The sequence below is a fragment of the Somniosus microcephalus genome, chromosome 18, assembly GCF_052327205.1.
Source record: "Somniosus microcephalus isolate GS21.2 chromosome 18, FLI_Smic_1.0, whole genome shotgun sequence".
NCBI classification, from domain to species: Eukaryota; Metazoa; Chordata; class Chondrichthyes; order Squaliformes; family Somniosidae; genus Somniosus; species Somniosus microcephalus.
This window is the reverse complement of record NC_141004.1, coordinates 60,687,487-60,975,844: the sequence shown is the minus strand read 5'-3', so window position 1 is coordinate 60,975,844 and position 288,358 is coordinate 60,687,487. Positions and strand designations below refer to the sequence as shown.

General features: G+C 48.1%; 1 pseudogene; it reads left to right on the top strand.

Annotated features, from left to right (window-relative positions):
• The first annotated feature begins 122,214 nt into the window (after positions 1-122,214).
• Positions 122,215-245,233, top strand: LOC147105320 (uncharacterized; annotated as a pseudogene).
• Positions 245,234-288,358: the final 43,125 nt, after the last annotated feature.

Below are 288,358 nucleotides of genomic sequence, written 5' to 3'. Positions count from 1 at the left end.
ACCCCTCCAAGTCCTTCAACCCGACGGCCCGCCTCCTCTAACTTGGCGTGGTTTGGAGCCGTCGGGAATCCCACATTTCAACATCAAAAATAGGGATTAGGCTAAAAACTTCCTGTTAACTACCTGTTAACAGGCAGTTAATTGTCACTAATCCTTTCCCGCCTTGGGTAGGCGGGTCCCAGTGCGGGGCGGGTACCCGCCTCCTTTGAAACTGGCATGGAGGAAGGTTTGGGGGCGGGAAGGTGTCGAGACCCCTGATTTCGGGATTTTAACCCCCCCCCCCCCCGCATGCCTCCAATCCCGACTCCACGGCACAATGAAAATCCTGCCCAAAAGCTCTGAAATAGTTGGACCACTTCGATGTGTCCTTGATGGGTTAGCTGGGAAGGATTTAAATTGCCTCCTCATCTGTATTGCTCTTGTAATCAAACAACTTCCCATGTAGCTGGAAGCCCTGAGAGGAACAAACTTATTTAGATATGGAACTTGTAATGAGGGACCGAGATGAGAAAATTAATGTTGAAGTAGTTTTGTACTTAATGGGCACTCAGGGAAAGCTGTAATTCTGAACAGTTTGCTAGAATTGTAAATGAATGGATCCTTTCAGAGGTAATTTCATATGCACTGTAACCCCAAGGAAAGAGCAAGATGTTGGAGCACTACAGATGTTTTAATCTGCAAGCAGCAGACAGGAAAGCAAGTGGAGAAGCAAGCTGCTGAACTGACATTTTAGCTGGCCTCTGCCTTTTTGAGGAATTGCATAGCTCTTTGATCAAAGATAGGGTCATGGGTGCAATAAGAGACTGCCATTTGAGGAGCATTGCTTCGGCAAACAGTGAAGGACGAGGAAAGAAAATCGAATTCACGGCGTTTGCTGCGAGATGCAATTCTAGGCCAGAAAAACCAAAGTACCGTCTGCTTGTTTCAGTGGTTCAGTGGATGTTAAAGATCCCATGACACTATTCAATGAAAAGAAAACTTGCATTTATATAGCGCCTTTCACAACCGAAGGACGTCCCAAATTACTTCACAGCCATTGAATTGTTGTCAGTAATGACCAGCGAATCTATTTTTAGTGATGTTGGTTGAGAGATAAATATTGGCCAGGACTGCGGGGAGACCTCCCCCCCCCCACTCTTCTTCGAATAGTGTCAGTGGATCTTTTATGTCCCAAACATTAAACGTGCACATACTCATGCAGGGGCTCAAATCTGACATCCCCTCCCAGCACATAAAGCCCATCAACATGTCTTACAATGGTCAGAATTTTAAATAGTATTGGACACTCCAGCATTGTTCTGCTTATCATTTCTCTTTCTGCTTATCACTGGCCACCCTGCCAGTCTATATTAGCTCATTCTTTTGCCTGCAACCAGCTGAGGAGACTGCACAGATAATAAGTCTTATCGGTTCACAATGCCCATACGTTTTGATTTTTAAAAAAAGTTTTAAACAAGTTGCTTTTCTCATCTTGTCAGGGAAATGGATGGATGGCAGTGCCCAGTGGAGCATTTCATTTCCTGTTTTGCTATTTTTAGAGTATCATCAACATGTTCACATTAATCACCTGTCAGTGCTGTTTTAACAGACCTTAACCTGTTATAAACGACTGTGTTAAATGGCGCAAACAGGAATTTAAAGTGAACATGTTCATCGATCACTAAAAATAGAGCGTCTCCCCCAGTAGTTTGAACGTTAGGGGGGAGAAATTCGGTGTCGCCCTGTTTGGGGCGCAATTATTGGCCGGGCTCAAAGTTTAGTGCCTGGCGCTAATTATCGCCTCTGACTGCAAACTTGGCTTTTACCGCCCCTGAAGGTGATTGGAGCGCTAAATCAGGCGCTACACACCTCAGTTAAGGCACTAACACCGAGGAGCGAGGCGCTACCTCAGAGCACTGGCGAAGCTCAGGTGATGTCAGTCAGCAATGGAACACAGACACAATGGCACCGGCCAGTTCTTAAAGGGGAGGGTCGATCTTGCTCTCCATCCACACCCTGCTCATTGCAGCCTTGAATCTCGGCCTGGAGAGACCTGTACATCAATTCTGCTGGAAAGAACAATGGAGAGGCCCAGGGAAAGAGCTCAGAGTGCAGCCCCCATAGTCTCTTCTAAATCGATGCAAGGAAGGTCAAATCAAAATGAACCTGCAAAGTGCTGCTCAGTACCCAAAACTCCTTCACACAGCATTGAATCTCTCCAGAAGTCTCTCTCTCTCTCTCAGAATGCGTGGTGCAAACATGTCGCCGACAAAAAAAGGCAGGAAGCGGTCACCTTTAAATACCGTTCCCCCAGTCCCTTCCGGACTGCAAAACGCTCCCCTCAACCTGTCGTTGCTAGCGGCAGGTGGTAATGTAGGGGGTGGCGGGTGGTGCGTGCGCCCAGTCAGTTATGCCCCTGACTGTCTGTGAGCGGTTCGAATCGCTCCCACGCCCCTGGGTTCTAGACACCGGACTTAGGTACAGGCAGCGATACAGAAAATCGAGTAGACAAGTGGTTTGGTGTAAGAAAACCAAGATTTTATTAAACAGAAAATAAAACACAGTCTTAGGAGAAGTTCACTGGTAAACAATTACAGGCATAAACAAAATAATTATACTTATGCAGGGAATGGGGAACACACGGCACATCGAGGGAAAACAATTACATTAACAATCCCCTTATCCTTATCCCACCCCCTATACCTAACTAGATTAAGCTATGAGGGGTCAGAATTCATGCTCACCAATCCAAAGCAAGCCTGTCGTTTTAGCAATCGCGAGTTTTGAGGTCTGGTCTTCTGTCCTTTTAGGTACCCCGTCGCCACGTGGTCTCAGGGTGCGGTGCTGGAACAGCTGCTGCAACACACCCTTCTTCTCCTCAGCTACCGTCGTCGTCTCGTGGCAATGGGTTTTCGTCTTCTTCTCCCACGGGTGGTCGTCGGCATTAACGTTGTGTTTATAGGACAGTTGGCAGTCTTTACTGCTTAGATTTTACTATCCACGCTTCGAACGGCAGTATATTCATTGTGGCGTAGACACCTGCATTTATTCGCAGTGTTCAACAAGATGTTTCAACCAAGCGCCAGCTTATAACCAGGCGCTTGGCCTTCATCAATACGTCTTTCGCTGCTCTGCTCTGCTCTTATCGAGTTGTTACCTTCTTCTTCGTCCCTCTTCGTCTCGTCTCGTAGGGCTACTATGCAAGTCCTGGGCTGCCTGCTCAGTTTTGTCTCGCCCCTTTTGCGGCCTGGGTGTCCTGGATGACTATGGACTCGGGCCTCGCTCCCCCGCCTGTAATTGGTATGGATGTCCTTGATATACCTATCAATTCGTCCAATAAAAGGCGACGAGTTAAGAACGTAACTAAAGGTTGTTATTGACTAAATAACAGAGCCCACCCTCGTGGGTGATCGGGTCCAACAAGGAGGAATACCAGCCAGTCGACTACCTTTATACCTGGGCAGGTAGGTGGAGCCATGGGCGGAGTCGGAGGTGGTCAGCCCAGGTATAACAGCGCGACAAGAGGCGACCTCGTATCGTGATACAACGGTGATAACAATACAACAGTGATAACTATAGTGTAACGATAAAGTGGTTTACCACATTCACCCCTTGTTTAGATTTGAGTCCGGCGGGGTGAAGTGTACTACCAGTTCTGGTATGTCAGTCTGTCCGGAGGCCTCGTAAGCCTCTCCGATCGTCGCAGCGGCGGTGCTGCATTATCCGGTGTTAGTGCTGGTGTCTGCGTGGTCGGCGAAGGCTCGTGGGGTTCCGGCATGCCGTCTACCTGGGCTGGAATTGGGGGGGTGGTGGGGGGGGGTAAAGGTGGTGTCTCCGGAGTGCCCGAGGGTGCGAGGTCTCGTAAGGAGACAGTGTCCTCCCGCCCGTCTGGGTAAGCCACGTAGGCGTACTGGGGGTTGGCGTGCAGGAGGTTCACCCTTTCGACCAGGGGGTCTGTTTTATGGGCCCTCACGTGCTTTCGCAGCAAGACGGGCCCCGGAGAGGTCAGCCAGGTTGGTAGAGTGGTTCCCGTAGTCGACTTCCTGGGGAAAACAAACATTCGTTCATGGGGGGTGGCGTTAACGGCAGTGCAAAGTAGTGACCGGATGGAGTGCAGCGCTGTCGGGAGGACTTCCTGCCAGCGGGAGGTTGGGAGGCCCTTAGACTTTAAGGCTAAGAGGACGGCCTTCCATACCGTCGCGTTCTCTCTTTCCACCTGGCCGTTCCCTTGGGGGTTGTAGCTGGTGGTCCTACTTGCTGCAATACCTCTCGCTAGTAGGAACTGACGGAGTTCCTCGCTCATGAAAGAGGAGCCCCGGTCACTATGTATATAGTTTGGGAACCCGAACAAGGCGAAGAGGTCGTTCAGGCATTTAATGACCGTGGTACTGGTCATGTCTGGGCAGGGGAAGGCAAAGGGGAAACGGGAGTACTCATCAACAATGTTGAGGAAGTACACATTACGGTCAGAGGACGGGAGGGGCCCCTTAAAGTCGATGCTCAGGCGCTCGAAGGGGCGGGTGGCCTTGATCAGGCTTGCTCTGTCCGGCCTAAAGAAGTGCGGTTTGCACTCGGCGCAGGTCTGGCAGTTCCTGGTTATGGTCCTGACCTCCTCGATGGAGTAGGGCAGGTTGCGGGCCTTAATGAAGTGGTAAAGTCTGGTGACCCCGGGGTGGCAGAGGTCGTTGTGGAGGGTCTGAAGTCTATCGCTTTGCGCGCTGGCGCATGTAATTCGTGACAGAGCATCGGGGGGTTCGTTCAGCTTACCTGGCCGGTACAAGATATCATAATCGTAGGTGGAGAGCTCGATTCTCCACCTCAAGATCTTGTCATTCTTGATTTTGCCCCTCAGCTTGTTATTAAACATAAAAGCGACCGAACGTTGGTCGGTAAGGAGGGTAAATCGTTTGCCTGCCAGGTAGTGCCTCCAGCGTCGTACCGCCTCCACAATCGCCTGGGCCTCCTTCTCGACCGACGAGTGTCGGATCTCAGGGCCCTGTAGGGTCCTTGAGAAGAAGGCCACCGGTCTCCCCTCCTGGTTAAGGGTGGCGGCTAGGGCGAAGTCGGATGCATCGCTCTCGACTTGGAAGGGGATGGACTCATCCACTGCGTGCATAGTGGCCTTGGCAATGTCTCCCTTAATGAGGGAGAAGGCTGCGCACGCTTCCTCCGTAAGGGGGAAGGATGTGGACTTCATGAGGGGTCTGGCTTTGTCCGCATAATTGGGCACCCATTGGGCATAGTAGGCGAAGAGCCCCAGGGTTCTCTTAAGTGCCTTAGGGCAGTGGGGGAGGGGTAGCTCCATGAGGGGGCGCATTCTTTCGGGGTCGGGGCCGATGAGTCCGTTCTCTACTACACAGCCAAGGATGGCAAGGCGCGAGGTGTTAAACACACATTTCTCCTTATTGTAGGTGAGGTTCAGCCGTTGGGCTGTACGGAGGAATTTCTCCAGATTCACGTCGTGGTCCTGCCGGTCGCGGCCGCAGATGGTGACGTTATCTAGGTAGGGGAATGTGGCCTGCAGTCCGTTCTGGTCAACCATCCGGTCCATCTCCCTTTGGAAGACCGAGACCCCGTTGGTGACACCGAAGGGGACCCTAAGGAAGTGGTATAGGCGCCCATTCGCCTCGAAGGCGGTGTACTGGCGGTCCTCGGGGTGGATAGGGAGTTGGTGGTAGGCCGACTTAAGGTCGGTGGTCGAGAATATGCGGTATTGTGCAATCTGATTGACCATGTCAGATATGCGGGGAAGGGGGTATGCGTCCAGCTGGGTGTATCTGTTTATGGTCTGGCTGTAGTCGATGACCAGGCGATTTTTATCGCCGGTCTTAACGACCACGACCTGGGCACGCCAGGGGCTGTTGCTCCCCTCGATGATGCCCTCCTTCAGGAGACGCTGCACCTCAGAGCAAATGAAAGCTCTGTCCCCAGCGCTGTACCGCCTGCTCTTGGTAGCGACGGGTTTGCAGTCGGGGGTGAGGTTAGCGAACAGGGAAGGTGGCGGCACCTTGAGGGTGGATAGGCTGCAGGTGTTACGCGGTGGGCGGTTTAACCTTCGCTGGTTGTCGACTGTGAGTGGGGGGAGGGGTCCACCGTATGCTAGGGTTACACTTTGGAGGTGGGATTGGAAGTCCAGCCCTAGTAGGACGGCAGCGCAGAGCTGGGGGAGGACGAGGAGTTTAAAGTTTTTATACTCTGTACCCTTAACCGACAAGGTCACAGCACAGTAGCCGCTAATGTCCGTGGCGTGGGACCTCGATGCCATCGAGATTCGGTTGCGCGTTGGCAGGACAGGGAGGGAGTAGTGGCTCACCGTGTCTGGGTGGATGAAGCTCTCCGTGCTTCCGCTGTCGAACAGGCAGGTCGTGGCGTGGCCGTTTACTTTGATGTCCATCATCGACTTGGACAGGTGATGTGGGCGGGCTTGATCCAGAGTGACGGAGGCTAGCGTGTAGGTAAGCGAGTCGTTGTCGTCTGCGGGCGAGGCGGTCGTCGGGTCCGGGGGCCCGGTGGCAGTCGGGCGTGGTGGGTAAAATGGCATCTCCCACGAGGTAGGACAAAATGGCGGAGAAGATGGCTGCCCCCATAACTCACATGAGGCACTATTGGGGTCGGTTGCCTTGATCAAAGATGGCCACCCCCATGACTCACGTGTGGGGATACTGGCCTCAGTTGCCGTGAAAGAAGATGGCCGCCCCCACAGTTCGCATGAGGCACTGCTGGCCTCTGAAGATCCGCTCCTGCAGGCCTTAGAGAAATGGCCTTTCTTCCTGCAGGTTGTGCAGGTAGAGTTCCTGGCTGGGCAGCGCGACCTCGGGTGCTTCTCCTGGCCGCAAAAGAAGCAGCCGGCGGCCCGATCGCGGGTGCCCGATGTCGGAGCCGGTACCGGGGGTGGCGGGCCCGGTCGGGTCCAGGACGCCGACGCTGAGGTAGGTCCCGGGGGCGGCGCTGCGAAGGGTATTGCGGTAGGGGTCGGGCCCGAGTCCCAGGGTCGCGAGCAGTACCTGGAAAACGCCTCCTGGTCCTGATGGGCCACCTCCAGGGAGAGAGCGAGGGCTTCAGCTTTGTCCAGGTCGAGGTCTTTAGCTTCAAGCAGTCTTTGCCGTGAGTAGTCGGACCGTAGGCCTTTCACAAAGGCATCGCGGATATTATCTTCCGTATTTTCAACAGCCGTCACCGCTTTAAAGTCACAGTTCCTGCCGAGTGCTCTTAGCGCCCGTAAAAATTCAGCTACAGACTCTCCTGGCTGTTGCGGGCGGGATCTTAGGAGGTGCCTGGTGTACATGTAATTTACCGGGCTGCGGTACTGCTGTTTCAGTAGGTTGATAGCGGCCTCGTACGTAGTCGTGTCCTGTATGAGTGCGTATACTCTCGGGCTCGCTTGGGCGTTCAGAAGTCTTAGTTTGGATCTCTGCGGGGCGCCGGATTCTTCCAGGTAGGATTCGAAGCAGTCCAGCCAGTGTTTGAAGTTGAGGGCTGCGTTTGCTGCCTGTGGGTTTAGATCCAGGTACGGTGGTTTGAGGGCTTGCAGCCAAGCCGGCTGGTGTGGCTGTGCTTCTGGGAGGGCTTCTGGCTGGCCAGTAGTAGACATCTTTAAAATTTAGTCAATAAAATTGATATACCTATCAATTCGTCCAATAAAAGGCGACGAGTTAAGAACGTAACTAAAGGTTGTTATTGACTAAATAACAGAGCCCACCCTCGTGGGTGATCGGGTCCAACAAGGAGGAATACCAGCCAGTCGACTACCTTTATACCTGGGCAGGTAGGTGGAGCCATGGGCGGAGTCGGAGGTGGTCAGCCCAGGTATAACAGCGCGACAAGAGGCGACCTCGTATCGTGATACAACGGTGATAACAATACAACAGTGATAACTATAGTGTAACGATAAAGTGGTTTACCACAGTCCTTGACTGCTAAACCCAATATGGGGAGCGAGAAGAGAACCCGCCATGAGGCCAGGGCACGAGCACGAGCGGCAGCAACCCGAGAGGTCCGAGTCAAGAGCCAGAGAGCAAGAGCCATGAGAGTGATTGCTACAGAGGGCCTACAATTATACCCGTTGCTTCAACTCCTATCTGCACGCCAAATCAGGTCAGTCCATTGTTTCACTTTTGGCGGGCTGTTTAACATAATTATACCAAACTAAGTTAACTGGTTTTTAGATGGCCGTTTATCGCACCTAATGGCCTGATGTCCGGACTGTATTGTCATTAATGCATTTTAATCGGCCTGTCCAGCCTTGATGGCTCTCTTGAGCTGTTTCCGATTATTTATGCAGACAAAATAATGGCCTCATGTATAGACCTGACTGGGGTTGATCTGTCTATGATCTGACGTAATGCATATTCAGTGTAACTGTCCGGGCTTCAAAACACAAAGCCCCTTTTCACAGAAACTGCATTTTAAGTTTCGATTTCCCAAAGCTGCTTGTGCTGCCACAGAGTCCAAGCTTTTAAAATCTTACAGGCTTTTGGTCATGAGGTGCGGACGGCATCTTTTGGGTACCCTTTTTTAAAATGTCCATGCAGGGTCCCTTTTATTAATAACCTTGGGGGAATGTGGGAATTTTGCGAATCTTACAGTAAGGCAGGGGGCGCCACTCAATATCTGGTCCGCGGCGCTACCAGGATGTTGCACGCTCGACTGACGTCACGATCTGCAGGAGATTGTGGCAGTAATGTTTAGCGCCACCGCAAAATATCTGGTCAATTTCACGAGTGGCGCAAACATCGCCGCGCCCGGGCGCTAGTTGCTTTGCGCCCATTAGCGCCCTCTTAGTGCGCTAACGGGAGGCACAAAGCAAGCGAATTTTTCCCCCTAAATGTTTAGGGAGTTGGGTGAGGAGAGTCTCTGCTTTCTAAATGTGTCCCTCCCACCCTCCTGACTGGTTTAAGTCTTTCCCCACTGCCCTATTTACCCTTTTCACAAGGATACGGCTGCCTTTCCGGTTTAGGTGAAGGCCATCCCATCTGTATAGGCATCCCTTGCCCCATAGCTGGTCCCAGTGCCCCAGGAATCTCAAATCTTCCCTTCTACACAATCCTTCCAGCCACGCCTTGTCAGTCCTAATCTTTCTCTCCCTGTCTGGTCTAGCGTGTGGCACTGGGAGTAATCCAGAATTTATTATCCTGGAGGTTCTGCTCCTTAATCTAGAATTTAGGTCCTTAAAATCCTTTTGCAGCACCTCAAGTCTACTCCTATCCATTTCATTGGTTCCCACATGAACCACGACACCTGGCTGCCTGCCCTTCCATTCCAGAACCTTTTGTATTCTGTAATGCCCCGAATCTTAGCACCTGGGAAGCACCATACCTTTCGGTATAAAAACAGAAAATGCTGGAAATACTCAGCAGGTCAGGCAGCATCTGTAGAGAGAGAAACAGAGTTAACGTTTCAGGTCATTGACCTTTCCCCAGTTCTGACGAAGGGTCATCAACCTGAAACGTTAACTCTGTTTCTCTCTCCACAGATGCTGTCTGACCTGCTGAGTATTTCCAGCATTTTCTGTTTTTATTTCAGATTTCCAGCATTCACAGTATTTTGCTTTTGTAAAACCTTTCGGTATTCTGGATCAAGTCTACAAAAGAAACTATCTACACCCCTGATTATAGAATCCCCCAAAATCACCACTCACCTATTCTTACTACCTATCCTGTTTCCTCCCCCAGGGTAACTACTTGCTTCCCAAGCTAGATAGATGAGCAGGAGCTTTAATCTAGGAATGGAAAAACATCTCAGAACTAGAAGTCACATAAAAAGTTCGGAATAAATCCAGTATTGTCCAAGCTCATCAAGTCCATGAAAATTCATCACCCAAAAAGAATTATCCAGGATGAGGCCATTGGGATCCACAGAATCACAGAAATCAAGGATATAATTTATTAAATTAATTAGACCTGCCAGTGTTTTGGCTGACATGTTTCTTCCAGGACTGGTTAGGTTGAACTACAATATCCTTGCATATGCAGTAGGTGCTTCTGTAACCACACTAACTGCAAAGTCTTCCGTGAACATGATAGCTCACTCACCAAGAATTGTAACCAGCGCCTTGAAGGGCAAGTTCATGTCTATCATTGTTCTGATTGGTGATGGTCCAAATCCTAAAATGGTTCTAGAACAGAGATGGAAAGTAGCATTTGTGCCTGTTTATTCCATCCCACCAATTGGCAAGAGGCTCAATGTCAACTCATCAGGAAATGTTTCAGTGCATGGGAGTACCTTCACCACATGGATTGCAGCGGTTCAAGGAGGCGGCTCACCTCCACCTTCTCAAGGGCAATTAGGGATGGGCAATAAATGCCGGCCTTGCCAGCGACACCCACATCCCACGAACAAATAAAACAAATGTTGGGAGCCCATCACCTTCTCTTGCGGCAGCACAAGTCAATGATACACGCTGAAACAGAAAAGTAGGCTTTGGCCACCAACCTTCATCAGGTGGGTTCTGCAGAACATGTGTTATTTATAATAAGAAATATATAGCCGGGCAGTCAGCATCTGAAAGAGAAAGATGGGTTAATATTTTAAGCAGGAACCTCTTTATGGAGAAACTTCTTTATAGCACTGACCAAAATAAAGATGTGAAAGGGTAACAACAGGTACTCAAGAGCTTAACTGTGCTTGTATGACTTGGGTTTAATCACCTGTAAATAGGGTTTAAAATGCTGGAAAGAGTCATCAAGTGCTCTACACTATACCACGATCATCTCAGTCAGGTACAGGAAACTTTCGATTTACCGGCACCTAAATAACCAGAAATCTCGGTTAACTGGCAAAATTCAGGAGTAGGTTTTACTTTAAATTGTATTTGCCTGCTTCCATCTGTGCTGTGCAAGGGTGTGGCTGCAGCTGTTGCTAAGCTACAAAGACGCTTGAAACTTGTGGGCATTGTTCTACAATTGTTGCTAAGCAACAGGGTTTGTTGCTTTATATGGAGCTGTCAGCTCTCCCTATCTTTTACTATAGCGTTCGGTTATCCGGAATTTTTGATGAACCGGCACCACGTCGGTCCCGTCCGTGCCGGATAAAAAAAAGTTTCCTGTACTTGAAAAGGCATCTGGAAGATGAGGAAGGAGTGAGACACGGCTCCAAAATGTAGGGAAAAACCGGGGAATGTGAATGGTCGAATCCAGCAGGAAAAATTGCGGAGGCAGCTGAGATCAGAAGTTGTTAAAGTCAATGTTCAGACCTGAGTTATTTATAGACCCTTAGCCCAAGCACTGATCTGTTTTACAATGTGGACTCATATCCATCGGGAAAATTTTATTGACTTATGCCAAGCATGACTTCTCTCAAATTGCTGTTCCTCTGACCCGTTGGAGCTCTCAGGAACCTTAAGTTTTATCCGTAGGCCTTCCTTTCTGACAGTAGACATGTTCTCCGTTTCAGCTCTTTGTGTTTATAATTGTGTTTATTGACAGGGCCAGCAATTGAATGGCATTTTCACTAAGTGAGCTTTGACAATACCTGCTAGTATTTGACCATTTGGTTTCAGCTTGCAGCAACAGAGCCAGGTCACCATTACCTTGACAACCTCAGACTCGGGCCTTGGTTGCCCAGTGACGGGACTGTGCAATTAGAGGGAGTCACAGACTCTGCCACTGGTGTTAGACTGAGACTGACAGTAACTCGGTTTATTTGTGGCATTCAGTAACAACTAATGAGTTTTGCAAGCAGATCTGAGCGGTTTCTGCTTTAAATCAATAAATCCCACCTGCTAAACTGAGAGCCCTTTATTCCAGCCCCTGTCCACCCCTTACAGCAAACCTGACTGAAAAATAAGTGGCTCCAACTTGCAAGGGCTTCAGTAACTTGCAGTTAATTAAACTTAAAAACAGAACTGAGGGGCCATTTTCCTTGTTATCTTGGTAACCTAGAGTTAACTTGGATAATAGGTAACCCCCATGTTTAGGGTTGCCAATCCCCCAGGATTGTCCTGGAACCTCCAGCAATTAGAGGTTAATCTTCCCCTGGACATTGCTCTAAAATACAACTAACCGGAGTTGGTAACTCTAGCAACGTCCAGAGCATCAGTCTAATCTCAAGTGTCGGAGGGCTGCCTTTCCCTTAGTTTTTTAAAAATATATTCAATCTCAAGATGTTGGCATCGCTGGCAAGGCTGGCATTTATTGCCCATCCCTAGTTGCCGTGAGAAGGTGGCTGTGGGCCAACTGAGTGCCTTCTGAGGTCACTTCAGAGGGCAGTTAAGGGTCAATGTTGTTGGTGTGGGTCTGGAGTTACATATAAAACAGGCCAGGTAAGGACGTCAGGTTTCCTTCCCTAAAGGACATCAGTGAATCAGTTGGGTTTTTCCGACAATCCGACAGCTTCATGGTCACGTTTACTGATATCGGATCTTTATTTCCAGATTTTTAAAACTGCATTCAAATTCTCAAACTTCCATGATGGGATTATGAATTCACATTCTCTGGATTATTAGTCCACGCCTCTGAATTACTAATCCAGTAACATTATCACTGCACTACTGAACCCTTTTCCTCCTTTAGTTGTGATGCTTTAGTGGTGTTTTAAGCATTTTCAAAGGGCAAAATGAACACCACTTATCTGAATTAAGGAGACATATAATAAGGCCCGTAATGTGCCCAATGGATGCTGGGATTCCCCTGCCTCCATTGTATTCCATTGCTTTGTCCCGCTGCACAGCCAGAAAAAGAAAGGCAAAATGTGACTGTGGCACCCACAGATGGCACAGCCAGGTAAAGAGAAAGACAGAGAGGAAAAGAAAAGGACATAAAAGAGGGAAAAGGCAGAAAGAGAATTTCCTTTGAAAAGACTGGTATGTAGGAATGGCTAGATTCCTAACTAAAGGACTGAGGTTGAGTCAGTCTATCAAACAAACAATGTTTAATACTAATCAACAGAGTTTAAAACGAAAACACAGGATAACTACATTACAGGTCTGTACTCTTTGCTGGCTCCACGAGGACTGACTAGGGCGGCTCCCCAGTCTGACGTCATGACGTCATCACTTTTTCCCGCCGCTGGAGGATCACGTGATCAACGTAATGACATCATCGCGTTTGGTCTCATTCTTAAAGGGACCGCGCTATGTACATGCAATGATATGAACAAAGATACAGATTCATTCTGTAGCTAATAATTTGTTAAAGATAATTATGTACATTAGATCAGAGTCCCCCTGGTGGCTCCGCCACATGCGCCCCCCCAGAATTGTCTTTAACAGTAAAAGTCAATCGTCTAGGAGGTCTGACAAGCCGGTCAGAGCGACTCCTGTATTCTTGGAGTGGACGTTGTTGAACAGCGGGCGGGCTGGCGGATGGAAGCCTTCAGTCTGGCGTGGATGCAGCGGGAGGTCGACCACGTCGTGGTGGCTGTGCAGTCTCTACTGGCCGGTCGATGTCCAGGTGTGCCGGTTTGAGACGGTCATTGGATATGTTGTCGGGTTTACCACCAATGTCTACAGAGAAACTCTTGTCGCCTGTCTCCAGTACGCGAAAAGGGCCTTGAGAGGATCCCTATGGGCATCATGACGAATGAATACAAATTCAGCATTCTTTAGCTCCGCTGGTACGTGTGAAGATGGAAGGCCGTGATGCGAAGTTGGGATAGGCGCAAACGCCCTGGCTGTTTCCCGGTGGCTGCTGAGTTGTTCGGCTGCGGACCACGGCTCAGTTGGAAGCGGCAGGAAATCTCCCGGTATGCGGAGTGGCTGGCTGTACACGAGCTCCATGGCGGACGATTGCAGGTCCTCTTTGGGTGCCGTGTGGAGACCCAACATGACCCACAGAAGCTTATCCACCCATCCGGCGCCTTGGAGGCTGGCCCTCAGCGATGCCTTTAACGATCTGTGGAAACGTTCGCACAAACCGTTTGCTTGCGGGTGATAGGCCGTGGTGCGGTGAAGCTTGGTGCCGAGACCCTGGGCCACAGCGTTCCAGAGCTCAGAAGAGAACTGTGGACCGCGGTCTGAAGAAATGTCCGCCGGAACGCCGAAACGTGCGACCCACGAGGAGAGGAATGCTCTGGCGACATCAGCGGACGTAGTAGACGCCAGAGGAACTGCCTCTGACCATCTAGTAGTACGATCGAACATGGTAAGGATGTGGGTGAACCCCTGCGACGGTGGAAGCGGCCCGACGAGGTCCACGTTGACATGGTCGAATCGACGTTCTGGTACTGCGAACGTGGCCAATGGGGCCTTAACGTGACGTTGTACCTTAGACGTTTGACAGACGACGCAGGTGTTAGCCCAGTCGCAGATATCCTTACCTGTTCCTCTCCAGACGAACTTAGCCGACATTAATTTTTGAGATGCCTTCACGCCAGGATGCGAAAGCCCATGTATGGCGTCGAAAACTTTGCGGCGCCAGGCGACTGGAACGATCGGGCGGGGATCTCCCATGGAGACATCGCAGAGTAACAAGGTGCCTGCAGCGTGGAATTGCACATCGGTCAGTTGGAGGCTAGAGGTGTCGGTGCGATATGCCTGTGTTTCAGGGTCGGATGCCTGATCGGTAGCCATGAGGGCATAATTGATGCCCAGCTGGACTGCCCGTACGGTCGCGCGAGAAAGGCAATCAGTTACCAATTTGTCCTTGCCAGCTACGTGTTGGATGTCTGTCGTGAATTCTGAAATGAAAGTTAGTTGTCGCTGCTGATGAGCCGACCACGGTTCGGCGGTCTTGGCCATGGCGAAGGTCAGTGGTTTGTGATCTACAAACGCAGTGAAAGAACGTCCTTCTAACAAAAAACGGAAATGGCGGATAGCCAGGAACAGCGCCAGCAACTCCCGGTCGAAAGTGCTGTATTTGCGTTCGGTGCGCCGGAGTTGGTGGCTGAAAAATGCCAGTGGTTGCCACGTCCCGTTGACCCACTGTTCCTGCACAGTGCCTATGGCATAGTCGGAAGCGTCGGTGGTAAGGGCGATGGTGGCACCTGGCAGAGGGTGCGCCAACATAGTTGCATTGGCTAGAGCGGTTTTTGTGTTGTCGAAAGCGTTGTCCATTTCGACCGTCCAGGCTATTGTATCCTTTCTGACCTTGCCTTTGAGGGCCTTGTAGAGGGACTGCATGAGTCGTGCTGCCTTGGGCACAAAGCGGTGGTAGAAATTCACCATGCCCAGGAATTCTTGAAGAGCCTTGGTGGACAGCGGCCTTGGGAATGCCGTAATTGCTTCGACCTTTGACTGCAGCGGAATTGCGCCCCCCGAAGTAGTGTGTTGGCCCAAGAAGTCAATCTGTTGTAGGCCGAACTGACACTTGGCCAGGTTGATTATGAGGCCATGTTGGCTGAGGTGCCGAAAGAGGGTGCGGATATGGCAGACGTGTTCCTCTTTGGTAGAGCTGGCTATCAGCATGTCGTCAAGGTAGACAAATAAAAAGGGAAGATCCCGCAGGACCTAGTCCATTAGTCGTTGAAAAGCCTGTGCGGTGTTCTTGAGCCCAAATGGCATCCGTAGAAACTCGAACAGTCCAAAGGGAGTGATGACAGCCGTTTTCTGGACGTCCTGCGGGTGTACGGGAACTTGGTGGTAGCCACGGACGAGGTCGACCTTGGAGAAGATTGAGTTTCCCGCCAAATGGGCGGAGAAATCCTGTATATGCGGGATCGAGTACCGATCGGGAGTAGTGGCGTCATTAAGGCGTCGGTAGTCCCCGCATGGCCGCCATCCACCGCCGGGCTTCGGGACGATGTGGAGATGTGGAGAGGCAAGGACCGGGGACTATTCAACCGGCGAATAATCCCCAGCTGTTCCATCATGGCAAACTCTGCCTTCGCAGCCGTGAGCTTGCCGGGTTCCAGGCGCCGAGCTCGCGCGTAAACCGGAGAGCCAGTTGTAGTAATGTGGTGTTCGACACCATGCTTAGTGGCCGAGGAGGAGAAAGTGGGCTTGGTCAGCTCCGGGAATTCACCTAATAGGCGAGTGAACTCGTCCGGCGAGGACAACGCGCAGAAGACAGTGTGCGTCGTTGCGGAACCGCGGAAGCAAGGGATGGTGGCCGCGTTGACCAATCGACGATTTCTTACATCCACCAAGAAGCTGTTGGCGCATAAGAAATCCGCGCCGAGGATGGCTTGCGAAACCTTGTCCGTAATAAATTCCCACTGAAACCGTTGCCCGCCGAAGCACACCTGGACCCGCCGTTTGCCAAAGGAACGAATGGCCCCGCCATTAGCTGCCACGAGGGAGAGGCCGTGCATCCCAGACTGAATATCGAGTGCTGAGGCAGGAAGGATGCTACATTGCGCCCCGGTGTCGCATAAAAAGCGCCGGCCTAAGAGGGAATCTGTAATGTAGAGGAGCTTCCCGGAATTTCCAATCGCCATCGCGGCCGCAGAACGTCCCTCAGACGCGGTCCTCCTTTTCTGGAGTTGCTGCTGGTGTTGATGTCGGGTTTTTTTTAGGCGCGAAACTGCAGGGAGGGCGGCAGCCTCTGGCTTTCGCGCCGAAACGGGCATGGTAAAAACACAAGCCGGGGGATGGAGGCGTCGGGGCGGCGTTCGCGGGGGAGGGGTGCCTCGTGGTGGCGCAGGATTGCTGCATGACCGCATAAATCGTATCTGCTTCTGCAGCAAGTGCTGCGCAATCTGTGGCTTCCGATCTGGCGAGGGCAGCCTGAACCTGCTCGGGTAGTTGACTCAGGAATAACTCCCGAAAGAGGAAACATTGTGGTTCTGAGCCAAGGAGCGTGAGCATCTGGCTCATTAACTCAGATGGCTTGGAATCGCCAAGCCTGGGCAAAGCGAGTAGCCAGCGGGCATGCTCCGCCTTCGTGAGCCCGAAGACCTGTATTAACCGCGCTTTAAGAGTATTATACTTGCTGTCAACCGGGGGGTTTTCGAGCAGGCTGATGATCCGTGAGGCCGTGGAGCTGTCGAGTGCGGAGACCACGTAAAGGTAACGGGTCTGATCCACAACAATGTTTCGGAGATCGAATTGTGCTTCTGCTTGGACGAACCAGGAGACCGCCTGTTGTTCCCAAAACTGTGGGCGCTTCAAAGCCACGGAGTTCGCTTCCATGTTTCGTCGCGCTTCGCTTCTTCCACGAAAATTGTTCACGAAAATTTGGGGTCACCACTGTAGGAATGGCTAGATTCCTAACTAAAGGACTGAGGTCGAGTCAGTCTATCAAACAAACGATGTTTAATACTAATCAACAGAGTTTAAAACGAAAACACAAAAGAACTACATTACAGGTCTGTACTCTTTGCTGGCTCCACGAGGACTGACTAGGGCGGCTCCCCAGCCTGACGTCATGACGTCATCACGTTTTCCCGCCGCTGGAGGATCACGTGATCAATGTGATGACGTCATCGCGTTTGGTCTCATTCTTAAAGGGACCGCGCTATGTACATGCAATGATAAGATACAGCTTCATTCTGTAGCTAATAATTTGTTAAAGATAATTATGTACATTAGATCAGAGTCCCCCTGGTGGCTCCGCCACAGGTATATTTTCTGCTTCCGCGCTCCTGGCATGAAGGCTTGCCTGTTGTATGTGATATTGTGAAATGAGCACTGAGCAGGAGAAGCTTCTCTCCAGGAGAGCAAAAGTGGAAACTTTTCCCTGATGATACAGAAGAGTGGTAAAAAAAAAAAATGCACTGAACAGTGAGATATAAGCTCTGTTATCATAGAGATATAAGTGGCAGTCATGTTTTTATTGGAATATTGCTTCATCGAGAAGCTATGGAAAGCAGGGATTGGTGTATGGTACTTAAACAGGCCAGGCTCAGTGTATTGTATTGAAACAGGCCGGGCTCAGTGTATTGTATTGAAACAGGCCGGGCTCAGTGTATTGTATTGAAACAGGCCGGGCTCAGTGTATTGTATTGAAACAGGCCGGGCTCAGTGTATTGTATTGAAACAGGTCGGGCTCAGTGTATTGTATTGAAACAGGCCGGGCTCAGTGTATTGTATTGAAACAAGCCGGGCTCAGTGTATTGTATTGAAACAGGCCAGGCTCAGTGTATTGTATTGAAACAGGCCGGGCTCAATGTATTGTATTGAAACAGGCCGGGCTCAGTGTATTGTATTGAAACAGGGCGGGTGTGGCGACACGCCACCACTGGACATAATCCGCTCACGGTGGCACGGACAGTTTAAGCAGACGCCCCGAGCCGGGGACCCTTTCCTCCAGCAACTTGTTTCCCGCAGGGACAGGCTGCCGGGAGCACTTCCTGTCTGGGGAGTATTTAAGTGGATGCACGGGCTTTTCCAGTCTCTCTTTGCCATGAGGTACACGGACAGTTTAAGCAGACGCCCCGAGCCGGGGGCCCTTTCCTCCAGCAACTTGTTTCTCGCAGGCACAGGCTGCCGGGAGCACTTCCTGTCTGGGGAGTATTTAAGTGGATGCGCGGGCTTTTCCAGTCTCTCTTTGCCATGAGGTAGAATAAAAGCAGTTGTGTTTTACTAGCTCTGGTCTCGACTCCCACGTTTGCCGCGGTATCTCAACACTGGTGACCCCGACGCTCAGGACAAATCCTAAGCTAGCATGGCAGATACAAACGCAGCCACGGTTAAACTACCGGACTTTTGGGAGAACCTGGCCAAAGCCTGGTTTGTTCAAGCTGAGTCCAGATTCCGGCTGAAACACATTACAGTCGACGCCACAAAGTACGACTACCTCGTCTCCTCTCTCACCTATGCCACAGTCCCCAAGGTTTGGGCAGCGCTGCAGGATCCACCACCGGAAGGCAAGTACGAACATCTGAAGGCTGCGCTCCTTAAAAAATTTAAAACGTCCTCTTACCAGCGCAACTGCCAACTCCTGGACCTCTCCGGCCTTGGTGACGCTTCACCCTCGGATCTGCTTTCCCACATGCTGTCCCTCTCGGACGACAAAAACACCGGCGCCCTCTTTCGCACGCTTTTCATTCGGCAGCTCCCCGCCAGCATCCGCCCGCTCATTGTGGAGTCTGGCTCCACGGACCTTAATGACATAGCCGAAAAGGCCGACCGGCTGCTCTCTGCACAGTCCGCTCGCGACGTCGCGCCCGACCTCACGGCAACGACCACGCGGTCTTCCCGGCCCACTAGGCCCGACCGCCCTACCACTCCGGGTCACTGCTACTACCATACCCGTTTTGGCACTAGGGCCCAACGCTGCACGCCACCGTGTACTTTCAAACCCCCCCCGCACCGGCCCCCGCGATGGCCGCGGGGCAAAAGGGGCCCCTACTGTACGTCACCGACGACAGAACCAACCGCCGATTTCTGTGCGACACAGGGGCCCAGCACAGCATCACCCCCGCCTCCGCCCTCGAAATCCAACGCGGCACACGGGGTATCACACTGGCTGCAGCCAATGGCTCTGACATCCGCACATATGGCACCCGCATGGTCACGCTCGACCTCGCGGGCCGCCGCTACCGCTGGGAGTTCCTCACAGCCAAGGTCCTCTGCCCACTCATCGGCGCCGACTTCCTACGCACCCACGGCCTCCTTGTCGACATTCCGAGGCACCGCCTCGTCGACATCAACACTATGGCCCCCATCCCCGGCGCATTCACCCCGGCCCGTTCGGCCGGCCTGACGACCTACTGCCTCGCCAGAGCCACGGATGACTACTCGGCACTCCTAGCCGAGTTTCCCGCCCTCACTAACCGACCTTTTCGGCCAAAGCCGCCAAACACGGTGTGGAGCACTATATCCCCACCACCGGCCCCCCAGTTTCTGCCCACGCCCGCAGACTCAACCCGGCCAAGCTGGAAATCGCGCGGGCCGAGTTCACCACCATGGAACAACTCGGCATCATCCGCCGCTCCAGCAGCCCTTGGGCCTCACCCCTCCACATCGCCCCCAAGCCCGGCGGAGGCTGGCGTCCTTGCGGGGACTACCGCCACCTCAACGACGCCGCCACCCCCGACCGATACCCGGTGCCACACATCCAGGACTTCTCGGCCCGACTGGCCGGACGAACCGTCTTTACCAAGGTCGACCTGGTGCGCGGTTACCACCAAGTCCCCGTACACCCCGCGGACATCCCCAAAACGGCCGTCATCACCCCATTCGGCCTGTTCGAGTTCCTGAGGATGCCCTTCGGCCTCAAGAATGCAGCCCAGGCTTTCCAGCGCCTTATGGACTCAGTCCTCCGGGACCTGAACTTCCTATTCGTCTATCTAGACGACATTCTCGTGGCCAGCTCCTCCAAACAGGAACACCTCGAACACCTTCGCATCCTGTTCGGGCACCTAGCCCAACACGGGCTCATCCTCAGCCCGGCGAAGTGCCAATTCGGCCTAACCGAGATCGATTTTCTCGGTCACCACATCACCCCTGCTGGGGCCGTCCCCCTGCCCAACAAGGTGCAGGCCGTCCAGCAATTCCCCCACCCAACAACCATCAAGGGCCTCCAGGAGTTCCTCGGGATGGTGAACTTCTACAACAGGTTCATCCCCAGAGCTGCAGCCCTCATGAAGCCCCTATACGACTCCCTCCGAGGTAAATCCGGCAAGATGGACGTAGCCTGGACCACTGACATGTCAGCCGCCTTCGACGCCACCAAAAACGCGCTCGCCAACGCCACTCTGCTCGCGCACCCGAGGGCCGATGCCCGGGTCGCGCTCACCACCGACACCTCCGACCACGCGGTCGGCGCCGTGTTCGAGCAGTGGGTCAATGGCGCGTGGCAGCCACTTGCCTTCTACAGCCGCCAACTGCGCCCCCCGGAGGTCAAATACTCCACTTTCGACCGCGAGCTTCTCGCGCTCCACCTGTCGGTCCGCCATTTCAGGTTCCTCCTGGAAGGCCGCCCCTTCACCGCGTACGTGGACCACAAGCTGCTCACATACGCGATGGCCAAGCACACCGAACCCTGGTCCGCTAGGCAGCAACGCCAGCTCGCGGCCGTGTCCGAGTTTACTACGGACATCCAGCACGTCTCCGTTGAGACAACGTTGTCGCCAACTGCCTTTCCCGTCCCGCCATCTGCGTGAATCACCTCGCGGTCGACTACGCGCAACTAGCAGCGGCCCAGCTCACGGACCCAGACCTCCTCTTGGCGGCTACCAGCCTGCCAGGGCTACGCCTAGCCAAGGTCGCGCACGGGCCCGAAGCCACGGCAGTCACTTGCGACGTCTCACTCGGCCAACCCAGGCCGGTTGTCCCTGCAACCTGGCGCCGCCGCATCTTCGATGCGCTCCACGGGCTCTCCCACCCGGGTTCCCGCGCATCCGTCAAACTCCTCTCCCAGCGCTTCGTCTGGCGCGGCCTCAGCAGAGATGTTCAGACTTGGGCCACCTCCTGCCTCGCCTGTCAACGGGCTAAGGTACAGCTGCACACAAAAGCACCCCTGGGAGACTTCGAGGTACCCAACCGCCGCTTCGACCATGTACATGTCGACATCGTCGGTCCTCTGCTGCCATCGCAAGGCCAAACTTATCTCCTCACGATGGTCGACCGCTACACACGCTGGCCTGAGGCAGTGCCGCTGACCTCCACCACCACAGCCGACATCGCCAGGGCGTTCGTTAACACCTGGGTTGCGAGGTTCGGCGTACCGGCCGACATAACCTCCGACAGAGGCGCCCAGTTCACCTCCGAACTCTGGACGGCCACAGCACGCAACCTCGGGGTGACGCTCCATCGAACCACGGCGTACAACCCGCAGGCCAACGGGCTTTGTGAACGCTTCCACAGGTCACTCAAGGCCTCACTCTGCGCCAGCCTGCAGGACAGTACCTGGACTGACCGCCTACCGTGGGTGCTACTAGGCCTACGCACCGCGGTCAAGGAAGACCTCCAGTCCTCGGCAGCGGAGTTAGTCTATGTACAACCGCTGCGCGCCCCAGGCGAATTCCTTCCGGAGGCTACCACGCCTTGGTCGGCCGAACAGCAGCGGCTCAACTCTTTCTCTTACGCTCAGCAGTTCGCCCCACTTCCGGTCAACCGACACGGCGAACTCGCACCTCACGTCCCGCCAAATTTACAGCAGGCGCGCTTCGTCTTCGTGCGACACGACGCGCACCGCGGGCCCCTGCGACCCCCGTACGGTGGACCGTACGAGGTACTACAAACTGGGGACAAGGTCTTCAAGCTGCGACTCGGCGACAGGGTCAACACAGTCTCCATCGACCGGCTCAAACCAGCTCACACAGAACCAGGGGAACAGGTCCCCGTGGCCCGGCCTCCAACTAGAGGCCGTCCCGCCAGCAAGCCAGCACAGCCGGCGGCGAACCACCCGACCCCACCAACTAGACCGGCAACCACTCAGAGCCGCTGCGGTAGAACCATCAGACCACCGTCACGACTCGTCCACTCCTCCTAAGCGGATTCTGGGGGGAGCTCTGAGGCGACACGCCACCACTGGACATAATCCGCTCATGGCGGCACGGACAGTTTAAGCAGATGCCCCCAGCCGGGGGCCCTTTCCTCCAGCAACTTGTTTCCCGCAGGGACAGGCTGCCGGGAGCACTTCCTGTCTGGGGAGTATTTAAGTGGATGCGCGGGCTTTTCCAGTCTCTCTTTGCCATGAGGTAGAATAAAAGCAGTTGTGTTTTACTAGCTCTGGTCTCGACTCCCACGTTTGCCGCGGTATCTCAACACGGGCTCACTATATTGTATTGAAACAGGCTGGGCTCAGTGTATTGTATTGAAACAGGCCGGGCTCAGTGTATTGTATTGAAACAGGCCGGGCTCAGTGAATTGTATTGAAACAGGCCAGGCTCAGTGTATTGTATTGAAACAGGCTGGGCTCAGTGTATTGTATTGAAACAGGCCGGGCTCAGTGTATTGTACTGAAACAGGCCTGGCTCAGTGTATTGTACTGAAACAGGCCTGGCTCAGTGTATTGTACTGAAACAGGCCGGGCTCAGTGTATTGTATTGAAACAGGCCGGGCTCAGTGTATTGTATTGAAACAGGCTGGGCTCAGTGTATTGTATTGAAACAAGCCGGGCTCAGTGTATTGTATTGAAACAGGCCTGGCTCAGTGTATTGTATTGAAACAAGCCGGGCTCAGTGTATTGTATTGAAACAGGCCTGGCTCAGTGTATTGTATTGAACAAGCCGGGCTCAGTGTATTGTATTGAAACAGGCCGGGCTCAGTGTATTGTATTGAAACAGTCCCTGCTCAGTGTATTGTATTGAAACAGGCCGGGCTCAGTGTATTGTATTGAAACAAGCCGGGCTCAGTGTATTGTACTGAAACAGGCCGGGCTCAGTGTATTGTACTGAAACAGGCCGGGCTCAGTGTATTGTACTGAAACAGGCCGGGCTCAGTGTATTGTATTGAAACAGGCCGGGCTCAGTGTATTGTATTGAAACAGGCCGGGCTCAGTGTATTGTATTGAAACAGGCCGGGCTCTCTGTATTGTACTGAAACAGGCCGGGCTCAGTGTATTGTACTGAGTGTACTGAGTACAGGGTAGTGTCAGCTGTGGTTTAGTTGGTAGCACCCTCGCCTCTGAGTCAGAAGGTATTTTATATTCATTTATGGGATGTGGGCATCGCTGGCAAGGCCAGCATTTATTGCCCATCCCTAATTGCCCTTGAAGGTGGCGGTGAGCTGCCTTCTTGAACCACTGCAGTCCGTGAGGTGAGGGGTACACCCACACTGCTCTTAGGGAGGGAGGTCCAGGATTTTGACTGAACGACAATGAAGGAACAGCGATATATTTCCAAGTCAGGAAGGTGTGTAACTTGTAAGGGAACCTGAAGTGGTGGTGTTCCCATGTGCCTGCTACCCTTGTTCTTCTAGGTGGTAGAGATCGCGGGTTTGGGAGATGCTGCCGAAGAAGCCTTGGCGAGTTGCTGCAGTGCATCTTGTAGATGGTGCGCACTGCAGCCACGATGCGCCGGTGTTGGATGGGGTGACAATCAAGCAGGCTGCTTTGTCCTGGATGGTGTCGAGCTTCTTGAGTGTTGGAGCTGCACTCATCCAGGCAAGTGGAGAGTATTCCATCACACTCCTGACTTGTGCCTTGTAGATGGTGGAAAGGCTTTGGGGAGTCAGGAGGTGAGACACTCGCCGCAGAATACCCAAAACTAAAAATTGAGTAGCGCCCCAATTGGGGAGCTAACTTCGCTAAAAGTAGCGCCCTGGAAAAATTAGCGTCCCCGCACTGGAAATTGAGTGGTTGCACCCCAAGAGGGAAGTGGGGCCCTACTGGAAGCGCCCCGCATCCCTCTTGGGCGCTGTGAGTCAATATTGCGGCGTTATGTGCCGCAGCGCCACACGCTGCGGCAAGTCGTGCCGCGGTATTGCAGGCCTTCCCTTGGATGTCTGTCTATAGCATGCTGCTTCTGCAGTTTAGCATGCATGAAGTCCTGTGTTGCAGCTTCCACAGTTTGGCACCTCATTTTTAGGTATGCCTGGTACTGCTCCTGGCATGCTCTCCTGCACTCCTCCTTGAACCAGGGTTGGTCTCCTGGCTTGATGGTAATGGTTGAGTGAGGGATATGCCAAGTTTTGGGTTCAAGTCCCACTCCAGAGACTTGTGCACAAAAATCTAGGCTGACACTCCAGTGCTGTACTGAGGGAGTGCTGCACTGTCGGAGGTGCCATCTTTCGGATGAGACGAAAGGCCCCATCTGCCCTCTCAGGTGAACGTAAAAGATCCCATGGCACTATTTGAAGAAGAGCAGGGGAGTTATCCCCTGTGTCCTAGCCAATATTTATCCCTCAATCAACATCACTAAAACATTATCCGGTCATTATCACATTGCATTTTGTGGGAGTTTGCTGTGTACAAATTGGTTGCCGCGTTTCCTACATTACAACAGTGACTACACGTCAAAAAGTACCTCATTGGCTGTAAAGTGCTTTGGGATGTCCGGTGGTCATGAAAGGTCCTGTATAAAGGCATGTCTTTCTTTTCAAACAGGCTGGGCTCGATATATGGTATATACAGGCTGGGCTCAGTGTATGGTATATACAGGCTGGGCTCAGTATATGATATATACAGGCTGGGCTCAGTGTATGGTATATATAGGCTGGGCTCAGTGTATGGTATATACAGGCTGGGCTCAGTATATGGTATATACAGGCTGGGCTCAGTATATGGTATATACAGGCTGGGCTCAGTATATGGTATATACAGGCTGAGCTCAGTATATGGTATATACAAGCTGAGCTATATATATATATATATATATATATATATATATATATATTTATATATATATATTTTATATATATAGGATAGTTCTGTCTGTCTGTCTGTCCGGGCATCACTCAAAAGTTATAGAGCGTACCTACACATATGTTATATCAAAAGAAAGCTTATGATTAGGGGAGTCTACTAGGCATCTTTACTTTTTGGTCAGACAAAAATTGTTCGGACTGTAGACAAAAAACTTTCAAAAAACAGAAAAAATCCGCTCATTAGCGGTTGACCAATCCTACCGCTCATTAGCGTTGAGTGACCTGATGGTTGACCAATCGGTGCGTCATGGGGGGCGTTTCATGGCATTTGTGGGCGGGGCCTAATCCTTCAAACTGCCGTTACTGAGGTGAGTGGCGGCCATTACAGACCGGCCGGGCCTGAAGCTTAAAAAATTTCTCGCTCTCTCTCTCTCTCTCCTTCCACCCCCCCTTCTCTCTCTCTCTCTCTCTCTCTCTCCTCTTCCCTCTCTTCTTCCCTCTCTCTCTCTCTCTCTCTCTCTCCTTCCCTCTCTCTCTCTCTCTCTCTCTCTCTCCTTCCCCCGCTCTATCTTGCCGTGAGTGCGGGACCGGGAAAACCGGGGCTTTCACACGAGCCGTCCCCGACCGATATCGGACATGGGAGTCCGGAGCGAAAGACGTTCCACTGCCGCCCGGCCAACCGGGTCCAAAGGCCCGCTGCGTTAACCATGAGGAACGCCGGGCTCGCTTCGGAGCGATCGGCACCCGGACTCCCGGTGTTGGATATGCTCCGTTCTGGTACCGTGGTGAGTCGGAGGGAGAGGAGAGGTAGAGAGAGGGAGAGGGGAGGGAGTGAGAGAGCGGGGAGGGAGGGGGAGAGAGAGAGGGGCAGGGAGAGAGAGGGGTAGGGAGAGAGAGGGGCGGGGAGAGAGAGAGAGGGGAGAGACAGGGGCAGGGAGGGAGAGGGGGCGGGGGAGAGGGGGCGGGAGAGAGAGGGTGAGGGAACTTCCCGCCGACCTCACAAAATGGCGGCCGCCCTTCTTCACCCGCAGTCTCTCTCTCTCCCGCAAGTCTCTCTCTCTCGCTCCCCCCCAGTCTCTCTCTTCTCCCCCACAGTCTCTCTCTCTTCCCCCAGTCTCTCTCTCTGCCCCCCAGTCTCTCTCTCTCTCTCTCTCTCCACCCCAGTCGCTCTCTCCCCCCCCCCGTCTCTCTCTTCTCCCCCCAGTCTCTCTCTTGATCCCCGGGCCTCTCTCCCCCCACCCCCCCAGTCTCTCTCTCTCTCTTTCCCTCTCTCTCTCCCTCTCTCCTTCCCACACAGACAAATATATATAAAAGGATCGTGGTGTCTGTCTGTCTGTCTGTCTGTCCGGGGCATCACTCAAAAGTTATAGAGCGTAACTACACATATGTTATATCAAAAGAAAGCTTATGATTAGGGGAGTCTCATAGGCATATTTACTTCTTGGTCAGACAAAATTTGTTCGGACAGTATACAAAAAACTTTCAGAAAATGGACAAAATCCGCTCATTAGTGGTTGTCCAATCCTACCGCTCATTAGCGTTGAGTGACGTGATGGTTGACCAATTGGGGGGCGTTTCATGGTGTTTGTGGGCAGGGCCTAATCATTCAAACTGCCGAGCGGGAGCTGAGCTGAGGTGAGTGGCGGCCATTAAAGACCGGCCGGGCCTGAAGCTAAAAAAATGGTAATGGAGGTGAGGAAATTGTTGATTCATTCGTATTGATTCAGGAATTTCTCTCTCTCTCTCTCTCTCTCTCTCTCTCCTTCCCCCCCCCCTCTCTCTCTCTCTCTCTCTCTCCTTCCCCCCCCTCTCTCGCTCTCTCTCCCGAAGCGAGAGCTCAGCTGAGGTGAGTCGCGGCCTGAGAGCCCGGCCGGGCCTGAAGCGCTAGGCCTTCCCCCCCCTCTCTCTCTCTCCTTCCCCCCTCTCTCTCTCTCTCCTCTTCCCTCTCCTCTCTCTCTCCTCCTCTTCCCTCTCTCTCTCTCTCTCTCTCCTTCCCCCCCTCTCTCTCTGGCCATTAGTGCGGGACCGGGAAAACCGGGGCTTTTCAACGAGCCGTCCCCGACCTAAATTGGACACGGGAGTCCGGAGCAAAAGGCCTTCCACTGCCACCCGGCCAACCGGGTCCAAAGGCCCGCCTGGTTAAACATGAGGAACCCCGGGCTCGCTTCTGAGCGATGGGCACCCGGCCTCCCGGTGTCGGGTATACTCCGTTCTGGTACCGAGGTGAGTCAGAGAGAGAGGGAGGGAGAGAGAGAGGGAGGGAGAGAGAGAGGGAGGGAGAGAGAGTGGGGAGGGAGGGGAGAGAGAGCGGGGAGGGAGGGGAGAGAGAGAGAGCGGGGAAGGAGCGGGAGAGAGAGAGAGAGAGTGGGGAGAGAGAGAGCGGCAGGGAGAGAGAGAGGGTGAGGGAGGGAGAGAGAGGGGCAGGGCGAGAGAGGGGGAGAGAGAGAGAGAGAGGGTGAGGGAGGGAGAGAGAGGGGCAGGGAGAGAGAGGAGCAGGGAGAGAGAGCGGCAGGAGAGAGAGGGGGAGGGAGAGAGAGAGAGAGGGGGAAAGAGTGAAGGGGTGGAAGAGGGAGGGAGAGCTCGCCTTCTTCTTCGGCCGCCGCAATTCAACTTCCCGCCGACCTCACAAAATGGTGGCTGCCCTTCTTCACCCGCCGGGCTCTGAGTCCAGCCCCTTCCCTGGGGTGTCTTCCTCTCTTCTCAATCTCCTTCCCTCACTTTCTCCCTCTCTCTCTCTCTCTCTCTCTCTCTCTCTCTCTCTCCTTCCCTCTCTCTCTCCTTCCCTCTCTCTCTCTCGCCTTCCCCTCTCTCTCTCTCCTCGCTCCTCTCATCTCTCTCTCTCCTTCCCTCTCTCTCTCTCTCTCCTTCCGTCTCTGTCCTCCTTCCCTCTCTCTCCTTCCCCCTCTCTCTCTCTCTCTCTCTCTCTCATTCCCTCTCTGTCTCTCTCTCCTTCCCTCTCATCTCTGTCTCCTTCCCTCTCTCTGTCTCCTTCCCTCTCTCTCTCCTTCCCTCTCTCTCTCTCTCTCTTCCCTCTCTCTCTCTCTCTCTCTCTCTCTCCTTCCCTCTCTCTCTCTCTCCTTCCCTCTCTCTCTCTCTTTCCCTCTCTCTCTCTCTCCTTCCCACACAGACAGATAGAAAGACAAACTAATTTATATATATAATAATATAAAAATTATTTCTACTTTTCATAACAACAATGCCCTCAAAAAAACCCTCGGCACCCGCCGGGCACTCCAGCTAGTATGGTATATACAGGCTGGGCTCTGTATATGGCATATACAGGCTGGCTCAGTATATGGTATATACAGGCTGGGCTCAGTGTATGGTATATACAGGCTGGGCTCAGTGTATGGTATATACAGGCTGGGCTCAGTATATGGTATATACAGCTGGGCTCAGTATATGTGTAATACCCACTGGAAATGTTATGTACGCTAAGTATGGTTATCATCTTTAGCTTAGACACTGTATTATCATTGTTATAAATCCCTGGGTTAAAGTTTGCCATGTGAAGGTACGGCAAAGAACTTTTAAGGACACAATGTGACTAAGAGCAGACTTTCCATAATTCTGCACCAGTATCAACTGTTGCAGACAGTGAGGCTGCGCTGTCTCCAGGCAGAAACCCCAGGAGGAACGGGTGGAGTCGGGTTTTTCGAGCAGGAAAAAGCTGCAGAGGAGCGACTGGAAGAGGAGAGGGCAGGAGCTCTGAAAAGAGGGCTCTGGAGGCAAATGGCTGCTGCATCCCGTCCCGGGCTTCCAAACTCGGCCGCCGCCCTTCGTATTAGTAGCCCTGCATCCAGAACTCAAAGTGGGATTCAGTGATCGTGAAGAGAATTCAACGAAGGGGTTTGGAGTCGTAAGTCTTGCAGACATTATACATACCATGAGCTCCAACTAAGCGCGCCAACGAAAGAGTGCACTCGAATTTGGACACAGGGACAGTCCTTTGAATCCATGTAAATGGAGAATGTATGTTTATTATGTCTAGAGTCATTCTAATGTATGCAAATGTCTAATTTAGTTCATTGACCTGTAATCTTCTTATACTGTCTGATGTTAAAACTATAAAGTAAGATAGTTAGAATTAAGCCATTGTAGTAAGTGATCTCCTTACTGGACTATAGAATACTGTCTACAACAGAGACCACATCTCACATATATCTAAAGAACCGTGAAGGGGTTACATTTTGGGGGCTCGTCCGGGATTGTGGTCTATTTATGTCAGTAAACTAACAGTATTGAATGCTCATTGCTAAGAGAGTGGTTTGTGGTTTCTACTGGGCTGTTTGAGCATAAAAGATGGATGTTATTGAGATTGAAGCTTGGTGCAAAACGGAAGCAGATAGCTACTACCCATGCCATTGTGCTGATGGTGTTGCTAACGATGACCCTAATGATGTCTTGCTAAGGGCTCTGAATTGTGTCAAAGCTTTGGAAGGTTAGGATAGTTGAGCGCTTGCTTGGATACAGCTACCAAGAAGCAGTTTGTGTTGATCCAGACATCAGAGAACCTGAGAGGTCATGGTTTACCTGAGGCAGTTGGGCTTTCTGAAGAGGCTGGTCCCTGGCCAGTTCAGTTTGTCCCTATTACTATTAAGGAAGAAGAAGGGTTTCAGACCAAGTTGTTGTCATTCTTGAGACAAGAAGGAAAGACTGTTGCTGATGTCAAAGGTCTGATAGGTCCTTCGGTCCTGGATATGAACACTCAGTTGGTCAGTGCCATTAGTTCTCTGGTGGATAATGCACCAATCTGCCCTTCGAGGCTCAGGGATACCGTAAGCTCCGTATGTTCTCAGGAGTGAGACCAACTCCCAGTGGGGAAGAGGAGTACGACGCCTGGGCTGAGCAGACCCTGTCTCTGCTAGAGGAATGCAGTGCAGTGACAATGTGAAGAGGCAGAGAATAGTAGAAAGCCTTAAGGGTCCTGCTGCTGACATTGTAAGATTCTTAAAGGTGCAGAACACCTCTGCTACTTCCTCTGACTACATGCAGGCTCTAGAAACTGCCTTTGGAACTACGGAAACCATTTCAGATTTGATGGTCAGATTCAGAAGCACATTCCAGTGTGAGGGAGAGAAGCTGTCCAGTTATCTGCTGAGAATAGACAAACTGTTGCATTGTATGTTACGGAAAAAGAGGATTGTGTTGCCTGAAATGAATCGGTTCCGCATTGAACAGGTTGTGCGAGGTGCATTGCTCGAAGACGTGACTGCTCTTCGCATACGCATGACCCATAAGTTGCGAGATCCACCTACCTTCACTGAGCTGCTAGGGAAGTCAGAGAGGAGGAGGATATGCTTCAGGCCCGGAATGTAGCAAAGAGTGCTGTGATGCCCAAGCTTGTGACTCCTGTTACAATTCCTACTCCTAAGGGTGATGTCAACCCTGAGATGGAACAGCTGAAGAAGGAAATAAATGTCATGAGAGCCGAGATGGCATATTTTCGGTCTAAGCCCAACACAGAAAGGGATGACACAACGGGTGCAAAAGGTGAACACCCTGCGAAGTCTAACAGCAAAATGAATGATTCCTCTAAAGGATATCCCCATGAAGGAGATAGACCTGGAGTCTTTTGTTATAACTGTGAAAGGATGGACAATTTCAAGCGAGAATGTAGAGGTGAGGAAAATCTAAAAAAAGTAAATGACCGTCTCATAAAACTTACCAAGAAGTCGGGAAACTACAAAAGGGGCACAGTAACGGAACGGCCTGCTGTCCCTGTAGTTAAGACACGTTCCGCTAAGTGCAATAATAGACGAGGGGAGAAGAAAGTCATCGCAACAAAGGTTCTTGGAACAGTAAAGTGGTTCAACGTACGAAATGGCTATGGATTCATCAACAGGAATGATACAAGTAAGATGTATTTGTACATCAGATTGCCATAAAGAAGAATAACCCACGGAAATATCTACGCAGTGTTGGTGACGGTGAAACTGTGGAGTTTGACGTAGTGGAAGGTGAGAAGGGTGCAGAGGCGGCAAATGTCACTGGTCCAGGTGGAGTACCAGTTCAAGGAAGCCGATATGCCGCGGACGAAATCCATTGCCGTCGCTACAACCCTCGCCGCCAAGGGCCACCACGTAATTACCAACAGAACATTGACGCAGATGCTCTGTCTCGTTGCCCACACTACCAGAAACCAGAGTGGAAAGATGTTGCTCAGCAGATGTGAAAGTAATGTGTCAGATGTCCGTGGTATCTGGACCAAAGAATTCATTTCATGCCGAGAGATTGACCACTTGGGAGCGTCAATGCATGCTGTTCCCCAGGCATTTTGCAACCTTTCCAGTTTGGATGTACAAAACTTACCCATGTTGTGTTCATCTGAATTCCAAAGTACAACAGGAGGATCCCTGTATTCATGAGGTGTTTTCAGTCTCTCCGTCTGGGTGATATTACACAGATCGACAAATCAAAACATCCTGACTGTCGTCTGCTCCTAAGAGAATGGGACCGCTTGGAAATTAATGAGGGAGTGTTGTGTAGAATCACTCACCCACCACTAAACCATGTCATTCACAGTTGGTCCTGCCTGAAAAGTACAGGGAAATAGTGATGAAGTCTTTGCATGATGACGCAGGTCATCTGGGAGTAGATAAGGACCTATGGGATGGTCAAGGACAGATTCTATTGGCCGCGTATGATAATACAGTGTCTAAGTTAAAGATTGATAACCATACTTAGCGTACATAACATTTCCAGTGGGTATTACACTCCCCCCCCCCCTACCAAATATAGGCATGTCCCCATGACTAATGAACTTTACACATAAGTGGTTGCATGCTTCCCAACCATGTATAAAGGGAGGTAACATATCGAACCGTAGGGGCTATCATTATACTTGGCACTCTTAGTCACTTTATGTGAAACAGAGGAGCAACTCTTTTAGGTAAAGTCTTTCTCTGGACACAACGTGCACAGGACTGCAGAGAGCGACTGGAAGAGGAGAGGGCAGGAGCTCTGAAAAGAGGGCTCAGGAGGCAAATGGCTCTCTCTCTCACTCCCCCGTCTCTCTCTCTCTCACTCCCCCCAGTCTCTCTCTCTCTCACTCCCCCCAGTCTCTCTCGCTCTCTCTCTTCCCCCCAGTCTCTCGCTCTCTTCTCCCCAGTCTCTCTCTCTCTCTCCCCCAGTCTCTCTCTCTCTCTTCCCCCCAGTCTCTCTCTCTCTCGCTCCCCCAGTCTCTCTCTCTCTCTCTCCCCCCAGTCTCTCTCTCTCTCCCACGCAGTCTCTCTCTCTCTCCACCCCAGTCTCTCTCTCTCTCTCTCTCACTCCCCCGTCTCTCTCTCTCTCACTCCCCCCAGTCTCTCTCTCTCTCACTCCCCCCAGTCTCTCTCTCTCTCTCTCTTCCCCCCAGTCTCTCTCTCTCTTCTCCCCAGTCTCTCTCTCTCTCTCCCCCAGTCTCTCTCTCTCTCTTCCCCCCAGTCTCTCTCTCTCTCGCTCCCCCCAGTCTCTCTCTCTCTCTCTCTCTCCCCCAGTCTCTCTCTCTCTCCCCCGCAGTCTCTCTCTCTCTCCCCCAGTCTCTCTCTCTCTCTCTCTCTCTCTCCCCCCAGTCTCTCTCTCTCCCCCCAGTCTCTCTCTCTCCCCCCTCAGTCTCTCGCTCTCTCCCCCCCCAGTCGCTCTCTCCCCCCCCCAGTCGCTCTCTCCCCCCCAGTCTCTCTCTTTTCCCCCCAGTCTCTCTCTCGATCCCTGGGCCTCTCTCTCCCCCCCCCCCAGTCTCTCTCTCTCTCTTTCCCTCTCTCTCTCTCCTTCCCACACAGACAGACAGACAGACAAACTCATTTATATATATATAAAAATTATTTCTACTTTTTCATAACAACATGCCCTCAAAAAACCCTCGGCACCGCCGGGCACTCCAGCTATATGGTATATACAGGCTGGGCTCAGTATATGGTATATACAGGCAGGGCTCAGTATATGGTATATACAGGCTGGGCTCAGTATATGGTATATACAGGCTGGGCTCAGTATATGGTATTTACAGGCCGGGCTCAGTATATGGTATATACAGGCTGGGCTCAGTATATGGTATATACAGGCTGGGCTCAGTATATGGTATATACAGGCTGGGCTCAGTATATGGTATTTACAGGCCGGGCTCAGTATATGGTATATACAGGCTGGGCTCAGTGTATGGTACAAAGAGGCTGGGCTCAGTGTATGGTATATACAGGCTGGGCTCAGTATATGGTATATACAGGCTGGGCTCAGTATATGGTATATACAGGCTGGGCTCAGTATATGGTATATACAGGCTGGGTTCAGTGTATGGTATATACAGGCTGGGCTCAGTATATGGTATATACAGGCTGGGCTCAGTATATGGTATATACAGGCTGGGCTCAGTATATGGTATATACAGGCTGGGCTCAGTATATGGTATATACAGGCTGGGTTCAGTGTATGGTACAAACAGGCTGTGCGCAGTGTATGGGACTTGATTCCAGATGCACAGAGCCTCTCGCTGATAGTCTGATTTTTAAAGGCTGATATAGCTTTAAATGTGGCTTAATTCTCTTCAACCATCGCAAGTTGAATGGTGGTAAATCAGGCTGCCAGAGGTGGTTTTAACTTTAAAGCATAACTTTTTTGACAGATTTGAAACCAGCTGCTTCTATACTACATTCAGTGCCCATCTGTCCCTCTGTGAGTCCACCTCTTCAAGGTGCCCTCTGATAACTAATTGGCCAAGATAGCAGTTCCTGTAGTTACCAGAAAAAGTGACACAGTCGCTCTAAACATAACTGACAATACTTTGTGACCCAGAGCACCCACATCAGTTTCAATACGACAACAAACAGATTAAAACACAGGCTGACTTCTAATTATATTCCTGTTTTTGGCATGAGATAATGCAGCACATATCAGACTAACTGGAAACGAATGCAGCTGGAGAGTCTAGAACTTGGAGGCATAGACTCAGGATAAGGGATCGGCCATCTAGGACTGAGATGAGGAGAAATTTCTTCACCCAGAGAGTTGTGAATCTTTGGAATTCTCTTCCCCAGAGGGCTGTAGATGCTCAGTCGTCGAGTATATTCAAGACAGAGATCGATAGTTTTTTCGCCTCTAGGGGAATCAAGGGATATTGGGATCGGGCGGGAATGTGGAGCTGAGGTATGAAGGAATAAGCAATAAGCCATATTCAGAAAAATACACCATTCTATGTAAGAATTCTGATTAAAACATGACATATTAGGTTTGAAAATCTAAAAACCTAAAAATGAAAAAGCTGTAAACAGCATACAGGATATTGAGATAAGATAAGTTTTTGACACTGAATCAATAGCCTTATTGAAGCAGAAGGTTAAAGGCTTCTGGAAGTCTGCAGCTTGGAAAGAACACAATGGTATATACCCTGTTAAGGTGTCTTAAACCAACACTTCAGAAAGAAACACAAAAAGATAAAGAAACATATGCCTTTGTAAAAGTAACATCAAATGAAACACGGAGACACGAACCAGTGTTACAAACAGTTGAGGTAACTAAGAAGACAATGGTGCCTCCGGTTGAGGTGTTTTTAATTTACACATTGTAAAAAGATACAAACAGAAGACTTTGGTAAGAATGGCATCAAGTTGGGGAGGCACCAGCCATCACATTGTTTTTGTGTTAAGCTTGAGACACCTACACAGGAGACATAATTTTTAATGCTACAGCTGATCTAACTATAAGAATAGCAGAAGTCAACAGAAAATTGACTAGAGATAATTAGCTTACATCAGCAGAAAACTTCAAAGGAAATACCACTGAGAAAGGGTATAAAAATTGGACTTTCAAATGGGAAGACAGATTCACTTGAAGGGGCAAAGTGATTCTCGGCTTCAGAGGCAAGCCCTGTAAGCCTACAACTCTTTGAGTCTCGGGGATCAAAAAGGTACTTGTATTTGATTTTGGTGGATATCCTGGAATAAGACTAAGAAACGTAAAAATGTAACAAAGTTAAGATTTGAAAATAAGGATCTCTGATAATAAGATTGTAAAAGCTTTTTGTATTTGGAACTGTTAATGTCTTGATTTAAACACCTACTGTAATTACGTTGGTTCTTTAATAAATCTATATATTTTTTAGAATTGTCTCACATCGTACTTCTGCATCAAACTCGCGGACTCAATCTCTGTACATTCTTTGTGAGGAGTTACAGAATTCTGGGGTAGTTTTCCGGACCCTCATAATATCCGGAAGGTTACAGTCTAGCACTGTTGCCTCACAGCACCAGGGACCCGGGTTCGAATCCGGCCTCGGGCGACTGTCTGTGTGGAGTTTGCACATTCTCCCCGTGTTTGCGTGGGTTTTCTCCGGGTGCTCCGGTTTCCTCCCACAGTCCAAAGATGTGCGGGTTAGGTTGATTGGCTATGATAAATTGACCCTTAGTGTTAGGGGGATTAAATACATGGGGTTACGGGGATAGGGTGGGATATGTGTTGGTGTAGGGGTTACGGGGATCGGGTGGGATATGTGTCGGTGCAGGCTCGATGGGCCGAAATGGCCTCTATCTGCACTGTGGGGTTTCTGTGATTTCTGTGACGGTAACATCTTCAGGCTGTTCCTTTCCTTTAGGGAGAGATAGTCTGGGCCTTTAGACCCAATTAAGCATCTTCAGGATTCGGCTACCTCTAACCTTAGTTGAAAGTGAACATCTGGGGAATATGCCTGATCCAGGGTAGCCCTACAGGGGCTAGGACTAGTAATAATCCCTTCAGACGTCGAAGATCAGCCATGCTCTTATTGAATGGCGGAGCAGTCTCGATGGGGCGTATGGCCTACTCCTGCTCCTATTTCTTTTGATTTCTTCTATTGTTCCCTCTCTGCCAGCTCCTATAGTCCACCTCTCCCACAACCAGCAGCCAGATGAAGACAAAACCACTGAATTATTTTTACCTATCAGTGGCCACGAAAACATATTTATTCCTGGGTCATACCTATTAAAAGCACCACACAAGGGGCAGAGCAATTTTCACCGTGTCTGGACACACCCACCATTTTGACATCACGTCATGGCATCATCACATTTATACCTCATGTAAATATCTGCCAGTCATCATGTCACTGGATGATGTTTTCATGGCATAATTATGGCTGTGGCAGCGCTCTTGTCTCTGAGTCAGAAGGCCATGGGTTCAAGTCGCAATCCAGAGACTTCAGCATATAATCTAGACTGACACTCCAGTGCAGTACTGAGGGAGTGCTGCACTGTCAGAGGTGCCGTCTTCCAGATCAGACGTTAAACTGCCCTCTCAGTTGGACGTGAAAGATCCAATGGCACTATTCGAAGAAGAGCAGGGGGAGTTCTCCTGGTGTCCTGGTCAATATTTATACCTCTACCAGCATCACTAAAACAGATTATCTGGTCATTTATTTCATTGCTCTTTGTGGGACCTTGCTGTGGAAGAATTGGTTGCTGTGTTTCCCCACAGTGACTGCATTTCAAAAGTAATTCATCAGGTGCAAAGCGCTTTGTGACATCCCGAGGTTGTGAAAGGCGTTATATAAACTGCAAGTTCTTTCTTCCTTTCTTTATGTTGCACATGCACCGTGGCTAATTTGCCACATGCATTTCCCTTGGAACGTACCTTGCCACAGTTCACAGGTAAATCAGTGGCATAAATTAAAAGCAAATTCTGGAGAGTGGCATTCTTAGACTTTCATCCCGGCTTCTAGGGGTGGTCTCCCAAGATTTAGCACGTAAGAGAAAAGGGCCTAGAAATTCAGTGGCCTGCGCCACCAGTTTGCGCCCAAAGAGGGCTTTTGCGCCTCTGGCCACAACCACCGCGATATTTAGCGGGGCGCTAATGGCGGCGTTAGCCTGTAGCGCTGCGCCGCCACCGATGACGTCATCGGTGTGCGCAGCGCCCCGCTGGCCATATTTGGTCGCTGCTGCCTCCTCCGCGCCGGCCGCAAACAGCGACCGGTACACAGGGGCCTACCTGTGGCGGTAGTGGGGCGAGTTAAGGTGGAGGTGCGGCCGGCCGCTTTTTCGGCGGCCGCCTGCCCGCACCTCCGTCCCCGGCCTCCTACACCCCACCACCCCCCCGCGGCATTGCCGGCTGTTTCCTGAGAGCCCGGCACTTCTCCTTTGTGCCGGGCTCATTTGCCGGCACTCGCGAGCGGGGATCGCGCTGTTGCAGGCACCTCCCCCTTAAGACTGAGAGGAAGGCCTGCAGTACCGTAGGCTGCCATGCCGCAGCGGGTGGCGCTGCGGCACTTTGCGCGCCGATATTCAGTTTCAGCGCCCCAAGCGCGGCGCCGAAACCCTTGTTTAGCGGCCGGCTTCCACTTGGGGCGCTGAAACTGAATATCCCGCTGGCGCAAGTGGCTCCGCGCGCAGCGGTAATTCCGGCGCCCAGGCGAGCTGGGTGCCCCAAACTGAATTTTTAGCCCAAGGTATCCCATGTGAAAATCCACCCAGATATCAAAGCCATGGAAAAGGATGCAACATGGACTGGCTAAGAGAACATAGTTATGAAGAGAAACTTGGAATGCCAGGACTGTCTTTACTGGAGTAGAGAAGATTAAAGGCGGGTATCTGCTGGGGAGAGACTAGATAAACTGGAATTATTCTCCTTAGAGCAGAGAAGGTTAAGCAGAGATTTACTAGAGGTGTTCAGAAATTATGAAGGGCTTTGATAGAGTAAATAAGGAGAAACGTTTTCCATTGGCAGGAGAGTCGGTAACCAGAGGACAAACATTTAAGATAATTGGCAAAAGAACCAGAGGGGAGATGAGGAGACATTTTTTAACGGAGTGAGTTGTTATGATCTGGAATGCGCTGCCTGAAAGGGTGGTGGAAGCAGATTCAATGGTAACTTTCAAAAGGGAATTGGATAAATACTTAAAAAGGAAAAATGTGCAGGGCTATGGGGAAAGAGTGGGGGAGTCAGATTATTTGGATAGCTCCTTCAAAGAGCCAGCACAACCATGATGGGCTGAATGGCCTCCTTCTGTGCTGTCTGATTCTATGATTCTATAAGCAGTCAAAATTATGAAAAGTGATGGCAAATAGCAAAAGTTTATTTCCATTGGTCGGTGAATCAGTAACAAGGGAGCATAAATTCAGGATTAATACTAGCAGCATAAAAGGGGGAGGTTAGAAGGAATTTCTTTCATACAAAGGGTTATTAGGATAAGGAATGCGAGTGCTACTGAAGCTAAGGCAGTCACAACATTTAAGAAGGATTCTGAAAACACTCGTAGAAGAAAACTATCATGACACGGAAAGAGCTGGGGAATGGGATGAGAGTAGATGGCTCCAGTGGGGGAGCCAGCATCGGCACAGGAACGGTGGGCCAAATAGGCTCTTCCTGTGCTTCTAAACTGAAAATGGTTTAACTGATGAAACAAAAAAATAACCTCTCACGATCGGTGCTGCAAACATTTAAGAATTGAATAGAGACCCTGTTTTACCTCCCCTTTGTTTGCTTTGCGGCACATGTGTCATGCCATTGAGATCGCAGCAAAGTGGATCGTAGCCAAGTGGGTTTACAGATCACTTGCGTGAAGCAAGAACAGGCCGAAAACGGCACAGGCAGTACCGAGAAATCTGGGAAAATGCAGAAAGGGGGGAAAAACTCAGCAGCCTGGAAAGATTTGGGGAATCTAATGGAGTTGATTTCAATGGTTTACCCTGACTCATCTTAAGTAACTGCTGTGCTCCCAGAGTAACCTGTACTTTATTTCTTAAGCTATACCTCACAGATTCTGAATCTATAATGACATTACTTTGTTATAGTTTGAGCTTTCTACAGACAAGGGAGAACTGGCCTTTGGTCCCCTCACTAACGCACGAGTGTTCCTGATTGATGGAACCAAGCTTCTGTCTCCTGTTGTCTTGGTGATAATTAATTTACAGACTAGCCGCTGACACAGCCTCATAAAACATTTATAGTGTTAGGAAATGTGTCCTTTTTATCAGGATACTACAGTACAGCTTCAGGTGAATGCAGCTCACTTTAGTCTGGTTATCTTGCAGCGAGCAGCTAACCCACTGCATTTCTAATTATCCATTCAAGCACCTGATCAAAGCTGGCCCTGTTGGAGGGTGAGGCTGCTAATGTAAGTTAATGTAATGCCTTACATCCATAACGAGTAACATTTGCAAATAGCAGGTCATTATTTCTGGTGCAGAGGGTGCATATTTAAGTCTCAACTCTCAAGTGGAGCGAAGGACATGCCACTATATATAAATAAATTTGATTGAGGATCATCTTCGTCAGGCTAAAATCATTTAGGACCCACATTTTGGGGTCGATTTTGAGTGGCCTCGCCTGATGTAAACAGGGCAGTAACAGCCTCAAAATGGGGTCGGTGGCCTTACGGCCTCATTAATACAGGCAAAGCGGTCGGCACCATTTTAAAAGGGGCCTACCACCAGATGTCCAAAGCACCCGCCTGTTTCAGGTAATAGGCCCCTTTTAGTATGGAAATCGGGGTCCTATGATGTAAATAGGACCCCGATTATCATTTTAGGTAGGAACTGGTCGGAGCCTGCACAGCGCAGATGCTGGATTAGTTCCATGGGCGACGGAAGAGGAGAGGCCCAGCAAATATAAATGTTGGATTATTTTTGTGGGCCCCAAGGGAGCAGGACTGCTCCTCCGGAGCCCACAAGAATGATCTGAGTTGCTGCCGCCCCGGGACCCTCACCCTCTGCACTCCGCACCCCCTCCTGCTTCCCCTACCCACCCCCGACTTACCTTCCTGGGGGCAGCTCCAGCCCATTCTCCTGTGCCGAATCTGGCAAGTTGTGTCAGGAGGCCTGCTTGGTGCCCTGCAGCTTGCCAGGTGAGTGGAAACGAGGCCGGAACCTGAAAATCACGGGGGGGGCCTCTTCGCCTCGGGAATGGGCAGCCACCCAGCGAGCTCCACCGGCCGACTGGCCAAAAGTTAAAATCTTGTCTCAGTTCATACATGAATAATGGGCACTTGGGTGAGGTACTGGTTAACTGACCCCGTCCAGGAACTAGAGAATAGAGGAGAACATTGGGGTGGGGGGAGGGGAGAAAGCCTTCAGTTTAAAAACCATGAACACTGAAGTACTTTTATGAAGAGTAAATAGAAGCCAGAAGTGGTGTTAGGCAATTTTAGAAATTGTTGATTGGGTTCAAACAGTAGAGGTCTGTAGTGCTGCAGTGTGGTGAATGGAGTGAGTGTTTCCCGGCCTGTGATGTGCTACAGTGCCAGATGGAGAAACTCTCAATCACACCTCAACAGGCATTGTTCAGCCCATCAGAGAATTATCAAATGCTTTGGAGGGGATTTTAACCCCCCAAAACGGGTGGGTTTTTGTCAGGAGGGAAGTAAAAATGTTAAAAATTTCAAACAGGAACCGAACCCGCTCATTTCCGGTTTGAACGGTGGCGGGACAAGAGACAGGTGACCAATCCGCTCTCAGGAGGCGGGTCAGTCATTGAAAACTATAAAGGAGGCTGCTTGCCTATATTTTAACAAAGTTTGTATATTTTACTGCTGTCGGCCTGGTTTCTCTGCCCTGGGAAACCCGGCAGGTAAAAGGATACGATAAGGGCTGAATCCATAAGGTAAGTGCCCTTACATCACTGCTTGTGAGCCAGGAGGAGCAGGAGTGTTTCCCCCAGGCCCAACAAGCTAACCCTGAAAACTCCAGCCCCCCCACACCCCACCTCCACAATCTCCACCCGACACCACTGCCCCCCCCCTCCTCCCCCACCGCAGCCCCCACCCACCCCCCCCCCCGATCTCCCCCACAACTCCCCGGGATCACCGACCCCTCCGCGACCTCACGGCCCCCCCGCAGTGATCTAGTGATCTGTCAGGTTCCCCGACTCCCCCGCAATCACCCACAAACCCCCCCAAACCCCGCAACCATGCTGTACCCACCCCCGCAATCTATCCTCCTCACCACCACTAAATGTACCTGCCCCTCGGCTGCGGCCTGTTCCAGAGCCTTCCTCGCCCGACAGCTCGGTAGCCTGTCAATCTGTCTGTAAATCTACTTGTCAATCAGCCTGGCTTCTGGGCAGGGAACCTGGGAATAAAATCGAACACGCCCTGGCATTAAAACTCCATGGCGATCCATATGGATGATAGTGACCTGGATAATGGTGGGGTAGTGAGTTAGGATAACTCCTCCCCCATGCGCAGAAACCCCGCCCCAGTAAATATCGCGGCCTTTATCTTTGTCACTTAGGAAAGTGTCTAATAGAATCGCCTGGGTTTAATTGTGTAGAATTTGATTTTATATAAAATGTGTGAATTTTTTTGGAAACGTAGGAACAAGAGTAGACCATTGAGCCCCTCGAGCCTGCGCCATCATTCAATTAGATCATGTCGGATCTGTACATCAACCCCATTAACCCACCTTTTCTCGATAAAAAATACAGTAATGGCTGATAGTGAACTGGGAAATGGATGGATAGTGAGCTGGGAAATGGGTGGGTAGTGAGCTGGGAAATGGGTGGGTAGTGAGCTGGGAAATGGGTGGGTAGTGAGCCGGGAAATGGGTGGGTAGTGAACTGGGAAATGGGCGGATAGTGAGCCGGGAAATGGGAAAATAGTGAGCGAGGAGATGGACTCTAGGGTGGGCTGGTTAATGGATGGACTCTAGGGTGGGCTGGTTAATGGATGGACTCTAGGGTGGGCTGGTTAATGGATGGACTCTAGGGTGGGCTGGTTAATGGATGGACTCTAGGGTGGGCTGGGTAATAGATGGACTCTAGGCTGGGCTGGTTAATGGATGGACTCTAGGGTGGGCTGGGTAATGGATGGACTCTAGGCTGGGCTGGGTAATGGATGGACTCTAGGGTGGGCTGGGTAATAGATGGACTCTAGGCTGGGCTGGGTAATGGATGGACTCTAGGCTGGGCTGGGTAATGGATGGACTCTAGGGTGGGCTGGGTAATAGATGGACTCTGGGCTGGGCTGGGTAATGGATGGACTCCATGGTGTGCCGGGTAATAGATGGACTCTAGGCTGGGCTGGGTAATGGATGGACTCTAGGGTGGGCTGGGTAATGGATGGACTCTAGGTTGGGCTGGGTAATGGATGGACTCTAGGCTGGGCTGGGTAATGGATGGTCTCTAGGCTGGGCTGGGTAATGGATGGACTCCATGGTGTGCCGGGTAATAGATGGACTCTAGGCTGGGCTGGGTAATGGATGGTCTCTAGGGTGGGCTGGGTAATGGATGGACTCTAGGGTGGGCCAGGTAATAGATGGACTCTAGGCTGGGCTGGGTAATGGATGGACTCTAGGCTGGGCTGGGTAATGGATGGTCTCTAGGCTGGGCTGGGTAATGGATGGTCTCTAGGGTGGGCCAGGTAATAGATGGACTCTAGGCTGGACTGGGTAATGGATGGTCTCTAGGGTGGGCCAGGTAATAGATGGACTCTAGGCTGGGCTGGGTAATGGATGGTCTCTAGGCTGGGCCAGGTAATAGATGGACTCTAGGCTGGACTGGGTAATGGATGGACTCTAGGGTGGGCCAGGTAATAGATGGACTCTAGGCTGGACTGGGTAATGGATGGACTCTAGGGTGGGCCAAGTAATGGATGGACTCTCAGCTGGGCTGGGTAATCGGTGATAGTGGGCAACACAATGGCTGGTATTTAGGTGGATGTGTAGAGCTGTCCAGCTTTTTACAGAATCAATGGAGAATTTGTTTTTGGGCTCAGTTGTTTACCTGATTGAAATACTGCCTGATCGCTGACACTTGTGATGAATTGCATAGCAACAGGTTGGTACTATGCTGCTCTTCAGACCTGCACTTTCAAGAATTGCAGCAAGGCCTGATTTATGTGAGCTATTGTTTTAGTTACAATCTGAGATATCACTAACAGGGACTGAGAAAATGCCAACACTGCTGCTATAATAACTCAAGTCTTGGACTGGAACAATTACCAATTGCACCAGCTCCATAAAATCCTTTGGATTAAAATGTTTTAAAAACTTATGAATATACTTTGTTCCGGTAATGAAAAAACAGATGTGAGTCAATTGCTGAGCGGCAACAGTAATATGGGGTATTTCTAGGATCCAGTACTCCCAGTGAGGAGCCTGCGATCTCCCCAAACTGTGCTTCTTAAAGGCACAGCTCTCCGCTGGACCACTGCATCGCGGAATCACCCTTAGAGACTTTCTTTCTGCTAGCACCTCATTTTTGTGAAAAGGAATGTAAGGAGACTATGGCAGGGAAAAGCAGCTCGTTAACGACTTTGAGTGCCTTGTTCGAGTTTTAAGTTAAGAAGTGTGTGTGATAAGAAGGGCAAAGGTCTGTGGCATGAGCCATTAATGTTGAAAAATGATTAGTGGTGAATTGGTGGGGGGAATTTAGCACATGCCTATTATTCAACCAGCTTTGGCATACAGAGAGCATGCTTAGCACTGACAGTTCACCCTGAATATTAAAATGAGGCTCGACCATGAAAATGGAATGGACCCATGGTGCTGTCATCGGTTGGGCCTAGTAGACCAGCGCTTGCCTGATATTTGCAGCAATATAAAATCCCCCCCTCTACCACAATTTTTATCACTGGATGGCATTTATTTTAATGTAAGGAGTCTTACGAGTAAGGCAGATGAATTGAAGGTGTTGTTGAACACATGGGAGTATGATATTGTTACTATCACAGAGACATGGTTGAGGGAGGGGCAGGACTGGCAGCTCAATATTCCGGGGTATAGCATCTTCAGGCAAGACAGAGGGGGGTGTAAAAGAAGAGGGGGTTCCACAATATTAATCAAGGAGTCAATTACTGCAGTAAGGAGAGATGATATCTTAGCAGGTTCCTCTAATGAGGCCATGTGGGTAGAACTTAAAAACAAAAAGGGGGCAAGCACTTTGCTGGGAGTGTACTATAGGCCCCCAAACAGTCAGGGGGAGATAGAAGAACAGATATGTAGGCAAATCTCAGAGAAGTGTAGAAATAATAGGGTAATAATAGTAGTGGATTTCAACTTCCCCAATATTAACTGGGATAGTCAGAGTGTGAAAGGCTTAGAGGGTGCAGAATTCTTAAAGTGCATCCAGGAGAGCTTTTTGAACCAGCATGTAGAAAGTCCTACAAGAGAGGGGGTGGTACTGGACCTAATTCTAGGGAATGTAGACAGGCAAGCGGTAGAAGTATCAGTAGGAGAGCATTTTGGTGACAGTGACCATAATTCGGTGAGAATTAAGGTAGTCATGGGAAAGGACAAAGATGGACTGGAAATAAAGGTTCTAAATTTGGGGAAGGCCGATTTTAATATGATAAGTCAGGATCTGGCCAAAGTTGACTGGGATCAGCTACTTGTAGGAAAATCCACATCAGAGCAATGGGAGTCATTCAGAATGGAAATAGAGAGAGTACAGCGCCAACATGTTCCCGTAAAGGTCAAGGGTGGGACCAACAAGTCCAGGGAACCCTGATGTCAAGGGATATACAAGAATGGATTGGGAAAAAAGGGAGGCTTTTGACAGATACAAAGGACTAAAAACAGTGGAAGCCCTAGAGGAGTATAGAAAGTACAGGGGGGTACTTAAAAAAGAAATTAGGAGAGCGAAGAGGGGGCATGAAAAAACACTGGCGGGCAAAATAAAGGAAAATCCCAAGGTGTTTTATAAGTATATTAAGGGCAAGAAGATAACCAGGGAAAGAGTAGGGCCCATTAGGGACCAAAGTGGCAATCTGTGTGTAGAGCCGGACGATGTAGGTGAGGTTTTAAATGAATATTTTGCATCTGTGTTCACTATGGAGAAGGACGATGTAGGCATAGAAATCAGGTAGGGGGATTGTGATATACTTGAACAAATTAGCATTGAGAGGGAGGGGGTACTAGTGGTTTTTAGCGGGCTTAAAAGTGGATAAATCCCCAGGCCCAGACGAGATGTATCCCAGGCTCTGTGTGAGGCAAGGGAAGAGATTGCAGGGGCTCTGACACAAATTTTCAGAACCTCTCTGGCCACAGGGGAGGTGCCAGAGGACTGGAGGACAGCTAACGTAGTACTATTATTCAAGAAGGGTAGTAGGGATAAACCAGGGAATTATAGGCCAGTGAGCCTAACATCAGTGGTAGGGAAATTATTGGAAATAATTCTGAGGGTCAGAATTAGTCTCCACTTGGAGAAGCAAGGATTAGTCAAGGATAGTCAGCATGGCTTTGCCAGAGGGAGATCATGTCCAACCAATTGAATTGAATTTTTCAAGGGGGTGACTAGGTGTGTGGATGAGGGTAGTGCAGTTGATGTAGTCTACATGGACTTCAGTAAGGCTTTTGACAAAGTCCCGCATAGGAGACTGGTCAAGAAGGTAAGAGCCCATGGGATCCAGGGCAATTTGGCACATTGGATCCAAAATTGGCTTAGTGGCAGGAGGCAAAGGGTGATGGTCAAAGGTTGTTTTTGTGACTGGAAGCCTGTATCCAGTGGTGTGCCGCAGGGATTGGTGCTGGGTCCCCTGCTGTTTGTAGTGTACATTAATGATTTAGATATGAATGTAGGAGGTATGATCAGTAAGTTCGCAGATGACACAAAAATTGGTGGAGTGGTAAATAGTGAGGAGGGAAGCCTCAGGCTACAGGACAATATAGATGGGTTGGTTAGATGGGCAGAACAGTGGCAAATGGAATTTAACCTTGAAAAGTGTGAGGTGATGCATTTTGGGAGGACTAACAAGGCAAGGGAATACACAATTCACAAGAATACACAAGAATTCTTAAAGTGCATCCAGGAGAGCTTTTTGAGCCAGCATGTAGAAAGTCCTACAAGAGAGGGGGCGGTACTGGACCTAATTCTAGGGAATGTGGCTGGCGAAGTGGAAAAAGTGCTAGTAGGTGAGCGCTTTGGTGACAGTGACCATAATATGGTAAGATTTAAGGTGGTCATGGAAAAGGACATGGATGGGCCGGAAATAAAGGTTCTAAATTGGGGGAAGGCCGATTTTAATAGGATAAGGCAGGATCTGGCCAAAATGGACTGGGATCAGCTACTAGTAGGAAAATCCACATCGGAGCAATGGGAGGCTTTCAGAAGGGAGATTGAGATCATACAATGGCAACATGTTCCCTTAAAGGTCAAGGGTGGTTCCAAAAACCACAGGGAACCTTGGATGTCAGGGGATATACGAGAATGGATTAGGAAAAAAGGAGGGCTTTTGGCAGATACAAAAGGCTAAAGATGGAGGAAGCCCTAGAGGAGTACAAAAAGTGCAGGGGGATACTTAAAAAAGAAATTAGGAGATCAAGGAGGGGCCATGAAATAACACTGGCGAGCAAAATAAAGGAAAATCCTAAGATGTTTTATAAGTATATTAAGGGTAAGAGGATAACTAGGGAAAAAATAGGGCCCATTAGGGACAAAAGTGGCAATCTGTGTGTGGAGCCGGAAGATGTAGGAGGGGTTCTAAATGAATTTTTTGCATCTGTTTTCACTATGGAGAAGGACGATGTAGACATAGAAATAGGGTGGGGGGACTGTGATATGCTCGAACATATTAACATCGAGAGGGAGGAGGTATTGGCGGTTTTAGCTGGCCTAAAAATGGATAAATCCCCAGGCCCGGATGAAATGTATCCCAGGCTGCTGTGTGAGGCAAAGGAAGAGATTGCGGGGGCTCTAACACATATATTCAGGACCTCTCTGGCCACAGGGGATGTGCCAGAGGACTGGAGAACCGCTAATGTAGTACCATTATTCAAGAAGGGAAGTAGGGAAAAACCGGGGAACTACAGGCCAGTGAGCCTAACATCAGTGGTAGGAAAATTATTGGAAAAAATTCTGAGGGACAAAATTTGTCTCCACTTGGAGAGGCAAGGATTAATCAGGGATAGTCAACATGGCTTTGTCAAGGGAAGATCATGTCTGACTAATTTGATTGAATTTTTTGAGGGGGTGACTAGGTGTGTGGATGAGGGTAACGCAGTGGATGTGGTATGCATGGATTTCAGTAAGGCCTTCGATAAAGTCCCGCACAGGAGACTGGTCAAGAAGGTAAGAGCCCATGGAATCCAGGGTGCCTTGGCACATTGGATACAAAACTGGCTTAGTGGCAGAAGGCAGAGGGTGATGGTCGAAGGTTGTTTTTGTGACTGGAAGCCTGTGGCCAGTGGGGTACCACAGGGATCGGTGCTGGGTCCCTTGCTGTTTGTGGTCTACATTAATGACTTGGATATGAATGTAAAAGGTATGATCAGTAAGTTCGCGGATGATACAAAAATTGGTAGGGTGGTAAATAGCGAGGAGGGTAGCCTCAGTCTGCAGGACGATATAGATGGGTTGGTCAGATGGGCGGAACAGTGGCAAATGGAATTTAACCCGGAAAAGTGCGAGGTGATGCACTTTGGGGGGACTAACAAGGCAAGGGAATACACAATGAATGGTAAGACCCTAGGCAAGACGGAGGGTCAGAGGGATCTGGGTGTGCAAGTACACAGATCCCTGAAGGCGGCGGAACAGGTGGATAAGGTGGTAAAAAAGGCATATGGGATACTTGCCTTCATTAGCCGAGGCATTGAATATAAGAGCAAGGAGGCTATGATGGAGCTGTATAAAACACTGGTTAGGCCACAGCTGGAATACTGTGTGCAGTTCTGGTCACCACACTACAGGAAGGATGTGATCGCATTGGAGAGGGTGCAGAGGAGGTTCACCAGGATGTTACCAGGGCTGGAGCGCTTCAGCTATGAAGAGAGACTGGGCAGATTGGGTTTGTTTTCCTTGGAGCAGAGGAGGCTGAGGGGGGACATGATTGAGCTGTACAAAATTATGAGGGGCATAGATAGGATGGATGCTGAGGAGCTTTTTCCCTTAGTAGAGGGGTCAATAACTAGGGGGCATAGATTCAAGGTAAAGGGCGGGAGGTTTAGAGGGGATTTGAGAAAGAACTTTTTCACCCAGAGGGTGGTTGGAGTCTGGAACTCACTGCCTGAAAGGGTTGTGGAGGCAGGAACCCTCACAACATTTAAGAAGCATTTGGATGAGCACTTGAAATGCCACAGCATACAAGGCTACGGACCAAATGCTGGAATATGGGATTAGATTAGACAGGGCTTGATGGCCAGCGCGGACACGATGGGCCGAAGGGCCTCTATCCGTGCTGTATAACTCTATGACTCTATGACTATGACTCTATGACAATGAATGGTAGGACCCTAGGAAGGACAGAGGATCAGAGGGACCTTGGTGTACATGTACATAGATCCCTGAAGGCAGCAGGACAGGTAGATAATGTAGTTAAAAAGGCCTACTCCTGCTCCTATTTCTTATTTTCTTATGTTCTTATATAGGATACTTTCCTTCATTAGCCGAGGCATAGAATATAAGAGCAGGGAGGTTATGATGGAGCTGTACAAAATGCTATTTAGGCCACAGCTGCAATACTGTGTGCAGGTCTGGTCACCAAAATATAGGAAAGATGTGATTGCATTGAAGAGGGTGCAGAGGAGATTTACCAGGATGTTACCTGGGCTGGAGCGTTTCAGCTATGAAGAGAGACTGGACAAGCTGGGGTTGTTTTCCTTCGAGCAGAGAAGGCTGAAGGGGACCTGATTGAGGTGTACAAAATTATGAGGGGCATAGATAGGGTAGATAGAAAGGAACTTCTCCCCTTAGTAGAGTGGTCAATAACCAGGGGGCATAGTTTCAAGGTAAGGGGCAGGAGGTTTAGAGGGGATTTGAGGAAAAACTTTTTCACCCAGAGGATGGTTGGAATCTGGAACTCATTGCCTGAAAGGGTGGTAGAGGCAGGAACCCTCACAACATTCAAGAAGCATTTAGATGAGCATTTGAAACGCCATAGCATACAAGGCTACGGACCAAGTGCTGGAAAGTGGGATTAGAATAGACAGGGCTTGGTGGCCGGCGCAGACACGATGGGCCGAAGGGCCTCTTTCTGTGCTGTATAACTCTATGACTCTTTGACTGTATCACCGTTTGTCTGAAAAAGTTGCTTCTGCTACCTAATCGGACCTGAATCTACTTTTCGCTACTTTATGCTTATCACACCTGGTAAAGCTTTAGATTGAGCTTGGTGGTAAGCTCCCAGCAGCTGCAGCACTGTTTGCTCAGTACTACGTCTGGCGAGGCCGGAGAGCTTTCCTTTTTACAATGGATTTGATAGTTCTGGCGAATTGTTTCCTATAGATTAAAGGAATTTCCAATGAATCCTCCTTGTGTGAAGTTATGATCACGGGGGACGAAGATGAATCAATAGACTTTCATCGATTTTACTCACAGAGGAAGAAGAGGAGAGGAGGCCAGTTGCCACTAAACGATTTGAAATTCCTGATTTATTTTCATTAATCATGGCTCCGTTCTGTTGTTTAGATGTCAGTATGTGTGAAGCTGCCTGAGGTTTTCATGACTGTTGGCGCAAAGCTCTAGCGGCCTCGATCTCCCTGTTCAAAACTGTTTCTCACTGGGCCGTATTTTGCGACCCCCTACGGGGGCGTACGAGGTGTGCACATGCCCGTAGTGGTCACGCAAGTTCCGGGTTTAGGCATGCAAAGTGCACTTGCGATCTGTCAAGAATCCTCTTGATAGGTCCTCCGCATTCCCGGGAGAAGGGCCTCCGCGGGTGGAGAGTTGCGATGTTTGCGTAACTTCCGCCCGCTGAATGCCTGTCAAATTCTTATGCCTGGTAAAAACAGGCATATGGCCAGCTTTTAGCAGCATAAGAGATTTAAAAAATAGAAAAATAAAATTTGATCACTCATTTATAAATTAAAAATATTATTCAATAAGGTAAGTTTATTTTTAGCCCTGTAAAAACATGTACATTTTTTTTCCAAAAAATTGAATTTTTATTTAAAATATGTAATTAAATGGCAATTTAAATACGTAATTTTTTTTATCATTTATTTCATGTGTTGGTGTATTTATTAAGTGATCCCCATTCATACTTATGGGGTTTCCGTACGTATGCAACTCCGATAAGTATGAATGGGGATTCCCTTCTTTTCTTGGTTGGGCCGGCCCACCTGATCCCAGAGGTGACGACGAACCTCCTGCGCCCCTGGGATACGGGGATCTCTGCCCGCGCGGACCCGGCGAGGCCTAGGATCGCAAGTCTCCGTATCTCTCGGGCCACCAGGTACGTTCATAGAATTTTTGCAGGTCGGAGGCATCCGCCCACCCGCGGGAATCCTCCAATCGCAAACGTTGGCCCATTGTTCCTGAGCAGCTCACTTTCTCATGGATGAAAATTCAACAGCATTCGAGCTCTCATCAAATCCTTATCAGTCTCTGGTAACCGCTTCCCCTTGCAGTCTTTCTGAAGTCACAAACTCCTTTTCCAGTGCGGAATATCGGAGGTGAAATCGCTTTTGGATGGCAGCGCTAAATGGGCGATAGTGAGTTGGCCGCCTGTTTCACACTCTACCTGATGGTTTTTTCCGTTGACTTCACATGAAAAGAATATCAGCCGGAGTGTAAATCAGGCGCCCTAGACCCATTTCACCCCCATTGTTTATTTTATCTTCAGTTTACAAGATTGATATTCTGATTCTTTTGGACTACTTTTGATGTTATTTTATGAGGAGGCATTATTGAGGCTGGTTTCTTCAATTCTTGTTTTCAGGGCGATTCAAACACGGATTGTCTTGGATTAGTGACGGGTTAAATCTTGTACAGTATCTTTCATCCACCGTTGTGATGATTTGTTATGAGCTGCAGAATGAGGCAGAAGGTGGTCTTGTTATCAGGTGGCATTATCTTGAGCTAAGGTCGCATTTTTAGGTGTTTACCCCGCTTGTAATTTTTCCGGCCTTTACCTCTGTTTTACAAGCTTTACTTATCATACAGTAAGCGCGTAGGCCAATCTTTATCTTAAACTGTGGTATGTGGTGTCTTGGCAACTAGTCTCTTATCAGGGTAGGAGCCTTTTTCTCGACCTGGGTGTTTATCAATCTGTGTCCTTGCATTTCCAAATTGTCTGTTGTTCATACATAGAGACAAGATTAAGATTTTCCCTTTACTCCACTATTGCTATAACACTAAAAACCTAAGCGAAAGGATGCTGGGATAGATTGGCCATTTAAACCACTTTAAAACATTCTAACAGTTAGCAAGTATATCAAAGATCATAGAGCACCCAGTCTCATAGACCACCCAGCCAGACAGAGCGTAGAGCACCCAGTCTCATAGAGCACCCAGCCAGACAGAGCGTAGAGCACCCAGTCTCAGAGCACCCAGCCAGACAGGGCATAGAGCACCCAGCCTGACAGAGCACCCAGTCTCATAGAGCACCCAGTCTGACAGAGCGTAGAGCACCCAGTCTGACAGAGCGTAGAGCACCCAGTCTGACAGAGCGTAGAGCACCCAGTCTGACAGAGCGTAGAGCACCCAGCACCCAGTCTCATAGAGCACCCAGCCTGACAGAGTGTAGAGCACTCTATTCACACAGCAGACTAGCTGCTACAATTCTCCTTGTGACAACTTCTCAATCTCAGGTGAGCTCCACAACAGAACCGGGGAGAGAAGAAAAAGTTGACTGGCAGTACTACCATATGTATCCAATTGGCAACAACAGCAACAACTTGTATTTATATAGCACCTCTAATGTAGTGAAACATCCCAAGGCGCTGCACAGCAGTGTAATTATAAAACCAAATTCAACACCGAGGCACATAAGGAGATATTAGGGCAGATGATCAAAAGCTTGGCCAAAGAGGTAGGTTTTAAGGAGTATCTTAAAGAAGGAAAGAGAGGTAAAGAGGCGGAGATGTTTAAGGAGGGAATTCCAGAGCTTAGGGTGAAGGCACGGCCACCAATAGTGGAGTGATTATAATCGGGGATGCTCAAGAGGGCAGAGTTAGAGGAGCACAGATATCTCAGAGGGTTGGGGGGCTGAAGGAGATTACAGAGATAGGGAGGGGAGAGGCCATGGAGGAATTCAAAAACAAGGATAAGAATTTTAAAATTGAGGCGTTGCTTAACCGCGAGCCAATGTAGATCAGCGAGCACAGGGGCGATGGGTGAACGGGACTTGGTGCAAGTTGTGACACAGGCAGCATAGTTTTCGATGACCTCAAGTTTACGGAGGCGTGCATTGGAATAGTCAAGTCTAGAGGTAAAAAGGCATGGATGAGAGTTTTAGCAGCAGATGAGCTGAGGCAGGGGTGGAGACGAGCAATGTTACAAAGGTGGAAATAGGCAGTCTTAGTGATGGCACGGATATGTGGTTGGAAGCTCATCTCGGGGTCAAATATGACACCAAGGTTGCAAACAGTCTGATTCAGGCTCGGACAGTTGCCGGGGAGAGGGATGGAGCTGATGGCGGGAACGGAGTTTGTGGCAGGAACCGAAGACAATGGCTTCCAAAAGGAAATTTCTGCTCATCCAGTACTGGATGACGGACAAACACTGTGACAATTTAGAGACAGTGGAGGAGTCAAGAGAGGTGATGGTAAGGTAGAGCTGGGTGTCGCCAGCATACATGTGGAAACTGACGCTGTGTTTTCGGATGATGTTGCCGAGGGGTAGCATGTAGATGAGAAATAGGATCAAGAGATGCTTTGAAATGGGTTGGTGGCTGCCCTTTTAGTCAGGGTAGAAGACCAAATGAGGTGGAATTAAACTATATTGATCAGCTAAGTTACTCGCCTAACAGGAATTCACAGAACAAAACTTATTTTGTTTGGTGTCTGCTATCTTTACTGATGGACTGGTCATTATGTCTGGTTCCAAACAAGCAAACATCGCAAATCAGGTAACAGGAGGAAGGATTATTCCCATTAGTGAATCCTTATTCTTCCAAACAGCTTTGATATCTGAATATCGACAGGAAATCAGGATGATTCTTGAACAATTACTGGATTATAAACATTATAAACTTTTGGACAAAAGTACTGTATTTGTGTTCCGATGAGCTGGTAATAAATTCAGTGCCATGCCTACAGGTTCTCGGCAGGAAGTCGCAGGAGTATTAATTAATGTCACTACATCCTTTCTCTCAGTGAGGCCCCAGAGGTTCTACATCTTTCACAAATGATGCTTTTATAAATATAAGTGCAAAGGGATCACAGCTCATTAGCGTAAATCCCTGACCCAAACAGTATGCTTTTTAAATTCGGACGGCCTTATTAAATCACAGTGTTCAAAGCTTCCAAATCCTGAATGAATAGATTATATTTTATCAACATATCTGTGTCGCTTCCCTCACTCTCTTTCAACTGTTCCATTGGGGAATGCCCTATTCAATTTTCTGTATCGTGATCAGAATTTTCCTCCATATTACACCTTCACACCCGTATTTATCCCGTCCTTCAGATGAGAGAGCTGCGCCTGCCTTTTCTACCGGTTCAGGTGAACACTAAAGATTCCACCGGCGCTATTTGAAGAGGGACAGGGAGTTCTCCCCGTGTCTGGTCCAACATCCCTCTTCAACCAAGACCACCACAATATAGTCGCCTCTTACTGCTTGTGCGATCTTGAGGTGCGCAAAATAGCTGCCGTGCTTATCTCCATAACAACAGTCAATGCACTTGAAAATAATTCACTATACACAAAGTGCTTTTGTATATTTCAAAGAGAAGTGATAAAGCGCTATATAGATGAAAATCAATCTTTCAAGTCTGTGGTAAATTTTGTTTGATAAATCTCCGGTGAAGCGCCTTTATCTATGGTAACGGTGCTTTATAAATGCAAGTTGTCGATTTTTACTTTTGCTTGGTTTTCCAATATAATTCTCAAAAAGTATGGAAGTAATTAAAATGTTTCCTTCTCTTTTTTTTGAAGCATTCGCAGCATGCCGACACTGGGAAACTATTAAACCAAGGTTAAGGCAGAAGATTTATTAGATTACTGCTTGTATCTCTCTGATTGCTTTTCTCTCCTTGGCCTTTCTGCTTCTTTTATGCTTTTATTTTAATTTGCCTCCTGTTGTTTCACTTACCATTTTCATTTCTGGTCTTTCTTTCCATTTCTCTCCTCAATACACGTCACAAGTTGCAACATTCATGCTGTTTTATGTTAAAAGTACAGCAAACTTTTTTTTTTAATCATTCACGGTACGTGGGTGTCGCTGGCAAGGCCAGCATTTATTGCCTATCCCTAGTTGCCCTTGAGAACAACAGTAATTGGGACAAGCAACTTTCTTGAACCGCTGCAGTCCGTGTGGTGAAGGTACTCCCACAGTGCTGTTAGGGAGGGAGTTCCAAGATTTTGACCCAGTGACGATGAAGGATCGGCGATATATTTCCAAGTCAGGATGGTGTGTGACTTGCAGGGGAACTTGGAGGTGGTGGTGTTCCCATGCGCCTGCTGTCCTTGTCCTTGTCCTTCTAGGTGGTAGAGGTCGCGGGTTTGGGAGGTGCTGTCGAAGAAGCCTTGGCGATCAAGCGGGCTGCTTTGTCCTGGATGGTGTCGAGCCTCTTGAGTGTTGTTGGAGCTGTACTCATCCAGGCAAGTGGAGAGTATTCCATCACACTCCTGACTTGTGCCTTGTAGATGGTGGAAAGGCTTTTGGGAGTCAGGAGGTGAGACACTCGCTGCAGAGTACCCAGCCTTTGACCTGCTCTTGTAGCCACAGTATTTATGTGGCTGGTCCATTAAGTTTCTGGTCAATGGTGATTCCCAGGATGTTGATGGTGGGGGATTCGACGATGGTAATGCTGTTGAATGTCAAGGAGAGGTGGTTAGACTCTCTCTGACCACCAGCCAAGGGTTAATTGGACTGAGTGCTTTGTATCTGGGGTTTAGCCTACAACGTCAACTTTATAGGGTGCCTTTGATATCGAAAAATATACAAGCACACTTTATAGAAGGTGAAGCAAAGGATAAAATAGGTGAAAGGGAGCGACAGCAAGCCAAGAATTAGGAGAGGATTCCGCTCTATGAATGTGTGAACAGATGCTTTCAGATTTCAGTTCTGAATGGCCTAGCTCGAATTTAAAGATTGTGCCACCATCAGAGGAAATAGCTTCTCCGTATCTACCCTATCGAATCGTTTTATTATTTTAAGCATCTCAATTAAATCACCCCTCTACCATCTAAACGCAAGGGAATACAAGCTACGTTTATGCAATCTGTCCTCAGCATTTAACCCTAGGTATCCTGTTGGTTAATCTGCACTGCACCCCTTTCCAAAGCCATTGGGCCGGATTTTCCGACCGGAGGCTGCCTGCGTGCGGATGTCTCCCATCGGGAAAAATCTATGCACTTACCTGCTGGTTGCTTGTCTTGAGCTCCTATGTCTATAACTGTTTATCTGTGTTATGTTTTGCTTGTATTAAGTTCTGTGGTTTTTCCCTTTGTTCTTGGTCTTGACAAGGTGCTGACAAGTTGCTCTGTCTTGACTAGGTGCTCAGTTTTGGACAAGCTGGTTGCCCTGTGGTAGCTTGTCTTGAGCTCAGTTTGGACAAGCCGGTTGCCTCATGGTAGCTTGTCTTGAGTTCCTATCTTGACAAGCCGGTTGCCCTGGGGTAGCTTGTCTTGAGCTCAGCCTTGACAAGCCGGTTGCCTCACGGTAGCTTGTCTTGAGTTCCTATCTTGACTAGCCGTTTGCCTATGTGGTAGCTTGTCTTGAGCTTCTATGTTTGTATTGTTTACCTGTGTGATTCTAGTAAAGTACTGTTATTTAAGACAGCATATCTGCTTCTCACCTCGTCTGTCTACACTTGGGTCCAGAACCAGCCTCGCCCGGACAGCACGGCCCCGTGTCTACACGGCCCCGTGTCTACACGGCCCCGTGACAGCCACCCTGACAGCAATGTTCTCGCGCACTGGTGCCGCTGGTTGGCGGGCCTCTGCAGGATGCTCGTTTCCGTCCTCCTCCTCCTCCTCAGCATCATCCTCATCCGAGGCGGCTCTGTGAGGAGCATCTTGGTCCTGCGGAATCGGCAAGCCACGATGCTGTGCCATGTTGTGAAGCACACAGCATACCACGATGATTTTGGAGACCCTGGCTGATGAGTACTGTAGGGCTCCACCTGATCTATCAAGGCATCTGAAGCACATCTGCTCAATCCGATGGTTTGCTCGATAATGCATCTGGTGGTAATGTGGCTGGAGTAGTCGCGCTCCTCAGCTTCGCTGGCTGGTCTCCTCAACAGCGTCATTAGCCAAGAGCGCAGGGGATATCCCTTGTCTCCAAGTAGCCACCCTTGAAGTTCGCTTGGCGGACTGAATAGCGGAGGCACAGTAGACTGGCACAGTATGAAGGAGTCATGGCAGCTGCCAGGGTACCTGGCACAAACATGCAAAATCACCTTCTTGTGGTCACACACCAGCTGAACGTTAAGGGAGTGGAAACTCTTGCGGTTGACAAAAACTCCTGGATTGTGGTGGGGTGCCCTAAGGGCCACATGTGTGCAGTCAATGACGCCCTGCACTCTTGGAAAGTCTGCCAGCTGAGCTAATCCAAGCGCTCGTGCCCTCGCACTTGCGCGATCAATGGTGAAATGCATGTGATTGTGCGTGAGGGCAAAGAGGGCATCGGTTACCTGCGTGATGCAAGTGTGTGCGGCCGCCTGGCTGGCTGATGTCTGCTGCTGATCCCTGGAAGGAGCCTGAGTAATATAAAAGTTGAGTGCGGTGGTGACTTTAATGGCCACTGGTAAGTAGTGTGGACCTGGTGCTCTGGGCTCCAGGTCTTGCTGCAGCATTGCGCAGATGTCAGTCACAACCTCTCGCGAAAGTCGGAACCGCCTCTGGCACTGCTGCTCAGTCATGTTGAGGTAGCTGACCCTGTGTCTGTAGACCCTGTTTGGGGGGTATCTCCTGCGCCAACGGCCTTCCATGCGCTGGCCCCTTCTGGCCTGTGCTGCCCCAGGTCGCTGAGCCGCAGCCTGCCGCTTCTGCTGGTGCTGCTGTTGTTGCTGTTGATGCTGTTGCTGGAGTTGCTCCAGCCTCCTCTGCTGTTGGAGATCCTCTAATGCCAGGAAGGGAAGGAACAAAAGCCCTCCCATGCTTCTGGCAGATGCCTCCGTTGAGGATGCGCTGAGTTAGGGTGGTGAGAGGGGCTTCCCAGGAGCTCACACTGGAGAAGTGTGTGAGGCTCCAACCTTCCACAGCTGTGCCTAAGGCTTCAACAAGTTGCCCCAAGCCTTCAGCAACAAGGTCCTGCAAATGCTGTCTGATTAAATCTCTTCAGTCCTGATTGACCTGCAGCTGAAAGCAAGCAAGCCAAATCTGTTCACGCCAGGTTTCATCAGCGGTGTTCCCACCAGGCGTGTTTACGTGGGGAAAGGCAGAAAATTGCAAGGGCCCTTGAAAATAGGATGAAACATGCCAATAATTGATCATTAGGCTCCCGCCGACCATTCCCGCCTGCGGCGGGAGGGACTGATTCGGGTCGCGCTGAAACACGGGGGCGAAAGTCGGGCGGGGCGGGGAATCGGGCGGGGAGGGTCGCGACCCCCTAATTCTGCGATTTTCGGCCCACACCCTCCTGAAAACCCGCCCGACGGCTGGGAGAAAATCGGGGCCATAGAGTTATACAGCACAGAAAGAGGCCCTTCGGCCCATCATGTATGCGCCGGCCATCAAGCCGTCTATTCTAATCCCAATTTCCAGCACTTGGTCATAGCCTCGTATGCTATGGCGTTTCAAGTGCTCATCTAAATGCTTCTTGAATGTTGTGAGGGTTCCTGCCTCCCTCTGCCACCCTTTCAGGCAGTGAGTTCCAGATTCCAACCAGCCTCTGGGTGAAAAAGTTTTTCCTCAAATCCCCTCTAAACCTCCTGCCCCTTACCTTGAAACTATGTCCCCTGGTTATTGACCCCTCTACTAAGGGGAAAAGTTCCTTTCTATCTACCCTATCTATGCCCCTCATAATTTTGTACACCTCAATCAGGCCCCCCGTCAGCCTTCTCTGCTCTAAGGAAAACAACCCCAGCCTGTCCAGTCTCTCTTCATAGCTGAAGCGCTCTGGCCCAGGTAACATCCTGGTGAATCTCCTCTGCACCCTCTCCAATGCAATCAAAAAAAAATCAAATCAAATCAAAATCAAATCAACTTTTATTGTCATTGTTAGTGCACAAGTGCAGTACAACGAAATGTAGGCTTGCGGCTCCCGAGAGTGTACATTTAGATTACGACATTTAAACATTCAACATACATTTGGCTTGTAATACATTAACATAAACATAACCATAATAAAGTGCATTGGCAGATGTGCAGGCTTTAGAGTTTATTTGTGGAGTTCAGTAGGATGACAGCCCTGGGAAAGAAGCTGTTCCTAAATCTGGTCGTACGGGTGTGAATGCATCTGTAGCGTCTCCCAGATGGCAGGAGGGCGAACAGACTGTGGCTGGGGTGGGTAGGGTCTTTGATGATGGACCGTGACCTCCGTAAACAGCGCTTCTGGTATATGTGCTCTATGGTCGGTAGCCGGGTGCCGGTAATGCGTTGGGCAGTTTTGACTACCCGCTGCAGGGCTTTCCGGTCATAGTAGCTACAGCTGCCATACCATACTGTGATACAGTTTGTCAGGATGCTCTCTATTGTGCAGCGGTAAAAGTTAGAGAGGATCAGGGGTGACAGGTTACATCCCTTCAGCCTCCTTAGGAAATATAGGCGCTGCTGGGCCTTCTTCACCAGAGAGGAGGTATTGAGGGACCAGGAGAGGTCTTCCGTGATGTGGACTCCGAGGAACTTAAAGCTGTCCACCCTTTCCACCACAGCCCCATTGATGTGGATGGGGGTGTGACTTCCGCCTTTAGACTTCCTGAAGTCCACAATGATTTCTTTGGTTTTCTTGATGTTAAGGGCCAGGTTGTTATCGGCGCACCACTTCACGAGATGCTGGACCTCCTCCCTGTAGGCTGACTCATCGTTGTTGGTGATCTGGCCTACTACCATGGTATCATCCGCAAACTTGATGATGGTGTTGGAACCATGAACAGCCACACAGTCGTGGGTGAAGAGGGAGTAGAGGAGGGAGCTCAGCACACATCCTTGTGGGGCCCCCATGTTCAGGGTCGGGGGGGGAGGTGTGGTTACCTAATTTGACAGACTGGGGTCTGTTTGTTAGGAAGTCCAGGGTCCAGTTGCAGAGGGAAGTGTTCAGGCCAAGAGTTTGGAGTTTGGTGGCCAGCTTGTTGGGGACGATAGTGTTGAATGCTGAGCTGTAGTCTATGAACAGCATTCTGATGTAGGTCTCCTTACCATCTAAGTGATTCAGTGCCGAGTGTAGAGCAGTTGTGATTGCATCCTCCGTTGATCTGTTTGCACGATAGGCAAACTGGTGTTGGTCAAGAGAGGCGGGAACACTGGCTTTGATGTGAGCCAGGACCAGTCTCTCGAAACACTTCATTATGATGGGTGTGAGTGCGACAGGTCGATAGTCGTTCAGGCACGTTCAATCACATCCTTCCTAAATTTTGGCGACCAGAACTGCACACAGTATTCCAGCTGTGGCCTAACTAGTGTTTTGTACAGCTCCATCATAACCTCCCTGCTCTTATATTCTATGCCTCGGCTAATGAAGGCAAGTATCCCATATGCCTTTTTAACCACCTTTTCTACCTGTCCTGCTGCCTTCAGGGATCTATGTACATGCACACCAAGGTCCCTCTGATCCTCTGTCCTTCCTAGGGTCCTACCATTCATTGTGTATTCCCTTGCCTTGTTAGTCCTCCCAAAATGCATCACCTCACACTTTTCAGGGTTAAATTCCATTTGCCACTGTTCTGCCCATCTAACCAACCCATCTGTATCGCTCTGTAGCCTGAGGCTTCCCTCCTCGCTATATACCACTCCACCAATTTTTGTGCCATCTGCAAACTTACTGATCATACCTCCTGTATTCATATCTAAATCATTAATGTACATTACAAACAGCAAAGGACCCAGCACCGATCCCTGTGGTACACCACTGGACACAGGCTTCGAGTCACAAAAACAACCTTCGACCATCACCCTCTGCCTCCTGCCACTAAGCCAATTTTGGATCCAATGTGCCAAATTGCCCTGGATCCCATGGGCTTTTACCTTCTTGACCAGTCTCCAATGTGGGACTTTGTCAAAAGCCTTACTGAAGTCCACGTAGGCTGCATCAGCTGCACTACCCTCATCCACACACCTAGTCACCCCCTCGAAAAATTCAATCAAATTGGTTAGACATGATCTCCCCCTGATAAAGCCATGCTGACTATTCTTGATTAATCCTTGCCTCTCCAAGTGGAGACTAATTCTGTCCCTCAGAAATTTTTTCCAATAATTTCCCTACCACTGATAGATTAGGCTCACTGGCCTGTAATTCCCTGGTTTATCCCTACTACCTTTCTTGAATAATTGTACTACATTAGCTGTCCTCCAGTCCTCTGGCACCTCCCCTGTGGCCAGAGAGGTTCTGAAAATTTGTGTCAGAACCCCTGCAATCTCCTCCCTTGCCTCACACAGCAGCCTGGGATACATCTCATCTGGGCCTGGGGATTTATCCACTTTTAAGCCCGCTAAAACCGTTAGTACCTCCTCCCCCTCAATACTAATTTGTTCAAGTATATCACAATCCCCCTGCCTGATTTCTATGCCTACATTGTCCTTCTCCATAGTGAACACAGATGCAAAATATTCATTTAAAACCTCACCTACATCTTCCGGCTCTACACACAGATTGCCACTTTGGTCCCTAATGGGCCCTACTCTATCCCTGGTTATCCTCTTGCCCTTAATATACTTATAAAACACCTTGGGATTTTCCTTTATTTTGCCCACCAGTGTTTTTTCATGCCCCCTCTTCCCTCTCCTAATTTATTTTTTAAGTACCCCCCTGTACTTTCTATACTCCTCTAGGGCTTCCACTGTTTTTAGTCCTTTGTCTCTGCCAAAAGCCTCCCTTTTTTTCCTAATCCATTCTTGTATATCCCTTGACATCCAGGATTCCCTGGGCTTGTTGGTCCCAACTTGACCTTTACGGGAACATGTTGGCGTTGTACTCTCTCTATTTCCTTTCTGAAAGACTCCCACTGCTCTGATGTGGATTTTCCTACAAGTATCTGATTCCAGTCCACTTTGGCCAGATCCTGCCTTATCATATTAAAATCAGCCTTCCCCCAATTTAGAACCTTTATTTCCGGTTCAGCTTTGTCCTTTTCCATGACTACCTTAAATCTCACTGAATTATGGTCACTATCACCAAAATGCTCTCCTACTGACACTTCTACCACTTACCCGGCTACATTCCCTAGAATTAGGTCCAGTACCCCTCTCTTGTAGGACTTTCTACATGCTGGCTCAAAAAGCTCTCCTGGATGCACTTTAAGAATTCTGCACCCTCTAAGCCTTTCACACTCTGACTATCCCAGTTAATATTGGGGAAGTTGAAATCCCCTACTATTATTACTCTATTATTTCTACACTTCTCTGAGATCTGTTCCTCTATTTCCTCCTGACTGTTTGTCCCTTAACTGCTCCATAGATCCTAGTCTCTCACCATGAAGAAAATATTCCCATTTGTCTTTCTTGGGTCCAAAGCGGATGACCTCACACCTCCACACTGAACTCCATCTGGCACAATTTTGCCCACTTAGTCTGTTTATGTCCCTTTGTCACTACCTGCTCCCATCTACACAATTTACCATGCCTACTAAGTTAGTGCCATCTGCATAACTCGCTATTCCTTCATCCAAGATACTCTGGATATTTAACTCTCTATTCCTTCATCAATGTCATTGATATATATGGTGAAAAGCTGAGGCTCCAGGACAAATCCCTGGGCAATACCACTTGTCACATCCAACCAATCAGAGTACATTCCCTTTATCGCTCCGCTCTGTCTCCTATATCACAACTAATTGCCAACCCATGTCACAAGGCTATCTCCCATTCTGTGTGCTTTTATTTTTTGCTGATAATCTCTTGTGCGGAATCAAGTACCTTCTGGAAGTTCATATAGACAACGTCCATAGACATTCCCTTGTCCACCATGTTAGTGGCCTCCGCCCCTCAAGAATGTCAACTAGATTAGTCAGACATGACCTGCTTTTCACAAATCTCTGCTGACTCTCTTTGATCAGCTCTTACTTGTCCAAATGCTCAGTTACTCTGTCCCTGATTATAGGTTCCACTAACTACTCCATGATTAACTGACAACCCTTACTTCAAAGGAATTAAGGATTGAAAAAGGAGGAGCTTTCAGCGTTTAGCAGTTCTATCTGACTTTTGGTGTTTGCCAAGACATGAGAACTTCATTAGTGTTTGTCTCCCCATGAGGGAGTGTTATATTTCAAAGTGTCAGCCTTCGCTCAGTGGCAGCACTCTTACCTGAGTTAGAAGGTTGTGGGTTCAAGCCCCACTCCAGAGCATGTAATCTAGACTGGCACTTCAGTGCAGTACTGAGGGGGTGCTGCACTGTCAGAGGTGCTGTCTGTCAGATGAGACATTAAACCGTGGCCCCTTCTGTCCTCTCAGGTGGACGTAAAAGATTCCACGACACAATTCAAAGAAGAGCAGGGTTCTCCACTGTGTCCCCGGCAACATCACTAAAACATTATCTGGTCATTATCTCATTGCTGTTTGTGGGATCTTGCTGTGTGTCAATTGGCTGCCTTGTTTCCTATGTTACAATAGTGACTACACTTCAAAAGTATTTCATTGGATGTAAAAAGCTTTGGGGCGTCCTGAGGTTGTGAAAGGTGCTATATGAATGCAAGTCCTTTCCTTCAAGAGACTGTCAAGCTTACATAGAATTACATATTACTTAGAATGTACAGCGTAGAAACAGGCCATTCGGCCCAACTGGTTCATGCCAGTGTTTATGCTCCACATGAGCCTCCTCCCACCCTCAACATAACCTATTCTTTTCTCCCTCATGTATTTATCTAGCTTCCCCGTAAATGCATTTAAGCTTTATGTATATCATGTAAGAAGACCTGAAGGAGTCTACTGGTAGAAGTGTTTGCTGGACTGTTTAGCTTAGAAATTCCCATGACGTTCCGATCGGATTTGGAATGGAACTTCCACCACCTCATGGATGTGTCCCCTAACTCCATCCCAAGTCCCCGGGTCAGGGGCATTAGCATAATTTGGGTGGGCAGTCACTCCATTTTTAGTGCACCTGGGACACCCACCTTACTGCATTGTAAGTGGGCCAGCTGTGAAGAAAAGTTTTGAAAGTCTGATTTTGAATTTCCTACTTTCTCTATGGCAATCGATGCCTCTGCCACTGATTGCCACAGGGCAACCAGCCTTCGAGATGACACTTCCTCCAGGATCAGGCCCTGGCATGCTCGTGTGCCAGCTTCGTACAAACGTACAAAGCACAAGGAACAAAGGAGGCAAAACTGATGAGGATTCTGCTCGATGACATCATCCTGCCAGTCCCTGGAAAATTGCAGTAATCAAATGATTGCGATTAGGGTTAATTGTTAGGCATATCGTGTGTTATGATGCACAGCTAAAAGATTTCAGATCATAAGGAACAAATCTGCTAATAGAAACTGAAGTCAAACTAAATGAGTGAGAAAATAGTGTTGGTAAAAGCCTGAACTGTAACAGTGAAATTACGTTCGTGGTCTGTGACTTCTGCTTCTGTTGTTTCCTCTTCCCAATCCCTTTGTTCCTTCTCTTTCTCTCTGCTTTCCTCCTCCTCACTTCCTGTGTAATTCATCCACCCTTTCTTTTCTTCTCTCTGCCTGTTGTTGTTCCCCTTCTTTCTCTCTTCCTCTCACTTTTTAATTCATCCACCTCTCTCTTTATCTATCACGCCTCTCCTGTCTGCTATTGCTCTGCTGTGTATTGTTCCCCTCCTCTTTCCATCTGCCATTTTTCCCTTGTCTCTTCCTTCTGCTTCTTCCTCCACCATTTTAATGTAGGAAGCACGACAGACAATTTTCACACAGCAATGTAATAACAACAACATAATCTGTATTTTAGTGTTTTGGTTGAGGGGTAACTATTGGCCAGGACACCGGGGAGACCTCCCCTGCTCTTCTTCAGAATAGTGCCATGGGATCTTTTACGCCCACCTGAGAAAGCAGACGGAGCCTCGGTTTAACGTCTCATCCGAAAGATGGCACCTCCAACAGTGCAGCACTCAATTCAATTCAATTCAGTTCAAATCGCTTTATTGGCATGACAAGTTACATCTTATGTTGCCAAAGCATCAGAAAACATTCATGTTTGTTCACAAAAATACAGATCTATCCATACAGTGTATAAACAGATATATCCCTGAGTGTATAAATATATACTTTCATATAATTTATATATACTCTTTTCTTATATTTACTGGTTGTCCCTCTGTTTATGGCAAGCTGTAACATAGTGTGCCGCTAGTGTTATGCAATTTCTCTCTTCCCCTAGTAGGTATGGGAGTTTTTGGTCGTCATTCAAATTTCTGAATTCCGGGCATATTTTTGTGAATTTTGGGTAGAAATTCTCCCTTATGCCCTGATATTTTCTACAAGCTGTGAGGAAGTGCATCTCTGTCTCCACCACTCCCTGACTGCAGTGAGAGCATATCCTGTCCTCTCTTGGTAGCCGGGTCTGTCTGTGTCTACCTTTTTCGATCGCCAGGTTATGTTCACTAAGTCTGTACATTGTCAAAGTTTTTCTCAGTTTGCTATCCTTTACCATGGTCAGGTAATCAGCCATGTTGTATTGTCTGTTTAGGGCCAAGTAGCAATTGAGTTTGCTTTGGGTTTTTGTTGTTTCTGCCCAATATGACAGATATTTTTCCTTTTGCTTAGCGACGATTGTGTTGGGTCGAATTCTTTGTGTTACGCTGTCACTGTCCTGGGGCTGGTTATTGTTAGTAGTGTTAGTATTTACTTCACTGAGTCCTAGGACTAGTTGACTGAGGGTATTCTTCTTTATGGTCCTCTCTTGGCATTTCAGGGCTTTGTAGTGATAGCATTGGGGGTTGCTCATTTCTAGGTGTTTCCAAAATTTGGTGGCTCTTTTTTGGATAGTGATTATTAATGGATATTGGCCTAGTTCTGCCCTGCATGCATTGTTTACGGTTTTCCTTTGAGTCCGGAGTATACTTTTACAGAATTCTGCATGTAGGATCTCAATTGGGTGTTTGTCCCACTTTGCAAATTCTTGTTGTGTTAGCGGTCCCCACACCTCACTGCCATAGAGTGCAATTGGTTCAATTACTGATTTGAAAATTTTGAGTCAAATGCTAATTGGGATTTCTATTTGGATTGATTTTTTAATGGCATAGAAAGCCCTTCTTGCTTTCTCTTTCAGTTCATTCACAGCCAGTTTGAAATTTCCCGTAGAACTGATTTTTAAGCCCAAGTATGTGTAGTTAGTGGTTTGTTCAATTTTGGTTGTTCCTAGTGTGAAATTTATTTTGGGTCCCTGATGTCTGGATCTTTGCTGGAACACAAGGACTTTGGTTTTTTGGGGATTTAGGCCTAGAAATTCATTAAGGCGCTGCCAGCTTTGCGGCCAGTTACCACCTAAAGAGGGCTTCTGCGCCAAAAAGGAGTTTGCGCTGATATTCAGCACAGCGGTATTGGTGGCGGTAGCCGTTAGCGCTGCGCCGGCACCGATGACATCATCGGTGTGCGCAGTGCCCCGGTTCCGCCCCGAAACCGGCCCGATCCCCATATTTAGTTGCGGCCGCCTCCTCCGCAGCGGCCGCAAACAGCGACCAGAAAACGGGGCCGTACTGTAGCCTTAGTGGGGCGCTTTAAGGTGGAGGTGCGGCCGGCCGCTTTTTCGGCGGCCGCCTGCCCGCACCTCCTTCCCCGGCCTCCTCCACCCCACCCCCCCGCGGCATTGCCGGCTGCTTTCCGCGAACCTGGCACTTCTCCGTGGTGCTAGGCTCATTTGCCGGCACTATCCAGCGGCGATCTCCCCGTTGCAGGCAGCTCCCCCTTAAGAGAAGGAGGAGGCCTGCAGTACCGCAGCCTGCCGCTCCGCAGCGGCTGGCGCAGCGGCGCCAAGAGCGCTGAAATTCAGTTTCAGCGCCCCAAGCGGAGGCGGGCACACCCTGGAATAGCGCCCGGTTCCGAATTGGGGCGCAGAAACTGAATATCTGACGATCGCTAATGGCTCCCCGCCCAGCGCTAACTTTTGGGCACTAGCCAGCTGGCGGGGCCATAGTGAATTTCTAGGCCACATTGTCATGGCCCAAGTCTGGCAGTATGACTCCAGCAGATCCAGGTTCTGCTGTAGACCCTCTGCACTGGAGTATCAGCCAAAAACTTTGTGCTGAAGTCTCTGGAGTGGGACTTGAACCCACAACCTTCTGATTCAGATCGAGAGTGCTACCAACTGAGCCACAGCTGTCACCGGACGTGCGAGACCTGTGTGTCAGGAGCCGGTGAGCCTTCAGCAACATAAAAGCAACTTTAAAAGCTTGTCATCAGTAAAACAGGTTGGTGCTGAGTGTAAAGAGATGGTTGTTTAGGATAGTCAATCTTCTTGATAGTGCTGTCTTCAGCAACGATACAAGAGGAGTGCTTCGACAGACAAGGTGCCGTAAAGAATATGTTGTGAGTCTTTGTTAATGAGAGAGCCATGAATAATGTATGTTCTACCACTGCTTGTGGTAAATCAGCAGGTGTTCTAGTCAGCAACTGCTATACAGCCCAGCTCATGACAAATAGGTTTAGATACCTTGGCTGTGGGCTGAATCAGACATGTTGGGGCATTGACTCTGAATCTGGCAGCCTTGTGAGATCCTAATGTAATGCTTATTAACATGGCCTCTGTGTTAAGGAGTAGTTTTTTAAATATAATGTGAAGCACTTTTACTGCTAATGTAAAAAAGAACATCTCCGAGCGCTTACCATGGGGCAGGAGACGAACACCAAACAGGAATTGAGGAATTTTGGAAGCATGGGGGGTAAAAATGGGTGGGTTTGGGTCAGATTGGAAGTTAAAATGTTAAAAATCTGAAACAGGAACCAAACCCGCCTCAAACACACCCATTTCTGATTTTAACGGAGGTGGGATGAGGGGCAGGCGACCAATCCGCTCCCAGGAGGTGGGTCAGTCATTGAAACCTTTTAAGGAGGCTGTGTGCCTCCATTTTAACAGGGTTTCTATTTTTAACCACAGTCGGCCGGGTTTCCCGGCCTCGGGAAACCCGGCAGGTAAAAGGAGGTGAGAAGGGCTGCATCCATCAGGTAAGTGTTTTTACAGCACTATTTGTGGGCCAGGAGGAGCAAGAGTGTTCACCTACCCCACTGTGTACACCGATCACCCTCCACAATCACGAACAGCACCACCCCCCTGCCATCACTGACACCACCTGCGATCAACGACTCTCCCCCGACCCCCCATCTCTCCCTTCGATCTCTCTCCAACCTCCCCATCACTCCCTCCGATCTTTCTCCGACCCCCCCATCTCTCCCTCCAATCTCTTCCTGACTCCCCATCTCTGCCCCGATCTCTTTCTGATACCCCATCTCTCTCCGATCTCTCACTGAACCCACATCTCTGCCCCCAGTCTCCCTCCGACCCCCTATGATCATCCCCTTAACCCTCCAAACCACGCTGTACCCTCCCCCCAACCCCGCGATATCTACCCTGAGCCGCACAAAACTTACCTGCTCCTGGGCTGTGGCCTCTTCTGCAGCGTTCCCTGCCCGATAGGGAGCCGCGCTTGTCAATCAGTGTCGTTAAACGCCTTGGGAGATCTTCCTATGTTAAACGCACTATGTAAATGCAAGTTGTTGTTGCTTGTTAATAAAACATCAATTGGCATTAAAACGCACAAAACTGGCTCCTCCAATGTGTTTGTGAATTAAACAGCAACTGAAGCACATTCCCAGACCCACATTTCTCACGTGGCTTTACTGCAGGTGGGCTTCTTTACATTGTGCAATGCAGGGATGAAGGAAGAAATGTGCAATGCAGGGATGAAGGAAGAAATGCACAAGACCGGCTCCTCCAATTCTGCAGTCAGCGGCCGCCAATAGGGAAGACAATTTGAAAAGTGGCAAAGAAAATAAACAAACGGCTCCGTTAGAGAAGAAATTAGAGCAAAATTTTACATCCAGAAATTCTGAAGTTTACTACAATTATCAGAACGGAGCAGCCTCAAGTTAAATTTATTGCAGGTCGGATACACTACTGGTCGGATATACTGCAGGTCGGATATACTGCAGGTCGGATATACTGCAGGTCGGATATACTGCAGGTCGGATATACTGCAGGTCGGATATACTGCAGGTCGGATATACTGCAGGTCGGATATACTGCAGGTCAGATACACTACAGGTCGGATATACTGCAGGTCGGATATACTGCAGGTCGGATACACTGCAGGTCAGATATACTGCAGGTCAGATATACTGCAGGTCGGATATACTGCAGGTCAGATATACTGCAGGTCGGGTATACTGCAGGTCAGATATACTGCAGGTCAGATATACTGCAGGTCAGATATACTGCAGGTCGGATACACTACAGGTCGGATATACTGCAGGTCAGATATACTGCAGGTCAGATATACTGCAGGTCGGATATACTGCAGGTCAGATATACTGCAGGTCAGATATACTGCAGGTCGGATATACTGCAGGTCGGATATACTGCAAGTCAGATATACTGCAGGTCAGATATACTGCAGGTCGGATATACTACAGGTCAGATATACTGCAGGTCGGATATACTGCAGGTCGGATATACTACAGGTCGGATATACTGTGGGTCGGATATACTGCGGGTCAGGCAGACTGCGGGTCAGGCAGACTGAAGGGATAGTTACTAGTCCTAGCCCTTTTTGGGCTATCCCAGATCAGGCGAATTCCCCAGACGTTCACCTTCAACTAAAGTTAGAGACAGACGAATTCCATAAGATTCTTAATTGGATCTAAAGGTTCAGGCTATCTCTCTCTAAAGGAAAGGAATGACTTGAAGATGTTACCGTCTTCCAGATAGCACTTTTAATAAGTTTAACTAGACTGTAACCTTACGGATATTATGAGGGTCCAGAAACCCCCCCAGAATTCTGCAACTCCTCACAAAAGAGTGTACAGGAATTGAGTTCGCGAGTTTGATACAGAAATACTATTTGAGACAATTCTGAAAATATATAGATTTATTTAAGAGCCGACATAAAGTTAACAGCTGATGAGTCAATCACAACTTTAACAGTTCAAAATACAAATAGCTTACATTTCTTATTCTCAGAGATCCTTATTCTCAAATCTTTACTTTGTACATTAACATTTCTTATTATTTCTAATCCAGAATATCCACCAAAATCAAATAAGAGTACCTCTTGATCCCCGAGACTCAAAGAATTAAAAACTTACAGAGCCTGCCTCTGAAGTTGAGAATCGCTTGCCCTTTCCAGCGGCTTCTGACTTTCCATCTGAAAAGCTCTATTTTTATACCTTTTTTTAGTGGTTTATTCTTTGAAGTTTTCTGCTGATGTAAGCTAATTATCTCTAGTCATTCTTTGTTGAATTCTTTTCTATTCTTACTGTCATTTCAGCTGCCAACTCTCAGAATCCTGTCTGCTGTATAGATGTTCAAAACGTATCATAAAAAACGGTTATAACTTATGTATCTATTTGATGCCATTTTTATCGAAGGTCTTCCATTCAATTCTAAAATCACCTAGCTGTTTGGAAGCAGACTTCGGAACTCCTATATGTTCCAAGTTCAACACAAACACAATGTGATTGCTTGGTGTCATCTATTGAAGTCATATTTTCAAAGTGTTCTGTAGGTACTTTTTACAATATGTAAATTGAAAACACTTCAACCGAGTATTTAGTTGTTTTCTGGCTATCTTAGTTGGTTATGTTACAGACTTAGTTTCCTGTCTTTCATTTGATGTTACTTTTATCAAAGGCACGTGGTTTTTTAATGTTCTGTTTCTGTTCGAAGGGGAAGTTTGTAACACTTTACTTGGGCATTGGTATTGTGTTTCTCCCAAACTGCAGACTTTCTGGAAACTCCAATGATTTGCTTCAATAGGGCCATTGTTTTATTGTCAATAACCCATTTCCATTTCAAAAGCTTGTATGGTGTTTACAGCTTGTGTTAACAACTGATCTTATCTCAAAAGCCTGTGTTCTGTTTGCAGTCTGTGTCATTGAGGCTTTTAGATTTTTAAACCCAGTTTTCATGTTTTAATAAAGTGAAAATTCTGTTCATAGGATGGTGTATCTCTTGGAATATGACTATATCCTTTACAACACTGCACTTTAGATATCCTGCAGGTGAGATGCACTGCCGGTGAGATGCACTGCAGGTTAAATATACTGAAGGTTCGATACATTATGGGCCAGAAGTTCGGGTCCCTGCGAAAGTGCCGGTTTCGTGCATGCGTGGGAAACCGGAACTTCCATTCCCTTAAAGTAAGGGGTTCACAGGTCGAACGCGTGCATCGGAGAGGCAGCGCATATGCCTGGACCTTCCGGTTTTTTGCCAGGTTTTTCCGGGAGGGTAAGTCTCCAGCAGCTACGCCTATAAAAAGCAAGGCCTGCTTTTAACAAGGTAAGTAGTGAATTAAGTAAAAAAATTAAAACATTTCCACAAGTTTATTATTTTTAAATACTTTAAAGAAAGGTAAGTATTTTAGCCCCGTTAAAAACTGCAATTAATTTTTTCAAAAATTTAAATTATTGTTTAAAATACCTGTAGTTATTTTATGTAATTTATAGTTATTTTAAAAATGTGATTTTTTTTAGAATTTATTTGTAGTTTTAGTTATGTTTTGGGGCTGAATTGTATTCATAGATTTGACAGGTCTTCCTGTCAAATCTATGAATACAGATTCCCTGCTACCATTGGCTCTCCATGGCCCACGTGATCCCAGGGGATGCTTCGAACTAACCGCGCTCCTGGGACACGCAAGCACTGCGCGCCGGCAGTTGGAGCAGACCCAGGATCAGAATCCCATGCGGGCCCACAGCACAATGGCTGGCACGCTAGGTAAGTGCAGGTCGGAGGCTTGCACCCGCAGGAAGCCTCCAACCCGAATTTCTGGGCCTATATGTTAGATGTACTGCAGGTTAGATATACTGCAGGTTAGATACACTGCAGGTGAGATACACTGCAGCTTAGATACGCTGCAGCTTAGATACGCTATCCAGCAATTCAGCACAAATCCAATCGCAGAAGAATGTCCTTTACTTCACTGGTGAATCAGTTCCATTTCCTTCTCCGACCATTCTTGTGACCTATGTGTGAGATTGCTCACTCTCTCGTGAGATTGCTCATGAGGACAATTTTGTAATGCGGACTCGCACCTGATAGGAATTGGACCAAGACAATTCCAACACTCTCCTGGCCGGCCTCCAACCTTGCACCCTCTGTAAACTTGAGCTCATTCAAAACTCTGCTGCCCGTATCCTAACTCACACCAAGTCTCGTTCACCCATCACCCCTGTGCTCACTGACCTACATTGACTCCCAGTTAAGCAACGCCTCAATTTTAACTTTCTCATCCTTGTTTTCAAATCCCTCCATTGACTTGCCCCTCCCTATCTCAGTAACCTCCTCCAGCCCGACAGCCCTCTGAGATCTCTTCAATTCTGACCACTTGAGCAACCCCGATTTTAACCACTCCACCATTGGTGGCCATGCCTTCAGCTGCCTGGGCCCTAAGGAATTGCTTCCCTAAACCTCTCCTCCTCTCTACCTCTCTCTCTTCCTTTAAGATGCTCCTTAAGACCTACCTCTTTAACCAAGCTTTTATCACCTGTCCCAATATCTCATGTAGCTCGGTGTCGATTTTGTTTGAAGCACCTTGGGGCGTTTAACTACGCTCAAGGCGCTATATAAATGCAAGCTATTGTTCTTTTTCAGATTGTGCACACTCGTTTCATGTCAGGTTCTTTCAGCCAGAAAGAGGATGCTTTTGTCTTCTCAGTCTGCACTGATTGATGTCCAGCTCCTGGATGTGAAAGGACAGCAGGTGACAGCATACCAAACCATTGTACCACCCAGTCCATCTGCCCCAGAACTAAAGGTTGATTTTTAAATGACTTAATCACTGATGACTAATCTGTTTGTTTGAAATAAATCGCTCAATGTACCATTTTCAGATACCCGTAAAGCCTGAACTCACTATCCCCGTGGAAATATTTTGTGTGAACGAGAGCAAAATGACATGAAGTCTGCGTCATTTGTGCAATTTGCATAATTCCCAGAGAGCTGGTGGAATAAGTAATTAACTGAAGAGAGTCACAGCTTGCTGACTCGACAAATTATAAAAGGGAGTCTCGGCCCCTGAGCTGATTTTAAACCTTCTGTCCCATTTACATTAAGTACCACTTGAAGTGGAAGCATTTCCAATATATCATATATTTCATATATCCTGATTGCTCTTATGTAGAGGTATTATAGGATATTGTCATACATCCTTTACCTCTAATACAAGTAGCAAACATTGAAAAATGTCCGGTTAACACTCTTTATTAAATCTAGTCAATGAGATAATAAAACATAACCCCTTACACGCACTGTATATGAGATTTTGGTACCAATTGTACTCACATATCTCAGGAGATGTCATCTTTGCTGCTTACGCTAGTCTCAGAAAGAATCGATTGAAGAGTGCTGCTCAAAAAATGCCTCTCCTTGAAGGTAACTAAAGTTCCCTAACTGAGTGAAGCTTGATATCTCTCTTTTTTAAACTGTTTTTAGGAAATAAGCATTCTTATCATTAACTAGCACATTGTCTAATTTTTACTGAGCTTTAACTTTATTGGGCAGTTTACGACCCTGAGCTCATTGAACAGATTGCTGAACACTCAGCCATTGAGGGATGATATCCTGTTCCATCCTTCTAAAGTTTCATCCTTCAACATTATTATATGAGCAACTTTTGCTTCCTATCTAACAACAGAAAATGCTGGAAAAACTCAGCAGGCCAGGCAACATCCGTGGAGAGAAATTAGAGTCGACGTTTCGGGTCGAAACCCTTTTTCAAAACTGGAAAGGAAATGAAATAGATCGAAGGCAGGGCTGCGATAGAACAAAAGAAGTAAAGAGACATTAAGAGGTATTCAAAACCAGACGAGATGGTTGTAGTGTCCGTGTGTAGATAAAGACACTGAAGACAGGAATTGGTTCATATGTATTTACTAAGCAATTCTGGGGGGGGGGTTCTAAAGGATATACACAATACACAGGCTTATATAGCCCAAGTGGCAATTACCGGCATTACGCACACCTGGGGCTCTTAAAGGCACATACACCACAATTCCTCCCCTTCTAGCTAACTAGTACATCATATTTTAAGTAATTATTAATTACATGTTATATGCAAAATAATATACATTGCTGTATTAATTAATTATAAGTTAGTCTCTCAGGAGGCTTCCTGACTCGGTCCGGATAACGCCTCGGGGGTGTAGTAGGTTCTTCTGGCAAGGCTGATTCGGCTTGAAGGCCAGTGTCGGGTTCATCGGGTTCCAGTATCACCGGATCGGAGGTAGATATGGGTATCTTTACCTCATCGTTAGATGTATAGCGTGGTGGTGTGGGTTGTCCCTTTCCGGATGACTTGATGATTTGGTCAGCATGGCGCCTTATTATGCTTTCTCTGATGTCCACGGTATACATCAGTGGTCCTAGTCGTGTGCAGATAGTTCCAGGCTGCCATTTCTCGGTACGGTAGTCCCGGGCCAAAACCGGTTGGCCTATCTGGAAGGCCCTAGTTGGCCTTTCATTCATGCCCTGAAACTGCCGGTTCTCCACGTCCCTTCGGATGTTGGGCTTGACCAAATCCAGCCGGCGTCTTAGGTTTCTATTGTAGAACATCATGGCGGGAGTTTGGTTTGTAACCATATGTGTTGCATTCCTATATGCAAATAAGAAGTTATCCACCTTGTGCTGAAGTTTTATGTCTTCATTACCCATGGCCTTTATGGCCTTCTTAAAGGTCTGGACAAACCTTTCAGCCAATCCATTGGTGGCAGGATGGTATGGGGCGGACGTGTAGTGCTTTACCCCATTGTTCTTTAAGAACTTTCTGAATTCTTCGGACACAAATTGCGGTCCATTATCAGAACATATCTGTTCCGGCAGCCCATTCCTGGCAAATATGGTCCTTAATACTGTGATGGTTTTTTCCGTGGTGGTGGAGGACATCTTTATTACCTCCGGCCACTTGGAGTGTGCATCAACTGCGATTAAGAACATTGAGTCCATAAATGGACCAGCAAAGTCGATGTGCACCCTTTGCCAGGGAGATGAGGGCCACTCCCATGGATGTAGAGGGGCCTGTGGCGGAGCATTTTGGACCTTCTGGCATCCTAGGCAGCTCTTGGTCATGTCTTCGATGTCTCCATCGATACCTGGCCACCATACAAACGCCCTAGCTAGGTTCGTCATTTTCACTCCACCCAGATGCCCCTCGTGAAGCTCCTTTAGCACTTTATCCTGGAGTTTGGGTGGAATCACCACTCTGGATCCACACATCAAGGTTCCTCGGCACACTGACAGCTGTTCTCTTCTTTGCGAGAATGCTGGCAACAGTGGTTCGCCATGTGCTGGCCATCCCTTCATTGTTAAATCGTAGGCCCGTGAGAGAGTAGGGTCATTTCTTGTCTCCCTTTCAATGGCAGAATTTGTCACCAGTAGACATTCCACTATGGTAGAGTGGAATATCTCTACTGGGTCTACTGTAGGTGCTTCTTCTATCGTTGGCAACGGCAGGCGCGATAAACCGTCAGCATTCCCATGCTGTTTTGACCCTTTGTATTCAATGTTGTATTGGTGTGCCCCTAGAAAAAGGGACCACCTCTGTAGTCTTTGTGCCGTCATAATGGGGACACCTTTCTTAGGGTTGAATATGGAGATGAGGGGTTGATGGTCAGTCAGCAAGGTAAATTTTTGTCCGTGTAGGTAATGGTTGAATTTCTTCACTCCCCATACCAGGCTGAGTGCTTCCCTGTCTATCTGGGAATAGTTACGCTCAGCTGAGTTCAATGAGCATGACGCAAAAGCTATCGGCCGTTCCGAGCCATCAGGGAATCTATGGGACAATACCGCTCCTATGCCGTAAGGGGATGCATCGCACGCCAGTCTGATTGGTAGTGATGGGTTGTAATGAGCCAAAACTTTCTCGGATGTGATTAAGTCTTTACATTTATGGAAGGCACGTTTACAGTCTTCGTTCCATTTCCAAATCACTCCTGTGTGTAGAAGATCATTAAGAGGGTGTAGAATAGTTGATAAGTTCGGTAAAAATTTATGATAGTAATTTATTAATCCCAGGAATGACCTCAATTGTGAAACATTTTCAGGTGCTGGGGCTTTTATAACTGCTTCAATTTTTTCAGGTGACCTATGCAACCCTTCCTTATTAATTATGTGGCCACAATATGATGGGCCAGAAATTCCAGGCCAGAAGCGTGAGTGCGCTCGGGGTACTCACGCTTCTGGCCGTTGGAAATGCCGGCGTTCAGCAGGAACAGCGCATGCGGGGAACGCCGGCATTTCCAGACCTCGAGCGCGTGCGACTGCACAGGCAGCGCTTGCGCAGTGAACTTCGTGGATTTCATTCATGAAATCCATGAGGGTAAGTCCTCAGAACTTACACTGAAAAAAAGCAAGTGTAAAGTGGTTCATTGGCTGCGGAGGAAGATATATTTTATCGTGGAGCTTTTGAAATGCAATATTTTTGTTTGGGAAAGGGAGGGAAGTTATTTTAAGAAATTTTAAGTAAGTTTTAAAGTTAAATTTTTTTTTTTTTAAAAGGGTTTTCAGAACGGTAGGTAGAAGGAGCAATTGTGGCTGTGTGAATGGAATGTGAGAATGAGTTATGTATGTATGTCCACATATATTCCTTTACGTATATGTATGTATGTTTTATATTCCTTTACTATGAATGTATGTTTTTAATTATGATTTTCCAATAAGTTACTTTCTCTGAAAGTCATAATTAAATAATACATTCATACACATAAGTAAAGGAATATATACATAACACGCAAAGGAATATATACAGACATACATACTTTCAGAAGCTCCACGATAAGAAATATCTTCCTCCGCAGCCTCTGTAGCAACTGTACCCATGCTTTTTTCATGTGTAAGTTGTAATGACTGGACCTCACTGAAAGCATTAATGAAAGCGGCGAATTATACTGCGCACGCGTTGCATGTGCAGTCGCACGCGTTCTGCCTCTGAACCCCTTCGTTCAGAGGACAGGAAATGCCGGTTTTCCCCACATGCACTGTGCATGCTGAAAACCGGCATTTCATCCGGCCAGATGCGTAAGTACCCCGACCGTACTAGCGCATTTGGAAGGGAATTATTGGGCCAACATTTTACATGTCAATAAAATAAAAAATTTAACACTTGCACCACTTGCCCCCTCGCACCTGCGACTGAGGGTCCAAGGAGGTGCATTGCGCAAGAGGTCATCATCGGACGTATCCTCACACTGTTCCCTTTGGGGAACTGTATGAAGTGGTGGAAGGATTTATGGCCGTGATTAACGCTCATTCCGTGACCGTAACCATCTTTGAACCAGCCATTAGGGTGGTTAGTCCTATGGCGGGAGGGTTTTACGGGCTCCCACAACCCATCTGACGGGGGGGGGGTGGCCACCAACACCCACGGACGCAAGTATCCCGCTGGATGTCCACCCAGAATTTAAAGTTGGAGCTCCGAGTCCACTTGCCGGGACTGTCTGGAGTGGGGTTCAAAACCCTACTCCTTCTGGCCCAGCGGCGGGGATGCTTATTGCTACGCAAAAGGCCCACTCCGCACAAAAGGTGACACCCATACGTTTCCTGCGCCTTTTCCCTCCCCGTGACTGGAGCCCTATGCTGCCATTTCACGTTGCTAATCGGATTGGGCCTTTGTCATAGCGGTAGGATCCCTGCCGCTGGGCCAGATCAGGGTAGGGTTTCGAACCCCGCTCCAGACAGTCCCGGCAAGTGGAGTCAGAGCTCCGGCTCTAAATTCTGGGTTGACATCCAGTGGGATATTTGCGTCCGTGGGTGTGGGTGGCCCCCCTCCTTGTATAGCTTGTGGGAGCCCGTAAAACCCTCCCGCCATAGGACTAACCGCCCTAATGGCTGGTTCAAAGATGGTTACGGTCACGGAATGAGCGTTAATCACGGCCATAAATCCTTCCACCACTTCATACAGTTCCCCAAAGGGAACAGTGTGAAGACACGTATGACGACGACATTGCTAAATAAATAAATGGAATTAAAAAAATTCTTTTAGGGCTTTTAAAAGTCTTTAAATTGCTTTAATTCTCTTTAAAACTACTTCAGATTACTCAAAATAATGTAAACATTTAAATTTTTTTATAAAAGTTACCAAAATCTTGAAAAAACTTCCAAAAACCTATTTAAACTGCTGCTTTGCATGTAAAAAAGCAAAGCAGCTTGACAGAAACATTGGGGGCGTGTCCAGTGAAACTGAGACCTCAAGGGGCGTGTCTCACTTACACTGCACGCTCCTGGGTCCGCGCTGGCTGCACTCCTGGGCGGCGTGACGTCATACGCTGCCCGGGATTCTTGTTTCAGTTTCTGGAAGTGCAGGCGTCCCTGGAGCTGATCGGCAGGAGCGCGGGGTAAGTGCAAATACGGGGCTTGCACGCGCTGCAAGCCCCGTTCTGGAATTTCTGGCCCGATATCTGATTTTGGAAAAATTCGCACTTGGGGCGATTTGCTCGTAGGCCCCGTTCTTTCAGCCTAGTGAGCACCTGCTCCAAATTGGCAAGGTGCTCGTTGTCATTTTCTCCTGTTATAAGGATGTCGTCTAGGTAGCACTGAGTCCCCGGAATCCCTTGCAGGACTTGCTCCATAGCTCTTTGCCAGATAGCTGGAGCTGATGCTACTCCAAAAACCAGTCGATTGTACTGGTACAGGCCTCTGTGTGTGTTTATTGTGAGATACTTTTTAGAGGTCTCCTCAACCTCCATCTGTAGATATGCCTGTGCCAAGTCAATTTTTGTGAAACGTTTTCCTCCGGATAGTGAGGCGAAAATATCTTCTATCCTCGGAAGAGGATACTGTACCGTGTGAAGGACCGGGTTTACAGTCACCTTAAAGTCCCCACAGATGCGAATTTTTCTCTGTTCCTCAGAGTTATTTTTCAATGCTTTTTTCATGACTGGAACGGTGGGTGTTGCCCATTCGCTCCAATCTATTTTGGATAATACGCCTGCCTTTTCCAAATTCTCCAGCTCTGCCTCGACTGCCGGACGTATTGCGTATGGCACCGGTCTTGCCTTAAAAATTTTTGGAATTGCTGCATCTTCCACTTTTACTGAGGCGGTGATGCCTTTCAAGGTTCCTAGTTTCTCTTGAAACACTTCTTTGGCATTGGCCAAGATGTCTTTTAATCGTTCAGGTATGATGTCATCATTGTTTTTTTCCTTACTGGTCACCGTCAGTGCCTGAATGGAGTGCCAGTCTAAATGTATCTTCCTTATCCATTCACGTCCCAACAACGGTGGACCACCATCTTGTAGAATGTATAAATACAACTTTTGTATTTCTTTGCCGTTGTATACCACAGGCACCTTTATTTTTCCTTTGGGGTATACTTTCTGCCCCGTATATGTTTTTAAGATAATGGATGTGTCTTTTAGAGGTATATGCGAAAATAGCCTCTCGTAATCTCGTCGATTTATTACGGTTAGAGCTGATCCTGTATCTAGCTCCATTTTAACTGGGGACCCTGCTATTATGAGGGTAACCCAAATGGCCTGGTAATCTTCATTGGCAATTACATTATGTAATTTGAGAGAGCTTAGTCTCTTGTTCCCGGAGTCGCTATCGCTCTTCTGGTCTTTGGAGCTACTGTCCATCATCATTTGTACCTTTCTGTGCTTTTCCTTATTGATTCTTTTCCCGTTAGTGGATTTTTTATTTTCAGATCGGCATACACGTGGAATGTGTCCCATCTTTCCGCATCGCCTGCATGCTTTTTCTTTGAACCAGCAATCCCTCTGGTCATGGTTGGGTCTGCCGCAGCGATAACATCTCTCGAAACCCCGTGTCATTTCATGGGTGCCGAAGTTCTGTGGCCTTTGCTGTATCTTTGCCGCTCCTATTGCACTGAAAGCCTTGCCCAGTGTTAAATCTTTTCCAGAAGATATCTTTTTCTGTGTTTCTACACTTAGGGGATCGCAGATGAATTTGTCTTGCAGAGAATCTGCCAGTCCTGCCTCGAATTGGCAGTGTAGGGTATCAACAATCTCCTCAAAATTCTTGTCCATCGGTTCGGCTGGAGTGATTAAGTTGCGTAACAGCTTGTATGTTTCTGCGCCCATTAGATCCAGAAGCACTGAAGCTTTTTTTTCATCTTCTATTCCATTTGCGGTGCAAAACACCTCCACTCTTTCTACATATGTGGTCCAATCCTCTATCTTGTTATCAAAAACATCAATATTGCCAAAGTTAGGCTCTGTTTCGTTATCAAAAGCATCAATATTGCCAGACTTAGGCATTTCAAAAAAAGATATGGCGCTTCACGCGCTTTTTTTTTTCTCTGTAGCAACGATATGGCGCTTCCCGCGCTTTCCCGCCGCTGCTACCGATAACAAGGCTGTTTTACTGTGGTTTCCGTTTATTCACTGTTGGAGACTCGTTCCCGACGGAGGTCTAAACGCTGGCCTGCTTGCCTCCGATTTCGCTGCCTGTCTCAGCTGTAGAGCCCGCCGCTGGAGCCCCAGCCTGACGCCCAGGAAGGATTAGCGCAGTACCTGCCACCAGCTTGGCCAGCTGGTGAAACCACAGTTTCTATTACTTCCTTGAGTCTTCTGGACGCTGGAGGAATCGATGTCCTTGAGGTGCTGCCGAATTGCAGGTAAGTCCGTTTCCACTTCGTCGCCACTGTAGTGTCCGTGTGTAGATAAAGACACTGAAGACAGGAGTTGGTTCATAGGTATTTACTAAGCAAGTCTGGGGGGGGGGGGTTCTAAAGGATATACACAATACACAGGCTTATATAGCCCAAGTGGCAATTACCGACATTACGCACACCTGGGGCTCTTAAAGGCACATACACCACAATGGTAATAGGACAGTGGAGACAAAAGACAGCTCAGATTAGGTGTGAAGTGTACTGGCAGGATAAGAGACAGCTGCCATGTGGGAGAGAGAAAAAAAAGGAAAGGCGGGGGGTGGGGGAACCCAAAACAAAGGGGTGGAAAAAAATATATAAGTAAAAATTTAATAGGGGCCGAGGTTATAATCTGAAATTGTTGAACTCGATATTGCTTCCTATCATTGCTCTTGAACTATGGCTTCAGTGACACTATGGAGTGACAATGTGATCAAAAGATAAGATTCTGCCAGCATACAGTTTAAACCAACTCTGCCTATTCATGTGGTTTAACCATAATTGCTACATTAGCTGTTCTGTCTTTGTTCCATATTAAAACAATGTAAAAACATATCTATAGTCTTACACCAGGAACCTTTCATACTCTCTTATAATGCTGGATGTTTTTAACTGTTTCTCAAGTGAGTGTGCTCAGAAACACTCTTCCACCTGTGGTTGCCCTGGACACTCATGATTTTCAGAATCTCTCACGTCGGGTAAGCTCCACACAACACTAGCTTTCAATGTCTTTTGACTCAGAAACTGAAAGTAGCTTCAAACCAACACTTTAGTGGCATACTTCAGTTCAGTCTAAGCTCACTCTGCTGGTCTCTCTAACACAATCAGTTAATTCAACCACTTTTAAAAGAGCCAAACAAAATCACACCCAGCCACCAGTACTTTCACACTAAGTTTGTCAGTCAAACCAACACAGTCAGTATTTCGAAGGAAGGAAGGAAGGAAGGGAGGGAGGAAGGGAGGGAGGAGGAAGGAAGGAAGTTAATTCCCAGTTAGTCTTGAATTAGGGATGCTTTTTGCTGTCGGCTTATGCTCACTAAAGCTAAGCTGGATTGAGACGACTCAAATTATTTTGATGTAGCAGACAACCAGCAGAGAGAGGAGACGTTTAATCTTCTCAGTCTGAACTTGATTTGAATCTAGGTGTGAATATTCTCATTTTCTCTCCCATATATCAACCCCAAGATAATAAGTTGAGGAACATATCTTTGGAGTCGGAGACAGTAGTAGACTGCAGGGACCATGCAAATTAAAGGTGCAAATCATCATTGCCTCATGCTACCATCTGGTACCAGACAGATGGGAACAATTTAAGGAATGTCAATAGTATATTTTTTAATATGGCTTTAGATGGACAGAGAAAATGTGCTTCAAAAATTGGCTTCAGCCAGCAGTATTCCCTAAGTGACAGTTGCGTGTCTGTATCATGAAGATCACAGATGCGTTGTCTCGGTTAAAGCTCAATAAATTTGAACTCGGGAAAATCAAATTATTGGTCCTTTGAAGGACAGTGGATATTTTATGTATAATTGCCTGTTCATGTTAAGTTCTGGTTTCAATTGCTGTCAAAGGTCAAAGGCAAACAGATTGTCAGATGGCAAAAGGATCTACAATTCACAGTTTATCAGTTTAAGTGTTTGACCGTTGGGAAGAAATCAGCTGATCATCAAATGGGCCTGCTTTAACATTAAAGTAAAGGCAACCGTATAATTGAGGAACAATTCTGTGTTCCCCCAGTTCCCTGCTTTCCAGTGCTTCAACCATGTGAACGAGACCGTGGGAGTCATCTCCCATATAACATTGATCAGAGGCTCAGTTAGAAGCAAGGAACTACAAGGGTCTGACAGCGCCTTGATTTTAAAATCACCATCCTTGTTTTCAAATGACTCCATGTCCTCGCCTCTCCCTATCTCTTTAACCTTCTCCAGCCCTGCAACCCTCCGAGATCTCTGCGCTCCTCCAATTATGACCTCTTGCACATCCTCCATTTTCATCGCTCCACCATTGGCGGCCATGTCTTCAGCTACCAAGTCCCAAAGGTCTGGAATTCTCTCCCTAAACCTCTCTACCTCTCTCTCCTCCTCTAAGTCACTCATTAGAACCTACCTCTTTGACCAAGCTTTTGGTCACCTGTCCTTTTGGCCCAGATATTCTGATCGCAGGCCACCCGCGGGCGGAGGGCTGCGATCTGGAAAAATCTGCACCCTAACCTGAGGGCTCCTGGGAGGCACACAGTTTCATTGCTGGGCCTCTCCAAACTGCCAGTGTGCAGGGCCCACATGTCCCAGAGGCGCAGGTAGTTCGCAGCGTCCCTGGGATCACGTGGGCCATGGGGAGCCAATCAAAGAAGGGAATCTCCCTTCATACATTTGACAGGAAGAACTGTCAAAAATATATGAATGGAGATCACCCCCAAAACATAGTAAAACTTCAAATAATTTTTTTTTTTATCACATTTTTAAAATGACTTGAAATTATATAAATTAACTATTTTAAACAAAAATTTTAATTTTTGAAAAATATAATTAATGTTTTTAACGGGGCTAAAAATAAACTTACCTTTCTTTAAAGTATTTTTAAATGATAAATAGAAACATAGAAACATAGAATATAGGAGCAGGAGTAGGCCATTCGGCCCCTCGAGCCTGTTCCGCCATTTAATGAGATCATGGCTGATCATCCAAATTCAGTATAACAACAGAAAATGCCGGAAAAACTCAGCAGGTCAGGCAACATCCGTGGACAGAAATTTGAGTTGACGTTTCGGGTCGAACCCTTCTTCAAAACTGGAAAGAAAAGATAGATCGGAGGCAGGGCTGCGATCGGACAAAAGAATAAAAGAAACAAAAGAAGTAAAAAAGAGAAAATAAAGGGTATTAGAAGCTAGACGAGATGGTAATAGGCTGAGATTTGGTGTAAAGTGTACTGGCAGGGCAAGAGATAGCTGCCAGGTGTGAGAGAGAAACAAAAGGAAAGGGGGTGGGGGGAAAGGAGTGGAAAAATTACAAGAAAAAATGAAATAGGGGCCAAGGTTATGATCTGAAATTGTTGAACTCGATATTGAGTCCGGAAGGCTACAGAGTGCCTAATCGGAACATTGAACAACTTCTCCTTTAACTCCACTCATTTCCTCCAAATCAAAGGTGTTGCCATGGGTACCCGCATGGGTCCTTGCTATGCCTGCCTTTTCGTGGGCTATGGGGAACAATCTTTGTTCCAGTCCTACTCGGGTCCCCTCCCTCACCTCTTTTTCCGATACATTGATGACTGTATCGGTGCCGTTTCCTGCTCTCGTCCCGAACTTGACAATTTCATTCACTTTGCCTCCAATTTCCACCCTTCCCTCACCTTCACATGGTCCATCTCTGACTCTTCCCTTCCCTTCCTCGACTTCTCCGTCTCCATCTCTGGGGATAGGTTATCGACCAATATTCACTACAAGCCCACTGACTCCCACAGCTACCTGGACTACACTTCCTCCCACCCTGCTTCCTGTAAGGACTCTATTCCATTCTCCCAGTTTCTCCATCTCTGCCGTATCTGCTCCGACGATGCCACCTTCCACACCAGTGCTTCAGACATGTCTTCCTTTTCCCGCAACCGAGGATTCCCCTCTACCGTGATTGACACTGCCCTCGACCGTGTCAGTTCTATCTCCCGCACTTCTGCCCTCACCCCTGCCCCTCCCTCCCAGAACCACGATAGGGTTCCCCTTGTCCTCACCTTTCACCCCACCAGCCTCCACATTCAACGGATCATCCTCCGGCATTTCCGCTACCTCCAAAGTGATCCCACCACCAAACGTATCTTCCCCTCCCCTCCCCTTTCAGCATTCCGCAGGGACCGCTCCCTCCGAGACACCCTAGTCCACTCCTCTATCACCCCAAACAGCCCTTCCCCTTCGCCTGGCACCTTCCCGTGCAAGCGGAGGAGATGTAACACCTGCCCCTATACCTCACCCCTTCCCACTGTCCAGGGCCCCAAACACCCCTTCCAGGTGAAACAGCGATTTACTTGTACTTCTCGCAATCTAGTATACTGTATTTGTTGCTCACGATGCGGTCTCCTCTACATTGGGGAGACCAAACGCAGATTGGGTGACCGCTTTGCAGACCACCTCCGTTCAGTCTGTAAGGGTGACGCGAGCTTCCGGTCGCCTGTCATTTTAATTCACCGCTCCATTCCCACTCGGACCTCACCGTCCTTGGCCTCTTGTATTGTTCCATGGAAGCTCAACGTAAACTCAAGGAACAGCACCTCATCTTCCGATTAGGCACTCTGCAGCCTTCCGGACTCAATATCGAGTTCAACAATTTCAGATCATAACCTCGGCCCCTATTTCATTTTTTCTTGTAATTTTTCCACTCCTTTCCCCCCCCCGCTCTTTCCTTTTGTTTCTCTCTCACACCTGGCAGCTATCTCTTGCCCTGCCAGTACACTTTACACCTAATCTCAGCCTATTACCATCTCGTCTAGCTTCTAATACCCTTTATTGTCTCTTTTTTACTTCTTTTGTTTCTTTTATTCTTTTGTCCGATCGCAGCCCTGCCTCTGATCTATCTTTTCTTTCCAGCTTTGAAGAAGGGTTCGACCCGAAACGTCAACTCAAATTTCTGTCCACGGATATTGCCTGACCTGCTGAGTTTATCCAGCATTTTCTGTTGTTATTTCGGATTTCCAACATCCGCAGTATTTTGCTATCATCCAAATTCAGTACCCTGTCCCTGCTTTCTCCCCATATCCCTTGATCCCCTTAGACTTACGAAATATATCTAACTCCTTCTTGAATATATTTAATAAGTTGGCCTCAACTGCCTTCTGTGGTAGAGAATTCCACAGGTTCACCCTCTCTGGGTGAAGAAATTCCTCCTCATCTCTGTCCTAAATGGCTTACCCCTTATCCTTAGACTGTGACCCCTGGTTCTGGACTCACCCGCCATCGGGTACATCCTTCCTGCATCTAGTCTGTCTAGTCCTGGTAGAATTTTATAAGTTTCAATGAGATCCCTGTAGTGTATGTACCTTTAAGAGAGAACTACTTTTACAGCTCCTGTATACTGTAGTACCGGCAGTGACCACACCTGTATATAAGCCTTGAGCAGGCATCTGTACTGTTAGTCTTTAGACTACCCTCCTCCAGTAAACACCTGTTGATTGTTAATCTACAGCCTCCGTCTAGTTATTGAAGAACACCATACCTTAAGATTTACGGATTCAACAGTGGCGACGAGGTCGATTCGAATCTACCTGCAACTCTGCATTTCCTTCCAAGGATTCGCTCTGGGAGGACGGTGGAAGAAAGTCGAGGCCAGAAGCACGGGCGTTGACCACGAGCAACCGCCCAGTCACCCGGCAGAGAGAGTGAACATCGCAGGGGAGGCTGTTGCGAGCTGGGCTTGGTTCTCCAGCCACGACGATCCAGCAACAGACTGGCAACAGGTACAGCGCAGACACTTCCCGGACAGCGTCGACGGGGTAAGAGAGAGGGCAGAGCGCACAGGGTGCAGCCGGGGGTTGAAGACCGAGCGGCGTCGAGGGAAAACAAAAAGAGAGAGAGGGTAAAGCACAGCCGGGGTTCAGGACCGAGCGGCAGCAACGAGAGAGGCGCACAGGAGAACGCGCAGCGCGCAGCCAGGGCTCAAGGGCTGAGCAGCGTCCGCGGGAAAGAAAGGGAGTGTGGGAGACGCCATTTGAGCCGCGGAGAAGAAGGGAGAGCGCGCCATTTGAGCCGCGGAGAAGAAGGGAGAGCGCGGGAGACGCCATTTTTGAAGCTGCAGCGGAGAAGAAGGGCGAGCGCGGGAAGAAAGGAAATCGTGGGCGATGGCATTTTGAGCCAGCGGAGAAGAAGGGAGAGCGCGGGGGACGCCATTTTAGAAAGTCTAACCACACCCAGGGATGCCGAAGAGTGGCAGTGTCACTGCGTTCGACAATGAAGTCGAAGATTGGGCAACATATGTGGAACGCATTGAGGTGTACTGCAAGGCGAATGAAGTGCCAGGTGCCAGGAAAGCACTGGTTTTGTTGAATTCCATGGGTGCAAAAACGTACGGCTTACTGCGAAACCTAATAACCCCAGAGAAGCCAGTGGATAAGGATTTCGAAAGCATAGTGGAAATCCTACAAGACCACTTAAACCCCACACCACTGCTGATAGCAGAAAGATTTAATTTCCACAAAAGGAACCAGCAGAAAGACAAAAGTAATGCTGAGTATTTAACGGAACTGCGCAAGCTATCGAAACACTGCCAGTTTGGAATGGGACGAGCAGATACGTTAAGGGACAAGTTTGTGTGTGGGCTTCAAAGTGAAGGAACCCAGAAACGGCTTCTATCAGAAAAGGATCTTACGCTGGACAAGGCTTTCAGCATGGCAGTATCACACGAAGCAGCCGCACGGGGCGCTGCAGAGATAAAACAGAGACCGCAAGAATATGGCACCAATGAAATGTCATATGGAGCAGGGAAGTGTTATCGCTGCGGCAGAACAACACACGACCAGAAGGATTGTTGGTTCAAAGACCAAGTGTGCAGACAGTGTGGAAAAGCAGGACACATAGCAAGAGTCTGCAGGTCAGGGAAGAAAACCAGCAGCAAGAAATCTCCACAGAAGTACAAAAAGGTACATAAGGTGATGGACAGTAGTTCAGACGAACAGAAAAGTGATACAGACTCCGGAAGCAAGGAGCTGGGTTGTCTGAAACTACATAATGTAATCAAAATGGAGGATCACCAGACTATCTGGGTCACGCTCAAGATAGACGGAGTCCAAGTGAAAATGGAATTGGACACAGGATCAGCCCTAACAGTCATAAACCGAAGGGACTACAAACGGCTATTCTCACATATACCCTTGAAAGCTACAGAGATTGTCTTGAAGACGTACACGGGGCAAAAAGTCTACCCCAAAGGAAAAATAAGGGTGAACGTGATATACAAAGGCCAGGAAATACCAAAAATGGACCTATCTGTATTGCCAGATGGAGGACCACCACTACTAGGACGTGAATGGATCCGGAAGATACAATTAGATTGGCATTCCATACAGGCACTGAAGGTTGAGGCCAAAAAGGATGATGACGTCACACCTGGCCGACTGTCAAAAATGCTAACTGACGCACAAGAAGTGTTCCAGGAGGGACTCGGAACACTAAAAGGCATAACAGCGATGATTAAAATAGAGGAAAATGCAAGCCCAAAGTTTTTTAAGGCCAGACCGGTGCCTTATGCGATCCAACCAGCCGTCGAAGCAGAGCTGGAAGGTTTGAAACGTTCAGGAGTACTGTCCAAAGTGGACTGGAGCGAGTGGGCTACACCCATCGTTCCTGTAATGAAGAGGTCATTGAGTAATACGCCTGGGGAACCAAAGAAGGTCCGCATCTGTGGGGATTTTAAGGTGACAATGAACCCAGTCCTTCACACGGTACAATATCCGCTTCCACGGATTGAAGATATTTTCGCCTCGCTATCTGGAGGTAAATGCTTCACTGAGATTGATCTGGCCCAGGCGTACATAGATACATAGATACATAGAAGATAGGAGCAGGAGTAGGCCATTTGGCCCCTCAAGCCTGCTCCGCCATTCAATGAGATCATGGCTGATCATCCAACTTCAGTACCCTGTCCCTGACTTCTCCCCATATCCCTTGATCCCTTTAGCCTTAAGAAATATATCCAACTCTTTCTTGAATATACTTAATGAACTGGCCTCCACCGCCCTCTGTGGCAGAGAATTCCACAGGTTCACCACTCTCTGGGTGAAGAAATTCCTCCTCATTTCTGTCCTAAATGGCTTACCCCTTATCCTTAGACTATGACGCCTGGTTCAGGACTCCCCGGCCATCAGAAACATCCTTCCTGCATCTAGTCTGTCCAGGCCTGACAGAATTTTATAGGTTTCGATGGGATCCCCTCTCAATCTTCTAAACTCCAGTGAGTATAAGCGCAATCGACACAATCTCTCCTCATACGTCATTCCTGCCATCCCAGGTATCAGCCTGGTGAATCTTCGCTGCACTCCTTCCATGGCAAGAACGTCCTTCCTCAGGTAAGGCGACCACAACTGCACACAATACTCAAGGTGCGGTCTCACCAAGGCCCTGTACAACTGCAGCAAGAAATCCTTGTTCTTGTACTCGAACCCTCTTGCTACGAAGGCCAACATACTATTTGCCTTCTTAACCGCCTGCTGCACCTGCATGCTTACCTTCAGCAACTGGTGCACAAGAACACCCAGGTCTCTTTGCACTTCCCCTTCTCCCAATCTATTGCCATTCAAATAATAATCTGCCTTCCTGTTTTTGCCACCAAAGTGGATAACCTCACATTTATCCACATTATAGTGCATTTGCCATGTTTCTGCCCAATCACCCAACCTGTCCAAATCGTACTGGAGTTTCACGACATCCTCCTCACAGCATACCCTCCCACCCAGCTTTGTGTCGTCTGCAAATTTGGAGATATTACATCCAATTCCCTCGTCCAGATCATTAATATATATTGTGAACAGCTGGGGTCCTAGGACCGATTCTTGCAGTACCCCACTAGTCACTGCCTGCCACTCAGAAAATGACCCGTTTATTCCAAATCTTTGCTTTCTGTCCGCCAACCAGTTCTCTATCCAAGTCAATACCTTGCCCCCAATCCCATGTGCCTTAATTTTGCATGCTAATTTCTTATGCGGGACCTTATCGAAAGCCTTCTGAAAGTCCAAATATACCACATCCACTGGTTCTCCTTTATCTATTTTACCAGTTACATCCTCAAAAAATTCCAGTAGATTAGTCAAGCATGATTTACCTTTTGTAAATCCATGTTGACTTTGTCCGATCCAGTCACTGCTTTCCAAGTGCTCTGCTATTACATCTTTATAATGGACTCTAGCATTTTCCCCACTACCAATGTCAAGCTTACCGGTCTATAATTCCCCGCCTTTTCTCTACCAACTTTTTTGAATAGTGGGGTAACATTAGCTACCCGCCAATCCATGGGTACCGTTCCAGAGTCTATCGAGTTCTGGAAGATGACCAGCAATGCATCTACTATTTCTAGGGCCACTTCCTTAAGTACCCTGGGATGTAGATTATCAAGCCCTGGGGATTTATCGGCCTTCAGTCCCATCAATTTTCCTAACACCATTTCCCTACAAATACTGATTTCTTTCAGTTCCACCATTTCATCAGACCCTATGTTCCCCGGCATCTCTGGGAGGTTATTTGTGTCCTCCTTTGTGAAGACAGAACCAAAATATGTATTTAGTTGGTCTGCCATTTCTTTGTTCCCCATTATAAATTCCCCCGATTCTGACTGCCAGGGACCTACGCTTAACTTCACCAATCTTTTTCTCTTCACATATCTATAAAAGCTTTTACAGTCAGTTTTTATGCCCCCTGCGAGCTTACTCTCATATTCTATTTTCCCTTTCTTAATTAATCCCTTTGTCCTCCTTTGTTGAATACTAAACTGCTCCCAATCCTCAGGATTATTGCTTTTTCTGGCCAATGTATATGCCCTCTCCTTGGACCTTATGCTATCCCTAATTTCCCTTGTTAGCCACGGTTTGGTCACCTTTTTTGTTTTATTTTTATGCCAAACTGGGATGAACAAATTCTGTAGTTTGCAATGTTTGCCATTGCCTATCCACCGTCAACCCTTTGAGTGCCATTCCCCAATCAATCCTACCCAATTCGCTCCTCAGACCATCATAGTTTCCTTTATTTAAATTGAGGACCCTCGTCTCCGAGTCAACTACTTCATTCTCCATCTTAATGAAGAATTCAATCATATTATGATCGCTCCGACCCAAGGGGCCTCGTACAACAAGATTGCTAATTAATCCTTCCTCGTTACATAATACCCAGTCTAAGATGGCCTGATCTCTGGTTGGTTCCTCGACATATTGGTCCAGGAAACCATCCCGTAAACACTCCAGGAATTCCTCCTCCACAGTATTGTTACTAATTTGGTTGGCCCAATCTATATGTAGATTAAAGTCACCCATGATGACTGCTGTGCCCTTATTGCACGCTTCTTTAATTTCCCTTTTAATGCCATCCCCAACCTCCGCCTTACTGTTTGGAGGTCTATAAACCACCCCCACTAACGTTTTTTCCCCTTAGTATTTCTCAATTCTACCCATACAGATTCCACCTCATCAGAGCTAATATCCTTCATTACAATTGTGTTAATCCCTTCTTTAACCAGTAATGCTACCCCACCTCCCTTTCCTTTTTGCCTATCTTTCCTGAATATCGAATACCCCTGGATGTTGAGTTCCCAGTCCTGGCCTTCCTTGAGCCACGTTTCCGTAATCCCAACCAAATCGTATTTGTTTACTTCTATTTGCGCAGCCAATTCATCCACCTTATTACAAATGCTCCTCGCATTAAGATACAAAGCCTTCAGGCTTGTTTTTTTAACGCTCTTAGACCTATTAGAATTATTATTTACTGTGACCATGTTTGATTTAAACCGTTGATTTCTCTGACTGCCACTTTTGTTTTTCTCCTTTCTAACTTCTGCTTTTATCCTTGTTTCCCTTTCCTCTGTCTCCCTGCTCAGGTTCCCACCCCCCTGCCATTTTAGTTTAAACCCTCCCCCACAGCACTAGCAAACACTCCCCCTAGGACATCGGTTCCAGCCCTGCCCAGGTGCAAACCGTCCGGTTTGAACTGGTCCCACCTCCCCCAGAACCGGTTCCAATGTCCCAGGAACTTGAATCCCTCCCCCTGGCACCATTCCTCTAGCCACGTATTCATCTGAAGTATCCTTCTATTTCTACTCTGACTAGCACGTGGCACTGGTAGCAATCCTGATATTATTACCTTTGAGGTCCTGTTTTTTAATTTATCTCCTAACTCCCTATATTCCGCTTTTAGGACCTCATCCCGCTTTTTACCTATATCGTTGGTGCCTATATGCACCATGACAACTGGCTGTTCACCCTCTCCTTGCAAGATGTTCTGCAGCCGCTCGGAGACATCCTTGACCCTTGCACCAGGGAGGCAACACACCATCCTGGAGTCTCGTTTGCGGCCGCAGAAACGCCTATCTATGCCCCTTACAATTGAATCCCCTATTACTATAGCTCTACCCCTCTTTTTCCTCCCATTCTGTGCAGCAGAGCCACCCCTGGTGCCAGGAAGTTGGCTGCTGCTGCCTTCCTCTGATAAGCCATCCCCCCCAACAGTACTCAAAGTGGTGTATCTGTTGGAGAGGGGGATGGCCACAGGGGACCCCTGCACTACCTGCCTGCGCCTAGTACTCTGCCTGTTGGTCACCCGTTCCCTTTCTTCCTGTCCAACCTCTACCTGCGGTGTGTCCAACTCCGTAAATGTGCTATTCACGACGTCCTGAGCATCGTGAATGCTCCAGTATGCATCCAATCGCAGCTCCAGCGCTGCAATGCGGTCTGTCAGTAGCTGCAGCTGGATGCACTTCCTGCACATGTAGTTGTCAGGGACACAGGAAGTGTCCCTGAGTTCCCACATATCGCAGGAGGAGCAGATCACGGGGCCCGGCTGTCCTGCCATGACTTACCCTTTAATTAATTGAATTTAAATTAAATCAATCAATCCCACTAATTACACTACAGTTAACTGGTTTACCAACAGTCCCTGCTACACTAGAGAGACCTTAGAAACTATAAACCAGAGTTAAAGTTTAAGAAAAGACAGAAATACTCACCAACCAATCACTTACCTGCTTCCTGGTGACGTCACACTTTGAATACTTTTTACCTCTCTCCCCTGCTGTTGAATTGGTCGGGCCTCGCCTCGCTCCTCCTTTTAAAGTTGCCGCACTGCTTGTACCTCACGCAGGTCCGCTCTGGTCGGGCGTCGCTGCTCACTCCACTCCCAGGTCAGCCGCTGTGGTCGGGCCTCGCCTCGCTCCTCCTTTTAAAGTTGCCGCACTGCTTGTACCTCACGCAGGTCCGCTCTGGTCGGGCGTCGCTGCTCACTCCACTCCCAGGTCAGCCGCTGTGGTCGGGCCTCACCTCGCTCCTCCTTTTAAAGTTGCCGCACTGCTTGTACCTCACGCAGGTCCGCTCTGGTCGGGCGTCGCTGCTCACTCCACTCCCAGGTCAGCCGCTGTGGTCGGGCCTCGCCTCGCTCCTCCTTTTAAAGTTGCCGCACTGCTTGTACCTCACGCAAGTCCGCTCTGGTCGGGTGTCGCTGCTCACTCCACTCCCAGGTCAGCCGCTGCAAATGGAGGTAGAAGAAGCCTCGAAACAATACCTCACGATCAACACTCATAAAGGTCTCTACCAATACAACCGGCTGGTGTTCGGGGTAGCATCGGCTCCGGCTATTTGGCAAAGGGCAATGGATCAAGTCCTGCAAGGGATTTCAGGGACCCAGTGTTATTTGGACGACATCCTGGTGACGGGCGAAAATGACAGTGATCACCTCGCCAACCTGGAGAAGGTGCTCACTAGATTAAAGGAATATGGGCTACGAGCTAATCGCCACAAGTGCGAGTTTTTCCAGAAGCAGATCTCGTATTGTGGCCACATTATTGATGAAGAGGGGTTACATAAGTCCCCTGAAAAGATTGAGGCAGTAGTCAAGGCTCCAGCACCGGAAAATGTGTCACAACTGAGGTCGTTCCTCGGGCTGGTGAACTACTACCATAAGTTCTTACCAAATTTGTCTACAGTATTACACCCACTGAACACCCTACTGCAAACGGGGGTACCATGGAAGTGGAATGCCGAATGTAAATGAGCTTTCCAGAAGTGCAAAGAATTGATCACATCAAAAGAGGTGTTGGCCCATTTCAACCCAGCACTACCAATTCGGTTGGCGTGTGATGCATCACCCTATGGTATTGGAGCGGTGCTGTCACACAAATTCCCAGACGGGTTGGAGAGGCCAGTAGCCTTTGCGTCTCGGTCACTAACCTCAGCCGAACGCAACTATGCCCAGATTGACAGGGAGGCCCTCAGCCTAGTATGGGGAGTAAAAAAATTCAACCACTATCTGCATGGGCAGAAGTTCACCTTGCTGACTGACCACCAACCACTTGTCTCCATCTTTAATCCAAAGAAGGGCGTTCCGGGGATGACTGCACAACGGCTACAAAGATGGTCCCTTTTTCTAGGGGCGCACCAATATGAAATAGAGTATAAGGGCATGAAACAGCATGGAAACGCTGATGGGCTATCAGGCCTGCCACTGCCTACTGTAGAGGAAGCACCAGCAGTGGACCCCATCGAAATATTTTATTCGTCGATAATTGAACGCTTGCCAGTAACTAATGCGGGTATAGAGAAGGAGACCCGAAATGATCCGACACTGTCTCGGGTATATGATTTGACGGTGAAGGGATGGCCAACACATGGCAACTCACTGTTGCCAGCATTCTCATCCAGAAGAGAACAGCTGTCAGTATGCCAGGGGACAGTGATGTGTGAATCCCGAGTGGTAATTCCACCCAAGTTAAGGGAGAGAGTGCTCAATGAGCTTCACGAAGGCCATCTGGGAGGGGTGAAAATGAAAAGCCTTGCTAGGGCTTATGTGTGGTGGCTGGGGATCGATCAACAAATCGAGGACCTAACAGGATACCAGAAGGTCCAAAATGCACCACCACATGGCCCTCTACACCCATGGGAGAGGCCCTCCTCTCCATGGCAACGGGTGCATATTGATTTTGCTGTTCCATTCATGGACTCAATGGCCTAGAAATTCACTATGGCCCCGCCAGCTGGCTAGCGCCCAAAAGTTAGCGCTGGGCGCGGAGCCAGTTGCGACCGTCAGATATTCAGTTTTTGCGCCCCAAGTCGGAACCGGGCGCTATTCCAGGGTGTGCCCGCCCCCGCTTGGGGCGCTGAAACTGAATTTCAGCACTCTAGGTGCCGCTGCGCCACCCGATGTGGTGCGGCAGGCTGCGGTACTGCAGGCTTCCTCCTTCTCTTAAGGTGGAGGTGCCTGCAACGGGGAGATCGCCGCTGGATTGTGCCGGCAAATGAGCCCGGCACCACGGAGAAGTGCCGGGCTCGCGAAAAGCAGCCGGCAATGCCGCGGGGGGGGGGTGGCGGGGGAGGCCGGGGAAGGAGGTGCGGGCAGGCGGCCGCCAAAAAAGCGGCCGGCCGCACCTCCACCTTTATGCACCCCACTAAGGCTGCAGGAAGGCCCTGGTCTCCGGATGTTAGTAGCGGCCGCCACGGAGGAGGCGGCGGCAACTGAATATGGGCGTCGGGCCGGCATCGGGGCGGAAACGGGGCACTGCGCACACCGATGACGTCATTGGTGCCGGCGCAGCGCTACCGGCTACCGCCGCCATTACCGCCGAGCTCAATATCAGCGCAACCTCCTCTATTGGCGCAGAGGCCCTCTTTGGGCCTTAACTGGGCGCAAAGCTGGCAGCGCCTTACTGAATTTCTAGGCCAATGTTCTTAATAGCAGTGGATGCGCACTCGAAATGGCCTGAGGTGATCAAAATGTCCTCCACCACTACAGAGAAAATGATTGCAGTCTTCCGGACCATATTTGCCAGGAACGGCTTGCCAGAGCAGATTTGCTCTGATAACGGACCACAGTTTGTGTCCGAAGAGTTTCGGAAATTTATGAGAAGGAATGGGGTAAGGCATTACACATCCGCCCCTTATCATCCAGCCACAAATGGATTGGCTGAGAGGTTCGTACAAACCTTTAAAAAGGCAATAAGGGCCATGTGCGATGATGACATTCCACTACAGCATAAGGTGGACAATTTCCTGTTAGCCTACAGAAATGCGACACATGCAGTTACCAACCAGACCCCAGCCATGATGTTCTTTAACCGAAGGTTGAGATCTCGTCTGGATTTGCTCAGATCAAATGTGCGAAGAAATGTTGAGGATAAGCAATTCCAGCACATCAATTAGAAGCCGACAAGGAGCTTCAATGTAGGACAACCAGTCTTGGCCCGCGACTACTGAACAGAGAAATGGCAACCCGGAACGATATGCACATGGCAGGGGCCACTAATGTACACAGTGGATGTCGGGGAGAACATTGTGAGACGCCACGTCGACCAGATCCTAGCGTCACAGGAACGAGTCAACCCCATGTCTCGCGTACCTGGGGATGAACCCGACATCTACACCAGAAACAGTAGCAGCGGAAACTGATGAACTAACCGATGAAAGGGGGCCAGAATTGCCTCCGCACCAAGAACAAGACACTCAGGAAAGGCGCTATCCAGAAAAGATCAGGAAGCCGCCCCAAAGACTGAATCTATAAATGGACTATTTCAGTTAAATGTGCATGTTAAAGTGTTAACTGTTACTGGAATGTTATGGGTACTGTTAATCTAAAATGGGAGGAATTGTAGTGTATGTACCTTTAAGAGAGAACTACTTTTTACAGCTCCTGTATACTGTAGTACCGGCAGTGACCACACCTGTATATAAGCCTTGAGCAGGCATCTGTACTGTTAGTCTTTAGACTACCCTCCTCCAGTAAACACCTGTTGATTGTTAATCTACAGCCTCCGTCTAGTTATTGAAGAACACCATACCTTAAGATTTACGGATTCAACAATCCCCTATCATTCTTCTAAATTCTAGCGACTATAAGCCTAATCGACTCAATCTCTCTTCATACGTCATTCCTGCCATCCCAGGTATCAGTCTGGTGAATCTTCGCTGCACTCCCTCCATGGCAAGAACATCCTTCCTCAGATAAGGCGAGCAAAACTGCACACAATACTCAAGGTGTGGTCTCACCAAGGCCCTGTACAACTGCAGCAAGACATCCTTGCTCCTGTACTCTAATCCTCTCGCTATGAAGGCCAACATACCATTTGCCTTCTTAACCGCCTGCTGCACCTGCATGCTTACCTTCAGCGACTGGTGCAGAAGGACATCCAGGTCTTGTTGCACTTTCCCTTTTCCCAATCTATTGCCATTCAGATAATAATCTGTCTTCCTGTTTTTGCCACCAAAGTGGATAACCTCGCACTTATCCACATTATACTGCATCTGCCATGCATCTGCCCAATCACCCAACCTGTCCAAATCATACTGGAGTTTCTCGGCATCCTCCTCACAGCACACACGCCCACCCAGCTTTGTGTTGTCTGCAAACTTGGAGATATGACATCTAGTTCCCTCGTCTAGGTCATTAATATATATTGTGAATAGCTGGGGTCCTAGCACCGATCCCTGCAGTACCCCACTAGTCACTGCCTGCCACTCGGAAAAAGACCCGTTTATTCCAACTCTTTGCTTCCTGTCTGCCAACCAGTTCTCTATCCAAGTCAGTACCTTACCCCCAATCCCATGTGCTTTAACTTTGCACGCCAATCTTTTATGCGGGACCTTATCGAAAGCCTTCTGAAAGTCCAAATACACCACATCCACTGGTTCTCCCTTATCTATTCTACCAGTTACATCCTCAAAAAATTCCAGCAGATTAGTCAAGCATGATTTACCTTTTGTAAATCCATGTTGACTTTGTCCGATCCTGTCACTGTTTTCCAAGTGCTCTGCTATTACATCTTTTTTCATGGAACGTAGCATTTTCCCCACTACCGATGTCAGGCTTACCGGTCTATAATTCCCTGTTTTCTCTCTATCACCTTTTTTAAATAGTGGGGTAACATTAGCTACCCTCCAATCCATGGGAACTATTCCAGAGTCTATAGAATTTTGGAAGATGACCAGCAATGCATCTACTATTTCTAGGGCCACTTCCTTAAGTACCCTAGGATGTAGATTATCAGGCCCTGGGGATTTATCGGCTTTTAATCCCATCAATTTCCCTAACACCATTTGCCTACAAATACTGATTTCATTCAATTCCTCCCTCTCGTTAGACCCTATGTTCCCCGAAATCTCTGGAAGGTTATTTGTGCCCTCCTTTGTGAAGACAGAACCAAAGTATGTATTTAATTGGTCAGCCATTTCTTTGTTCCCCATTATAAATTCCCCTGATTCTGACTGCAAGGGACCTATGCTTGCCTTCACCAATCTTTTTCTCTTTACATATCTATAGAAGCTTTTACCGTCAGTTTTTATGTTCCCTGAAAGCTCACTCTCATATTCTATTTTCCCCCTCTTAATTAATCCCTTCGTCCTCCTTTGCTGAATCCTAAACTGCTCCCAATCATCAGTTTTGCTGCTTTTTATGGCCAATTTATATGTCCTTTCCTTGGATCTTATGCTATCCCTGATTTCCCTTGTTAGCCACGGTTGAGTCACCTTTTTTGTTTTATTTTTATGCCAAACAGGGATGAACAAATTCTGTAGTTCATCCACGCGATCTTTAAATGTTTGCCATTGCCTGTCCACCATCAACCCTTTAAGTAACGTTCCCCATCCATCCTAACCCTAATCAGTGGAAAAAGTTTTTTTTTAAAGTTTTCTCAACTCTTATCCTGGTAAAAGCAGGCCTTACCAGGTGTAAGAATTGTAAGGGTTTTCTGCGGGCGGAGGGTCTCCAAAAAACGGAACTATCCGCCCGCAGAGGCCCTTCTCCAGGGCAGCTGGAGGATCTGTCAAGAGCTTTATTGACAAATCGGAAATTGCCGGTTTCCAGCGCATGCGCAGTGCATGCCTGAAACTGGCATTTCCAATGTCCCTACGGTTCCCACCCGTAAGGATCGGAATATCCGGCTCAATATCTCCTTATGTGGCTCGGTGTCAAATTTTGTTTGCTAACACTCCTGTGAAGCAGCTTGGGGCATTTTACTATGTTAAAGGTGCTATATAAATGCAAGTTGCTGTTGTTTATTCTGAACTATCACATTTGTTTGAAAAGAGCTTATAAATTAAAGAAAGAACTTGCATTTATATAGCGCTTTTCAAGGCTTCAGGATATCTCAAAGCACTGTACAGTCGAAGTGTATTCACTGTTGTAATGTAGGAAACATTTGGTGAAGTCTAGTAGTTTTTTCGTAACTCACTGTGTCATAATGCTTCTGTACATTACCTTACTTTTGCAGTGAGATTTGTCTCTTACCCAAAAAACAAGATAAATTCCTTTACTGAAATTATTTTTTCACTGTGGACCAATGCAATGTCAGTCTCTTGTAGCTGTCTCTGAGGGAGATTAGTGCGGCATCAAGTAGACTCTGCTTTGATGGTTATTGAATGCTGTTTTTTTTAAGAATAGCAATATTGGAATGAAGGACTTGTAAGATAGCTATTTGATACTTTTACATCTATTCTCGATGTTTTGATGGTTATAATTGTTCTGATTTGCTTGATAACACTGGCAGTGCACTGGGTAATTGAGCAGTGTGTGGAACAGGGGTACAGAGCCGTGGACAGTCTAATTCTTCATATCAATCATCACATCAGGACAGTAACATGATCTTTCCCAGCAGAAGCCTTGAGCTGAAGCCTTAATCTAAAATTTGAATAATTTTCCCTCACTATCTGCAAATAGACACACATGTTTACAGTATAGATGTCTCTGTATGTATGTGAGATATATATATAGGGCACACATAAGTACATGTACCCAGACAATCATCATATATATATGTCTGTACCTGTCCATATTTATTCCCTTGCATTTATACACATGTCTCTCTTTTCTCGTTTAGTTGTACAGACTCATTTTTCTCCATTATATGGTGATATTTGGAATTCAATGGCTGAGTACTGGCTGTACTGTGAGATTAAACCTATTTAGGATTGATCTCCTAACCAGAAGAATTCAATTGTGGTATACATGATTGAAAAGTCCCTACGGTGCTTCAATTAATCCAGGCTACAAATGTACTATGGTTGTTGTTCTTGTAAAGCTTTGTGCACGAACCTGGATTCGGTATTATCAAAGAGTCTCTTCTACTCCGCTGTTCTTTGTGTCATTGGTAAACACTGCAGAAAAGAAGGTGTTTTGGTAATAGCACAAGATTTACCAAGCCTATTTATCTTATCTGATTTGATCTATTGCTTATACAGGAAACTTTCGTTTAACCGGAGGTTAAATGTCCGGAAAGCTCTATCTACCGGCAAAATTCAGGAGCCGTTTCCTATAAGTTTTTTCACTTCTCGTTGCTTTTTTTTTCCAGTCAGGCTCTGCAAGGTCTAGCTGAAGCTGTTGCTTAGCTACAGAGACGCTTTTAAGCTGCGGCCGACTGTTTTGAAGCTGTTGCTAAGCAACAAGGTTTGTTGATTCACATGGAGCTCAAAAGCTCCGTATGTTTTAACATTAGCACTGGTTTCTACGGCAGTTTTGATGGTATGGCACCAGCTCGGTCCCGTCAGTGCCGGATACCAGAAAGTTTCCTGTAGATCAATGTCTACCAGTACTTTGTTGACAATTCATCCAAACTCTTAACCACTTCACTAATTTCACATCATGGGGGTGATTTTCTCAATGGGGGCGTGTTGGAGGCAGGACTGCTACTTGTCGGGTTTCAGTCCCGCCTCCAACGACTTCGGGCCAACCCACGCTATTTTCCCTTGATTGACCTTGTTAAGCCCGCCCAGCCTGTTAACAGGCAGGTAAGTGGCTGTAATCCCCTTCCCGCCTTCAGGAGATGGGAACCGGCGCGGGTCGGCTACCCACCTCTTGGGAAGATGGCATGGAGGCGGGTTGGGGGCGGGATGGGTACCCGCCCCCAGATTCTGCCATTTTCCCGGCAGTCCCGCCTCCAAACCCACCTCCCCAGGGCTGGCAAGGTCGCGCCCCATGAAACACAGGAGAAATATTTCTACTTTACAGATCAGACTTTCTGGTTTATATTTTAAAATGTCTGAAAACACCAATTAAAAATGAGACTGTCCTGTTCAAATTTGGACTGGTGGTATCCTTGATGTCTTGTTTATACCCTTGATGAATGGAATCAACTATGCAAAACATTCGTTGTATCATACTAAAATACGACAAATCACAATACAGTCATTCCGTGATAAAGTTAAGGGACATATCGGGGAAAATCAGATGGTCACAGAACCTTCAAATATAAATGGGAGAATGTGACACAAAGTGAACTGATAAATGAGTCTAAGTTGGCCAATTTTATATTGCACTGGATATTACTTCAATACTGACAATCAGATTGGCATTTTAAAAGCTCCTGCGTGTTATAAGAAGCATTTGTCAAAATGTAGCAAACCATTTACGTTTAATCAGAGCCACATTTCATGCTGCAAATGAATCAAAATCACTTTAACCTTTTGTGGATGATGGGCCTGATTTTGCTTTTTGAAAAAACAAAATCCTTTCCATCAATTCAAAAATAAAAATTCAAAACACTCTGCACTAAACTACTGCTTAACATTATAGAATGTAATGGCGTGAAGTGCAGGCGAAAAAACGTCTTTGATTTTCCTTCTTCTAAAATGGTCGCATTAGGTCCTGTAAGTGGAGCTAAGCGAGAGGCTGAGCTGGATGGGTTGGATGGAATTTTCTTGTTTTTACGTTCTTGTAGAACCATAGGCATTAACAGCTCAGAAGGAGGCCATTTGGCCCATCGTGTCTGTGTCAGCTAAGCAACATCAACAACAACAACTTGCATTTATATAGCGCATCTAATGTAGTAAAATGGTCCAAGTGCTCCACAGGAGCGTCACTAAGCAAAAATTGACACTAAGCCAAAGAAGGATCAGGTAACCAAATTGTGGGATGAAGATAGTGGGGGATGCACAAGAAGAAGGCAGAGTCATTTCATTAAGTGGAGGAGCGCAAATATCTTGGAGAGTTGTAGGGCTTGAGGAGGGGTGAGGCCATGTAGGGATTTGAACACAAGGAAAATAATTTTAAAATCGAGGTGTTGCTGGACCAGGTGCCAATGTAGGTCAGCGAGCACAGGGGTGATGGGTGAACGGGACTGGATGTGAGTTAGGATACAGGCAGCCGAGTTTTGGATGATCTTAAGTAAGTGGGAAGCTAGATAAATACATGAGGAGAAAAGAAGAGAAGGTTATGCTGATAGGGTAGATGAAGTATGGTGGGATGAGACTCATGTAGAGCATAAACACTGGCATAGACCAGTTGGGCCGAATGGCTGTTTTGATGCTGTAAGTTCTACGTAATTCTATGTAAGTTTATGGAGGGTGGTGTAAGTATTATCACGTGGTTTTGTATGAGCATGCTCAGTTCAGGCTGGCCTAATAAACTAGCTTATGGATGAGCAACTCATCCTGTCTCTGCCCTTCATTTGTTCTACCCAAGTATATATTACATTTTGATTTAGAGGATGAGATCCCAAAGTCATTTTTAGGGATCATGGAAGGACACGGTGTTCAACCTTCGAGTGGACAAGTTTAAGGTGAATTTGTGACACCTAAACTGAATTTTTGCGATGTTTTACCGTTAATGCTCATACAGAATTGTCCGTGCTTCATCTTCGCATGTGTGTATACACAGCAACAGTGGCGTTGATTCTCAAGTGTACACAGCTAGCATGCTGAGTCACTGTTCAACGGGATCAGGACAATCATGGCCGCGCCTACGGGATTCATCAGAAACCTCAGCATGTATGACTGAGCTCGCGAACCATTCAGTTCTTACATTGAGCGGATGGAGATGTTTGTGAGGGCCAGCAACATTATTGAGACTGATGGTGCAGATGAGATTGTTCAAGCTCAAAATAAAGCAATTCTTGAACAGAAAAAAACTATTTTTCTAACGGGGATGGGGCCACATGTCTACGGAACATTGACAAACCTACTCGCACCAGAGAAAGCGAAGGATGCGACATTTAACTACATTGGAGGAAATATTCGTCCCCTTAGCACCGCCCGTTAATGTGGCATTGAGAGCTGTAACAATAGCTCCTGTCAAATCCAGTGCTACTCGTCGAATCGGCACCCCATAGCACTGCCGGTAACAGTGATCGCTGGGGACTTCAATGCCAGGGAGATCGTGATGTCAGTGAGTGTGCAACGCTCACTGAACGCTCGATCTGCCAAATTTCTTCTCGCCACTTACCTCACTGCCTGGAGTTAACAATGACAGGGAGAGCTGGTGTGTCTTATGTTAATTAATAAATAGACATTCTTATTATGAACACAGCTAGCTTTTGCTAGTTACTTTATTGAGCACATGTGGATTAGGTACTGTATCTGTAGAGGCTTCCATCTAGACTGCTGCCTTCTGGGTAGCCTAGTGCTTCATGGGTAATGTAGTCTTAATACACATACAGCTGGGTAGTGTAGTCTTATACATACAGCTATATACAGATCTACGGCTCCACCTAGTGTCCACTATAGAATGACATGTTATTGATCATTACATCCCCCTTTCTTTGAGGTTTAACAAAATCAAAATCAATCAACTTTCAAGAAAACAATAAAGATAATATCAGTAACACTTTTGTTAGTGCTCTATAAACATAAACATTTTCAAAACAGTCAACACATTTTCAAAGCTTTACATTGTACTCAAAGATTAAGTCTATCAGGCTTTTTTACTTCACGTGTGGATCTTCTCAACACGGGTAAGTCTGATGTGTCTTCATGAGATTGTTCTGGCAGTGAATGACAAGATGCAGTTGCGGCATTGTCATCAATCTGCTCTTGAATAGTCTCGTGTTTTTAGGAGGGAACGGCGGTTCCTCCTGAGAATCTGTCCTTCCTCAGTTCTAACAGTGTATGACCTTGGTCCTACTTCCTCAAGAACTGTAGCTTTCCTGTTCCATGCATCTGGATCCTCAATCCTGACAACATCATCCCTTGTCAATGGTTTTAGAGTTTTGGATGACTTGTCATAGTATGATTTCTGTTTCAGCTTTAACAGTTGAAGTCTCTGTCTCAGTTCCTCACTTTGCTGTTCTTTTGCACAGCAGGGTAGCGTGGTGTGCAACTTGCGACCCATTAGTAGTTCAGCAGGTGAAGAACCACAGTCTATAGGTGAGGCTCAGTAGCTCAGCAGGGCGAGATAAGGATCAGACTTGCTTTCTGTCGCTTTCTTCAGTAGCTGCTTGAGAACTTGAACACCTTTCTCTGCCTTACCATTTGACTGAGCATACAAAGGACTGGATGTGATGTGCTGAAAGTCATAATGTGCTGCAAACTGTTGCCACTCCTTACAGTTGAAGCACGGACCATTGTCGCTAATGGCAATCCTGGGAATTCCATGTCTGGTGAAGATGGATTTCACATGCATTATGACACTGCTTGCTGTGGTGCTTGAGAGCAGCGCCATCTCAGGATAGTTAGAATAGTAGTCAATCACTATTAGATAGTCTTTACCATTTAAATGAAAAAGGTCCATACCAACCTTTTGCCATGGTGCTGTTGGTATGTCAGCTACTATCATTGGTTCCTTTGCTTGTTTGTTTTGGTGTTTCTGACATGTCTCACATTTGCCTATCATGTTCTCAATGTCCTTATTTATGCCAGGCCAATAAACAGTGTCTCTTGCCCTCCTTTTGCATTTTTCAATTCCGAGGTGTCCCTCATCAATCCTTTTGAGCATGTCTTGATGTAAAGCCTGTGGAATGACTATTCTGTTCTGTTTTAGTAATAGTCCACTTGCGACACTCAATTCTGACCTTATGTGAAAATATTTTGGACAGGAACCTTTTGGCCAACCATGATGAATGTTCTCTATTACTGTTTGTAATACTGTATCTTTTACTGTTTCTTCTGCTATTTGCTTTGATTTTGCGTCTGACACGGGCAGCGCAGCAGTGACCATACTCACATGAACATCCACGTCTTCTTCAGTAGAGCTCACATGACTCATTGTGGGTGCTCGGGATAGTGCATCTGCTAACACTATGTATTTGCCTGGTGTGTAGATCAGTTCAAAGTCATATCTTTGCAGCTTCATCATGAGTCGTTGAATCCTTGGAGACATCTCATTCAGGTTCTTTTTTATGATGGCAACCAGTGGGCTGTGGTCTGTCTCAACTGTGAAGGTGGGAAGTCCATATATATAGCCATGAAACTTTTCTAGTCCAACTACCAAGCCTAGACATTCCTTTTCAATCTGGGCGTATCGACACTCAGTATCAGTCATAGACCTGGAGGCATAGGCAACAGGCTTCCAATCTTCACCCTCTGCTTGTAGCAAGACCGTACCTAGGCCATCTTTTGATTCATCCGTTGACACTTTGATTCTTTTTGTTGGGTCAAAGAAGGTGAGTACAGGTGTGGTTGTCAGCACTGTTTTGAGGTTTATCCACTCTTGTTCATGTCTTTCTGTCCATGCGAACTCATTTGTTTTATGTAGCAAGTCTCGCAGACAGGCTGTCTTGGCTGACAAGTTAGGAATGAACTTTCCAATGAAGTTTATCATCCCCATGATGCGTAGCACTCCTTTTTTGTCAGTGGGTCAGGGCATTTTGAGTATGGCGTTTACTTTTTCCATATCTGGCTCTATTCCTTTACCAGATAGATTATCTCCTAGGAAAGTTACTTCCTGGATGCCAAACTGACACTTGGCTTTGTTGAGCTTCAGTCCATTCCAGCGTATGCTCTGTAGCACTTTAGTCAGTCTCTCATTGTGTTCTTTCAGTGTGGAGCCCCAGATGATGATGTCATCAACATAGACCCGAACGCCTTCCAGACCTTCAATTATGTGTTCCATCGCTCTATGAAAGATTTCAGATGCAGATATTATCCTGAAAGGCATTCTGAGGAAACAATACCTGCCAAATGGTGTGTTGAAGGTACAGTATTTGGTGCTCTCTTCATCCAGTTTTAGTTGCCAAAATCCTTGTGAGGCATCGAGCTTTGTAAAGTATCTGGCACCTGACATTTCACTGGTGATTTCTTCTCGCTTGGGAATCTGGTAGTGTTCACGTTTTATGTTTGCATTTAATTCCTTTGGATCCATGCATATTCTTAGATCATTGTTCTTTTTCTTTACACATACCATGGAGTTAACCCAGTCTGTTGGCTCTTCGACTTTCCTGATGACTCCTAGTGTGGTCATTCTGTCCAGTTCATTCTTGAGCCATTCACGCAGGGGTGCTGGAACTCTTCGTGGAGCATGTACCACTGGCTGAGCATTCTCCTTTAGCTGGATCTTGTAAGTGAATGGTAGAACTCCAAATCCTTTAAACACATCCTGGAAATCATTCACTACAGAATCCACCGAGTCATCTGGTCTGCTTATGGCACAGCTTATACGGTATACTCTCTTGACCAGTTCTAATTCCTCACAAGCTTTGTCACCCAGTAGTGAATCAAGTCTTTCAGTCACAACAGAAAACATGAGATGATGCACTTTGTCTTTGACTGTCACTTTGAGTCTGCATACACCTAAGCTATCTATTTTCTGTCCATTCTAGTCCTTCAGTAGTACTGACTTTTTCTGTATTTTGGGCTTTTCTTTCATATTGTTAATGTCACTCATACTGATTAAGTTTGCTTTTGCCCCAGTGTCTAGTTTCAAGGTAACTAATGCTCCATTTACCTGCAGTGGGATCATCCATTTGTCCACTTTTACTGCATTAACTTTATGTTCAGCATTGTCCATTTCTGAGGGCTGCACATTTTCTGTATCCTTTTTGATATCGTCACATGACACCATTCGTACAAAAATTGTCTCACTTAAATCAGTGTCCTCAATTACATTAACTCGTTGCCCTTTCTTAGTTTTTACTTTTGAAAAGCATTGTTTGGCAAAGTGATTCTTTCCATTACACTTTGTGCACATTTTTCCAAACGCTGGGCATTGTCTTAACTGGTGTTTGTAACCACAGCGTTTACAATTAAAAATTTCATCCTCCGATTGCTTTTCATTTCTGTTCTGCCCACGTTTCTTCCCCTTGTAGGACACAGCACCGACAGTAGCATTATCACTCATTACAATCGCATCATTATTGATTTCACTGAAAGTCTTCGCGTGCTTTTGAGCTAGCTCGCTGGCTTGGCATATTTTCACCGCATTTACCAAATTTAGTTCGGTTTCTCTCAACAGATGTTCCCTGACTTTTTTATCATGAATACCAAACACAATCTGGTCACGAATCATAGATGCTTTGAGCTCAGAGAAATTACATGTCTGTGCTTTCAGTTTCAGATCAGTTATAAAGCTATCAAAAGTCTCATTTTGCTGCTGTGTCTGAGAACAGAAGATGTATCTTTCATAGGTCTCATTCTTTTTGGGAGAGCAATGTGCATCAAATTTTTTTAGCACATCTTCTAATTTTTCTCTGTTCTCCTCTGGATTAAATACAAATGTATTAGATACCTCTATCGCCTGTGGGCCTGCAACCGTAAGCAGCAACGCTATCTTCCTTGCGTCTGGCTTCGTACCGAATCCGATGGCTGCAATGTAGAGTTTGAATTGTTGTTTAAGAGTCTGCCAATTGTAGTCGAGATTTCCTGTGAGTTTCAAATGCTCTGGTGGCTTCAAATTCTCCATGTCGCTTTTCATAATTTTTAGCAGATCTTCACCATCCTGGTACCATCTTATGTTCATTAATAAATAGACATTCTTATTATGAACACAGCTAGCTTTTGCTAGTTACTTTATTGAGCACATGTGGACTAGGTACTGTATCTGTAGAGGCTTCCATCTTGACTGCTGCCTTCTGGGTAGCCTAGTGCCTCATGGGTAATGTAGTCTTAATACACATACAGCTGGGTAGTGTAGTCTTATACATACAGCTATATACAGCTCTACGGCTCCACCTAGTGTCCACTATAGAATAACATGTTATTGATAATTACAGTGTACAGCACCAGGAAGCCAGCTCCAGAGATGTTATTTAAAGGGATCACTCGCGCCTGACAGGTTAGTGAAGTTTCAGTGCCTGTGTGTTAGTTCCTGATACTGCAACAGTTTTACTTAGTGATTTGAAGGTTCTTTGGTATCAGGAGTGTTGTGGCAAGTAAAAAAGTGCAAAATTAATTCTTGAAAGATTCAACCTACAACACTTGCTAAAAGTCATGGGGGCTGTACTGGCAGTCCACCTCGCCCTCAAGGATCTACAATGGAGGGAACGGAGGCAATGAGGAAGACAGGAACATGTACACAGAGGGAGAAGAAAGATGATGAGGAGGAAGAAGACGAGGAAGAGGAGGGAGGGAGGAGGCAGTTGGACAATTGGGCTTCTGGACGGGTGGTCCGTGACCGGCTCATCGGACTCTGATTTGAATGCAAGGTGAAATGAGAGAGACCACAAAATATTCCAAACTCTATTAATAATGTTATACATAAATATATCACATGCATTCTAATAACTAATGACCCTTGTGCCTGCCATAGTTGAATAGCTGTCATTTTGTGCAAGGTGTGAGATGTGGATGTGAGTGTTGCTAGGTAGCGATTGTTGGTGGGTGAGTGCTGGGGGTGTGGTGCATTGAGCAGTGTGTGAAGCTTGTGGTACAGATGGTGGTATGTAGCATTTGTTGAAGCCTTCACTCACCCTGCCCACCCGTGTGAGCTTGTTAAAGTTATTCCTGCACTGGGTGTGGGTCCTGGGGACCACAGTGCTCTCTGTGATGTGGTGTGCTACCTTCCTCCACATAGTACAGCAGACTTGTGGCGAGGGTCTCCTGCCAGTTGATGGGTGCAGGACTGGCCACCTTCTCTCCAATGCTAAAATCAATGCTTCCAAAGCTTCATCGGAAAACCTGTGGGCTCTCTCCCTGGGGTGGCGATCTGTCATCAGGATTTGTAAATAAGTGCTCCTTCTCCTTGTCCTTCTTCTTATGGTTGTTGAGGCAGCGGCACAGCCAACAATGCTGAGAATGAGGTGCTGCAGCATCAAAGGACTTCCCCTTTAAGCAGTGAAAAAAGCCTGTGGCAATCATTACTTGCAATTAGACTGCCCCCGTTATTGGTCCATCATTTCAGTGTAACGCCAATGAGCTTGGGTTTTTAGACTAGAATCATGACTGCAATCATTTTAATGAGGAGTCAGGACGAATTTTGCGTGCAGTCTAGACGATTGTCGCCTGGCACTATTTCACCATTTTTAGTCTAAACACCGCCCATATCCTGGCTATAACGAATTTCCAGCCCATTGTCTTGCAACTCGAGGATCATTTTGACCCAAAGCTGTTAGAAATAGCAGAGCACTATAACTTTGGTACCTGTAAGATTTGCAAAATTTGTGCATCTCCCCGAAGGTTATTTAATAAAAGGGACCCTGCACGGACATTTTTTAATTAAAAGGGGTACCCAAGATGGCGTCCGTGCCTCGTGGCAGAAAGCCTATGGGTTTCCAAAATGGATTCTGCAGCGCAGACAGCTTGGGCGAAATCGAAACTAAGGCTGCAGGTTTTCTGTGAAAAGAACTTTGTGTTTTGGGACCCAGACAGAACTGTGAATTATGTATTTGACCGAGTTGGAGACAGATCTAAATTCAATGAGGCCTACAATTTAAGCCATCAAAGAGTCTGCATACATAATCAGAAACAGATTAAGCACATCCATCAAGGCTGGACAAGCCCATCAAGGACATTCAGGACAATACAAGTCAATTATCGGGCCGGTAGACGCAATTACCGGCCATCTAAAAACCGTCAGTATAGATTGCTACCATTATTTTAACTAGCCTGCCAAAATTAAAACAAAGAACTAACCTGATTTGGTGCGCAGATAAGGGTTTTCGACGAAGGTATAATTGAAGGCCCCCAGGTAGCAATCGGTGAACTCCTGCTCTGCTCTCCTGCTGCTCCGCTGCGGTGCTGCCACTCCCCGGCTCTTCGGCCCCTCGCCCTCATGGCTGCTGCTCTTCCCCCATCCCGCGCTTACCCCCTGGCCTTTGCCCGTGCCCTCTCCCACTCTATCTGGACTAGCCCCGGCACCGGGTCGGGCGAACACAGGCAATTCAGGCCAGGCGAAGCGGGACGTGACGAGGGGAGGAGGGAAGACCACCCGAGGGAAGGCCAACTGAGGGTAGGCTTCGAATCATCAGGCCTTCAGCCTCAGCTGACCTGCGACTATCTCATGCAAACCCAAGCTGTCGACGAAGGACCATCCCTGCAAGGTAAAGTACCCAAGCAGAGACTTTAACTTTGGGGTACTCGAACATGGACAACGCCCTTGCAGCGCCCGGAGCCCACATGGTGACAACATTCTCCAGAGAGCACCAAGAGCGAACCCCGAACCCAACCGCTGTTTTGAGTCTAACAAACCCTTTTGATTGGTGAGCATGAATTCTGACCCCTCACAGCTTAACCTAGTTAGGTATAGGGGGTGGGATAAGGATAAGGGGATTGTTAAGATAGGTGTTTTCCCTCGATGTGCCGTGTGTTCCCCATTTCCCTGTATAAGTATAAGTATAGTATTATTATGACTCTCTTGTAATTTTTGCCTGTAAGAAGTGTACACCAGTAATTTTTCCATAAGATTGTATCAAGTTTTCCTCTTCAATAAAATCTTGGTTTTGTTTGCATCCAACCACCTGTCTACTTGTGTTTTCTCTGTATCGCTGCCTGTATCTAAGTCCGGTGTCCAGAACCCAGGGGGCGAGCGATTCGAACCGCTCAAAGAAGGTAGTCAGAGGCGAAGCTGACTGACCTGAACACGCCTGTGCAAAACCCCCTACAGAAATGGCGACCACAGCAGGACACCGGCAACAAGGTTGCGATACGGTAGACAGTGGTTCGGATGAGTGAACCGTGATGGAGGAAAGGATTTCTGATTATGTTTTTAGCAAGGTGAATATCACTAAGAAGTGGATCATCACTCTGTTAAAGGCTGGGCGTCCGGTGGATGCAGCAGCCAAGTGGACAGAGGGAAAGGAACACAAGAAGTCTTTAGAGAAAGCAGTTTGGCTGATATGCTTTAAAAAGCAGATCCAGCTTCTCGACGGGCTCGTTGCTGCACAGGTAATCGAGTTAAGAGAGTCAGCCCTGGAGATCCAGGATAAGGCTCTCACGGGGGAAAAGTTGTTAGTAGCTCTGCAGGCTTTGAACCAAGAGAGAGTACATCTAGTAAGAGAACACAACGCCCAGTTGGAATACCTATGGTGTCAAGTCACCGAGGCCAAGGGAAATGAATCAAGGTTGCGGGAGAAAAACGCTCGCATGGCAAGGCAGGTTAGGGAACAGGAAGAGAAAGTGCAGGAGGTAAAAGCCGCTTACAAGCTAGCTAATGAACAGGGGTTTGAGGAGGCAGACCGCGGCCCCTGCAAAGAGAGGATAGAATTTCTATTCCCTGCAAAGAGAGGATAGAAAATCTGAGCAGGGCCCTCCGGAAGGCAAAAGGCATGGTATGCCTCATAAGCCCAAAGGCAGGTCAGGCAGATTTTATGGGGAACGAGGGGAGAACTGTTCCAATGTCACCGATAGTGCCTAGGGACGTCCTGGTTGAGAGAGAGGAGACCTCACGACCACCACCTGTAGTGTATGTACCTTTAAGAGAGAACTACATTAACAGCTCCTGTATACTGTAGTACCGGCAGTGACCACACCTGTATATAAGCCTTGAGCAGGCATCTGTACTGTTAGTCTTAACCTCCTCCAGTAAACACCTGTTGATTGTTAATCTACAGCCTCCGTCTAGTTATTGAAGAACACCATACCTTAAGATTTACGGATTCAACACCACCCATAGCGCCAAGTTTCAGCGAGGTTTGGCAGCAAGGGGGGGTGGAGCCCAGAGTGGAGCCAGAGGTGGAGGCGGAGGTAGAGCAACACCCGCCCGAAAAGTCGGAACCGGAGCCGATGTGCTCAGCACGGCATCGGAGGTTCAGCCCACACGCCAACGGCAACATTGAGGGACCCCTCCAAAACCAGTTCGTATTACCCTTTAACACCCAACAGCTTAGGGTTATGGTCAACCTTGTCCCGAATCTTTCCGCCAAGGGAGACCCCTCGATCCACTTCAGGGAAATAGAGCAGGTCGCCAGCGTCAACGACTGCGATGACGCTGAAAAGGCCAAGATGCTGCTATTCTCCCTGGAGAGTAATCTCCTCCAATCCCTCTCTGAAAAGTGTAAGAGGGGACAGAGCGGGTACGAGGAGCTTAGAGACGCGGTTCTGGAGGCCATGGGGATGGATGAGGGAAGTCCTTTCTCCCGCGTGGAGAAGACAGTACAGCTCTCAGGGGAGACCCCGCAGGCTTTTGCGGACCGGTTGTGGCCTGTGTACCTGAAAGCCTGCCTGGGGACGCGGGACCGGGGATTCCTGAACGGGGATTCCCTGACGCATTGGCTCCGTTGTCTAGTGGCGAACAGCTTGCCACAGATCCGGGCCAAGGCAGAAGCCTGGTTCGACCCCAAAGATCACCAGACCACAGAGATCACGGTAATTAGGCAGCTCACTCTGGCCTATAAAAACGGTAGGGGAGCCGATGCACACCCACCCAAGGGTAAGCTGCATGAGGTAAAACCCGGACCGGGCAGGAAAGAGTGGCACCAGGAAGGGAGTAACCCCCCCAGCACAAAGACCAATTGTTACGGGTGTGGGAAGGATGGTCACTGGCGGAAGGAGTGTAAGAACCCTTGGAAGGATAACAAGGGAAAGCATCCCACAGCCCCAGCCCAAAAGGCGGGTGTAGGGACCCCTTCCGCAGAGGTTGACTCGCTTTTGGACGCCATGAGGTCCTTGCTGACTGGCCAGGGGAGAGTAGCAGCTGCCACCGGTGCTCTCACCCCGTCAGCCCCATCCAACCCACAACCGTGACTAGAGCCGGCGCAGCCTGTGTATCTGTGTTCGCTCCGATATGATGAGTGGAGGAGACCCATGATTGAGATGGAGGTGGAGAAGGTAGCGGGGACCTATCTGTTGGACGCGGGGGCATCACGCACCGTGATCTACTCAGCTAACCCCACAACCTCACCTCTCTCTAGCAGGGTCCCATACAGTCTATCGGGGTTCACGGGTAAGGAACAGGCTGGCTCGGTCTCCATCTCGCTCGCCATTCAGATAGGACCGCTCCGCTCCAAGTGGACGTGTGTCCTGATGAATTGGGAAGTGGAGGGTGGAAGAGGGGTCCTGGGGGCCGACTTTATCGTAGGTCGCGGGATCCTGGTGGATTTGAGGAATCACTGCCTCTGGGGAGCAGGAAAGGTAAAGAATGGTGAGATCGTAGTTATCCCGGGTAAGGAAGGGAAGGGGGCCCTCTGCACCATGAAGCCCAAAGAGGATTATAACCTCGGGCTCATGGTCAGCAACACCCCACCAGAGTTCCAGGCATTTGTGCAGGCCCACCTGGCCGCATTTGCCACTCACAAACATGACTGTGGGAGGGTCACAGGGTTTGAGGTCAGAGTAGACGGGGACCCCATGGTCCAACCACAGAAACAGTATGACTTCCCCAGCGAAGCAGAGCCGGACATGGAAGCAGCCATGTCCTCGTTAGTACAGCAGGGAGTTCTGAGGCCGATAGCCACCCATGTAAACTCTCTGTTGTGGCCGGTTAGAAAACCGGACAATTCCTGGAGGGCCACGGTGGACTATCGGGTGCTCAATAGTAACATCCCAGCCTGTGCACTTACAGTGGCAGCAGTTGCCAACCTGATAGGGAGTATCCCAGCATCCGCGACCACTTTCACGGTGCTGGATATTTCCAATGGGTTTTGGTCCATCCCTGTAAGGAGGGAGGATCAGTACAAGTTTGCCTTTACGTTTAAAGGGCAACAGTACATGTGGAACTGCTTGCCTCAGGGCTTCCATAATAGCCACAGCATCTTCCATCAGTGCATGGCAGACAGTTTGAAGGACTTTAGTCAGCCCGGACAGTTGGTACAATATGTGGATGACCTGCTCCTGTTCACTGATTCGAAAGAGGAGCATGGCCCACTATTGGCCGAACTACTGGAGCTGTTAGAACAGAAGGCGCAGATCGGCCAGCAGGAGGTGAAATTCCTTGGTCTGACCGTGTGCGCTGGAGAAAGGGCCATAGATAGGGATGGGGAAGGAGAATCCCGAGACCCCTATCGGACAGGTCCGGAAGCCGCAGTCCGGGACAAGGGAGGCACACAGGGGTAGTTTTGGCTCCGGACCTAAAGCGGGTCCGGACCCAAGATCCCGTCTGTAAGACCGTCCCGGTGAGAAAAGAGAAGACAGCCCCTAGAAGGTCCGCTCGGGGCAGCGGGCCCTCAACACAGGTTCTAAAACAGGCCGCTGGTTACATCAATCAGTGCAAACTGTTTCAGCCTGAAAGGGGAAAACAGTCAGTTGGGGTAAGGTCTGAGGAGAAAGATCCTCAGCCCGCAGCATGAGCGAGTTCACAGACTGCACAGGCAGGCGCTGTGGCTTGCTTGAAGGGAGGGGCCATCCCGCCCACCGATTGGGACACTCCCCCGCTCTTCTGGGATCCAGACGAGGGGGAGGGACCTGAGGGCGAAAACTCCGCCCCTAACCCAGGTGTAGAGAGGGAGGGACCTGAGGTCGAAAACCCCGCCCTGGACCCAGCCATGGGACCTGGGGGCGGAGATGCTCAGCTCACAGCAGCAGGCTGCGAAAAGTTACCTGGTCCCAGCCCAGGTTCGGGAGGGGTCAAGCCTGGGGGAGCAGTGGTTTGGGTAAAAGGCCCAGCGGACAAGAAAGACCCACACGCCAAAGCCCCCAGAAGGTCCCCACGGATGCCCCAGCTGAGAAAGCCATGGTCACCAGCCCTCCAGTTACCTAGGGCCGCCCCTCGAGCCAGGGAGAGGTCCAAGGACAGAGGTCCTCAGCCAGCAGCCTCGGGCTGCGAGGGACCAACCGTGAAGGACGGTGCGGTCACACCAGGGGTAGCGGCAAGCCACAGTCCAACCAGGAATTAGCCTGGCCACCCGGAGACAGGCAGCAGATGTATATAGTTTTGGTTTAAGTTTTAAGTAAGGTGTAATTGTTTAGCTTAAGTTTGGGTGTTTGCAATTTAAGTTAAATAAGGTGATGGGTAGTTTTAAGCTAAGTAGTCTGTTAAGAGTATATCTTTGGGTCGAGGTCGCGGGACCCAACCATGCCTCACCAAGCCAGAGAATCTCTTGGGGACCTGGCTGCATGTTTTTTTTTTACATCTTTTTGCAGAAAGATGTTCGGGATGGAATGGATCGTGGTCCTATTCGCCCTGATCGGGATGAGTAAGGAGAGGAGGGGCGACGTCCAAGACTCCCATATCTATGGGTGTTCGGGAGACAAGGCACCCCTGGCGATCGATGGGAGCGGTGAACGGGATGCGGAGGAGACCGCCGTCTACTTCCACGAGGGAAGGTGGCCAGGATGGTTGGGGTCCAATTCGTCTCAGTACTCCAGCCAGACCGGATTCACGTACGGGGAAGCCTCCCTCCTGTGCCCCCGGGTGCGAGTCGTTTCCACGAGGGTCAGCGTCACCGTTGGAAAGCGAATATGTTTAACATGCAAAGGATACATTCCACTGGACAGATGGTGGTGGCTCAGAAAGTTGAGCAAGGACATGAGGAACCCCGAAGTCGAATGGGAGCGTTTGGGTAACAACACCCATCGGACAATTATCGGGACTCATGGAGGACTGAGTGTATGTTGGGACAAGTGGTGGGAACCAGACCAAGGGATTTATATCTGTATGTGGGGGTCAGAGAAGGTCTGCCCCGCAGGCATATCCAATATTTTCCACCGGCAGTGGCAAGACGCCGGGGATGGAATAAGGTGGGATACCAGCCTGAAGGCGTGCGCAGTCCCATTCTCCCCGATCCCAGTCAATGCCACTGAACTGGTAACTGTAATGTATGTAATGTAATACATACCTTAAGGGAGAGAACTACTTTTTACAGCTCCTGCATACTGTAGTGCTGGCAGTGACCACACCTGTATATAAACCCTGAGTAGTGATCTGTACAGTTAGTTCTAGAGTAACCCTCATTCAGTAAACACCTGTTGAATCATTCCCTGCAGTCTGTTGTCTGATTATTGAAGGACACAACATTAAGATACACGGACCTAACATTGGCGACGAGGCAGATTCAAAGCTACCTGCAACTCTGCATTACCTCCCAGGGATTCGCTCCTGGAGAACAGTGCAAGAAGGTCGTGTCCAGAAGCACGGGCGTCGACCACGGGCAACCGCCCAGTCATCCAGCGGAGATTTGAGCATCGCAGGGGAGGCTGTCGAGTGCCAGGCTTGGCTTTCCAGTCACGGTGGTCCAGCGAAACGGGTTGGCAACAGGTACTGCGCAGACCCTTCCCGGTCAGCGGCGGGCTAGAGCCCGACCGAGCGACACAGAAAAAGGCCGAGCAGCATCGACGGGGGAGAGAGAGAGGCAGAGCGCACAGGGCGCAGCCGGTGTTCAGGACCGAGCGGCGTCAATGGGGGAGAGAGACGAGAGAGAGTAGAGCGTAGTCGGTGTTCAAGGGCTGAGCAGCATCAACGGGGGAGAGAGGCACGCAGGAAAACGTGAGGCGCTGCCATTGCAACAAGGACCGCAGAGAGCGGCATTGGCAGCAGCGCAGGAGCAGCGCACGAAACCCACAGGGCGTCGCCATTTGCCACGAGGACCGCCGAGAGCAGTGTTGGCAGCAGCGCGGGAGACGCCATTTTAAGCCACAGCGGGGAAGAAAGGAAAGCGCGGGAGATGCCATTTTAAGCCAGTCTAACCACACCCAAAAATGCCGAAGAGTGGCAGTATCACAGCATTCGACAATGAAGTTGAAGATTGGACGACATATGTCGAACGCATAGAAGTATACTGCAAGGCGAATGAAGTGCCAGATGACAAGAAAGCGCTGGTATTGTTGAATGCAATGGGTGCAAAAACGCATGGCTTACTACAAAACCTAGTAACCCCGGAGAAGCCAGTAGAAAAGGATTTTGAAAACATAGTGTCAATCCTACAGGACCACTTAAACCCCACACCGCTGCTGATAGCAGAAAGATTTAAGTTTCACAAAAGGAACCAGCATAAAGATGAAAGTAATACTGAGTATTTAACGGAACTGCGCAAGCTATCGAAACACTGCCAATTTGGAACGGGACTAGCAGATACTTTAAGGGGCAAGTTTGTGTGTGGGCTTCAAAGTGAAGGAACCCAGAAACGGCTTCTATCAGAAAAGGATCTTACCCTGGACAAGGCTTTCAGCATTGCAGTATCACACGAAGCAGCAGCACGGGGTGCTGCAGAGATACAACGGAGACCGCAAGAATATGGCACAAATGAAATGTCATACGGAACAGTGAAGTGCTATCGCTGCGGCAGAACAGCACACGACCATAATGATTGCTGGTTCAAGGACAAAGTGTGCAGACAGTGTGGAAAAGTAGGACACATAGCAAGAGTCTGCAGGTCGGGAAAGAAAATCAGCAGCAAGAAATCTCCACAGGAGAAGTACAAGAAGGTACATAAGGTGACGGAGAGTAGTTCAGATGAACAGAAGAGTGATACAGACTCCGGAAGCAAGGAGCTGGGTTGCCTGAAACTACATAACGTAATCAAAATGAAGGATCACCAAACTGTCTGGGTCACTCTCAAGATAGACGGAGTCCAAGTGAAAATGGAATTGGACACAGGATCAGCCCTAACAGTCATAAACTGAAGGGACTACAAGCAGCTATTCTCACATATACCCTTGAGAGATACAAAGATTGTCTTGAAGACGTACATGGGGCAAAAAGTCTACCCCAAAGGAAAAATAAGGGTGAACGTTATATATAACGGCAAGGAAACACCAAAAATGGACCTATATGTATTGCCAGATGGAGGACCACCACTACTAGGACGTGAATGGATCCGGAAGATACAGCTAGATTGGCATTCCATACAGGCACTGACTGTGGCTGACAAAAAGGATGACGACGTCACACCTGGGCGACTGTCAAAAATGCTAACTGACGTGAAAGAAGTGTTCCAGCAAGGACTCGGAACACTAAAAGGCATGACAGCGATGATTAAAATTGAAGAAAACGCAAGCCCAAAATTTTTTGAGGCCAGACCGGTACCTTATGCGATCCACCCAGCCGTCGAGGCAGAGCTGGAGAGTCTGGAACGTTCAGGTGTACTGTCCAAGGTAGACTGGAGTGAGTGGGCTACACCCATCGTCCCTGTGATGAAAAGGTCGTTGAGCAGCACGCCTGGGGAACCAAGGAAGGTTCGCATCTGTGGGGACTTTAAGGTAACAGTGAACCCGGTCCTTCACACCATACAATATCCACTTCCGCGGATTGAAGATATTTTCGCCTCGCTATCTGGAGGGAAACGCTTCACTAAGATTGATCTGGCCCACGTGTATCTGCAAATGGAGGTAGAAGAAGCATCAAAAAAATACCTCACAATCAACACCCATAAAGGTCTCTACCAATTCAACCGGCTGGTATTCGGGGTAGCATCAGCTCCGGCTATTTGTCAGGGAGCAATGGAACAAGTCCTGCAAGGGATCCCAGGGACCCAGTGTTATTTGGACGACATCCTGGTCACGGGCGAAAATGACAGTGATCTCCTTGCCAACCTGGAGCAGGTGCTCACTAGATTGCAGGAATATGGGCTCCGAGCTAACCGCCCCAAATGTGAGTTTTTTAGAAAATAGATCTCGTATTGTGGCCACGTTATCGATAAAGCGGGGTTACATAAGTCCCCAGAGAAGATTGAGGCAGTAGTCAAGGCTCCAGCACCGGAAAATGCGTCACAACTGAGGTCGTTCCTCAGGCTGGTAAACTACTACCATAAGTTCTTGCCAAATTTGTCGACAATACTACACCCACTGAACACCCGACTGCAAAATGGGGTGCCATGGAAGTGGAGTGACGAATGTAGATGAGCTTTCCAGAAGAGCAAAACACTAATCACATCGAAAGAGGTATTGGCCCATTACAACCCAGCATTACCAATTCGGTTGGCATGTGATGCGTCACCCTACGGCATTGGAGCGGTGCTGTCGCTCAAATTCTCGGATGGCTCAGAGAGGCCAATAGCCTTTGCGTCACGATCACTAACCTCAGCTGAGCGTAACTACACCCAGATTGACAGGGAGGCCCTCAGCCTGGTGTGGGGAGTGAAAAAGTTCAATCACTATCTGCACGGGCAGAAGTTCACCTTGCTGACTGACCACCAACCACTTGCCTCCATCTTTAATCCAAAGAAGGGCGTTCCGGTGATGACTGCGCAACGGCTACAAAGGTGGTCCCTTTTTCTAGGGGCACACCAATATGAAATCGAGTATAGGGCACAAAACAGCATGGAAACGCTGATGGGCTATCACGCCTGCCACTGCCTACTGCGGAGGAAGCACCAGCAGTGGATCCTGTCGAAATATTTCATTCGACTATAATTAAATGCTTGCCAGTAACTAACGCTGGTATAGAGAAGGAGACCCGAAATGACCCGACACTGTCTCGGGTATATGATTTGACGGTGAAGGGATGGCCAGCACATGGCGGCTCACTGTTGCCAGCATTCTCATCCAGAAGAGAACAGCTGTCAGTATGCCAGGGGACCTTGATGTGTGAATCCCAAGTGGTAATTCCACCCAAGTTAAGGGAGAGAGTGCTCAATGAGCTTCACGAAGGTCATCTGGGAGGGGTGAAAATGAAAAGCCTTGCTAGGGCTTATGTGTGGTGGCCGGGGATCGATCAGCAAATCGAGGACCTGACAAAGAGCTGCTCAGGATGCCAGAAGGTCCAAAATGCACCACCACATGCCCCTCTACACCCATGGGAGTGGCCCTCATCTCCATGGCAATGGGTGCATATAGATTTTGCTGGTCCATTCATGGACTCAATGTTTTTAATAGCCGTGGATGCGCACTCGAAATGGCCTGAGGTGATCAAAATGTCCTCCACCACCACGGAGAAAACTATTGCAGTCCTACGGACCATTTTTGCCAGGAACGGCTTGCCAGAGCAGATTTGCTCTGATAACGGACCACAGTTTGTGTCCGAAGAGTTTCGAAGATTTATGAAAAGGAATGGGGTAAGGCATTACACATCTGCCGCGTATCATCCAGCCACAAATGGATTGGCTGAGAGGTTCGTACAAACCTTTAAAAAAGCAGTAAAGGCCATGTGCGATGACGACATTCCACTGCAGCATAAGGTGGACAATTTCCTGTTAGCCTACAGAAATGCGACACATGCAGTCACCAACCAGGCCCCAGCCATGATGTTCTTTAACCGAAGGTTGAGATCTCGTCTGGATTTGCTCAGACCAAATGTACTAAGAGATGTTGAGAGTAAGCAATTCCAGCAGATTAATGAGAAGCCGACAAGGAGCTTCAATGTAGGGCAACCAGTCTTGGCCCGCGACTACCGAACAGAGAAATGGCAACCAGGAACGATATACACACGGCAGGGGCCACTAATGTACACAGTGGATGTTGGGGAGAACATTGTGAGACGCCATGCTGACCAGATCCTAGAGTCACAGGAACGAGTCAACCCCATGTCTCGGCCATACGTACCTGGTGAGGAACCCGACGTACAGATCGCATCTACCTCAGAAACAATAGCATTGGAAGCTGATGAATCAACTGACGACAGGGTGCTAGAATCGCCTCCGCATCAAGAGCGAGACACTCGGGAAAGGCGTTATCCAGAAAGAATCAGGAAGCCTCCCCAGAGACTGAACATATGAATGGACTATTTTCATATAACATTGTATATTAAAAATGTTAATTGTTAAATGAGTATTATGGTACTGTTAATCTAAAAGGGGAGGAATTGTAATGTATGTAATGTATATATACCTTAAGGGAGAGAACTACTTTTTACAGCTCCTGTATACTGTAGTACCGGCAGTGACCACACCTGTATATAAACCCTGAGTAGTGATCTGTACGGTTAGTTCTAGAGTAACCCTCATTCAGTAAACACCTGTTGAATCGTTCCCTGCAGTCTGTTGTCTGATTATTGAAGGACACAACATTAAGATACACGGACCTAACAGTAACCCGCCCCCATAAGCCCCCACCCACGGCACAGGTGGCGAGGTTATCCAGGGAAGATTGCCCCACCACCACCAAGGTACCAGGGAATGGATTGGTACTAGTCCCCACCGATCAGATGCTGTACCAGGGGGTACACTACGCGGTAGCCTCCGTGATTTTAAATCTCACGGAGGTACATTTACCGGAGTGGTGCTCCAAAGAAACAGAGCAGTTATACCAGGCCCTATTAAAGGACATGTTCAAGAAATTTTACGAGTTCGATTTTGCCCACGTGGACAAGACCGAACTCTACACCACACGCCGAGAATTTTTGGGTAACCCAGGGAGACAAAGAAGGGGTGTATGGAATGATGTTTTTACTGCGTTTAACACTGGGTCCTCTGTCATCAACAGCTTGGATGACATAGAGCTGCAGACCCAGATAAACAGTTTAAAAACACAGTTAAAAGGGATATTACAGGATGAGAACAAGGTAGTGGGCTCGGAGTTGCATGAGGACCAGGCCATGATGGTCCATTTAAAAGAGATCATAGCCGAGTTGGAAAAGCACGCAAAGATAGTAAATGCTCTCATAAGGGAGGACAGAAATGCTTCTGACCAAGCTGCGCAGAATGAGGTGTGCATGTTATATGGGGCGCGGTTACTGGGAGAGGGCCGCAGTAACCTGGAAGATTTAAAACAAGGTTTGGTCCCCTCCTGGATTAGCAACAAGCACCTCGCAGCCCTCCACCCTTTTGAGAACGCATTGAGCCCGTGCCAACTCCGGCTAGCCTCCGAAGCCTATCCAGTCCCCGTGGATTGTGGGCGGTCCAACCACACAATCATGGGAGTAGTAGTTAGGATGCCGGTCATGGGTAGGACAGCCCGACCTGCACCGGTATACAGGGTTGAGAACATTGGAGTCATTCAAGGGGGTGCACACATTCGGTTCACAGCGGTCCCGCCTTACGTCATTAAGTGGGAGCACGCTATGACAGGTACTGACCTTTCAGGGTGCCGGAGCCGGGGAGCACACATAATCCTGTACCCCCAGCACTTGAATGCCTTCTCAAGACCGCAGTGTGGGTTCAGAGCTGCTGACGCGAAGCCTATAAATTGCACCATGGAGGCAATGGCACAAGGCCATGTTCCCCTGCAGGTAGCATATATAGGGGGTGGGACATATTGTGTCACCACCGGCGCATCCCACTACCAGCACGGTCAGCACAGCTGGTGCCCGGTTAGTGACAGCAGTTTCTGTTTTAAACCCAAGGCAGAAGTTCAAGTGGCCCAGGAGCGAATTGTCCCCATCCCTGAACCCTCCACTGTTCACCTCACTGCGAAGGAGAATTTTACAAACTTGCAGAAGTACGTAGCGCACTTTGGCTGCGAAATTCCCCCTCTCCCTGAACATTTGACCAAAATTCTAAAAGCCGTTATAGTTTCACAGAAACATTTCTACACTCTCGAGCAGAAAACAATAGAGATAGGGATTAAGATAGTGGATATTGTGACTCCACCCTGGTGGAATCTTTTCAATAATATAGAGGTCCCTTCGTGGATCAGACTGGCTTCTCACATTCTCGTGGTTTGCCAGTTAGGAATAGTGCTGTATTCAGTTTGCATTCAGTGTAAGGGAAAAGGTCGGTGGTCAGAATTCCAAAACCAGAGCTTTTGGAAAGAACATTATGTAAAGGTGGAGGAAGATACGCCGGTTTAAGTTTTTCCCTGTTTTCGATTAAAGAATTGTTGTTTCTTTGTGTTCGTTATTTTCAATTAAAGGTTTTTCTTTTGTTTTCTTTTGTGTCGCAGTTTAATAAAGATATGTGTGACAAGTGGTGCAGGGGTGTAGGACCCCTCCATGCTTGGATGTGTGTGTAAAGCCTGTAATTTTACTCTTTGTATGCTGATGTGCACTACATTTTCGCGGAATGGGAAGTGCATGTGTCGTGGGTATATTAGATAGATAATTACAGGGGAAGGTTGACTATGGAGGGTCAGAAAAATTTTGCTCACCTTAAAAGGTATGATACTTCAAGCAAGTTTTAGTATCACAGGGGGGAGTGTAAGATTTTCAAAATTTGTGCATCTCCCCGAAGGTTATTTAATAAAAGGGACCCTGCACGGACATTTTTGAATTAAAAGGGGAACCCAAGATGGCGTCCGTGCCTCGTGGCAGAAAGCCTACGGGTTTCCAAAATAGATTCTGCAGCACAGACAGCTTGGGAGAAATCGAAACTAAGGCTGAAGGCTTTCTGTGAAAAGAACTTTGTGTTTTGGGACCCAGACAGAACTGTGAATTATGTATTAGACCGAGTTGGAGACAGATCTAAATTCAATGAGGCCTACAGTTAAAGCCATCAAACAGTCTGCATACATAATCGGAAACAGATTAAGCACATCCATCGAGGCTGGACAAGCCTATCAAGGACTTTCAGGACAATACAAGTCAATTATCGGGCCGGTAGATGCAATTACCGGCCATCTAAAAACCGTCAGTATAGATTGCTACCATTATTTTAACTAGCCTGCCAAAATTAAAACAAAGAACTAACCTGATTTGGCGCGCAGATAAGGGTTTTCAACAAAGGTATAATTGAAGGCCCCCAGGTAACAATCGGTGAACTCCTACTGTGCTCTCCTGCTGCTGTGCTGTGCTGGTGCTGCCGCTCCCCGGTCCTTCGGCCCCTCGCCCTCATGGCTGCCGCTCTTCCCCCGTCCTGCGCTTTCCCCCTGGCCTTTGCCCGTGCCCTCTCCCACTCTATCTGGACTAACCCCGGCACCGGGTCGGGCGAACACGGGCAATTCAGGCCAGGCGAAGCGGGACGCGACGAGGGGAGGAGAGAAAACCACCCGAGGGAAGGCCAACTGAGGGTAGGCTTCGAATCATCGGGCCTTCAGCCTCAGCTGACCTGCGACTATCTTCATGCAAACCCAAGCTGTCGACAAAGGACCATCCCTGCAAGGTAAAGTACCCAAGCAGAGACTTTAACTTTGGGGTACTCGAACCTGGACAATGCCCCTGCAGCACCCGGAGCCCACGTGATGACGGCAGGCTCCAGAGAGCACCAAGAGCGAACCCCGAACCCAAATGCTGTTTTGAGTCTAACAAACCCCTTTCATTGGTGAGCATGAATTCTGACCCCTCATAGCTTAACCTAGTTAGGTATAGGGGGGTGGGATAAGGATAAGGGGATTGTTAAGGTAGTTGTTTTCCCTCGATGTGCCGTGTGTTCCCCATTCCCTGTATAAGTATAGCATTATTATGACTCTCTTGTAATTTTTGCCTGTAGAAGTGAACACCAGTAATTTTTCCATAAGATTGTATCAAGTTTTCCTCTTCAATAAAATCTTGGTTTTGTTTGCATCCAACCACCTGTCTACTCGAGTCTTCTCTGTATCGCTGCCTGTATCTAAGTCCGGTGTCCAGAACCCAGGGGGTGAGCGATACGAACTGCTCAAAGAAGGTAATCAGAGGCAAAGCTGACTGACCCAAACACACCTGTGCAAAACCCCGTACAGTACCAGAAACCAAAAACAAAGTTTTACATCGGTCGGTACAAGGTATGAACTTATTGAACTGCCCGAAATAATCAGCGCCTTTGCAATTGATGCTTATGGTAATGGCAAACAGCCAGCACCATTTGCCCGATATAAGTGGCTGCCTTGGTAAGCGCAAATGGTGTCAATGGTGGGGACTGTACTGCGGGAGCAACTGGGTACAATGTACAAGTATGTTGTTCAAATGTCGCAAGTGCAACTTTCATTTTCTGGCCATTCACCTTTTCAGGAAAAGGCTTGTCCACGTCAGCAATACAGAAACAAATTTCAAAACTTCTTTCACAGTGGAATCCTTCCGTTGTTAACAGGCTTCCTAACAACTCCACAAAGAGCAGATATAGCTGCAGCAACCTGCCGCAATTATTCTGTTTCACGTGTTGTGTATTGTGTTTATTGGTGTGAGACTGCACCAGTGGGAAGCCCTGCTGCCACTTCCTGTTATTTCCATTCGATGAGAGATAGTTCATCCAATTCCTATCGTGCTGCTGCCACTTGTTTAACAAATGTGATCTGAGTTGCATATTTGCCCTTCAGTTGCCTTTGGGAAGGGGAACATTTATACCGAGGGATGTGTTTCTTAGGGACTTTTTATCCTGTGGTACAATTCTCATCTTTACCTGAGTACATTTAAACGATTAGCGTCAGTTATTCCCCACATCAGGAAATGTTTGACTGGGATTCACTCATAAAGAACAAATATGGATTTTAATAAAATGCTCAAGTTTGTCACTTAATTCTCAGGGGCTGTCAAAGAAGCGCGTCCTATGATGACAAGCTCTGTGGCTCTATTTTTCAGTGAACTGGGTATGAATATTTTCGGAAACAGTGAAAAGCTTAATTTTGACTAGTTATTGATAAGAATTAAAGCGTGGAGGAAGAAAAGGTCATGTGAGAATTGACGTGTGATCCGTGTCCCCCGTTATAAAGAGAAACATTCCGAAAAGGTCCGTTCCCCATTCTCATGGTTCGTGCCATTTTTAATGCTTTAGTCATTGACCACAGTCACTTAGTGAATGGAAGCAAATATTTAAGTAATTATCAGTTGACAATTACCAATGGAGCTTAGTCATATTGAGGTAGATTTTGACTGTGCGATAGTATAAGGGTGCTATTGGCGGCGAATTTGCTAACCTCGGTGGGTCCGTAGCGGGCGATGTCAGTAATGGCTCCCGACCCCGCTGCTGTCTCCATCCCGGCCTCTGTGAAATGAATTTACTTTGATTGGGCTTGCTAATTCCGCCCAACGTGCTTCCCGGTCAATTAGAGGAAGCGGGTCTGGTGACGTCATTTGATGACGCATCATCAGCCAGTTTCCTTAAAGGGACTATGGCCAACTTTATTTTGACATTTGTGCTTAGTATTCTACAGCATTGAGGGACTGCAAACACAGACAATCACTGCACAGAGGTGCAGGGCTGCACCCAGGCTCTCCCATGCCTCCCTCTATATGCTTATGGAGGGAGTCACAGCACGCAGGGTGGTTTTCTTCCCTTCCCATGGGCGAAAGAGACCTCCCCAGGAGATCAACACAGCCTGGTTGGACATTGCAGAGGAGGGCACAAGCAGGGATGTGGTCAGGAGGACCTGCGTGCAGAGCCGCAAATGTTTCAATGATCTCAGTAGATCATGAAACGTGAGTACAAAGCCACACTCAACCTCATCCTGCTGTGCCTCTCATCACATCCCCATCACTCTTCCTTCCCTACTCTACCCCTGCATATCCTTACTCACACCAACATACCTTGGCCCTCCACCCATCCCTCTTTCCCTATCTACATTATCACATCCCCATCTCGTTAGTCACCCCTCACACTCACCCTCATCCTAGTGCAATCATACCAACTAACAACACACAATGGTAGACACTTGGGTGTGTTATCCAATGTTTATGTAAAGTTTCTGCTAATGTGGTGTCAAACATTGAAAACTTTATTTTCAACACTTTGCTTTCTTGGACAGATTTGCGTGCACCTTTGGAAGTGGCTTGGTGAGTTGTAGTGAATGGTGAGACATAACATTGCCTCCCTCAATAGTGGTGAGTGTGAAAGGAACGGCTTGGACATTGTAGGGATGCTTTATGGTGTTGGTGTGGGGTGGTGCCAGGGTGTACAGCATCAAGTGAAGTTAATCTGGTCATGGTGAGGCCATCCCTGGCCTCCCGGGCGACAATGTGGTTGGGTGCTGATGCCCTCTGTCCTGTGCAGCATCAGTTGATTGTGGAGAAGGTTGGTGTTGTTGTTGGTGCTGCTGGTGTGCCGGTGTTGGGGCTGATCGTGGTCGGATTCTGAGGGCCAAGGTGAGAGAGTATAAAGGGCACCCATGCTGATGGAATAGATGGCAGGTGAAATTGAGATGACAGAAGCGATCTGTCAATGGTGAGAGAGGTTGCTCCAATGAGGTGACACTGGATGGAGAGTTTGCTCCAAACACTTGCAACCTGCATAAAGCTCAATCTGTCTTCCAAATGCAGTAAGCAACAGCTTCTGAGCTTGGCAAGTGAAGAGCTGTGAGGTGGAAGCTTCTCTAGCACATTTCACGCTGTCAAGCAATCAGCTGATTCAATGGCCATTGATCTCCCACCTCAGTTTAACAGACGTGATCTCCGAGCAGCGAGGACCCCGTGGGCGAGCACGTAAAATCACAAGGTGAGCTCAAATGTGTTCTTAATGATCTCAAAACAAAGTCATAATGACCTGAATTGGATCCCTTGCTGCTGCGTGTCAGGTCTGCTCAGCGCTGACAGACCCGACATCAGGGAAAGGCACGTGGTGGTGGGTTCACAGCGGAGTCCCGACCAGCTGGGGGAAAAAAAACAATTTCCCACCCGACCCGCCACCGATCGCGCCCAGTGACCCACCCGGAAAATCTCGGCCATTGAGTCCGCAGCCCGTTTTACATCTTTCCCGATTTTTATTTCCATTGACTTCAGCGTTTTACACAATCGCACAAAATCAAAATCTATCCCATTCTCTTTAGCAAGGATCTTTCAAAGCCGTTCTTTTTTTGCTTGAACTAACAGATGGGTCCAGATTTTTGTCTGGCAATGCAATCAACTCTCGTAAAGCATGAAACATTCCTCTGTTGTCAAGTTCCTGTCCTTCTGACTTATTACATTTTACAATTTGGTTTTCAGGGCTCCTTATAGGACGCTTAGCTATAAAGTCTGAATTATTTAAGGTTGCTTGGGAGAAATTAAAGTCAGCAGACTTTATCTTTTTCCTCATTGCATCAACAATTGTCTGAAAACCAATCTTCTCCCCATGATGAGTTGTTTCATCTGAATTAATTTGTTGAAGTTTCAAAGAATCCAATTTACAGTTTGAAGAGTTGTTTCAATCAATACTTAGTTGGAGTTTAAACCACTGGATTAATCTTGGCAAAGTCTCGGAACTATATTTACCAGATTTGTAATTAAGCTTGTAATTGGATTGCATAACCATTAGAGATAGCTTTGGAGTGGTTTGAAATTTATGAAGAATATAGAGATAAGTAGTGGACAATAGAACACTGAAGTGTGTTGAATATGCATAAAGTGACAGGGCCACCAGATGGAATACAACCATGTATACTTACGGCAATGAGAGCGGGAATGAGGGACTGCTGCGGAATTTATTTTCCAGTTTATTAAATACAGGGGTAGTGCTAGATGACTGGAAAGTAAATGCTGTTGTTGCAAAGATTTAAAAAAATACGATCTTGGGAATTATCAGCTTGTTAGCTTGACATTTACAATAGAAAAAAACATTGGAGTTAAGAAGTTGTTCAAGAGGCTTTATTTATGGGCAATAATCCCAAGCCAATAAGGGCTTGTGACACATAGATCATTCCTTTATATTTGTTGGAATTCATAGAGGATTTTGCAGAATTGGTGGTTAAAGTTAATAAACTGAATATTATGTATCTTGATTTTTAAAGGACATTTCATAAGATGGTTCACAAAAGAATTGCACTAAAATGGAAGCTCTTGAGATGAAGGAGGATGTTGTAAATTGAACAGGAAATTGGCTAATAATGAGTGGTGTGAAGTGATGAATGATGTCGTTTTCATGGGGTAGAAGGAGCAGGAGAGCTTGTCCCAGCCCACAAACCCAGCCTGGGCTGCTGCTGCTGAGGCTGGAACCCACTTTCCTCCAGCCCAGAGGCCAGCAGCTAGACACCCCATATTGCAACGACCTGGAGCTGATGGGCTGCCCTGGGTAATCGGGCCCCAGCCACAGCCCGCCGACCCTCAGAATCGACCAGGTGGGCCGCCCTAGGTAATCGGACTCCAGCCGCAGCCCGCCGACCCTCAAAATCAACCAGATGGGCCGCCCTGGGTAATTGGACTCCAGCCGCAGCCCGCCGATCCTCAGAATTGACCAGGTGGGCTGCCCTGGGTAATCGGACTTCAGCCGCAGCCCGCCGACCCTCAGAATTGACCAGGTGGGCTGCCCTGGGTAATCGGACTTCAGCCGCAGCCCGCCGACCCTCAGAATTGACCAGGTGGGCCGCCCTGAGTAATCGGACTTCAGCCACAGCCCGCCGACCTTCAGAATCGACCAGGTGGGCCGCCCTGGGTAATCGGACTCCAGCCGTAGCCCGCCGATCCTCCGAATCGACCAGGCCTCCTGGCAGGGCGGCCGGGCCTTCCGATAGGTTGATCAGGTTGCCGGCCGGATATACGTCAAAGTCCGCCGGGCAGCCAACCGGATATCACTCTGGGGGAAGATAAACCACGATTAGTTTGACATCTGTCATGGGTAAAGCAGTAAAAAGCATCCCGGAGGAGAGCATAATGAAGCACCCTAAGAAATAAGGAGTCAACATGGATTTCTGAGAATGAACATAAGAACATAAGAACATAAGAAATAGGAGCAGGAGTAGGCCAATCGGTCCCTCGAGCCTGCTCCGCCATTCAATAAGATCATGGCTGATCTGATCCTAACCGCCAATCCATTATCACAGAACCATCTCCTGAATCTAACAGAATTAGACACACGAAATAGGAGCAGGATCAGGCTAAACGGCCCCTGGGCCCGCTCCGCTACCCACAGGGCCATGACCGATCCGAACCTAGACTCATGTCCAAATTCCTGCCCGCTCCCCGTAACCCTTAATTCCCTTTACTTCGAGGAAACTGTCTATTTCTGTTTTAAATTTATGTAATGATGTAGCTTCTACAGCTTTTTGGGGCAGCATATTCCATGGACCTACCACCCTCTGAGTGAAGTAGTTCCTCCTCATCTCAGTTTTGAAAGAGCAGCCCCTTATTCTAAGACTATGCCCCCTAGTTCTAGTTTCACCCATCATCGGGAACATCCTCCCCGCATCCACCCGATCCAACCCCTTCACAATCTTATATGTTTCAATAAGATCGCCTCTCATTCTTCTGAACTCCAATGAGTAGAGTCCCAATCTACTCAACCTCTCCTCATATGTCCATCCCCTCATCCCCGGGATTAACCGAGTGAACCTTCTTTGTACTGACTCGAGAGCAAGTATGTCCTTTCTTAAGTATGGACACCAAAACTGTACGCAGTATTCCAGGTGCGGTCTCACCAATAACTTGTACAACTGAGGTCCTGTCTGAGAAATCTACTGGAATACTTTGAAGAGGTGAACAGAAAGATTTGCATTTATCTAGTGCCTTACCATGTATCTCAGAAATAGATGCAATGAAATGACTTGAAATGCAGTGACTACTGTTACATCGGCAAATGTAGTGGTCACGTAGGGATATCTCGTAAATAGCAATGAGATGTGTTATCTCCTTGTTTTTGGTGGCAGTGGTTGTACATTTGACGCTGAACTGGACTGAAAGAAATGTGAAATACTTCATGTATACCAGGGCCTGTAGTTTGTGCTCGATTGTGCTGTTTTTTTCGGCAAAATTCCCCCAATATCGGCGTAACTGGCGCGAAAGATGGTGGAATTTTAAGCGCAAATTGCATTCGGCGCAACTCGAGATTCCACGATCTTTTGCGTTAGTTTTAAAACATTCGCGCTAGAAGCAGGCCCCGCCCACAAAACTGGCCACGCCCCCTGGGGTGAATTAATCACCATGGGGCGTTTCCGCTAATTGCGCTCGTGTGCAGGCCTTCAACGAAGGCCCTAAAATTAAGCTGCATCTTTTGGGTGCAAGGCCACAAATAGGTACGTTTTAAAAGCTTTTGAATGAATTTTTTTTTAAATTTACTAAGGAACTGACTACTGTACCCCAATCTAACTAGAAAATAGCTTTGTATAATTTTTAAAAGTCATTATTAGTATTTTAAGATCAGTTTACTCACAGGTGGTAACACTGTGATTTAAAAGGCTTATTTTTTGTGATAAACCCATTTTCAGCCATATTAATCAAACTTTACCAAGTTACCACTCTTAAATGAATCAAGGAATATTTTTAAAACCAAATTTTTTTAATTACTTTTTAAAATGCTGCCTGATTGCTCTGGTTTATCGCAGTATTGGGCGTGCAGCAGTATGCAAATGGATTTGAGTGGAAACCCGGGGCAAAAAACAACTTTCCAAAATGGCTGAAACTTTGGTCACAATTTGGAACAGAATTACCGATTGCGGCCAAAGCGGAAACTCTACGCGTATATATTTAATGTAGAATACTCAATAAAAACCATGGGCCAGATATTCAGATCGGAGGCTTCCTGCGTGCAGATGTCTCCGATCGGGCAAAATCTATGCACTTACCTGCTGGCTCCGTAGGTCCCGAGACTTCCGATCCTGGGCCTCTCCTGGTCCGCGCCCGCAGAGGCCCAGGTATCCCAGGGACACCGACGGCTCGCAAGCATCCCTGAGCTCACGTGGGCCATGGGGAACCAATGGAAGAAGGGAATCACCCTTCACACTTTTGACAGGTCTCTACGCACAGATCTGTCAAAAGTATGAATGGGGATCACTTAAAAAACAGTTAAACATTAAATACATTTTAAACAAACATCACGTATTAAAAATTAGTTAAAATGACGTTAAATTAAATATTTTAAACAAAAATTTAATTTTTTGGAAAAAATAATTAATGTTTTTTACAGGGCTAAAAATAAACTTACTTTTTTTAAAGTATGTTAAAATTATAAATGAGTGGAAAAAAAAATTCTGTTTTTTTTAAACTCTTATGCAGGTGTGAGATTTTTAAGGTTTTCAGCGGGCGGAGGTTGTGCAGAAAGCGGAACTCTCTGCCCGCAGAAGCCCTTTTCCCGGGCAGGCGGATGATCTGTCAAGAGAATTCTTGGCAGATCGCAAGTGCCGGGTTTTAGCACATGTGCCTTGCATGCCTGACACCGGCACTTACGAGGCCCCTATGGGTGCGTACACACCTCGTACACACCCGTGGGGGTCGGAATATCCGGCCCCATATATTTAGATGTAGAATACTCAAGGAATAACCTATATTTAGATTTTAGCCAATCTTTTGAACAGTGCCAGACAGAGGTTTGGCTCATAACGTCATAGGTCCCAGAATAGGGAGAGGCTGCTGGAGTGGATCAGCAACTGACTGAATTAGAGGAAACAAACAGGAGTTGTACGTGAAACTGCATCAGAATGGAAGAAAATGATTAGTGGGGCTGGCGATAAAACCATTACTGTTTGCATCGATATATATATATATAAAACGGTATGTCTCTCTGTCTGTCTTTCTGTCTCTCTGTCCGGCTATACAATCAAAAGTTATAGAGCGTGCCGACACGCGTGTTACATCAAAAGAAAGCTTACGATTCCAGAACGGTCGTAAGTGTATTTACATTTCGGTGAGACAAAAATTGTGCCCGCGGTATCCAAAAAATGTTCAAAATTCCGCTCATTATCAGCTCATTAGCATTGAGTGACGTCGAGGTCGACCAATCGTACGGTCGAGCGACCTGACGGTCGACCAATCGCTGCGTGGCAGGGGCGGGTTCCTGGCGCGTGCGGGCGGGCCCTCCTAGAGTCGAGTGACGGGACGATTGACCAATCCTACGCTTCGGTGACCTGACGGTCGACCAATCAGTGCGTGTGTGGTCGGGCCTTATCGTTCTGAACCGAGGTGAGTCGCCACCATCTTGATTCCAAACTTTTCATTTCTTTTTCCCGCTTTCTGTGTCTTTAAAAAAAAAGTTGCTTTTAAAACACATAGGCCTAGAAATTCATTGTAGCCACTTTTGGGGCGGTAAAGTCGGGCGGCCGCTAAAGTTTGCGCCCGGCGCAAAATCGAGGCCACTTCTCCGATATTCATTAGCTTCGCCCTAAGAGTTTGCTCGAGCGCTAAAACTGGCGCTGCACGCCTCTCTTTAGGCGCTAAGCCGGAGGTGCTGAGCGAGAGCGCCGAGGCCGGGCGCAGCGCAGGTGCGGCCATCTCGTGATTGACAGCAGACACCCTGGCGCCGGCCAGCTCTTAAGGGGGAAGGGTCGACTTGGTCTGCTGCCACGCCCTGGATAGTGGAGCCCTCCAGCTAGGCCTGAACACTGCTGCTGGACCCAAATAGCGCCTGAAGCCATGCAGAAGGCCCGTGAACGAGCGCAGCGCTTCTCAGAGCTTGATCTGAGTGTGCTGGTTGGTGGTGTGGAGAAGAGGCGCCATATTTTGTACCCGGGCAATGGCAGGAAGGCGCCGGTCCGCGTCTACCGGAGAGCCTGGAGGCATGTCGCCAGCAAGGTGTCAGCCAACAGCGAGGTCCCCAGGACCGGTGTCCAATGCCGCAAAAAGTTTAATGACCTCACTCGGATTGTCAGGGTGAGTACCCTTTCCAGTGTCCTCCTCATCCTTGCATGTGCACCTCACATTATGGGCAAAGGGACCTGAAAGCCCTAATGGCCAGCCCTCATCCAGCAGCTATGGGACAGGCATGAACATCAATTGCACATTCTGCACTTAACACACTGGCCAATCTATTCCACCATGGGAGGCAGTGTACACAAGATCAGGGCTACACACTGGCCAAGCTATTCCACCATGGGAGGCAGTGCACACAAGATCAGGGCGACACACTGGCCAGGCTAATCCACCATGGGAGGCAGTGCACACAAGATCAGGGCGACACACTGGCCAGGCTATTCCACCATGGGAGGCAGTGCACACAAGATCAGGGCGACACACTGGCCAGGCTATTCCACCATGGGAGGCAGTGCACACAAGATCAGGGCGACACACTGGCCAGGCTATTCCACCATGGGAGGCAGTGCACACAAGATCAGGGCGACACACTGGCCAGGCTATTCCACCATGGGAGGCAGTGCACACAAGATCAGGGCGACACACTGGCCAGGCTATTCCACCATGGGAGGCAGTGCACACAAGATCAGGGCGACACACTGGCCAGGCTATTCCACCATGGGAGGCAGTGCACACAAGATCAGGGCGACACACTGTACTTAGAGGCCGTCCTTTCTCTTGCAGGCCAAGCTGGCCAATAATAGGAAGAGCCGGACTGCGACCAGGGGAGGCCGACTCCAGATCCAGCCGCTCACCGAGCTGCAACATCGCGTGGAGCGCATCATGGGTGGCCGGGTGATTGGCCCCGTTGCATGTGGAGATGCCGACCCTGTTCTGGGCACCAATGGTAAGGACATCAACGTTTGGACCTCTCTCGTCCCACTTGCGCATCAGATCTACATCCTTTGCCACTGTCCGACCAATGCGCTGAATGCCACCACTCATGCATCCCTCGCTGACGCCCTCTCCTCACTCTAAAGCTACTCTTGTGCCTTCCTGCTTTCAGATGGTGAGGAGGAGGTCCCTGACCTTGCCAGTGACAGCCCCTCAGAAGAGGAGGAGGAGGAGGAGCAAGAGGAAGGCGGCCCATCAGGGGAACCCTCAGCCGCGGCAACCCATGCAAATGTAGGGGACACGTCTTCCCTGGAGGGGAGCGTGGCGGAAGTGTCAGAGGGGAGGGGAGCTCATGGGACCTGCGGCCTGCAGAAACGCGGGAGGGGGGTGGAAGCTCAGCGGCCTTCTCCCCAGAGGGGGGAAGGGTCGGAGGGGAGTCCAATTGCTGGGCCCAGCGGCGTCCAGCAACGCAGGAAGGGTCGGCCAGCTCGGCGGCCTTCTCCCCAGAGGGAGAGTCCGGCCTCCAGTCCGGAGATGGTCTTCGCCGAGGAGATGGAACGCCTCGAGGGCTTGTCCACGGACTCGGAGCGCCGGCACACGGAGCTCATGGGGGTAGTGGCACGGTTGCCTGAGGCCATCGAGTCCCTCTCTCGGAGTGTGACCGACGTCGGGGCCTCACAGGCCATCAGTTTGGCGGAATTCGGGGCAGAGCAGGCAACGAGTCGGGCGGCATTCGGGGCAGCTCAGGCAGCGAGTGGGCAGCTGATCAGTGGTGCCGTGCAGTCACTGGGTGCTCTGATGAGGTCACTGAACAGGTCAACACGGGCACTCACTGCTGCCACACTCGCTGTGTCAGCCAGGCATCGCCAGGGCACCCGGCGCGCTGCAGCAGCACAGCAGTCTGTCCCTCGGCAGATTGGTGCGCATGCTGCAGTGCTGGCCCGGGCGAGTGCCAGTGTCTCAGGCGACCAGCGAGCGCCTGCCATCCGCCAGCTTGCCCCCATTCCTCCAGCCGCCACTGCCACTCCCCCAGTGGAGCTGCCAGGAGCTGCTGCAGCGACTGATGCTGGCCAGCCACAGCTGCAGCATTCAACAGCCGCCCGCTCGACGGCCAGACCTCGACTAGGCCGACCCCCAAGGGCATCTGCCATCACGACATGTGCCCCTCTGGAGCCTGCCCCCAGCCTTGCAGCAGCCAATGGCCTTACTTTGAGGAGGAGCAGCAGGGCGGGCAGGGGCCACACAAAGATGGCCAAGGCATCACCCTAGCGGGCCAAAAAGTCGAATGTGTGGCCAGTTGTGTTTGTTTTTTGAGGCCGAGAATTGGATGTTTGTTTTTTGAGGCCGAGAATTGGATGTTTGTTTTTTGAAGGCCGAGAATTGGATGTTTGTTTTTTGAAGGCCGAGGATGTGATGTTTGTTTTTTATGAAGGCCGAGGATGACGGCCATTTTAGTTGCACTGTTTTGTTAATCCTCTCCAGGTTGTGGGAGCGAGTAATGTGTTTGAGTGTTTTTTGGGGGTTTCGTCTGTTTTTGGTTTTCATGTGGGAAGGGCCCTGAGTTTGTACAATAAAGCATTTTATTTATTAACATTGTCCATGTTTGATCTTTGAAGTGTTTGTTGCCTTAACCGGCTGAGGGCTTGCGGAGCGGCTGCAATCATGTTCTTTCATTGGCACAAGCCATTCCCTGACAGGGGGCCTAGAAGTGACGTTCAATAAGCCGCCGACGGGCGGCCCTTGGACCTTGTGCCTCCCTCCTGGGCTGGTACTCCTCGTCCTCCTCCTCCTCATGCTCCTCCTGCTCCTCCTCCTGAGGTGGTGGTCCAACGTGAGGTGGCAGTGCCTGAGTCCTGCGGATAGCCAGGTTGTGCAGCATGCAGCAAACGACGACGAATTGGGAGACTCGCTCCTGCGGATACTGGAGGGCTCCCCCGGAGCGATCGAGACAGCGGAACCGTTGCTTGAGGACGCTGATTGTTTGTTCTATGATGTTCCTAGTCGCTTGATGGCTCTCGTTGTATGCCTCTTCAGCAGGGGTCATGGGCGCGCGCAGCGGGGCCATGAGCTAGGTACACAAAGGATAGCCTTTGTCTCCGATAAGCCATCCTCTTGGGTGAGGCTGTGCCTGGAAAATGTCAGCCACAGTTGTCTGTCGCAGGATAAAGGCATCGTGGCTGCTGCCTGGAAAGCGGGCATTGACAGCTAGGATGCGCTGCCTGTGGTCACACACCAGCTGTACATTGAGGGAATGGTAGCCCTTCCGGTTGCGGTAATCCTCGGCATGCTCCAGAGGTGCCCGCAAAGCCACATGCGTGCAGTCAATGGCGCCCTGCACCATGGGGAAGCCCACTATTCTTGCAAATCCCACTGCACGCTGCTGCTGCTTGTCCAGGGTCATGGGGAAGGAGATGAATTGATGTCTCCTTCTGAAAAGGGCTTCGGTCACCTGGCGGATGCAGCAATGCACGGCGAACTGGGAGATGTTAGCGATGTCCCCAGCAGCGGATTGGAAGGAGCCGGTGGCATAGAAGTTGAGAGCCACCGTCACCTTCACTGCCACCGACAGAGGCGTCCTGCGCATCAGCTGTGGCTGCAGATCTCTGTGAAGCAGCTGGCAGATGTCTGCAACCACCTCCCTTCTGAATCGCAGCCTCCTAACACACATCGCGGCAGACATGGTCAGATAGGAGGACTGCTGGCGGTATACCCTGGGTGGGTAAGGCCTCAGTTGGCGACGCCTGTTGCCCCCTTTGCGTCTAGCCAGGGCTGCCACTCTCTCACGGTGTCTGTAAGCCCTTCTGGCATAAGGCTGAAAGTCAGCGTTGGCACCCAATGCAGCCCCCATTATATGCTGGCAAACACTGAGCTCTCAATGAAGGCAAAGATAATTGCTAAGCTCTGGCCTGAGCCAAAAATACCTGTCCTAGTGTTGATCCAAACCAGTAAGCTCTCCTCCTTGGTCTCTCTCCAAAAAACCATTGCACAAGAGTGAATGCTGCAAAATGGCTGGCCTTTATAGTGCAGGGTAAGTGCTCTTTAATTAGCGCTCCCCGCGGCCCGCCTCGGCTGTGTACCGTTCCACTTCACAGTCGTTAGGGCCGCCCGGCGCACAATGGGCCGGTGCGAGTGAAGTTCCGGTTCGGGGCGCACAAAGGGCGTTGCACGACGAAATGACGTCATGATCTGCGCGCGCAGCAGGGCGCGCGCTAAGACTTTGCGCCGGCGCTAAATGTGTACTGAAGTTGGGCCGAGGCGCAGATCGCGCTGCGCACGGGCGCTAAGCGCCTAGCGCTCGAGATCTACTCCTCCAAAGGCGCTAACGGCTGGCGCGCCCAACTGAATTTCTAGGCCATATTGTTTTTAAAAAAAGTTAATTACTTTCTAAATCTTTTATCTAATCTCATTAATTTTCCTACCTTTCCCCATTTTTGCAGGCAGGCCTCGAAGCCTGGGCGTCTGTTGCCCAGCCACGCCCAAGCTACGCACCGGCCATCCCGCTGGGCCCGATTCCGAACCAGCGGCCAACCATCTTGGTAAAGGCTGGCTGGGCTCACTGCAAGCTCCTCGCGCTTCATTCGCGCTCGCGCTGCACGGCGCACCTCCACACAGAGCGCGGCCAGAGGGAAGCGAGCAGGTTAGCGGGGGGGGCGGGGCTCGGGAGGGGAGGGGGAGCGGAGAGGGTTACCCCGGCAACCGGGCTCGCCAGCCACAATCGGCTGTCTCAAGCCGCTCAGGTCCAGGCCCGGTCCCGGAGATCGGGAGGTGGAGAGGGGAGGAGGATTACCAAGGCAACCGGGCCCGGCCAGCCGCAATCGGCCATCTCAAGCCGCCTCAGGCCTGGCCTCAGGAGGGCGGGGCTCGGGCTCACCGGGGTGCTACGCTCGGCATGTCAGTGCGTGGGGCGGCACGGAGCTCAGCGGAGCCATCGCCGGCAGAGGGCAGAGGGTCTGCTGGCTCCCCCCTCCCTTTCTCCCCCCCTCCTTCCCCCACCCCTCCTTCCCCCACCTCCCCCACCCCTCCCCTCCCCTCTCCCCCCTCCCCTCCCCCCCTCCCCTCCCCTCGCCTCCCCTCCCCTCGCCTCCCCCTCCCCTCCCCCTCCCCTCCCTCCCCCTCCCCCTCCCCTCCCTCCCCCTCCCCCACCTCCCTCCCCTTCCTCCCTCCCCCCTCCCCTCCCCTCTCCTCCCCCCCTCCCCCTCCCCCTCCCACTCCCCCTCCCCCCCTCCCTTCCCCCTCCCCCTCCCCCCTCCCTTCCCCCCCTCCCTTCCCCCTCCCCCCTTCCCCCTCCCTCCCTTCCCCCTCCCCCTCCCTTCCCCCTCCCCCCTTCCCTTCCCCCTCCCCTCCCTTCCCCTTCCCCCTCCCTTCCCCCTCCCCCTCCCTTCCCCCTCATCCCTCCCCCCTCCCTTTCCCCTCCCCCCTCCCTTCCCCCCAGTCGCGCTCTCTTCCCCCCTTCCCCCCAGTCGCGCTCTCTCTTCCCCCCAGTCGCGCTCTCTCTTCCCCCCAGTCACGCTCTCTCTTCCCCCCAGTCGCTCTCTCTCTTCCCCCAGTCGCGCTCTCTCTTCCCCCCAGTCACGCTCTCTCTCTCTCTCTCTCTTCCAACAACAACGTGCCCTCAAAAATCCCTCGGCACCGCCGGGCACTTCAGCTAGTTGTAAATAAATGATTAGGAAGTGAGAACAGGAGTGAAGCTGTCTAAATATACTGATAATGTGAAAATGCAAATAAGTGGAGCAAATAGAGAGAGATTGGTGGTTGAGGTGACCATTGGAAACTTTTTTTTAATGTGGCCATATGTTCGGTGATGAGACTGAGGAAGGGGAATAAGGGCAAATTGATGGGTGGGCATTTAATTTGTCACTGTATCTGTCTAGGAGCATTAGGAACGGGAGCAGGCCATTCAGACCCTCGAGCCATTCAGTTAGACCATGGCTGATATTATACCTCACTTGCTGGCGCAATCAAATCTTACTACAACAACAACTTGCATTTGTATAGCAACTTTAACATAGTAAAACATCCCAAGGTGCTTCATGAGAGAGTTAGCAAACAAAATTTGACACTGAGAGCACGCCAGACCTGTAGGACTGTGCTGACTTGATGCTTTGTTTGAACAGTGTCCAGCAGTAAATCAGTACTGGCAAGCACTTTGCACATCATTTGGGATTGTTGTCCGTTAATGAACAAATAATCAAAGCAATTTATGATACCTCACACATTTGAACCACCCAGTTATGTGCAACTGTTTGTTATGGGAGATACTTAAATCCTTAGAGATAGATCTTTACATTAAATACTCCTCCATCTCTGCTTGGAAATATGAAACAATAGGGAATTTATTTCTTCCCCGAACTATAACAACCAGATACTGAAAATAAGAGTCATAATAAATCCAGTGCAGCTACAGTACAGTATTTATAACAATACAAAACCCATAAAAACTGAGGTTTTGTCAAGAACTTTATTAAAACCATACATCATCTCCCACATAATCAATCATATTTAGTTACACAGAAATATTACTGAGATAGCTGTGGTCTCATATTGTTAGCGGTATAAATCATTTTAAACACGGGGGGTTAAATTTGATAACCCACGAAAACGGGCGTGGGGATCGCGGTACACGGTTCATTGTGAGACAGACAGCACGTTAGATTGGTGCTGCCTGCTTTATATGACTGCTGCGTGCAGCCAGAGCTACCCACGCTGTTCATTGACGGCACACCGCAGCAGGGGTCCAGTACCGCAAGTGGCTAACGCTACTTAAAGGCAGCTTCCACCTCTTAAAGAGGAGGTGCATTGTGGCTGCAAAAATGGTGGGAGTCGTTTCAAACTAAGGGGGTGATTTTGCCAATGGGGAGCTTTTGGAGGCGGGACTCCCATTGTTGAGGTTCAGTCTCGCCTCCATCAACTTCTGGCCAACCCACGCTATAGTCCCTTGATTGACCTTGTTAAGCCTGCCCAGCGGGCTTAGCAGGCCAATTAAGGGAAAGCCGGTTGCAGAGAATGCCAACGTATGACGTTTCATCTATCAAAAACTTTTGACAGATGAATTGTCATCATTTGACAGCTCTGTGAAGCTATCAAACACTGACATTCTCTGTAGTTTGATGTGGTCTTGAATTCAAGACCTCATCAAACTTCTTTCTTTTACAGAAATGAGATGGTTGTTGCATCTGAGAATGCAACGGCCATCTGTCATCTCCAACACGGAGGTGCGAGACTCTCCGCATACCCACCGACTGAAGCCTGCAGGAAGAAACAAAGGTAAGTACACTTCTACTAACACTTTGCACTTATCTCAGATACTCACCTCTCCACTCTTGCACTCTTGCACCCACCACTCACCTTCACACCACACTTTTGCAACCCCCCTGACCCCCACAGACCCAGTACTCGCCTCGCTGACCTGGCGGGTTTTGGAGCCTTCGGGAAGCCCGCACTTGTGAGGGCAAAAAGGGGATAATCCTATTTTCTGCCTGTTAACTACCTGTTAACAGGCAGTTAATAGGCTTTAATCCCTTCCCACCTCCAAGGTAACAGGACCCGCCGCGGGACGGCTACCTGCCTCCTGGCAAGATGACAAATTCTGCCATTTTCCCTGCAGTCCCGCCTTCATACATGCCTCCCCAGGGCTGGCAAAATCGCCCCCAAAATCTGCCCTGTGATACTTTGAGGAATGGCTGAGCAGGCGAGAGAGCGAGCAACAAGGTTTCCTGACAATACACTGGAGGTCTTGGTGCGAGAAGTGGCGAGAATGAGAGACATCCAATACCTTCAGACATATGCTCAGGAGGCAGTGAGAAAAAGGAGATCAATGCCAGGAGTGTTGCTCCAAGAACATGGATGCAGTGCAGAGAGAAGTTTAACGATCTGACACGAGATGTCAAGGTGAGTGAGTTCAATCTTCAAATGGCATATCCTACAACTGCACCACTAGCCTCATTCAATGCTCAATTCTCTACACCCCCATCACCCACCTACCAACAATCTCTATCAATCAGTATTCAACCCTTCAATTCATATGCTTTACCTCATCCTCACACACTTAGCACTGTTGCAAGTCTCTTCACCACCCCCACAAGTCACACATACTGACAGCTATTTAACCATGACAGCCACATCACCCAAACATATTGCAGGACACTCTTCCCTCTTTCTTGCAGGAGAGGGTGGAGCATAACAGGAGGCAGCAGGAAAGAACTGGAGGAAGGCAAGCATGCCTGCATGTTTTAACCCCCATGGAGGAGTCAGTGATGGCCAATATGGAAAGGGGCATCACTGAGGCCGTGGCCACTGGCGGCGGTGGAGGGATCGATGATGAGGGTATCTGCATAACTAATCCTCCTTCACTCTTCCCACTTCTTCCTCATCCCACAATCACTTCTGACTCACAAGCTGCAGATGATGTAAGTATGCACTTCTTACTTTCTCCTCTCCCCTCACCAGAACCCAATCCTTATCCGTTTTTCATTTCAGATACCCAAGATCTGGAACCTTCATAAACAGATGAAGAAGAAGACAGTGAAGATGAAGAGACACTGTCACTCACAACCACCAGCTCAGAGACTGACACTGCATGTATTTTAGAGGCTAGGATAGAGGGTGGATCTGCACATGGTGCATATCGGGCACAAGTGCGCAGAAGCCAGGGTGGGGGGAAAGGGTAGCGCAGGTGCCATCTCACTGGAGGGCAAGGTCGCAGACTAGTTCTGCTGAAGAGGAGTCAGATGAGGACTTTGATGGGTCAGGCTACAGAAGAAGGATGATGGGTGTACAGAACTGAATGCTTGGTGCCCTGGAAAGCCTGCCAGAAAGCCTGCGCACAATGTCAAACAGCATGGAGCAGTCTAGCTCCAACTTGGCTTAGGGCTTTGTGCAGAGCTTGGAGCCCAACATGGAATGGGTGGTCACCTCCATCAGCATATCTGTGGAACCCACCATGATGCAGCATCTGATGGCTGATTTTACAGCTTCCCTTGCAGCACATACAGCTTCCATCAAACATTTGAGTGCTGCAGAGGGAGCTCAGCCTGCTGCCTTGCAAGCTCAGACTGCTGCCATCATGGCTCTGGATACCAGTGTTCAAAGAGGTTTCCAGGGCATCCATTAATCTGTTCTCCAACAGACCAGTCGGGTTGCTGAGGTGCCGCCCTGGGAGAGTGGCAGTGGTTCCATGGAACACAAACCTGCTGTCCTCTCTCAGGATGACAGGATTCCTGCTCCCACCCCTCTGCCAGTGCCCTTGCTGTTGCCTCTCAGCCAGACAGCCCAGACTGCTGCAGCCCAGGCTGAGATGGTGCAGTCTGAAGCCGGGGCCTCTAGGCCCAGAGCTGCTCGAGGTCGCCCTCCAGGGCCATCTGCAGTCTCCTCAATTGAAGGTCAGCAGCCTTCCACCACCCATGCTGCAGCCACTGGGGAAGCACCTCGTAGGAGCACATGGAAGACAGGCGCTAAGGGAATGCACCTTTAATTTTGTATGCATTATTTAAGGAGTGAATTTCTAAAATTGGATTAGAATGGGCATTTTCTGGTGGTTTTTACTTTTGTGTTGTCAGAAAGAGAACAATGTGGTGGTCAGTGATAGAGGGAAGGTAAGGAGTGTGGGACTGTTGGTGAATGGGGTGGTGTGGTTGAGGTTACTGATATCGCTCATGAATTAATTGATCACATAGAGCCTGGGCAGAAAGGGACTGTCTATGTTATAGCCTCCCTTCCTCTTCCTGTTCCTTCACTTCCTGTTACACTTACTCCTCCTCCTCCACTTCTGCCTCCACCTCTTCCTCCTCCTCTTCCTCATGCTCCTGCTCCTCAGCTTCTCACCTGATAGGTGGTGGCCAGGGCTGCTCCCTCATAATGGCGAGGTTGTGCAGCATGCAGCACACTACCACAAATCTTGCTAACTGCTCAGCTGAGTACAGCAGGGCTCCTCCAGAGCGGTCCAGGCAATGGAAGCGTTGCTTGAGGATGCCGGTGGTGTGCTCTATAATGTTCCTAGTGGTGGCATGGCTCTCATTGTAGGTCTGCTGTGCACGTGTGCATGGGTTTGGGACTGGAATCACGAGCCATGTCATGAGTAGATAACCCTTGTCGCCATTGACAGCCACAGGCAATGCTGTCCTTGCCCTGCTTTGAGGCTGCGTTTGTGGTTGCAGCAGTTGGCAAATTTCAGTCAAGATCTCTTTTGTGAAGCAAAGACATCTCATGCATTGGTCGTCGCAGAATTTAAGGTAAGAGACTTGCTCCCTGAAGACCCTTGGTGGATATGGCCTCCTGCCATGTGCCCTTTTCCCAATCCTCCCTCTTTGAGCAGCTTGCCCTGCTCTATGTGGCCTCTCTTCATTCTCCCAGTCATGTTCAATTCCCAGAGGAAGCCCTACCAGGCCACCCATGTCTGGAAGCAACTTCTTTCAGCACAAGATTTTAAATTACAAAAAATTACCTCCGCACCAGCCAGACCCCTCCCTGTAGAGTATTCAAACTTTAGCCAAGTATAGGAAAGCTCCAAAAATGCGTAAAATTGCACCACCAGCCAGAAGAAATAATCCAGGAACTAACCTGTAAGTTTTCCATGATCCCTGTATTAGTGCTGGTGGGGGGTCCTTCATTACATATAACATCGTGTTCAGCTTTCCGAAGTTAAGACAGGGCGTTGGCTGGAGTGTGGAGCTCAAAAATGGCAGTGGTGGCTTCAAATCAGCGTTGCACACTTATTCTCGTCATCATCTCGCTGCTCTGCATGTTGCCGGCAGTCGTTAGGCGTGATCGCAAACGCCTTTACCAAGATGGCTTCCTGCGCACTTCCCATCGGAAGTCGGTGCGCACATCTCGGACCTCATTTTCGAGTCATATGTAGCCGTGCAACGCCTAAAAACGGGCACTACTCAGATCAATTTAGCCCCCATGGTGTTTTAAGGAAAATGCATATCTACATGCACATTATACTGTACTTGCCTTTTTATGGCAATGGACTAAATTGATTGTAAAATGGTCTGCTTATTATTATTATGAGGGACTAAATATCTGCATATATTAAAAATCAGCATGTCGATAGTAAGTTATTCTCTTTAAATAAGCATGCAGTGTCTTGCAGGTTTTCTGAAGGAAGGCCAGTCAAACCTAATTCCTACAGACACTATTGCTCAGCTTATTAACTAAATGTCAAAACAAACTCATTATTTTGTTTTCTTCTTGGCAACATTGTAAAGCATGTCCTTCAAAAGGGCAATCTGAACACGCCTGTGTGAAACTACCTTCCCATTCTCACCGTGGCCAGTTCCAATATCCCATTCTCAGCATTCCACTTGTTACCCCATTCCCACTGTGAACAACATCAATACCAGTGCAGAATGTATTCGCCTTCTGACTGTGACCAACGTCAATGAAATCAGTTATTTTTTATCTCTTTTTACATTGTTAATGAATTGTAAGTGCTTATTTACCATGGCTCAGCCTTAGTCCTTTAAGTTGCCAAAGAGAGAAGTGAATGTTTACTAGTTCATTAATGGATAGGAGTGAATGAATACTGATTGATTAGTGGATGGAAGTAAACACATACTAATTCATTAATGAATAGAAATAAATGTATATTTATTCATTAATAGATAGAAGTGAGCACAAACTGATTCACTAATGGATGGGAGTGAATGTACACTGATTCATTAATAAATGTATATAAATCAAATAGTTGTTCACTAATGAATGGAATAAACATATACTGATTTACTAATGAATGGAAATAAATCATTAAGAGATGAAAGTGAATATGTAATAAATGGAAGTGAATGGATGTGAATGCTGATTCTCCAGTGAATGAGAAAGTCTTCCCTTAGGCTAGTAAGGAGAATGTTAAGCTTGGGTTCTTATTCCTACTTACCATCCAGTGGCTGGAATGTGCATAGAGGTGATGTAAGGAAACACGCACCCCCCCCCCAACCACCCCCACCCCTACCCCCACGCCCTCCCCCCCCCACCACCCCACTTTTTGCTAGTTGATTGGCTTGAGGACACTCACTGTTTCCTCTCACATATTACTTGGGAGATATATCCTGTGGGACCATATCATGATTCCGATGAAGACCAGATAAGTTCACACTTGTAAGTTCATTGCTGTGATTGGGTTATTGACATGCACAGGTATTTTAATATATTTGTAATTCTCCTGCTTACAGCAAAGAATTTCTAAAGAATTATCCAAGGTCCTGAAACTGAATATAACTGTTCTCATCGACCAGAAGCCTGCTTTATTTTAACCCATAATGAAGCAATGCAAACTATACTGATGATAGACTGGTAGATGAAACGATGAAACCACAGGTCATGTTGATAATTGGTCCAGCCTATTCTTACTTCCACCCTTACAGTATACAGACAAGCACATTATTGTTGCTCTCTCATATAGTTGAGGTCTGTTGAAACCTGAGGTTTAACCTGTGTAATGCAAGGTTCAGCACACACCTGTTTCAAAGAGGTATCCTCTGTCAACTGCATCTGAATCGATCCCCTTGGAGTGTGAAAGAATGATTAAGCACTAATTAAGATGTCCAAAGATATGATTGAATCTAATTTAAAGAGGTTGCTTTGGGGATTATTCAAGCGCAGACTGCACCAAGTAATCTGTTTCTCTGGCACTATTTTTGCTGCCAAGGACACACATACTATTGTAATTTGGGATTTTTTGTCCAATTTTCTCCTCTCCTTTCTCTTTCGAAGGCACTGTCTCTTGCCAGGGCTTGGGTCGAGAGGTGACAGCATCCCTTCAGTACCTTGTCAAAGTGGCCATTATTTCTATCTGACCATGGATGTTAGTGCGTATGCTCTCCAACCTGAAAGACATCACAGCAACGTTCGGTCAATTCAATTCAATCAATTCAATTTTATTTGTCATATATGCAGCAGACGTGTGTACTGCACAATGAAATGTTGATTTTTACGAGTCCTCCCATCATTGGAATAAATATGGCATAAAAATGATAAAATACTAATAGAAATACAGTAATAATAAATAAAACAACAGTAATAAATAATAATAAATTATACGTTCATGATTCTTATGGCCTGGGGGTAGAAGCTGTTTCGAAACCTGCTGGTACGAGACCGTATGCTTCGGTATCTCTTACCGGACGGGGGCAGGGCGAAGAGGTTGTGGCTGGGGTGGCTCGCGTCTTTAATGATTCTCAGGGCCTTCCCCCGGCACCTCTCGGGGTAGATCCTGGACAGCAGGTAGTTTAATTCCTATAGTATGTTGTGCAGCTTTCACCACCATCTGTAGAGCCTTGCGGTCTGTGGCGGTGCAGTTGCCATACCAGGTAGTGATGCAGCCGGACAGGATACTCTCGATGGTGCACCGGTAGAAGTTGGTGAGAATCTGGGGGGCCATTCCTTGACTGATGTCTACAGGCACACGTTATAGTGGCACGGGGGAGGAAGGGTGTCACTAGATAGTGGGAACCCTGGATGATTTCCTGCCCCCCACCACTCACTAACCTAGATGTGTTAATGCCAATTCTAGTGCCACTACCAGTTCTCCAGCTCAGAGCGGCTAATTCAGCTCCGACCAGGAATCAAACCTGGGGCCCTCTGGTCTGTATGGTTCAGTTACACAACAACAATAACAACTACTTGCATTTATACAGCACCTTAAATGTAGTAAAGTGCCCCTTTACAGGAGTGTTATCAAACAAAATTTGACACTGATCCACATAACAAGCTATTAGGACAAATGACCAAAAGTTTAGTCAAAGAGGTAGGTTTTAGGAGCGTCTTAAAGGAGGAGAGAGAGGTAGGAAGGTGGAGAGGTTTAATACACAGTACTTTTTGATCAACTAAACCATCAAATGAGCTGACTCGTGCTTCATATTATGCAAAATCCTTTACTGGGACAAGAATATCTCTTTGTCACAGTGCCAGCCATGGCTCAGTTGGTAGCACTAACTCGCATCTGAATCAGAAGGTTGTGTGTTCAAGTCCCATTCCAGAGACTTGAGCTCAAAATCTAGGCTGACAATCCAGTGCCATACTGATATGGTGCTGCACTGTTGGAGGTGCCGTCTTTCCGATGAAACGTTAAACCAAGGTCCCATCTGGCACGTCAGGTAGACGTGAAAGAACCCCTGGTACTATTTCAAAGAAGAGCAGGGGAATTCTCCCTGGTGTTCTGGCCAATATTTATCTCTCAACCAACATCACTAAAACAGATTGACCGAGTGTGGCATCAAGGAGCCCTAGTAAAATTGAAGTCAATGGAAATCAAGGGGAAAACTCTTCACTGGCTGGTGCTGTACCTAGCATAAAGGAAGAAGATTGTGATCATTGGAGGTCAATCATTTCAGCCACAGGACATCGCTGCAGGAGTTCCTCAGCACAGTGTCCTAGGGCCAGCCATCTTCAGCTGCTTCATCAATGACCTTCCCTCCATCATAAAGTCAGAAGTGAGGATGTTCACTGATGATTGCACAGTGTTCAGTTCCATTCACAACTCCTCAGATAATGAAGCAATCCATGCCAGCATGCAGCAAGACTTAGACGACATTCAGGCTTGGGCTGATAAGTGGCAAGTAACAGTCGCGCCACAAAAGTGCCAGGCAATGACTATCTCCAACAAGCGAGAGTTGAACCACTGTCCCTTGATATTCAACGCCATTACCATCACCAATCCCCCACCATCAACATCCTGGGGGTCACCATTGACCAGAAACTTAACTGGACCAGCCACATAAATACTGTGGCTACAAGAGCAGGTCAGAGGCTGGGTATTCTGTGATGGGTGTCTCACCTTCTGACTCCCCAAAGCCTTTCCACCATCTACAAAGCACAAGTCAGGAGTGTGATGGAATACTCTCCACTTGCCTGGATGAGTGCAGCTCCAACAACACTCAAGAAGCTCGACACCATCCAGGACAAAGCAGCCTGCTTGATTGGCACCCCATCCATCACCTTAAATATTCACTCCCTCCACCACCGGCGGACCATGACTGCAATGCGTACCATCTACAAGATGCACAGCAGCAACTTGCCAAGGCTTCTTCGGCAGCACCTCCCAAACATACGACCTCTTCCACCTAGAAAGACAAGGGCAGCAGGCGCATGGGAACACCACCACCTCCAAGTTCCCCTCCAAGTCACACACCACCCTGACTTGGAAATATATCGCCGATCCTTCATCATCGTTGGGTCAAAATCCTGGAACTTCCTCCTCAACAGCACTGTGGGAGCATCTTCACCACACGCACTGCAGCGGTTCAAGAAGGCGGCACACCACCACCTTCTCGAGGGCAATTAGGGATGGGCAATAAATGCTGGCCTTGCCGGTGACGCCCACATCCCAGGAATGAAAAAAAAAATCATCTGGTCATTATCACATTTTTGTTTGTGGGACCTTGCTGTGCGCAAATTGTCTGCCGTGTTTTCTGCAGTACAACAGTGACTACACTTCAAAGGCACTTCATTGGCTGTGAAGAATTTTGGGATGTCCTGAGGTAGTGAAAGATGCTGTAGAAATGGCGGCCTAGAAATTCAGTTGGCGCCGCGCCAGGGCTTTAGCGCCGGAAAGTTAGCGCCGGCGCTAAGTCCCCCTGCGCGCGCCAAAAATTCAGTAGCGCCGCGCCCAAACGGCTGCCGGCGCTACTGAAGGGTCTTTGCGCCTGAAAATGGGCGCTACCTGCCGCTTTGCGGCGCTATTCCGGCGCTGCGGCGCCCGATGCGGTGCGGCAGGCTCGGGAAGTGCAGGCCTCCTCCTTCAGTTAAGGAGGAGCTGCCTGCACCCGCCTGCTGGCCGGTAAACTTATCAGAAAAATGAGCCCGGCACCTCGGGGAAGTGCCGGGCTCGCAGCCCGGAAGCATCTGTTCCGCGGGGGGGGGGGGTGGAGGAGTCCGGGGAGGGAGGTGCGGGCAGGCGGCCGGCGGGAAAGCGGCCGGCCGCCGCGCGACCTTAAGGCGCAGGCGCTAACTGATGTAAGACTCTGTTGCCAGAGTCTTAGTTGCGGCTGCCACGGGCGAGGCGGCCGCAACTGAATTTCGGCGCTGGGGCCCGTCGGCATGGCAACCGGGACGCTGCGCACACCGATGACGTCATCGGTGCCGGCGCAGCGCAACCGGTCTACCGCCGATTCTAGGGCCCCAGGGAATTTCTAAACTGGCCATAACTCCGGCGCTAGGCCCTCTAGCGCCTCAAATGCGGCGCTAAGGCTACTCAATTTCTAGGCCGGCAAGTCTTTTGTTTTTGCTTTAAAGTTTGAACTCAAAAGCACGAAGATTAGAATAAAGAGAAGAATGAAGTATCATAAAAAATCATAACAATGCAAATTAATATATTCAATATTGTGCGTGTCAGGGAGGCCGGATTGTGAACCAGAGGCCCCTCGCAATAATTGGCACACTCCCGGTGACCCCTTGCCAATATTGAATTATTTATCCCCGGATAAAGCAAGCAAGAGAAAGAATCAACACTTAACATGACAAGCGAGTACCATGTAAACCTGGCAGCAGCTGTTAAATAAAGATACTCCTCAGGAGAGAGAATGTTCAATTTGTTACACCAAAAACTGTCTGCAATCTATAACTGAAAGCTACAAGGGACAAAATATAAACTCTTTTGTATTCATCCGCCGGCAGAGGACATCAGTTCAAAGTAGTTCAGAATCCTACGTTACAACAGTGACTCCACTCCAAAAAAAAGTGCTTCATTGGCTGTAAAGCGCTGTGGGACGTCCGGTGGCCATGAAAGACGCCATAGAAATGCTCGTCTTTCTTTTTAGTGCGGCGGTGGGAAATTTGCCTCGCAGCCTTCTGCAAATTGGATGTTGTGCCTGAGGGTGACAACAAATGACTTGAAATATTTATTTTGTGCACTCACCACTCAACAAGGAAAGGATCCTTGTTAAACCGGATTATCCTGTGTGTCTGAAATAAGTGAAACAAAATGTGATGTTAACAGTAGTTTTATTATTATTGTTGTTTGTGCATCTGTAATGTGCTAAATCTTTAAAGGGCACCATTTTCCTGAAAAGGCATTTTGCAAAATGATTTTATGTACTTACATCTGTAGTTTTCAAATATTTCTGCATGGTGAAATCCCTACAAAAATTGGCACACTCCCAGTGACCCCTTGCGAAAATTGGCACACTCCCAGTGACCCCTTGCAAAAATTGACACACTCCCAGTGACCCTTTACAAAAATTGGCACACTCACAAAGACCTCTTGCAAAAACTGGCACACTCCCAGTGACCCCTTGCAAAAATTGACACACTCCCAGTGACCCTTTACAAAAATTGGCACACTCACAAAGACCTCTTGCAAAAATTGGCACACTCCCAGTGACCCTTTACAAAAACTGGCACACTCCCAGTGACCCCTTGCAAATACTGACACACTCCCAGTTACCCCTTGCAAAAATTGACACACTCACAGTTACCCCTTGCAAAAATTGGCACACTGCCAGTGACCCCTTGCAAAAATGGACACACTCCCAGTGACCCCTTGCAAAAATTGGCACACTGCCAGTGATCCCTTGCAAAAACTGGCACACTCCCAGTGACACCTTGCAAAAATTGGCACACTCCCAGTGACCTCTTGCAAATACTGACACACTCCCAATGACCCCTTGCAAAAATTGGCACAATCCCAGGGGCCCCCTGCAAAAATTGGCACACTCCCTGTGACCCCTTGCAAAAATTGGCACACTTCCAGTGACCTCTTGCAAATACTGACACACTCCCAGTAATCCTTTGGAAATATTGGTACAATCCCAGGGGCCCCCTGCAAATATTGACACAGTCCCATGGAGCCCGATAAATATGAATACACCCCAGGGACTGTCTGTAAATATTGATAGACTTCCAGTGATCCCCTATAAATATGAAGACACTCCCAGGGACTTTCTCTAAATATTAATACATTTCCAGGACCCCTGTAAAGATTGCTACACTTCCTTGGACTCCTATGAATATTGTTACTTTTCAGGGACCTGCTGTAAATATTGGCACACCCACATGGATCCCAGTGCTAACTTGTGAAAGACAGTGTCAGCTACACAAACCAGAACAGAAGATGTGGTATATTAGTAAACAGCAACAGAATTAGCATGAATACTAGTCAAGAAATACAGAACAGTTCATAAATTTGATGACAGACAAAAATTTAAAATAAATAAAGTAAGATTTACATTTATATAAGGGGAAAAGTCCATCTCAGCACGCTGGAAGCCTATATCGCTGCCAGACTTTGATATTCCATGCATTAAGGGCAGAATTATTACCTTTAAGGCCCTTGTCACATCTCCCAGAAAATGTCCCCAAGCACTTCACAATGAATTACTTTTAATGTGCAGCCACTGATAATTTTGCAGATTCTCTCTATCACTTCACACACCAGCTAGGTTCTGGAGACTCCAGTTTGAAAACCTATGGCTTACAAATCTACAAAATCTTGATGCAAATCATGTACAAATGCATCATTGCATAATTTATGCATAATACTCTTCTCCTTCCCCAAAATAATACACCGATGAATTTCAGATTTAATCATTTATCATCATCACCACTAACTTGCATGATCCAATGTCCATTACCAAACATACTGACTGAACCTTAACACCACACACTGCCAATCATTACTTAATATTACCAGTTGTATTTTAACAAACTCTGGACTAGACTTTATTTATTTTTTGTTGATAGAAAGATCAGGGCCTAGAAATTCAGTGGCCTGCGCCACCAGTTTGCGCCCAAAGAGGGCTTTTGCGCCACTGTGCAAACCTACCGCGATATTTAGCGGGGCGCTAATGGCGGCGTTAGCCATTAGCGCTGCGCCGCCACCGATGACGTCATCGGTGTGCGCAGCGCCCCGCTATCGCTCCGCTGGCCATATTTGGTTGCTGCCGCCTCCCCCGCGCCGGCCGCAAATAGCGACCGGTACACGGGGCCTACCTGTGCCGGTAGTGGGGCGATTTAAGGTGGAGGTGCGGCCGGCCGCTTTTTCGCCGGCCGCCTGCCCGCACCTCCTTCCCAGCCTCCTACACCGCCCCCCCCCGCGGCATTGCCGGCTGTTTCCAGAGAGCCCGGCACTTCTCCTTGGTGCCGGGCTCATTTGCCGGCACTCGCGAGCGGGGATCGCGCTGTTGCAGGCACCTCCCCCTTAAGAATTAGAGGAAGGCCTGCAGTACCGCAGGCTGCCGTGCCGCAGCGGGTGGCGCTGCGGCACTTTACACGCCGATATTCAGTTTCAGCGCCCCAAGCGGGGCGCCGAAACCCTTGTTTAGCGGCCGGCTTCCACTTGGGGCGCTGAAACTGAATTTCCCGCTGGCGCAAGTGGCTCCGCGCGCAGCGGTAATTCTGGCGCCCAGGCGAGCTGGGTGCCCCTAACTGAATTTCTAGGCCATGGTGCGTATCCATGGTAACACTCTGGTGCAACCATCCATCATCGTGACCTGTTCATCTTAGAGTTACCAGAATAATACCGGGGCTTAGAGGGTTAAAGTATGAGGGCAGGTTGCATAAACTTGGTTTGTATTCCCTTTAGTATAGAAGGGTGAACGAATCGAGGTGCTTAAAATGTTAAAAAGATTCAATAGGGTCGATATGGAGAAACTATTTCCTCTGGTGGGGGAATCAAGAGGACATATTCTTAAAATCAGAGCTAGGCCATTGAGGACTGAAATCGGGAAACATTTTTTCCACACAAAGGGTAGTTGAAATCTGAAACTCTCCCCCAATAGGCTGGGGGACAATTGGAGCTTTCAAGACTGAGATGGATAGAATTTTGCTAGGTAATGATAACAAGGGACATGGAGCAAAAGCGGGTAACAGGAGTTGAGGTACAGATCAGCCATGATCTAATTGAATGGCAGAGCAGGCCCAAAGGGCTGAATGGCCTCCTCCTGTTCCTATGTTCCTAAGGGAAATGCGTGTAAATGATGCATCCAGCATCTTAAATAGATAAGGTCTCATCTACTACCTCAATACGTTACAAAGAGATATCAAAAAGTGCCAGGAAAGGGACTCTGGGCACATTTACGTTGATGGAGTGCTATCCTCCTCATGATTGGGGAAGCAATTGATGCCACATTTAAATTCGGCATTAAGCATAATTAACAAGATTGACAGAAAAAGTAGAATAAAACAAGATGGCAGAATACAGGCAAACTAGGTCATTTCTCAGACAGGAGATACATGCAACAGAATGCTCACCATGACCCTCGACCGTTCCTAAAATGATTATGTGGCCAAGTGTTTCCTTATGACGTTTCCCATGCCTAAGATTTGCCATTGTGGCTGTCTGACAGGTTTATTATGTTAACACCCTCCTGACATTTTAGAAACTGAGACTCTTTCTGAGACAGTTTCTCTCTCTTTCTCTTAGGCAGTCCCTTGGAACCGAGGATAACTTGCTTCCACACTAAAAATGAGTTCTCAGGTGACTGATGAGTCCAATGCGGGACCTACAGTCTCTGTCACAGGTGGAGCAGACGGTGGTTGAAGGGGCGGGTGGGTGGGGTGCTTGGGTTGACATGCGCTCCTTCTGCTGTTTGCGCTTGGCTTCCACTTGCTCCCGGCGAAGAGGCTCGAGGGGCTGGATTTTCATTCAGAAGTCGGGAAGGAGGCGGGACTACAACTTTCGGGTTGTAGTCCCGCCTCCATCGAGATGCTGCCAATCCACACGATTTTCACTTGATTGACCTTGTTAAGCCCGCCCAGCGGGCTCAGCAGGCCAATTAAGGGCCACCCGGCAACAGGTGACGTCACAGACTGAAATTTCATCTGTCAAGACGTGTTGACAGATGAAATATCAGCGTTTCACAGCAGTTTGAAGCTGTCAAACACTGACAGTCTTACTTCTAACCTGAGTCCTTCTACGCAGACTCAGTTAGAAATCTCGCCGGCACTGAAAGCTGCCAGCTGTCACTTTTGACAGATCGCAGCCATTCTGCTTTCTGTGCCGGCTGAATGATGGACTCCTGAAGCCTAGAGGAAGGAAGGCTGTAAAGGTAAGTACAGGTAATTTAAACTTCTTTACACACTTTAGACACACCAAACACACTTACCTTTGCACTCATGCACCCATCACTCACCTGAACACCGACATCTCGACCCCTCCAAGTCCTTCAACCCGACGGCCCGACTCCTCTAACCTGGTGTGGTTTGGAGCCGTCGGGAATCCCACACAACAACCTTCAAAATAGGGATTAGGCTAAAAACTGCCTGTTAACTACCTGTTAACAGGCAGTTAATTGGCACTAACCCCTTCCCGCCTCGGGTCGGCGGGTCCCAGTGCGGGGCGGGTACCCGCCTCCTTTGAAACTTACATGGAGGTGGGTTTTGGGCGGGATGGTGTCGGGACCCCCGAATTTGGGATTTTAGCCCCCCGCATGCCTAAAAGCCCGCCTCATGGCACACTGAAAATCGACCTGGGGTGTTTGGCGCCTTCCCGGATGCTTCTCCTCCACTTTGTGCGGTCTTGGGCCAGGATTTCCCAAGTGTCAGTGGGGATGTTGCGCTTTTTCAAGGAGGCTTTGAGGGTGTCCTTGAAGTGTTTCCTCTGCCCACTTGGGGCTCTCTTGCCGTGTCAGAGCTCTGAGTAGAGCGCTTGTTTTGGGAGTCTCGTATTGGGCATGCGGACGATGTGGCCCGTCCTTCGGAGCTGATTGAGCGTGGTCAAAGCTTCGATGCTGGGGATGTTGGCCTGAGTGAGACAGTTTCGCTTTATACTCGGCACCTGGATTAGCATCCCTGAAAACTGACCACGGCACAGAATATTACATATGAGCTCAGCTCAGTTTGAAGCACTCTGACCTCTGGGTCAGAGGGCGGTGGATTTACACCCCATGCTAGGGTTTGATTCCGTAATCCAGGGTGACAGTCGGGTGCAGGACTGAGGGAGTCGTGCAATGTTGGAATTGCCGTCCTGAAGATGAGATGTTAAACAGTCTGCCTATTTCAGTGGTTCAGTTGATGCTTCAGATCCCACAAAACTATTTGGTGAAAAAAGCAGGGGCTTTTACTGGTGCTCTGGTCAACATTCTCAACATATTGGTAACTGTGGCTGAGAAATCAAAAGACATTCTTGTCAAATTGGGTGTGTGGTTGGGGGGGGTGGGTGGGGTGGTGGGTGCAGGGGGTGCAAAGTTTAGAATATGTCCCGAGAGGGTCAGTGTTGAAATCTCAGAGAAGCAAAGTGGATTTACTTCCGGAGTGTAAAACTGATAGGCCTAGAAATTCAGTCTGGACACTTTTGGGGCGCTAAAGTCAGGCGTTCGCTAAAGTTAGCGCCCACCGGAAAGTGTAGGCCACATCGCCGAAATTCAGTAGAGTTGGCCAAGAGTTTGGCCGAGCGCTGAAACTGGCGTTGCAATGCTCTCTTCAGGCGCTAAGCCGGCGATGCGGACTGATAACGCCGAGGCCGGGCGCAGCGCAGGTGCGGTCATGTTTTGATTGACAGCAGGCACCCTGACGCCGGCCAGCTCTTAAAGGGGGAAGGGTCGACTTTGTCTGCTGCCACGCCCTGCATACTGGAGCCCTGCAGCTAGGCCTCAACACTGCTGGTGGGCCAAAATAGCGCCTGGAGCCATGGAGAGGGCCCGTGAACGAGCGCAGCGCTTCTCAGAGCATGCTCTGAGGGTGCTGATTAATGGTGTCAAAAACAAAAGAGAGATCTTGTGCCCGGACAGTGGCAAGAAGGCTCCCAGGAGCCAGTACAGGAAAGCCTGGAGGAAAATCGCCCGCAGGGTGTCATCCACCTGCGATGTCCCCAGGAGTGCGGACCAATGCCGCAAGAAGTACAACGACCTCACTCGGATGGTGAAGGTGAGTACCCTTTCCAGTGTCCTCCTCATCCTTGCATGTGCACCTCACATTATGGGCAAAGGGACCTCAAAGGACTAATGGGCAGCCCTCCTCCCGCAGCAATGGCACTGGCATGATCATCAATAGCACTTTCTGCACTTAACACACTGGCCAAGCTATTCGACCATGGGAGGCAGTGCACACAGCAACAGGGCACCACACTGGCCAAGCTATTCGACCATGGGAGGCAGTGCACACAGCAACAGGGCACCACACTGGCCAAGCTATTCGACCATGGGAGGCAGTGCACACAGCAACAGGGCACCACACTGTACTTAGAGGCCGTCCTTTCTCTTGCAGGCCAAGCTGGCGCGGAATTTGAGGAGCCAGTCTGCCACCGGGGGAGGCTGTCCCCAGTACCAGGCGCTCAGTGAGCTGGAGGAGAGCGTGGCTCGACTCATGCATGGCCGGGTGACTGGCCCTGTTGCCATCGGAGATGCGGACCCTGTACTGGGACCCACTGGTAAGGACATGACCGGTTGGACCTCTGTCGTTGCCCTTGTGCTTCAGATCTACATCCTTTCGCACTGACCGACAAATGCGCATAATGCCACCACTCAGGCCTCCCTCGCTGACGCCCTGTCCTCACTCTAAAGCTACTCTTGTGCCTTCCTGCTTTCAGCTGGTGAGGAGGAGGTGGTCCCTGAAGCTCAGAGTGCCAGGCCCTTGGAGGAGGAGGACGACGAGGACCAGGAGGAAGGCGGCACATCGGGGGAACCCTCATCCGCGCCAGGGGATGGCAATGGAGGGGAGACGTCTGGCCTGCAGGAGAGCCAGGGGGAAGTGTTGCAGGGGAGGGCAGATCCTGGGCCCAGTGGGCTCGAGGCACGCGGGAAGGGTCCGGCAGCACGCCGGCCTTCTCCCCAGAGGGGGGAGGTGTTGCAGGGGAGGGCAGATCCTGGGCCCAGTGGGCTCGAGGCACGCGGGAAGGGTCGGCCAGCTCGGCGGCCTTCTCCCCAGAGGGAGAGTCCGCCCTCCAGTCCGGAGACGGTCCTCGCCCAGGAGGTGCGCCTCCTCGATGAGATGTCGGCGGCGTCTGAGCGGCGCCACCAGGAGTTCATGGGGGTTGTGCAACAGATGCCTCAGGCCATTGAGTCCCTGGCTCATAGTGTGGTCGCTTTCGGGGAATCACAGGCCAGGGGGGTCGAACAACTCGCGGCAGCGCACGACAGGGGTGTCCAGCAACTCGCGGCAGCCCAGGACGCGACTCGCGAGATGAGTGGTGCCGTCCAGACACTGGCAGAGCTGATGCAGGCACATACCAGGGCAGTTCGGGCACTCACTTCTGCCACACTCGCTGTGGCGCAGAAGCATCGCCAGGACACCCGCCGCCCTGCTGCAGCACAGCGGTCTGGCCTCCACCAGATTGCTGCGCTTGCTGCACTGCCAGCCCGGCCGAGTGCCAGTGTCTCTGGCGAGCAGCGCGCGCCTGCCATCAGCCAGCTTGCCCCCATTGGTGCAGCCGACACTGCCACTCCCCCAGCCAAGGTGCGACGAGCTGCTGCTGAGACTGATGCTGGCCAGCCACAGCTGCAGCAGTCAGCAGCCGGCCCCTCCCGGGCCGGGCCTCGTCTAGGCCGACCCCCAAGGGCATCTGCCGACACGCATTGTGGCCCTCATGAGCCTTCCCCCAGCCTTGCCACACCCGCAGGGCCCAGGTTGAGGCGGAGCAGCAGGTCGGGCAGGGGCCAGAGAAGCCTGTCTAAGGACTCGCCCTCTCGGCACACCCATTAGAGTGTGGTGATAGCGGTTTTTTTTATATTGGGGGGCTTGTGTTCTGGGGGGGCATTATTTTGGTAAGGCCGAGGATCAAGGCATTTTTTGTTTTTATGGGGGTGTTTGTGTTGTGGAGGGGGGGGCTTATTTTTGTAAGGCCGATGATGAAGGCCATTTGGATGGGCAAGTTTTGTTAGTCCTCCCCAGGTTTTGGGAGTGACAGATGTTTTTGACTGTTTTTTGGGGGTCTTGTCTGTTTTTCTGTTTCATGTGGGAAGGGCCCTGAGTTTGTGAAATAAAGCTTTTTATTTATTCAGCATGTCCACGTCTCAGGTTTCAAGTGGTTGTTCCGTTAACCGGCTGAGGGCTTGCGGTGCGGCTGCCTTCAGGTGCGTTCATTGCCACAGCCCATTCCCTGACAGGGGGGCCTAGAAGTGTCGATCAATAAGCCCCCGGCGGACAGCCCTTGGACCTTGTGGCTCCCTCCTGGGCTGGTACTCCTCCTCCTCCTCCTCCTCCTCATGGTCCTCCTGCTCGTCCTCCTGAGGTGGTGGTGCAATGTCAGGTGGCAGTGCCTGAGTCCTGCGGATAGCCAGGTTGTGCAGCATGCAGCACACGACGACGAACTGGGAGACTCTATCCGGCGAATACTGTAGCGATCCGCCGGAACGATCCAGGCAGCAGAACCGTTGCTTGAGGACGCCTATCGTTTGCTCTATGATGTTCCTTGTGGCTTGATGGCTTTCGTTGTATGCCTCCTCCGCTGGGGTCCTGGGCGCGCGGAGCGGGGTCATGAGCCATGTACACAAAGGGTAGCCCTTGTCCCCGATAAGCCATCCCCTTGGTGGAGGCTGTGCCTCGAACATGTCAGCCACAGTAGTCTGGCGCAGGATAAATGCATCGTGGCTGCTTCCTGGGAAGCGGGCATTGACAGCTAGGATGCGCTGCCTGTGGTCACACACCAGCTGTACATTTAGGGAATGCGGTAATCCTCGGCATTGTGGATAGGTGCCCGCATAGCCACATGCGTGCAGTCAATGGCGCCCTGCACCATGGGGAAGCGCGCGATCCTGGCAAATCCGACTGCACGCTGCTCCTGCCTCTGTCAGGTCATGGGGAAGGAGATGAATTGGTGTCTCCTCGCGAAAAGTGCATCGGTGACCTGCCGGATGCAGCGATGCGCGGCGAACTGGGAGATGTTCGCTATGTCCCCAGCAGCGGCTTGGAAGGAGCCGCTTGCATAAAAGTTCAGAGCCACCGTGACCTTCACTTCCACCGAGAGAGACGTCCTGCACATCAGCTGTGGACGCAGATCTCTGTGAAGCAGCTGGCAGATCTCTGCAACCACCTCCCTTCTGAAGCGCAGCCTCTTAACACAATGCGCCGCAGTCATGGTGAGATAGGACACCTGCTGCCGGTATTGCCTGAGTGGGTAAGGCCTACGTTGCCGACGCCTGATGGCCCCTCTGCGTCTAGGCATGGCTGGCCCTCTCTCACAGCGTCTGCGAGCCCTTCGCACATAATGCTGCAACTGAGGGTTGGACCCCCATACAGCCCCCATAATAAAGTTGAAAACAGTGAAATCAAATGAATCAAATGTCAAAGCACTGGCCAGAAGCCAAAAATACCTCTCCTATGTTGTCCCAAATCAGTAAGCTCTGTCCCTTGGTCTCTGTCCAGAAATCCAAAGCAGTAAAGTCATTGCAGCAAAATGGCTGGGCTTTATAGGTCAGTGTAAGTGCCCTTTAATTAGCACTCCCCGAGGCCCACAGGGCCTCTGTTGCGTTCCACTTCACAGTTCTTAGCAGCGCCACGCCCACATTGGGCAGGCGCCACTGAATTTCCGGTTTGGGGCGCACAAACAGCGTTGCACGACGAGATGACGTCATAAGCTGCGCGCGCAGCTGAGCGGGCGCAAACACTTTGCGCCGGCGCTAAATGTCAACTGAATTTGGGCGTTGGCGCAGATCGGTCTGCGCCCGGGCGCTAAGTGCCTAGCGCTGGAAATATACCCCTCTTATGGCGTTACCGGCTGGCGCAACCAACTGAATTTCTAGGCCATAATGTGCAGGCCACATTGAAACAGGCCATTTGGCCCAACTGCACTGAAAGAAAGAAAGACTTGCATTTATATAGCGCCTTTCACGACCTCAGGATGTCCCAAAGCACTTTGCATTCAATGAAGTGCTTTTGAAGTGAATTCACTGCTGTAATGTAGGAAGCACGGTAACCAAATTGCACACAGCAAGGTGCCTCAAACAGCAATGAAATAAATGACCACATCTTGCTTTGGTGATGTTGGTTGAGGGATAAATATTGGCCAGGACACCGGGGAGAACTCCACTGCTTTTCTTTGAAATAGTGCCACGGGGATCTTTCACATCCAAAAGACAGCACCGTTTATTCCTTCAGTACTGCACTGGAGTGTCAGCCTAGATTTTTGTGCTCAAGTCTCTGGAGTGGGACTTGGACCTCACAACCTTCTGACTCAGAGGTAAGGGTGCTACCCACTGAGCCATGGCTGACATGCTGATGTTTCTGCTCCACACGAGCCTCCTCCCACCCTACTTCATCAAACCCTATCCTTCTATTCCTTTCTCCCTCATGTACTTACCAAGCTTCCCCTTAAATGCATCTATGCTAGTCACCTCAACCACTCCATGTGGTTCCACATTCACACCACTCTCTGGGTAAAGAAGTTTCTCCTGAATTCTTTATTCGACTTATTAGTGGCTATCTTCTTTTTATGTCTCCTAGTTTTTGGACTTCCCCACAAGTGGAAACATCTTCTCTACATCTACCTCTACATCTACCCTATCAAACCCATTCATAATTTAAAGACTCTATTAGGCCACCCCTCAACCTTCTCTTTTCTAGAGAAAATAGCCCCAGCCTGTTCGATCTTTCCCGATAGGTATAACCTCTCAGTTCTGGTATGATCCTTGTAAATCTATTTTGCACCTTCTCCAGTGCCTCTATATCCTTTTTATAATATGGAGACCAGAACTGTGCACAGTACTCCCAGTGTGGTCTAACCAAGGTTCAATGCAGGTTTAACATAACCTCTCTACTTTTCAATTGTATTCCTCTAGAAATGAATCCAGTGCTTTGTTTGTATATTATAGACACAATAACTCCGTCCCAGCCCTGCTTTTACATAGATTACATGGAATTTACAGCAGAGAAACAGGCCATTCAGCCCAACTGGTTCATGCTGGTGTTTATGCTCCACACGAGCCTCCTCCCACCCCTCTTCATCTAACCTCATCAGCATATCCTTCTATTCCAACAACAACAACAACAACTTGTATTTATATAGCACCTTTAACGTAGTAAAACGTCCCAAGGCGCTTCATAGGAATGTTATCAAACAGAATTTGACACCGAACCACATAAGGAGATATTAGGACAGATAGAGGTAGGTTTTAAGGAGCGTCTTAAAGGAGGAAAGAGGTAGAGAGGTGGAGAAGCTAAGGGAGGGAATTCCAGAGCTTAGGCCCTCGACAGCTGAAAGCACGGCCGCCAATAGCGGAGCGATTAAAATCGGGGATGCTCAAGAGGCTAGAATCAGAGGAGCGCAAATATCTCAGAGGGCTATAGGCCTGGAGGAGATTACAGAGCTAGGGAGGTGCGAGCCCATGGAGGGATTTGAAAACTAGAATGAGAATTTTAAAATCAAGGCATTTCAAATCAAATCAAATCAACTTTTATTGTCATTGTTAGTGCACAAGTGCAGTACAACGAAATGTAGGCTTGCGGCTCCCAAGAGTGTACAATTTGGATTAGGATACTTAAACATTCAACATACATTTATACATTTGGCTTGCAGTATATTAGCATAAATATGACCATAATAAAGTGCATTGGCAGATGTGCAGGCTTTAGTGTTTATTTGTGGAGTTCAGTAGGATGACAGCCCTGGGAAAGAAGCTGTTCCTAAATCTGGTCGTACGGGTGCGAATGCATCTGTAGCGTCTTCCAGATGGTAGGAGGGCGAACAGACTGTGGCTGGGGTGGGTAGGGTCTTTGATGATGGACCGTGCCCTCCGTAGGCAGTGTTTCTGAGATATATGCTCTATGGTCGGTAGCCGGGTGCCGGTAATGCGTTGGGCAGTTTTGACTACCCGCTGCAGGGCTTTCCGGTCATGGGAGCTACAGCTGCCATACCATACCATGATACAGCTTGTCAGGATGCTCTCTATAGTGCAGCGGTAGAAGTTAGAGAGGATCAGGGGTGACAGATTACATCCCTTCAGCCTCCTCAAGAAATATAGGCGCTGCTGGACCTTCTTCACCAGAGAGGAGGTGTTGAGGGACCAGGAGAGGTCTTCCGTGATGTGGACTCCGAGGAACTTAAAGCTGGCCACCCTTTCCACCTCCGCCCCATTGATGTGGATGGGGGTGTGACTTCCGCCTTTGGACTTCCTGAAGTCCACGATTATTTCCTTTGTTTTCTTGGTGTTAAGGGCCAGGTTGTTGTCGGCGCACCACTTCACGAGATGCTGGACCTCCTCCCTGTGGGCTGACTCATCGTTGTTGGTGATCTGGCCTACTACCGTGGTGTCATCTGCAAACTTGATGATGGTGTTGGAACCATTAACAGCCACACAGTCGTGGGTGAAGAGGGAGTAGAGGAGGGGGCTCAGCACACATCCTTGTGGGGCCCCCGTGTTCAGGGTCAGTGGGGGGAGGTGTGGTTACCTAATTTGACAGACTGGGGTCTGTTTGTTAGGAAGTCCAGGGTCCAGTTGCAGAGGGAAGTGTTCAGGCCAAGAGTTTGGAGTTTGGTGGCCAGCTTGTTGGGGACGATAGTGTTGAATGCTGAGCTGTAGTCTATAAACAACATTCTGATGTAGGGCTCCTTACCATCTAGGTGATTCAGTGCCGAGTGTAGAGCAGTTGTGATTGCATCCTCCGTTGATCTGTTTGCACGATAGGCAAACTGGTGTTGGTCAAGGGAGGCAGGAACACTGGCTTTGATGTGGGCTAAGACCAGTCTCTCAAAACACTTCATTATGATGGGTGTGAGTGCGACAGGTCGATAGTCGTTCAGACACGTCACAGCCGCTTGTTTAGGCACAGGAATGATGGTGGCGGTCTTGAAGCATGTAGGGACTACTGCCTGGGCCAATGACAGATTGAAGATGGCGGTGAAGACATCAGCCAGCTGATCAGCACATTCCTTGAGTACTCGTCCAGGGATGCTATCCGGTCCAGCAGCCTTTCGTGTGTTCACTCTGCGTAGAGCGCCCCTTACGTCGGAGGCCGACAGAGTGAGCACCTGGTCTTCCGGGGGTGGCAAGGCTTTGGTAGCCGGCTCCTTGTTGTCCCTGTCGAAGCGAGCGTAGAAGTTGTTAAGCTCCTCCGGAAGGGAAACCGGGAGCCAAATATAGGTAAGCGAGCACAAGGGTGTTAGGACTTGGTGCACGTTAGGACATGGGCAGCAGAGTTTTGGATGACCTCAAGCTTACAGAGGGTAGAAAGTGGGAGGCCGGCCAGTCTCCTGTCTCCCTCATATGTTTATTTTGGTTCCCCTTATATTAATTTTTCCATCTGAATCTTCCTGTAAAACCAGTCTGCAGCTCATGTCCCATATACTACACAATTCAATGTAAAGTATACATCTGAGTATCTGAAACTCTAATTATCTGAATTATTCTCTTGCACTTCAGTCATTTCAGAGGAATAGACTCCGAGGGCTGGATTTTTCCAACCCCGGTGGGTCCATGGCGGGTGACATCCGTGACATGTGGGGACCCCGCATCTGTCTTGATCCTGACCTCCAACAAGATTCTCCATTGATGGGGCTTGTTTAGCCCGCCCTGCGAGGCTCCCGACCAATTAAAAGGAAGCGGGTCTGATGACGTCATTTGATGACGCGTCATCAGCCGGTTTCCTTTAAGGGGCCATGTCCACATTTATTTTGACACTTGTGCTGTCAGTGTTCTACAACACTGAGGTGCTGCAAACACTGACAAGCACTGCACAGAGGTGCACGGCTGCACCCAGGCTCTCCCATGACTCCCTCCATATGCTTATGGAGGGAGTCACAGCACGCAGGGAGGTTCTCTTCCCTTCCAATGGGTGGAAGCAACCTGGTTGCACATTGCACGGGAGGGCACAAGCAGGAATGTCGTCATCAGGACCAGGCTGCAGTGGTGCAAACCTTTCAATGATCTCAATAGATCACGAAACGTTAGTACAAAGCCACACTCAACCTCATCCTGCTGTGCCTCTCATTACATCCCCATCACTCTGCCTTCCCTACCCTACTCCAGCACCTCCTTACTCACACCAACTTACCTTGCACCTCCATCCATCTCTCTCTCTCTGTCTACATTATCACATACCCATCTCACTAGCCACCCCTCACACTCACCCTCATCCTAGTCCAATCATACCAACTAACAACACACAAGGGTAGGCAGTTGGGTGTTATCACCAATGTTCATGTAAAGTTTCTGTTAATGTGTTGTCAAACATTGAAATCTTTATTTTCAATACTTTGCCTTCTTGGACAGATCTGTGTGCACCTTTGGAACTGGCTTAGTGAGTTGCAGTGAATGGTGTGACATAATGGTACCCCCCGCAATGGCTTGGGCATTGTAGGGATGCTTTATGGTGTTGGTGTGGGGAGGTGCCAACCTGGTGCATCATGGGGCATCCAGGGTGTACAGCATCAAGTGAAGTAAATCTGGCCATGGTGAGGCCATCGCTGGCGTCCTGGGCAGCAGTGTGCTCAGGTGCTGATGGCCTGTGTCCTGTACAGCATCAGGTGATTGCGGAGAAAGTTGGTATTGATGTTGGTGCTGCTGGTGTGCCCAGTGATGCTGGTATTGGGGCTGATTGTGATGGGATTCTGAGGACCAAGGTGAGATTTTGTTTCAAGGGCACCTATGTTGCTGGAATAGATGGCAGCTGAAGTTGAGGTGACAGAAGTGATCTGTCAATGGTGAGAGAGGTTGCTCCAATGAGGTGACACTGGATAGAGAGTTTGCTCCAAACACTTCAAACCTCTATAAAGCTGAAAAGTGTATTCCAAATCCTGAAGGCTCCAGCTTCTAAGATTGGAAAGTGAACAGCTGTGAAATGGTAGCTTTTATACCACTTTTGTAGCTGTCAACTATTCACAGCAATGGAGAGTCATTGAGAACCCGACACACTTACTTGACGTGATCGCCGAGCACTGGGAACCTCGTAAAAAACATGTAAAAATCTTTAGGACCTGGGAAAATGCTGCTTACATACCTTTAAGCAGCTTCTTAAGTATCTCAATTGCCTGACTCGCTGCTTAGTGTTGGGTCTGCAAACCGCAGGCGGAGCCGGCACTTGGGAAATTAACAAGAAGGCGGGTTCAGAGCGGACTTCCGCCCCGCTGTCAATCACTGCCATTTTGACAGTGGACCCGTCTCCAAACCTGCCCTCTGAGCACCGGCAAAACTCAGCCCCTACTGTTTTTGTTGAACCTATTTACCTATTGTTTTCTGTTGTTTGCTGATATGTGTGCTGTATTGTGTCAAGTGACTGAATTAGTCAGGTTAAACTGACAGGCACACTCCTCCACAGACAGAAGTCTATTACCATTCTCATTAGTTAACAAAACATCAATTATGGGCTGATCATTAATTTGTCACACAAATTATTTACGCATGAATTATGTACACTGTGTAGCTCTGTATTGAAAATATACGTCAACTTCTCATATTTGTGTTAATAGTTCTTCTGGTATAATATGCTTCAAGAATAAAATCATGCAGCACTGAAGGAGGCCATTCATCCCATCGTGCCTGTACCAGCTCATTGAAAGAGCTATCCAATTAGCCCCACTCCTCTGCTCTTTCCCCATAGCCCTGCAATTTTTTCCATCTCAAGTATATATCTAATGCCCTTTTGAAAATACAAAGTGGCTCATCAGGATCTGAAAGATGAAAGCAAGGTTAATGTTTTAGGTGGAGACCATTTATTGGAAATGGCATAGGACAGGCCAACGACCCCTTTATAAAAGTGATCAAAACAAGACGGAGGAGAGGAGAACAACAGTCACGACAACAGCTGGGCTCATTACCTATACAAAGAGGCAGGTATGGGTTTAATAGCCTGGAAACCAATTTTAAATTGTTCAGAAGAGGTGACAAGCGCTCGATTATGTGCAAAGGTCATCCGATTAGGGCTGTGAAAATGAATTTGAAAGAATAGAATTAGAGTTCCAAAATTGTAGGGAACACAGTGGGATGTGAACGGCAAAAAAACGGCATGAAGATATGAAGCGTCACGGTGAGGCTTGTCAACATTCGACTAAATCTATTGGCAGCTCAGTAAAAATGAGCGAGGGTTCCCATTCTAAATGGATCTTGCACAGAATATTCAAAACTTGTATTGTGAGACAGTTTCTGAAACTTTTAACCCTTCAGCATTCTGTGCAGAGATGCTCAGTGAACCAATCCAAGTAAAAAAAAATTTAAAAAACAAATAAGCTTTCTTTTATTCATGTGTTCCATGATTTCTCTGTTTAAGGTCGGGAAATATTCACAGGAAAAGAGGAGACTGAACCAGCAATCTAGCAGAAGTGGCGCAACACAATATGGCGCAGATAACAGGTCATACCTCAATAAGCCATTGTGTTGCCTACCTTAATACGATTGAAAACCGAAGGAAATTTTATTTGGTCGCTGCTCTTCTGGTTGGTTTAAGCTGTCTCCTTGTATTAATCACACGTCGCCGGGGCTTTGCTGCTCAGGTCCCAGATAAAATTGACATAATGTAATAGGACCCCGATTAAGCATAAATTCATGAGGCGGGCGCCTCATCTGCCTGTAGAAGCTGGCTGGTTAAAACTGGAAATGGCACAAAAGGGCCGGGTTACGAGTGGCTAAGGAAACTGCCCATGTTTAACTGCCCACTGGGCTGGCAGGGTTAAAATCAACGATTAAATGTTTGCCGTAATTGAATGTTTGAAACATGTCTGCTGTGTGGTGCTGGGGCTTCCATTGTGTGGAAGAGGTAAACCAGCTTGGGCCAAATGGCCTGTCTCAGTGCTGTAGATTCCATGGCCGGGGATTTTCCCAGTCCCGAGCGTGCAGATTTTGGGGGGCGGGTCAGTAGTAAAAATTGTGGAAATTGCCAGCGCGTCGGGAACCCGCCGTCATCCCACCGACTTCCACATTTAACTTGGGTGCGTTTCCCAGTTCGCCGCAGACCCACTCAGGAGAGGCGGGCGACCTCATTGAAGTACTTAAATGCTCGTTGAGAAACCGTTCAGAGGCGTTTTAACGGCAGCTTTTGGCTTTAACTTGTTGTGCATGGGTTTCACGCACCTCGGGAACCTCGCCTGTGAAGAGGAGGCGGAAGCTCAGTGGCCATTGTGTGAGTCCATTAAGTGACAGCTGGAAAAATACACAAATACTCTCACCTTACACCTGCTTCCTTGGCTAAGGGAAAGGCTCTTGCTGACTCCATTTTGTGCAGAGATTTACTGTCAGGAGTTTGCAGGTCATTTCTGCAACCTCAGAAGCCACTCTCGCCACATTGCTAGACACTGTCACAACATTGAGGGATTGTGCCTCTGCTCCACTTTACCTGCCATCTATTAGATCAGCATGGGTGCCACTTATGCTGTCTCACCTTGGACCTCAGAATCGGACCAAGATGAGCCCCAGCACCAACAACACCAGCAACAGCAGCAGCAGACACACCACCAGCAGCCTTCTCCTCAACAACCTTATGCTCCACAGGAGAGAGGGGGTCAGCGCAGGGCTGCACCGTGCTGAAGGCGATACCCCCAACACAGGGTATACAGGCAGAGGATGAGCTTCCTTGACATGACTGAAGAGCAGTGCTTCACGAGGCTCAGGCTATTGCGCCAAGTCGTCGCAGACATTTGCAGATTGCTGGAACAAGACCTGCTGCCCAGAGGACCTAGTGGACTCTCCTTACCAGTGGCTGTCAAAGTCACCACCGCCCTCAACTTCTTCACCTCTGGCTCCTTCCAGAGATCTGCAGCAGACATTTGCGGGATCTCGCAGTCGGCCGTCCACAGATGCATCGCCCAGGTGACCGATGCCCTGTTTCACAAGTCAGCCAATTATTTAAACTTTGCCACTGATGAAGCCAGTGTTACTGAGTGGGCGCTCGGCTTTGCCACTCTGGCTGGCTTCCCACGGGTGCAGGGCATCATCGACTGCACACATGTGGCCATCAAGGCACCCCATCCTCACCCAGGACTGTTTGTGAACTGCAAGGGCTTCCACTCCCTCAATGTGCAGCTCATCTGCAACCATAAAAAGATTATCATGCATATGTGTGCAGATTCCCTGGCAGCTGTCATGACTCTTTCGTGCTGCAACAGTCCACCCTCCCTTAGCTCTTCGCACCTCCAAACAGACTTACCGTCTGGCTGCTTGGAGACAAGGGCTATCCACTGAAGACGTGGCTCATGACACCCTCGAGGAGGCCAAGTACTGAGGCCGAGGAGCGTTATAATGACAGCCACATCTCCAGCAGATGTGTCATAGAGCAAGTAATTGGCATGCTGAAGATGCGCTTCAGATGCTTTGACAGATCTGGAGGAGCCCTTCAGTACACACCAGCCAGGGTCTCCAGAATCATCATCGTTTGCTGCAAGCTGCGCAACATAGCGCAGTAGCGAGGATTGGAGCTGCAGGAGGAGCAAGGCGCAGAGCACACAGCCTCTTCAGAGGAGGAGGAGGATCAGGTGGAAGATGAGGAGGAGGAGCAACCTGAGGTGGAGATGGCACCAGCAGCGATGCACATTGCTGCCTGTGCGGCCTGGGATGGCCTCATAATGGCCAAATTTACTTAACGTGCTGCAGTGCACCCATATGGCTGCCACATGCTGTACTAAGTTCCCCCCAAATCCCAACAATACCATAAAGCAGCCCTACAATGACCAAGCCATTCCTGTCACCCAAACCCCTATAGCTCGAGATTAACTAATGTCTCACCATTCACTCCAAGTGACAAGGCCACTTCCCAGGAGGCAAGAAAAAATGGACAAGACTGGAAAGAGGTGCAAAGAAATAAATTTAGCTGTGTCATAAACATAACTAAAACTTAACACTAACATCCATGTGCATACCTTTGTGCATCTAGGATTGTGTCTTTTCTTTTCTGAGTGCTTCTCTGAGGTGTAACCCCTGTGGCTTCAGCAGAGGTAGAGGCAGGCTGCTCACTTCCCTGCTGCGACTGCTTTGACACTTTTGGCGGATGTCCTCTGGGTTTTGGAGTCGGTGATGGCCCCGCCAAAGGCTGCTGCTCCTGCAACTGTGCAGGGGCAGACTCTGCCATCGGGATCCGAGGCAGCATGTAGGGCTCTGACTTGAGGGGGAGGCAGTAGGGGAGAAGTGGGAGCACTTTGAGAAGAGCCCCCACTTCCCTGTCCCCTCTCACCATCATCCCTCTCATGGGCCACCCGCACTTCCCTGCTAGCAAGGAGCTGGAGAGCACCTTGCTGCACAACAGTGGGCGATGAAGGCCCAAGTCTAAGTTACTATCCCTCCCCAAGATGAGATCAATGAGCATCTGCCATCTGTTGTCCACAGCAAGCATGTGCTCATGTGACTGGCGCATTTGCTGCTCCATGCAGGTGGCCATCCTTTCCATGGAACAACACATCGTCACCATCGCCTGCGACATGGTGGTGCTCATGTTGGAGATGGACTCCTCCATTCTCTGCACATTTGCAGACATTGCGACTGCAAAAACTGCCAGAGCCTCTGCAATCGTTGCTGCCCCTCTTTCTCGATGGCCGCCGAGGCTCAGCGTCTGCATGCAGCTCAGCAGAGCTTGGAGCGTCCTGCGCCCTCAGGCGAGGAGTCTCCACTGCTGTCCCTGTCAACACCATCTGCTCTTGCTCATTGTGATGTGAGAGACACCAGGTGACAACACTACTCTCTCTCGCACAGGACCCACCAAGGTGTGCGTATCTGCGCTGGTGCTGGGTGGACTTGGGTCTGCTGACGGTGCACCCTCAGAGGCTGGAGACTCCTCTGAGGAGTCGTCTTCCTCCTCCAGCTGGACAGTGGGGTGGGGGGGGCAGCACTTGATGGACCTGTGGGAGAGTAAAGAGATGATTTAGAAGTGTTATATTAAGAATGGGTAATGTCACCATAACGTACATGATGAAAATTCACTGGCTGCTGACATCAGTCACCATATGAGTGACTGCTGTATGCCATGTGGCTGTATGAAATTTAATTCTGTCACCAGGTTGCTGGGAGGTCCCCCTCTCTCCGTTTCCCACCGCCAGCAGCTCTGCAACTCCAGAGATCTCTACGGCCTCCTCCTCTGCTGGAGTCAATTGAGTGTAGACTGGAGGGCCACCTCCGGTTCTCTGCCTCTCCCTATTGTCTGGGCTCTCCTCTCCTGCAACGAGGGAAAAAAGAGAACTTTGAGTGAGAGTGGTGGAATGAGTGTAAGGAATGGATGGGTTACATCTGTAGAGGGTGACTATGAGGGAGTGGTGTGACATTGCCAAATGGCTTCCTTCTGTGATGTTACTTGCTATGATTGCATTAGGATGAGGGTGATTGTCAGTGGTGGTTAGTCAGATTGGGATGTGAGTCTTTACATAGACAGAGAGGGATGGGTGGATCTGCAAGGTAGGTGGGTGTGAGGAGTGGTGTGTAGGAGTAGGTTTGAGAAGGCAGAATGATGGGGATGTGGTGACAGGCACATCAGGGTGAGGGTGAGTGTGACATTGCACTCACCTTTCCTGACCTCATGAGATCATTGAATCTTTTCCTGCACTAGATCCACGTCCTCCTGACAACGTCCCTGCTGCTGACCTCCTCTGTGATCTCCAGCCATAGCCTTTTTGTGTCTTTGGGTGGTCGTTTTCATCGATCGCCAGGGAAGAGGACCTCCCTGCATGCTCTTACTGCCTGCACCAGAACTTCCAGGGAGGTATCGATGAATCCTGGCGCTGCCCTCTGTCTTGTCTCCATGACCCACAGTTTTATCAGTTTTATCGCGTTAATGAGACCTCTGGAAACCACCTTCTGCACTCCTACATCAACCTTCAAATGAGATGTGTGCAAGGCTGCTTTAAAAATCCACGCTGAAAGCGAGTCACTGGTGATGTCATCAGACCTGCTCCATTTAATTGGGCCGGGAAAGGCGCATGACTGTTTTAATTGGGGCCATTGAGTTAAACGCGCAGTGCAGAACGCACTGTTCAAACCTTCGGGTTACTGACCCACTACGCGTCCCGCACGCACCCGAATCGACTCCAGGGTAAAGATTGCGGCCTATGTAATTTTATTTAACGTGGTTCTATTTTGGCTGTGGCCTGTCACTGACCATTTTCCCCACTCCATCTCTCATTGCCTTGCTAGAAATGAACATAGTAGAGGGTGTGAAGGTGGGCCTCATGAGGAGCTTGTACCAAACAGGCCTTTTACCTCCTACTAAGTCATGTGTCTGAGGGACTATAGGCCTGTCATTTCCGATAGGAGGCTTCCTGCGTGCGGAGGCCTCCTATCGGGACAAAATCTACGCCCTTACCTGAGGGCTCCCGAGGTCCGGACACTTCCGATCCTGGGCCTCTCCACAGTCGAAATGCACAGGGCCCAGGTATCCCAGGGGCGCAGGCGGTTCGCAAGCGTCCCTGGGATCACGTGGGCCAGGTGAGCCAATAGGAGAAGGGAATCCCCCTTCACACTTTTGACAGAGAGACCTGTCAAAAGTATGAATGGGGATCACTGAAAAAAACCACTAAAGCATTAAATAAATTTTTTAAAAACCACCACGCTTTTAAAATGAGTTAAAATACATTAAATTAAATATTTTAAACAAAAAATTAATTTTTTGAAAAAAGTAATTAAAGTTTTTTACGGGGCTAAAAGTAAACTTACCTTTTTTAAAAGTATTTTTAAATTATAAATGAGAGGAAAAAAATTATTTTTCTTACTTTTTAAACTCGTATGCTGGTAAAAGCAGGCCTTACGCTTTTACCAGGCGTAAGATTTCTAAGTGATTTCAGCGGGCGGAGGTTCTGCAGAAAGCGGAACTCTCCCCCCCGCAGAGGCCCTTCTCCAGGGCAGGCGTCCGTGACAGATCGGAAATGTCAATTTTCAGCGCATGCGCTTCACATGCCTGAAACTGGCACTTCCGATGTCCCTACGCAGCGCGTACACACCCGTAGGCATCGGAAAATACGGGCCTATTTGTCCCTGCTGCTCACAATTGCTTTCCAGGCAGGCCCAAAGATTCTTTTGATGATATTTTCCATATGAAAGTCCATCTCAGGGTCTGTAAAACATCATTGGCTGAACTTTCCTCCCCTTTCTTACTTGTTGCCATATTTATTTATTTCAATGGCTACTGTTAAACTGTGCCTTGTTTATCATTTCAGGCCAAGAGTGGCTGGCACTGTGATTCTTTGACACTAATTGTAGTGTGGACATGAAATAACACCTTGGGTGGCTCGAACATTTCAAGCCACGACAAAAGCCGCAGCCCAACCAACTTCTGACATCTGAACTGATTCCTTCTTTCAAGTCAATATTTACTGTAAATCAAGGCAAACTTTTAAAATGGTTTACAAGAAGCCCCTGAAATGTTGCCATTAAATAGCTGTGAATTAACGGTTTGAATAAGCTTCCTTTTATTCCCTGCAAAGCCATTAAGTGAACTAAGAAATGAAAGGAAAACCATAGATCATGGATTGTTAATTCGCAGTAAACAGAACAAATAGGCATTGTCACAATTCAACCAAAGGTTGTTTCAGTCAAACAGCCGTAAAATGGATTACGTTCCTTCACTCTGACAAATACACAAGCAAAATTACTAATCTTAACTCCTCCGTGGGAGTTACTAAAAGGCGAATCAATGCAGTCAAGAAAACCAAATAGTCTTCTACTTAAAACAAATCCCTTTGTCAAAATAACTAACAGAAACCACGTTGACAAAAATCTAATTGGTGAATTGGGAGGAAATAGCGGAGGCTCTGACCATCATTTTTCAATCCTCTCTGGCTACAGGTGTGGATCTGGAGGAGTGCTGACATGTGCCATTGTTTAAAAAGGGAGGAAGGGATAGACCGAGTAATTACACGCAAGTCAGCCTAACCTCAGTGATGGGTAAATTATTGGAAAAAATGTTGAGGGACAGTATTAATCGTCATTTAGAAAGGCACGGATTAATCAAGGACAGTCAGCATGGATTTGTTAAGGGAAGGTCGTGTCTGGCTAACTTGATAGAATTTATTGAGGAGCTAACAAGGAGGCTCGATGAGGGTAGCGCGTTTGATGTAGTCTATATAGATTTTAGCAAGGCTTTTGACAAGGTCCCACATGGCAGACTGGTCAGAAAAGTAAAAGCCTATGGGATCCAAGGGAAAGTGGCAAGTTGGATCCAAAAATGGCTCAGTGGCAGGAAGCAAAGGGTAATGGTCAACGGGTGTTTTTGTGACTGGAAGGTTGTTTCCAGTGGGGTTCGCAGGGCTCAATATTAGGTCCCGTTTTGTGGTATTTTTCAATGATTTAGACTTCAATGTAGGGGGCATGATTAAGAGGTTTGCAGATGATACAAAAATTGGCCATGTGGTTGATAGTGAGGAAGAAAGCTGTAGACTGCAGGAAGATATCAATGGACTGGTCAGGTGGGCAGAAAAATGGCAAATGGAATTCAATCTGGAGAAGTGTGAGGTAATGCATTTGGGGAGGGCTAACAAGGCAAGGAAATATGCAATAAATGGTCGGATACTGAGAAAAGTAGAGGAACAGAGGGACCTTGGAGTGCATGTCCACAGATCCCTGAAGGAAGCAGGACAGGTAAATAAGGTGGTTAAGAAGGCATACAAAATATTTTCCTTTATTAGCCGAGGCATAGAATATAAGAGCAGGGAGGTTATGCTTGAACTGTATAAAACACTAGTTAGGCCGCAGCTAGCATACTGCGTGCATTTCTGGTCACCACATTACAGGAAAGATGTGATTGCACTGGAGAGGGTACAGAGGAGATTTACGAGGATGTTGCCAGGACTGGGGAATTTGAGCTATGAGGAAAGATTGGATAGGCTGGGGTTGTTATCTTTGGAACAGAGGAGGCTGAGGGGAGACTTGATTGAGGTGTATAAAATTATTAGGGCCCTAGAGTGGATAGGAAGGACTTATTTCCCTTAGCAGGGAGGGCAATAACCAGGGAGCATAGATTTAAAGTAATTGGTAGAAGGATTAGAGGGGAGTTGAGGTGAAATTTTTTCACCCAGAGGGTGGTGGGGGTCTGGAATTCACTGCCTGAAAGGGTGGTAGAGGCAGAGACCCTCGTCACATTAAAAAGTACTTGGATATGCACCTGAAGTGATGTAACCTACAGGGCTACGGAGCTGGAAAGTGGGATTAGGCTGGATAGCTCTTTTTGAGGTGGCGCAGACATGATGGGCTGAATGGCCTCCTTCTGTGCCATAAATTTCTATGATTCTATGAATATGAGAAATTGGCATTTAGGCAACTTCACCCTTCCATATTGTATTGAGGAAGCCGTGTTGTTCTTGAGACATCTGTGGCCTGTAGTTCATCACTCGTATTGTATATTTAACTGAAGCCAGAAGTGATTGTAGCTGAATAGGTTCTTCCGCCTCTTATTGTGTCATTTGCTTTATTTATGCAATGCTGTCTTTTCCCTGCTCAGTGCAAGTTTATTTTCAGCGATTCAGAACATTCCAAGCAGATTTCATATAGAAACTACTTCTTAACAAATTAAATAAAGGTCAATGCAAGAGATAAGTTTTCTGAAACATTTGCGTCATAGTTGCCACACTTCATTTAATATTCTCTTCATTCTGGGAAACTCTCTGTTGTGCAATGGAGAAGGAGCCTCTGGCATTATATGAAAGGCTGCAGAGTACAAGAACTCACTGATATGAACACCAGAGATACAAAATAACAAACCTAAGTTATGGATGTCTGCCTCCGCCACAAACTCCATGCCCTGGCCATCAATTCCACCCATCTCCCTGGCCATTCTCTCAAGCTGAACCAGAATGTTCACAATCTCTATTCAACCTCGAGCTGAGCCTCTGACCCCCATATCCTCCCCGTCACAAAGACTTCCACCTGCAGAACATCGCCCGCCTGTGACCCTGCCTCAGCCCATCCGCCGCTGACACTCTTGTCCATCCCTTTGGATGGGGGAACCAAATGTAATATTTCCAAGTTTGCTGACGACACGAAACTAGGTGGGATTGTGAGTTGTGAGGAGGAGGCAAAGAGGCTTCAAGACGATTTAGACAAGTTGAGTGCGTGGGCAAATACATGGCAGATGCAGTATAATGTGGATAAATGTGAAATTATCCACTTCAGTAGGAAAAACAGAAAGGCAGAGTACTATTTAAATGGTGATAAATTGGGAAATGTTGATGTACAAAGGGACCTGGGTGTCCTTGTACACCAGTTACTGAAAGCAAACATGCAAGTGCAGCAAGCAGCTAGGAAGGCAAATGGTATGTTGATATAGGTAAAAAATGGGATGAGGTCCTAAAAGCTGAATATAGGGAGTTAGGAGGTAAATTAAAAAATAGGACCTCAAAGGTAGTAATCTCAAGATTGCTACCGGTGCCACGTGCTAGTCAGAGTAGAAATAGATGAATATGTGGCTAGAGGAATGGTGCCAGGGAGAGGGATTCAAATTCCTGGGACATTGGAACCGGTTCTGGGGAGGTGGGACCAGTACAAACTGGACGGTTTGCACTTGGGCAGGACCAGGACCGATGTCCTAGGGGGAGTGTTTGCTAGTGCTGTTGGGGAGGGTTTAAACTAAAATGGCAAGGGATTGGGAACCTGTGTAGGGAAACAGAGGAAAGGGAAGCAAGGATAGAAGCAAAAGACAGGAAGGAGAAAAGCAAAAATGGAAGGCAGAGAAATCAAGGGTGTAAATCAAATCGGGCCACAGTAAATAATAATTCTAAAAGGACTAAGAGTGTTAAAAAACAAGCTCAAAGGCTTTGTGTCTTAATGCGAGGAGCATTCATAATAAGGTGGATGAATTAGCTGTGCAAATAGATGTAAACGGATATGATATAATTGGGATTATGGAGACATGGCTCCAGGGTGACCAAGGCTGGGAATTCAACATCTAGGGGCATTCAATAATCAGGAAGGACAGGCAAAAAGGAAAAGGAGGTGGGGTAGCATTGCTGGTTAAAGAGGAGATTAACACAATAGGAAGAAAGTATCTTAGCTCTGATGATGTGGAATCTGTATGGGTAGAGCTGAGAAATACCAAGGGGCAGAAAATGTTAGCGGGAGTTGTATACAGATCCCCAAACAGTAATGCTGAGGTTGGGGGTGGCATTAAACGGGAAATTAGAGATGCGTGCAATAAGGGCACAGCAGTTATCATGGATGACTTTAATCTACATATAGATTGGGCTAACCAAATTAGTAACACTACTGTGGAGGAGGTATTCGTAGAGTGTATACAGGATGGTTTCCTGGACCAATATGTCGAGGAACCAACTAGAGATCAGGCCATCTTAGACTGGGTATTATGTAATGAGAAAGGATTGATTAGCAATCTTGTTGTGTGAGGCCCCTTGGGGAGGAGCGATCATAATATGATAGAATTCTTCATTAAGATGGAGAGTGAAGTAGTTGACTCAGAGACTAGGGTTCTGAATTTAAATAAAAGAAACTATGATGGTATGAGGTGCGAGTTGGCTAGGATGGATTGGGGAATGTTACTTAAAGGGTTGACGGTGGATAGGCAATGGCAAGCATTTGAAGATCGCATGGATGAATTACAGAATTTGTTCATCCCTGTCTGGCATAAAAATAAAACAAAAAAGGTGGCGCAACCGTGGCTAACAAGGGAAATTAGGGATAGCATAAGATCCAAGGAGAGGACATATAAATTGGCCAGAAAAAGCAGCAAACCTGAGGATTGGGAGCAGTTTAGGATTCAGCAAAGGAGGACAAAAGGATAAATTAAGAGGTGAAAATAGAGCATGAGAGTAAGCTTGCAGGGAACATAAAAACTGACTGTAAAAGCTTCTATAGATATGTGAAGAGAAAAAGATTGGTGAAGTCAAGCGTAGGTCCCTTGCAGTTAGAATCAGAGGAATTTATAATGGGGAAAAAAGAAATGGCAGACCAATTAAATAAATACTTTGGTTCTGTCTTCACAAAGGAGGACACAAATAACCTCCCAGAGAAGTCAGGGAACATAGGGTCTAATAAGAGGGAGGAACTGAATGAAATCAGTATTTGTAGGGAATTGGTGTTAGGGAAATTGACGGGATTGAAGGCCGATAAATCCCCAGGGCCTGATAATCTACATCCTAGGGTACTTAAGGAAGTGGCCCTAGAAAAAGTAGATGCATTGCTGGTCATCTTCCAAAATTCTATAGACTCTGGCACAGTTCCCATGGATTGGAGGGTAGCTAATGTAACCCCACTATTTAAAAAAGGTGGCAGAGAGAAAAGAGGGAATTATAGACCGGTAAGCCTGACATCGGTAGTGGGGAAAATGCTAGAGTCCATTATAAAAGATGTAATAGCAGAGCACTTGGAAAACAGCGACAGGATCGGACAAAGTCAACATGGATTTACAAAAGGTAAATCGTGCTTGACTAATCTACTGGAATTTTTTGAGGATGTAACTGATAGAATAGATAAGGGAGAACCAGTGGATGTGGTGTATTTGGACTTTCAGAAGGCTTTCGATAAGGTCCCGCATAAGAGATTAGCGTGCAAAGTTAAAGCACATGAGATTGGGGGTAAGGTACTGACTTGGATAGAGAACTGGTTGGCAGACAGGAAGCAAAGAGTTGGAATAAACTGATCTTTTTCCGAGTGGCAGGCAGTGACTAGTGGGGTACCGCAGGGATCGGTGCTAGGACCCCAGCTATTCACAATATATATTAATGATCTAGACTTGATGTAATATCTCCAAGTTTGCAGATGACACAAAGCTGGGTGGGCGTGTGTGCTGTGAGGAGGATGCAGAGAAACTCCAGTATGATTTGGACAGGTTGGGTGATTGGGCAGATGCAGGGCAGATGCAGTATGATGTGGATAAATGCGAGGTTATCCAATTTGGTGGCAAAAACAGGAAGGTAAATTATTATCTGAACGGCAATAGATTGGGAGAAGGGGAAGTGCAACGAGACCTGGGTGTCCTTGTACACCAGTCACTGAAGGTAAGCATGCAGGTGCAGCAGGCAGTTAAGAAGGCAAATGGTATGTTGACCTTCATAGCGAGAGGATTCGAGTACAGGAGCATGGATATCTTGCTGCAGTTGTACAGGGCCTTGGTGAGACCACACCTTGAGTATTGTGTGCAGTTTTGGTCGCCTTATCTGAGGAAGGATGTTCTTGCCATGGAGGGAGTGCAGCAAAGATTCACCAGACTGATACCTGGGATGGCAGGAATGACATATGAGGAGAGACTCGGTTGATTGGGCTTATATTCGCTAGAGTTTAGAAGAATGAGAGGGGATCTCATTGAAACCTATAAAATTCTAATATAACTAGACAGACTAGATGCAGGAAGGATGTTCTCAATGGCGGGGGAGTCTAGAACCAGGGGTCACATTCTAAGGATAAGGGGTAAGTCATTTAGGACTGAGATGAAGAGGTATTTCTTCACCCAGAGAGTGGTGAACCTGTGGCATTCTCTACCACAGAAGGCAGTTGAGGCCAATTCATTAAATATATTCAAGAAGGAGTTAGATATATTTCTTAAGGCTAAAGGGATCAAGGGATATGGGGAGAAAGCAGGGACAGGGCACTGAATTTGGATGATCAGCCATGATCTCATTAAATGGCTGAGCAGGCTCGAGGGGCCGAATGGCCTACTCCTGCTCCTATCTTCTATGTTTCTATGTTTCATTGCAAGAGGATTTGAGTACAGGAGCAAGGATGTCTTACTGCAGTTCTACAGGGCCTTGGTGAGACCACACCTGGAGTATTGTGTACAGTTTTGGTCTCCTTACCTAAGAAAGGATATACTTGCCATAGAGGGAGTGCAGTGAAGGTTCACCAGACTGATTCCTGGGATGGCAGGACTGTTGTATGAGGAAAGATTGGGTCGACTAGGCCTGTATTCACTAGAGTTTAGAAGAATGAGAGGGGATCTCATTGAAATGTATAAAATTCAGACAGGGCTAGACAGACTGGATGTTTCCCCTGGCTGGGGGGTCTAGAACGAGGGGTCACAGTCTCAGGATACCGGGTAGGACATTTAGGACAGAGATGAGGAGAAACTTCTTCACTCAGGAGGGTGGTGAACCTGTGGAATTCTCTACCACAGAAGGCTGTGGAGGCCAAGTCACTGAATATATTTAAGAAGGAGATAGAGAGATTTCTAGACACAAAAGATATCAAGGTGTATGGGGAGAAAGCGGGAATATGGTATTGAGATAGAGGATCAGCCATGACCATATTGAATGGCGGAGCAGGCTCGAAGGGCCGAATGGCCGACTCCTGCTCCTATGTTTCTATGTTTCTACCTCCAGACCCGACTATTCCAATGCTCTCCTGGCCGACCTCCAATCCTTCACATTTTGTGAACTTCAGCTGATGTGAAAGTCTGCTGCTAGTAGATTGGCGGTTAGGATCAGATCAGCCATGATCTTATTGAATGGCGGAGCAGGCTCGAGGGGCCGATTGGCCTACTCCTGCTCCTATTTCTTATGTTCTTATTATGTTCTTATCCTATCACACACCAAGTCATACTCATCCATCACTCGAACTACAGTGGCTCCCAGTCCCCCCAACGCCTCAACTTTAAAATTCTCATCTTTATTTTTAAATCCCTTCATGGCCTTGCCCACCTCCGCGCCCCCTACCTCTCCCCCCCCCATCTCTGAGGCCTTCTCCAGTCCTGAAACCCCACCCTCAGAACTCTGCGTTCCTCCCACACTGGCCTCTTGTGCATCCCCCCCACCCCCCCCCCCTTCGCCCCACCATTGATTGCCGTGCCTTCAGCTGCCTAGGCCCCATGCTTTGGAATTCCCTCGCTAAACCTCTCCGCCTGTCCACCTCGTTCTCCTTTACGACCCTTCTTAAAACGTACCTCTTATTCCAGGCTTTTCACCACTCCTCCTAATATCTCCTTCTCTGGTTCAACATCCATTGTTGTCTTATTGCACCTCTGTGAAGCACCGTGGGACCTTTTTCTACGTTTAAGACACCACATAAATGCAAGTTATTGTTGTAATGGAAAGGAATAAAAGTGGTAAGATTGGACAGGAGCATATATGAAGTACAAAATAATTCATGATCAGAAAGGTCAGTCCACTCAGTGGGCAATTCTGCCCTCTAGTGGTGTAGTGAGTGCTACAGATCCAGACGGTTTCTGGTTCAATCCCTTGTGCTGGCTGAGTCACTTGATCTTAGCCAGTGGTGATCACAGTGCAGTTGACTTCAGTGTTGCCCAAACTGTGGCAGTGGTCAAATCAACAAGGGTTCCTACTTCTGACCCTTTCATGTGTTCATGTGAGGGCATTGCAGGTCGGAAATTCGACAATTATCCGAGGGCAAAAGTGGTTTAGTTCCGGCATAGGGGGATTGAATGTGCTTGTGATGGAGGCAGGACAGGAAAGAAGAAAAATAACAGAGGACTTGCATTTATATAGAGCCTTTCACATCCTAAAGTGCTTCACAGCCAATGGTGTACTTTTGAAGTGTAGTCATTGCTGTAATGTAGGCACATGCTGCATCAATCTGTGCACAGCAAGGTCCCACAAACAGCAGTGAGATAAATAACCAGATAATCTATTTTAATGATGTTGGTTGAGAGATAAATATTGGCCAGGAAACTAGGAGAATGCCCCTGCTCTTCTTTGAATACTGCCATGAGAAGGTAGACTGGGCCTTGGTTTAACATCTCATCCTAAAGACGGCACCTCCGACAGTGCAGCACAGAAATGTGTGCAAAAATGAGAAGCACACTCACCTTCACCTTCCTCTTGATACCAGCAAGCTTCTTTTTTATTTACAGTCAGGCACATAGGACCTGGCTAACTGCGTTGATTCAGTCAGTAATCCCATCTTGAAGCTGGCATCTGTGCTTTTACAGGAGGATGTCCTTCAGTCCTAAACAAGGCCACCCGCCCACCTTCCTGCAGCAGGACATCCATGTCTTCAGCATTAAAGAGTGCAGTGTGAACAATGACCACCACAATTTATGGTGAGCTGCAGCCCTTGAACAGCTGCTTCTTCAGGTGGAGTTTGCACACCCCAGCCAAGTGTGCTTCTGGGCCAGTTTTTCCTTTGCCTGTAACCTACTCAAATTGGGAAGTAGGCTTTAGATCGCAAAATTCAACGTGGACTGCCCCTGAACTACCAATGCTGGCTCATCTGTCCCATCAGCTAGCACAGCCCAAATTCTGCAGGAATCCATCAATCGGGACTATTGTCTTTATGAGCGATCATAATATGATACAGGAAACTTTGGTTTATCCGGAGGTTAACTGTCCGGAATGCTCGAGCCACCGGCAAAAATCAGGAGCCGTTTCGTTAGGTTTTTTTTCTTTTCGTTGCTTTTTTCTCAACAGTCAAGCTCTGCAAGGTCTCGCTGAAGCTGTTGCTAAGCTACAGAGACGCTACAGAGACGCTTGCAAGGTACGGCCGACTGTTTGGAAGCTGGGTTTGTTGCCAGATACGGAGCTCAAAATCTCCGTATGTTTCAACATTAGCGCAGGTTTGTCCGGCAGTTTTGAGGGAATGGCAACAGCTCGGTCCCGTTGGTGCCGGATAGCACAAAGTTTCCTGCAGAATTCTTCATTAAGATGGAGAATGAAGTAGTTGACTCAGAGACTAGGGTCCTGAATTTAAATAAAGGAAACTATGATGGTCTGAGGTGCGAGTTGGGTAGGATTGATTGGGGAATGTCACTCAAAGGGCTGACGGTGGATAGGCAATGGCAAACATTCAAAGACCGAATGGATGAACTACAGAATTTGTTCATTCCAGTTTGGCATAAAAATAAAACAAAGAAAGTGACTCAACCGTGGCTAACAAGGGAAATTAGGGATAGCATAAAATCCAAGGAGAGGACATATAAATTGGCCAGAAAAAGCAGTAAACCTGAGGATTGGGAGCAGTTTAGGATTCAACAAAGGAGGACAAAGGGATTAATTAAGAAGGAGAAAATTGAATATGAGAGTAAGCTTGCAGGAAACATAAAAACTGACTGTAAAAGCTTTTATAGATATGTGAAGAGAAAAAGATTGGTGAAGTCAAACATAGGTCCCTTGCAGTCAGAATCAGGGGAATTTATAATGGGTAACAAAGAAATGGAAGACCAATTAAATACATATTTTGGTTCTGTCTTCACAAAGGAGGACACAAATAACCTCCCAGAGATGTCGGGGAACATAGGGTCTGATGAAGGGGAGGCACTGAAAGAAATCAGTGTTTGTAAGGAAATGGTGTTAAGGAAATTGATGGGACTGAAGGCCGATAAATCCCCAGGGCCTGATAATCTACATCCTAGGGTACTTAAGGAAGTGGCCCTAGAAATAGTAGATGCATTGCTGATCATCTGCCAACATTCGATGGAATCTGGAACAGTACCCATGGATTGGAGGGTAGCTAATGTTACTCCACTATTCAAAAAAGTTGGTAGGGAGAAAACGGGGAATTACAGACCGGTAAGCCTGACATCGGTAGTGGGGAAAATGCTAGAGTCCATTATAAAGGATGTAATAGCTGAGCACTTGGAAAACAGTGACAGGATCGGACAAAGTCAACATGGATTTACAAAAGGTAAATCGTGCTTGACTAATCTACTGGAATATTTTGAGGATGTAACTGGTAAAATAGATAAGGGAGAACCAGTGGATGTGGTATATTTGGACTTTCAGAAGGCTTTCGATAAGGTCCCGCATAAGAGGTTAGCGTGCAAAGTTAAGGCACATGGGATTGGGGGCAAGGTATTGACTTGGATAGAAAACTGGTTGGCAGATAGAAAGCAAAGAGTTGGAATAAACGGGTCTTTTTCCGAGTGTCAGGCAGTGACTAGTGGGGTACCGTAGGGAACGGTCCTTGGGCCCCAGCTATTCACAATATATATTAATGATCTAGACAAGGGAACTAGATGTAATAGCTCCAAATTTGCAGACGACACAAAGCTGGGTGGGCGTGTGTGCTGTGAGGAGGATGCCGAGAAACTCCAGTATGATTTGGACAGGTTGGGTGATTGGGCAGATGCAATATAACGTGGATAAATGTGAGGTTATCCACTTTGGTGGCAAAAACAGGAAGGCAGATTATTATCTGAATGGTAATAGATTGGGCGAAGGGGAAGTGCAACGAGACCTGGGTGTCCTTGTGCACCAGTCGCTGAAGGTAAGCATGCAGGTGCAGCAGGCAGTTAAGAAGGCAAATGGTATGTTGGCCTTCGTAGCGAGAGGCTTTGAGTACAGGAACAAGAATGTCTTGCTGCAGTTGTACAGGGCCTTGGTGAGACCACATCTTGAGTATTGTGTGCAGTTTTGGTCGCCTTATCTGAGGAAGGATGTTGTTGACATGGAAGGAGCTCAGCGAAGATTCACCAGGCTGATATCTGGGATGGCAGGTATGACGTATGAGGAGAGATTGGGTCGATTGGGCTTGTACTCGCTGGAGTTTAGAAGAGTGAGAGGGGATCTCATTGAAACTTATAAAATTCTGACAGGACTGGACAGACTAGATGCAGGAAGGATATTCCCGATGGTCGGGAAGTCCAGAACCAGGGGTCACAGCCTAAGGATAAAGGGTATGCCATTTAGGACAGAAATGAGGAGGAATGTCTTCACCCAGAGAGTGGTGAACCTGTGGAATTCTCTACCACAGAAGGCAGTAGAGGCCAATTCATTAAATATATTCAAGAAGGAGTTGGATATATTTCTTAAGGCTAAAGGGATCAAGGGGTATGGGGAGAAAGCAGGGACCGGGTACTGAATTTGGATGATCAGCCATGATCACATTGAATGGCGGAGCAGGCTCGAGGGGCCGAATGGCCTACTCCTGCTCCTATCTTCTATGTAACACAAGGGGCAGAGGACAGTGAACCAGAAAAGCTGAACTTGACGTGGTCACATCATCTTTGATTGGGTGACGTACCAGTTTCCTCTGACCTCTCATTGAATTTATAACTTCAATTTCAACTTTTTCCTCCTATCTGTTCATTCCCTCTTCTCTGCTCTCATTATTTTTCTCTTATGTTTAGAGGTCTGACCCATAAATTATTATTTAGCATTTCCACCATAGACATCTTGAGCAGTTTAATAAGATTATAATTAATAACCTTTGTGACTGAGTCTGAAGCGAGCTGGTCAGGCAAGAGTCAAGGTTCAGATCTGGTTAGCTACCTTTTTATTTGCTGTCTGTCTAAAAATACGTTGAAGAATTTATTTTTCCATTTAAATTTATGGGTAATTCATGACAGGAGTGAACAGGCCACTGTCTTAAAGGGACATTGCTCCCTCGCTGGGGAGTTTTCTGGTGGTTTCACTTCATGAACTGCACTGGCGAGTCTTGATCACCATGACAACAGTGCCACAGAATACTCTATTTTTAAAAAAGATAAGCCGTGGAAAATGTGATTCATTTGACTACTTATGACGTTAATCAGGCTGCAAGACTTTATCCTCACAGCCCTGGTCCTTTAAGTCCGAGTACAAAATGTCCTTGGCTGGCTTCAAAATGATAGTAAAATAGTAAAGTAATGAAATCAACCCAGGATTTGCGGAGTTGGCTGGGAAGGCAGTACAGGTGTTGCTGGTGGCCTCAGCCTGTCTGGAACAAGGAGGGGGCAAAATCAGCCAACTCTGCTGCTCCGAATCGCTATCCAGGGACCGCTGGAAGGTCCACGTGTGTGAACATCGGCTGAGGACAGGATCAGGCTCGGCTCTCGGCCCACAGTCAGGTAGCTTGCTGATACTCGCTGGCTAGACTCACGCCTGCGCAGGAGCGGACTGACCAACGCGGGAGATTTTCCCGAATGCTCCCGTCAATGGTTCCACAGTGCTGTATTGTTGGCACCCACCCCGTTGCCCTTTACCCTTAAGGATCCCAACGAATCCCGTGCCCTTTTGCGAGGGAGGGGGTAATCCGCCCCTGCACGTGAACAGCAGCCACCTTGGGTGATGGTGATTGTTGCTCATGGAACTGCCCCTCAGCTTCACTCAGCACTGTTAGAGGGCACAGAAGTGTAGTGGTTATGTTACTGGACTAGCAATCTAGAGATGTAGACTAGTAATTCCATCGTCAGTTCAAATCCCACCATGGCAGTCTGAGAATTTAAATTTAGCTCAAAAAATCTGGAACTAAAAAAGCTGGAAACTGTAAAAGTGACCGTGAAGCTGTGGAATTGTTATAAAAGCCATAGCTGGAAACCTGCCGCACTTACCCGGTCTGGCCTCTATCTCCCACACCAATGTACTTGGGGGAAAAATTCAGTTGCATTGCGCCTCCCGCAAAGCAACAAGTGCCCGGGCGCGACGATGTTTGCGCCGCTCGTGAAATTGACCGGACATTTTGCGGCGGCACTAAACACTTCCGCCATGATCTCCTGCGCCCGTAGATCATGATGTCAGTCGAGCGTGCAACGCCCCGGACCGGATATTGAGTGGCGCCCCCTGCCTTACCACCTGCCGCTAGCAACGACAGGTTGAGGGGAGCATTTTGCAGTCAGGAAGGGACTGGGGGGTCTTTATTTAAAGGGGACCGCTTCCTGCCCTTTTTTGTCGCTGACATTTTTGCACCACACATTCTGAGAGAGACTTCTGGAGAGATTCAACGCTGTGTGAAGGAGTTTTGGGTATTGAGCAGCACTTTGCAGGTTCATGTTGATTTGACCTTCCTTGCATTGATTTAGAAGAGACTATGGGGGCTGCACTCTGAGCTCTTTCCCTGGGCCTTTCCATTATTCTTTCCAGCAGAATTGATAATATGTTATGTACTGTATGTTCTCCTCCCACCTGTGGTGGCGCTGTCACAGCAGATAAATGGTTGGGTGTTCTCTTGGTTAAGTTTAGCTCTCTTTGTTCGGAACTTCCCAGAACTTCCTTTCATTCCTGAATAAAGCACTTCATGTTTGAATCTCTGAGTTCTGAGTCCTAAATTGTGTCTAGGTAGAAAGGTACCGACACAACAAGTGGCGACAAGGATCGGATGAATCTGCGTTGTGGGAACTTTCTTGTTTTCGACTACAAAACACTCGGAACAGAGATTGCAGCATCACATTAACGTTACGGCAGTGAATAAACAGAAATTTTAATTTGAAACGTGAGATGGCTACTATATTAGGAAACATCGGTGATTTTGATGAAAATGTGGAGCAAAGGAGCGCATATACAGAACGTTTTGACTATTTTGTATTGGCGAATGCAGTGGTAAACGAAAAGGTCGTGCCTACCTTTTTGAGTGTAATGGGGCCGAAGACATTCAATTTACTTCGCAGCCTCGTGCAACCAGATAAGCCAGGAACTAAAACATATAAGCAACTAGTGGAAATTCTTGGAGCACATTTTTCACCAAAACCTCTGGTTATTGCTGAGAGATTTAGATTTCACAAACGGAATCAAGAGGGGGAATCAGTGACGATGTTTATTGTTGCTTTAAAAAGGTTGTCAGAACACTGCGAGTTCAAGGAGGTGCTGAAGGACACGATTAGAGACAGACTCGTGTGTGGTCTGCAAAATGCAGCCACACAGAAGCGCCTTCTTACTGAGGACAACCTTACTCTTGAAAAGGCCATTGAAGTTAGTGTCTCCATGGAGATGGCGGAAAAGGAGGCTCACCAGTTGAGTTCAACAGGGAGAGTTCACAAGGTGTCGTCTGAGCCTAAAGGTACGCAGAACGGCACATGTTACCGTTGTGGGAAAATGGGCCATCACGCTAATGACTGCTGGTGTACGGAGCTGGAATGCCGAAATTGTGGCAAAAAGGGTCACATTGAACGCGCCTGTAGAGGTAAAAAAAGAACAGACAGAGCTGGGAAGCATGAAAGCAAAATGTCTGTATTTGGACAAGAGAGGAAAAGGAGCGTTCATTCAGTGCAGTATGATGGAACAAGCAAAACAGAGGGGAGCGACACCTCTGAGGAGGAAGAGGTGCACATACTGACGGTTGCAGTTGGTTCAAATGGCTACTGGGTATCACCACTGGTGGAGGGACAATCAGTGCGGATGGAGGTGGACACAGGCTGTGTCCCTTGTTTCAGACACTGTCTACAACAAAATGCTAAAGCATCTTACCCTTCAGCCAACAAACATTGTGCTAAAGACGTATACCGGCGAACCTGTGGCCATGAGAGGCGCCATTGAGGTGACAGTTAAATTGAACGGACAGACTGCAAAACTGCCACTATATGTGGTAAAGGGAAATTACCCATCGCTACTGGGATGTGCGTGGCTAGAGAAAATCACGCTGGACTGGCCTGCAGTCCGCATGATGTCAAAAGGGGAGTCAGGTCTGACTGCAGTGTTAAACAAACATGCAGAACTCTTCAATGGGGAACTTGGGAGCATGAAAAAGATCAGCGTGAGACTGGACATTAAACCTGACAGCAAGCCAAAGTTTCACAAAGCCCGACCTGTACCCTATGCAATTAGGCCAAAAGTTGAGGCTAACTTGGAGGCCTTAGTCGAGAATGGAGTCCTGGAGCCTGTGAGCGTGAGCAAATGGGCCACACCCATTGTTCCTGTCCTGAAAAAGGATGGATCTATTCGAATCTGCGGGGATTTTAAAGTGACTATTAACCCGGTGCTGTCTGCGGAATAGTACCCTCTTCCCCTCATTGATGATCTTTTTGCGGGCCTGGCCGGAGGGCAAAAGTTCAGCAAAATAGACTTATGCCAGGCTTATCTACAAATGCATGTCGATGACAAATCAAAGGAGCTGCTGACAATTGTGACACACAAGGGGCTATACAGGTACCGCCGCCTTCCGTTTGGAATTACATCGGCCCCTGCTCTATTCCAAAGGGCAATGGATCAGATTTTGAGTGGACTGCCAGGAGTCCAGTGCTACCTGGACGACATCCTTGTCATTGGGACAAATGAGGAGGATCATCTTCTGAACTTGGATGCGACACTACAACGACTGAAAGAATATGGACTCAGAGTTCGTAAGGACAAATGTGAATTCTTTCAGTCTTCAGTTGAGTACCTGGGGCATGTGATTGACGCTACTGGCCTGCATAAGGTGCCGTCAAAGGTCAAGGCGATCGTGGAGGCCCCAGCACCCCAGAATGTGAGCCAGTTATGTTAATTTCTGGGGCTACTTAACTACTATGGGAAGTTTATTCCAGACTTAGCAACATTGCTGAAGCCATTACATCAGTTGTTATGTCAAGGCAAAACATGGAAATGGACTGAACTGTGCAACGAAGCTTTCGCCCAAGCAAAGAAAGCATTGCTGAAATCGGAGGTCCTGACACACTTCGACCCAAAGCTACCCATGCAGCTAGCATGTGATGCGTCACCATATGGTGTGGGAGCAGTCATATCCCACATCATGCCTTCTGGTGAAGAGAAACCTATCGCCTTCGCATCACGCACCTTGAACAAGGCTGAGAGTAACTATGCACAGATTGAGCGCGAGGCCCTGGGAATCGTTTTTGGAATTCAAAAATGTCATTAATACCTGTTTGGGAGAAGGTTCACACTCTTGATGGACCACCGTCCATTGACTTCAATCTTCGGGCCCCACACCGGAATTCCATCTCTTGCTGCAAGCAGGATGCAAAGGTGGGCTTTACTGTTGTCAGGACACACATACGACATCAAATATCGCAAATCAGACTTGCACGGCAACGCAGATGGTCTCTCGAGGCTACGCTTGCCTGTTACTCCCCCAGAGCTTCGTCAGATAGACATCTTCTACTTTAGACAAGTGAAGGGAGCACCTGTCACGGCAGTTCAGGTGCGAAGGTACACCCGCAACGATCCAGTCCTGTCTGAGGTAATGGACAATGTCATTCGAGGGAGAGCTATAGGAGATTCTGCTAGTTTGAAACCCTACGTTTCAAAAAGAAATGAGCTCTCCGTCCAGGCAGGTTGTCTTCTTTGGGGACGCCGTGTCATCATTCCGCCACCTCTGAGGGAACCTATACTGCAACAACTTCATACAGGCCACAGTGGGATGGTTCGGATGAAGGAAATGGCAAGAAGCTACTTCTGGTGGCCAGGTCTTGATGGAAATATTGAGGAGAAAGCCAAAACATGTTCCCCATGTCAAAGGGTCCGGAATGTTCCACAGCTGGCAACCCTACACCCCTGGGATTGGCCTGCAGAAGTGTGGCAGCGAGTACATGTGGACTTCGCCGGTCTTTTCAAAGAGAAGATGTTTATGGTGGTTGTGGACGCTCGTAGCAAGTGGCCGGAGGTTGCTGTGATGAGGTCTACCATGGCAGAGAAAACAATTGAGAAACTTGGTGAGATGTTCAGCCGTTATGGCTCACCGGAACAACTTGTAAGTGACAACAGTCCACAATTTGTATCACAGGAGTTTGCAACCTTCCTGCATGTGAATGGTGTCCAACACATCAGGTCTGCGCCCTATCATCCCTCTACTAACGGCCAGGCAGAAAGGTTCGTGCAAACTTTGAAGCACGCCTTGAAGGCATCGCAAGGTCAGGGCTCAATCCACCAATGTCTGAACAGCTTCCTGTTGTCCTACAGGAATGAGCCGCATGCCACAACCCGCTTCGCTCATGATGAAGAGGCAGTTGCGGACAAGTTTTGACTTACTCAAACCTCCAAGGGCAGAACAGGTTGTCCATCATCAACAACAAGCTCAAGTTGGAAAGAGAGATAAAAGAGCCAAGGGGAGACGGTTTCATCCGGGAGAGCACGTCCTAGCTCAAAACTACAACACTGGACTGAAATGGGTTCCTGCTACGGTGATCACGCAGATGGGCCCTGTGTCTTACATGGGTGAGACTGCTGAGGACGTCGTCTGGAGAAGACACACAGATCAACTGTTGCTAGGAGCAGAGACAGCCACAGAGGCTCCAACGGCTGGTTGGCCTGAACTGTTTCCGGATGATACTGCAAACCAGCATCCTTTGCCACAGTGCTCTTCTCCAACACAGGAAGTCAAAGAGACTGTTCCACCTGTGCAAACTCCTGACTTTCGACTGACACAGGCACCTGCTCCATCTAGGCCTGTGTCAATGCCTACTGCTGTGGAAGCCAGCGATGACTGCCGGTATCCTGTCAGAGGGCGGCGGCCTCCAAGACGCTTGGATCTGTAGGCTTAGCGACTTACCCACAAGACTGGGGCAGAATAAACCCCAGGGCAAAGTCAGGGGTTGAGGCAGTCTACCTCTACCCTAGGTTAGTGAGTGCATTGAAAGTAACTTACCTGTTGAGGAATAATGTGGACTTTTCATTTAAGAGGGGAGGAATATGTTATGTATTGTGTGTTCTCCTCCCACCTGTGGTGGCGCTGTCACAGGAGATAAATGGTTGGGTGTTCTCTTGGTTAAGTTTAGCTCTCTTTGTTTGGAACTTCCCAGAACTTCCTTTCCTTCCTGAATAAAGCACTTCATGTTTGAATCTCTGAGTTCTGAGTCCTAAATTGTGTCTAGGTAGAAAGGTACCGACACAACAGTACAGGTCTCTCCAGGCCGAGATTCAAGGCTGCAATGAGCAGGGTGTGGATGGAGAGTAAGATCGACCCTCCCCTTTAAGAACTGGTCGGCACCAGCGTGTCTGTGTTCCATTGCTGACTGACATCACATGAGCTTCGCCAGCGCTCTGAGGTAGGGCCTTGCTCCTCGGCATTAGCGCCTTAAGACAGGTGTGTAGCGTCTGATTTAGCGCTCCAATCACCTCCAGGGCGATAGAAGCCAAGTTTGCAGTGGGAGGCGATAATTAGCCCCAGGCGCTAATCTTTGTGTCCGGCTGATAATTACGCCCCAAACGGGGCGATACCGAATTTCTCCCCCCTTGACTTTTAATTGCCCTCTGAAGTGGCCTAGCAAATCACTCAGTTGTACCACTACCTTCTCAGGACAACTGGGGATGGGCAATAAATGCCAGCCTTGCCACATCCTGAGAATGACTTGGAAAAGAGAAGAGGAACTGGGGAAAAGAAATGACAGAATCGAGCGATCTTCCTGTAAATAGGTTAAAGCAAAGTGCTGTCGGACTCAAGTTGGATTTGTATTCTGTGGGACTTATTCGGCATTATATAAAACATGCTTGTTGCTTAGTGACCTCCAGTGGATTGTACAACAAAGTGTCCATCTCAGAAGATGGCATCTCACAGAAGTGACAGGTAGAATGTGGCATCTCATTTCAAAAAACAAAATGTATAGAGACTTACTGAAGCATTCAGAGACTGGATTGCTGTGGCCCCCTTGCTTCACTGCACCTATTCACTCCTCAGGGTTTGTTATTTACTCATCCCTTTATCTGCCAGGGAAAAGTTATTTTTCATAGAACGCTGGATGATCAACAGACTGTTTGTACGATTCTTTTGTTTTGCTCCTCTGGTGTTGAAGGGACGAGTTAGGTTAGAGTGTTGTGATTATTATATAAAACACCGACATGGCTGACACGTGAAAAATGCCTCAGCACAGTTCATAGGGGTTCATTCTAATTTATTATTGTTTTGTGACAATGCTCCACGTTTGTGTTGACTGACATTCCCAGTAATTCCCAATACTAGGTTGGGTATAAGACAGGTGCAGTAGAGAATTGCCCTTACACTCCCCTCACAGTCGGTGTCAGCACTCGAAGAGCACTTTCTGGTGTGACAGAGGGCCTCTCCAAACATGACATTGACAGTTTTGTTTTCTCATAGTAACATTAGGAACAGGAGTAGGCCAATCAGCCCCTTGGGCCTGCTCTGCCATTCAGTTAGATCATGGTTGATCTGCCCTCAACTCACATTTTTCTGCCTTTTCTCCTTAAGCATGTGGGGTCCTTGGCTTTATTAATAGAGGTATGGAGTACAAAAGCAAGGAAGTTATGCTAACTCTTTATTAAACACTGGTTAGACCTCAGCTGGAGTATTGTCTTCAATTCTGGACACCACACTTTAGGAAGGATGTCAAGGCCTTGGAGAGGGTGCAGTGGAGATTTACTAGAATGGTACCAGGGATGAGGGACTTCAGGTTTGTGAAAAGACTGGAGAAACTGGGGTTGTTCTCCTCAGAGCAGAGAAGGTTAAGAGATTTGATGGAGGTGTTCAAAATCATGAATGGTTTTGATAGAGTAAATAAGAAGAAACTGTTTCCAGTGGCGGAAGGGTCGTTAACCAGAGGACACAGATTGAAGGCGATTGGAAAAAGAACCGGAGGCGACATGAGGAGGTATTTTTTTACACAGCGAGTTGTTGTGATCTGGAATGCACTGCCTGAAAGGGAGGTGAAAGCAGATTCGATAGTAACATTCAAAAGAGAATTGGATAAATACTTGAAGGGAAAAAAATTACAGGGCTATGGGGAAAGAGCAGGGGAGTGGGATTGATTAGATAGTTCTACCAAAGAGCTGGCACAGGCATAATGGGCTGAATGGCTTCCTTCTGTGCTCTATCATTCTATGATTCTATGAATTCCCTTATGAAAGTTACCGTTGAATCTGCTTCCACCACCCTTTCAGGCACTGCATTCCAGATCACAACAACTCACTGCATAGTTTTTTTCCCTCATGTCACCTCTGGTTCTTTTGCTAATAACCTATATGTAGCAGCATCACAAATGTGTTTGTGAAGGTTTCTCCCCCATTCTGTGTTTCTAGTGAAATTGTAATCCTATTCTAAAGGGACTACAGGAATATCAAACAGGAAATCTGCACCGATGCTGTGAGGATATCGCTCCTTGTGGTGACCAGAGGAATTATGACCCCATTGTGTCATCAAAGGGTCTTTGGAAATCTGCCAACAGCTCTCACAATATTGACTTGCATGAAGCCGGAAGGCAAAAGGAAGGATTTTTTTCCCCACAGCGCTATGCAGGTGCAGCAAGCGGTTAAGAAGGCAAATAGTATGTTGGCCTTTGTAGCAAGAGGGTTCGAATACAGGAACAAGGATGTCTTGCTACAGTTGTACAGGGCCTTGGTGAGACCGCACCTTGAGTACTGTGTGCAGTTTTGGTCGCCTTACCTGAGGAAGGACGTTCTTGCCATGGAAGGAGTGCAGCGAAGATTCACCAGGCTGATACCTAGGATGGCAGGAATGACGTATGAGGAGAGATTGTGTCGATTGGGCTTATACTCACTGGAGTTTAGAAGATTGAGAGGGGATCTCATCGAAACCTATAAAATTCTGTCAGGCCTGGACAGACTAGATGCAGGAAGGATGTTTCTGATGGCCAGGGAGTCCAGAACCATGGGTCATAGTCTAAGGATAAGGGGTAAGCCATTTAGGACTGAAATGAGGAGGAATTTCTTCACCCAGAGAGTGGTGACCCTGTGGAATTCTCTGCCACAGAGGGCGGTGGAGGCCAGTTCATTAAATATATTCAAGAAAGAGTTGGATATATTTCTTAAGGCTAAAGGGATCAAGGGATATGGAGAGAAGGCAGGGACAGGGTACTGAACTTGGATGATCAGCCATGATCTCATTGAATGGCAGAGCAGGCTCGAAGGGCCGAATGGCCTACTCCTGCTCCTATCTTCTATGTTTCTATGTTTCTATGAATATTTAAAATATTCTCCTAGATCAAGTAGTCGACGGTGTGTTTGACACCAGTAGGATTGGGCAGATATCAGGACTGAGAATTTTAGCAATAGGTCCAGATAGAGACAATTGAATACCACACAAAACAAGATGGTTCCTGATACACTGGGACCATGGACATGTCAGGCTAAGGAAGGCAATTGGCACAGGATATATAATGTAGGATGCAAGTCGAGATTAAAAAAAAAAAAAATTGTTAATGAGATGTGGGCGTCACTGGCATTTATTGCCCATCAGAAGGTGGTGGTGAGCTGCCTTCTTGAACTGCTGGTACTCCCACAGTGCTGGCTTGTAACAACTGAGTGACTTGCTAGGCCATTTCAGAGTCAACCACATTGCTGTGAGTCTGGAATCACATATAGGTCAGACTGGTTTCATTTCCTAAAGGGCATTAGTGAACCAGTTGGGTTTTTACAACAATCCAGTAGTTTTATAGTCACCATTTATGACACTAGCTTTTTAATTTCTGATCTATTTAAATGCTGTGGTTGGGATTTGAACTACAACATCTATGACTAGGATTAACTAGTCTAGTAACATAACCACTATGCTACTTTACCACTAACAAGTTTTCTGGAGATTTATTTACCTTTAAAACAGGGCAGGGATAACACTGACAAGCTTTGGGCTAATACGGACAGGCTTTGGGTGAATTATACGCTAAGAACAGATTGTACATGGTTTGTTGAAGGAAAGTTCATTATGGGCTGAATGCTTACCCTCTCTGATTGCATTCTTTCTTATGTTCTTAATGTCTGGCTAGATCAAAATTTATTGGAGTTTAATGTCCTCTTAAAAAAAAAACAGGTACTTATTTGCTAACAAGTTTTAGGGAATAGGTGTCAAATTTCTGAAATTTATTGACCAACTAGAAATTAAACCATGCTATTCCATTACACTGTGTCAGTCATAAAATTAGTTGTTATATAAGAAAACTAATCACAGCGAATTAGAAGTAAATTGAATGCTACTCAAGGATTGGATGTTCATCCGCTGTGTGCCAGTTGCGCAGTATGCATGGTGATCCACATCACTGAGTGCACATTTTATGAAAGACTGTTGCATAGTGTGAAATTAAATTCAATAAGCTCGAGTTTAAAGCTGCTTAAACTCATTGCTGGTGCTTGTTTTTAGAATGTGGGTGCTGCTGTCAAGGTCACGTTTATTGCCCATTCCTAGTTGCCTTGAAAGGATGGCAGTGGCCTCCTTGAACCACTGCAGCTCTTGTGGCGAAGGCACTCCCACAGTGATGTGAGCTGGGGAGTTCCAGGATTTCGATTCAGCGAGGACGAGGGAATGGTGATATATATACAAGTCAGGATGGTGTGTAACTTGGAGGAGAACTTGGAGGTGATGGTGTTCCCATTATATAGATGGCCCTGTCCTTCTCAGCGGTAGAGGTCACAGGACTGGGAGGTGGCGTCGAAGTAAGCTCAGTGAGTTTTTAAAAATTCATTCGTGGAATGTGGGCAACGCTGGCAAGGCCAGTATTTATTGCCCATCACGAGTTGCCCTTGACAAGGTGCTGGTGAACCGCCTTCTTGAACTGCTGCAGTCCGTGTGGTGAAGGTGCTCCCACAGCGCTGTTAGATAGGGGGTTCCTGGACGATGAAGGAACGCTGATAAATGTCCAAGTTGGGACGGTGCCTGACTTGGAGGTGGTGGTGTTCCCATGCACCTGCTGCTCTTATCCTTCTAGGTGGTAGAGTCGTGGGTTTGGGAGGTACTGTAGAAGTAACCTTGGTGAGTTGCTGCAGTGCATCTTGTAGCTGGTCCTCACATGGTGCACCAGTGGTTGGGGGGATGAAGATTGATCCAGTTCATTTCACAATGGCTAATGGAGGGTGAACAAAATGTGTAATTTCTGTCACATTTAAAGAAATGTTTGCATTGTAAAGTTTATACTGTATTACGAGGTCATTGGTGTAATGATATGCAGTAACATGTCATTCTAGAATGGTACACTAGGTGTAGCTGTATGTTTTAGTAGTGGGCTACATCTATATGGGTTGTCTTGATTAACACAAGGCACTGGTCAAGAGAGTCAACATGGCTACTGTATACGAGTCAACATGGCTGAATAAATGACTAGCACAAGTTAGCTGTTCATAATAAAAACGTATATTTATTTATGAACATAACATGGTACCAGGAGTGGTAATATCTGCTGAATATTGCGAAATGAGACATGGAGAATTTGAAGCCACCGGAGGGTTTGAAACTCACGGGGAATGTCGACTGCAATTGGTGGACTTTCAAACAACAATTCGAACTCTACATTGCCGCCATCGGGTTCAGTACGAAGCCAGACACAAGGAAAATAGCGTTGCTGCTCACGGTTGCAGGCCCGCAGGTGATAGAGGTATTTAATATGTTTGTATTTGATCAAGAGGAGGACAGAGAAAAAATTGACGACGTGCTAAAGAAGTTTGATACACATTGTTCTCCCAAAAAGAATGAGACATATGAGAGGTACGCGTTCCGTTCACGGACACAGCAGCAAAATGAGACTTTTGATAGCTTTGTGACTGATCTGAAACTGAAAGCACAGACATGTAATTTCTCTGAACTGAAATCATCCATGATTTGTGACCAGATTGTGTTTGGTATTCATGATAAAAAGGTCAGGGAACATCTGTTGAGAGAAACCGAACTAACATTGGAGGATGCTGTGAAAATATGCCATGCCAGTGAGCTAGCTCAGCAGCACGCAAAGACTTTAAGTGAAATTAATAATGGTGCAATTGTAGTGAGTGACAGTGCAGCTGTCAGTGCTGTGTCCTGCAAGGGGAAGAAACATGGGCAGAACAGGAATGCAAAGCAATCGGAGGATGGAACTTTCAATTGTAAATGTTGTGGTTACCAGCACCAGTCAAGACAATGCCCAGCATTTGGGAAAATGTGCACAAAATGTTATGGAAAGAATCACTTTGCCAAACAATGCTTTTCAAAAGTAAAAACAAAGAAAGAAGATAAAGTTAATGCAGTAAAAGAGGACACTGATTTAAGTGAGACATTTTTTGTAGGAATGGTGTCATGTGACAATATAGAAAAGGATACAGAAAATGTGCAGCCCTCAGGAATGGACAATGCTGAACATAAAGTTAATGCAGTAAAAGAGGACAAATGGATGATCCCACTGCAGGTAAATGGAGCATTAGTTACATTGAAACTAAACACTGGGGCAAAAGCAAACTTAATCAGTATGAGTGACATTATAAATATGAAAGAAAAGCCCAAAATACAGAAAAAGTCAGTACTACTGAAGAACTATAATGGACAGAAAATAGATAGCTTAGGTGTATGCAGACTTAAAGTGACAGTCAAAGACAAAGTGCATCATCTCATGTTTTCTGTTGTGGCTGAAGGACTTGATTCACTACTAGGTGACAAAGCTTGTGAGGACTTAGAACTGGTCAAGAGAGTCTACCGTATAAACTGTGCCATAAGCAGACCAGATGACTCAGTGGATTCTGTAGTGAGTAATTTCCAGGATGTGTTCAAAGGATTTGGAGTTCTACCATTCACTTACAAGATCCAGCTAAAGGAGGATGCTCAGCCAGTGGTACATGCTCCATGAAGAGTTCCAGCACCCCTGCGTGACCGGCTCAAAATGAACTGGACAGAATGACCACACTAGGAGTCATCAGGAAAGTCGAAGAGCCAACAGACTGGGTTAACTCCATGGTATGTGTAAAGAAAAAGAACAATGATCTAAGAGTATGCATGGATCCAAAGGACTTAAATGCAAACATAAAACATGAACACTACCAGATTCCCAAGCGAGAAGAAATCACCAGTGAAATGTCAGGTGCCAGATAGTTCACAAAGCTCGATGCCTCACAAGGATTTTGGCAACTAAAACTGGATGAAGAGAGCACCAAATACTGTACCTTCAACACACCATTTGGCAGGTATTGTTTCCTCAGAATGCCTTTCGGGATAATATCTGCATCTGAAATCTTTCATAGAGCGATGGAACACATAATTGAAGGTCTGGAAGGAGTTCGGGTCTATGTTGATGACATAATCATCTGGGGCTCCACACTGAAAGAACACAATGAGAGACTGATTAAAGTGCTACAGAGCATACACCGGAATGGACTGAAGCTCAACAAAGCCAAGTGTCAGTTTGGCGTCCAGGAAGTCACTTTCCTAGGAGATAATCTATCTGGTAAAGGAATAGAGCCAGATATGGAAAAAGTAAATGCCATACTCAACATGCCCCGACCCACTGACAAAAAAGGAGTGCTACGCATCATGGGGATGATAAACTTCATTGGAAAGTTCATTCCTAACTTGTCAGCCAAGACAGCCTGTCTGCGAGACCTGCTACATAAAACAAATGAGTTCGCATGGACAGAAAGACATGAACAAGAGTGGATGCACCTCAAAACAGTGCTGACAACCACACCTGTACTCACCTTCTTTGACCCAACAAAGAGAATCAAAGTGTCAACGGATGCATCAAAAGATGGCCTAGGCGCGGTCTTGCTACAAGCAGAGGGTGAAGATTGGAAGCCTGTTGCCTATGCCTCCAGGTCTATGACTGATTCTGAGTGTCGATACGCCCAGATTGAAAAGGAATGTCTAGGCTTGGTAGTTGGACTAGAAAAGTTCCATGGCTACATATATGGACTTCCCACCTTCAGAGTTGAGACAGACCACTGCCCACTGGCTGCCATCGTAAAAAAAATCCTGAATGAGATGTCTCCAAGGATTCAACGACTCATGATGAAGCTGCAAAGATATGACTTTGAACTGATCTACACACCAGGCAAACACATAGTGTTAGCAGATGCACTATCCCGAGCTCCCACAACGAGTCATGTGAGCTCTACTGAGGAAGACGTGGATGTTCATGTGAGTATGGTCACTGCTGCGCTGCCCGTGTCAGACACAAAATCAAAGCAAATAGCAGAAGAAACAGTAAAAGATACAGTGTTACAAACAGTAATAGAGAATATTCATCATGGTTGGCCAAAAGGTTCCTGTCCAAAGTACTATCACATCAGGTCAGAGTTGAGTGTCGCAAGTGGACTATTACTAAGACAGAACAGAATAGTCATTCCACAGGCTTTACGCCAAGACATGCTCAAAAGGATTCATGAGGGACACCTCGGAATTGAAAAATGCAAAAGGAGAGCAAGAGACACTGTTTATTGGCCTGGCATAAATAAGGACATTGAGAACATGATAGGCAAATGTGAGACATGTCAGAAACACCAAAACAAACCAGCAAAGGAACCAATGATAGTAGCTGACTTACCAACAGCACCATGGCAAAAGGTTGGTATGGACCTTTTTCATTTGGATGGTAAAGACTATCTATTAGTGATTGACTACTATTCTAACTATCCTGAGATGGCGCTGCTCTCAAGCACATCAGCAAGCAGTGTCATAATGCATGTTAAATCCATCTTCGCCAGACATGGGATTCCCAGTATTGCCGTTAGCGACAATGGTCCGTGCTTCAACTGTAAGGAGCGGCAACAGTTTGCAGCACATTATGACTTTCAGCACATCACATCCAGTCCTCTGTATGCTCAGTCGAATGGTAAGGCAGAGAAAGGTGTTCAAGTTCTCAAACAGCTACTGAAGAAAGCAACAGAAAGCAAGTCTGATCCTTATCTCGCCCTGCTGAGCTACCGAGCCTCCCCTTTAGACTGTGGTTCTTCACCTGCTGAACTCCTAATGGGTCGCAAGTTGCGCACCACGCTACCCTGCTGTGCAAAAGAAAAGCAGAGTAAGGAACTGAGACAGAGACTTCAACTGTTAAAGCTGAAACAGAAATCACACTATGACAAGTCATCCAAAACTATGAAACCATTCACAAGGGATGATGTTGTCAGGATTGAGCATCCAAATGCATGGAACAGGAAAGCTACAGTTCTTGAGGAAGTAGGACCAAGGTCATACACTGTTAGAACTGAGGAAGGACAGATTCTCAGGAGGAACCGCCGTTCCCTCCTGAAAACACAAGGAACTATCCAAGAGCAAATCGATGACAATGCAACAACTGAATCTTGTCACTCACCACCAGAACAATCTAACACAAACACACATACAGGCTCTCATGCAAACACATCAGACTTACCTGTGCTGAGAAGATCCACACGTGAAGTAAAAAAGCCTGATAGACTTAATCTTTGAGTACAAAGAAAACTATAATAAAAGAATTAAAAGCTTAGAGTTCATAAAGTAAAGCTTTGAAGATGTGTTGACTGTTACGAAGATGTTTAAAAAAAAATGTTTGTGTCGTTATGTAAAAAAAAAGTTCATTCGAAGGTTTATAGAGCACTAACAAAAGTGTTACTGATATCATCTTTATCGTTTTTATTGAAAGTTGATTGATATTGATTTTGTTTAACCTCAAAGGAAGGGGGATGTAATGATATGCAGTAACAGGTCATTCTAGAATGGTACACTAGGTGTAGCTGTATGTTTTAGTAGTGGGCTACATCTATATGGGTTGTCTTGTTTAACACGAGGCACTGGTCGAGGGAGTCAACATGGCTACTGTATACAAGTCAATATGGCTGAATAAATGACTAGCACAAGCTAGCTCTTCATAATAAAAATGTCTATTTATTTATGAACATAACAATTGGTACAACAGTAAATTCAAAGATAGGTCTATTATGACATAAAATCAGCACTGCTGCCTTGCTTCCTTTTAATTAAGATACCCTGGTGAATGGCCAAGGCTCACAGCATAGGGCACAATTAAGGTTGAGTAGAAGAGGAGGGAAGGTGAGATAAATTAGGAAGTACGGTGTAAGAGATGCCAAGTTTGGATTTTAAAATCTCTTTACATTGCAGGAGAAAGGGAAAACTGAGGGATTAAGGAGTTCTGCAGTTTAAAAAAAAATTCATTCACAAGATGGCAAATGTTTTTAAAGTCTAAGTTGTATAAATCACCTTTTTCATTGCAGGAAATCTGGGGTGATTCTTATAAAATGGTATTGGGTAGCAATGGGTTTCACTGTGCAACTGCTGCATCCAAGACAGCCACTACTATGAGATTTGCACAACATTTGACATTAGAATAGGTTTTGTTTTCTGTGTGAGAGAACTAAGTGAGGGGAGGAGAGAGAGACCCACATACACGGCATGACAGATAGATAGGTACAGAGAGAGAAAAACATAATACAAAAGAATATCCAGACTGATGGTTAGACCCACAAAAGATTGATAGAAGGAAAAGAAAGAGCTTGCATTTATATAGCACCTTTCACGATCTCAGGACATTCCAAAGCGTGTTTGAAAACGCTCTTTTCAAATTTTACTACGTTAAAGGCGCAATATAAATGCAAATTTTCATTGTGGTTGTGAAATGTAAAGTGATGAAGGAGCCATGATTGTGCAGAGGCTAGCAAGCTTGAAGAGAATGGTGCTAGTGGCTGCTGTGAAGGGAGCAAGGAAGAGGTGAGAGTGTGTCTGTAATGAGAATGAGAAGTGGTGTAGTGTGGCCTTCCGCTGAGTAGTGAAGGATGTGATGGTGGGGGGGGGGGGCGGCGGGGAATTGTTGAGAATGGCGGGGGAGGGGGAAAGGACACTGTTGCCATGTGGTGTTGAGAGAGCTGGAGAAATGAAGAGCTGTACTCACCCTTGCTACTCTTGTGAGGTCATTGAGGTGCTTTCTGCAATGTATCCATGATTTTGAGGATCTTCCTGGTACTGGTTGGGAAGAGAATTTGTCCTCGCCCTGACCTCTTCCAGCATGACTTCCAGGGAAGCCTTGGAGAATCTGTGGTGCGGGGGGCGGGGGCGGGGGGTGGCTAGCTTGTGACTTATGCTAATTCAGTATCTTTCTGTTCTCAATCTAAGGCAGCATAAGTGGCACCCACCCTGATGCGATAGAGCAGAGGTTTGTTCTATCAGTATAGATCAAAGCTCCAAAGTGTTGAAGAAACCTTGAAAGAATAGAAGGTCAACTCTCAGAAGAAGTACTGTGAACAAACTCTTTCCCACTAGCAGGTAAGAAAGCAGCTGTGAGTACTGAGTATTTATTGCCATAGTTCCCTGAGATTGATTCAGCCCCTCAATTGCCGCTGTCTACTCGCCTTGCTTTCACTGGCGAGAATCAGGAAGCCCAGGAAACCCGTGGTCCTGCCGTTAAGTCAAACGTCTGTGTAAATATCACTCTAATTGGGCTATTAACATACGTTAATTGGCAACTCGCTTCTCCCAAGGGGGTTGCGCGCACGCAGCCTAACGCACTGGAGTGAAATCCGGAAGTCGGCAGGTTGAAGTCGGCTTCCTGACGCGCTGCAATTTCACCCGGTTTTAACCCCACCACCCGCACGCAAACCCACACGCTCCACCCCAGAAGCTCAATCATGTTGCCCTTTTAAAGTCCATTTCTATGCTGTTCTCTTTGAGTGCGCCAGCACTCACATGTGATTACTTCATCTTTTTTACAATCCCCGGCTCTTTTTTTTTAATAGACTGCTTATTTCAGTTTGTTATTTTTACAGTAAAATGATATGAATCAAACTCTTGCACTATAACTGAACTCTAATAAAACTTAATCCCAGTAGGCTACAAAGCAATCTGCAATACAGAATAATGTGTGTTCCAACCTTTGAAATAACACAACAGGGACTGACGCTCATTTCAGGGAAATTTGACAATTCAGAGCTATTTTGTCACCTTGTATTTGAATTATTGTTTATGTTCTCTATAGCACACAGGGTTAGGTCAGGTACAAAACAGTGCCCCTGGAGGCTGAAATTGCAATTGTGAAAAAGTGCAGACATTTCGGGGTAGATTTTCCTGGAGCCGTCAGGCAGGGTTTCAGGCGTGTGGGGGGAAATCCCGATTTCGGGGGTCCCGACACCATCCCGCCCAAAACCCGCCTCCACGTAAGTTTCAGGGGAGGCGGGTACCCGCCCCGCAGTGGGACCCGCCGACCCGAGGCGGGAAGGGATTAGTGCCAATTAACTGCCTGTTAACAGGTAGTTAACAGGCAGTTTTTAGCCTAATCCCTATTTTGAGGGGTGTCGTGTGGGATTCCCGACGGCTCCAAACCACGCCAGGTTAGAGCAGGCGGGCCGTCGGGTTGAAGGACTTGGAGGGGTCGCGATGTCGGTGTTCAGGTGAGTGATGGGTGCATGAGTGCAAAGGTAAGTGTGTTTGGTGTGTCTAAAGCGTGTAAAGAAGTTTAAATTACCTGTACTTACCTTAACAGCCTTTCTTCCTCTAGGCGTCGGGAGTCCATCACTCAGCCGGCACTGAAAGCAAAATGGCTGCGAGCTGTCAAAGGTGACAGCCTTCAGCTTTCATTGCCAGTGACAGTTCTAACTGAGTCTGTGTAGAAGGACTCAGGTTAGAAGTAAGACTGTCAGTGTTTGACAGCTTCAAACAGCTGTGAAACACTGATATTTCATCTGTCAACACGTCTTGACAGATGAAATTTCAGTCTGTGACATCACCTGTTGCCGGGTGGCCCTTAATTGGCCTGCTGAGCCCGCTGGGCAGGCTTAACAAGGTCAGTCAAGGGAAAATCGTGTGGATTGGCCGGACGTCGATGTAGGCGGGACTAAAACCTGAAAGTTGTAGTTCCGCCTCCTTCCCGACAGCTTTAGGAAAATCTACCCCTTCAGGTGGGCCTACATTGAAGGATGGATGCATACAGGAAAGTTGTGACAGTAGTGCGGGTAGTGCTTCATGTGTAAAATGGGTTTGATAATCTGGTTCGGCACTCCTGTGTTGTACTGGGGGTGGGCTGGGAGCATAGGAACATTAGTAACAGGAGGAGGCCATTCAGTCCCTTGAGCCTGCTTCGCCATTCAATGAGATCAGGGCTGATCTATACCTCAGCTCCATTTGCTGGCCTTAGCTCCATATCCCTAGCTACCCTTACCCAACAACAATCTATCGAACTCAATCTTGAAAGCTCCAATTGTCCCAGTGACCACAGCCTTTTGTGGGAGAGAATTCCAGATTTCTACTGCCCTTTGTGTGAAAATGTGCATCCCGAATCCACTCTCGAATGGCCTAGCTCTGATTTTAAGATACTATCCCTTAGTGCTGTGCGGTATGGTTGAAAATGCCACCTTTGACTAACTCCTTAAACTGAGGCCCCACCACGCCTCGGTGATTCATGTCCACATTAAAGATCTCACGGCACTATTCAAATAAAGGCAAGGACCTATCCCACTGTCCTGATCAAGATCCCCTCCTCACCCAAAACCACCCAAAATAAAGATTAACTGGTCATTCCTCTCTTGCTGTTTGTGGGATCTCGGAATGTGCAAGATGCCTGTTGCATTTCCCACTTAACAGCAATCATTGCACTTCAAGGTAAATCATATTACTGTACATGAAGCACTTTAAGTTTCAGAGATGCGCTAAGGCCCTGTATAAATACAAGTCTTTCTTCCTGACATCATGACAGCCATTTAGTAAAACTATTGCACACTCCACAGCTCGATGGACATGCCCGCAATTAAACTGCTTAATGGACTCATTATTATTAGAGGTTTGTTGTTTTTGCTTGTTGAGGAGTTTTTGCCACTCTGCTAGCCAAATTACATAGTAGGAAATTGCCTATTTAAAAAACTGAATGCATTGCTCAGCAGGTTGTAGATAATGATAAAAAGAGGGTTATTAATGCTTTATTCAAACAAAAAGGAAAATACAATACTTTGGGGGAAAAATTCGGTTGCTTTGCACTTCCCGTTAGCACCCTAAGAGGGCGCTAATAGGGCGCAAAGCAACCAGTGCCCGGGTGCGGCGATGTTTGCGCTGCTCACAAAATTAACCAGACATTTTGCGGTGGCGCTAAACACTACCGCCAGGATCTCCTGCGCCGGCAGATTGTGACGTCAGTCGAGTGCGCAACGCCCCGGTAGCGCCCCGGACCAGCTATTGAGGGGCGACCCTGCCTTTCCGCCTGCCGTTAGCAACGACAGGTTGAGGGGAGCGTTTTGCAGTCAGGAAGGGACTGGGGGAGCGCTATTTAAAGGCGCCCGCTTCCTGACTTTTTTTGTCGGTGACATTTTTGCTCCACACATTCTGAGAGAGAGAGAGAGACTTCTGGAGAGATTCAACGCTGTGTGAAGGAGTTTTGGGTACTGAGCAGCACTTTGCAGGTTCATTTTGATTTGACGTATCTTGCATCGATTTAGAAGAGACTGTGGGGCCTGCACTCTGAGCTCTTTCCCTGGGCCTCTCCATTGTTCTTTCCAGCAGATTTGATGTACAGGTCTCTCCAGGCCGAGATTCAAGGCTGCAATGAGCAGGATGTGGATGGAGAGCAAGATCGACCCTCCCCTTTAAGAACTGGCCAGCGCCAGTGTGTCTGTGTTCCATTGCTGACTGACATCACATGAGCTTTGCCAGCGCTCTGTGGTAATGCCTCGCTCCTCGGCGTTAGCGCCTTAAGACAGGTGTGTAGCGCCTTAAGAGAGGTGTGTAGCGCCTGATTTAGCGCTCCAATCACCTCCAGGGGCAATAGAAGCCAAGTTTGCAGTCGGAGGTGATAATTAGTGCCAGGCGCTAAACTCAGCGCCCGGCCGATAATGGCGCCCCAAACGGGGCGACACCGAATTTCTCCTCCTTTTTATTGAAACCGTTCTCCTGAGATCATGAAAAGCACTATATGAATTCAGGTTCTTTCTTTCTTTTTCTTTCTCTCTCTCTTTCTTTCTCACTTCCTTTCTTTCTTTTTCTCTCTTTCTTTCTTTCTCTCCTTCTTTCTTTCCCTTTGCACATGTCCGTTTCACACCACCGGATCCTGACCCTGACTTACTGTGAGCAACGCCACAGGAGGTGCGTTGGGTATAGTGAATGATATCCAGTTGGCCTATAGAACAATCAACGTGGCTTCCTTATGTCTGAGAGGAGACCTTTTTGCAAGAATTTTTTTGAAATCAGGCAGTAAACCTAAAGAGATGGCCCTCTTTGAACAAGTGTTTGCAAAAGACGGTGTCTGCACTTCTGAAAGCCTTGATAAAGGTCAGATGAAATAAGCCCTGGATGAAATTTGCTTGTTATTGATTTGCCTGTAATGAAAATTTCAGTTGCCGGAGTAAAAGACCGATCCCAGGCTGAGAGGCCATGACTGATGACTGTTTGATTGGCTGAAATTGTGAGATAATAGTGGGCTGCAGCAGGATCTGGGTAATAAATGCGGCAGTAATTATTTTCACTATCGTGGCTGAGAAAGACTTAAAATTCTGTTACATTTTTCACTGCCAAAAATCTCCCCTTTCCTTTGAGGCTTCGGAGGGTCATTACAGAGAAACACGGGTTTAATTGTTTTACCTGTCACTGATGAAAATATATCACACCAATGAGAGAATGTGTTTACTCTTCATAAATTGAGATAGGCTCCATATTATACATCACACTGTGACAGTTCCAGAAAAATTTATATTAAACAGGCTCTTAACTTAAGCCTGGGCCTCTACTATTTGCATGCAATCATTTTGGCTAATAAATTGACAATGAATTTAATGTTTAAAATCGCAATACATGTTGAGCTTCTAATCATATTCGCAAAACCTGTTTCATAATAATTGGGATTGGAATCCTTGACAAATTTCCAAGAGTGGGATAATAATTAGGACCCATCAGTCACCTGAGAACTCATTTTTAATGTGGAAGCAAGTCATCCTCGGTTCCGAGGGACTGCCTAAGAAGGAAGAAGACTCTAATAATTTATATTGTGTAATCCTATAGACGGTAACTATTTTAAAAATAAAAACCTAAAATGAAGAGGGTGTCGATTTCCTTGTTACAAATTCGGATCTGCTATAGATACCATTTTGGGTTCAATGACATTAGTCACTCGCGTAAACTAATTGAGTATCTTACCGTTACAGGAATTGACTCTCACTGCCCAAACCTACAATAATGTGGCCCAGAGATATAACAATAGTATCCGCTTGTGATCTTGACTAGACATCATTACTTTCACACGTGTATTTCTTAAATCTCTCCGAAGACAGCCCAAGCAAACGGTTGGTGAGGTGAGGTTTGATATGAACCATTAAGCTGCTTTATTTCAGTGAGTGAGCAAACGGTGCAACAGTTGAATGATCAGATTCACTTAGTTCAATCAGTACAACCCATCGCCTTGTAAAACACGCCACGCTTCCCCACCTCAGTAAGTCATCTTATTTGACTAATACAAGATTCCCTCTAACTATCCATTAGCATTTCTAACCTTCTCATCTCTTGAACAAATCTGACTGCTCACACAGCTTTTCCTGTTTCGCAAGCATGGCTTATTCATTCCCTCTCCTTTTATCACTCTTCACAGAAAGGGATCAAAGGATATTCTCACAGAATTGGCCCCATTATTTAAAGGGAGCTGGGGAGGGTGTGGCAGAGACCAAAAATGGCTGAAGAACCCGGCAAAACCGGGGATACAGAGGTCCTGCCGAACTTAATGGCAGGACCTCCATTATTTGTTGGATCCGTTTCCCAGCCGGCATCCAACCAAATGGAGTGCGCAGTGGGTTGGGGTTGAGTTCCACACATTTCACTTTTTATGCCGCCCCCTCAACCGACCCTCTCCCACCTGTCGAGGTCAGATACTCTGGCCCGAACTTTACTTTGGTGGGATTTGCAAACGGGGGTGGAAGGGGAGGAGTGCAGGTCGGGTGTGTGTTTTTTTCCAACAGGATCCCGACCCGGAAGCCAGCCTGATTGATAGACTTGTCTCCCTGCTGGGCGGGGAATGCTACAACAGGGACTGCAGCCCAGGTGGGATAGGTATCCTGCTGCTGGGGTAGAGATTGTGAGGGGGAGCGTACAGCATGGCTTGTAGGGTCAGGGGAGTGAGCGCGGAGGGTCGGAGACAGATCGGGGGAAGAGATGGTGGGTCGGGAGGTTGGTGATCACGGGGGGGGTGGGGGGGTGGGTCCAATCGTCAGAAGGGTCACAGGTTAGCATGGGGGGCCGGGGGGACACACTCCTGCTCCTCCTGGCCCACAAGCAGTGCTGAAAGGCACTTACCTCTTCCACGCAGCAATCCTCGCCTCCCTTTAGCTGTCGGGTTTGCCAAGGTCTGGGAAATCCAGCCGGCCAGGGTTAAATCTGGACGAGAGATAACATCTGAGGCACGCTCCTTATAATATTTAAATGATCAAACCGCCTCCTGGGAGCGGAAACCAGAAGTGGGCAGATTGGAGGCAGGTTGGGTTTGGGTTTAATATTTTAAAATTTTTATATCCCACCTGACCCATACCCACCCATTTTTGGGGGTTAAAATTCTCCTCAATAATTCTGTCAAAATGGTACCTTTAGAACTCCAATCCTGTCCACAATGGGGCCAGACTTTACTTTTTGAGCCACCACAGAAAGAATCATAGAATGATACAGCATAGAAAGCCATTCTGCCCATCATGCCTGTGACAGCTCTTTGAAAGAGCTCTCCAATTAGTCCCACTCCCCTGCTCTTTCCCCATAGCCTTACAATATTTTTCCATTTCAAGGATATATCCAATTCCCTTTTGAAAGTTACTATTGAATCTGCTTCCACCGCCCTTTCAGTCAGTGTATTCCAGATAATAACAACTTGCTGCGTAAAAAAAATTCTCCTCATCTCCCCTCTGGTTCTTTTGCCAATTACCGTAAGTCTGTGTCCTCTGGTAACTGATCCTTCTGCTCGGGGAAACTTTATCCTTATTTACTCTATTAAAGCTCTTCATAATTTTGAATACGCCTATTAATTCTCCTCTTAACCTTCTCTAATGAGAACAACCCCAGCTTCTCTAGCCTCTCCATATACCTTAAGTCCATCATTCCCCTGGTCCCAGTCTAGTAATTCTCCTCTGCACCTTCTCCAAAGCCTTGACATCCTTTCTAAAGTGTGTTGCCCAGAATTGAGCACAATACTCCAGCTGCGGTCTAAACAGTGATTTATAAAGGTTTAGATTTCCATGATTTTGTATTCTATTTATATATAGTCCAGGATCCCCTATGTTTTTTTTAACAGAGAAAGAAATGACAGCACCTTTTGTGGGAACAACAATTGGAAGCTGAATTTCTACAGAATGAAGCACTATGTGCTGGGGGGGTCAGAGTGACAGTGTTATTCAATTTCCTGTCAAGATGTATTGCTGCTCACAGGAGAGCTGTCGCTCATCAGTGCACTGGGGCCTGTGGCGTTTGCTTTTGATTGTCGGGGTCAGTTCATTCTGATTGTGTGGTTCCAAACATCAGACTCTTCCTTATCCACCTCCTTCATTTAAAAAAAGACTGATTCTATTGTATAAGGACGCTGGAGGTCTCCATCTGTGGTGGATGGAAGATTTTGCTTTGGTCTGGGCTGAAATTAGAGTCTATTCGGTCAGCAGAGGGTAAAAACCCAGCTTCGGGATCTTTAAGAGACCTATGCGTGGAGGCGGAAGACATAGGTATGGTTCTTAATGAATACTTTGGGGTAGATTTTCCTGAAGCTGTCGGGAAGGAGGCGGGACTACAACTTTTGGGTTTTAGTCCCGCCTACATCGACGTCCGGCCAATCCGCGCGATTTTCCCTTGATTGACCTTGTTGAGCCCACCCAGCGGGCTCAGCAGGCCAATTAAGGGCCACCCAGCAACAGGTGACGTCACAGACTGAAATTGTAGAGAGGGCATTAAACTAATTAGTGGGGGGGAGGTTTCAAGAGAGCGAAAAATAAAAATGTCAGCAGAGAAGGCAATAGAGCAAAGTAGCAGTGGGGAAATTAAAAACCAGAGCATATCAGGAAGGGACAGAATATATAAAGATAAAGGTAAAGTAGTAAAGGGGGTAAAAGCAGGAATAAATTGTCACAAAACATATTTAAAAGTTCTTTATCTGAAAGCATGCAGCATTCGTAACAAAATAGACGAGTTGACGGTACAAATAACTACACATGGGTATGATCTGGTGGCCATTACAGAAACATGGCTGCGAGGTGACCATGACTGGGAACTAAACATCCAGGGGTATTTGACTATTAGGAAGGACAGACAGGAAGGAAAGGGAGGTGGGGTGGCTATGTTAATAAAGAATGGAATCACTGCAATAATGAGAAATGATATTGGGTCAAAGGATCAGGATAGTGAAACAGTTTGGGTGAAGATAAGGAATAATAAGGGGAAAAAGTCACGAGTGGGCGTAGTCTATAGGTCTCCGAACAGTTGCAACTCTATTGGTTGGAGTATAAATCAGGAAATAGTTGGGGCTTGTAATAAGGGAACAGCTATAATCATGGGAGATTTAAACTTTCATACTGGACAAATCAAATTGGGCAGGGCAGCCTTGAGGAAGAGTTCATAGAGTGCATTAGGGATGAGTTCCTTGAGCAGTATGTTACTGAACCAACCAGGGGGCAGGCAATCTTAGATCTGGTCCTGTGTAATGAGACAGGATTAATAAAAAATGTCCTAGTAAAGGATCCCCTTGGAATGAGTGACCATAACATGGTTGAATTCCAAATTCAGTTGGAGGGTGAGAGAGTTCAATCTCAAACCAGCGTACTAAGCTTAAATAAAGGAGACTATGAAGGTATGAGAGCAGAGTTGACTAAAGTGGACTGGGAAAATAGATTAAGGTGTAAGACGGTACATGAGCAGTGGTGTACATTCAAGGAGATATTTCACAACTTTCAAGAAAAATATATTCCACTGAGGAAAAAGGGGCATAAAAGAAAAGACAGCCATCCATGGCTAAGTAAAGTAATAAAGAATAGTATCCGACTGAAAACAAGGGCATATAAAGTAGCCAAATCTAGTGGGAGGATAGAAGATTGGGAAGCATTTAAAAGCCAGCAAAGAATAACTAAAAGATTAATTAAGAAAGGGAAGATAGATTATGAAAGTAAACTAGCAAAAAATATAAAAACAGATAGCAAGAGTTTCTACAGTTATATAAAAAGAAAAAGGGTGGCTAAAGTGAATGTTGGTCCCTTAGAGGACGAGACCGGGAAATTAGTAGTGGGGAACATGGAGATGGCAAATACGCTGAACAAATATTTTGTATCAGTCTTTACAGTAGAGGACACTAAAAATATCCCAACACTGGACAAACAGGGGGCTATAGGGGGGGAGGAGCTAAACACGATTAAAATCACTAAGGAGATGGTACTCGGTAAGATAATGGGACTTAAGGCGGATAAATCCCCTGGACCTGATGGCTTACATCCTAGGGTCTTGAGAGAAGTAGCGGTAGGGATTGCGGATGCATTGGTGGTAATTTTCCAAAACTCCCTGGATTCAGGAAAGGTCCCAGCAGATTGGAAAACTGCTAATGTAATGCCCTTATTTAAAAAGGGAGGTAGACAAAAGGCTGGAAACTATAGACCAGTTAGCCTAACATCTGTGGTAGGTAAAATGTTGGAGTCCATCATTAAGGAAGCAGTAACAGGACATTTGGATAAGCATAATTTAATCGGACAGAGTCAGCATGGTTTTATGAAGGGGAAGTCATGTTTGACAAATTTGCTTGAATTCTTTGAGGACGTATCAAACAGGGTGGATAAAGGGGAACCAGTGGATGTGGTGTATTTGGACTTCCAAAAGGCATTTGACAAGGTGCCACACAAAAGATTACTGCACAAGATAAAAAAAATCACGGGATTGGGGGTAATATACTGGCATGGGTGGAAGATTGGCTATCTAACAGAAAACAGAGTGGGGATAAACGGTTCATTCTCGGGTTGGCAACCAGTAACTATTGGTGTTCCGCAGGGGTCAGTGCTGGGACCCCAACTCTTTACAACCTATATTAACGATTTGGAGGAGGGGACCAAGTGCAACGTATCCAAGTTTGCTGACGATACAAAGATGGGAGGGAAAGCTGTGAGTGAGGAGGACATAAAAAACCTACAAAAGGACATAGACAGGCTAAGTGAGTGGGCAGAAATTTGGCAGATGGAATATAATGTTGGAAAGTGTGAGGTTATGCACTTTGGCAGAAAAAATCAAAGAGCAAGTTATTATCTAAATGGAAAGAAACTGCAAAGTGCTACAGTACAAAGGGATCTGGGGGTCCTGGTGCATGAAACACAGAAGGTTAGTATGCAGGTACAGCAGGCGATCAGGAAGGCCAATGGAGTCTTGGCTTTTATTGCAAGGGGGATGGAGTATAAAAGCAGGGAAGTCTTGCTTCAGTTATACAGGGTACTGGTGAGGCCACACCTGGAATACTGCGTACAGTTTTGGTTTCCATATTTAAGAAAAGATATACTTGCTCTCGAGGCAGTTCAGAGAAGGTTCACTCGGTTGATTCCGGAGATGAGGGGGTTGACTTATGAGGAAAGGTTGAGTAGGTTGGGCCTCTACTCATTGGAAATCAGAAGAATGAGAGGCGATCTTGTCGAAACATATAAGATTGTGAGGGGGCTTGATCGGGTGGATGCGGGGAGGATGTTTCCACTGATGGGTGAGACTAGAACTAGGGGGCATAATCTTAGAATAAGGGGCTGCCATTTCAAAACTGAGATGAGGAGAAACTTCTTCACTCAGAGGGTAGTAAATCTATGGAATTTGCTACCTCAGAGAGCTGTGGAAGCTGCGACATTAAATAAACTTAAAACGGAGATAGACAGTTTCCTAGCTGATAAGGGAATTAGGGGTTACGGGGAGCGGGCAGGGAAGTGGACGTGAGTCTAGGTTCGGATCAGCCATGATCCTATTGAATGGCGGAGCAGGCCCGAGGGGCCATATGGCCTACTCCTGCTCCTACTTCTTATGTTCTTATGTTATGTTCTTATTTCATCTGTCAAGAGTTCTTGACAGATGAAATATCAGTGTTTCACAGCTGTTTGAAGCTGTCAAACACTGACAGTCTGACTTCTAACCCGAGTCCTTCTACACAGACTCAGTTAAAACTGTCACCGGCAATGAAAGCTGAAGGCTGTCACTTTTGACAGATCGCAGCCATTTTGCTTTCATTGCCGGCTGAGTGATGGACTCCCGGAACCGAGAGGAAGAAAGGCTGTTAAGGTAAGTATAGGTATTTTAAACTTCTTTACACACTTTAGGCACACCAAACACACTTACCTTTGCACTTAGGCACCCATCACTCACCTGAACACCGACATCTCGACCCCTCCAAGTCCGTCAACCCGACGGCCCGACTGCTCTAACCTGGCGTGGTTTGGACCCGTCGGGAATCCCACACCACACCCCTGAAAATAGGAATTAGGCTAAAAACTGCCTGTTAACAGGCAGTTAATTGGCACTAATCCCTTCCTGCCTCGGGTTGGTGGGTCCCAGTGCGGGGTGGGTACCCGCCTCCTCTGAAACTTACGTGGAGGCGGGTTTTGGGCGGGATGGTGTCGGGACCCCCGATTTCGGGATTTTCCCCCCCCCACACGCCTGAAACCCTGCCTGACGGCTCCAGGAAAATCTACCCCCTTGTGTCTGTCCTTACAGAAGAGAGGAACAATACAGACATTGCAGTTAAGGAGGAGGAGAGTGAATTATTAGATGGGATAAACATAAAGAGAGGAAGTATTAAGAGGTTTAGCTTTGAAAATCACCAGGCCCAGATAAAATGTATCCCAGGCTGATAAGAGAGACAAGAGGGGAAATAGCGGCGGCTCTGACCATCATTTTCCAATTCTTTCTGGCTACAGGCTTGGTGCCAGAGAACTGCTAATGTTGCGCCATTGATTAAAAAGGGAGAAAAGGATAGACTGAGTAATTACAGGCCAGTCAGCCTAACCTCGGTGGTGGGAAAATTATTCGAAAAAATTCTGAGGGACAGTATTAATCATCATTTAGAAAGTCACAGATTAATCAAAGACAGTCAGCATGGATTTGTTAAGAGAAGGTCGTATCTGACTAAACTGATAGAATTTTTTGAGGAGGTAACAAGGGGGTAGTGCATTTGATGTAGTCGACATGGATTTCAGCAAGACCTTTGACAAGGTCTTATATGGCAGGCTGGTCAAAAAAGTAAAAGCCCATGGGATCCAAGGGAAAGTGGCAAGTTGGATCCAAAAATGGCTCAGTGGTAGGAAGCAAAGGGTAATGGTCGACGGGTGTTTTTGTGACTAGAAGGCTGTTTGCAGTGGGGTTCCACAGGGCTCAGTACTGGGTCCCCTGCTTTTGTGATATATATCAATGATTTCAACTTCAATGTAGGGGGCATGATTAAGAAGTTTGCAGATGATACAAAAATTGGCCATGTGGTTGATAGTGAGGAAGAAAGCTGTAGACTGCAGGAAGATATCAATGGACTGGTCAGGTGGGCAGAAAAATGGCAAATGGAGTTCAATCCGGAGAAGTGTGAGGTAGTGCGTTTGGGGAGGGCTAACAAGACAAGGAAATACGCAATAAATGGTCAGATACTGAGAAATGTAGAGGAAATGCATGTCCACAGATCCCTAAAGGTAGCAGGACAGGTAGATAAGGTGGTTAAGAAGCCATACAGGATACTTTCCTTTATTAGCCAAGGCAATGAATATAAGAGCAGGAAGGTTATGCTAGAACTGTATAAAACACTAGTTAGGCCACAGCTAGAATACTGCGTACAGTTCTGGTCACCACATTACAGGAAAGATGTGATTGCACTAGAGAAGGAACAGAGGAGATTGACGAGGATGTTGCCTGGACTGGGGAATTTGAGCTATGAGGAAAGATTGGATAGGCTGGGGTTGTTTTCTTTGGAACAGAGGAAGCTGAGCGGAGACTTAATTGCGCTGTATAAAATTATGAGGGGCCGAGATAGAGTGGATAGGAAGGACCTATTCCCCTGAGCAGAAAGGTCAATAACCAGGGGGCATTGATTTAACGTAATTGGTAGAAGGATTAGGGGGGAGTTGAGGAGATCTTGTTTCGCCCAGAGGGTGATGGGGATCTGGAAATCACTGCCTGAAAGGCTGGTAGAGGCAGAAACACTCATCACATTCAAGAAGTACTTGGATGTGCTCTTGAAGTGCAGTAACCTACAAAGCTATGGACCAAGAGGCTGGATAGCTCTTTTTGAGGTGGCGCAGACATGATGGGCCGAATGGCCTCCTTCTGTGCCATGAATTTTTATGAATCTATGATTCAGCCTTTTGTTTCACATTTGGAATAAGGATAAGCCTTTAGGCCTCTTTAGTTCACCCCATGTTGTCACTTTTCTGCACATAATCAATGCCAACAGAAATAATGGGAGTCAAGAGAACAACCGTGACATCTATGTTTATTGGAAGGAAACTTACATGTGGCATTAGCCAGGTGGCAGAATAGATGGATGGCATGTTGTCTGAACTTTGAACTGGTTGCAGCATAAACTCATCTAAGGAATACATTTCATGCAGGAATGATGCCAAGGGTAAACTGATGCCAGACTGTCAGCCAATGTAACCCTCCCACAAGCACACAGCTTTGGGGTTTGGCTGCAGAGTTTAGCAAATGAGAGCCGGCAGTGTAGATGGTGCACCTCAGAGAGCCCGACATCAGCGGCTTGAATGCTGTGCCTGGATTACGATGGTGGGCTACTTTAAGATGAACTCGAGAGGGTCTCTTTGCCTGCCCCACAGTGCTGGAGGCAAACAGAAACGGCTACTGCTGGGAGTGCTGCACCATGTTTTGTTGCCTGGAGCAGTACGAGACAGCAGTGCGGGGAAAGTAATCCCACCGGGAAAATGTAAGTTGTGCTTGTGGCTTTCAAACAATTGCCCATGCACAAGCTTATATACAGGCAGCTGTTTTGTGGTGTTGATGTTACTGTGAAAACTTCTATCTCAACAACATAAATGAAAAACAATAATGGCCCGTATTTTTCGATGACTACGGGTGGGTACGCGCTGTGTAGGCACCCGTAGGGACATCGGAAATGCCAGTTTCAGGCATGCCAAGCGCATGCGCTGAAAACCGGCATTTCCGATCTGTCAAGAATGCTCTTGACAAATCCTCCGCCTGCCCTGGAGAAGGGCCTCTGTGGGCGGAGAGTTCCGCTTTCTGGAGAACCTCCGCCTGCTGAAAACCCTTAGAAATCTTACGCCTGGTAAAAGCTCGCGTAAGGCCTGCTTTTACCAGCATAAGAATTGAAAAAAGTAAAAAAAAAAATTTTTTCACACATTTATAATTTTAAAATGCTTTAAAAAAGGTAAGTTTATTTTTAGCCCCGTAAAATACTTTAATTATTTTTTTCAAAAAATTACATTTTTGTTTAAAATATTTAATTTAATGTCATTTTAACTCATTTTAAAAATGTGATTTAAAAAAAATGTTTTACTGTGTTTTTGGGGTGATCTCCATTCATATATTTGACAGGTCTATCTGTCAAAAGTATGAAGGGAGATTCCCTTCTCCTATCCGCTTGCGAACTGCCTGCGCCTCTGGGATACGTGGGCCCTGCGCATTTTGACTTTGGAGAGGCCCAGGATCAGAAGTGTCTGGACCTCGGGAGCCCTCAGGTAAGGGCGTAGATTTTTTTCCGATAGGAGGCCTCCGCACGCAGAAAGCCTCCTATTGGAAATTATGGGCCAATGTTAAAGTTATGCTTGTAACATTGTGGGAGTTGCAGAGGCAATTATAGGGAGTTAAATTGGCTAACTCCCGAATACGGGCATTGGGATCACGGTCCGCGATTAACCCACGCCCGTTAAATTGGTGCTGCCTGCTACTTTACACGACTGCTGCGTGCAGCCAGCACCACCTGCGCAGTTCATTGACTGCACGCAGCAGCACGGGGCCCGATATCATGAATGGCTAGCGCTACTTAAATCAGACTGCACCTCTTAAAGGGAAGGTGCATTGTGGCTGCAAGAAGTGGTGGGATTTTTTTGAAAAGTGAATCTGCACTGTGGTACTTTGAGGAATGGCCGAACATGCAAAAGAGCGAGCACCAAGCTTTTCAGACAATGCACTGGAGGTCTTGGCACAGGAACTAGAAAGGAGAGACATCCTATTCCGCAGGGGGGCAGGAGGCCCTCCAGGCAGATGCTTAGGAGGCAATGTGAAGAAGTAGCGGCGGAGGTCAATGCCAGGAGTGTTGTTCCAAGAACATGGCTGCAGTGCAGGAAGAAGTTTAATGATCTGACGCAAGTTGTCAAGGTGAGTGAGTTCATCTTCAAATGGCATATCCTACCAACTGCATCACTAGCCTCATCCACTGCTTAATTCACTACACGCCCATCACCCACCTACCAACAATCTCTATCAATCAGGACTCATCACTTCAATTCATAGGATTTACCTCACCCTCACACAATTAACACTGCTGCAAGCCTCTCACCCACAACTGACAGCTCCCACACACTAGCAGCTATTCAACCATGACAGCCACATCACCCAAACTCATTGACACACTTCCCTCTTTCTTGCAGGCGAAGGTGGCGCATAACAGGAGGTGGCAGGAAAGAACTGGAGGAGGACAAGCGTGCCTGCATGTTTTAACCCCCCATGGAGGTGACAGTGTTGGCCATCATGAGAAGGGGCATCACTGAGGTTGTGGCCACAGACAGGGCTGGAGGGGTTGATGCTGAGGGTATCTGCATATTCCTTCTCTCTTCCCACTTTTCCCTTATCACACAATCTCTTCTGACTCACAAGCTGTAGATGGTGTAAGTACACACTTCTTACTTTCTCCTCTCCCCCAACCACAACCCAACTCTTGTCCCTTTTTCATTTCAGATACCCAAGAATTAGAACCTTCCCAGTCAGAGGAGGAAGAGGAAGAAGACAGTGAAGATGAAGAGACACCGTCACTCGATCTTACACTTGCAGACACCAGCTCAGAGATTGACACCGTGCGTATTTTACAGGCTAGGATAGAGGAAGGATCTGCACGTGGTGAGACATGGGCACAAATGTGCAGAAGCCAGGGTGGGGAGAAAGGAAAGCATAAGTGCCAGCTCACCTGAGGGCGAAGTCACACACTAGTTCTGCTGCAGAGGAGTCAGATGAGGACTTCGGTGGGCCAGGCTACAGAAGAAGGTTGCTGGGTGTACAGAACCGAATGGTTGGTGCATTGGGAAGCCTGCCAGAAAGCCTGCACACCAGTGGAACCCACCATGATGTAGCATTAGATGGCCAATGTCACAGCTTGCATTGCATCACAAACAGCTTCCATCAAAGATCTGAGTGCTGCATTGGAAGCTCAGACTGTTGCCTTGCAAGCTTAGACTGCTGCCACCGTGGCTCTGGATATCACTGTTCAAAGGGGTTTCCAGGGCGTCACAACCTGTTCTCCAACAGATCAGTAGGATTGCTGAGGCACCGCCTTGGGAGAGTGGCTGTGGCTCCGTGGAACAGGAACCTGCTGTCCTCTCTCAGGAAGTCAGCATTTCTGCCCCCACCCCTGCCACTCTGTCAGTGCCCTTGCTGTTGCCTGTCAGCCAGCCAGCCCAGACTGCTGCAGCCCAGGCCGAGATGGTGCAGTCTGAAGCCAGGCCCACTAATCCCAGAGCTGCTCGAGGGCCAAGGCCATCTGCAGTCTCCTCAATTGAAATTCAGCAGCCTTCCACCACCCATGCTGCAGGCACTGGGGGAGCACCACGTTGAAGCACTAGGACAGGCAAAGGCACATGGAAGACAGGTATTGGCCCAGAAATTCGGGTCTCCACGGGTGAGTACGCACGGGGTACTCACCCATAAGTCCAATGGAAGTGCCGGTTTCCTGCATACACTGCGCATGCGCGGGAAACCGGCACTTCCATTCCCCTGAAAGAAGGGGTTCAGAGGTCGAACACGTGTGCAGGAGAGGCAGCGCGTGTGCATTGAACTTGCGTTTTTTTTGCAGGTTTTCCCGGGAGGGTAAGTCTCCAGAAGTTAGACAAGTAAAAAGCAGTCGCAAGGCCTGCTTTTTACAAGGTAAGTGGTGAATTAATTAATATTAAAACATTTTTTCCACAGGTTTATTATTTTTAAATACTTTAAAGAAAGGTAAGTTTATTTTTAGCCCCGTTAGAAAATAAAATTATTTTTTTCAAAAATTTAAAATTATTGTTTAAAATAGTTATTTCATGTAATTTATAGTTTATTTAAAAAATGTGATTTAAAAAAAAAATTATTTGAAGATTTAGATTTAGTGATGTTTTGGGGCTTATAGTATTTATAAGTTTGACAGCCCTTCCTGTCAAACTTATGAATGAAGCATTCCCTGCTCCGATTGGCTGCCCATGGCCCACGTGATCCCAGGGGATGCATCGAACTAACTGCGTCCCTGGGATACGCAAGCACTGCGCGCCGACAGTTGGAGCAGGCCCAGGATCGGAATTCCACGGGGGCCCACAGCTCAATGGCCGACGCGCTAGGTAAGTGCAGGTCGGGGGCTTACACCCGCGGGAAGCCCCCGACCCGAATTTCTGGGCTATTATGTAATGATTGAATTTCTAAAATTGGATTAGAATGTGCATTTTCTGGTGGTTTTTATTTTTGTGGTGTGGTTGAGGTTACTGGTATCTGTTATTGTTAACAGGCAGTTAAGTGGCTGTAATCCCCTTCCCGCCTCCAGGAGACGGGATCCGGCGCGGGTCGGGTACCCGCCTCCTGGGAAGATGGCATGGAGGCGGGATGGGCACTCGCCCCCAGACTCTGCCATTTTCCCGGCAGTCCCGCCTCCAAACCCGCCTCCTCAGGGCTGGCAAGATCACGCCCACTTAATACTCCAGTTGTGGATGAACCAGTGTTTTAAAGATTCATCATAACTTCCTTGCTTTTGTACTCAATGGGCTGGATTTTGATTCTGGAGGCATGTAGGAGGCGGGACTACAACTTTCGGGGTTGTAGTCCTGTCTCCATCGAGTTGTGGCCAACCCACGCGATTTTCACTTGATTGACCTTGTTAAGCCCACCCAGCAGGCTCAGCAGGCCAATTAGGGGCCACCCGACAACAGGTGACGTCACAGATTAAAATTTCATCTGTCAAGAACTTTTGACAGATGAAATATCAGCGTTTTACAGCTCTTTGAAGCTGTCAAACACTGACAATCTGTACTCTAAGTTAATTCCTTCCTCTCAGGCTGATTTAGAGATCTCTCCAGAACAGAAAGCTGAATGCTGCAACTTTTAACAGCTCGCGGCCATTCTGCTTTCTGTGCCGGTGAGATGAGGGACTCCCGAGACCTGAAGGAAGGAAGGCTGTAAAGGTAAGTAAAACTTCTTTAAACACTTTACACACACCAAACACACTTACCTCTTCACTCATGCACCCATCACTCACCTGAACACTGGACGTCTTGAACCCTCCAAGTCCTTCAGCCCGACGGGCCACCTCGCTAACTTGGCGTGGTTTGGAGCCATCGGGAATCCCACACTTCAGCGATAAAAATAGAGATTAGGCTAAAAACTGCCTGTTCACTACCTGTTAACAGGCAGTTAATTGGCACTAATCCCCTTCCCGCCTCGGGGAGGTAGGTCCCAGCACAGGTCGGGTATCCGCCTCCTTTGAAACTGGCACGGAGGTGGGTTGGGGGCAGGATGGGTTTGTGCCCCCCGATTTCAAGATTTTAACCTCCACATGCCTCCAATCCTCCCTCCACGGCCCAATGAAAATCCTGCCCTATGCCTCTATTTATAAAGCCCAGGATCCCGTATGCTTTTTTAACTGCTTTGTCAACCTGTTCTGTCACCTTCAATGATTTGTGTACATACACCCCCAGGTCTCTCTGTTCCTGCACCCCCTTTAGAATTGTACACTTTAATTTATATTGCCTCTCCTCGTTCTTCCTACCAAAATGTATCACTTTGCACTTTTCTGCGTTAAATTTCATCTGCCACCTGTCCGCCCATTCCACCAGCCTGTCCATGTCCTCTTGAAGTCTATCCTTATCCTCATCACTGTTCACTATACTACCAAGGTTTGTGTCATCCTCAAATTTTTAAATAATGCCCTATACTGTTTAAGATAGTGCCCTTTACATTTAAGTCCAAATCGTTAATATATATCAAGAAAAGCACTGGTCCTAGTACCGACCCCTGGGGATCACCACTGTGTACCTTCCTCCAGTCCGAAAAACAACCGTTCACCATTACTCTCCGTTTCCTGTTAGCCAATTTCGTATCCATGCTGCCACTGTCCCTTTTATTCCAGGGGCTTCAACTTTGCTGGCAAGCCTATTATGTGGCACTTTATCAAACGCCTTTTGGAAGTCCATGCAAACCTATTCGATCGCATTGCCCTCCTCAACCCTCTCTGTTACCTCATCAAAAAATTCAATCAAATTAGTTAAACACAATTTGCCTTTAACAAATCTGTGCTGGGTTCCCTTAATTAATCCACACTTGTCCAAGTGATTGTTAATTTTGTCCTGGATTATCATTTCTAAAAACTTCCCCATCACTGAGGTTAAGCTGACTGGCCTTTGGTTGCTGGGTTTATCCTTATACCCTTTTTTGAACAAGGGCGTAACATTTGCAATTCTCCAGTCCTCTGGCACCACCTCCATATTTAAGGAGGATTGGAAGATTATGGCCAGTACCTCCACAATTTCCACCTTTACTTCCCTCAGCATCCTAGGATGCATCCCATCCGGTCCTGGTGACTTATCTACTTTAAGTATAGCCAGCCTTTCTAGTACCTCCTCTTTATCAATTTTTATCCCATCCAGTATCTCCACTACCTCCTCTTTCACTATGAATTTGGCAGCATCTTCTTCCTTGGTAAAGACAGATGCAAAGTATTCATTTAGTACCTCAGCTATGCTCTCTGTCTCCATGCGTAGGTCTCCTTTTTGGTCCCTAATTGGCCCCACCCCTCCTCTTACTACCCGTTTACTATGTATATGCCTACAGAAGACATTTGGATTCCATTTTATGTTAGCTGCCAATCTATTCTCATACTCCCTCTTTGACCCTCTTATTTCCTTTTACACTTTACCTCTGAAATTTCTGTATTCAGCCTGGTTCTCACTTGTATTCTCAACCTGGCATCTGTCATACGCCCCTTTTTTCTGCTTTATCTTACTCTCTATCTCTTTTGTCATCCAGGGAGCTCTGGTTTTAGTTGCCCCACCTTTCCCCCTCATGGGAATGCACCTCGACTGTATCCGAACCAGCTGCTCTTTAAAGGCAGCCCATTGTTCAATTACAGTTTTGCCTGCCAATCTTTGATTCCAATTTACCTGGGTCAGGTCTGTTCTCAACCCACTGAAATTGGCCTTCCTTCAATTAAGTATTTTGACTCTAGATTGCTCTTTGTCCTTTTCCTTAGCTAACCTAAACTTTATGATACTATGATCATTGTTCCCAAAATGTTCCCCTACTGAAACTTGATCCACCTGACCCACCTCATTTCCCAGAACCAAATCCAGCAATGCCTCCTTCCTCATTGGACCCGAAACATACTGATCAAGAAAGTTCTCCTGAACACACTTCAGAAATTCTTCCCCCTCTCTGCCCTTTACACTATTACTATTCCAGTCTATATTAGGATAATTGAAGTCCCCCATTATTACTACTCTATAGTTCTTGCACCTCTCTTTAATTTCCCTGCAAATTTGTTCTTCTATATCCTTCCCACTAGTTGGTGGCCTATAGAATACATCTAGTAGTGTAATGGCACCTCTATTGTTTCTTAACTCTAACCATATAGATTCTGTCCTTGACCCCTCCGGGACATCCTCTCTCTCCAGCACTGTAATATTCTCCTTAATCAATACTGCCACCCCACCTCCTTTCTTTCCTTCCTTCCCTATCTTTCCTTAACACCTTATATCCAGGAATATTTAGTACCCAATCCTGCCTTTTTTTGAGCCAGGTCTCCGTTATCACCATAACATCATATTCCCATGTGGCTATTTGCACCTGCAGCTCACCAACCTTATTTACCATGCTTCGTGCATTTACATACATGCACTATAAACCTATCTTAGACCTTCTTGAATTTTCTCTTAATCTGACCCCACCTAATACCATACTCTCTCTTATTCTAGTGCTATCTGTATCTCCCACTTTTTTGTGCACCATGTTTCCCCTTTCTAATGCTACATCCTGGTGTCCATCCCCCTGCCAAATTAGTTTAAACCCTCCCCAACAACACTAGCAAACCCCCCTACGAGGACATTGGTTCCGGCTCTGTTGAGGTGCAATCCATCCAGCCTGTACAGGTCCCACCTCAGAACTGGTCCCAATGTCCCAGGAATCTGAAGCCCTCCCTCCTGCACCATCTCTCCAGCCACGCATTCATCTGCTCTATCCTTCTATTTCTATACTCACTCGCGCGTGGCACCGGGAGTAATCCAGAGATTACTACCTTTGAGGTCCTGCTTTTTAATCTCTTTCCAAGCTCCCTGAAATCTGCCTGCAGGACATCATCCCTCTTTCTACCTATGTCGTTGATACCGATGTGGACCATGACCTCTGGCTGTTCACCCTCCCCCCTCAGAGTGTTCTGCAGCCACTCAGTGACATCCTTCACCCTGGCACCAGGGAGGCAACATACCATCCTGGAGTCACATCTGTGGCCGCAGAGGCGCCTGTCTGTTCCCCACTTGGCTCTGGCTGTACTCCCTGGAGGAACCATCACCCTCACCAGTCAGTTAGAGAGTGAGATGCACTCAGAAGACTCCTGCACTACCTGCCTGGTCCTCCTTGCCTGTCTGGCGGTCACCTATTCCCTCTCTGCCTGCACACTCTTAAGCTGCAGGGTGACCACCTCCTGAAACATGCTATCCACGAAGCTCTCAACCTCGTGGATGCACTGCAGTGACGCCAGCTGCTGTCAAGCTCCGAAACCTGGAGCTTGCGCTCCTCCAACTGACAACACTTCCTGCACATGTAGTTGTCCAGGACACAGGAAGCCTCCTGGATTTCCCACATGGCACAGGATGTACATTCCATGGGACTGAGATGCCCTGCCATGCCTTTATTTAATAGACTATTAGCTAACTTAGCAGAAATAAACTTAAAACTTAAAAAAACACTCACCAGCTACTCACCAATCAACTCCTTCCCTTGTGCAACGTCACTTTAGGTTTTTTACTCTGACGTCACTCTTTCAGATTCTGCCCACGTTGAGTTGCTCTCAGCTCTGCTCTCGCTCCGCTCCCGCTCAGGTCCACTCCTTCCGGACTGTTGCCTACCTTCCTCTTCCTGTTGCACTTCCTGCTCCACCACTTCTTCTTGCTCATCCTCTTCCTGCACTTCTGCTCCTCAACTTCTCGCCTGGTAGGTAGCGGCAAGGGCTGTTCCCTCATAATGGGCAGGTTGTGCAGCATGCAGCATACTACAGGAAACTTTGTGCTATCCGGCACCGACGGGACCGAGCTGCTGCCGTTCCCTCAAAACTGCCGTACACTCCAGAGCTAATGTTGAAACATATGGAGATGTTGCTTAGCTACAGACATTGCAGAACTTGACTGTTCAAAAAAAGAAAAGAAAAGAAACGAAAAGAATAAAAAACGGCTCCTGATTTTTGCCGGTGGCTCGAGCTTGCCGGACGGTTCGCCTCTGGATAACACAAAGTTTCCTGTACCGCAAACCTTGATACCCACTCAGCTGAAAACTGCAGGGCTCCTCCAGAATGGTCCAAGCAGTGGAAGTGTTGCTCTCTTGCTGAGAGCCCTTCTCCTCCACCTCGTCCTCCCTCTTTTAACAGCTTGTCCTGCTCTGCGTGGCCTCTCTTCATTCTCCTAGTCATGCTCAATTCCAAGAGGAAGCCCTACCAGGTTACCCATGTCTGGAAGCAACTTGTTTAAGCACGAGCTTTTAAATGAACAAAAAATAATTCAGCACCAGCCAGACCCCTCCCTGTAGCAAATTCAGTTGGTTTGCACCTCCCATTAGCACCTTAAGAGGGCGCTAATGGGGCGCAAAGCAACTAGCGCCCGGGCACGGCGATGTCTGCGCCGCTCATGAAATTGATGAGACATTTTTCGGCGGCACTAAACACTACTGCTGCGATCTCCTGCGCCCGCAGATCGTGACGTCAGTCGAGCGTGCAATGCCCCGGTAACGCCCCGGACTGGATATTGAGTGGCACCCCCTGTCTTACCACCTGCCACTAGCAACGACAGGTTGAGGGGAGCATTTTGCAGTCGGGAAGGGACTGGGGGAGCGCTATTTAAAGGCGACCGCTTCCTGCCTTTTTTTGTCGGCGAAATTTTTGCACCACGCATTCTGAGTGAGAGAGAGAGAGACTGCAAGAGATATTCAAAGCTGTTGAGGTGTTTTGGGTACTGAGCAGCACTTTGCAGGTTCTTTTTTATTTGATCTTCCATGCATCGATTTAGAAGAGACTTTGGGGGCTGCACTCTGAGCTCTTTCCTGGGCCTCTCCATTGTTCTTTCCAACAGATTTGATGGACAGGTCTCTCCAGGCCTAGATTCAAGGCTGCAATGAGCAGGATGTGGATGGAGAGCAAGATCGACCCTCCCTTTAAGAACTGGCCGGCGCCATTGTGTCTGTGTTCCATCGCTGACTGACACCACTTGAGCTTGGCCTTTGCACCTGAAGACGGGTGTGCAGCACCTGATATAGCGCTCCAATCACCTCCAGGGGGGATAAAAGCCAAATTTGCAGTCAGAGGCGATAATTAGCGCCAGGCGCTAAACTTTGCGCCCAGCCGATAATCGCGCCCCAAACAGGGCGATACCGAATTTCTCCCCCAGAGTCTAAACCAAGAAGTATAAAGCTGGAAATATACATTAGATTTAAATGATGTTCAGAAAATGAAGTAAAGATTGGGAAATACAGATGGGATTACAGGAGATAAAAGAGACAGACAGAAAAAGTAAAACAAATTAATTACTTTTTTTTTAAATTTCCGACACCAATTTTCTTCTGAGGGAATGAGACTCCACACTTGTAAAATTAAATTTTCAGGGCCAGTGATGTTGTTTGGCAGTAATTATCACTTATCACACTATTAAAAACTCGCTGGCCTAGAAATTGGGTTCTGGCGTAGGCAGGGCTTTAGCGCCGGAAGTTAGTGCCGGCGCTAAGTCCCCCTGCGCGCGCCAAAAATTCAGTAGTGCCGCGCCCAAATGGCTGCCGGCGCTACTGAAGGGTCTTTGCGGCGGTACATCGGCGCTAACTGCCGTTTCGCGCCGCAATTCCGGCGCTGCGGCACCCGATGCGGTGTGGCAGGCTGGGGACGTGCAGGCCTCCTCCTCCCGTTAAGGAGGAGCTGCCTGCAACCGGCCGCGGCCCGCGCAAATCAGCTTAAAAATGAGCCCGGCACCTCGGACAAGTGCCGGGCTTGCATCTGTTCCGGGGGGGGGGGGGGGGGAGAAGTCCGGGGAGGGAGCTGCGGGCAGGCGGCCGGCGGGAAAGTGGCCGGCCGCCGCGGGGCCTTTAATGCGCCAGCGCAAACTGGAGTAAGGCACCTCTGACAGAACGTTGCTTGCAGCTGCCACGGGCGAGGCGGCCGCAACTCAATTTCGGAGTTCGGGCGGGTTACCACGGCAACCGGGACGCTGCGCACACCGATGACGTCATCGGTGCCGGCGCAGCGCTACCGGTGCAACGCCGATTTAGGGCCCCAGGGAATTTTTAAACTGGCCATAACTCTGGCGCTAGTCCCTCTAGCGCCTCAAAAGCGGCGCTAAGGCAACTGAATTTCTAGGCCGCTTACTCCTGCATGCACCAGCCATAACTTTTTCATCTGCTTTTAGTGCGGAACTAGTGGGCAAGCACAACAAGTTCACGCCATTGCAGTCATTTCAATGCCAAGTCTACTGGTGAGGACTACAATAGCGCACCCTGTGGACAAGCAGGGTATCTCTGACAGCAACTTCCGGTTTTGCGCGTTTCACTGCGCTTTTGCGGGTGCCAGAAGTTGCTGTCTGATTTATCCCGTTATAACAGTGAGCGCTCTTAGACTCACCGGTATTCTTATCACAAAATCAGGCTCATAGGGCGCGATCTTGCCAGCCCTGGGGAGGCGGGTATGGAGGCGGGACGGCCAGGAAAATGGCAGAATTTGGGGACGGGCGCCCAACCCGTCCCCAACCCACCTCCTTGCCATCTTGCCAGGAGGCAGGTAACCGTCCCGCGCCGGGTCCCGTCTCCTGGGAAGGGGATTACAGCCACTTAACTGCCTGTTAACAGGTAGACCCCACCAGGTCACCGAGGCGAGTAGTGGGTCTGAGGGGGTCGGGGTTTGCAAAAGTGCGCTGTGAAGGTGAGTGTTGGGTGCAAGTGTGGAGAGGTGAGTATGTGAGGTAAGTGGAATGTGTTAGAAAAAGCATACTTACCTTTGTTTCTTCCTGCAGGCTTCAGTCGGTGGGTATGCGGAGAGTCTCGTACCTCCGCGGTAGAGATAACACATGGCCATTACATTCTCCAATGCAACAACCATCTAATTTCTGCAAAAGAAAGAGGTTTGATGAGGTCTTGAATTCAGGACCTCATCAAACTACAGAGAATGTCACTGTTTGACAGTTTCACAGAGCTGTCAAACAATGACAATTCATCTGTCAAAAGTTTTTTTGACAGATGAAACGTCATACGTTGACGTTCTCTGTAACCGGCTTTCCTTTAATTGGCCTCCTAAGCCCGCTGGGCAGACTTAACAAGGTCAATCAAGGGAAAATAGCGTGGGTTGGCCAGGAGTTGATGGAAGCGGGACTGAAACCCGACAAGTGGGAGTCCCGCCTCCAAAAGCCCCCCATTGGCAAAATCACCCCCATTGTTTCTCCACGAGAAAGGGTGAGCAATAATTGTTGCTGAACAAAGGTTAAAATAACAGAAACTCATTCCAGTTTGTAAATGTGCCATGCTCACAGTTATTCATTATCCTTCAGATGTTCCCCCATCTTGTCTCTTCCCTTCCAAAGGCGAGGTTCACGTTCCTGGCAACTCTCCAATAACTCACTCTATATGTAAGCCTGGATGTGGAGAGGCATCACAGCAAAGTTTGATCTTATCCTAAGGAACGTATGTTACACAAGTCAAAAGATGCCCACTTTCCTTTAGTGCAATGATTTTCAAACTTATATCCCCAGGTCACAAATTGGGGACCCTAGGGGTGAAATGTGTCTTGATGGGAGCACAAAACAGGTGATAGCAAATCAGCAGCCTATTTTACACTCTGCCCAATTTTCTTTTCTGTTAGATAAAAGAAAATTGGGCAGAGTGTAAAATGGGCTGCCAATTCGTGATTGCCCGCTTTGTGCTACCACCAAGATGAATTTCACCCCCGCCCACCGCAATCCCCGCTGTTTACTCATCGGACTCGATTTTGCCATTGGGGGCGGGCTGAGGCATGTCAGGTGGTTTTCGTGTCAGGACCCCGACTCCGATATGAAGTGGGAAAAAAGTGCGATTTTGCCCTAATTGGGCACTTGATTTCCAGCGTGTGGAAACTCCTGGCCCAATGAGTCTTTTCATACAGAAAGTCATCTCTGATGACGTCATCAATTCTGCTGGGTTTAAGGCCTGCAAGCAGCCTTGCTTCTTTTGGAGACATTAAAATTTATGCCCATTGTTGTGATCGCTTCATTCAGCAACAATGTCCAGCGGTAGGCCAAAGTGTGCTCCACGGTTCGATGTGGCCTCCCTCCAAGCTCTGGTGGAGGGAGCAAGATCAAATAAGGAGGTGCTCTTCCCTTCCTCAGGGAGGAACAAGCCTCCACAACAGGCTAAAGCTGTGTGGCTGCAAGTGGCCCAGGAGGTCAACTCCATCTCTATGTGCCGCAGAACCTGGCTGCAGTGCAGGAAGAGGTTTCATGACCTTCTCCGCACAGGAAAAGTGAGTATGACTTTCCCATCACCCTCAATCTGATCCCCATCGCCTCTCCTCACCAGCACGCTGCTTTGACAACCTCTTCCTCCACATCCCACTTGACACTAACATCCCTGCACCCTTACCCATTCCTTCTCTCTCTATGGTCACATTCACTTAACTATTCGACCATGCAGCCCTCACACTACCTATCACTGTGACGCAACAGCAACAACAACTTACAACACACAGGGGGGCCCTTTGGGGGAAAAATTCAGTTGGTTTGCACCTCCCGTTAGCACCTTAAGAGGGCGCTAATGGGGCGCAAAGCAACTAGCGCCCGGGCGCGGCGATGTTTGCACTGCTCACAAAATTAACTAGACATTTTGTGGCGGCGCTAAACACTACCACCACGATCTCCTGCGCCCACAGATCGTGACGTCAGTCGAGTGTGCAATGCCCCGGTAGCGCCCCGGACCGGATATTGAATGGCACCCCCTGTCTTACCGCCTGCCGCTAGCAATGACAGGTTGAGGGGAGCGTTTTGCAGTCAGGAAGGGACTAGGGGAGCGCTATTTAAAGGTGACCGCTTCCTGCCTTTTTTTGTCGGCGAAATTTTTGCACCACGCATTCTGAGTGAGAGAGAGAGAGAGAGAGGCTGCAAGAGATATTCAAAGCTGTGTTGAGGAGTTTTGGGTACTAAGCAGCACTTTGCAGGTTCTTTCTGATTTGATCTTCCTTGCATCAATTTAAAAAAGAATATGGTGACTGCACTCTGAGCTCTTTCCCTGGGCCTATCCATTGTTCTTTCCAACAGATTTGATGCACAGGTCTCTCCAGGCCGAGATTCAAGGCTGCAATGAGCAGGGTGTTGATGGAGAGCAAGATCGACCCTCCCCTTTAAGAACTGGCCGGCGCCAGTGTGTCTGTGTTCCATTGCTAACTGACATCACATGAGCTTCGCCAGTGCTCTGAGGTAGCGCCTCGCTCCTTGGCCTTTGCGCCTTAAGACAGGTGTGTAGCGCTCCAATCACCTCCAGGGGCGATAAAAGCCAAGTTTGCAGTCGGAGGCGATAATTCGCGCCAGGCGCTAATCTTTGCGCACGGCCGATACTTGCACCCCAAATGGGGCGATACTGAATTTCTCCCCCTTTGTCTCTTCTAAGCATCTATGCTATGCATTCTCTACACTCACTCCTTCATTCTCAATCAAACTCCACTTGTGTCCCTCATTGCAGGAAAAGAGAGCCCACAATAAGAGGGAAAGAGCGAGGACAGGAGGGGGACCACCCTCAGTAGCCCAGCTCATCACCTCGGAGGAGGCGGCCCTGGAAATCGCCGGTGTCGAGGAAGATTCGCAAATGGAGGACGGACAGGCGGGCACATCACAGCAAGCTGGTGACAGAATAGTATGGCATCTCTCTCATTGACATTGCATGAGTGACAGATAATGATTCTGATGCTCTAACAGATTGACTTATGATCATCTGCACAATTTAATGTGCATGCAACCTTTACCACACATCTCTAACTCTTTCCTTTACTCCCCCACAGGACCATCGACAGCCCCCGTCCCCACTGTCCAGGAGGAAGAGCCTGAGATTCAAGACTCCTCAGAGGAAGCTGCAACCTCTGGAGGCGCAACGTCAGCAGAATTCAGCGCACCCAACACCAGCGCAGACACTCACACTTCAGTGGGACCGTCGCAAGATAGAGTAGTGTTGTCACCTGGTGTATCACAGCTCACAAGTGAGCATCAGCAGATGGTGGAGACAGGGACAGCAGTGGAGAGTCCTCATCGGAGGGCGCAGGACTCTGCCAGCTCAGCTCAGCTGCATGTCAACCCTGTGCCTCCGGGTCAATCCAGAAGGAGAGCGGTGCTGGAACTCCAGGAACAGGTGCAGGAGTCTCTGTCAGGTTTTGTCTCCAGGGTCGCTACGAGTGTGGAGCGAATGGAGGAGTCCATTGCGAACATGAGCAGAGCCTTTGGGGAGGCATTGGCGCATGAATGCATCACCACAGACAGGATGGCAACCTCCGTGGAAAGGATGGCTATGGTAGAGGAGAGGATGGTTACGGCCATGGAGGAGGTAAGTCGCCAGAGTGTTGAAAACATGGTAATTGTTCAGAATAGACGGGCAGCTATTGAGCATAGAAACCAGACCTTCATGAAAGTCCTCTGGAGTAGGACTTCCAGTGCAGAAACGGGTCCTCATGGCCCCCCTGAAGTGCAGCAAGGTGCTGTCAAGCCACTTGCTAGCTCTGAAGTGGGGCTGACCCATGAGAGGGATGTTGGTGGCAGAGAACAAGGAAGTGGGGGCTCCTCTCCAAGCGCTCACACGACCATGCCACTTCAAATCCCTCGGTCAGAGCCCCACCAGAGTCCCCAGCCAACTGAGATGGGCGTCTCAGCCCCTGAACAGCTGCAGGAGCAGCAGACTGTTGCCGAGCCCTCACAGGCTCGCAACCCCAGAGGACGGCCACCAAAGGTGTCGATACAGGAGCAGCCAGAAAGTGGGCAAGGGGCCTCCACATTTGCCGCAAATGTTTCAATGATCTCAGTAGATCACGAAATGTTAGTACAAAGCCACACTCAACCTCATCCTGCTGTGCCTTTCACCACATCCCCATAACTCTGCCTCCCTTACCCTACTCCTGCACATCCTTACTCACACCAACTTAGCTTGCACCTCCACCTTTCCCTCTCTATCTACATTATCACTTCCCCATCTCACTGGCCACCCCTCACACTCATATTCATCCTAATGCAATCATACCAACTAACAACACACAAGGGTAGGCACTTGGGTTTTTGTCCAATGTTCATGTAAAGTTTCTGTTAATGTGGTGTCAAACATTGAAACCTTTATTTTCAACACTTTGCATTCTTGGACAGATTTCTGTGCACATTTGGAAGTGGCTTAGTGATTTGCAGTGAATGGTGAGACATAACGGTACTCCCCACAATGGTGGTGAGTGTGAAAGGAATGACTTGGGCATTGTAGGGATGCTTTATAGTGTTGGTGTGGAGTGGTGCCAACCTGGTGCATCATGTGGCAGCCAGGGTGTACAGCATCAAGTGAAGTAAATCTGTCTATGGTGAGGCCATCCCTGGCAATGTGGTCAACTGCTGATGCCCTGTGTCCTGTGCAGCATCAGTTGATTGCGGAGAAGATTGGTGTTGTTGGTGCTGCTGGTGTGCCTGCTGATGCTGGTGTTGGGGCTGATTGTGGTGGGATTCTGAGGACCAAGGTGAGAGAGTATAAAGTGCATCGATGCTGATGGAATAGATGGCAGGTGAAGTAGAGATGACAGAAGTGATCTGTCAATGGTGGGAGAGGTAATGAGGTCAGATTGGATGGAAACTTGTGTAAAGACTTGCAGCATTCTGAATCTGTAGTGGAAATGCAGTTTAGAGAAGCTCGTGGTTAAGGGAACATGTCTCAATCAGCTGGGAGCTTTGACTTGACCTTTGAAGCTGTCAACTCATCAGCTGAAACAATGGCCACTGACCTCCCGCCTCAGCTTCACAGATGAGGACTAGGCCCAGTGGGAAACCGGTGGGTGACCTGTCAAATTCAAAAAGCTGGGAAAAAAGCATTGTTAAGTGGCTGTAAACAAGCCACTATTACTTTTAGTTGCCTCCCACACTGTGGCATGTCGGGTCTGCTTAGCGCTGACAGACCCGAAGTTTGGTAAAGGCGCATGGCGGCGGGTTGACAGTGGGGTCCCGACCCGCCGTCAAAATTTTTTTTTTTCCCATCCGACCTATCATGCCCGCCGACCTCCCGCAACACTCCCCCCGTTATCTCTGTTTCTCTCTCCACAGATGCTGCCTGACCTGCTGAGTATTTCCACCACTTTCTGTTTTTATTTCAGATTTCCAGCATCCGCAGTATTTCGCTTTTGTACTAGATAAATGCTAGTTCTTTCTATTTTTATTAGGTTGTTGAAAATTTATATCTGATATCTCACACCTGCAACGAAACACCTTAAATGAGAAGCTTCACAAGGAACATGAATGCAATTTATAGGCTGACTTATTCATACTGTTCAGTGTTTCAGCTTTCTTTCATTGTCTTTGATTTAACACTGCAGGTCATTAGAATGCCCATATCAGAGTACTGCTGTTTTACACTTTAAAAGTGGCATATTCATAGTTCTCTTTAAAATGGTAATCATTGGTGTCAGTGAGATTGAACAGATGAATATTTTCTAAAGGATGAAATGGCTATTCCATTTAATTGAATTACAGAGTATATATTACAAAGAGATCTCTATCTGAAAGATATGAAAGATTTTTATTATTCATGACAGAAGTTAAATAAATAAGGAAAACAAATTGTACAAAGGTGGGAGAACGCATGGCAAAGAATACAGAAACCTCAACAAATATGAAAATAAAAGGGCACTGGAAATGGTGAAGGGGGAACTAGAAATGAGCATTGCCGTAGAAACTAAATGTAGTAAGAAACTCTTCCAGTATTTTAACAAGAGGCTGTCAACAGAACAATGAAATCCTTTATGGGTGCAAATGTGATTGAAACTAAAGAGTAGTTAACTAAATGATTACTTCCGGGAAGTATTTACTAGAAGGGCACCAGTAGCATGCCATCCTGCATAGAAAGTTATTGAACTAACTATAAAAACATGTTGATTACATCAGCTGACAGATTGATGGCGATTCTGTTCTACTTGAAAAGCTACTGGTAAATGTTAATTCAGAAATTCCTGAAGGGATGTGAGTGCTGAAGGCTCCCCTCCTACCCTGGATGGTGAGGGAAATACATTTTTCACTGGCCATTCTCGGCTGTTGCCTTCCAACTCAACAGTAATTGCAGTGAATTGATCTGCACTATAAAAAATGACATATACCATTTAAATAAATGTTTGTGTTGTTTCTGGTCAGGTTTTTCTCACAGTATATGGTGATTGTCCAGTTACACATTAAATCAAGTCATCAACTGTAACAAATTCATTCTCATCACTCATTCCATTGGTTCAATTTGCCTTCAGTCCCTGAATATAATTAATTACATTTTTCAGTCTGAGACTTTGAGGGTGAATTTCTGCAGAGTTTCTCTCACTTGTCCATTGTTAACTTCAATGGAAGAACTGCAGGAATCCCAGAAACACATTGTAAGCACCATTTACACTGTTTGTCAGTGTTTCCGCAGCTCTTCTGCTGAACTTGCATAAGATTGTAAATCCACCCCTTTACAATTACATTTAAAATCTGCTTAATTTTATGTATGACCTATACACACACATCTTTTATTTGTACCAGTTACTGATACAAAAGTCTATAGATTTGTGACTAAAGCACCAATAACTTCCCATTAAAGTACTTTTTTAAATTATGTTCTGGATCGTATTTGTAGATGGCATCATATAACTTAATAATAATATTAATTAAATATTTCTCTGTCACTCATATATAACTTTTATTATATTATTGTATAGTAAAGATTCAACACCCACTTTGTTAGATTAAACTTCAAATGTAATGTGGCCATGGTCCCTTTAAAGATCCCGGCTGAAAACGCATCATGAACGACGTCACCAGACCCGCTCCATCTCATTGGGCCGGGTAACGCGCTGGGTGGGCTTAATAGGCCCCATTATGGTAAGTTCATTTTCTACAGCGGGATGGAGCCGGCAGCGGGGTCGCGACCCACCACAGACACCACCCACACTGGACCCGCCCAAGTAAAGAAAATTCCGGCCAGTGTTACGCTTTTATAAGTTAATCTGAGACATTTACACAAGTTGTTTTCACAGCACTGATATTCCATCTTATTCCAAAAGGTTCATTCATGAGCAGAAGTTTCGCAATGCACACATTACACTACAGATTAAACATTACAAATTGCATATACAAAACAGTACAATCTGACATCAGCAATAATCAAATACAAGTCATTAAGGAAACAATTTTCCTGTTGGTATCTGTTTGGCAGTGTTGGTCAATTAATGACAATGGCAAGTTTACAAATTTATGAATACCATTGGTTAGGGGCTTCTACCAGCATAACAGAAGGAAAAAGGCCAGACAACAACTGATAGGATTGACTTGCTTTTAAAATGGAGTCAACTGTCTTATTGATCTGATGCAAAAGTAAAACACAAATTACTTCAATAATTCTTCAAGTCTTGAGGTGTATATGTGCTTGCATTGGCAAAACATCTTTTCAAAGAGTTAAACCGAAGATTCTTATTGATTTCTCTCAGCCAGACTGTATCGTCAGCATTGTGAATTTGACATGCGATAAGCATATTCTCATGTCAGTCTGTCTCAGCAAATTCCCAGCTTTCTGATCAAGAACCAAATATTCCTTCCCAATTTGATATATTTTCAGTCTATAGGGTAACTTATCACCTGAGGATTCAAGGAAACAATGGATGTTCTCTATTGGCCCAGAAATTCGGGTCTCCACGGGTGAGTACGCACAGGATACTCACCCGTAGGCCGAATGGAAGTGCCGGTTTCCTGCATGCACTGCACATGCGCAGGAAACCAGCACTTCCGATCCTCTGAACGAAGGGGTTCAGAGGTCGAATGCGCGCGCAGGAGAGGCTGCGCGTGCGCTTTGAACTTAGTTTTTTTTTGCAGGTTTTCCCGGGATCGTAAGCCTGCAGTATTTAGAAATGTAAAAAGCAGGCGTAAGGCCTGCTTTTTACAAGGTAAGTGGTCAATTAATTAAAATTAAAACATTTTTTCCACAGGTTTATTATTTTAAAATACTTTAAAGCAAGGTAAGTTTATTTTTAGCCCCGTTAGAATATAAAATTATTTTTTTCAAAAATTTAAATTATTGTTTAAAATAGTTATTTAATGTAATTTATAGTTTATTTAAAAAGTGTGATTTAAAAAAAAATTATTTGAAAGTTTACTGCTATTTTGGGGCCGTAGTATTATAAGTTTTGACAGGTCTTCCTGTCAATCTTATGATTGGGAAGACCTGTCAAAACTTATTAAATAAACTATAAATTACATTAAATAGCTATTTTAAACAATAATTTAAATTTTTGAAAAAAATAATTTTATATTCTAACGGGGCCAAAAATAAACTTATCTTGCTTTAAAGTATTTAAAAATAATAAACCTGAGGAAAAAATGTTTTAATTTTAATTAATTGACCACTTACCTTGTAAAAAGCAGGCCTCACGCCTGCTTTTTACATTTCTAAATACTGCAGGCTTACGATCCCGGGGGACGCATCGCACTAACTGCGCCCCTGGGACACACAAGCACAGCGCGCTGGCAGCTGGGCCAGGCCCCGGAGCGGAATTCCACGGGGCCCTGCAGCTCAACTGCTGGCACGCAAGGTAAGTGCAGGTCGGGGCCTTGCACCCGCGGGAAGCCCCCAACCCGAATTTCTGGGCCAATGGCCAGTGGACATTCTCTTGGTTTTTAATTGAAGCCCTGAGATATTCCAAAACCACAGTACAGTGTGAAGCACTGACAAAAGCATTCTACATCCACAAACAGAGCTGATAAGCATAAAGTACAGTATATAACGTTCTCTTTAGTATTGTGAAATCTGGGCTAATTGGGGAAATGAGCTGTTAGATACTGCATTGCAATTACAGAGGTTGGAAATGTAGCTTTTATCCTAGATTACAAATTGTGTGACTAGTCTTGGTTTTTTTGCTCAGAGAATTTCAGTGGGTAATACAGTCATCTCATCCCTGAATTACTCTTGGGTCATTGAAAAAAATTGTCTTCTACTGCGTGAAACCAAAATTGCTTTATTGAGATGATGATGACCAAATCTCCAGGGAGTCTATGCTTCCAGCTTAATCCCAGGTACTGAATGCATCCTATCACCTTGGGATACTGGATCTATTCAAAACTCTCTCAGCTAATTCTCATTCCAGGAACTTTTTTACACCAGTCAGATTTATTACACACGGGCATAATTGTGCTACTGGAATTATGGAGATAAATTCACTGATCCTGCAAGTTCAGGAGGGAGCCTCACTCAAAGGGAGGATGGGTCAGATATAGGCCTAGAAATTCACTTTGGGCCCGCCAGCTGGCTAGCGCCCTAAAGTTAGCGCTGGGCGGGAAGCCTATAGCGATCGCCAGATATTCGTTGTTAGCGCCCCAATTCGGAATTGGGCGCTATACCAGGGTGTGCCCGCCTCCGCTTGGCGCGCTGACACTGAATATCACCACTCTTGGCGCCGCTGCGCCAGGCGCTGCGCAGCGGCAGGCTGCGGTACTGCAGGCCTCCTCCTTCTCTTAAGGGGGAGCTGCCTGCAACAGGGAGATCGCCGCTGGATAGTGCCGGCAAATGAGCCCGGCACCACGGAGAAGTGCCGGGCTCGCGGAAAGCAGCTGGCAATGCCGCGGGGGGGGGGGGTGGAGGAGGCCGGGGAAGGAGGTGCGGCCAGGCTGCCGCCGCAAAAGCGGCCGGCCGCACCTTCCGCTTTAAAGCGCACCACTAAGGCAGCAGGACGGCCCCGTTTTCTGGTCGCTGTTTGCGGCCGCTTCAGAGGAGGCGGCCGCAACTAAATATGGGGATCGGCGCGGTTTCGGGGCGGAACCGGGGCACCGCGCACACCGATGACGTCATCGGTGCCGGCGCAGTGCTAACGGCTACCGCCGCCAATACCGCTGCGCTGAATATCGGCGCAAACTCATTTTTGGCGCAAACTCACCCTTTAGGCGTTAACTGGGCGCAAAGCTGGCAGCGCCTTAATGAATTTCTAGGCCATAGTGTTACAACACTGTAGCGTTGATTCTCCAACCCATACTCCACTCAGAAAGACCTGTAAGATTATTTATTAATTTCATTTGTCCCTATGTTTAGGGAAATAACATTATTACTCATTTTAACTTTTAGCAGAGAAAACAACCACAAAAATAGGTATCAAGATTACTAAGCACTTTATTTGATTGCCAAATAACAATAAGCAACAGATCTGGACAATATTCACAACTGGGATGTGGTATGGTATGCAGGTTGACCAAGGTTCAGTGACCCATTCTAATATCTCCTTCTTTGGCATGATGCACATTTTAGTCTGATTACATCTCTGTGAAATGCCTTCGGTTGTTTTTCTACATTAAAGGCGCTATATAAATGACAATTGTTGTTGTTTGTTATTGCATTCACCCAGCCTAGCATCCAACTGCATTTTGATGTCTTCCAATGTCTTTGACTCCACTGCCTTACCTGGTAGATCCATCACTCTTTGAGTAAAGATATTTTTCTAAGGTCTATTTTAAATTACTTTTGACAAATTTTAGTATTTTTTTTGTCCTACTGGCCTGACTCACCTTACTTCACTTACATAATAATTATAGCACAGAAACAGACTATTCCACACGAGCCTCCTCCCACCCTTCTTCATCTAATCGCATTAACAGATCCTTCTATTCCTTTCTCTATCATGTGTTTATCTAGCTTCCACTTAACTGCATCTAAACTGGTCGCCTCAACTACTCCTGGTAGCGAGTTCCACATTCTAACCACTCCCTGGGGGAAGACATTTCTCCTGAATTACTAATTGGATTTATTAGTGACTTTCTTCTATTTATGGCCCCTAGTCTCCCCCGCAAGTGGAAACAGCTTCTCTACGTCTATCCTATCTAGCCCTTTCATAATCTTAAAGACATCAACCAGGTCAGCCCTCAGCCTTTTCTTTTCTAAAGAAAAGAGCCCCAGCCTGTTCAGTCTTTCCTGAAAGGTATAACCTCTCAGTTCTGGCATCACTCTAGTAAATCTTATTTGGACCTCCTCCAGCGCCTTGATATAATTTTTATAATATGGAGACCTGAACTGTTCACAGTACTCCAAGTGTGGCCTAACTAAAGTTCTATACAAGTTTAACACAACTTCTCTGCTTTTCAATTCTATCCCTCTAGAAATGAACCCCAGTGCTTTGTTTGCTTTTTTATGGCCTTATTAACCTGGGTCACTACTTTTAGTGATCTGTGTATCTGTACCCCTAGATCTCTCTGCTCCTCTACCCCATTTAGACACTTCAGGGTCGATTTTGTGGAACCTGTCGGGAAGAAGGCGGGACTTCCCCTTTCGGGTTTCTGACCCGCCTACTTCGACGTCCGGCCAATCCACGCAATTTTCCCTTGATTGACCTTGTTAAGCCCGCCCAGCGGGCTCAGCAGGCCAATTAAGGGCCACCCGGCAACAGGTGACGTCACAGACTGCAATTTCATCTGTCAAGATTTCTGACAGATGAAATATCAGTGTTTCACAGCTGTTTGAAGCTGTCAAACACTGGCACTCTGATTTCTAAGCTGAGTCCTTCTACGCAGACTCAGTTAGAAATCTCAGCAGCACTAAAAGCTGCCGGCTGTCACTTTTCACAGATCGCAGTCGTTCAGCTTTAATTTCCGGGTGAGTGATGCGCTTCCGACGCCTACAGGAAGAAAGGCTGTTAAGGTAAGTACAGGTAAGTAAAAGTTCTTTACACACTTTAGACACACCAAACACACTTACCTTTACACTCATGCACCCATCACTCACCTGAGCGCCGACAACGCGATCCCTCCAACTCATTCAATCCGACGGCCCGCCGCTCCAACCTGGCATGGTTTGGAGCCATCGTGAATCCCACGCGAAACCCCTCAAAATGGGGATTAGGCTAAAAACTGCCTGTTAACTACATGTTAACAGGCAGTTAATTGGCACTAATCCCTTCCCGCCTGGTTTCGGTGGGTCCCAGTGCGGGACGGGTACCCGCCGCCCCTGAAACTTACGTGGGGCGGGGTTTTGGGCGGGATGGTGTCGGGACCCCCAAAGTTGGGATTTCCCCCCCCACATGCCTGAAACCCCACCTGACGGCTCCCCGAAAATCTAGCCCTTATTTTCCAATGAGTATGTGCCCTCCTTATTCTTCCTCCCAAAATGTACCACCTCACATTTATCTATATTGAAGTTCATTTGCCAATTACATGCCCATTCCGCAAGTTTATTAATGACTTCCTGTATTTTGTTGCAGACTGCTCTGTATTAACTACACCCCCCAATTTGGTGTCATCTGCAAATTTTGAAATTGTACTTCCGATTCCCGAGTCCAAATTGTTTATGTAAATGGTGAACAACAACAGTCCCAGCACCGATCCTTGTGGAACACCACTTCCCACCTTTTACCAGTCTGAGTACCCACCTTTAACCCCGACTCTTTGTTGAAGTAATTATCCAGGTCAGTCAGATCTATAGGGGTATGGTAGTGTCGTGGTTATGTTACTGCATTAGTAATCCAGAGACCTGTCTAGTAGTGTGAGTTCTATATCCCACCATGGCAGTTTGAGAATTTGAATTCAGTAAAAAGTGGATTGTCAAAAAAAATTCATTGGTATTACTAATACTCTCTAGGGAAGGAAACCTGTTGTCTTTACCTGGTCTGGCCTATATGTGACTCCACACAACATGGTTGACACTTAACTTCCCCCTAAAGCCACTTCATAGAAGGAGGTGCTCTACCACTTTCTCAGAGCAACAAGGATTGGTCAATAAAGGCCTACAGCCTAATTTTGAATATAAAAATAACATTTAGTATTTTATAGGGCAGATTTGGATGAGCTGTAACGCATCTAAAGTACAGTGTTTCTGTCCAGCCTCAAGAATGCAAAGATTTCTTATTTACTTAGCCCTGGGCATCCATGCTGTAGGCCCAGCCTCTGGTAGGACCCAGCACCCAATGGTAGGGGGAGGAGAGACAAGGGTAGCTCCAGACCTCTCAGTCCTAATAAGATCAGGCTCCCACCTTCCCTCACTACCACCACTACCACCGTAGTTGAATAGCCAGCTGCTGTCCCAGCTTATACGTGAGGAGTGGACCAGACACTTGGGGACTGCCAACTAATGCAGAACTGTGCCCCAGCATGCTTCACTACCATCAGGAATGAACAGACAATGGGAAATAAATTGGAGAGGTGATTCCTATTTCAGTATGCAATCAATCATAACACTCCAATAACACTTATGATCACTTTGCCAGATGTCTTTCATGAATTATTTTCAATATTGTTTCCATTCAGAGTATAAATTTGCAAGGAAACAATAACCTGCTGAATGCTTTATGATTGAGGTGGATTAGGTAGCTAAGTGTTCTCAATGGCAAGGCAGTTAGGGCATGACCAAAAAATGAACAGTCAAATATCCATATCCATTCTCTGTGAGCTGCTGAAAAACAGGGCAATCATTGAAAAATTGACTGCGATTGCTCTGATTGCTTGAGTTATATTCAGACAAACATTCGCTGCTATCCGTCTCCACTGATGGAAGCTATTTAACCCCACTGAAGCCATCTCCTTACTTTTCAGTACATCATCCCAGAATATTCTTCTCTTGCATTGTATATAAATTATATGCTAACATGCTTGTAAACAACGAGCTGGTCAGATTTCATTGCGGTGCTACAGTCAATGTTCTACCTGAAAATGAACACCTGAGACTGTTTGATAATGCAAGTGGCAGAGAACTTATTTTTTTATCCGTTCATGGGATGTGGGCATTGCTGGCAAGGCCAGCATTTATTGCCCATCCCTAATTACTCATGAGAAGGTGGTGGTTGACATGAACCTTGTCATTCATGTGGAAATGACTTATGAAGTAATACTAGGCGGCCTGCTGGAGGCACTGTCCAGGGAGAGTATAAATACTCGGGCATGGGCCCAGCTTGTTCAGGACATTCTTTAACAGGAACTAGTGAAGGACACAACTAGATCTCCATGTTGAAAAACAGTTGATTAAGGCCTTGTTTAATACTCAGACCAAGTGCCTAGTAGTTTTCTTATGTCAGTGGTGAACCACCTTCTTGAACCGCTGCTGTCCACAGTGCTGCTGGGTAGGGAGTACCAGGACTTTGACCCAGCGACGATGAAGGAACAGCGATATATTTCCAAGTCAGGATTATGTGTGACTTGGAAGAGAACTTGGAGGTGGTGATGTTCCCATGCACATGCTGCGCTTGTCCTTATAGGTGGTAGAGGTCACGGGTTTGGGAGGTGCTGCTGAAGAATCTGCTCACGTTCAATAAAACAAAAATGAAGATATCGGGAAAAATAAAAGCCAGTGTTACAAACCAAAAGAACGAGAAGCACAGCATTGAGTTTAAAGTAATTCCAAGTGGATTTAAACTTGTTCTGGGTGCTAGAGTCATTCAACATTTCCAGTGTGCGAGAGTAAATCACAAGAAAATTGCAATGATGAAGGGTTCATCACAGCTCACAAAGCAAAATGTAGTGGTCAATTACAGGATGTCTTCAAATGAAAGGAGAAATTAGAAGGCAAGTTGCAGCTTCAATTTGATCCCAAGGTCTCACTTACCATCCAGAAAGCTTCCTCTAATGAAAACCATGTAGCAACAAATGTATCAAGCAACGACTTTGATTGAACTGTTTAACACTGGGACTGTTGGACTTTATAATAGAGATAGATTTAATAAATTCATTGCAAAAAGATGAAGTGGAAAATGTGAGCACAAACCCTGAGATGGGATCAGGCCGTCTTTCGGATGAGACGTTAAATCGAAGCCTCGTCTGCTCTCTCAGGTGAAGAACAGCAGGAGAGTTATCCCTGGTCAGGCAGCATCTGTGGAGAGAGAAACAGTTCTGACGAAGGGTCATCGACCTGAAACGTTAACTCGGTTTCTCTCTCCACAGATGCTGCCTGACATGTTGAGTATTTCCAGCATTTTCTGATTTATTTCAGATTTCTAGCATCCGCAGTATTTTGCTTTTGTTTGAGTTATCCCTGGAGTCCTCAATCAACATAACAAAAACAGATTATCTGGTCATTATCACATTGCTGTTTGTGGGAGCTTGCTGTGCGCAAATTGGCTGCCACGTTTCCCACATTACAACAGTGACTACGGTCCAAAAGTACTTCATTAGCTGTAAAGCACTTTGAGACGTCCAGTGGTCATGAAAGGCGCTGTATAAATGCAAGTCTTTCTTTTTTTTCTTTCATTCCCCTGCTTTTTCCATAATCTCCTTGCCCTGGATGTCTGGAGCTGCCTCCTCGAACCATGTCAGAAGATGGAAATGGGAGGGTCCTTCTCTGTGTGCATTCTGTCCCTGTTACGTGCAGCTTTCTCCTGCAAGAAGAGTGCAGGGTGTTGAATTACTGACACTGACATTGTATCAGTCTACTGCCCATCGTGTGTATGAAGACGGGAACAAGGACCATGCTGTTTCAGTAGGTGGAAGGAGTTGTCGGGGAACATTATGTTAGGGTGTCAGGACAGCAGCTCTTAATGCTAACAGGAGATACAGCAAAGCCTTCCCTGCTGCATAATGGGTAAATAGGGGCAATCTGAAAGTTTCAAGTTCCTCTAACTCCGGCCTCTTGTACATCCCTCCTCCCTTTGCCCTACTATTGGTGGCTGTGCCTTCATTCACTTAGATCCCACTCTCTAGAATTCCTCCCTAAACCTCTTTGCCTCTCCAGCTCCCTCTCCACGACTCCTCCCTGAATTACCTTGGGACATTTTTTGCATTGGAGGCACTAAATAAATCCAAATTGTTGTTGTACTGTGCGATGCCAGGGGATGGGTCATGCCTTCTGAGATCAAATACTACACATTAATGGAAGGTTTGAGTAGAAATTACTATCTTGGCACAGCTGGTGAGATCTCAAAACTTTGTTCAGCGCTGCAGACATATCCTTGTAACAATGCTGTCCTTGACAGGGTCCATCACCAAACACCTCCTGCCAGGCATCCTGACAGCCACATCGTGAGATACAGCGCCTATCCACAGGGAAGAGGACCGCCCTCCTCCGCTGCCTTTGTCCAAGTTAAGTTTCCAATGTCCTGTTAGTAAAGTGAAGTGGCCCTTCCATATGAGCAAGGCTGTTCATTGATGTGACTGCTCCCTAACAGTCCTTCTTCTGGATGCTTTGGGAAACAGTGCCCCTTTAGGCTGCCCTAGGTCTTTCAGACCTGCAGCACGTGATTTCTTGCTTACAAATGGGTGAGCTGCCAGTCCCAAACCTGACTCCCACCTGTTGCTCCCCCACTACAGGAAACTTTTGATTTACTGGCACCTAAATAACCGGAAATCTTGGTTAACCGGCAAAATTCAGGAGTAGGTTCAGGTAACTTTTATTACTTGCCTTCCTCCATCTGTTGCTGTGCAAGGGTGTGGCTGCAGCTGTTGCTAAGCTACAGAGATGCTTGCAACTTGTGGCCATTGTTCTGAACCTGTTGCTAAGCAACAGGGTTTGTTGCTTTATACGGAGCTCTCAGCTCCGTATCTTTTACTATAGCGTTCGGTTATCCGGAATTTTTGATGAACCGGCACGTCGGTCCCGTCCGTGCCGGATAAAAAAAAGTTTCCTGTATATGTTAATCAGGCAGAACCTGAAAATTCAGCTCAGTCCTGGAACCATGGGCTTATGTGGTCACAGTTTGAGCTGTGTCTAACTCCCGGCATTTCCGACACCAGATACAATGCTCAGAGAAGGAAGCGGACATTTTTGATAAAACTTGAGATATGCTGCAGACATTCTCCGAAGAGCTGTTCAAATAGGGTGAGCCTTCCCTTCTCTAGTATGGCTCTCAAAGCAGCCCCCAGGAGGCATGCAAGAGGAACTTTCCATCTTGTAGTCTGTCTCTCCTTGTGGAGAAGTGCCTGATCTATATCATGTGCATCTCACGGCATAGCCCTGGCTCAGTGGTAGACCTCTCGCCTCTGAGTCAGAAGGTTGTGTCTTCAAGTCCCACTCCAGAGACATGAGCACAAATCATGGCTGACACATCAGTGTAGTACTGAAGGAGTGCTGCATGGTCAGAGGTGCTGTCTTTTGGATGCAACATTAATCCGAGGACCTGTCTGCCCTCTCGGGTGGGCATAAAAGATCCCATCACACCATTTAGATAAAGAGCAGTGGCGTTCTCCCTCAACTGAAATCTCTAAAACTGGTTAGCTGGTCACTTATCGCATTGCTGTTTGTGGGACCCTGCAAATTGGTTGCTGCGTTTCCCACATTACAACAGTGACTACACTTCGAAAGTACTTCATTGGCTGTAAAGCGCTTTGGGACAGCTTGAGGTTGAGAAAGGTGCTTTATATGCAAGTTCTTTCTTTCTTTACACAATAGAAAGTCAGTAGGTGCGAAGCAAACTCTGTATTTTGCAGGTTCCTGCTGCTTGTGTGGCAACGATTGAACAGGTAGATTTATATCTGTAAAATATTTGTTGACAATTATATTTTTTATGTATCTGGCAAGTCAGTTATTTGATTTGATTTCCATCTAATTTGACTTGAATGCTCATATAGCAATTTTTCATTCAAATATCCATTAACTTCAAGGATTAGGAAGCATTGATTTGCCAACTCACGAAGGAGTTTTTCTTTTACACTATAATTCCAAGCATGCTAGCATTTCTGTTTTCTGAATTTGCTTCTGGGTGTGAATTTTAATTTAAGAAATCAGTTTCTGGGGCCAGTTTGATCTGTAATCCTAATTAAACCAAATCTTCATTGCCGATATTGAGCAAGTTCAAATGAGAACTGTTCCAATTTTCATTTCATCACATGTTGAAGCTCACCGCTCACATTCCATAATGGGATCAGCAACTGAATTCACAAAGAAGGATATTGCTTGTAATAAGAAAGCGGGTGATGAATGAAGTTATCAAGGGTGAATATTACTAAATAACAGTAGGCCATTATAATGATGATATGAAGTGAGTAGGGAAGGTTTTACTGGTCACCAATGCCGCTCAGCAGAAATTGAATCTTTGCGGCGAGATCTGTCTATTGCCGAGATGGAAATAGCTTCACAGTAAGATCTGGCTACCACTGAGGAAGATATAGTGTTGGGTATGATCTTGACTATTAATAATTGATGGATTATAGAATTGAATTCGGCAGCCTGTTGAACTTTGCGAAAAAGTCTCTGAGATGAGCGAGGAGAAGCATAAATGTATTTTGTTTAAATAACATCAGAGGACTAAGTGTTCCAGTGAGTGGAAGTTACGGAAATTTGGTTTACGAACTGGGGTTTGGCAGCAGATTTACTGCAGGAAAGAAAGAAAAAATAAGACCTTGCATTTTTAAGGAGTACTGACACGGTATTTTCTACCCTGCAATATCACCGACAACATGTTGAATAGTACTTGAAAAATTGAAAATGAATCGGCCTCGCAGAGTGCAAGTGAATCGTTTGACCCACACGAAATTACACCAGCACTAAGCCGCAATTCTCTCGATGAGCAAAGCATCTTCATTCTGGCACGTTACAGCCTTCTGGACTCACCATTCAACAATTTCAGATCATAACCTCGGCCCCTATCATATATATATATTTTTTATCCACACTTTTTGTCTATGTCTTTTTTTCTTCTCTCCCACAGGGCAGCTGTCTTCCATTCTGCCAGCACAATTTACACTTCATCTAGAGCCATCCCTTGTTTCTTAACCTGTCCCATTACCATCTCCTTTTGCCTTGAATATCTCTTAATGTCTCTTAACCTCTTCCGCCTTCTATCCTATCACAGACCTTCCCTTTTGTTCTTTCATCCCCCCCCCCCACTTTCCCAGCCTCTTCACTTGCTTAAAAATCTGTTCCATTTCCTGCTTTTTTCCAGTTCTGACGAAAGGTCATCGACCTGAAACGTTAACTCTGTTTCTCTCTTCACAGATGCTGCCCTGGCCTGCTGAGTTTCTCCAGCATTTTCTGTTTTTATTGCATTCTGAATCAGGAGCCAGCCATCCTCAGGGAGAAGCAGAACGCACCAAATTCCAAAGGTGGAAAGGCAGCACAAGAGCGGTTTGCAGAGTCACTAAATGCAGTCTAAATAAATGAGTGTGACTGGAATGGTGTGAAGTACCTTTGCATAATCATAAAGAAAGAACGCAGAGGACAAGGTCGGAGGGCCTTGGAGCCAGAAGAACAGCGGGCACACATTCAAAGACTACTGATCCTCACAGAAGAGAAGGTGGCATTGTTCCTCTCACTGGAATGTCTGCAAGGTACTGAAGGACTGCAGTACAATGATACCTCGCTGAATCTGGTGCATGTTAATAGTGAAGGAGTATATCCATATTCCATAGGTAATACCCAACGTTTTGGGGGTGAAATTGGGGCGATCGCCGGCCACAGGCGGGCATGGTGATAAGGGTTACCGCCGCCGCAAACCGGCAGGTGAATTTTGAGGGCAGCAGTAACATCTCTGCGCCCGGGTGGTAAGACCTTAACACCCCATTATCGCCCCCCAGAGGTGATAATGGGAGGCGCTAAGGCACCGGATTTCTAGCCCTTTATCTTTTACATAGTAATTGTCCACCAATTGGGCCTATAGTTGCAGCCTATGTATAGGCTTCACAGAACTACTCTCACACTGAACCATCATGATTGTTTTGAATACAGAAATCTAACTATTATTTTCTCTCTGTATATTCTGGGTGAGGGGTTGGGGGCATGGGGAAGAAAGGATAGATCCAAACAATCAGATGTGACAAAAGCCTTCAATATTAAGCATCAAGACTTGCATTTATATCTCGCCTTGCACATCCTTAGGACATTCCAAAGCACTTTACAGCCAGTTAAGTACTTTTGAAATATAGTCACTGCTGTAAGGTAGGAAATGCAACAGCCACTTTGCACACAGCAAGCTCCCACAAACAGCAATGAGATAATGACCTCATAATCTGTTTTAGGTGTAGGCCAGGACACCGGGGGATCTCTGCTGCTCTTCTTCAAACAGTGCCATGGGATCATTTATGTCCACCTGAGAGGGCCGACATCTCATCCGAAAGATGGCACTTCCAACAGTGCAGCTGTCCCTCAGTACTGCACTGGAGTGTCAGACTAGATCTTTTACTCAATTCCCTGGAACCCACAACCTGCTGACCCACAGGTGAGACTGCTACCTACCAACTGAGCCAAGGCTGGCATCAGTGTAGGGAGCATTTGCTGAACCACCCACAGTACACTGCAGTTATGAACAGTTGCAAGCCACTGGAGATGACACAGTGCCGCAAAAACTGTTCGCCCCAGCGTTCCAGATTCAATTCATTATGCTGCAGGCATTTGAACTATGAACTGCTGTGCAATCTGCCACTATAGGCACACAAGCAGTTGCGCAGTTTGGTGTGCTGGACCTGCAAGGTACCATGCAGACTGAGTTTGCCTTCCTGCAGGATGGCTCGCTGATTTGAGTGCCAAATTGTCTCACCACTTACTCCTCTCACAACACCCCCAAAAGTATAATTGCCTTGTTTGCTGTATGCTCTATTATTGCCGCATTACAACTAGATATAGAAAGAAAGATAAGGACTTCTAGATCCCCTGGTAACTGTCTCTGAGCTGCTGCATGCATGTCCTCTTGGTTGGTTCCTCCATGTCCTCCTGGTTGGGTCCCTTGCACAGTCTCTTGGTTGGTTCCTCCATGTCCTCTTGGTTGGGTCCCTTGCACAGTCTCTTGGTTGGTTCCTCCATGTCCTCTTGGTTGGGTCCCTTGCACAGTCTCTTGGTTGGTTCCTGCATGTCCTCTTGGCTGGATCTGTTGCACAGTCTCTTGGTTGGTTCCTACATGTCCTCCTGGTTGGGTCCCTTGCACAGTCTCTTGGTTGGTTCCTCCATGTCCTCCTGGTTGGGTCCCTTGCACAGTCTCTTGGTTGGTTCCTGCATGTCCTCCTGGCTGGGTCCCTTGCACAGTCTCTTGGTTGGTTCCTGCATGTCCTCCTGGTTGGGTCCCTTGCACAGTCTCTTGGTTGGTTCCTCCATGTCCTCCTGGTTGGGTCCCTTGCACAGTCTCTTGGTTGGTTCCTCCATGTCCTCTTGGTTGGGTCCCTTGCACAGTCTCTTGGTTGGTTCCTCCATGTCCTCTTGGTTGGGTCCCTTGCACAGTCTCTTGGTTGGTTCCTGCATGTCCTCTTGGCTGGATCTGTTGCACAGTCTCTTGGTTGGTTCCTACATGTCCTCCTGGTTGGGTCCCTTGCACAGTCTCTTGGTTGGTTCCTCCATGTCCTCCTGGTTGGGTCCCTTGCACAGTCTCTTGGTTGGTTCCTGCATGTCCTCCTGGCTGGGTCCCTTGCACAGTCTCTTGGTTGGTTCCTGCATGTCCTCCTGGTTGGGTCCCTTGCACAGTCTCTTGGTTGGTTCCTCCATGTCCTCCTGGTTGGGTCCCTTGCACAGTCTCTTGGTTGGTTCCTCCATGTCCTCTTGGCTGGATCTGTTGCACCTTCTTCTTAGTTGGGATTGTTGCCTGTTGCAAGCTGGAGAGAAAGTGAATCATTTTGTAAAAATGTATTTTTCATCTTTTGTACCTTGTACCTGTGGGACTAGGTTTCCATTAAACCCACAGCTTCACTTGCCTAGAGTTATAATTTAAAGCTTTGCCTAGAGCATCCCTGAAGGAACATGTGCTGCAGTTTTAAGAAGCAGTGAGATTCCCGATGATAGTATTTTGGGCTAATTTCAGAATTTACATTTTTGTAGATTTCATAGCATGTAGCTTTTCCGTAGATAAGAACATAAGAACTAGGAGCAGGAGTAGGCCACACGGCCCCTCAAGCCTGCCCTGCCATTCAATAAGATCATGGCTGATCATCGACCTCAACTCCACTTTCCCGCCCTATTCCCATATCCCTTGATTCCCTTTGAGTCCAAAAATCTATTCGTCTCAGTCTTGAATATACTCAATGACTGAGCATCCACAACCCTCTGGGGTAGAGAATTCCAAAGATTCACCACCCTCTGAGTGAAGAAATCACTCCTCATCTCAGCAAAATGGCCGACCCCTTATCCTGAGACAATGACCCCTAGCTCCAGACTTTCCAGCCAGGGAAAACAGCCTCTCACCATCCATCCTGTCAGCCCCCTAACAATTGTATACATCCTCAGTCTGAGCACTGTACTAAAACTTTTATAATACCACCCCATGTTCACTATGTTCATTGGGTATGGTTGTGTAATGGTTATGTTACTGGACCAGTAATCCAGAGACTGTGAGTTCACATCCCACCATGGCAGCTTGAAAATTTTAATTCAGTTAAAAAATCTGGGAATAAAAGAAAGCTGGTATCAGTAAAAGTGACCAAGAAGCTGTTGGATTGTTGTAAAGACCCCACTGGTTCACTAATGGCCTATATGTGCCTCCAGTCCCACACCAAAGTGGTTGACTCTTAAATGCCCCCTGTAGTGGCCTAGCAAGCTGCTCAGTTGCATCAAACTAGCAATGGGCAATAAATGCCAGCCTTGCTAGTGATACCCACATCTTGAGAATTAATAATTAAGACAAGCTTCGCAAATAGTGTCCTGCAAAAACAAAGGGAGAAAAATTCGGGAGTTTAGCATCTCCTGTTAGCGCCAGTAGATGGTGCTAACGGGGCGCTGGAGCAGCATCACCGGGGTGAGGCCAATCCAGCGCCGCACACCAAATCTCGACCCCCTGCAGCAATGTCGCTAACAGTTATCGCCGGGAGCCTCAACGCCAGGTGGATCGTGGCTTCAGTGAGTGTGCAACGCTCACTGACTGTCTGATCTGTGAAATTGATTGTCACCACCTGCCTTAACGCCTGGAGGAAACAATGACGGGGAGAGCTGGCGTGAAACACCAGGAAGCCGGCACCAAGGACATTATTTAAAGGGATCATCGGTAATGAGTCGCAGCTGTAGGTTAGTGGAGTTTCAGTGCTTTCTTGTCAGTTTCACATAGTGCAACAGTCTCATTCCATGATTTCGTGGTTATTTTGTATCAGGAGTGTTGTGGCAACTAAAAAGTAGCTACATTTACTCTTTAAAAAATCAAACTGCTACACTTGGTTACATTAATGGAGGCTGTACTGACAGTCGACCTCGCCCTCCAGGGTCTACGGCGGAGGGAGCGTAGGCAGAGAGAAAAACTGGAACATGTGGCCAGAGGGAGGAGGAGGGCCATCAGGGCTCTCAACAGGAGGCCTTACCCTCCGAGGGTATTCCGAGAGCACTTCTCCTACCTCCAATTAAGCAAGGAGCAGTGTATTAGAAGGTTCCGCTTCACCAGGGAGGTGGTCACAGAGCTCTGCCACCTCCTGCAGCCAGAGCTCCAGCCTCAGATCGGGCGACCACAGCTCTCTCAGTGGCAGCCAAGGTCACTGTCGCCCTCAATTTCTTTGCCAGCGGATCCATACAGTCTGCAACAGGAGACATTGCTAACATCTCACAGTTCGCCGTCCATCGCTGCTGGAGGTCACAGAGGCTCTCTACAGTAGGAGAAGGGACTACATTTCTTTCCCGATCACCAGAGAGAAGCAGGACAAGCGTGCAAGTAGTTTTGCCAGGATAGCGGACTTCCCCATGGTGCAGGGCGCCATTGACTGCACCCACGTGGCTTTGTGAGCACCACATAACAATCCTGAGATCATCCAAACCGCAAAGGCTACTATTCACTTAATGTGCAGTTGGTGTGCGACCACAGACAGCGAATCCTCAATGTCAATGCCCGCTATCCTGGCAGCAGCCACGATGCCTTCATTCTGTGCCAGACCGGTGTGCCAGCACTCTTCCAGCCATCACGTCAAGCTGACGGCTGGCTGATCGGAGACAAGGGCTATCCGCTCTCCACCTGGCTCATGACTCCCCTCCGCAATTCCAACACTTCTGCTCAGCACTCATATAATGAGAGCCAGGCTGCCACCAGGACCATCGGGGTGCTCAAGCAACAGTTCCGCTGCCTTGACCGCTCGGGAGGAGCCCTCCAGTACTCGGCTGAGCGGGTGTCCCATTTCGTTGTGGTCTGCTGCATGCTGCACAACTTGGCCATCATGAAGGCCCAGCCCTTGTCACCAGGGATTGCGGGGCCACCTCAGGAGGAGAAAGAGGGAGAGGAGGAGGAGGAGGAGGAGGAGGAGCAGCAGCAGTGAGGGAGGAGGCAGCCACTCAATCAGCCTTTTGGAAGGGCAGTCCGTGACTCATCAATTCTCACCTCTGAGGCACACACCCAATCACTTATCACTTCTGAGATACTCACCCTGTCACCTCTGACATCTGAGGTACATAGCCAATCACTTCTCACCTCTGAGGCACAAAGCTGTGTGACAAGGTGACTAGATTTTAATGTATGTCCCGTCGCATCACTGCAAAGATAAATCAGTCACTACACTGCAAGGAGCTAATTCCATTTGATTAAATTATCAACTCAAATTGAATCTGGATTTAATAACTAACATGGAATTACATTCATTTGCATTCTTATTAAAAATAATTGATGGCATTTGAAATTAGATGGAAGCTTTTACACAATTAGCTAAACTTTTGTTTTATCTTTAGAAAACATCTCATTAACATTATGTTTGTGTAAGTTACATGAATGATACTGTGAAGGAATAGCCATGATTCAGAGAAATACACGATACCATGAACACATTTCTAATATTATTAATAAAAGACATTATGGCCTAGAAATTCAGTATCGCCACTTTTGGGGCGGAAAAGTCGGGCGGCCGGTAAAGTTTGCGCCCGGCGCAAAGTCGAGGCCACTTCGCCGATATTCAGTAGCTTCGCACTAAGAGTTTGCTCGAGCGCTAAAACTGGCGTTACACAACTATCTTTAGGCGCAAAGCCGGCAGTGCTGAGCTAAACCGCCGAGGCCGGGCGCAGCGCAGGTGCGGTCATTTCTTGATTGACAGCAGACACCCTGGCGCCGGCCAGCTCTTAAAGGGGGAAGGGTCGAGTTCGTCTGCTGCCACGCCCTGGACACTGCAGCCCTCCAGCTAGGCCTAAACACTGCTGCTGAACAGAAATAGCGCCGGGAAAGATGCAGAAGGCCCGTGAACGAGCGCAGTGCTTCACTGGCCATGATTTGAAGGTGCTGGTTAGGGCTTTGGAGAGGAGACGCAAACTCTTGTTCCCGGACAGTGGCAAGAAGCCTGCCACCAGCATCTACAGGAAAGCCTGGAGGGAGGTCGCCCACAGGGTCACATCCAACAGCGAGGTCCCCAGGACTGGTGTCCAATGCCGGAAAAAGTTCAATGACCTCACAAGGATTGTCAGGGTGAGTCCCCTTTCCAGTGTCCTCCTCATCCTTGCATGTGCACCTCACATTATGGGCAAAGGGACCTAAAAACCCTAATGGCCAGCCCTCATCCAGCAGCTATGGGACTGGCATGAAGATCAATTGCACATTCTGCACTTTACACACTGGCCAAGCTATTCGACCATGGGAGGCAGTGCACACAAGATCTGGGCACCACACTGGCCAAGCTATTCGACCATGGGAGGCGGTGCACACAAGATCTGGGCACCACACTGTACTTAGAGGCCGTCCTTTCTCTTGCAGGCCAAGCTGGCACACAATCAGAAGAGCCGGACTGTGACCGGGGGAGGCGGTCCCCAGATCCAGCAGCTCAGTGACCTTGAAGAGCACGTGGGAAGCCTCATGGGTGCCCGGGTGATTGGCCCCGTTGCATCTGGAGGTGCCGACCCTGTTCTGGGCACCAATGGTAAGGACATCACCTTTTCGACCTCTCTCGTCCCACTTGCGCTTCAGATCTACATCCTTTGCCACTGTCCGACCAATGCGCTGAATGCCACCACTCATGCCTCCCTCGCTGACGCCCTCTCCTCACTCTAAAGCTACTCTTGTGCCTTCCTGCTTTCAGATGGTGAGGAGGAGGTCCCTGAAGCTGCCAGTGACAGCCCCTCGGAAGAGGAGGAGGAGGAGGAGGAAGAGGAAGAGCAAGGCGGCCCATCAGGGGAACCCTCAGCCGCGCCAGGGGATGCCAATGGAGGGGACACGTCTTCCCTGGAGAACAGCCAGGGGGAAGTGTCGCAGGGGAGTGTAGCTCCTGTGCCCAGTGGCGTGCAGCAATGCGGGAAGGGTCGGCCAGCTCGGCGGCCTTCTTCCCAGAGGGGGGAAGGGTCGCAGGGGAGTGTAGTTGCTGGGCCCAGTGGCATCCAGCAACGCGGGAAGGGTCGGTCAGCTCGGTGGCCTTCTCCCCAGAGGGAGAGTCCGGCCTCCAGTCCAGAGACGGTCCTCGCCAAGGAGGTGCGCCTCCTCGATCAAATGTCCGTGGATTCGGATCGCCGGCACACCGAGTTCATGGGGGTTGTGGCACGGTTGCCTGAGGCCATCGAGTCCCTGGCTCATAGTGTGGCCGATTTCGGCGCCTCACAGGCCAGGAGTTTCGAACAATTCGAAGCAGCACAGGCCGCGAGTCGGGCCGAATTCGGGGCAGCACAGGCCGCGAGTCGGGCAGAATTCGGGGCAGAGCAGTCCGCGAGTCGGGCAGAATTCGGGGCAGAGCAGTCCGCGAGTCGGTCCGATTTCGGGGCAGAGCAGTCCGCGAGTCGGTCCGATTTCGGGGCAGAGCAGTCCGCGAGTCGCCAGGTGATCAGTGGTGCCGTGCAGTCACTGGCTGGTCTGATGCGGGCACAGACCAGGGCAGTATGGGCACTCACTGCTGCCACACTCGCTGTGTCAGCCAGGCATCGCCAGGGCACCCGCCGCGCTGCAGCAGCACAGCGGTCTGTCCTTCAGCAGATTGCTGCGCATGCTGCAGTGATGGCCCGGGCGAGTGCCAGTGTCTCAGGCGAGCAGCGAGCACCTGCCATCAGCCAGCTTGCCCCCATTCCTGCAGCCGCCACTGCCACTCCCCCAGTGGAGCTGCAACGAGCTGCTGGAGAGACTGCTGCTGCCCAGCTACAGCTGCAGCAGTCACCAGCCGGCCCCTCGAGGGCCAGAGCTCGTCTAGGCAGACCCCCAAGGGCATCTCCCGTCACGCCATGTGCCCCTCAGGAGCCTTCCCCCAGCCTTGCAGCAGCCACTGGGCACACTTTGAGGAGGAGCAGCAGGGTGGCCAGGGGCCGCAAAAGGCTGGTCAAGGAATCGCCCTCGCGGGCCACAAAGTAGAGGGTGTGGGCAAATGTGTTTTTATATGGGGATGGTTGTTCTGTTTATGGGGATGCTGGTTTTTGTAAGGCCGAGGATGAAGGCCATTTTTGTGGAAATGTTTTGTTCTTCCTCCCCAGGTTGTGGGAGTGAGTCATGTGTCTGACAGTTTTTTGGGTGTGTTGTCTGTTTTTGGGTTTCATGTGGGAAGGGCCCTGAGTTTGTTCAATAAAGCATTTTATTTATTCAGCTTGTCCATGTTTGATGTTTGAAGTGGTTGTTGCCTTAACCGGCTGAGGGCTTGCGGAGCGGCTGCATTCAGGTCCCTTCATTGCCACAAGCCATTCCCTGACAGGGGGCCTAGAAGTGACGTTCAATAAGCCGCCGACGGGCGGCCCTTGGACCTTGTGCCTTGTGCCTCCCCCCTGGGCTGGTACTCCTCCTCCTCCTCCTCATGCTCCTCCTCCTGAGGTGGTGCTCCAGCGTGAGGTGGCAGTGCCTGAGTCCTGTGGATAGCCAGGTTGTGCAGCATGCAGCAGACGACCACGACCTGGGAGACTCTCTCCGGCGAATACTGCAGAGATCCTCCGGAACGATCCAGGCAGCGGAACCATTGCTTGAGGACACCAATCGTTTGTTCTATGATGTTCCTAGTGGCTTGATGGCTTTCGTTGTATGCCTCCTCAGCAGGGGTCCTGGCCGCGCGGAGCGGGGTCATGAGCCAGGTACACAAAGGATAGCCTTTGTCCCCGATAAGCCATCCTCTTGGGGGAGGCTGTGCCTGGAACATGTCAGCCACAGTAGTCTGTCGCAGGATAAATGCATCGTGGCTGCTGCCTGGAAAGCGGGCATTGACAGCTAGGATGCGCTGCCTGTGGTCACACACCAGCTGTACATTGAGGGAATGGTAGCCCTTCCGGTTGCGGTAATCCTCGGCATTGTGGATAGGTGCCCGCAAAGCCACATGCGTGCAGTCAATGGCGCCCTGCACCATGGGGAAGCCCGCTGTTCTCGCAAATCCCACTGCACACTGCTGCTGCTTCTCCAGGGCCATGGGGAAGGAGATGAATTGGTGTCTCCTTCTGAAAAGGGCATTGGTCACCTGGCGGATGCAGCAATGCACGGTGAACTGGGATATGTTAGCAATGACCCCAACAGCGGCTTGGAAGGAGCCGCTTGCATAGAAGTTCAGAGCCACCGTGACCTTCACTTCCACCGACAGAGACGTCCTGCACCTCAGCTGTGGACGCAGATCTCTGTGAAGCAGCTGGCAGATCTCTGCAACCACCTCCCTTCTGAAGCGCAGCCTCCTAACACACTGCGCGGCAGGCATGGTGAGATAGGACACCTGCTGTCGGTATTTCCTGAGTGGGTAAGGCCTAGGTTGCTGTAAAGTCTGTGGGTTATATGGTGAATTAATACACAGACTACAAGAGTAACTTTAACAGGGCTTTACTATTCGAAGGTCAGGGCGAATCTGCCCAATCAATCCTTACACAGCACTTATATACCGGTGTGGTCACCACCGGTATTACAGTATACAGTAGCCAAGACAAAGTAGTGCAACCCTTAAAATAGTTCTCTTAAAGGTGGAACGTTACATACACTACAATCCTCCCTTTTTAGGTTAACAATATATACATATTCCCATTAATATAACATCTTAACATATATACAACTTTATGTGAAACAGTTCACAGATTCAGTCTCTCTGGAGGCTTCCGGACTCTGTCCGGATAACGCCTCGGTGGTGTAGTCATTTTCGGTGGTGTAGTAGGTTCTTCTGGCAAGGTCGATTCGGCTTGAAGGACCGTTTCAGGTTCATCGGATTCCAGTATTACCGGATCGGAGGTAGATGCTCTGGGTATCTCTGCTTCAACATTAGACGTATAGAGTTGTGGAGTAGGTTGGGCCTTTGTGGATGATTCTATGATCTGGTCAACATGGCTTTCACCAATGTCCACGGTATACATCAACGGTCCTAGCCTTTTTCCAATAGTTCCAGGCTGCCATTTCTCGGTACGGTAGTCCCGGGCCAAAACTTGTTGACCTATCTGAAAGGATCTAGTTGGCCTTTCATTCATGCCTTGAAATTGCCGGTTCTCTACGTCCCTTCTGACGTTTGGCTTAATCAAATCCAGCCGGCATCTTATTCTTCTATTGAAAAACATCATGGTGGGAGTTTGGTTTGTGACCGCATGTGTTGCATTCCTGTACGCCAACAAGAATTTATCTACCTTATGTTGTAGATTTATGTCTTCATTACCCATGGCCTTTATGGCCTTCTTGAAGGTCTGGACAAACCTTTCAGCTAATCCATTGGTGGCGGGATGGTATGGGGCGGACGTATAGTGCTTAACACCATTGCTTTTTAAGAACTTCCTGAATTCTTCGGACACAAATTGCGGTCCATTATCAGAACAGATCTGTTGCGGTAGCCCATTCCTGGCAAATATGGTCCTTAATACTGTGATGGTTTTTTCCGTGGTGGTGGAGGACATTTTTATTACCTCCGGCCACTTGGAGTGTGCATCCACCGCGATTAAAAACATTGAGTCCATAAATGGACCAGCAAAGTCGATATGTACCCTTTGCCATGGAGATGAGGGCCACTCCCATGGATGCAGAGGAGCTTGTGGTGGCGCGTTTTGGACCTTCTGGCATCCTAGACAGCTCTTGGTTATTTCTTCGATGTCTCCATCAATACCTGGCCACCACACAAACGCTCTGGCTAGGTTCTTCATTTTCACTCCACCCAGATGCCCCTCGTGAAGCTCCTTTAGTACTTTCTGCTGGAGTTTGGGTGGAATCACCACTCTAGATCCACACATCAAGGTTCCTCGGCACACTGACAGCTGTTCTCTTCTGTGCGAAAATGCTGGCAGCATTGGTTCGCCATGTACTGGCCATCCCTCCACCGTTAAATTGTAGACTCGTGAGAGAGTCGGGTCATTTCTTGTTTCCTTTTCGATCATGGAATTTGTTACTGGTAGACATTCCATTATGGTTGAGTGGAACATCTCCACTGGGTCCACTGTAGTCGCCTCTTCTTCCACTGGCAACGGTAGGCGCGATAACCCATCAGCATTTCCATGCTGTTTGGACCTTTTGTATTCGATGTCATATTGGTGTGCCCCTAGTAGAACGGACCACCTCTGTAGCCTTTGTGCTGTCATAGTGGAAACGGCCTGGTTAGGGTTGAATATGGACACCAACGGCTGGTGGTCCGTCAGCAATGTAAACTTCTTGCCCTGCAGGTAATGATTGAATTTCTTTACTCCCCACACAAGGCTGAGAGCCTCCCTATCTATCTGAGCGTAATTTCGCTCAGCGGAGGTCAATGATCGGGACGCAAATGCGACTGGCCTTTCCAAGCCATTTGGTAACTTGTGTGAGAGTACAGCTCCAATACCATAAGGGGAAGCATCACAAGCTAGACGAAGAGGTAGCGTTGGGTTGAAGTGAGCCAACACTTCCTCAGAGGTAATCAACGCCTTGCTTCTGCGAAAGGCCTTCTTACAGTCCTCGCTCCACTTCCATGGTACTTCTTTCCGCAACAGAGCATTCAGCGGATGCAGCACCGTGGATAGATTTGGCAGAAACTTATGGTAATAATTAATCAACCCCAGAAACGACCTCAACTGTGATACATTTTCCGGAGCGGGGGCCTTCACGACCGCTTCGATCTTGTCAGGTGACTTGTGCAGCCCCTCTTGGTCAATGACATGACCGCAGTACGAGATCCGTTTCTGGAAGAACTCACATTTCTGGTGATTAACTCGAAGGCCATATTCCTTCAACCTGGTGAGCACCAGTTTCAAATTTGTGAGGTGTTCCTCCTCGTCTTCTCCCGTAATCAGGATATCGTCCAAGTAACACTGAGTGCTTGGAATACCCTGTAAGACCTGCTGCATGGCCCTCTGCCAAATTGCTGGAGCCGAAGCTACTCCAAAAACCAGTCTATTATATCGATACAAGCCTCTGTGCGTGTTGATTGTGAGATACTGGCGTGACTCTTCCTCGACCTCCATCTGTAAATATGCTTGTGCCAGGTCTATCTTGGTGAAGTGTTTCCCGCCAGACAATGAAGCAAAGATATCCTCAATCCGCGGAAGCGGGTATTGTATCGTGTGAAGCACCGGATTAACTGTGATCTTGAAGTCTCCGCAGATGCGGACCTTCCCCGGTCCCCCTGGCTTGTTACTTGATGAAGACTTCATGACGGGAACAATGGGCGTGGCCCACTCACTCCAGTCCACCTTCGACAGTACCCCTGCACGTTCAAGCTCCTCCAGTTCTGCCTCCACAGCAGGTCGTATCGCGTAAGGTACCGATCTGGCTTTGAAAAATTTTGGGCTTGCATGTTCTGCAATCTTGATTTTTGCCTTAATTCCTCTCAGTGTTCCCAGTCCCTGCTGGAATACCTCTTTAGCCTCGTCCAATATTCTGGACAACTGTTCAGGTTTGACATCTTTCTTTCCGAAATCTACCGTCATTGTGTTTAGTGAGTGCCAGTCTATCTTTATTTTCCTGATCCACTCCCGTCCCAGAAGTGGTGGACCTCCCTCGGGTAGTACATATAAATCCATTCCTTGGTGATCTTTGCCCTTGTGTCTCACCTTGACTATTATCTTTCCGATGGGGTATACTTTATGCCCCGTGTATGTCTGCAATACTATCTCCGTATCCCGTAGGGGAATATGTTTGAATAACTTTTTGTAATCTTGTTTATTCATGACCGTCAACGCCGATCTGGTGTCCACTTCCATCTTCACTTGGACTTTTGCAATCTGCAGTGTGACCCAGATAGTTTGTCGGTCAGCTTCTTTACTCACATTGTGAATCCTCAGACTACCCAGTTCCTTGCTGTTGGGGTCTGAATCCGAATTCAGTTCATCTGGACTCTTCACAGTCACCTTATGTACCTTTCTGTACTTCTTCTGCGGTGACTTATTGTTGCTGGTCTTCTTTCCTGACCGGCATACTTTAGCTATGTGTCCAAGTTTGCCACACTTTCTACATTCCTGGTTTTTAAACCAGCATTGGTTCTGGTCGTGTGTTGTCTTCCCACAACGGTAACATTTCGTTGTACCCGAAGTCATTTGATCCACACTGAGTACCGCTGTCTTCCGCTGCATTTCCGCCGTGCCTCTCGCTGCGGCTTCGTGCGATGCTGCAATAAGGACAGCCTTATCAAGTGTAAGATCGTTCTCTTCGAGCAGTCGCTTTTGTGTTCCTTCCTTCGACATCCCGCACACGAACTTGTCTCTCAGTGCCTCTGTCAGATTTACCCCAAACTGACAGTATTTTGCTAGCCTACGCAGTTCAGCCAGGTACTCCGCGTTGCTTTCCTCCTTTAGTTGCGTTCTCCCGTAAAATTTAGCTCGTTCCGCTAACATCAGCGGTGTGGGGTTCACATGATCCTTCAGGACAGCAACAATATTAGCGAAAGACTGATCCGCCGGTTTAGCTGGTGATAGAAGATGCTTCAATAACCCGTATGTCTTCGCACCCATTGAGTTTAGTAAGGTTAGAGCTTTATCATAATTTGCTATCTTATTGACCTTACAATATATCTCGATGCGTTCTACATACGTGGTCCAATCTTCCACATCAGAATCGAATTCGTTGATGTTGCCACGCTTAAGCATCTTCACAATCTTCCTGAGAAACAACAACGAAATTTTTCTTTAACTTTTTTTTTTCCAAAAATGGCAGTTTCCCGCGCTTGTCTTCTCCCCCGCCCACTTTCAAAATGGCGGTTTCCCGCTCCTGTCTTCTTCTCCACCTACTGGCGGGAGGGGTAAGCTTTTCCCTCGGGCGACGACCGCTGGCTTTCGGGGTTCGCAGCCTGCGCGCCGGCTTCAGTGCGTTCTTTGTTCCCTTTTCTCGGCAGGGCAACCGGCGCTGGGGACAACCCGTTGACGGCGAACAGTTCCAGCCGCTGGCTGAATCTCCTCGGTCTCCCTCGCTCGGCTCTGTCTCTCCCGATCGCTCGGGCTCTGTCTCTCCCTCAGCGGCTTCCAATCGCGCCTCCCAGCCCTCTCGCAGTCTGGTCCTTTCCTCCCCCGGCTGCGGCTGAGTTCTCCGCGGTTTCTTATTTTTATTTCTTCCCGCGCCTTACGATCCCGGTCGCAGTGCCTCGCGGCCTCGGTAGCTGCCTGGCCTTTCGCCGGTCGCGGTCGAGCTGTCTCATGACGCTGTTGCATCTCCCAGCCCGCTTGTAGCCCGGTCTCTCACACCGGCTGCGCTCCCGCTGGTAGCCCAGTCTCTCACACCGGCTGCGTTCCCGCTTGCACCGCGGCTTCCGTGCCCCACACTGCCCCAGTCTCAGCGCCTCTGGGCCCGACTTCTGTCCGGCTCCTTTCCCCCCGACCGTGGTCGAGTTCACCGCCCTTCCTCCGTTCTTTTTTTTTATTTTCCCCCTACTCACAGTCAACGTGGCCGACTTGCTTCTCGTGGCTGATCGGCTCACTCACCACCGTGGCAGAAGGGACGATCACTGCCTGTTGCTGATGGAAGGCTTCGTGTCTGAATTCTTCCTTCTTCCTTGCTCTGCAGACTTGAGTCTTCTCTCAGCAGAATGACGAGGGCGGGTGCCTCCTCTCGACGCTCGTTAACTGCTTCGGATGTATCGCTGCCGCAGGGTAAGATCGAACTCGTCGCCACTGTAAATTCTGTGGGTTATATGGTGAATTAATACACAGACTACAAGAGTAACTTTAACAGGACTTTACTATTCGAAGGTCAGGACGAATCTGCCCAATCAATCCTTACACAGCACTTATATACCGGTGTGGTCACCACCGGTATTACAGTATACAGTAGCCAAGACAAAGTAGTGCAACCCTTAAAATAGTTCTCTTAAAGGTGGAACGTTACATACACTACAGTTGCGGACGCCTGTTGCCCCCTCTGCGTCTAGCCAGGGCTGCCCCTCTCACACAGCGTCTGCGAGCCCTTCGCACATAATGCTGAAACTGAGGGTTGGCACCCCATGCAGCCCCCATAATATACTGGCAAACAATGACCTCACAATGAAGGCGAATTGCCAAGCTCTGGCCTGAAGCCAAAAATACCTCTCCTATGTTGGGCCAAAGCAGTAAGCTCTCTTCCTTGGTCTCTGTCCAGAAATCCGTTGCACAAGAGTGATTGCTGCAAAATGGCTGGCCTTTATAGTTCAGGGTAAGTGCCCTTTAATTAGCGCTCCCCGAGGCCCGCATGGCCTCTGCTGCGTTCCAGTTCACAGTTCTTAGGAGCGCCACGCCCACATTGGGCGGGCGTGACTGAAGTTCCGGATTGGGGCGCATAAAGGGCGTTGCACGAGGAAATGACGTCATAATCTGCGCACGCAGCTGAGTGCGCGCAAACACTTTGCGCCGGCGCTAAATGTCTACTGAAGTTGGGCGTAGGTGCAGATCGCCCTGCGCCCGGCCGCTAAGTGCCTAGCGCTCGAGATCTACTCCTCCTAAGGCACTAACGGCTGGCGCACGCAACTGAATTTCTAGGCCACTGGGTTTAAAAGACACAAGTCTCAGCAGACAAGGCTGTGAACAAAATACAGGCTTCTGAGAAAAGATCAGTTGATTAAAAAGCTGTAAACAAGCTTTGAAATGGGAATTAGTTAAATATTCTAAAACAGTGAAAGATTGAAGCAAACCATTGGTGCTTCCGAAAGGTCTACAGTTTGCAACGAACACAATGAGAAGGCCCAATTTAAGGTGTTATAAGTTAACACGTAAAACAGAAATACAAACATTAAAAGAGGCATGTGCCTTTGAAACATGACATCAAGTAAAGAAACCTGCTGGTCAAATAGTTTTATGTTAAACTTGGAAAACAGGAATCATAAGATTAAATATGCAACCAATTGAGATAGCTAGAAAACAAGTAAACACACAGTTAAAGTGGTTTTGATTTATATATTGCAAATATAATACCAACAAGAAGGCTTTGAAAATATGACTTCAATAGAGACACCAAGCAATTGCATTGTGTTTGTATTAAACTTGGATCACCATGAAGTCAAAGGCCTAGAAATTCGGTGGAGGTCCAAACGGGGCGCCAAGCTCACCTGGGTGCCGGAATTTGCGCTGCGCACGAAGCTGCTTGCGCCCGCCGGAAATTCATCTTGTGCGCCCCAAGAGGGATACGGGGCGCTGCTCGAGGTGCTCCGCATCCGTCTTAGGGCGCTGAAACTGAATATCGCAGTGCAACATGCTGCAGCGCCACACGTAGCGGCACGGCGCGCTGCGATACTGCAGGCCTTCCTCCCATTCTTAAGGGGGAGGGGCCTGCTGCAGCGCGATCTCTGATCGTGAGTGCCGGCAAAAGAGCCCGGCACCGAGGAGAAGTGCCGAGCTCTCGGAAAACAGCCGGCACTGCTGCGGGGGGAGATCAGGCGGCCAGGGACAGAGGTGCTGGCAGGCGGCCGCCGAAAATAACGGCCGCCCCGCACCTCCACCTTAATTTGCACCACTCCCACCACAGGTAGGCCCCGTGAACCGGGCGCGATTTGCGGCCAGAGTAGTGGAGGCAGACGCAAACAAATATGGCGATCGGAGCGGTAGCGGGGCGCTGCGCACACCGATGACATCATCGGTGGCGGTGCAGCACTACAGGCTAATGCCGCCATTAGCGCCCCCGATAAATATCGCGGGAGGCACGGCCAGTGGCGCTACAGCCACTGACTGCCCTCTTTAGGCGCTAACTGCTGGTGCTACACAACGAATTTCTAGGCCAAAATGTCTGCTAAAAACCAGAAAAGCCAATATTAAGAATTGAATGAAGAATCTTCGATAAGAATGACATCAAACAGAAACCATAGCTGTCATTGTTTTTATGATGGTTTTTGGAACACCTAAAGGTAGAGAAATAATTATGCATGCAATAGTAGAATTGATAGTAAGAACAGAAAGCATTCGAAAGAGGTATCAAGACAATTAGCTAACATCAGCAGAGAACATTAAAGAAGAAACCACTGCCAAAAGGGTATAAAAATACGACCATTTTAACAGAAAAGTCAGAACTTGCTGAACGGGCAAAGCGTTTCTCAACTCTTCAGAAACATCTCTGTATGTCTTTAACTATGAGTCTCAGGGAGTCAAAGTGTTTGATTTTGGTGGATGTTCTGGATTTAGAAATAAGTACGAAATAAGAAATGTAACGAAGTAAAGATTTGAAAATAAGGGTCTCTGAGAAATGTAGAAATGTAACGAAGTAAAGATTTGAAAATAAGGATCTCTGAGGAATAAGAAAAGTAAGCTATCCATATTTTGAATTGATAATGTTGCGACTGATTCAACAGATGTTAACTGAATTTCAGCTCTTAAATAAAACTATATGGCCTAGAAATTGAGTGGGCTTTGCGCCCATTTTGCGGCGCTAGAGGTCATTGCGCTGGACTTACAGCCGGTTCAGAAATTCACTGGGGCTCTACCATCGGCGGTAGACCGGTTGCGCTGCGCCGGCACCGATGACGTCATCGGTGTGCGCAGCGTCCCGGTTGCCGTGGTGACGGGCCCCAGCACCGAAATTGAGTTGCGGCCGCCTCGCCCGTGGCAGCCGCAACTAAGACTCTGGCAACTGAGTCTTACAGGAGTTTGCGCCGGCGCATTAAGGTCGCGCGGCGGCCGGCCGCTTTCCCGCCGGCCGCCTGCCCGCACCTCCCTCCCCGGACTCCTCCACCCCCCCCCCGCGGAACAGATGCTTCTGGGCTGCGAGCCCGGCACTTCCCCGAGGTGCCGGGCTCATTTTTGTGAAGATTTTACCGGCCAGCGGGCGGGTGCAGGCAGCTCCTCCTTAACTGAAGGAGGAGGCCTGCACTTCCCGAGCCTGCCGCACCGCATCGGGCGCCGCAGCGCCGGAATAGCGCCGCAATGCGGCAGGTAGCGCCCATTTTCAGGCGCAAACACCCTTCAGTAGCGCCGGCAGCCGTTTGGGCGCGGCGCTACTGAATTTTTGGCACGCGCAGGGGGACTTAGCGCCGGCGCTAACTTTCCGGCGCTAAAGCCCTGGCGCGGCGCCAACTGAATTTCTAGGCCTATATTTTTAGAATTGTCTCAAAGAGTAATTTTGTATAGACTCACGAACCCACAAATTCTGTACACTCTTTTGTAAGGAGTTGCAGAATTCTGGGGGGTATTCCAGACCCTCATAATATCCGGAAGGTTACAGTCTAGTTCAACTTATTAAAGTACTATCTGGAGGATGATAACATCTTCAGTCGTTCCGTTCCTTTAGGGAGAGATAGCCTGAACCTTTAGACCCATTTAGCGTCTTATGGAATTCAGCTATCTCTAACTTAAGTTGAAGGTGAACGTCTGGGGAATACGCCTGATCTGGGATAGCCCAAAAGGGCTAGGACTGTAATTATCCCTTCAATACATCAATTTACCTTTTGGATTTGTGTCACTCTTGGATGCAATGCATATGGCAACGAGAGGAACTGTGGTGAAAAACGGCTTTCAATTTAGTGCTAGCTGCCAGATTTATCATAGATGACTCATGTTTTGGGCATGATGTTAAAGCCCTGAAATTTTGAGGCTCCACTAGCAGGGTGAAATATAGGGCTGGATTTTCTGATTGGAGGCGGGTTGGTGTTGGAAGTGTCAGTCGGCAGGTTCCAGTCCTGCTCCTGGCTCCAGCCGGCCTGCTGACACAATGCTACATTAATTGGGCTCGTTAAACCCGCTGTGTGGGTTACCCGCCCTGATCACAAGTTGTGGGTCTGCTGAGCTGCTCTGCTGACGTGTTTGCAGCTGGTGTATTTAAAGGGGCCATTTCACAATTAGACCTCACGTCGCTTCTGATGCTCCTGACTGCTGCTGCTCTCCACGATGTCTGCAGTGAAACAAAAGGCAGCTGCCTGCTTCAATGATGAATCCCTCCATGTTCTTGTGGAGGGAGTCAGAAGACGTCGGGAGGTCCTATTCCCAGGTGTTGGAAGAAGAATACCTCCGCAGCAGACAAAGGCAGCCTGGCTGCGAATAGCTGAGGAGGCCAGTGCCAGGTCCATGTTCAGACACACCTGGGTCCATTGCAGGAAGAGGTTCAATGATCTCCTGCGCTCTGGAAAAGTGAGTATAAAAGCACACTTACCTTAATTCTGCTGTGCCTGCCATCACATCCCCATCACTCTGCATTGGTAATCCTACTCCTGTGCATCCTGACTCAACCCAACATCCCTTGTACCATCCCCCATCCCTCTCTCCCTATGCACAGAATCACTTCCCCATCTTACTATGCACCCCTCACACCCACTCTCAAGGTTATGCACTGACAACAACTAACAACTAAAAAGGAGGGAAGTTCATAATGGGAATCTACTCCATCAAAGTCTCCCTCTAAACATCTATCCTATCCATTCTTTACACTCATTCCATCACTCTCACTAAAACTCCACTTCTTTCCCTCATTGCAGGAAAAGAGAGCCCACAATAAGAGGGAGAGGGAGAGAACAGGAGGAGGACCAATATCGTTCTCACAGCTCACCCACGCTGAGGAGGCCGCTCTCAACATTGCGGGATCAGTGGAACAGCTCGAAGTGGGGGACGGAGAGACGGGCTCAGTGAACAACCTGGTGACAGAATGCTTTTCCATCCATTTTATTTGGCTTTCACGAGTGACACATATGGGATCTGATGTCAATAGAAATTGAATGTTCATCATGTGCACAATGGGATGTGTCTGCAATCTACATATCACATGTCGAACTCATGTCTTTACTCTCTCACAGGACCATCGAGAGCCCCCCTCCCTACTGTCCAGAAGGAAGAGCAGGAGGACTCCTCAGAGGAACATCCATCCTCTGAGGGAGCAGCATCAGCACAAATGAGCACGTCCAGCACCAGCGCAGACACGCACACCTCGGTGGTTCGCTTGCGAGACAGAGTAGTGTTGTCACCTGGTGTATCACAACTCACGAGTGAGCAAGAGCAGATGGTGGAGACAGGGACAGCAGTGGAGACTCCTCGTTGGAGACAGCAGGGCACTCCCAGCTCTGCTCAGCTGCATGTAGACGCTGAGCCTCAGGGGCCATCCAGAAAGAGAGCGGTGCTGGAGCTTCAGGAACAAGTGCAGGAGGCTCTGACTGGGTTTGCAACCATGGTGACTATGAGTGTGCAGAGAATGGAGGAGTCCATCTCAAACATGAGCAATGCCGTGGTGCACGCAATGGTGAATGTAGGTGCCGCCATGGAAAGGATGGCAACCTCCATGGAGGACATAAATCGCCAGACTCAAAACAACATGGTAACTCTTCTAAATAGATGGTCAGCTATGGAGGATAGATGGGCATCTATCATGGAGAGGAACCAGAGGTTCATGGACGTCCCCGTTATGAGGACTGTCAGTACAGAGACAGGTCCTCATGGCCCCACTGATGTGCAGCAAAGTGCTCTCCAGCTACTTGCTAGCAGAGAAGTGTGGGTGGCCCATGAGAGGAATAATGGTGGGAGGGGACATGCAAGTGGGGGCTCCTCTCCAAGCACTTAAACTTCCATCCCCTTGCCAACCCCTCGGTCAGAGCCCCAGATGACTCCCCGAGCAATGATGGCCGAGTCTGCCCCTGTGCAGCCGCAGGAGGAGCAGACTTTGGCGGGGCCTTCAAAGGCTCCAAAACCCAGAAGACAACTGCCAAAGGCCTCTAAGCAGGTGCAGCAGGGAAGTGAGCAGGCTGCCTCTACATCTGCTGAAGCCACAGGGGAAGCACCACGTAGAAGCACACGTAAGAGAAAGCTGCCACATAAATAATCACAAAGGTACTCACTTGGGTGTTCTGCTAGAAATCAATATTAAGTTTCTGTTTGTTTATTCTGTTGGAATAAATTAATGTTGTATGAATGTTTGACATCGTTTCCATATGTATGCTCACAATTTGAGGTGGCACAGTGAAGGGTGAGGGCGCCTTTATGTCCAGCAATGGAGGTGACAGTGGATATAGAGTTAACACCAGACACTTACAGCCTCAAGACAGAATGTGTCTCCCAAATCCTGAAATCAGCAACTTCTGACATTTGAAAGTGAACAGATGTGAGAGTGCAGCTTTTAAACTGCAGTTGCAGCTGTGAATGACCCAGCTCGTTGGTCCTCCCGACATACTTACCTGACGTGATCTCCAAACGTTGTGAAACCCATTGAAAATGTGGGAAAATAGAAAAAGGCTGTTAAAGTAGCAGTTAACAAGCACTTAACAAGGAGTTAAGTGTCTTAAATCCCTCACCCGTCGCTTGGTGTCGGGTCTGTTCTGAGATCGCAGACCCGACAATCTTGAAATTCACACGGAGGCGGGATCGGGGCGGGTTTCCAACCTGCTGTCAATCATTGTGACTTTAACACCTGACCTGCCTCCGAACCCGCCCTCTGAGCGCCGGCAAAATCGCGGCCATAGGTTGGGAAATCAGGCAGGCAGGTGATCCTGCATCAGCTTAGGATGAGCCCACAGGAGGGCAAAAGGGCAATGTTTAGAATGGGTCCAGTATGCAATACCTAGTTATAGCCCTAAGATACCAATAATGTTACCCCTGGAGTTCCCAAGATTGACTCTTGACCCCACCTCTTCCTCATCTAAGTGTTGCTGCTTGGTTGACGACACCCAGCTCTACCTCTACCTCGTCTCTCTCGACCTTCCACTGTGTTCTCCGACTGCTTGTCTAACATTTCCTATATGAGCCCAGGCGAAATTTGGGAAGACCAAATGGCCGGAATTTTCCGGGGTGATAGCGGGCGTGATCGGTGGCGGGTCAGGTGGGAAAGTTGTTATTTTTGACAGCGGATCGAGAACCCACTGTCACCTCGCCCCCACACGCCTTTCCCCCCGACGCATCTGTCATCGCGGAGCTGACCCGACCGGTAGCGGCGGGCAACCCAATTGAAATCATTATTGGGTAGTTTACAGGCACTTAAGAGCCTTTTTTCACTTACTTTTTAAATTTCCCTGCGTGGCCACAGGATTCACGCAGTTCGGGAATCACATCTGTCAACCTGAGGCGGGGGTTCCGTGGCCATCGCTCCAGCTGATTACTTGACAGCATCAAATGTACAGTAAAAGCTCCCACCTGACAGATGATCACTTTCCTCAGGCAGAAGCTATTGTTCAGTCCATTTCCAGCACAGATTCTGCAGGCTGCAAGTCTTTCCAGCAAAGTCTCCATCCAGTGTCACCTCATTGGAAGAACCTCTCTCACCACTGACAGATCGCTTCTGTCATCTGTACTTCACCTGCCATCTATTCCATCAGCATGGGTGCCGTTTATACTGTCTCACCTTGGTCCTCAGAATTGGACCGCGATGAGCCCCAACACCAGCAGCACCAGGCACACCAGCAGCACCAACAACACCAACCTTCTCCGCAATCACCTGATGATGCACAGGACAGACGGCATCAGCACCCGAGCCCATTGCTGTCCAGGAGGCCAGGGATGGCCTCATCATGGCCAGATTTAGTTAACTTCACGCTGTACACCCTGGCTGCCACATGATGGGCCAGGTTGGCACCACCCCACACCAACACCATAAACCATCCCCACAATGTCCAAGCCATTCTTTTCACACTCATCACCATTGCGGGGGGCGGGGGTGGGGGGGGGGTACCGTTATGCCTCACCTGATCATTTATCTCATTGCTGTTTGTGGGACCTTGCTGTGTGCAAATTGGCTGCTGCATTTCCTTCATTACAAAATTGACTGTTAAAGCGCTTTGGGATATCCGGAGCTCGTGAAAGGTGCTATATAAATACAAGTCTTTCTTTCTGCTTTGCACATTTATATAGAGAGTCGTGCATACCTACATTGCGTGAACCCTTTCATTTGCATGTTATTAATCTTTATCAATTAATGCTGGCAAGAACATACAAAAGTTATTTTTCCACCCATTACCAAAATTTATGCAAAGCAAAGGCTTTACACACAGATGAGCATTTGCAGTTAAGCACCATATGATGATAGTGCTCTAGCCAGCTAATGGCCTCAGGTGGCCAGGAGGTCCTCTCCCTCAAACTGTCCCAACTCTTCCAGCTGCAGCTGCTATTTAGCATCTGTTTTCTAACTGAAGTTATTAACCACCATGGTTAAGTGGAAACTACAAGCCACCAGACCAATCTCCTTCAAAAATAAACCTTAGGAATATATCACTGGGATTTAGCCAATGCACATGTGCCTTTTTATAAACTATTAGAAATATGGCATCTTGGCACAGAGTGAGGAAGAAGATTTCAAAGAGGCACAGCCAATTTCTCCTACGTGTGAGCAGCCTGACTCATCATCTCTGTCTACAGTCCCCGAGTCTCCCACTGCTCCCCCATGTCTGGCTACAGTCCCCGAGTCTCCCACTGCTCCACCATGTCTGTCTACAGTCCCCGAGTCTCCCACTGCTCCACCATGTCTGTCTACAGTCCCCGAGTCTCCCACTGCTCCCCCATGTCTGGCTACAGTCCCCGAGTCTCCCACTGCTCCACCATGTCTGTCTACAGTCCCCGAGTCTCCCACTGCTCCCCCATGTCTGGCTACAGTCCCCGAGTCTCCCACTGCTCCCCCATGTCTGGCTACAATTCCCAAGTCTCCCACTGCTCCCCCATGTCTGACTACAATTCCCGAGTCTCCCACTGCTCCCCCATGTCTGGCTACAGTCCCCGGGTCTCCCACTGCTCCCCCATGTCTGGCTACAATTCCCGAGTCTCCCACTGCTCCCCCATGTCTGACTACAATTCCCGAGTCTCCCACTGCTTCCCCATGGTCTGGCTACAATTCCCGAGTCTCCCACTGCTCCCCCATGTCTGGCTACAATTCCCGAGTCTCCCACTGCTCCCTCATGGTCTGGCTACAGTTCCCGAGTCTCCCACTGCTCCCCCATGTCTGGCTACAATTCCCGAGTCTCCCACTGCTCCCCCATGCCTGACTACAATTCCCGAGTCTCCCACTGCTCCCCCATGGTATGGCTACAATTCCCGAGTCTCCCACTGCTCCCCCATGTCTGGCTACAATTCCCGAGTCTCCCACAGCTCCCCCATGTCTGGCTACAATTCCCGAGTCTCCCACAGCTCCCCCATGTCTGGCTATAGTTCCCGAGTCTCCCACAGCTCCCCCATGTCTGGCTACAATTCCCGAGTCTCCCACAGCTCCCCCATGTCTGGCTACAGTTCCCGAGTCTCCCATTGCTCCCCCATGTCTGGCTACAGTTCCCGAGTCTCCCATTGCTCCCCCATGTCTGGCTACAGTTCCCGAGTCTCCCACTGCTCCCCCATGTCTGGCTACATTACTGGGGGGACGGTAGACTGGCGCAGGATATATGCATCATGGTACCTTGCAGAAACTTGTATGATCCTCTTTGTGTGGTCGACCACTAGATGCCCATTAGTGGAGCGGTAGCCTTTCCTATTGCCGAACGATGCTCTCTGGTGTTCAAGTGCCCTGATGCAAAATTCTGTACAGTCAATGACACCTGCGTGTGGGGGAAGCCAGCCACTGTTGACTGCTGAGGTCAATGGGGAATGTGATGTACTGGTTAGCCTTGGCAAACAAGGTGTTGGTGAGCTGCTTACCGCAGCTGTAGATTGCAGACTGGGAGATGCGGGAGATGTCCCCCGTAGCAGACTGAAAGGAGCCAGTGGTGAGGAGGTTAAGGGCTGTGGTGACTTTAACTGGCACTGCCAAAGCAGGGCCCACTGTTCCAGCAGGCAGCGGTTGTGTTGCAGAAAGCTCTTCAGATAGATGCAAGATAGTGACTCCTGGCCTGTGCATCCTGTGTGTCTCCTACGAGCACCCCCCCCCCCCAGCTGTCTACTGCTAGATGCAGCTGCTGCTCCTCATCCTCCCAGTGTTCATCCATCCAGAAGAAACTAGCAATAATTGCATCCATAATAAGCACGGAAAGCTTTCTGAGGGTGACAGGGCAAAAATAATGAGAAAGAAGTGATCTGGAAGCTGGAAACTCTCCTGGCAAACCAGACAGCAAAGCGATCCTCTGATGCACTGAACTGCAGCTCAGAGCCCCTTTCTATACAGCTTCAGTAGCTCTGGAATGCCAATCCCACCAGGTTTTACTGGGCACTGGGCGGGACCTTCGTGATTTTCAGATTTCAGGTCCGAATGATGTCATCGTTAAAACTTTTCTATTTTATCAAGGCCCTCGCCTGCCTGTAGCGGATGCCTTTCCCCACAACCAAAAACAGCGCTGTTAAAATGGCGGCGGGCAGGAACGTAGGGAGAAGCGCCCTACCGTCAACCGCCCGCCCACCTGTCTCATTCTCGCCGGGCGAGCAGGGTTAAAATCGGTCCTTTAAACGTCTGCGGAGCAAATTACATAAAGCTAGACATTGGGGGCATTATCGCCATTGTCAGTCTGCGTAGTCATGTTGTAAATGTGCTCCGGAAGATTTGCTCTGGGTGGCATTTTTAGCCCAATTGTTTTGTCAGTTTTTTTCTGACCAGAGGAAATCTTCATAAAGTACATTTACAATGTCACTGCACATGAGCAGAGATTTCTTCCTCGTCTCTGTCTCTGAGAATTGGTTCTGTCCACTTTGTGTACTCAGTTAACTGTGTATAATGACCTACTTAACTCCAGCACTTAAAATATCCCAGATGTAAGTTGCAGATATTCCAAGTGCTTGTGATATATAAATCCCGACTGAAAATCACACAGCTGGAATTTGTCCAATTTGACAGCTCTGCATGGAAGGAGCAGCTTTGAAGGGGCTGAAAGTCCTTTCCTCACTCCATGCGTTCTGATTTACTTAGCTCTTGTTTGGAAACCCTGAAGGCAAAATATGGGTACAGCTTACCGAAGCAGCCTTTTAATATAGGTGCTGCATTGCATTAGATCACAGGGACTCGGAAAGAATATTCAGGGATTCATTCTCTTCAAAAAAATATGTTGAAAGACAAATCATAAATCTTTCAATTTTTTTAAATTAGAATACCATTGGAGAGATTTGCTCTTTAAAACAGATTATCTGGGTTTTTTTGGCTTCAGTCATATAAATGTCAGACCTGTTGTGTGGATCTCCCACTGTCGTGTAATTGAGCAGCTAACTCAGTGACGCTGGTAATAGCATTTGCTTTAATATGCCTGTCTCTGCATTCGCAGGAGATCGATTAGCTTTGGCCTACAAAAATTCATAAAAGCAAACAAGGGCAACAACAAGGAAGGGACTGAGACATAACAATATAAGTGCTTAAGCCTCCAATACGGTGGGCAGGAAGTGCGCGCTCATTACGAGCCAGCAGTGTATCGTTGGCCCTATTGGTATGGGCAACAAAAAGTGTCCAGGCATGTGTACATAAGGGGTCTAACACTCTGTTCTGGTATCATCCTTGTGAATCTTTTTTGCACTTTCTCCAGTGTAATATGGAGACCAAACTGTGCAAGGTTCAATACAAGTTTAACATAGTTTCTCTGCTTTTCAGTTCTATGCTTGAGCATCTGCTCAGATTAATCAGCCTTTAATTGAACTGTACAAGGTCTTAGGGAGCCAAGTGCAGTATTCGGGCCAAGCGGGCTAGAGGGTGGAATGATAACTAGAAGGGGAAGGGGCTTGGGGAAGAAGAGATGAGGAGGAGGGGGTGAATGAGATAATTGGGATGGGGAGAAAGGAGGGGGCGAGCCAAGAACAGAGAAGAAAAGATAGGAAGAGGCAGGTCGGAGGAGAGCCAGGGAGAGGAAGAAAAGAACAAGGGATGTTGAGGGGTAGAGAAGTGCAGGCGACAGGGAGATGGATGGGAATGGGGAGAAGGGAAGAGAGAGGGAGGATAGGTGACGGGGAGGAGGAAGGGTGAGGATGGTTGGATGATTACTGGTGCTGGAGGAAGTTTACTAAGGAGTCATTTTGGTGGTCCGTGGAGAGGGTGTAGGCAATAGCCCTAGGATGATTTGCCTGCTTAGTGGGGGCGGGGATTGTATGAGCCTGGGTCGCTTTGCCTGCTCAGTGAGGAAAGGGTAGCAAAGTCAGAAATACTGCTTACTGGAAGGGGGGAAACGGGGTACAAAGTACTGCTCAGTAAGCGGGTGGTACGGATTTTGGAGGTGGCCTTGTCAAAGTTCTGCTCTGTGGGGATGGGACAAGGCAAACATCCTGGTAAATGGGATGGGGAGGGGGAACAGGCTGCAGTAATTATCAGGGTGGACACTGACATGAATCAGTCATTCATGAAAGAAAGAGTTATGAAATAATACTGAGCAGCCTGCGGGTGGTGCTGTCCAGGGAGAGTATAAATACTCAGGCACGGGCCCAGCTTGCGCAGGACATTCTTAACGGGAACCAGTGAAGGACACAACTAGACCTCCATGTTGTAAAACAGTTGATTAAAGCTTTGTTTAATGCTTAGACCAAGTGCCTAGTAGTTTTTTTACATCAGATACTGTGGTGTGGGCCCTGGATCGCAGCAGAAAATGGGCAATGTGTGGAAGGGGCTGGTGAGCAGCCAAGTGGCAGCCAAGCGCATGCGCATAGGGATCGAGGTACTAGGAAGGCCGACCACAGGAAGGACAAGTGGACAACAAGCCTGACCAGTGGGCAGGCCAGATTATTCTGGTAAGGCAGCAACGGATGCTGCCAGGGCGGGTGATTGGCATGCTGATTGCTGAGAGGCCCGTGGGATCGTGGACTAATTGGGGGAGGTGTGAACTTGAAGTGGGACATCAGAAATAAAAATCAAGCAGCGGGGTGAGGTGGGAGAAAGTCCAATGGAGCTCTAGTGGCTTGGAGAACAATTGAAGTCAACAGAAATAAAAAAAATCAGGAGAGATGTAAAATGGGCTGCTGATTTGCTATTGCCTGTTTTACACTATCGCACAAAGTCAAGATCTACCTCAATATGAGGTATTGGTAATCTTCAACAGATAACTACTTAAATATTTGCTTCCAGTCACTAAGTTACTTTGGCCAGTAACTAAAACATTAAAAGGGGCACGAACCACGAGTCAAAATGGCCCCCTCTAGCTTTAACTGGAGTCTGTGTAATGTAATGGTACCTCAGTCAAAGTGACCATTCCACACCTGTACACCTAGACGTCGAGTGTCCGAAGGCTATTTGATCATGGAAGATGTGAGTTCTTTCCTAGCCCAGTCTGACCCTGGCCCAGCCAGATCTCCAGGCACAAGCCTTTCTTTTTTGAACAGGGTAACGATTAGGAATGGGAATCAAGGCCGATTGTCGTGCCCTGACCTCCAGCCCCCCGGGTGAGATTACCTAATGTAGTGTATGGGAATTGAGCGTGGAACCTTCCTGATCTGTGTACCTTTGTTCTACACTTAGCAATGCATTTACAAGCAAAGCTATTGGTGCAGTTTGTAATAAAATCATCCGGAGATAAATGGGTCACTCATTCCCAGTGACAGCCGCTGCAATTTAGAAAAGATTTTGAACTTTGATTACATTACTCAATTAAAGGATGTTGCCAACAAAAAAAAAATCTGCCTGCCCTGACCAGTAAAGGATAATAAATCGAACTAGCTGTGGAATAATGACCATTTTTTTTGTGAAATACATAAAAGATGCTAATGTTTTTACAGAACAGTAATCCAACCAAATGGCCAAGGAGCTCAGATGATGTCATAGCCATACAGATAGAAACTCGAGTAAAGCATGTTCATTGTCTGAATCTGCCAAATATCATTGAGGCGGTATGAGACATTACAGGGTAAATTGTTGACATTAGCAATGCCAGGGCACAGCCCTGCCCGCTGGGAGCGTATAATCGGAAATCATGACCCGCAGCCCATGGATGGAGATGCCAGTGCTGCACATGCATTTTTTCAACAAGGGATGCTGCAGTGCAAAATCGGAAACATTTACCCTATAATGTGCATGTGTTGCAATCGATTTCTCTTGTGAAACGCACTGGCCCTGGAAATCTGTGGAGTTTTACGTGCCGGGGATGCACCTGCAGGACACCTCCACCGCTGACCCCGCCAGGTGGGATCGAGGGGCGGTTGCCTCATTGTAATAATCTGGGCAGCCGCCTGTGCTCCTAGGGGCGCATCCTGGGCACCTGCCAGCCAGGGCAGACAGCAAAATGCGGTGGAGGATGCCCGGCGGAGGAGCAGGAGTGCTAGGGCCTGCCCCAGAAAGATACAGCCTACGCCCCCATTGGCTCCCTCTATTGGGGCAGCTTCAAAAATTACCAGTGGTGCAGGCAAAATCCCAGGCCTGGAAGGTGGGGCCCACATCTGCTGGTCGGCAGGCTGGCGCACCTACTCTCAGCTGACCACTAGAGGATTCTCAGAGGACAAGGAAACTCCTGGAATAGGAGTCCCCTCCCCCAACCACACCTTCACTTGACATATCCAGCTCTTGGCCTAATGTTTGGGCGCTTCCACCAGACTTGCACTGGAGGTGGCTGCGCGAGAAGGACAATGGATTTTCAACACCAATTTCTTTCCATTGAATTGTGGTTTTTGCAACAATTGTGTGTTTTCAATTGTAGGAATTTATTTTTTAATTGAGAAACCTAAGTGAAAAAAACAATGCTCATAGTGCAGGACAACACCATGGATAACAAAATAAAGGAGTGGGCCAAGGTGTCGGGGAGAGAGTGGTCCCTTCGGAATGCTGAAAGGGGTGGGGAGGGGAAGATGTGTTTGGTGGTGGGATAACACTGGAGATGGCGGAAATGGCGGAGGATGATCCTATGGAGAAGGACGATGCAGGCATAGAAATCAGGCAGGGGGTTTGTGATATACTTGAACAAATTAGTATTGAGAGGGAGGAGGTACTAGTGGTTTTGGCGGGCTTAAAAGTGGATAAACCCCCAGGCCCAGACGAGATGTATCCCAGCCTGCTGTGTGAGGCAAGGGAGGAGATTGCAGGGGCTCTGACACAAATTTTCAGAACCTCTCTGGCCACAGGGGAGGTGCCAGAGGACTGGAGAACAGCTAACGTAGTACCATTATTCAATGTTGTGTGTGGCACTACCACCGTGCTAAATGGGACAGATTTCAAACAGATCTGGCAACTCAAAACTGGGCATCCATGAGGCGCTGTGGGCCATCAGCAGCAGCAGAATTGTATTCAACCACAATCTGTAACCTCATGGCCCGGCACATCCCTCACTCTACCATTACCATCAAGCCGGGAGATCAACCCTGGTTTAACGAAGAGTGCAGGAGAGCATGCCGGGAACAGCACCAGGCATACTGAAAAATGAGGTGTCAACCTGGTGAGGCTACAACACAGGACCACTTGCATGCCAAACAACGGAAGCAACATGCGATAGACAGAGCTAAGCGATCTCACAACCATCGGATCAAATCAAAGCTCTGCAGTCCTGCCACATCCAGTCGTGAGTGGTGGTGGACAATTAAACAGTTAACAGGAGGAGGAGGCTCCAAAAATATCTCCATCCTCAATGATGGTGGAGCCCAGCACGTGAGTGCAAAAGACAAGGCTGAAGCATTTGCAACTATCTTCAGCCAGAAGTGCTGAGTGGATGATCCATCTCGGCCTCCTCCTGAGGTCCCCAGCATCACAGATGCCAGTCTTCAGCCCATTCAATTCACTCCACGTGATGTCAAGAAACGGCTGAAGACACTGGATACTGCAAAGGCTATGGGCCCTGACAATATTCCGGCAATAGTACTGAAGACTTGTGCTCCAGAACTAGCTGCGCCCCTAGCCAAGCTGTTCCAGTACAGCTACAACACTGGCATCTACTCGGCAATGTGGAAAATTGCCCAAGTATGTCCTGTCTACAAAAAGCAGGACAAATCCGACCTTGCCAATTACCGTCCCATCAGTCTACTCTCAATCATCAGCAAAGTGATGGAAGGTGTCGTCGACAGTGCTATCAAGCGGCACTTACTCAGCAATAACCTGCTAACTGATGCCCAGTTTGGGTTCCGCCAGGGCCACTCAGCTCCTGACCTCATTACAGCCTTGGCCCAAACATGGACAAAAGAGCTGAACTCAAGAGGTGAGGTGACAGTGACTGCCCTTGACACCAAGGCAGCATTTGATCGAGTGTGGCATCAAGGAGCCCTAGCAAAACTGAAGTCAATGGGAATCAAGGGGAAAACTCTCCATTGGTTGGAATCATACCTAGCACAAAGGAAGTTGGCTGTGGTTGTTGGAGGTCATTCATCTCAATCACATGACATCACTGCAGGAGTTCCTCAGGGCAGTGTCCTAGGCCCAACCATCTTCAGCTGTTTCATCAATGACCTTCCCTCCATCATAAGGTCAGAAGTGGGGATGTTCGCTGATGATTGCACACTGTTCAGCACCATTGGAGACTCGTCAGATACTGACACAGTCCGTGTCCATATGCAGCAAGACCTGGACAACATTCAGACTTGAGCTGACAAATGGCAAGTAACATTCGCACCACACAAGTGCCAGGCAATGACCATCTCCAACAAGCGAGACTCTAACCATCTCCCCTTGACATTCAATGGCATTACCATCGCTGAATCCCCCACTATCAACATCCTGGGGGTTACTATTGATCAGAAACTGAACTGGACCAGCCATATAAATACTGTGGCTACAAGAGCAGGCCAGAGGCTGGGAATTCTGCAGTGAATGTCTCACCTCCTGACTCCCCAAAGCCTTTCCACCATCTACAAGGCACAAGTCAGGAGTGTGATGAAATACTCTCCACTTGCCTGGATGAGTGCAGCTCCAACAACACTCAAGAAGCTCGACACCATTCAGGATAAAGCAGCCTGCTTGATTGGCACTCCATCCACCACCTTCAACATTCACTCCCTCCACCACCGGCGCACTGTGGCTGCAGTGTGCACCATCTACAAGATGCACTGCAGCAACTCAACAAAGCTCCTTCAACAGCACCTTCCAAACCCGCGACCTCTACCACTTAGAAGGACAAGGGCAGCAGACGCATGGGAACATCACCACCTACAAGTTCCCCTCCAAGCCACACACCATCCTGACTTGGACCTGTATCGCCGTTCCTTCACTGTCGCTGGGCCAAAATCCTGGAACTCCCTTCCTAACAGCATTGTGGGTGTACCTACACCATATGGACTGCAGCGGTTCAAGATGGCGGCTCACCACCATCTTCTCAAGGGCAATTAAGGATGGGCACTAAATGCAGGCCTAGCCAGCGACGCCCACATCCCATCAATGAATAAAAGAAAAAGAAGGGTAGTAGTAGGGATAAACCAGGGAATTACAGGCCAGTGAGCCGAACATTAGTGGTAGGGAAATTATTGGAAAAAATTCTGAGGGACAGAATTAGTCTCCACTTGGAGAGGCAAGGATTAATCAAGGATAGTCAGCATGGCTTTGTCAGGAGGCGATCTTGTCTAACCAATTTGATTGAATTTTTCGATGGGGGTGACTAGGTGTGTGGATGAGGGCAGTCCAGTTGATGTAGTCGACATGGACTTCAGTAAGGCTTTTGACAAAGTCCCACATGGGAGACTGGTCAAGAAGGTAAGAGCCCATGGGATCCAGGGCAATTTGGCACGTTGGATCCAAAATTGGCTTAGTGGCAGGAGGCAGAGGGTGATGGTCGAAGGTTGTTTTTGTGACTGGAAGCCTGTGTTCAGTGGTGTACCACAGGGTCTGGGTCCTTTGCTGTTTGTAGTGTACATTAATGATTTAGATATGGATGTAGGTGGTATGATCAGTAAATTCGCAGATGACACGAAAATTGGTGGAGTGGTAAATAGCGAGGAGGGAAGCCTCAGGCTACAGGAGAATATAGGCGGGTTGGTTAGATGGGCAGCACAGTGGCAAATGGAATTTAACCCTGAAAAGTGTGAGGTGATGCATTTTGGGAGGACTAACTAGGGAATACACAATGAATGGTAGAACCCTAGGAAGGACAGAGGATCAGAGGGACCTTGGTGTGCATGTACATAGATCCCTGAGGGCAGCAGGACAGGTAGATAAGGTGGTTAAGAAGGCATATGGGATAATTGCCTTCATTAGCCGAGGCATAGTATATAAGAGCAGGGGGGTTATGATGGAGCTGTACAAAACGCTAGTTAGGCCACAGCTGGAATACTGTGTGCAGTTCTGGTTGCCACACTATAGGAAGGATGTGATTGCATTGGAGAGGGTGCAGAGGAGATTCACCAGGGTGTTACCTGGGCTGGAGCGCTTCAGCTATGAAGAGAGACTGGACAGGCTGGGGTTGTTTTCCTTAGAGCTAGAAGGCTGAGGGGGGACCTGATTGAGGTGTACAAAATTATGAGGGGCATAGATAGGGTAGATAGAAAGGAACTTTTCCCCTTAGTAGAGGGATCAATAACCAGGGGGCATAATTTCAAGGTAAGGGGCAGGAGGTTTAGAGGGGATTTGAGGAAAAGCTTTTTCACCCAGAGGGTGGTTGGAATCTGGAACTCACTGCCTGAAAGGGTGGTAGAGGCATTAAATCCTCACAACATTCAAGAAGCATTTAGATGAGCACTTGAAACGCCATAGCATACAAGGCTACGGACCAAGTGCTGGAAAATGGGATTAGAATAGACAGGGCTTGATGGCCGGCGCGGACACGATGGGCCGAAGGGCCCCTTTCTGTGCTGTATAAATCTATGACTCTATGAATGTGGAGGCTGGTGGGTTGAAAGGTGAAGACAAGGGGAACCCTATCGTGGCTCCGTGGGGAAGGGGAAGGGGTGAGAGCAAAAGTGCGGGAAATGGAACGGACACGGTCAAGGGCCTTGTTAACCATGGTAGAGGGGAATCCTCGGTTGAGGAAAAAGGAAGACATATCGGAAGCACTGGTATGGAAGGAGGCATCGTCAGAAAAGATGTGACGGAGATGGAGAAACTGGGAGAATGGAATAGAGTCTTTAGAGGAAGCGGGGTGGGAGGAAGCTTAGTCCAGGTAGCTGTGGGAGTCAGTGGGCTTATAGTGGATGTTTGCTGATAGCCTATCCCCAGAAATGGAGACAAAGAAGTCAAGGAAGGGAAGGGAAGAGTCGGAGATGGACCACGTGAAGGTGAGGGAAGGGTGGAAATTGGAAGCAAAATGAATGACATTTTCTAGTTCAGGGCAAGAGCAGGAAACGGCATCGATACAGTCATCAATGTACCAGAAAAAGAGGTAAGGGAGGGGACCAGAGTAGGACTGGAACAAAGAATGTTCCACATATCCCACGAAAGGCAGGCATAACTTGGGCCCATGCGGGTTCCTATAGCAACAGCTTTAATTTGGAGGAAGTGAGTAGAGTCAAAGGAGAAGTTGTTCAGTGTGAGAACAAGTTCAGCCAGGTGGAGGAGGGTGGTGGTGGATGGGGACTGGTTAGGCCTCTGTTCAAGGAAGAAGTGGAGTGCCCTCAGACACTCCTGGTGGTGGATGGAGGTGTAGAATGATTGGACAACCATAATGAAAAGGAGATGGTTGGGGCCAGGAAACTGGAAACTATTAAAGTGGCAGAGGGCGTCGGAAGAGTCACGGATATAGGTAGGAAGAGACTGGACAAGAGGAGAAAAAATAGAGTCGAGGTAGGAAGAAATCAATTCCATGGGGCAAGAACAGGCTGAAACGATGGGTCTACCAGGGCAGTCCTGTTTGTGGATTTTGGGAAGGAGGTAGAAGCGGGCTGTGTGGGGTTGGGGAACTATGAGGTTGGCAGCGTGGAGAGACGATCTCCAGAGGAGATGAGGTCAGTGACAGTCTTGGAAACGATGGCTTGATGTTCGATAGTGGGGTCATAGTCCAGGCAGAGGTAGGAGGTATCAGAGAGTTGGCATTCAGCCTCCGCACGGTAGAGGTCAGTTCGCCAAACAACAACAGCACCACCCTTGTCAGCAGGTTTAATGACAATGTTGGGGTTGGATCTGAGAGAACGGAGTGCTGCAAGTTCAGAGGGAGGTAGGTTGGAGTGAGTGAGGGGAGCAGAGAAATTGAGATGGCCGATGTCACGCCGGCAGTTAGCAATGAAAAGATCTAGAGAGGGTAAGAGGCCAGAGGGAGGGGTCCAGGTAGAACGAGAATACTGAAAACAGGAGAAAGGGTCTGCCATGCGGGGGGAAGACTCCTGGCCAAAGAGGTGAGCACGGCGACAAAGGCAAAAAAGAGCTCAGTGTCGTGCCGAACTCAAAATTCACTGAGATGGGGGCGTAAGGGGATAAAGCTCAGGCCTTTGCTGAGGACTGATCATTCGGGGTCAGAGAGGGGAAGGTCAGCGGGGATAGTGAAAACACGGCAGGGGGTGAGATTGGAAAAAGGGATGGGGTCAGAGGAAAGTGAAGGGGAAGAAGGTTCCGGAGGGGCGTTGGTGTCCAAGATTTGTTGAAGCTTGCGATCCTTGACCTCTGAAAGGAAAAAAAAAAGTTTTTTGTTGAAGCGTCGGATGAGGCGAAGGATGAAATGGAACTGTGGACCAGGACAGCTTTGAGATAGAGTGCGTCAGTGCTGCTGAAGAGAGAGGTTGAGAGCGTGTATGTGGCGGCACATGGTGTTGAGCGTGGATCTCAGGATGCGGTGAGAGCAGTGGTTCGAGGAACGCTGAATATGTTGGAGATATCTGCAAACCTGGGTGGATCTGAAACATGAAGGGGGTTATTTCAGTTGGAACCCACATGGAATAAGTCAGAGCTGGAGACAGTTGTTGAGGAAAAGGATGTGACTGTGAAAGCGAGTTTTAGTAGATATCTGATCAAACACAAAAAGGGAGACAGAAAGCAATGAAGATGAACAGGGTAAAAGAGACAAACGGAAATCCCGTCAGAGAGAAGAGCAGAACTTCTTCAAGGTGGGCATTCCTGGAAGAGGTGGCAGTGAATTAAACACTAATACAAAAGCAAAATACCACAGAAGCTGGAAATATGAAATAAAAACAGATTTATATATGTTTTTTGGCAACATGAGGAGTCAGTAATGAGGCCATAAATTGATTCAGAAGTTCCAAAGGTGTCATAGCCAACATAAGTGGCTTGCAGACATCATTTGAAGCCTGGGTGTTGTAGGTGTTTGACAAACTGTTGCCCTGTGTCCTCCAGCCTCACATAAATAAACATTTTAAAGCATTTCCGATTCCAGAAAATAAAAGGCTACAGTGGCCTTCATTGTAGTCTCACTGGTTTCAATCATCACTCCCACTGGAACCCGTTAATTTTCTCCTCGTCTTTGCTGGAGGTCCTGACTTTTGCTGGGGTAGGGTTCCATGGAGGCAAGCTGCCCAGCGGGGCCTTGCCGAAGTGAATCTTGAGACTGCGTCGCAAGGCTAATCCATTCTAGTGGTGGAGGGAGAGGGGGGAGTTGTCACATCGGAGTCCAATCCTGTGACATCTATGCACCCGCAAGTTCCAGCAGGAGACATTGGATAGGTGTCAAATTTTGTTTGATAACACTCCTGTGAAGTGCCGTGGGATGTTAAAGGTGTATAAACGCACATTGTTGTTGTTGTAGTGGTCCAGGTGGGAAACCTGGCTGACTTTTGTTTGACCAGTGGGAGTGATGATTGAAGCCAGCGAGACTATAATGAAGTCCACACTGGTGTGTGGCATGACTCGCAGGCAGGGATTCGAAAGGAGTTATGTTTGCGTTGGCCGTTTGTGTAGCAATGGGACCCGATTGTGGACTGCATTCCACAATTATCAGTTATTATCAATCTTCAATGGGTATCATGTATCAAAATTTGGGCGAGGAAAGAACAGGGGGTGGAACTCTCCTCTGTGATCCAGTAAGAAATAGGGAAGGATCGTAGCAGAGAATGAGGCAAAATCAGGCAGGGAATCCTACCTCCACCTCACTGCCCTGATCTCAATTTCCCCCCTCACCCACCCCAGTTACATAAATATATGAATCTGGCACTCAGTGCCCTCTGCACTTCTATAGAATTAGAATTGATAAGATTACAGAATGCATACCAGTGTGGCGGAACCACCAGAGGATTACGGACAATTGTATATAATTCCTTTTACAGCAATGTAGTACAGCTGGGGGCTGCACCTTTAATGTATCTGTTAACTGTACTAGGGCTTCTTTCCTGTACTCCGCATGATGACGTCATGCCGTCCGTCATGTGATCTCTCAACGGCGGGAAGAACGTGATGACGTCATGACGTCAGAGCTCGGAACCTTCTAGCAGTAGAGCTCGGAACCTTCTAGCAGTTGAGCTCGGAACCTGCTAGCAGTTGAGCTCGGAACCTGCTAGCAGTTGAGCTCGGAACCTTCTAGCAGTTTCCAGAGAGGCTTTCAAGCAGACCAGACCTATTTGCATTGTATCCTACAGTTTCCTGTACAGCTTCGTTTGTTCATTAAATTTTATTGTTTTTGATTTTCTGAGTCGATCTCAATTCTTCGGCTAGGAACCCCAGTTCCTACATTGGTGGCCCCGATTTCTTCGAACAATTTTAGTTGAAGTTACATCATGGACACGAACGCCGTCACCCTCAAACTGCCGCAATTTTGGGAGCAACAACCGGCCGCGTGGTTTTTCCAGGCGGAAGCCCAATTTGCAATCCGGGGAGTAGCAGCGGATTCGACCCGTTATTATTACGTGGTCTCCGCCCTCGACAGCGCCACGGCCTCGCGGGTCGTCAGCCTCCTCGAGAGAGAGAGAGAGAGAGAGTCCACCGAACGATGGCAAGTACGAAGTTTTAAAAGCACGTTTACTGCAGATTTTCGGTCTGTCCAAGTCGGAGCGCGCTCGCAGACTTATCTCCATGCCCAGCCTCGGGGACTCAAAACCCTCAGAGCTCATGAGCCAAATGCTCACGCTTTTGGGCTTGGAATTGCAATGTTTTCTGTTCCGCGAGCTGTTTCTCTGTCAACTACCAGAGCCAGTACAGACGGCCTTGGCCAATTCCGTGATCACGGATTGTGCTGAACTCGCCGCGGAAGCGGATAAAATATTCACCATCTCACAACAATCTTGTGCTGCCATGATGCGCCCATCCCCCACAAGAGCGAATCCGACTCATCCTCCTGCAGGCTGGTGTGCATACCACGCTCGTTTCGGTGCGAAGGCCAGAAATTGCCATCCGCCCTGCAGTTTCTCACCAAAAAAAAACCTACCTCAAACCAGCGGTTTCTGAGAAGATCAATAAGGCCTAAGGGACGCGCCGGAGTTGCGATGGCCGTCGGGTCCACAGCGAAACTCCTATACATTACAGACTCCCTGTCAGGGCGATGTTATCTCTGTGATACTGGCTCCCAGTGCAGTATCCTACCAGCGTCGAAGCTAGATCTTCAATCCGGCAGTCAAGCTCCCCCCCTCGAGGCAGCCAATGGTGTGGCCATTCGCACGTTCGGAAAGCGTAGGGTCCAGTTGAGTTTTGGTGGCCAACGTTTTGTTTGGGAGTTCATCACGGCAAAAGTCTCACAGGCCATCCTGGGGGCACATTTCTTCTGCGCAAACAGGTTTCTCGTCGACGTCCGACACTGCCGGCTAATCAGTGCCTCCACTTTTCACTCGGTTCCCTGCCACCGAAGCACCGCGATGTCTTGGTCAGTTGCCTGTGCAGTCCCATCTCCAAATGAGTTCTCTCGTCTTCTCAGTGAGTTCCCTGAGCTCACCAGGCCCACATTTTCTTCTTCAGTCGTGAGGCACAGTGTGGCGCACCACATTACCACGACAGGATCCCCCGTTTATGCGAGAGCTCAAAGGCTGGAACCCGGTAAACTCGCGGCCGCCAAGGCGGAGTTCCATACAATGGAACGCCTGGGTATTATTCGACGTTCGAATAGTCCTTGGTCCTCGCCATTACACATTGTTCCTAAGCCGGGCGGTGGATGGCGACCATGCGGCGACTACAGACGCCTGAATGAGGCTACCACACCGGATCGGTACCCAATTCCTCACATTCAAGATTTTTTGGCCCATCTGGCAGGGAATTCCATCTTTTCCAAAGTAGACCTCGTCCGAGGCTATCATCAAGTGCCTGTGCATCCTCAGGGCGTCCCCAAAACTGCCGTCATCACACCTTTCGGGCTCTTTGAGTTCCTTCGTATGCCGTTTGGGCTGAAGAATGCAGCACAAGCCTTCCAACGTCTCATGGATTCCGTGTTGCGCGATCTGCCGTTCATCTTTGTCCACATAGATGACATCCTTATTGCCAGTAACAGCACAAAAGAACACATTACGCACTTGCATACCCTTTTTTCTCGTCTCAGCCAACATGGCCTTATTATCAACCCGGCCAAGTGCCAATTTGGGTTGCACAGCATTGATTTCCTGGGACACAGAATCACCTCAGAAGGCGCCGTCCCGCTGGCCACGAAGGTGGAAGCAGTCACCTCATTCCCTCTTCCTCAGACCGTCAGGGCCCTCCAGGAATTTCTGGGAATGGTCAATTTTTATCATCGGTTTGTCCCCAAGGCGGCATTGTTGATGCAACCTTTGTACGAGGCCCACAGAGGTAAATCGGGCATAGTGGTTAGCACTGTTGCCTCACAGCGCCAGGGACCCGGGTTCGAATCCGGCCTCGGGTGACTGTCTGTGTGGAGTTTGCACATTCTCCCCGTGTTTGCGTGGGTTTCCTCCGGGTGCTCCGGTTTCCTCCCACAGTCCAAAGATGTGCGGGTTAGGTTGATTGGCTATGATAAATTGACCCTTAGTGTTAGGGGGATTAAATACGTGGTGTTAGGGGGATTAAATACGTGGGGTTACGGGGATAGGGTGGGATATGTGTTGGTGTAGGGGTTACAGGGATCGGGTGGGATATGTGTCAGTGCAGGCTCGATGGGCCGAAATGGCCTCTATCTGCACTGTGGGGTTTCTGTGATTTCTGTGATTCTGTGAATTGGACACCCCAGGTGGACCAGGCTTTCCTCGGCACTAAGAACGCTTTGGCTGCTGCGACCATGTTGGCACATCCCCTTCCGGGCGCAACCATTGCCCTTACCACCGACGCATCTGATTATGCCATCGGGGCAGTACAGGAGCAGTGGGTCGACGGCACATGGCAACCACTGGCTTTCTTCAGCCGCCAATTGCGGAAGAACGAACGCAAGTATAGTACTTTTGATAGGGAGTTGTTGGCATTGTTTCTGGCCATCCGCCATTTTCGCTTCCTACTGGAAGGACGCCCATTCACGGCTTTTGTAGACCACAAGCCACTTACTTTTGCGATGGCCAAGACAGCAGAACCATGGTCGGCACGGCAACAACGTCATCTTACGTACATATCTGAATTTACAACCGACATACAACATGTCTCGGGCAAAGACAACCTGGTGGCGGATTGTCTCTCCCGTGCCCAGCTCCACGCAGTACACCTGGGAGTCTACTATGTTGGTTTGGCAAAAGAACAGAAGGCAGACCCTGAAGTGCAGGCATACCGGACCGCACCTTCCAGCTTACAAGTGGCTGATGTCAGTTTCCAGGCCGCAGGGACCACACTCCTGTGTGACATCTCGATGGGCGTCCCACGTCCAATCATTCCAGTCGAATGGCACAGGAGAATTTTCGACACTATCCACGGGTTGTCACACCCTGGCATGAGAGCATCACAACGACTCATGGCAAAGAAATTCGTCTGGAAGGGCATGCATCTCGACGTCTGTGACTGGACCAATACCTGCGTGAGTTGCCAGAAGTCTAAGATACAACGCCATGTTAAGGCCCCAGTCACCACTTTTCCGGTTCCGGAGCGTCGATTCGACCATGTGCACATGGACCTGGTTGGTCCTCTCCCTTCCTCTCGCCGGTACACTCACCTCCTCACCGTGGTAGACCGCACCACCAGGTGGCCAGAGGCAATTCCTTTGGTTGCCACCACAGCGGCAGACGTCTCCAGAGCCTTCATCCCATCGTGGGTAGCTCAGTTCAGGGTACCGGCTGACATCTCCTCCGACCGGGGGCCTCAATTTACCTCTGAGCTTTGGAACGCCGTAGCTCAAGGTTTGGGCACCAAGCTTCATCGTACCACCGCCTAGCATCCACAGGCGAACGGTCTGTGTGAAAGATTCCGCAGGTCCCTTAAAGCCGCACTGCGTGCTAGTCTCCATGGGCCTAGTTGGGTGGACAGGCTCCCTTGGGTGCTGCTAGATCTTCGCACAGCGCCTAAGGACGACCTGCATTCTTCTTCAGCAGAACTGGTTTATGGTCAACCACTCAGAGTGCCTGGCGATTTTCTTCCTCCTCACACGGAACCCTGGTCCCCAGCTTAGCAGCTCGTCAGCCACCAGGAAGCGGCTAGGAATTTCATCCCAGTGCCTACTTCGCATCATTACCTGCAGTGCTCCCATGTCCCGGTGGATCTTAAGAGCGCAGAATACGTGTTCATTCGGCAGGATGCTCGCAAAAACCCGCTCAAACCGCCTTACACAGGTCCGTTCCACGTCATCTCGTCAGGTGACAAGTCCTTCACAGTCGACGTCAGCGGTAAGCCTGACCACATCTCCATCGACCGGTTGAAACCAGTGCATCTGGATCTGAGCGAACCAGTCGTCACCGCTCAGCCACCTCGTCGTGGTCGTCCACCATCGACTGCCGGTCCAGTACAGCCACAGTCATCTGCCGAGTCGCCAGTGCCCGCCTCACCGGGTCGACCACAGCCGGCCTCTTCTTTTCCTCCGCCTGCGGCATCATCCCAACCACAGCCAACAGCCAGTTCATCTTCTAGCACTCCGTTCCAGCTGCCGGGGTATCGCAGTCAGTCGGACAGACTCGTCAGACCCCCTTCTCGCCTTACCTTCTCTGTTAAAAGCAATTCTGGGGGGCGCATGTGGCGGAACCACCAGAGGATTACGGACAATTGTATATAATTCCTTTTACAGCAATGTAGTACAGCTGGGGGCTGCACCTTTAATGTATCTGTTAACTGTACTAGGGCTGCTTTCCTTTACTCCGCGTGATGACGTCATGCCGTCCGTCACGTGATCTCTCAACGGCGGGAAGAACGTGATGACGTCATGACGTCAGAGCTCGGAACCTTCTAGCAGTAGAGCTCGGAACCTTCTAGCAGTTGAGCTCGGAACCTGCTAGCAGTTGAGCTCGGAACCTGCTAGCAGTTGAGCGCGGAACCTTCTAGCAGTTTCCAGAGAGGCTTTCACGCAGACCAGACCTATTTGCATTGTATCCTACAGTTTCCTGTACAGCTTCGTTTGTTCATTAAATGTTATTGTTTTTGATTTTCTGAGTCGATCTCAATTCTTCGGCTAGGAACCCCTTTTCCTACGCCAGATTATATATTAATATTAGAAATATATCCAATATGTAATAACTTGAAGTACAGAAAATTATATAGATAAATGCATATTTATATCCACTTTATAAAAGCATACATAAACTAGCATGGCATTGTGATGTTTCTCGTCAGATGTTGGCTGACTTACTGGTTTATAATGACGGGAGTGTTAAACTATGCAACAGACAATTTATTATAGGGGAGAAATTCTGCTCCAGCGTTCCCGGTGCGTGCTGGGGCCACACATCCTGAAATTCTGCACCCAAACCCGTGATGCTCCGTGCATTAATTTTAATAGGTGGAAAATTAGAGGTTGGAGTGCGGAATTTTTGATATGCAGTGCCCACAAGTGCCAGAAGCGTGGAAGGAGAAAGTCTCTCCTTACATGATTAGCGGCATGTTTACATTTTAATAGACCTTTCCTATTAGGGATTGACTTGGGCTGTTAAGTTGGAGCTGTGTTTAACAGGCCTGTCCCTGTTAAGGTACGAGGTGTACATAATTGGAGCCGAGCATAAATCTGATCTTCTATTTGTTCAGAGTTATTCCCTGTGAAGACGTCTTATAAACAGGCACACCCTGAAGTCAACTGGAAGCTGATGCTGAGGGGAGTTTATCTGTTAAAATAAAAATTGTGAGACAACAGTCTTGCCTCTCGCCCTGAGATCGAGCCAGGGACAGGCGGCCCTCCCATGCCTGTTTTGAAATGAGTTAAGATGACAGTGGGCGGGTCAGGATGAAGCAAGACCCCCCCTCAGCCGCCATCTTAAACCCCCCACCCGTACTGTTCCTGCCAGGTGGGGGGTGAAAATCCGCCCCACCATCTTTTAATTCACTAGCTGTGCATTGTGAAGTAACTTATCCGGATTCCTTCCATAGGCGCCTTTCCTTATCTTGTTAATCTTAGACCAAGTGGCACAAGAGAGCAATGAATACATTTATTTAAAATAACAATTCAGTCAATGATGCAAGGTTCAGCCAAGAACCTGCCTCCACAGACTGCTTTAACACTGTGAAGCTGTGTTGAGGCCTGTATCACTTCTCAATCGAATTTGTTGCTTGTTTTACTTCTTGCTGTGGCTGAACATATCATGGAGATTCAATCTTTTCTTTCAATGCAGCTTTTAAGAAGAATCGCACGTTGGTTTTACAAGGGAACAATCAGACGTGTTGCTGCTTAGAGCTGCTTAGAGCTAACCACTTGCTTTCATGTCATGAGACCTATTACAATGTGTCCAAACCCCAAATCAATAAGTGCCAACTCTCAGTTACACTGCTTGTTCTGTTAGAATGCTATTACCCCCTGACTTTTCCATGTTGTGCTTTGCACTCTATTGTGGGATGTTCATTATAAGATGCAATTCATGTAAAATGATTTGTTTCCCAAAGACTATGATAACTGTATGTATTTTCATCTTTAAGAGAGTAGAAGAGAAGGTATTAAATGAATAGTCAGGTAGATTCAATAGGCTGAGTGTCAATACGCTGTAAAGCCAAGAATGTCACCTGAATGTGATACTAGGGCCGAAGAATGGAGAGAAACTCAAGCCCCATTTATGATGCAGAATCAAAGCTTGTGAATTTTATTGTATTGATGGTAACTGAGAAGCAACAATTCCTGTCTGTGGTTGCATATTATTAGCTCTTTCAAAAACCAGCATTTCAATTCTTCTTGACACCAACCTTCCTCGATGCGGAAGAAAGATTTGTACAGGCTACGAATGCAAAGAAAGCACGTTGCCGGTCCGTCTGGCAGGCTGAGAGCTCAGCGCCACAGCCAGAAGAAACGACAGCCGCTGATGGCTATTCAAGTGTCACCGCTGCCTCCAGAATCGCCTTAGAGATCGAGCTCCCAAAGGGGCCCTTGACTTCTCCAGTTGGACTCGTGTTGCTTCATTTACACCACAATGACGTTACTGCAGTCAGGCTGCCATCAGAAGTGGGATTAAACTTGGCCAAATGAGACACTTCATTCTTACCCTGAGCTTCCTGCCAAGGTACAACCTTGACCTCGTCAACAAACAGTGCTCCTTAAGGCTGTACAACGATCCAATAACCCCAGTGAATGTACTTAAAAGTCCCTTTGGGATGTATTATTTATTAAATACTAAAAGTTAAGTGAACCCAGAATAAAATGTTAATATAAGTCACGCCAGTAAGACCATATGACACAAATTTGAATAGCAAATTTAAAGCAGATGGTGGAAAAGAATAAACTATTGAAAGAGTGCTAAGTGTTTGGAATAGCCTAACAGGTAAGATGGAAGAGTCAAAGATGTTAGCAGTTTTCAGATACTCAGCAGAGTGAGTTAAAGTACTACAAGGATGAGCTTTGATGGGCCGAATGTCTCATCCTTGACTTTTCTGATGTTCTTATCACTGAACAAAGTACTGGAGCCTTTCACAAATCAAGATGTTTATT